Source organism: Ochotona curzoniae, unplaced genomic scaffold (assembly GCF_017591425.1).
Source record: "Ochotona curzoniae isolate NIBS_2020 unplaced genomic scaffold, NIBS_Ocur_1.0 contig_2754, whole genome shotgun sequence".
In the NCBI taxonomy this organism is placed as follows: domain Eukaryota; kingdom Metazoa; phylum Chordata; class Mammalia; order Lagomorpha; family Ochotonidae; genus Ochotona; species Ochotona curzoniae.
In genome coordinates this window covers 13479671-13768028 of record NW_024465582.1, presented here as the reverse complement: position 1 = coordinate 13768028, position 288358 = coordinate 13479671, and the positions used below count along the sequence as shown (strand labels likewise).

Here is a 288358-nt window from a genome sequence, read left to right as displayed (position 1 = left end):
GCCGATCCTCAGAGGCATATTATGTAAAAGAGAGAGATGACATCATTAAGACCCTCCAGAAAGCGAGTCAGTTCCACACTCTTTGCCCTTTCCTTACGCTCAGGCTCACCTGTGGAAAAGCACCACGGATCTCTTGAGTTCAGGACAAGAAAACTTCTCAACAAGGTAAAAGTAGGGCAAGCCATCAGGAAGGGCTGACCCTAGATGGATTGGCCCCTTTTGGAAGGAAGAAGGAGGGAGCCCCTGTGCTCCTGCGTTCCCATGCTGAGGATTTGGGGGCTTCCATAGCGTTTGTCACAGGCAGACCCTCTGTGATGGCTGGAAAGGCAGGCATGTGTCAAGGCTTTTTCTAACACTCAGATTCCATGATTCTAGAAAAGCCTCTAATAATTCTAATAATAATACTAATTCTAAATCAATTCTAAATCAATACTGATAATACATTAAACATACAGTTAACATATGACTGAATAATTCCACTCCTCACTACAAGTATATACCCCCGAAGAGCCAAAGACACTCCAATACTCCCTTGAGTATGCAAATATTCATAGTTAACACTGTTCTCAACAGCCGGAAGCTGGAAACAACCAAATGTCTACCAAGAGATAAATGGCTAAACAAAATGTGGTGTGTGTGTGCACAATAGAATGTTATTCAGCCCTAAAAGGGAAGGAAAGTCTAATTATGTGGGAACAAAGATGAAAACATTATACTAAGTGAAGGAAGCCAGACACAAAAGGTCACATATTATATGGTTCCATGCATGTGAACCTGCCAGAAGAGAGCAATTAGTGCTTGCCAGGGGCTGGAGGAGAGGGGTAGACGCGGAGGGACTGTTTACCCTGATGGCGAAAATGCTTCAGAGCTACACAGACAGCTGTACAACAATGTGCTACGTGCCACAAAGCTGTATCTTCTGAGATTATTCATGTGGGGAGTTCATTTGAGACATGGTTATGAAGTTGCTTGGGGTGCTCACATCTGACATTGAAGTGCTTGGGTTTGAGTCCCAACTCGGTTTCTGATTCCTAGCTTCCTGCTAACAGGCACCCTGGGAAGATACAGGTGGTGCCTCAAAATCTGGGTCCCTGTCACCACTGTAGGAGACCCAAGTTGAATTCTGGACACCTTTTTACTTTGGCCTGGGCCAGCCCCTGCTGTTACGGGTTTATGGACTGGGGAGGGGTAGGATGGGAGAGGGAACCAATAGATACAAGAATTCTGTTTCTCTTTGCCTTTTAAATAAGAGTAAATATGTAAAATTGCTAATTTTACTTGACTAAAAAACAACGTAAATAAAGCCAATGCTAAGTGACCAGGTTCCATGTTGCTATGGATACCTGGATTGGCAAACATGGGATTGTCTTGGGAAGGTCATTCTGTGGCATCATGGGTAAAGCCATCACCTATCATGCAGGCATCCCACATGGGTGCTGGTCTGAGTCCTGGCTGCTCCATTTCTTATCTAACTACACTAATGTGTCTGGGAAAGCAGGAAGAAATGGCCCAAGTACTTGAGCCCCTGCATCTACATGGGAGACCCAGAAGGAGTTTCTGGCTCTTGGCTTCCAGCTCTGGCCGTTAAGGCCAGTTGGAGAGTGAACCAGTGAATGGAAAATCTCTCTCTGTACGCCCCCGCCCCCTCCTCCATAACTCTGCCTCAAATAGAGTTTTAAAATTTTTGCTTTTACAAAAAGATGTTTTTCCCCCTTGTAACCAGGCAGCCCAACCCATAGCCACTTTCTGGATTTAGGAATTTAAAATGAAACAAAGCCATCTGAGCCACCCTCAGTAGGCTCTGAGCTCGGGCAATCCCACATCTGCAGGCTGGGGAGAAGTCAACGCCGTGCATGTCAAAAGGTCGAGCAATCAAGGCTTCAGAACACCTGGGGGGCTCCAACTAGAGAGAGAGCAGCCTTCGCCAGGACTGGAAATAAAGCAAATCACGCCAGACCAATTAGGATCCGTGCAACCTTGAGAAGACACACTGGTGTCTGAAGGCCTCCTAATCAACTCTTCCATTCAGGCCGACTCAGCACCTGGCTCGGGCCTGAGGCCCATCTATCACCCAGGTATCCACCCTCCTGCGGCTTTCACTGAAGCTTTTAGAGCAGGAAGGTCTTGGATGTTTTCAAACTAATTGTGTCATGGGTAAATGTGGTGGCTCCCTCATTCTGAGACTCACCCCAGGACCAGGATCCCTGTGTCTATCATATGGGAGGACCTCATGGCTGTCCATCAGGTGGGGATTGCCCTGAATCCCTTGCTCATCCAGCCCCCACACCCCAACACACACACACACACACACACACACACACACACACACACACACACACACACACACACACACACACACACACACACACACACACACACACACACACACACACACACACACACACACACACACACACACACACACACACACACACACACACACACACACACACACACACACACACACACACCCTTCCTTAAAATAAAAAAAGCCAAGTTCCGAATACACCGCCCAGCTGATACAGTTGTGTGTGACCCTGCAGGATATTAAACCTCTCCACACCCCACCCGCACCCCAACTGGTAGTTCGCCCTCCTAGAGCAGTTGTTGCTCTCCTGGCTGTGCTGTCCTTGAGGCCAAGGCCACAGCAGACCCTCTCCCACGGCCCAGCTGAGGAGAGGTGCACGTGGTGCCAGAAACAGTGCTAAGCAGTTAGGTCCTGCGGAGAGAATGTGGGGAAGGCTCAACCAGGTGGCAACACTGGGTCCGGTGCTCTAATCAAGCAACTGCTCCACGTGGGGTTGAAAATTAGAGGGTGACAAAAAGTAATTCATCCCAGGGTTAGCTGGAAAGGGGGCCTTTCCACTCCTTAAGAGGCATTGAGAGTTTTCACTCCCCCTCCAATACATAAGCTTGCCAGAAGGACTTAAGAGTCAAGAACAAACAGCAAACAGGGACTGAGCACCTATTTGGACTATACCCCGAGGGGACAAAGCAGGGCCCAGCTCCTACCCGGTCCTGGAGCCTGTGAGTGAAGCTACGAATCTTAAGAACAGAGAAGCCTGTCTTGTAAAAGCAGCACTCAGGGGAAAAGAGAACAGACCAAATCAAACCAAACCAAACCAAAACACAAATGAAGAACAGATCTCCCACTCCTCGTCTCACACTCTTTCCAGTAATACAGGTACTAAAGCAGTGGATGCTGAGGCTCTAAGGTCAAATTCCTACCTTCCCTATATAAGCTGTGTGATGCTGACAGAGGCTAAACCTTTCCCAACCTCACTTTCTCATCTGTATAACCGGTATCATGCCACCTGTTTTCACAGTGGTTGTGAACATCAGACGTGAGCCATAAGACAGTTTATACTATCTATATTACTAAATCTTAATAATCACAACAAAATAGTGTGTATATGTACATAGGTATATTACATGTTTGACCAAATGTCATATACAGCATTTAGAGATTCTAATGTTATATATCTCATCTGACGTATGCAAGAGCACTCCAAAAAGGTCATGTTAAACTAGAATTAAATCTCAGGGCTGGCAATGTGGTTGACAGGCAAAGCCTGCACCTGCAGTGCCAGCATCTCATATGGGTTCCCATTTGAGTCCCGGTTCTCCACTTAGGATCCAGCTCCCTGCTAATGTACCGGGGGGTGAGGGGGGTGGGTAAACAGGGTATGGCTCAAGTGCATGAGTCTCTGAACGCCTTTGGGAGATCCAGAAGAAGCTCCTGGCTCCTGGCTCCTGGCTTTGGATAGGCTCAGCTCAGGTTGTTGCTGCCATTTGGGAAGGAAACCAACAGATGAAGATTTCTGTCCTCTCTGTAAATCTGCCTTTCACATTAAAATAAGTAAATTTTTTCTTTTTTTAAAAAAAAGGCAAGCTTTGTTATAAAAAATATTGAAATCCATGCAGGGTTTTTTTCATGACATGCATTTTCATGAACTTTATGCTGACCCATTGTTTGAATATACTTCTGAAATCTGATTTCATGGATACTGTTTGTGTTAATGGCAAATGAATCTTTGCTACCAAGGAGTCTGTACATCTCTTAGTTGTCCAGGGCTGTAAGAAACGTGATGTCAGCTGTGATCACGAACATCTTTGCTCCTCTGCCAACAGCACTTGGCAAAGCGAAAGCAAAATAAGCAGTCCTCCACACCCAGTCATGCAGGCAGCTGTCCTAAGTGCATTTGTGTTTGACATTCAGCCTAAGGTATGCCCTTCCTCTGCCAAATTCTTGATGTCCATTCTATTTAATGGACAATTACCTGCCTTAGGGAGTGTTTCTCAAGGTAGTACTCTGTGTATGTGTGTGTTGTTTTGCTCCCAGGATACATGTGACAATGTCAAGGACCTATTTGCTTGTTACACGTGTGTGTGTGTGTGTGTGTGTGTGTGTGTGTGTGTGTGTGTGTGTGTGTTAGGAAGTAGAAAGTTGTGCTGTCTGCATCTGGTGGCTAAAGGTTGGAAGATGCCACTAAACCCTCCTACTGTGTCCAGAACAGCCTCCCTGGCTCATAATAGAATTCTCCTGTCCAAATGTCAACAGTACTGAGGTCGAGAAATCTCACCTCGGGGCCAAAGAAAGAATCTTCAATTTCCTTGTAACTGGAGCACCTGGCCACAGATGGGGCCGAGACTAGCTCTTGGTTGATCTTCTAACAAAACTCCCAGCCTTGTGGAGTGCAGGTGTGCAGCCTTACAGAGAGACATAGATGCATGGACAGAAGGATATCGACTTGCTGGTCTCAGAGTAGCCCAAAAGACACCCAGCCAAGATCGAGAAATGGGGCCCTAGTCGCACAGTTGTGGGGCAGTGGGTACTCGCTACTCAAACAGTGAGGTCTTTGCAGGCCGTCCCTGTGCTCCAGACCACAGCGGGCATGGAGGGCAGAGAGCGGCCAGCCACCTGCCAGCTCAGGCTTTCTGCATACTGCTGGACAATCATCTACATATTGTGGTTGGCAGCAGCATGTGAATGGCAATTCAGGGGTTCTGGAAGGCAACTGAGAGCAGGGATCTCTCCCCACAATCTACGTAGGAGAAAAAGGGGGTGCTTGGCCTGTCTGTATGAGAATGACTGAACCCCTCAGGGAGGCAGCCTGGGAGGCAGGGCCAGCAATGGACTGCTTGGGTCAGGCTGGCACAGCTATCTCATGTGAGTGAGTGTTTGCAACCTTGAAACTGGATTAGGCTCCATAAGAGCGGGCTGCTAGAAAGCAGCAAGCTTGGGGACTGGTTTGAGGATTATGGTGGCTGCCGCACCAGTGATGAGGCAGTGTGGGCAGAGGGCTGCCTCATACAAGGCCTTGTGCTGGGTCTGACTTCTGGGTTAGAGTGATGGGAACCAGCGTTTCTGTTCCGAAAGCTGTAGGGAGAGCACGGTCTAGAGACAACCACCACTGGGGTGTTTCCAGGCTGGTCCGTGGGGTATGTCAGGGTTAGGGTTAGGATTCAGATGGCTCTGGTTCTGAATCCAGCCAATGACCAGGCTGTGCCATTTAGCACGCCAGGGACAGCCACATAGAAGTAAATTTAAAGAATAATAGATCCCTGTTTTCCAATTCCGTAAACCCAGCTTGGCCTTCATCAAAACTATCCCCATTCTTGGCCTCCTTACTGTCAGCCAATGTTTACCAAGTTCAACTTCAAGGCACCACTTTGAAGACTCACTTTTAAACAGACCAAGGCAGGGAAGTAGAAGAAAACTGCAAAGCAGTGAGTGTAACCTGATTATATTTGAGGTTTCTTTCATTTTTTTTTTTTAAAAGATTTGTTTATTTTACTTGAAAGTCAAAATTGCACAGAGAAAGAGGGAGACACAGAAAGAAAGCTCTTCAATCTGCTGGTTAATTGCCCAAATGGCTGCTACGGATAGTGAGAAGCTGGGTGCCCAGAGCCTCCTTGGGGTCTCCCACAGGGGTGCAGGAACCCAAGGACTTCAGCCACGCTCTGCTGCTTTCCCAGGGCCATTAACAGGGAGCTAACTTGGAAGTGTAGCAGCTGGACTTGAACCAGTGCCTATAAGGGATGCCAGTGCTGCAGGAGGTAAAGGATTAGCTTGCTATACCACTGCACTGGTCCTTTTATCATGCTTTTTACTTTCCTTATTACACTCACAGTAACTATCTTGTAAAGAGAAAAGGCATCTTGGAATCAGGCTCCGTAGCCTCTACTCACACCTTCTCTAAGAAATGCACAATGCATTTCCTGCAAGGAGCTGTGCCTTCTCAGAGAACCTGAAGGGAGCAGACTCAGGAGGCTTGAAGATGCGAGCCAGGGCTGTCAGACAGATGCCCCATGCAGGACGCCCTGTGTAGGACGCCTCACACCCCTTCCAAGCAGCTCCCACACAGAGCACCAAGGGAGCCTTTCAATCCCAGCCTGCCTTTTCTTCTTGCTCCATCAGGCCATACACTCCTAATTTTGCACACTCACAATGGAGGGATGTTCAAACCAGCCAGGTTCAAGTTTGTTCCAAGTTGCTCCCTTTTGCTGCATTTATCACAATGTGTTCAGTTATCAGTTATCTCTTCCAGGAAGCCTCCCTTGACCACTCCAGGCGGTTAATAACCCCTTTTCTGCACCCCACTCTCCATGTGCCTGTCTCAATGTCCCCACGAGGATGTGGTACTTCTGAATATGCGTAGTCATCTGATTTCTCCATTAGACCGGGAGCTCAGAATGGACAGCTGCCATGCTTTGGACTTACTCACTGCCTTGTGATGCTCCTCCTGCTTGCAGAATCTCCCATCTCATTATCCCATCCATCTTGGTAGAAGGTAGAAGTCACACACTCGCTCTCCCAGCTCTGTGACTTGGGCTCTGCCTATCAGAAGTGGGAGGCACCAAGCGTTGGCTAGCTTGGATAAGTCCTGTTAGCAAGGAGAGGGATGCAGACCCCTGCTTTCAGAGATGGTAACAGGAGAGGGCTTTAAAGTCTTGGGTGCTCAAGCGTTGATGCCTGGGCACCAGTGGGAACAGGACCAGGCACTGTCCAGGCGGGCTGCTAGGCTTCCTCAGTTACTCCTCTGCCCGACCCAACTGGAATAGATTTTGTGATTTGCAATGTAAATTCTTAACTGAGAAGTGAGGTCCTGGAAACAGAGATGGAATCTCATTCATTTTCCCTACCATGGGTGGGTAGCACATTAGACATTTTAAAGATAATCACTTATGTTGAATAAATGAAAAAACACAGAGGCCGAACTGCAAATGATCAGCTTCTCAAATCCTTTTTCAGTAATCACTAAAAGGTATTATTTGTCCCCCTCAGTCTGAAAGATTGCAGATGATACAGGCGTGATGTTTCCCTTAGTGATTCTCACACTCTCTTCCTTTGTTAAACTGAACATATTCCCATTGCTGCAAATGAGTAATAGTGAGGTCTTAAAAAAAATAGAGAATTCATTGAGTACAGGGAATTTTATAAGTCTCCAATTTTCACTCAGAAATGTTAAAACTTTGGCACCTGTTATTGTTTTGTCAGCAAGTGCACTGGGTGAAAACCATAACGCTGTAAGTAAGCAAATATTGCAGCAAAAAACTCAAAAATGCTGGTCTGCTTAGTTCAACAGTTTTCTCCTTCCTCAGCCTATCTTGTTCACTGGGATTTTAAATCGCACACTTCCCACCTCATTCTCTTTTTCTGCTTGTCAGGTTGTTCCTAGCTCATAGAATGAAAACCAATGACTCACAGTTTCCTTGCATGCATACTATTGACTTATAAATTCTGCAATTCTTAGGCCTTCCCCCCACCTTGCTATTCTTCTGTCAGGGAGTTAAGGACTTGGTTGTGCATCCCCATCCCATTCACATGTTGCAACACCAGCCCCTAGGGACCAGAAATGTGACTGTCCTGGAGATAGGACCCTTTAAGAGATTGTTTAGTTCAAACGGGTCCTTAAAAGAAGGGAAAGTTTGAACATACAAGAAGATGCCAGTCATGCTCTCATAAGTACATGTGGAATATGGCTGAGATGAGAAGATGGCCAAGGTGAGAATTTTCAGGAGAAACCAAATAGGCCCACACCTGATCACCGACTTCCAGTCCCCAGAACTATACAAAATAAAAACCTTGCTAGTTTCCATCATGTATTCCATGGTATGGAGCCATGGCGGTGTAACAGACAGAGTGGTTGTAAAGACCCTCGCTGCAGGCTGCGCTCCTGGCTCAGTCTGCTCTGCACAACCCTGGCCAGGAAGGTGGAGGAACAAATGGTGACAGTGTCCTGGCAGACACACACACACACACACACACACACACACACACACACACACACACACACACTGCTCTTCTATGTACCCACAGCTTGCTAGCTTGCCTCCTGCACCCCCCCAGGGGAGCTCCTCCTTCACCTCCATTGAGCCTGCTTTCTGGCACTCTTTTCCAGCACGAACACCACTGGGAAGTGTCACCTTTAAGTTCCACGAACATGAATGACCTATACAGGGGAGCTGACAGCACAGACAGCCACACCAGACCCCTTCAGAAGGGACAACAGAGCCCTGGCAAAGGGACTCTTGGTGTGGTTAAGCCCTGGGAGGACTCCGCCTTATCCAGCCAGGCACCCTCCCCTGTAGTCCCCTCCCAGATGCCAGCAGCAGCTGGTGCACAGCTGCTTCAAATTAGGGCTCAGAGCTTTGAGGGAAACAGGGGACAGCAGGATGGGTGTGTATATCTCAAGCCAGGTCTCTAGGAGGGGCAGAGGCACGGGTTGGGCTGGGAATGCTACAGTTTCCTTTCTGTGTGGCCACAGGATGCCCGTGAAGTCAGTGGATGCAGAGAAGGGAAAAGTGGGAGGTAGCTTTTAGGAGAACTTGGATCAGGGGCTAGAGGTAGGGAGGCAAGAACACTCTAATTGTGGCTTCCGTGGCCAGGGGGACTGCAGGTTGTTCTCTAGTAGCACTGGCCCAAGGAGGGGTAGGAATGAAGATGGTCATGACAGCACGAATCGTGTTGTAAGAAACACACATATGCACCTCCTTGCCAGACCAGATCGCTGCTTAGAGGGAAGGAAGAGAATCATGGGCAAATCCATCCATTCTGCTCATGAGTGTGGCACCTTCCCTGACACTCAGGTATGCCACAAACCTTCTCAGAGGCTGGCCACTCCATCCAGGACAGAGGTTTGCAAAGTAAAGCACAAGCATTGCAAAGGCGTGACCCACAGCCAGCACTCCACGTGTCTGCTGTTTCCTGGGGGGAGTATGCTAGAGGGGGTGGTATTTTCCATATGTTCTTATTTTCTGTACCCCTGATGCTCTGGCACCTGGGGCCTTGCTGGCTGGTGAGCATGGTGGTCCCAAGGCTTGCCATTTCTTTCTTTTTAAAGAGTAATCTTATTTTTTAATTTATTAGTTTAATTAATATATTTGAAAGGCAGAGAAAACAGAAAGGAAGACAGAGGTAGAGAGAGAGAGAGGGGAGAAGGAAGGAATATCTTTCACACACTAGTCCACTCCCTGAATGTCAGCAGCAGTAGGGGCTGGGCTAGGCCAAAGCCTGAAACCTAGAGCTCATTGCAGGTCTCTCGGGGTGGAACGGGGGGACAAGGATTGTCCTGGAGCCACCACCTGCAGCTTTCCAGGATGTGAGATGAACAGAGTCAGGACTCCAGGGACATGTGGGCATCCCAAGTAGTGTTTTCACCATGCCACTGGCACACATCCCAGGGCTAGTCCTTCCTTAGAGCAAACCTGACTCATGTGGAGGCCACACCCCCCAGCTGCCTCTAGGGAATTCTCCCTTACACATAGCCCCTTGCCCTTGTCACCCTGGGACCAGGAGCCATACATGAAGGAGTGGGATTTATATTTCAGAGTCCACTGAAATGATCCAAATGAGCCTACCCCAAGCTTACTTCCCTCTGCCTTGCCCTTGTCTTCCCTCCAAACCCGCCATGCAGACATTTGCTCACACTCTCTTCTTGCTCCCTTTGGGCTCCTGCCAACTGTCATGACGGACCCTGTGGCCTACGAGGTGTGCTGTGCCTCTGTTTCCAGGGAACAGAGAATAAACCTCTTCCTGCATCACAGTCGCTTCTGTGTCTGTATATCTTGCTCTACCTGATTAAAACAAAGCCTGGGTACATTTTGAAAAACAGATGGCAAAATGTGACTCAGCAGTCAGTGACTGTAAATTAACAACTGACTCCTTCCAAGCAGCGCAAAGTACATTTTCTTCAAAACAGAGGAAGGAGATGTTAGTTCCAGCTATCATTACATTAAATTGCATGGAAGTGACAGGGGAAGTGAGTGTTGGGGGAAGATGAGCCAACACTGCATTCAGGCAGTCCCCAGGCCACTGTGTGCCCAGGGGTGAGGGACAAGAGTGAGTGAGGAGCAAAGGAGGCAGAGAAGGGCGGCCGTCACTGTATGCCCAGCCGAGCTGCTGGGGTGGGAAGAATGCAGGACCATCAGTCAACACTTGCTGCATCAAAGTCAAGAATCTTCCATTCCAGAGATGATATCATTAGAGCCATGCAATGCAGTATCACAAAGAGTTGAAGAGAGCAGTCCTTCATGATGCCCCCTTGTTAAGGGTGGCATCAGAAGGTCCTGCTAGCCCAGAAAAAGGAAACATGACCATGGACACGGAAAGCATGTGGGGCCGAGTCTAGAGTCCAGTGAATGCCTAACAGACTATACTTGGTGTTGCTGCTGCTCTCAGGCATAGCAAAACAGATGCTTGGTGTTGACTTTTTTAGCAAACAACTTCTAGATAACCAATTGTTCAAAAGTCACTCCACATCATTGCTGGGTGATGCATAACGTCACTTTTCTTGGAGAAGGTCGAATGTCCTTTAAGAAAGATCCCCTTCAGCTTCTGCTATACTGTAACATTAGTTGCCTCTGTAATCTAATAATAAACTATGTCATGATTATATTTGGTTCATGATGTACACCAAGTGACTGTGAGGATGCTGGGAAAGCTGAGTTCCTTTACCAGCAAGTAGGGTGACATACCCAAAGAGCTTCAGGAGAACAACTACTCTCAGGTAACAGGCATGTGCATGTTTATCTTGAGACCAATTTATTCCTGTGATAAAGCTATAAAGACCTCTCTTCTGAGCCCCCCAATGATGCAAACAGCTGTCTATGAGCCCCGCTCAAGGTGAAGGTTGACTTCTCCTTTCCCTATCTGCCTATGGATCTAGCTAGGTTGCTGTTTTAGCTGTTAGATACAAAGCAGCATAAATGGTGACGTGTGTTCATCACATTTGTCTCTGGGGACTCTGTAACTCAAACAAAAGAACCCAAAGATAGCAGTACATGACTCAAAGCAATTCAGCCACTTTCACACAGTTAGTTTTGAGGCTCAGATATGAGGGTACAAGTAAGCACCAGCCCTCCAACAAGAAGACACAAATTCTTTGTCTGAGGTTGAAAAACAGAGATGCTTAATCACCAGTGCCCATTGCTACAAATGCCAAAGGCTTCCCAGGCTGCTCAATCACACTGTTTCCTTTTGGAGATTTTAAACACTCCCCAAGCCTCAGCCAGAACATTGAACTAGGGCTTTTCAGACTGATGAATCCAGCGAGCAACAGGAAGGCACGTGGGAGCCTGGACACATGTGGACCCTAGGAACACACCATTCGGAGCTGCACAAGCCTTGGCATTCACTGACCAACAACCTCAGGCAGGCCAGTTCCTGGGGCCTCCCTCAATAACAGCCGGCATTGGCTGCCAGGTCTTATTTCCAGTCCAGGCAAATGCTCCTGGAAACCTGTACCGAGCCAGGTTGGTTGACGCCTGTGGACAAAGAAAGAGTTTTAATGTCCTCAAACCCTCTTCTGATGCATGTCTGAAGTCACCACCCTAAGGTGAGATGACAGTTTACTTTCTAAGACGCATCCTTGACTTAAATTTTCTAATGGCCTAATTGGGGATAATGAGCATGAAGATGAAAAGATAATTAACAGCACATGGAAGCAACTAATGGTGGATACTCACTGTGCTGAAGGTTCCAGAAACACAGAAACTAGTCTTGTGCATCGAAGCCTGAGAAGATTGGCCTTGGAGGCCAAGCAGGTTGCAGGCAGTCTGGGAAGGAAATGAGCCTTGCATATGGGGCCTGTGGGAATGCACATGGGGCTGATGCAAAAATCTCACCCTGTTGTGAAGAGTGCAGCCTGGTCAGCCCCAGGTGTAAGTCCTGCACTCCTCAGTCTAGTACCCGAGGAGACATGGCCGGTACACCATAGCTCTGACATCTGATGCTCCTGGCAGGGGTCAACCATCAATCCAAGTGAACATTCATGATGAAAATGCCTGAGGGCTCCCTGAGAAAGAATGGAGTTTGCCGGGGCCAAGTGAGGAATGCTGGAGAGTGAGTCCAGACCACTGAATCGAGATGCCTTCTTGGATGCAAGGAGCAAATAGAGCCTGTGCAGGTGACCTTGTATTCCTGGAGTCAGGAGTTGTAATCTCCTGGGGCAGTAAGGCAGACACACTTGCACCCACAGAGGTCCTTTTAGCATAACCACAGGCTTCCAGTTCTGTCCAGTTTTGCCAAAGGGGCCCTGCCATAGCTGTCCCAGGAGATGGCTGTTTTCAATGCTTTCCCTTCTCGCACATGCACATCAACTTCCCTTCTGAGAGGTACTGTCTGTTGCTCCATCACTTGGAATTTAAGCCCCTCTCAGACTGCTCCATCCAAGAAATATGACAAAAGGCACATCCTGCCAGTGCTGGCCTGGCCTAATCCAAGAAGGATTAACAGCTTTGCTGCTTGTCCCTCGGGAACCCTCAGCTGCCATCTAGGAAATCTGGCAACAGGAAGAGAGCAGATGGAAACAGAGAAGCCCAGGGACCATGGTGGGCAATGGATGGGGCAGGGGAGACACCAAGACCCCATCATTCCAGTGATCGAAACTGAACCCCAACTTCCAGCTTACCCCTGCCAAGGTCCCTTGGACCTCGTGTGCCATCCTGAGTATGAGTTGAATCCCACCAAGGGGACTGAGGCAATGTGGCGGGAAGCAGAAAACTCATCAGCCAAACCCCTGTCCCAGGGAAACACAAGCAATGAAATGATTACATTGAGTGGACAGAACTGCAACAAGAGATAGTCAAGATTATGTCCTGCCCCACTCACTGGGGTCACTGTCAGCACTCCTCAGGGCTCTGGACCCTCATGTTGGTCCCCACAAGCCCCCGGGGGGCCTTACCACATCCACAACAAGCCAGCGATTTGCATTCAGGACCGAGATGTCTTTCTCTGATCACCCACAGCCTTGGCCCCAGCTCACCACCACTGTCTCTCCTTTCAAGTCAGCATGCGCAATTTCTCAAGAATCCAAGTTAATTACTGACTTCAGGAATCAAAGGTCCCGCAAGTTGTCTATTTGTTATTCTATTTTTAAGGGATACAAAGGGCAAATGCCTCCTCCTTCCGTGGCTGCCGTCTGTGGGCTCTGCAGCTGGCGCCTGAACGAGGACCTGCATGGAGTGTTGTTGCTTTCACAAAGACAAGACTGCTCTCCCCACACGATAAGAGGGGCTGTGCTCAGCCTCCTGAAACTTGGTGTGACCCCCCAGAGGTCATTTGGCAGATGCGGATCCTGAGGTTTGTAGAGGAGACATGGCAAAGTCCTGATCAGGGAGGAAGTCAATGCTAGCAGACACCCACTGTGAGTCACTGCTTAGGGGTGACCCCCTCCATTTCTGCCAGCAGGGGATGCTGACAGCATCATGGGTAGGCTTCCTCTGCACACCCTCTGGTCCATGCTTTGTTCCATTATGTCCCCTGGCTGAAGGCACAGGTGCACAGTCAAGCATAGGATTCATCCTGCTCTGGGGATTCTACGCAAGAGTTCGATGAAAAGCTCACCATCGGCCAGAGAAAAGCAACCTACCTTCTCTATTTTTATTTCTCCTCCCCATCCTCCCTGCACACACAGAGTAGCCCAGGGGACAGTACATTTTCTGGTTTAGCAGTGTGCATGTGTACCCTCCACCCTTTAATTAGATTGCATGGCATATTCTGGTACAAAGCCGCAAGGGATGAGCATTGCTGGTTTTGTGTAAGCAAAAAGGGCAGTTCAGACCCCCTCGAACAATATCCTTTTACAGGCGAATGTATCCCTTGGATCCTGGCATCTGGAAATATCTTTAGTTGCCCTGACCCCAGCTTGAATACAAATGCTTGGAGGTATCCCAGAGATTCAGCAGCTACAAAGCACTCCTCAAATAACCCGCGCTCACACAAGGCATTGTTAAGTGATGCATTATGGATTCTTGATGATAACTGAACACTTCCTCCATGCCAGATGCCATACATTTTCTCTACTCTTGCCAGGAATGACCAATCAGCTGGGCATTGATCTCTCTATTCTTTGTAGATGAGGAAACTATGACACAAAGGGACTAAAGATAGGGCTGAAAGAAGACCCAAGGTAAGGCTTCTTTTACCAAAGAAGCAGATTAGGCCTGAGCCCCATACAAATGACCTCCAATGGATGCTGACCTGAACCTGGGTTGAAAGTTCACATTGGGACCCACTGTGTTGTGCAGTCCTTGGGAACCCCACCAATGATGTAGACGTGGTGAATCTTGTCTCTCCACCCTCTGGATGATCAGTGCCTATGCTGCACCAAGAAACCCAATGCTATAAATACATAATGATTATCAGAGTCAGTATATTTCCTATTAGGACAAACAAAAGCATCAAAGGTGTCTTAAGAATGTCATTGGGGCATCAGAAGTCATTGGAGATGAATGAGCATAATCCAAAGACAGTCAAAGGAAAACAAGTGCCCCAGCTCCTGCCACGTGGCCCTTTCCTGGGATGCCCGTTTCCCATGGGCCTCTATGGTTGGGACCAGATGCTGCAAATGAGGGGTTTTCAGCAACCACTGTTGTCCCCCTACCATCCATCTCCACGAAGCATCATTTTAATTTATAATTGTGGGTGAGTCATATCTGCACTCAGAGTGGAGCAAGGAGAGGCCGTGAGGGGTGGGGACTTAGATAAATAGGTTGCAAAAGACAGAGTGGGAAGTGCCAGACCATAATTGAAGATGGAGAGCATGATTAGTACAAACTTCAGGGGCAGGACCTCCCCTGGCACCCCTGGCACTGTCATATCCCTCTGAGAAGGAGGCTTCAGCAAACCACTGTTGGCAGCAGAGGGAGGTGCTGCAGGGGACAGACATTCAAGGGACAGAGAAGAAACATCTCAGGACTGACAGCACCTCATGACTACAGATGGACAACTGCATGACGATTTAGAAGTGCACACACATGGTCACTTCTGCACGTCTTCTGGCAGGTGCAAGTCTGACTTCCTACAGAAGGCTGTTCATCTGCTCAGGCTACCACAACAAAGTATCACAGACTGGGTAGCTTGAATAACAGAGATGCACTTCCTTGTGGTTCTTGAGATTCAAGTCCAAGATCAAGATGTGGGCAGGTGTGGCTTCTGGTGAGGCCTCTCTGCTGGCACTAGGTGGCTGTATCCCTCTCTGTTCCCTGCTCTGCCATGTGTGCATGGAGAAAGCTATGCCATGAGCTCCTCCTTCTCCTCTCACAGGGACACTGGTCCTGCTGAATGAGTGCCTCCTCTTTTCTCCCCAGGCAGTCATCAATCACTGTGTTCTTTAAGACCCTGTCTCTGAAGACACTCACAGTAGGGAATAGGGCTTCAGCACATGGATTGGCTGGGGAGATGTCTTCCATTTATAACAGAAGATGGGCTCTGGGAAGGAAATGGTCAGACTGTTCTGCTTTTAAACGAACCTGCCCCTTGCCTAGGCTCTTTCATAGCTTTCTGCCACACCTGGAGTCCAAGCCAGGAGTCTGCTCCTCGCTCCCCACAGGCCTACCTGCCATATACGCTTCTCTGTATTCCCACTCCTCTCGTCAAGCTGCTGCCACAGCAGGCCTGCACCTCGTAGTCCTCGTTTCTCCCAGATACAACCAAAGCTCATCTCCACTGCCTGATAAACATGTCTCTTACTCATCAATCAAGGTCATTTTGGAGACTGGTACACTATGTGCTTTGTCTACAAGGAAGTGCAGAGTCAAAAGTGCAGAGACCACTAGCAATATATGCAGGATCTTACAACAAACATCTTGTCTGCTCTGTTCATCTACCTATCCACTCAACAAATATTTACTGATTATCTGCTAGACTTAACCACTAACACAGTTCTGTGGGATTCATCAGCGAATGAAATCAGCACAGAACACTTCCCCAGCAGAGCCCATCTTCTTCCTATCTCACTCTTTCCATTCACATCTTCTGCTTTTCTGGAATGTTTCCATTTCTAAAGTGCATATTAGCCTGTGTTTCTTCCAAGTATATTGCATGTACAATGATTTTTCAATACCATATTGTGTAAATCTATACTAATTAAATTGTGTGGAGCTGGGGGGTTTGGGTGGGTATGAGTCTAACTGCTTTTGACAATAAAGAGTTATGGACATTGTAAAGAGTAAATGAGGTGCTAGGTATAAAATACCAAGCATGCTGCAGGGGCTTGAAACTAACCTCAGATTCATACAGTTATTCATGTTTTTGGAAGAAAAAGGGAGAGGAAGAGAGGAAGGGAGACAGACAGACAATGGTTTTTTTGTTTGTTTTTTGCTGGGTCATTCATCCCCCAAACTCCTGCAATGGCCAGGACTACAGGTGCCTGGATTACAGGAACACAACCCAGGTCTCTCACACAGGTGGCAGGAACTCCATCACTCCAGTCATCCCCATCGCCTCCCAAGATCTGCATTAGCAGGCAGCTAGTCAGGAGCCAAGGCTGGGCATCCAATTCAGGTACCTCAATACGGGATGCTAAGGTAAACTGCTAAGCTAAACACCCAATCCCTGTACATTCTTCAAGGACAACCACACATTGCTTCTCTCCCCAGAAGCCTTAACGACATCAGAGAACACAAGGTTTTTTTTCTCTTCTTTTTCTATCTTCTTCTTGTATGTGTTCACCCACTGGACAGTGAAGACGGTCACACTTTCCTGGGTGTAAGCCAGCTTTTCTAGAGCTGAGTGGTTCACCACCTGAGAGAAGGGAACACACGCTGCATAGCTGAACCCACACTACCCTGGGTACACTACCCTGTAGCAACAATCTACAACCTTTCTTTGCGTGGGGTGCTCAATAGGTTTCATTTAATTACAGTGTGGTGTATGGGCATTAGAGGAGAAGTGACAAAACTGGATTTCCAGGAAAGCTGCTTGTAAGCCTACACATATCTTGCTGCACTACACAAGAGACAAAGTCTTGTGCACACATTCTTGCATCCAGCCCTCCTTACAAACCATGACATGGCTCCTAAACTGGGGTGAGGAGAACTCTCTGGCACTTAAAAGGCAATTTGATTTCTATTTCTGGGGACACATCCATCATTTACCTTGTAAGAAGCAATGATACCTCAAAGAAAAGAAACATTTCACATAATTAGTTAAGGATGAGAATGTTATAGTATTTTCTGTAGTGGGAAAAATCTGCAGTCACAACATTTAAGGAAAAGCACTGGCTGAATCAACCGTGGTGTTCTCTTCTGGAGAGAGCACACGGTATTCATTTTTTAAAGAAACATGCCATGAGGTGTGTTGGACACCTGGACCCATGGCAAGAAGGAAGCCCACTAGCCAAAACCCCCAGTGAGAAGGAAAACCTCAAGCAATGGAAAAGCCCTTGGCCAGCAACAATCTGCCTCTGACATGTATTTTCCAGACTGTAAACCGCATGGCAGCAGCAATCAGTTCACACGTGACCTGCTTGCCCACGGTGCCCACTGCAGCAGTGATCAGCTCATGCGTGGCCTGCTTGTCCACTGTTCCCTTGAGTCAGTCTAACTCTGATCATTCCTCTCTATGTTCAGTAGTGAATTCTCAGCACCCATCACACCAGCCTTCTATCACTTCCTGTGTTACATGGTTCACCAATGAAATGGGAAATGCATACAATGCCATACAAAGGAAGCACACAAAACATAGAGTGGGATCCCAGGTATGTATATATATATATATATATGTATATATATATATACAGAGTTCTCTATAAATAAATACAAACACTTTGTCCTTCCTGATCATACATGATGAAACCCAGTGCTGATCTGTGCATGGGTGAGGCTCAGAAGGCCCGCTAATGGGTTGTGGTCATTTTCAGAAGAGCACAGAGGGCTACAGGAAATCAAGCCCACATGAGGGTGCAGCCAGTTTTGCCCGGCTCCTGTGCCCTGCCCCAGCACACTGGGAGCGGAACCCAGAGCTCCTCTGTTACGTGCCGCCTGACTCTCCCAGCCAGCATGTTGGTGTTTTTAACAAGGCATACAACTTGCAATTCTATTAAAAACACATGTCTCTTGTTTCAAAGCACAGTTAGCAACAGACAGTGATATTCAGTAAACACACGATCGGCCCAGGGGAATGCACTCATTCAACTCCAAGGCTCAGACGCTGAGGACTGTATTTTTACAAAGAAATACAGGCTTGAATACATTTTGGGATAATCTCTCAGACTTTCTCTTTGGCTTCTTGGGAAGACTGTTCAATCTGCCCTGAAAACATTAACCATTCCCACTTTGATCGTTTCTCAAAGAGAAGAGGGAAGACTAGAAGGGCAGAATTTGTAAGTGAGAGAGAGGGAGGGAGGGAGGGAACAAAAGCAAGAGAGAAACTAGTGAAATACAGAGTGAAGGAAGGAGAGACAGCAACTGAGATCTTCCACCCTCAAGTTCACTCCCCAAATGGCTGCGGAAGCCAGGGTTGGGCCAAGCTGAAGGCAGAAGCCACTCGAGTCTCCCACCTGGGTAGCAGCAGCCCAGGTACTTTGGGCCATCATCTGCTACCTTTCCAAGCACATTAGCAGGGCACTGGATGGGAAGCAGCCTGGACTTGAACTGAAGCTCAGACATAGGAGGCTGGCACAGCAGGTGGTGGCTTAACACCCTGTTCCTCAATGCTGGTCACTGGGTATTGGTGTGGCTTAGACCCTTCACACTGGGAAATTCAAGCCACTGGGGAAGAACTTGGCCCTCCCATCAGATCTCTCAATGCCACCTCCTCGCTCATCAGGAATAGCAGCTGAGTTTGCTTGAAAGTTAGCTTCTCAGCTGTACAAGAGAGAAACAAGGACGCCTCTTTGGAGTTTGCTTGAAGATTACAGGAAACAAAACAGCACCACGATCAGAGAGCTTGGCCGGTCTTGCTGCGAAGCTCCTCCCCCCTCCTCCCCTTCTCTCCAGCCACCGAACTCATCAGAAAGGAAACACGAAGAGCACAGCTGCCAAGCTTGGACATTGTGGAGACAGAGAGCCGGGCAGCAAGTAATTGAGGACCGACTGCAGGTCGCAGTTGGCATGTCCACAGGAACATGGTCCAGTGGCTGCTTACAATCTAGCCAGTTCTGTGCACACAAGCAATCGGGCTCTGAAATGCTTGCCCTGGAATCTCAATTATTGGGGGGTTTGGGAGAGAGCAGGGAGGGAACCTCCAGATCTGATATTTTAGACTGCAGGAAATAGAAAGCTTTATTTATCTAGGCTCCCCAGCTTGCTAATTAACTGACGGCCTGGAAACTATTCTCGTGTCGGCGCCGGCACATCTTCTCGTTATTAGAAAAACATCTGCTCGTCATCCCCTTGGTTTGCGAGTGTGAGAGACGACCAGAGCTGCGTTCCCAGTGCAAGCGTGTGACATCAAAGCTGCCTCGGGCACTGGTGGGGCTTGGTGCAGAGCCCCGGCTTGGGGAGATTAGAGCAGGTATGGGTTTTCTGAATCAAACAGGAAGAGGGCTTTCATGTAGGAGGCTGCAGAAGGAGCTGTGAGCAGAGAGACACCTGTGTGTACAGGGAACTCATCCTGGTCTCCACTTTGCCCATTCCATATAAACCCAGGTTTTAGCCACTGGGAGGCCACTGCTGGAGATCCTTCTGTGGTCTCTGTGTGGGGTCCTTACCACAGCTCATCCCTGTGGGCCAGATGGCAGGTGGCTCAGGAACTGGAAGTGGACCTATCCCCTGTGGGTTTGGGGACTGGAGACTGGGTCAGGGCAATTGGGTCCTTACTGTACTGGAGGCCACCCCACGGGTGGGGGAGGTGGCTCAATCTCAGTGCACACCCAGTCTCCAACACACCATGAGAACCCCTTCCTTTCCCCCACCAGTCCAAGGCACCCTACTCTTCTGGTCTACCCAGGTCTGTAGAGTTTCCTGGCACCCAGTGCTAGAACTAAAGCAGTCCTGGCAAACTAGGATGGGCTGGTCACCTTGGAGTGGCCCTCTTCTCCCCTTTGTCCTCACTGGTAGGATAGACTAACATAAAAGAGCCTCAACATGTCTTGCCTCAGTTTCCCTATCTGTAAAATGGAAAGAATACAAAACTCCTCCTCCCAAGGATGTTGGGGGTAGATATTCCCAGGTCTGTGGTCACACTCACCTGAAGAATGGGTACCCACAGGGAAGAGAGGAAGGGGGGTCTCCAAATAAAAGGACTGGTAGCAGGAGGCTGGGGAAGAGGTAGAGGGGAGCAGGGATGTAGGAAGGGGCCAAGGGGCAGGGCCAGAACAAAGCCAGCTTCCATACTCCATAGGGAGGGCCACTGGACACATCTGTGAAACTGTCGGCCTCACAGAGAACCACCTGCAGCTGCTCACCCAGCCTGTTTCCTTCCCAGATGCCCTCTGTGGCCTCCACCTCCTTCCCTGATCCCACTTGTCTCCTACTCAGTCCCATCAGGCATCCCTGGCCCATATCCGAAATCAGCATCATTTTGCTTTCTTGCACTCCAATTCCCTTGGTGCCTCCCTCCCATCTCCATCTCGCAGAGTCGCCTCCTGCTGCAAGGAGGCCACTGCCTCATTCCGGGCTGCCAGGGCTGGAAGATTTGGCTCAACAGCCTGAGAGTGGTCAACAAAATCATGTGTATAAAATTGTTAGCACTTAGTGGATACACAGCCACTTCTCATCCAGCTTTCTTCTTTTCAGTGTTGCCAGACTATTAGAGACCAATAAAAACTTTGTGTGCACAAACTGCCCATGGCAGCTCCTGCTGGGCATGACTCAGATGGTAGACATGAGAAAAGGGCAAAGACTCCCACCAGGACAGGAGCCCTGGAGGTGCCTGGGCCACTGCCCTGAGCTCCCTGCCATGTTCAAAACTCTTTCACTTAGACCAAAAGTGTCCCAGTGCACCCTACCCTGGCGGCTGCAGGGGTGCTGCACCTGTTTCTGGGGTCATGAAAGCCTGGGAAATGAAACAGCCAGGGAGCTCTTCCCTCCTCTGGGGAGCACCAATTCCTGCAGTCACACAATAAAGTCCAAGAGAAGACACAGAGAGATGCTAATCATGGTCACCTAGGGGCAACATTGCAGGTGACTTCCTGTCTTCTTCAGAGGCTTTCATAGTTTCTAAACTCACTCCTGCAAATGGCCATGGCCATGTAACTCTCCCTGCAGGTCCAGCTTCCCGCACCTCTCTCAGAAGGAAAGCAAGTCGGCCCCTAGCTGAGTTCAGCTTCTGGCAGCAGGGATGGGTTGTAATATCCAGTCCTGCTGGGGCCTCCCTGGCCGGGCCTCTGAGCAGGTGGTACATCTCTGTCTGCCCCTCCCCGACTCCAATGTAAGACACACATCCTTCCCCCAAATGCTTCTGGGGTTGGACAGAGAAGGATCCAAAGGCTCCAGGTTGGCTCTCGAGACAGGCGGCAGGGGACAGCATGGGCCGTGCAGGAGGCCCCATCAGATTTTTGTCAAATCCAAGGCAAAAAAGCACCTGCCCTGACCCAGTGAATTCATGGTGCGGCAGCTGAGATCCTCAGCCAATGGAGGGAGGTCACTCATGCCCAGCCAGGATGCCTGAGGACTGAAGGCATTGCTCGAGTTGTTTCTAGTTAACAATGGACAAGCCATACTTTGTCTTTGACATTTTCAGTGCTACCCTTCATGCAGACACATGTTAGTGAGGAGATGGATGCATTCTGTCATCCAAACCCATGCAGTGAAGGAGCGGTGACTCCTGTGGCCTAGGAAGTCCCGCTTGCCCTCCTGCTTAGCCTAGGCACCGGCTGGGGCTACTACCCATAACCCTCATTTTCCAGATGGAAAATCAGACACATACCATTTCAGGAACTTCCTCTAAGTTTTCTGACTATAAGGACAGAACTGGGACAAGAACTGGAGCCTCCCCAGCTCCTGGGGTAGAAGCTAGCTGTCTTCATGCTGATACAGGCAACCTGTGGAGCCACTTCCCTCTGGCTCCATTGAAACTGCTAAGAAAGCAACCCCAGGCTTTGAGCTGAGCCGCGGAAGCCGTTCACACACACAGATGCTTTGGGGTTCAGTTCTGAGTTTCCTCCTTGGGGTGGCAGGAGACTGCCCAGCTCCAAAGCTTCATCAGTGACGGTAATGAAGGCGTTTCCTCCCCTCCTCCACCCCACCCCCACCTACAAATTCTTGCCTGCTCTGAGGCAAGGAACCTGAGGAACCAAGGCTCTGAGGGCCTGGAACCTCACATCCCATCATTAGCGGCTCAGCAGGCTCCTGTCATGCCGTATCTCCTCCATCAGGGATTTCACTCTGCAAGCCAAGGCTTTGCCAGCTCCAAGGCAGCCTCTTTCCATTCTGAGGTTACAAAATCAGCTGCCAGGCCCACACCAAGTAGCAATGGCAGCAGCGCTCACAGCTGCAAGGCAATGCCAGCCCCCACAGTGGCTGTCTCCCCTGCACTGGACACGTGTGGTTTGCTCTCCTTTAGGCCTGGGCAGCTGCCACGGGCCAGCTGGACATGATCCCCATATCCTGAGGAGTGATGCAGTGACTCGCAGGTGCTGGCCCTGGGCTCTGACCTGGCCTGCATGTATAAAATGGGCATATACTGGCCCCGGGCATTGGCAGGATCCTGCCATGTTCCATCTGATAGGAGCTGGCCCAGGAGTCTAACAGTCCTGGAGGCAGCCACCACAACTGCATTGGGGCTATACTAGCAGAGACTGTCCACACATTCTTCAACTCACCTGCATTTCCTGAGTGCGTGCTGCCATCCCTGTTTGTCAGCGTGGTCTGCATTACCATCTCACCACTATCCCAGAGAGTATCCACTGAGAGCAGTGAATGGACTGGAAGGCGATTCCCACGAAACATGCCCACAACCTACGCATGGGACCAGTGACTGTTACCTTGCTTGGAAAAGGGAGCCCTTGCCATCATGAAAGAGTAATGGTTCCAGAATGGAGGCACCTGTCCTGGATTTCCCAGGTGTGTGTCCCATGGCCAGGACACATGTCCTTCTGACAGAGGGCAAGGGACCTGAGACAGAGACATATGGGGAAAACACAGAGAAGGAAGCAGAGACTGGAGTGATGTGACCACAGCCAAGGAGGATGCCCAGTCTTCATGACTGGCACAGGTGGAAGGAAGCTCCCAGCCAGCCTTCAGAGGTGGGGAGTCACTGCAGATGCTTTGAATTTAGACTTTGGGAGGAGACATGAGTCTTCTGGGCCGAGTCAGCCAGTGGATGGTCACTTGCTGCAGAACATGCCCACTGCCATCAGCACGGGTAGTGTTCACAGAGCCCAGATACATACAGATGTCAGAGGGTACTCTGATCAGTTCACAGAAAATGGAACCACAAGAGAAGTGTATTGTGGAACAAAAATATCCCTTAAACTCCGTACACACAAAATGCCAAAAAGATTTTGAGAATGTGTACTAGCAAAAAATTATCTATGCAAAATCTTTTGGCCCAACATAAGCTTGTCTTATATGTCCATCTTCCACAAGCATTGTGAAGTGTCCTTGTCTAGCACACTCCCAGGCTCCAGGTATTTGACCGTGGGCATAATTCCGACAGCTCAGATGGGCAAACGTGAGTGGAGCAAGCAGCAGCGTGAGGTGCTGGCCAGGCTGGTTGGGGATGTGGCTGGGACAGAACCCATGTGGTCTATTTTCTGAGAAGCCCACGGCCTCCCTGACCATGTCTAGCAGCACAGTGCTCCCAGCACTGCAACTCATTTTCTTTTGTGTTTAAAAGTTTCCTTCATTTCTTCTCATTTTATTTGAAGGACAGAGAGACACAAGGCAAAACAGAGAGAAACAGAGAAATCTTCTACTCGTTCACTCCCCAAATTCCCATGACAACCAGGGATGGCTCAGGTAGATGCCAGGAGCCCAGAGCTCAATCTCCTAAGTCAGTGACAAGGACCCTCAAGTACTGTCACCTTCTGCCTCCCAGGTGCACATTAGCAGGAAGCTGGAATTGGGAGCAGGCTTAGCACCGGACCCCAAGCACTCTGACATGAGATGCAGGATCCCAAGCCGTGTCTTAACTATTCTACCAAATGCCCTCTCCCTAAGAACTTCTTTCAATCCTGAATGCTTCTTTTACCAGACTTTCTTCAGAGGCTTGGCTCCATCTAAAGCTCGGGGACTGACTAACTGTGGAGACAAAGACCCTGTTGCAAATGACTGGAGGGGTGCTTTTGATGGGTTTCCCAGCACCAAAATAGCTCAGGTGGACCTGCAGGAATTGTATTTTGTCTGAAAGAAAGAATCTGAAGTCAACACGTGACTCAGAGACACCTTGCTGTGGCTGTCAGCCTGGCCTTAGCACTGCCCTTTCACCCTCTGAGCACAGATGACAGCAGCCTGGACTCACCAGACGAAGATGCTGGATGGAATCTTTCCTGGAAACAGGAGAATGTTTGGGTTCAAACTTGGCTCCACCCAAGCATTTCAACATACAATCACCAATGTCAGATCCAGGTGAAAGAGATGAGAGTCAGAGTGACTAAACAGAACACTAGTATTTTGATTAACTGGCTTTTATTTGAAAGGCAGAGAAAGATCTTCCATCCACTGTTTCACTTCCCCAGTGCTTGCAAGAGTTAGGACTGGATCAATATGAAGCCAGGAGTTCAGAAATCAATCTGGGTGTGTTGGGACTCAATTATTTGAGCCATTGCCTGATGCCTCCCAGAAGGTACATCAACAGGACTGGCATTGTGGCTCTGTAGATGAAGTCACACTGCCTGTGACACTGATGTCCTATGTCATAGTGTTGGCTTAAGTTCTAGCTGCCCCACTTTCCAATTCACCTCCCTGGTAATGTCTTTGAGAAAGTAGAAAATGCCCCAAGTACTTGGACCCCTATAAGTCATGTGAGAGACCCAGATATGATCCCAGCTTCTGGCTTGGCCTGGCCCGGCCTCGGCCATAATGGCTACTTAGGGAGTGAGGTAGCAGATGAAAGATTTCTTCTTTCTTTCAAGATTTTTCATTCTTTCTCCCTCTTAGTCACTCTACCTTTCAAATAAACCATTTTTTAAAAAAGGAGAAAAGAAAGAAAAAGGCAGGGGCAGGGGAAGGATGCATATTAGCAGGAAGTTGGAATTTGGAGTGGAGTCAGGACTCACCCCAAGGTACCTGTACCCGGAAAGGGATATGGCTGTCAATGCAAAGCGGCATCCAAACATACATCCCAACGCTGGATTTTTTTAACTTCTCTTACAATTTGGAAATCAGGTCTAGACAAAATCATCCTGAAGGTCACAGATGCTGTGCCATCCAGCTCCCACATCTGGCCAGGCCTGCACAGCCTCGGATGCATTCAATGCTGCTGTTTGGGCAACTGCAAACACGAATGACCCCAGGGAGGCCTCTAAACAAACCCAAGAACTGCTGAAAGAGTAGTTCTGCCCTGTTATGACCTGGCTAACTACCCCCTGCTTGAAGAGACCTACTTCTCTCCAGCAGAGCAAATATTAAGTCCATATTGCCATGTGTTCATCCCATTGTTACTGAGGGGAAAAGAAAGGGAGGGAGCCTGGGAGTTAATCAACACCTTGCAGTGGCTTTCCTCAGCTTCATGTGAGAAAACAGCAGACCCTCAGGCTCAGCAGGTGCAGCCTACACAGCTAAGATTCAGCAGCTACTGCGACTCAACTGGTAGCAAAAGGAGGTAAGAGTCTTTGTACCCATCCCCCACTCTATGAGTCTTGCTACAAGGTGGGTAAACATGGCAAGTGTGATCTAAGCAAGTGGAGGTCCTTGGAGAATGGGAGCCTCGCATCACCTAATCCACTGGGAGCCCATCTAATGAGAGGGAGGCCGGTCCTACTTATGTCTTTATTCCCTCCTCCAGAGGACTGGTTTTGTCTCACCAAGGCCTTTGCTTACACAGATGTAGAACTCCCATCTGCAACTCCAAAACTCATAAAACTTTGAGAACTGTTTGTTTTTTATAAGGCATCTGGCAGCAAAACTGTGCCTGGTCTTGGGGCTGACATTTAGCCTAGGGGTTAAGACGCCACCACTCAGGATGTCTACATTGCATATCACCAAGGTGCCAGCTCCACCCTCCATCCCAGCTTCCTGCTAATGTCCACCTTGGGAGTCCACAGCAATGGCTCTAGTACTTGGATTCCTCTTACTCAAGGGGGAGGCATGGATTGAGTTCCCATTCCAGCTCCATATTCCATCCCAGCCTAGTTGTGGCCTTCATAGTTACTGGGAAAGTAAACCAGCAAATGTGAGTATTGTCTGTATCTAATAAAATTTTAAAATATTTTTAAAAGACGGAAATGTCAATGCAATTCCAACTTCCTTTGCAGAGGTCTAACCAGGAGGTGGTATTGGCAGAAATGAGGGGAACATGATAAAAATGTTGATTTGGGATGACTCTGTCAGTTTGCTGATGGGTTAGAAGTGAAACAGAAGAAAGAGGCCTCCAGGTGATTGCTAGCACACTGGTCTGTGTACCTGGGTGAAGAGAGGTGCTGTGAAGTAAGGTATAGGAGCAGCTTCACAGAGCAGGCAGTAAATCAGGGACCCTCATAGCATATCCATCTATCACTGGAGACACTTCTCAAACATCCATGCAGAGCTGTCAGCAGGCAAGTGGCTGTTACGGGAGTTAGGGCACTCACAGTGGGATGAAGCATTTGAGTTGTCAGCATAAAGACACTTGGAGTGAAGCATTGCAGATCTATTAGGGAAAAAATAGACTGAGAACTGGTGTTGGGGGCTGCTGATTTTACATTTGGAGAAAAAAAAATCTGGATTCCAACTTAAAGCTTGGAGGAAAATAAGTTCCATGTGAATCAAAAATTTAGCAACAAAACAATGCCTAGTGAGCCTACATGGCAAGTGGCTCTTCACCATACTTGCTGGGAGTTTGAATTTTTGCAAATATTCTTAGGAAGACTACGGCACTGCTTATAAACTTCAAAATGTATGTTCACTTCGTTCCGGTAATCTTATTACTGTGTTAATTTAGCCAACAGACATACATGCAGGAATTTTCTGGGACAAATCTGCAAGGATGTTCACTGCAGATTCACTGCAGTTAAGAAACAACAAACAAGCAGAGCATCCTCAATGGAGGACTGACTAAATTATCATCTGTCCACCTTCACATGTGGCAGACATCTAAATTTTCCATTTGAAACACACCATGAAGGATTATTTGGATGGTGAAACTATTGGTTGCCTTTTAGTTGTTGTTGTTTTCTTTATATTTCTTCATATCTGCTTGAAAAGAACCCTAACAAATGTTATTGTAAGGAAAGAAGAAAAACTTCAAAGAGTAAAGTCCCATATCCTATCTTCTAAGACTGTGGACATATCACTTTAAAAGTGCCTGAAAAGCTTATGACCTTCTTTTCCAATTTCTTTTTTAAATGGTCCATTCTAAGTGAGATTTAGTACCTTGGGGCACTGTTGGAAGCAGCCTGTACCCAGAGCCAAGCTGTAAAAGTTGCAGGGGAGCCACAGAGCTGCCAAGCAGGACATTTAATGAACAAAACTTAAGGGTCGACTGCAAATGACTAGCAAACACCAGATGCCAGGGGTCAGGTGGGAGATGGCCTCAAAGAGATAAAAGCAGAAAACCGGTTGGGGCCAGAGAAAGACAAATGGCTCCCATCTGATTTGGGGACCACAGGAACATCTTGGGTTCTCACAGCTGGCATACTTTACTCCTGCAGGAATCTGGAGAAGGGGATTTATGTTGGTGAAAGGCTTGAAAATTGGGGAGGGAGAAGCAGAGGTGGAGCAAGCTAAAGAAATTCAGTGGCTGGTAGGGAAATGGGATGTGAAATTCACATCTGGGGCACTTCTGAAGTTAAGCTGTTCTGAAGTAGACCAGAATGTGTGAACCTAAGGCATGGATGTATACACACACTGTCTAAAGACTGAAGATGCACTAGCTCTATTAAACCTTGGAGGAGACGTTAAAACACAAACAAAATTGAATGAAACAGTTAAGAATTTTAAATGAGGAAGGAAGGTATCCAATTAGTCCATATTCTCACATTTCTTTAGCCTTTTAAAATTATATGCCTTAGTGAAATACAAAGTTAATGGTATCAGCTAATGCTAGCCTTAGCTGTTGTAATTAAGCCTTGTTTTTAATTGTAAGACAGAGCGTGCCATTCTACTGTTCCCAATTAACTACCTTTATAGGAAGCTAGGCTTCCGGAAACATGAAGGTGTCACCAAAGCATGGAAATTGTTCCGGGGCTGATTGGCTCTTGGTGTGGACACCATGCCTTGAAGGAAGAGAAAAATCATTGGCCTTAGCCTTGGATGTGCCAACTGAAAAGTGACCACAGAAATGACAGCCTCCCATTCAAGGCTCTGACCTCAGGGCCAAGGCTAACCTGCAGCGTCCCCCTCCCCTCCCGGGTCCTACAGAAGAAATGAACAGCTGCTTCATACTGTCGCTTCCTGCCTTAATGTTCACCTCCTGTGCTTTACCCAGACCCACTTTTTTTTAAAAAAAATTTGCCTCTTGGGCTTAATTTTCCAATCATATAATTACCTCTGTGGATCTTAGGTAGAAGAAAGAATGTGGTGTTCCAAAAATAATTATACCTTTGCCTGTGTCCTGTATTATACATTTACTGCCTCTGGTCAAGGAATCCATACTATGCTACTACAATATATTTTGTTGGAGTAAATACCTCTCCAGCATTCCCTCTTCTAATTTTTCTATTCCCTTCTTCGGAGATACCAGCTCTGTGGGACTGTAGGTTTTTTTAGTGGAGTTTCTGTGTTCTGAGAACATTCTGTGACCTAAAAGCAACAGCCTGCAAATATCGTAAAACGATGTCTACTATACCTATGGGGAAAGTCATTTATTTCAGAGGCAGACAGAGAACACAACACCAGTTCACTCTACTGGTTCACTCCCCCAAATCCTCACCGCAAGTGGGGGTTGGCTAAGCTGAAGCTAGGTGTTCCAGACTCAACCTGAGTCTCCAGGTGGGTGACAGGGACCCAGGGACGTGAGCCATCCCTGCTGCCTCCCATGTATATTACCAAGGGAAGGCAGAGCCAGGACTCAAACCAGGCACTCTGGTTGGGTAGGTGGGCTTCCCAAGCGGCATCGTGATAAGCTGTGCCAAAGGCCAGCCCCATATCAGGTTGGAAACGCTAGTAGGGAGGGAAAATCTAAGACAACTCCACAATTCATGCTGTTCACACTTTCTTACTTTCTCAGTGCCCCAGCTGGAGTGCTCTTAAACACGGAATTTTCAGAAGGCACTGTGGAGTGCTAGAGACTGGATCCTGGTACAGGTAAAGGATGGCAGTGAAATCTGATCAGGTACAGAGCTGAGTTAGCAGAAGTCCCAGGATGATTCCATTGGTTCTGACCAACATATCACGATTATAGAAGATGTTAACAAAAAGTGAAACAGGCCAGTGGATCTCTCTCTCTCTCTCTCACACACACACACACACACACACACACACATCTACTGAAGAGTTCACATCAAGGGAAATGCGGCCAACTCTTATTATCATTACAATTTTTTCTGTAAACCTAAAACAAACCCAGAATTAAAAGTTCATTACAAGTGCAACAAATGCAATAAGTATCAACAAACAAGCCATCTTGAGCCATTTAACATGTGTCTTAAAGGATGGCAACAAGCAATTTTGCACCCAGGGGGTGGCCCCATACTGGAAGCACTGAGTGATAACCTGGCAATGGTCTCCATTCATAGGAAAAGCAGAAATACTTGTGGATGGACAAGGATATAATAGTAATGGTTTTACAGGTGTTGACATCAAGGACAGGATGTCAATTAAGGAGTCCAGATCTGGCCAATCCCCATCCTGGACATTTATCATCAACTCTTGGGTGCGAAATCATTGTGAGTGGAAAAAGCAGGAGCTGGGCACATCGCAATGGGGCATCTTGGAGCTGCAAGGAAATGTGCTATCAGCTTGGCCTGGGCTTTCTGCACCTACAACAGGGGGTATTTACAAAGCCAGCAGGGCCTGGCACCTGGTCAGGGTTCTCAAAGATGAGCCAATGTTGTTTTCAGAGTGGAGTAATTAAGTGTGCATGTCCAGACGAGAGGCTGGCAGACCAGGCTGAGAGCCACAGGCCTGTTTTTGGCTGCCTGCTAGTATACAACACAAAGTATGGGAGCCACGTACAAGTGGATTCCAGCCCCTTGTGGCAGTCCAGAAAGACGTGTGTTCCTGAGGCTCATATGAGATAGGGATAACTGTTTTATGGTGGTTTTCCCCATATGAAGTTCCTCTCCAGCTCTCAGAAGGCCAAACTGCAGAGCTAGTCCGTTCCTACCTCCTGTTAGCAAATGGACTTGGTGATTTCACTCAGACCCAGAATGATCGTGGCTGTCTCTCCCTCTGGTCAGGTGGATAGGTGGAGGGCTTTTCTGTGCAGGATTTACAAGGCAGAAGTTTGCTACTTCCCCAGTACCTGCTTCATCCCTTCATCCAACAAGCCTCTGCTGCAAAGGGAAATGAGTTAGCATCACACTTGTCCCCTAGGTCTCAGGGAGGTGCTGCTAAGGCCTCCAGCTGAGAGCTCATCTTCTTTGGTTCCAGTTTTCACTCAGTTTTGCAATGACATATACCCCCCCATGTACAAGCGAACGAATGAATGAGGACTCTGCATGTCTTCTAAAAGCATCTCACGACTACAAAGCACATCACAGACAGAAAATAATTGCATGAATTCTATCTAAGCAAGATGCTTTAAATTAAGGCGCATTTAAAATTTTGGGAGCAAAATGAAAAGTCAAGAATAAAGAAAAAAACCTGTGTGTAGTTGGTTTTCCTGCAGATATAATGTTTTGTCAAACTTTGCAATCTTTGTCAAACCAATGGTTAACAATGACATACCACTATAGTTTCAGTAAGGTGTGACTATTTTAAAATCCATGTCAATGAATGAAGTAGACATCTTTTGATAATTGTTTATAACCCTTGTCTATATTCTTGTTGAACCATGGTCTTCTTAGTTTTAATTTGTTGAATTCTTTGTTTTTTTGAGCAGGAGGCCTTTGACTATAATTTTTTCTCCCCTTTTTGCAGATTATAATATAAATTTTAAATGGTATCTTAGCATTGTGTTGCTCCACTTCCAACCTAGTTCCCTGTTAACAGCCTGACAGAGGCGGGGAAACCTTCAGGCTGGTCCCTGTGGGAGCCTGTAAGAGGCTCTGGCCTCCCAGCTTGGGCTTGGCCCAGCAACCTGGCTGTTGTGTCCAAATGGGAGTATTCAAGAAGAGGGAAGATCTCTCTATCTTCCTCTCAGTGTAACTCCACCTTCCAAATAAATGAAGTCCTTTAAAAACAATCTCAAAAATAATAAGTGAAAATTTATAAAGCTTCTGGAGCAGAACACTTTAGGAATTAATGATATTTAAAAATTCAATAAAGCTCCACAAATCCTGTGCTTCTATGTAAGTTTAGCCACTACGTGGACACTGTAGTTTAGTTCTTGGTTATTATAGCTTAATTACTAGAGGATCTAAGTGACTTAATCAGACAGGAGACCACAAAAATCCCAGTGTTCAATCCTGAGATTAAACATGATCAGAAAAGGGTAAGCAGGCGATGGCGCATGAGTCGCCAAGTTCACAGCCCATTATCTGGAGGTCAGACAGAACTTTATGTCTTCATTTATAAGAAGGCACTCTTCTAGGGCTGCTGGGGAGAGTCAATTACATGAGTAAATACTTGTAAAGCATGGGAAGTGATACCTGGCACACAGCAACCGCAGTACTTGGTACATGAAAGTACAGTCAGAGAAAACATAATACAATACAATCACAAATGTCCTTTCAGGTCACTCATGGGAGGAACCCGGGTGTCTTTGTTGGGGACAACAGCTCTCAGGTGACAATGGCTTGCCTTAACCCACTTTTTAAAATCCCCAGTTTTCAAGAGGGAAACCTTTGAAGGCATAAACCACTGGAAAGGCCTTTTAGTGTAAGCCGCTTTGCCAAAGTGGAAAAAAAAATGTTTGCTTTCCATGAGAAAATCTGAAGTCTGGGCCAATCAATCCAGCATAGGTCTATGGCTCTCTGAGTCAACTTCAAGGAAAAGCAGCAGCCCCTGCCAAGTCATCTTACTAGGAAGATAATGCTCTGAGAAGTACAGAATCTCTCCATCTCCAAGATTCCACACCTGACGCTGTGGATGGTGCCACATGTCCTCCAGGTGGGGCCTATAGATCAGCGGCATTGGCAAGGGGCAGTGGAGGGGGTGGAGGCCTGTGCAAGGCAAAGCCCCTGCCATGATTACCACCACAGCAGCAGAATCTCAGAGGATGGACCCCAGGGATCTGAGCCTCCTGGAGCTCCCATGAGCATGCCTTCTTGTTTCTGGAATGTCACAATAACAAGCATTAGTGTAGCCATGTGTGCCTGTCCTCAGATGTTGTTTGCTGGGGATTTTACACTAGGGTGATCTGGATTTGAATAAGGACTGACTCTTGTGGATGTTTTGGGCAGTGGAGCTAGCACTAGGCCCTTTGCTACACAACTCCAAGAACGATGGGTTGTGTGCACACGCACCAGGCTGCTGCTCCTGTTGCTGACCACCAGTATCCTAGCAGGACAATGCGCGGCCAAAGAATTCAAGGTGCCATGACAACACTCACCATGCTACACGCTACGCACATACACCACGCATGCTACATGCACTAGGTTATAATCCGATGATGAGAATAAGGAAGATGTTGGGATTAGGGAACTATTTTAATCTGTTTTTAGCCCTTCAAGTTCACTTCCCCTGAGAATTATTCCTTACTGTCCCCTGATAGAGTGACATCCTTTAAAAAAAAGTATTCATTTTTATTGGAAAGCCAACTTTACAGAGAGGAGGAAGAAAGAAAGATCTTTCATTTGCTGGTTCACTCCCTGAAAGGTCACAATGGGCAGAACTAAGTCGATCCAAAGACAGGAGCCAAGAGCTCTTCCGGGTCTCCCATGTGGATACAGTGTTCCAAAATTTTGGGCCATTCTCTACTGCTTTCCTAGGTTATAAGCAGGGAGCTGGGTGGGTAGTGAAGCAGCCAGGACACAAAGCAGCACCCATATGGGATCCTGGTGCTTGCAGGGGGAGGTTTAGCCAATTAAGCCACTGCACCAGGCCTGGAGTTGCATTTCTAGCACAATTGTCCATTGCATGTACCCATCTTTCCACTGTCCTCTGCAATCCTTCTGTCCCACAGTTCTGTACATTCCTTGAGGGTAGCCTGCAGACCACAGCAGCTGTTGTGGTCACAGCCCCTAGCCCTCTTTCCAGGAGATCACTTCAGGACAGTTCTCAAATTGGCTCTGGGGTTTTCTACAAGGTTCTTTGCTGGCCTGGGCAGGTGCCAGAAAGTGAATGATCGTGAAGCAATCAAGGAGTAAAGGAGGGAGTTGGTGCACAGCTCCCATCTTGGTAGGACCATTATGAAAGCCTCAGGGGGCTTGAGCCCTGCTTGGTACAGCAGACACCTCACCAGCACCTGCTTTGTCAGCCTCCTCCCTTTCCTGTCACCTTTCTTCCTGTACTAAATCCTTGTCTCAAGCTTCTGCTCTGGGAGGAACCCATTCAAAAACAACTGCTTCGCTCATCGCTGAGTCCCAGTGTTCATGCACATCACAGCAGGTGCTTCTGGAAATGAGTGTTTACGGACATGAAGCCCTGATGTATTTGGAAAATTGAAAACCCATAGCCACTTCAAAAAATAACTCACTGATGGCCTTGAGTTTTGGTGAAAACATTCTTCACACAGCAATCTCCTAGCTACAGTAACAATGCAACCTCTTCCCATCACACAGAAAATGAGACACGCTAGGTTGGCAGTTCCAACTCTGGAATGCAGCAGAATATGGTGCAAATTCCTAGTCCTGCTACCTTCTACAGCTCCTGTTGGACTGAGAGTTTTATCACCTGTAAAATGGGAATAAGTGTCCCTGCTTGCAACTTGTGGGGAGGATTGAATGAAATGAGGGGATCTAGCATTGTCCTGACCCAAAGCAGCTGTTGGGGTTCCTCAGATGCTGGGTGGTAGCACAGGGCCAGTTATGTAACACTTAACAAGCAGGTACTGTGTGAACAAATGAAGTAAAAATTCAAGAGTAGAATGGAAGAAGCTTACAAAACTTTCACCATAGCTATGAAATTTTTTTTTTGTTCTGTTCATGAGTCCCACTTTGCTAAGTAAAAATCTATGTGAACTTAGGAAAGTCATCCAAGCTATCTGAAGTCTTACCGCCTTCACTTGTAAAACATAAATTAGCATTAGTTCATTCCAAGGACCCCTTCCAGGCCTCCACGTGGAAGCAAACTAACTCCTTGGTGAGGCTGGACAGGACCAAGCCACCCCAGAAAGCAGGTCAGTGCAGTGAACAGCTGGCAGCCATTAACCACCCTCCACACTGTTGACCTTTGGGGCTGGACTACCCTTTGCTGAGGACATTGGCCTGGATTTGGCTGGATATTTAGCAGTATCCCGGTCCTCTACATGCTAGATGATTCCAGCAACCCAGTGGCGACCAGAACTGTCTCTAGACTTTGCTCAATGTCCCCTGAGACCGTTTAGACCATCCCTCACCTGCCAGTGACTTGTGGTCCAGCCCCAGGCTTCCATTGGTATAAGGGCAGATGGTGCTCCTTCATCCTGGTTGGCCTGTTTGAACCTTTTATTAAACAGTAATAACAACAAACCCAAGGAGCTCCTGACACGCTGTCACTCCCCTTTCCCCACCTCTTTCTTCCTTCCTGCACTTCATTTAAAAGCAGACTCCAGAAATAACCAAGCATTCATGGCAGATTTCGAACGATTTTGTTTTCCCTTGTCTATCATTAACCGTATTTGCCTGCAGATAAGATGGATGTTTTTAAAGTTAATTGACTGGCAGCCACAGAACATAATCTCCCCTGAGTTATCACTATCCCTAATAACATTGGGAACAGCAGGAGACCCAAACTCCAAAGCCCAAATGATCTGTCCATGCAAATGCATCAGAGAGAACCCACCCAGTCAAAGCAGGTTTCAAAGGAAGCATTAGTAACTGACTCGGAGCTGCTAACCAGACAGGCCACAGTCAAAGCTGGGACCAAAGTTCTCTGCTGAAAGTCAGACACCATCACAAGCCAGCCTGCACGGCTGGCTGGTAGTAGACAGCACCATCAGAGGGACCAAGAGGAGTCTTATATTCTAGCAGTTTCCATGTGGCTTTCTCTGAGTGGGGCCCCCATGATTGTTTGTCTTCACCAATTCTTTTCTTTCCACCAAAGGCAAATTTCTATAATCGTTAAACACCATGTCCTTTTTTGCATGCATCACATTACAGCAATGAAGAAAGCCCCTCTTTTGAAGAACTCTGCTCCCTCTACCAGAATCTACCTTCCCAAGCAGGGATCAGCAGTGTTGCTAGCAACATTGGCCCTGCTGCCTCCTGTCTTCTGGACATCTCATCTGAGGTCAGGGATGCACAAGGGATGCTCCTTGTTGTGGCTGAGCCACAACAGGGCAGGAACCCCATCATGATGGGGAGGACCACAGCCATGACCAGCCCAGCTGGAGCTCCTGTCAAGTCAGGCTGCACTCTCTGGCCGTTGGGTCTTCTGGTTTCCCAACTCAAGGGTTCTTGCATTCGCTATCCCTTCTTGGTGACTCCTCTTGCAGTAGAATCAGTGCCTGTCTCTGTTCAACCATCATTGTCCCACAGCCTTGCCTCCCTCGACTATTGAACAAAGCACCCTCCAGCCCTCTTGCAGGCCCCTCTTCTGCTTTATTTTCCTACTAGAAGCACCTGACGCCACTTGCTGTCACACTGTGCATGCTTTAAGCTAATTCAGTTTGTGTCTGTCCTTCCCTTCCTAGAATATAAGTGCCACAGGGGTCAAGAGATTTTAACTGTCTTGCTCAGCCATGCAACACCAATGTCTGGAAGGATGCTGGAATACAGTAGGTGCCTTGTCAATAATTGGTGAATGAACGCTTGTCAGGGCTTAGGCTAAGAAACCCCTAAGACACAAGTGCAGGAGCCAGTAGGCTGTGCACCTGACAGTTCCTGAATCACTGTCAGTCAAGAACTGCTATGGTCTGTCTGCCGGATCAATCCATACTGTGGCTGTCCTGTCTTCAGTTTGCACCGTGGCTCTTCCCACATCAAAGCTGTTGCTCACAGTCCATTGGCCTAGCCACGACATCAGAGAACCAACCCCTCCACCTGAAGTGGAGACAGAGAGACGGACAGCGGCCAGTGGGGCTCAGACGGTTGCCTGCCTGCACCGTCTTGCCAAGTTTTTCCTGAGCACCCAGCTCACACGTCTATTTTTAGGCAACTCTAATGGTAACCTAAACAGTAAAAAGCTACATCGCCTCATAAACACAGGATTGGCTGGCTCCTTGCAGGTATGAACTTGTCAGAATAATTGCAAAAGGCCCTTTTCATTGAGACCATTAAAAATAATTAGCAAGAGAAGACTTTCTGAAGAAGGAGGCAAGTTGGACTGCAAGAGAAATGTGCTTGTTCCTTACATTCCAAAATTAAAAGCCCACGTTTCTTTGGAAGAGGCTCAGGTTGTCAGAGCAGGAACATGCATCCCAGGGTTGCTTTGACCCTGGGGGAGTCCACATCCATATCCACCAGGACACAGATCAGCTCCATCAGCATCCCCCGCTCCTGGGTGAAGAGGGTGCTCCCAGTGTCCGCCTCATTCTGAGGTCGCACTCCTACATAGGCAAGCATCAAATCCTTTCACTTTCTCTCTAGAAACGACCCCTCAGCATTGACTCCCGGAGCCCACTGCTGAACCTGCAGGTTTCTGGGAACTCCAGCCTGTCTCATTTTTTGCCCTACTAAGCTTCTGGAAGGTTGTAAAGGATCCTTGCTGACTGACCTCTCCCCGCCCACTCCTGGATGCTTCCAGTTTCCTTACCGCTCATGTCATTCTAAATTCTAAAGGTGACACCACATAGAACCCTGGTGCTTTTCTGAAAGCTTTCACATCCCAATAAAGATCTTTTTCTTTGCTTCACTGAAAGCCAGCACACACACACACACACACACACACACACACACACACACACACACACACACACAGGATTTGGGGGCACAGGAAAGACTTCTTGGTGAAAAAGTCTTTTACCTTTGTCCATGAGGAAATACTTGAGTGAGCCCTTAAAAAGCCACAGTGAAATGGGAAAAGAATTCTAGAGAGGAAGAGTAAGTACAGTCAGTCAGTGGTGTGAAAGATGCAGAGACAGACAGGATGCAGAGCTGGGCTCAAACTCAGGAGGGAAGAGGAGAAAGAAGGAAGGAACAAGTGATGATTTCTTCCACCCAATCAGGTCAAGTGCCTGTGGAACTTCCCAAGCTCACACCCCAACAAAGTCCTTAATAGACAATAATGGAAATAGCCACCTGAATACCAAATTCTCCATCTTCCCCTTCTGTAGATTCATCATGGACTACATTTCCCAGGCTCCTTTATGTCCCAGTGCAGCCACGTGATTCATTTCTACCAATGAAACATGAGAGGAAGTGACAGATCTCACTTTCAAGACAAGGTATTTTGGAAATCAAAGCATCTCCACACAAGCTCTTTTCCTTTCCACCAGTTGGAGGCAGAACACCTGCAGCCCTGGGAGATGGTGGGGTTACAAGATGGAGCCCCTGAATCATCCTACAGGAGAACTCCTGCCCTAGGCTGTGATGCATATCAGCAATGGTTTGCAGGTTGAGCCACTAAAACTTGGAGGTTGAATCATCACAACAGCTATTATAACCCTAATGCACAGGCTAGGAAATCATTATTTACTTAATGATAGGCCACCTCATTAGAGGGTGGGTGTTCTCCTTATATCATCAGCATGCAGGGAAAGATGGAGAGCAAATAAACATTTGTTGGATGAAAATAGTCCATTTGATTAAATGGGGGACTCCAACTCCAGGAAACAGAAATAATCATGTTTGGCCAGAACACCATCCCACACTGGGTATACCAACCTTCACACACAGTCACACAGACACACACACACAAATGCATGCACACGCAGCAATAAGTTTCCTCACCAAAGCCACAAACAGTTCACGGCCTGTCCAGCTGTCTTATGATTCATGTGATAACGGAGGCTATCCTAGGCACAGCCCTTCCAAAGTTCTAGTGCCTGGCTTGGGTGTCATACAGAGCCAAGTACCACAGAAGAAAATTGGAATAGGAAAGAAAAAGTCATCAAGAAAAATCGTCCAGATTTCTCATGATCTCACCCTTGAGTCAGATTTGCATTTGGGATAACAACTAACCGAGTAGACTAGAACAGTCTGTCTGCAAGATGTCAGCCTGCCAACTTCAACAGCGTGGGGCAGGCACACGTCTGAAACTAGCTTAAAAGGACAAATCTAGTGCACTTGTTTATTTTTTTCCTGAAAAAAAAAAATTCCAAGATGAAACAGTCCCCAGTTTAAAAATAGCTCTGTTGGAAATTAAGCTATAATTTTCTTCTTAAACACCGAATGCCAAGTACCTGGATCTTGACATGTGGGGCAGGAAGGAAATGTCCTACAGGAGAATCTTTGCTGAATGACCCTTAGAAAGCTGCCTCACCTCTCTGGTAAATGATAAATTAGAATAGAGGATCTCTAAAGACAGAGGCGGGTGGGGGTAGTATTGTTAATGGGAGAAAAACTCTATTTTCCATGCCTTTCAAATCTTCTAATATTCACAAAGACTCTTCCTAACACAAGCAGGGTGCATTTTCCCCCCATGGGTAGTTTAATCTTGGGGGATTTATTCATAAAGGATAGAAGATGACATATGTGACACTGCAGGTATGACATCATCTTTAGAGCCTTCTGAAGTAGAAGACAGAGTGGTGCTCTTGAAACTCCATGTGTGAAATCCTGACCCCCGTCCCCGTGGGATAGCCTTAGGAGGTGGAGTCTTGAGAGGTAGAGAGTAGCGGGTGGGTCCCAAAGGAGAGCCCTCCCTTGCCAAGGGGAGCCTAGAGTGCTGCATTGGCCCACCCATCACTAAAGGACCAAGTCCAAAGTGTCATCTCAGACCCACAGGCAGAGCTCTCACCAGACACTGCATCTATTTGCACCCTGAGCTAGGACATCAATGGGAAACACAGGGCAGCTGCCATTCACACAGCCCTGGGGGGGCTTACATCTCAGAGGGCCTGAGCACAGGGCCTCTCCCTGCTCTCCATGCTGGCTTCTAGCTAAGGGGGCAGTCCTCTGGGATGTGGCGAAGACTCTATTGAGTTCCTAGCCGCAGGCTTTACCCGTGCTCAGCCCTGGCTGTGGTGGGCCCTCATGGAACGAACCAGTGAATGGAAGATCACTCTTTTTCTGTCTTTCAAATAAGGATTTGAGCAGAGCTGGAAGGAATAAATTTCCATTGTTGATAAGCAACACAAGACATTGTACTTTGTCACAGCTGTCCAAAAGGACTAAGAGACGCAGTGTGTGAACTGCAGGGATCCAGGAGGTTTTGTTCTGTAGAAAGAAAAAGCGAGAACTTACTAAATGCAATGGCTTCCTTCTCCACCTGAGCCACGGAGGGTCTCCAGAGGGAAGTTTCTTTTCTGGAGTTCCAGAGCATGAGAGAGACAAAAGGGACTGGCGGGGATGCTGGTTATAGCTATGCCATTCCAGCCTTGGGAATCATCATGGGATTTTAATTGCTCCAGGCTTGCCTACCCTCAGGCCCACACGCTCTGTGAATAACTGAACAGTACAGTTCAGATCAGGTGAGAGCTGGAGAGAGAAATGATACACCTTTGGAGCCTGTAAAAGGAAAGTTCTCCTTAGAGTTCTGAGATTGGTTATAAAAAGAACTACTTGGAGTTATCTGCAAGTTGAGTCTCTACACTGAGGGTGTCAGTTCTTGGCTCAGCAGTTTCTTGGGGCTCTGTCTCCATACGGTTGCAGTCCTGAGCCAACTACCTCCCCATTTTGATGCTTATCTGCTGTTTGAATCAGACCTCTGGTTCCTACCTGGGCAAGCTCTTAGAGCCAAAAACTAAAAGTGAGGCAATTATGTGCTTATATTCTTTCTAGACCGCAAGCCAAGTCCCCTATGAGATGAAGCACCTCCCTTCCTCACCAGTGTGTAACAGAAAACCCAGGACGGACCCCGCCTGCGTCTGTCACACAACAGGCTGCTATTTTTTGCAACAGCCTAGAATCTCTGAAGCGAGGACTGCATTTAATTAAAAGCCCTTGCTAGCAAATGGGAGAGTTACTTCTTCCTCATCTGTTCCTTGCAAGCTGGAGGTGGTGACCTAGGAAAAATACTGCATTTGGCTATTAAAACTACTTGCTATAATAATAATGTGTCTGTCTCATGGAGGGGGAGGGGATAAAATGCCAAGACATGTGGGAACATATTGGAGGAGAATTAAGGCTCCAAGTAGATTTAAGCTCTGCATCAAAGAATTGCTTCTCTCTGGTATCCTCAAAGGCTTAACGGTACCAAAGAGGATATTCAGCAGACTGCATGCTGTTGAATTGAGGTCTCTCTCTAGGCAGTGCATTTGGGGACCACCTTTCTCCTTTGGAAATCTGCTTACCCACTGACTATTCACCTTATAGGAATGACTTAACCTCCTTAGCTTCTGGTGCTTCATCTGTCAAATGGGCCTAACAGTCCATTAGGAACCTGAATTCAACGATGTGGACAAAGTACCCATAAGGAGCCCATGAGCTGCTGAATGAAATCTCAGGGTTGGTAGATAGAAGCCATCCAGCCTGATCTTTCAACATCAGTTTTCTGGCTTCTGTTTGCCTGCTGTAAAAAGAAGCTCCTGGGGCTAACATTTGGGCATAGCAGGTAAAGATGCCACCTGTGGTGACAGTATCCCAGCTGGATCATGTCCCTCCTGGCTGCCCCACTTCCAATCCAATTCCCTGCTAATGGCTTCTGAAAAACAGCAGAATATGGGCCACGTGCTTGGGTCTCTATATCCAAATGGACCCAGAGGCAGTTCTTGGCTCCTGGCTTTGGCCTGGCCCAGCCCACCTACTGATGGCCTTTAGCGCCGAATCAGCACATGACATTTCCTTCTGTTTCTTTCTTTCTGTCTCTCCAACAATAGTTTGTTGTTGTTGTTTTTTAATAGGAGTGAATATTATGGAAAAAATAAAGGGTACCATGGAGAGGCATGGAGAAGATTAGGACTAAGCATTACTTAAAAAGGTAGCACAGGGGCGAGCATTTGGTGCAGCAGCCAAGAGGCCACTTGGGGCACTCACATCTCAAGTCAGAATGCCCAAGCTCAAACCCCCGCTCTGTGTTTGATTGAGCTTCCTCCCTGCTAACGAACACTCCAAGAGGCAACAGCTGATGGCTCCAGTGCTTACATCCCTGCCAGCCACACAGGAGACCTTGACTGAGTTTCTGGCTCTTAACTTCCACCTGGCCACTCAGGCTGTTCCAGGTATTTGGGAAATACACCAGCAAATGAAAAATCTCCTTCTCTGTCACTCTGTCTTTCAAATATACTAAGTAGGGTTTTAGAATATTTTTATTTTTTAAAAAGGGAGGAATCTTAAGGTAGGTGTGTTGAACATGGCGAGGAAGACCCACTATGCACACAAAAGGTTAACAACAGTGAAAAAAGGGACAAGACATTTTTCGAGATGGGGAAGATCTCTGCAGAAAGGAGGAACGTTTTCCCCGAGGCAGAAAGGACTGAGATTGGACCAAAGTGCTCCCAATGACTCTGTAAAAATGACATTAAATCCTTTGCAGGCAAACACAAGAAGGCAATAGGTTAGGAGTTTGAAGAAAGGGAAGAGATGCAATATATCTGGGGGAAGGAGACTGGAGCCCTGGAGAGGAACCATCCACTTGTCTACCAGCCCAGGTCCTCAGTCTAAAAAGCAGGATTCTGCCATTCAAATGGCAAAGTGCTTCTTTTCTTTCATTGACATGCTTAGCAGTCAGAACACCAGATTCTGCAGGTGGCTAAAGTGATTCAGTGTAGAGATCTGGGAGCAAGGAGCAGCTAAAAGAAACCAAGGGTCAGTACGTGTTGGGGCATGCCATGGATTCCTGTAGTACTGTCATCCCATAAGAGTGCTGCTTCGAGTTCTGGCTGCTCCACTCCCCACCCAGCTCCCTGCCAATGCACTTCAGAGAACTGTGGTAAATGACAGGAATCCTTGGACACCTGCTACTCAGATGGGAGACTAGGAACAAAAGATTAGCAAACAAATCTGCCCCGACTAGCTCTACCATGCTGGAGCCCCTAGATGGCACACAATCATCTAGAGGTGTGGGCCCAGGGCAGAGCCCTCTGCTGGGAACTCCTGATCTTCCGGAGTCACATCACAATATGATGGCTGGGCACTGAGCACTGAGCCTCCCTCTCCTACCACAGGGGCTGCTATGAGAACGAGCCCGTGACCATCCCACACAACATGCAGGGAGTCCAGGAGCTTCCCTTGAGCCCCTTGGCTGACTTCTGCAAGACTTGGCCTACCCTGGAAAGTCCATTTAGATTCAGATTCTGGTGTGAAATGAGGTCACTGTGCCTCCCAGATCTGGGTCATGAGCAAATGTGTTATACACATCTCATCTTTATTCCGGTGGTTGATAGCAATGTGGAACAGGATCAGGACAAAGCCAATGGCAGAACTGTGTGTGACTCACTCTCTGGAACCCTCTTTGTGAACGGACACTAACCCACACAGCTTGTTCTACAGGCATGGATGGAGTCAGCCAGCTGCAAGTTTCCACGCACTGCTACTGTAAAGTCCACAGGAGCCCATCTTACCCACAAAGATATCACCAGGACCCAGTCAACACCTTCTCAAAAAGTCCAGTTACACTGTGTCAACAGCTGTTGTGTGGTAGACTGCTCTAGTAACCCTAGCCCTATTGGTAAAAGCACAATGTGCTTTTCTTTGCCATGTCTTACGCACTTACAAGCAGATGGAAATCGGTTTATGACATTTTACAGCTTTATAACATTTCCCGTCTCACCATGACATCACCTTTCCACAACCCAGGGCTTCAAAAGGCCATAGAAGTGTTAAGAACACAGTTTCCAAACCTTGTTCCTATTCCCATGCATCAGGCTCCCAGGCTATGTACACAAAGGATGTTAACTCGATAATGAGATGCTAACAGAACAGCCACTACTTCAAATAGAAACAGGGCCTACCAAGTGGCCCATGCGCCCTATCTTGGACATGCTCTGAGCAGTAGTCAGTTTAATTTTTTAATCTGATTTTGAAAGGTCAGTGTAACTGCAGCTGAGCTTTCTTGAGAACGTCATTTTCAAACTGGGTCTTGCAATCATAGGTATTTAACAAATCTTACAAACTATGCATTCAGTTATTTTTTTAAAGCCATAAAGCAAGAACGATACAGATCAGCAATAAACCAGAGTGAGAAATGCACAGGTGTTTATGGAGAGCAGAATCCCTCATTACGCTGAGCATGACTCCCTTCCCTTGGGCAATGCTCCTCAGATGCTGCCAACGCATTCCACAAGGACAGTTTCACTAGTCCATCAACATTCACTTGCTGCCTGCTGCCAGTGACATAGAGAGGTGCAAGCAATGACCCGGAGCCCTCCGAGGGATTAGAGTCTAGTCTGGGAGAGGATTCAACAAACAAGAAGGCACTGTCACCAAGTTGTTTGCCAACCAAAGCAAAGCATGTTGGGTATACAGCAATTACATCAGTGACACGGGTTCTGGGAGAGTTCACCAAGAAATAATAAGAATTAACAAAAAAGGCTACACCTGGGCCTTAAAGACTGGACAGAATTTAAGCAGTGGACCCTCTTGAGTGGCACTAGGGAAGAAATATGTTTAGTTCATTCAGATAAGCAGAATTGATACTTAGAGGAAAATCCTCTCAGTTTTGGAGTTTGACCTTCAACTGGGACATTAACAAAAACACACTTCCCTCTGCAACATGGGAACTGTATCTCCACATCCCAGTTTAGCCAAGGTCATACCGAGATGAATGTCCACCACATTCCCCCTAACAAGATGCTCCAATCAAAATCCCTAATATGCTACCACACACATCACACATGTCATTAAACCCATCTGCAGCAATTTCAGTTGGAGACTAATGGATTTTCTGAGAACTCTGTGACATAGGCTAAAGAGGTAAAAGCCCAAAAAAGAGAAAAAAAATAACCTAGGGTTCAGGGCCTGAAGCAGTGGTTTGCAACCTTGGCTTCACATTAGAGTCACCTGGGGGAACCTCTAGAACTACCAGTGTTTGAGCTGGGCCTCATGCCAATTAAATTCCAGGCCCTGGGGCATCAATACTTTAAAAATACCAAGAATTCTAATCCATCCTCCCAACCGACATTTTCTGAGCCCTACAATAAGCCAAGCATTGTGCTATATGTTGGCGATGATGCAAGAGTGAACCAAATGAACTCCAGCTCCAAAACCTTACCCCATATGCTGTGCATCGTACACTGGAGAGGAGTGAGCAAAAAAGCAAATTCAGTGGTAAAATATGCTTAAAAACTGACAATGTGCTAATGAGAAAATCAAGCTGAGAAAGGAGATGAGAAGTCTTGGGCTGTAGTAGAGGGACAGAGAAGACTTCACCCAATATGGCATTTGAATCAAGTCAGGAAAGAAGTGAAGGAGAACTCAGCTACACACTGGAAGAACACTCCAGGTAGAGGGACCAACAAGAATCAAGTAGGTTACATAATGAGTTTGGCTCTTAAGAGTGCATCCTCTAGGTCCAGCACAACAGTTTAGTGGCAAAATCCTCATTTTGCAAGTGCTGAGATGTTGTATAGGCACCAGTTCATGTTACAGCTATTCCACTACCCATCCTGCTCCCTGTTTATAACCTGGAAAAGCAGAAGACGGCCCAAAGCCTTGGGACCCTGCACTCACAGGGGAGTCCCAGAAGAAGCTTCTGGCTCCTGGCTCCTGGCTTTGGATCAGCACAGCTCCAGCCAGTGTGGCCGTTTGGGGAGTGAACCAGCAGGTGGAAGATTTTTTTTTTTTTGTCTCTCCTGCTCTTTGTAAATCTGATCTGCCTTTCCAATAAAAATAAACAAATATTTACAAAATGAGAGAGAGAGAGAGAGAGAGAGAGAACAAACAAATTCTTGGGATTGTATTGAGAAGTGACAAGAAATGATTTGCATTTTATCAAAATCATTATGGCTGTTCTGCTGAGAATAGACGTTGAAATGAGATGCTTTGAGTGGAAAGGGGAGCAAGAGCAACTAGAAGATTCCTAAAACAGTCCTGGTGAAAGATGAGGTTGGCGTGGAGTGATATGATGAGCAAAGGTTAGACTCTCGATACACTTTAAAGAGTCACCCTGAGATGAAACATCTTGAAAGGGTGAGGTTGCATATCAAGATCTTGGTTTTAGTAGTAGAAATTTGAGACAACCGTTAGAGAATCAGTAGAGATGTCACACAGGCAATTATATATGGAAGCAGTATGGGTGGGAGTTTTTGGCTTGCGGATGTATTTAAGGCTGGGAGAATGCCTGACGTGAAAGATAGTAATCTCAGAAAGAGACTAGACTTGCAAGTATCAAGTCCTGGTACTTGCCAGCATATTGCCTTTATTCCCTTTCAAATAGATAAATCTTTTTTTAAAAAAAGAGCAGTTCATAACACACAGGGAGTGGGGCCAATTCTCTAGCAGGTCACATTCCACATTCTTTTAGACTCACCTTAAGACAAACTGAATATCTTACGCCTGAGAATCCAAGGATCTGTCTCATACAGGGTGGATCTCAAATATCTATTTGCTTCCAGCAGGAAAAACTAGGACAGCACAAAGATGCTGTTTTCTGGCAGTACTTGAGAGCATGTAAAATGACAGTGTGTAAAGTGAGGAAGCGTTTTCCTTCGGTGGGAAAAACAGCCATTGGACCACAACTTCCACCTTCCCACACATCCTAAGGCATAACCAGGACTGACTCAGACTCCCTTGCTCCTCATTGCATATTTCAGGAGGATAGGACCATTTAAGAATATGGGCACCTGCCTGGATTAGCCCAGACACAGTCCAGGTTCTCTCCCACTCAGCCTGGCCTGTCTGATACTGATTTCATTAGTTTAAAAAACCACGGAAGCTCATGTCGTGGTGCGTTGAGTCAAGCTACCACCTGTAACACCAGCAACCCTTATGAGCGCTAGTGAAAGTTTTAGTTGCTCCACTTCCAATCCAGCTCCCTGCTCATACAATGGAGAAGGCAGCAGAAGACAGCCCAAGTACTTGGTCCCCTGTTACCCACATAGGAGGCCTGGAAGGAGTTCTAGGCTCCTGGCTTTGGGCCTGGCCCAGCCTTAGCCATTGTAAACATTTGGGGAGTGAGTCAGCGGATGGAATATCTTTCTCTTATTTACTTTCCCTCCATCTAATAAATAATATAAACCTAAATCAATAGCCAACCTTCATGAAGGGTCTATTTTGGTCCAGACCCTGCACTGGGTATTGCAGTCATGGCGTAAAATCATTTAGAAGACTTCCAGTCTTGTGTTTCTGAGCCACAACTGGTACCAACTCAGGAGATGATAATTCTGGCCTTACTCTGAGCTGCAGTTCCCACCCACCACCGCACTGAGGTGATGGATCACAATAAACCCTAGCCCCAGATTCATGAGTCCTAGGTATAGATTCATCTGCAAATATGCCAAGGGGGACCTTAGCCAGTCCAGGTCCCCAACGAAGGCCAAGTTCAGGGGGTTCTCTGTATTCTTTTCCACATTTTTCTTCTCCCGGGCCCAGAGGACAGTTAAAATTTTATGTATAATTGATCATTCAGGGCAATCTGAATTTTCTTTCTGTTCATTCCCCATAGAATAAAATATATGCATATAATTCTCTATGTGGTATGTGTCAAATGAATATTAGTTGAGTGAAAGAGGGAGAAGTTGGAGCATTGAGGACCAAGTGTATGCCCTAGGAGAGAGCCGAGTGTCATGCTGAGAGGAAAATACTATCTCCTTCAAATGTTTGCTAAGCTGTCAATGGCTTTGGGGGCAGCTACTCATCTCCTATCTGCAGGACTGCCATTATTAGCAGGGCTGCCATGCTGAGTCAAGATGAAGATGGGGAATAGCAGTTGAGAAAGTTATTAAAAAATAGTATCTCCAAGTATCCTAGTGTGCAGCTTCTGCCCTGATTTTGACCAATGAATCCGGCAGCTCAGCTCACTCCCACAAATGAGAACTGCAGTGGGTGGTGATGTCCCACATGAGAACAGCACATAAAATTCATCCTGGACTCCGTGATGACCACTCACCTGCCTGTTAGCAGGAACAAGGAGCAGCTCCTTTTTGGTTTAGGCTAAAAATAAAGAGTACTACTAATGAGTGACACTTTACATGCTCAACCCTCGGGCAAAGTTCCGGTTACCATAGCAAACCCCAGTCACGACAGCAGAGGTGAAGTGCAGGACATAGCAAGTGGCCAGAGTTCTTCATTCCTGCAAGGAAAAGCAGCTATGTTTGCCAGACACACTAGTCAGCCACAACAGCCTTGTCTATGAATACAAATCCCACCTACATTTGTGGGTCTTACATATCATCCTAATTACTCTTTGCCCAAAAGAGTAGTTTTTGGTGTGATGTTTATTGATGAAACTCTCAAGGCAGAACTTATTCTGAAAAGGAGGTAGGTACAATGATGGGGAAGGGGGGAAAAAAATCTGTTTTTTCTTCCTCCTGCCTAGTGTGCAAGCTCTGAGCTCCCTACCCAGCAAGGACTTGGCCTTGGGTTTCTCAAAGCAGTGTCAGGGAAATGGGCCAGTCTTTTAGCAAGATCCAAGGGAGAATATCTCACCAGTCTAAAAAGAGGATTCATGATCCTGCCCTGGAGTTCTGTCAACTGTGAAGAGAGATAGAGGCAGCAAAAAAAAAAAAAAAAAAACCTCATGAAAGCATCCAAGTGTCAGGAAAGCCAGGGAAACCAGATCCCAGGGCTCGTTACAAACACAAATAAATGAAGGGACTCAATCTGGTCATCTCCAGGTCACCCCTTTAGGGGCCCAAGGAAGGGGGTTAAGCCACCAAGTCTCAAGATAGATCAGAAACTCCTGAGTTTCAAAGTCCCAAAGTGGAGAAAAAAAGATGAATTTCTTGGCTTTGCACGTTTAAGACTTTTCAGAGAAGCTGTGCAATGGGAATCTGAATGAAGACATTTCTTCCCTGTGTGTGAGCCGTCTGTGTCCAAGTTTGTGAGCACTAACACGATTTAGAAAACTCAGTATTCCACAAGATGTCAGGGGCTTAGTTAGGCATCTTCTGATTTTCAGAGATCATGTATGTAAGAGAATACAAGATCAGAAAACAGATCTGGATTCAAACTCTTAGACCAATTCTTAATACACATACAATTAAAATAAGGATAACTGGGAACTAGAATGCTGGAAGGGCTCAGTCTGTTCAACAGACACCCATTGAGTGTCTACAGCATGGCAGGTACCTGTGAGCACCTGACACCCAAGCAAAGTGGGGTCTTTGTGTTAATGGAGTTGACATGTCAGCAGGTGAGACACATGACAAATAAACAAGTCATATTTTATTTCCCAGAGAAATCATGTAATGGAGCATTGGGACAACCCTTGTAGATTACACATTCATGGAGATGACGTGTGTGAATTTATGTAGGAAGCTTTCAACCCCTGGATGGAGCCAGACAAGGGATGGAAATATATTACATAAAGATGGGAAGAGTGCACTGGGACACAGAGGGAGGACAGTGAGCAGTGAGAGAGGACGTCATGGGATAGGTGAACTAGGCCAAGAGGCCTGGCAGTATTTCAGTGATGAGAGTTCCCCATGTCTAAGTTGGAGAGTGGTAGGAGGGGAATCAATGGTAGAGCACAAAGGATTTTAGGGCAGTGAAATTGATCTGTATGGTATAATAATGATGGATACATGTCATTACACATTTGTCCAAACCTACAGAATGTGCAATGCCAAGAACAAACCTAATAAACCATGGACTTTGGGTGATGATGTTGTGTCAGGTTCATCAGCTGTGACAAATAATGCCACTCTGGTGAGGGATTTTGATAATAGGGATGATAACACGTATGGGTGTGGGGGTATATGGACAATCTTTATACTTTCCTCCTCGTTTGACTGAACTGCTGTAACAGAACTACCATCATGGAATTATCTGGAACTGCTCTTTTAAAACATCTTAAGCAGAACTAACACTTTCTTCAAGTGTCAGAGGTGTCCCCAGCTGGTCCAGGTAGAAGACAACCACAGCAAGGAGCCAACAATAAGGTTTGAATTGAGTTGATAGTCTCACAAGTGAAGAAAGCAGGTGGATGTTACAGGAAGGACTAAGGAAACTTCCGCAGAGATGTGAATGTAGGGTGTGAGGCAAGAAGGATAAATGTAGAATTCTAGGTGTGTGGATGGCGGAAGCAAGAGAAGGGGAAAACTATCTTTAAGGAAAAACACAAAGAATGTAATCTCGGACACAGTAGGTTTGATACACCTGCAACACACTCATGTGGTGATGCTAAGTAAGTAGTGAGTTTGCAAATCAATTGGAGAGATCAAAGCTAGAGACAAGCATGGAGGACCACTGCATGCCGGTGGCAGGAAGAGCACTGAGACGGTTACCATCTTCCTAGAGAGGGAGCATAGGACCAAGGTCATGTCCTGGGCACAAGCATAAAAGAGTGGATATTAGTTATTCACAATACATTAGGCGGAATCTTGGCTAACTTTTGTTATCAGCATTTTTTGGCCCATCCTGCCATCCACTGCTACTATAAACCATAGAGCTATAATCAAGACCGCAAGCTGTTGAGCCAGGCTGCTTTATTAAAAGCCAGTTGTACCAACTCTTAGCTGCTTTCTCGCACTGCCATTTCGCAAAAGGTGGATGTCATTTGCAAAAGGGATGTAGCAGGTGGAATGGTGGTTTTTTTCCAAAAAGACAGATGCATATTCCAGAACCCGTGAACATGACCTTACTTGGCAAAGGATCTTTGCCACTGGAATTAAATTAATGGTCTCAAGATGGGATCATCCTGGATTATACAGGTATCTCTAAAGCTAAAGACAAATAATCCTATAAAGACACACAAAATAGGTGTAACCAGAATGAGGCGGACTCCAAGGGCACACTGACAAGAGAGCATTACGGAGACAGAGGCAGTGATGGGAACAAAGCAGGTATGAGAAACACCAACTGCTCCCTGAAGCCAGAAGAGAAGAAAAACGCTCCTCCAGTGCCTCCTGAGGGATCAAGGCTCTGCCAACACCTTGATTTCAGACTTGTTACCTCCAAAACCATGAGAGAATAAGTTCCTATTATCTTAAGCCACCATGTCTATGCTAGTTTGTCCTGTAAGCCCTAGGAGTCCAAATATTGTGCACCTCACTGGTTGTTAAAATTACTGAAGGAAGATGCACCAAGTGTCTAGAATAGTGAGTAGCTGCCCAATAGTCAGCTTCTAGACACTTTGGATTCTCATCCATGTGTTAGACATTGTACTGAATCCTGAAGAGTTTAGAGAAAGGGTAGCTCATCTTCAGAGATAAAGATGGTGCTTGGGAAACCCCCCATGTGAAGGACCAGAAAGCTGAGCGAGCGCTCAGGTGCCAGATGTGGCTCTCTCCTGCCACTCTACAGCAGTCTGCAATAAAGCAAGCAATCAGGCTCGCATCTGCTCAGGTTTTTCAAGATGAGCAGCAGGTCCAGAGAAGGGCTGACATGATCCTATCTGATGCCTCTCTATTCTGGTGCCACCTCACTATTTGCTCTCTCCTGAGAGTCCCTGCTGATGAGGCCACTCCAATCACATTTTCTGGGGACAGATGTCTCCTCTTTGAGTCTAATGATATTGGGAATAACGGTGACCAGGCAGGGTGACAATGGAGATTGGGCAGCAACAAACTGTGGAAGGAGGCTCTGCCAATTGTGTACGCTGAGTGAGTTTGTAATAATATTTGCATACCTGCGTTAGCCTTGGACATCAATTTTCCTCACCAGGAAACCCATTTAGCACAACCTTTTACCCAATCTCTGAAACACACTATGTTGAAAAAGGGAGGAGGATGAGCCAAACAAGACGAAGTCACCAAGTCAGTCATTTTCTAAGCGTCCATCGGCTGACAGATACACAGGAAAGGCAAGAATATACAGACATCTGGCTTCAGCAGCCTTGGCTCCAATTACTTAAGTGCACAGAAAGAAATGTTTGAAGGAAGTCTGATTATAATTGATCAACTGCACACAAACCTAAGGAATGTCAGCAACCACATAAGAATCAGGATATTCATACTTGCAGACATGGACCCAAGGCAGCACAGCTACCTCCGAATACCATTGCTTCTCTACTGCGCAGCAGCAGAAATTTGTGGCATACCAGAGTTTCAGCATCATCCAGGATAGGTACACAGGATAAGCCAGGTTTTATCCTGAAGCAAGAGGTATTTGGCTTTTGGTAAAAGGGACTTCCGCTTGGCACCCCTGGATCTCCATAGGCGTGACCACAGCCGGACAGGCCCTGAGCTACGAAGCTCTCTGGCTCCCTCTCTCCTCTAACCAGCTTCCTCTGTCTGCTGGGAGGTTTCTCTCAGGAGGTGGCCTGGTTCCCTGCTCTCCTCCTTCTGCAGAGCACATCAGGATCCACAATGACTGTCTCTTTCCCCACCATCCTTCCAGCAGAACTCCAACAGCCTCGGTGGGCAGGTCACAGCCAGCGACCTGACTTTGGATTTCCACTGCACTAAGTATGCCCCTGTTCCCAGCAGGAATGCTGTCTTTATTTTTAGCAAAGCAGGACAAACACTCTTCTAAGGCCAGAACACTGTGCGTGTGCAGAGTGTGTGCTGTATCTTGAACAATTATGTACAAGAGGTAGGATCAAAAGTAGAGCATGCAAAACCGAGTACCAGAAGCATCGGAAGGTTGATAAAATACGACCAGAAGTGGCTCAGCTCCAATCCATTTTCACTCCTGCTAAAACACCTCTGAGGATCCCATTTTCTGATGGACCACTTACATACCATAGACAGGGAAGCTGTTAAAATGTCACACATCTACCTGGAATGAGCTGGAATGAACTGGGGTTACCTCAGCAGTCAAGACACCGAATTATGCTCTTTTGAGGAATTGCACAGCCTTAGGAGTTTGGATTTAAAAAAAAAAACTTGGTGGTTATCCAAGTATCTTTGGTTACTCCCAACAACAAAAAAAATAATCCCCTGTCTCCTGGCTGTTAATTCACCCCATCAAGTCCACACTACATATCTCATTGGCTGTCCCATGCTTTCCCAAAAGCTCTTTATGTGTCCTAGAATGCTTGATAAGGCACAGAAAGACTCAATAACCCACAACCAATCCAAAAATAACTTCATCAGCTTGATGTTCAATGCTGTCTGGTTTCATTAGGTTGCATTACCAAGAGAGTTAAGAATCTTAACATTTCTGATTTTCTGCAAACTAGTGACCTAGCCGCTGTTCACCTGGGTTTTATTCACATGGGTAATGCAGAGTGAACAGCCAGGATCTCTCAGGATGGACTCTAATTCCTGGCCCTCTGGGGACCAGTGGGTGGGGAAGATGCTACTGGCGTGTGAGAAGAGGCCACAGCCAAGGACCAGCCTGTTCCCAGAGCTGGAGAAACTCAGATCAATGGGTCTTCTGGGCATACTTACTGCCTTCACAAGTCATCTGTCCACTCGGCTGCCTGGTCAGACCACAGATAGCCTCTTCAGCCATTGAGACTACAAACAGTAAATGGTCCCAGAGTTTTCCAGAACACATTTGTTGCTTTCTTCTTTTTTCTAAAACACATTTGTAAACAGAATGCAGACCTTGGGCCCTGCATGGTAGCCTAATGGCCAAAGTCCTCACCTTGTACATGCTGGGATCCCATATGAGCACTGGTTCATATCCTGGCAACTCCGCTTCCTATCCAGCTCCCTGCTTGTGGCCTGGGAAAGCAATCAAGGATGGCCCAAGACCTTTGGACCCTGCACCCATGTGGGAGACCTGGAAGAAACTCCTGGCTCCCGGCTTTGGATCGGCGCAGCTCCCACCGCTGTGGTGACTTAGAAAGTGAAATCAGCAGATGAAAGATTTTCCTCTCTGTCTTTCCTCCTCTCTGTTTATCTGAATTTCCAATTAAAATTTTTTTAAAAGAAAGAAAATTTGGGGGAAAAAAATAAAGAATGCAGAACTCTTGCTCTCATGGACTGAATAAGGCAACTTCCCTGGCTTCAAATTCTCCTGCCCAGTGGCCACAGGACTATATCCTTTGCTTAATTCTACCTTCTTTCCTTTTTTTTTTTTTTTTAAGATTTATTTTTATTATTTTTTCATTGGAAAGGCGGATATACAGAGAGGAGAGACAGAGAGAAAGATCTTCCGTCCGATGATTCACTCCCCAAGTGAGCGCAACGGGCCAATACTATGCCGATCTGAAGCCAGGAACCTCTTCTGGGTCTCCCACGCGGGTGCAGGTTCCCAAAGCTTTGGGCCGTCCTCGACTGCTTTTCCAGGCCACAGGCAGGGAGCTGGAAGGGAAGCGGGGCTGCCGGGATTAGAACCGGCGGCCATATGGGATCCCGGGCGTGCAAGGCGAGGACCTTTAACCACTTGCGCCACTGCGCCGGGCCCAACCTCCTTTCCTTTTATAAGCTATGGATATTATAATTAGTTTTAAAATTTTTTTAAGATATATTCATTTGAGAGGTAGAGTGACACAGAAAGAGGGAGGGAGAGAAAAGAAGTGTATCATCTGCTAACTCACTCCCTAAGTTGTTGCAACAGGCAGGGCAAAGCCAGGTCAAAGTCAGGAACCAGCAACCCCGTGGGCAACTCCAACACTGGTTGATAACTGACAGGGCACCTGATCCACCACCCACTGCCTCCCAGGTGCATCAGCAGGAAGCCGGGTGGGAAATAACAGACAATCCAAGTACCCTCCATGGGGTACGAGCTATACCACCAGGCCTGCCCCGGAACCTGAAATTTTTTAATTCTGTGAAACGGCTGATGATTTTTATACACAATTATACAAAAACCCAAACAATAACAATCTAGATATAGATCATTCTGGTGGAAAATAAAGAGTAATTGCAGAAAATTATTTCCTTACAAAACATTATTCACATTTCTCCCAAATTTCATTTGAAGCTTGACACCAGTGTTTTGGAGTGCTTAATAAGACAAATTAAGTGCTGCTTTCTTCCTTTCTTCACTAATAAGTGAGACTATTGACTGAATCTTTTTACATATAACCAAAACCCAATAACAAAATCAAGGGGGTATTTTTAAATAAGATTTTCAATAAGGTTTTAAAAAAAGGTGTATTTATTGGTTTATATTTTGAAAGGCAGGGTAACAGAGAGAAGGAGGGAGGAGGGGAGAGAGAGATATCTTCCATCCACTGGTCCATCTTCCATGCTAGGCTGACCTGAAGCAGGAGCCAGGAGCTTCTTCCAAGTCTCCTATATAGCAACAGGAATTCAAGGACCCAGCTCATCCTCACTGCCCTCCCAGGCCACAAGCAATGAGCTAGATAAAAAATGCAGTAGCAGTGCCCAGCACAGTGGCTTAATAACTAAAGTCCTTGCTTTGTACACACTGGAATCCCATGTGGGTGCCAGTCTTAATCCTGGCAGCCCCACTTCCCATTCAGCTCCATGTCTGTGGCCTGGGAAAGCAGTCGAGGATGGTCCAAAGCCTCGCAATCCTGCACCCATCTGGGAGACCCAGAAGAAGCTCCTGGCTCTTGGCTTTGGATTGACTCAGCTCCAGCCATTGCGGCCACTTGGGGAGTGAATCAGCAGATGGGATATTTTCCTCACTGCCTTTCCTCTTCTCTGTATATCTGACTTTCAAATAAAAATAGATAGAACCTTTTTAAAAATACAGTGGAAGGCACATAAACTGGTGCCCGTATGGAATGTCGGCACCACAGGCAAAGGCCCAAGTCCACTATGCCATAGTGCAGATCCAAGATTATTAAAAAACAAAAAAAAAAATTATTAGAAAGGCAAAGTGATCAAGTAGAGGTAAAGAAAGAGCTTCCATCCATTGTTTCACTTCCTGAATGCCAGCAGTGATCAGAGCTGGACCAAGTTAAAGCGAGGAGCTGAGAATTCGGTCCAGGAGTCCCACGTGTGTGTGAGGGACTCAGTATGTGGTCACCATCTGCTGCCTCCTGGATGCTCCATCAAAAAGGCGGACAGGAAGCAGAGGCGGGACTCAGTCCCAGGCTGTGTAATAACAGATACAGATGTCTCCAGCAGCAGCTTCACCCAGCTAAGCCACACACCTATTTTGGAATGTAGATTTCTCATTCTTTCTCCTCCACCTGCATCCTACACAGCTTCCATGGAAGAGCAACAGTCCTGAGATTAAGGGACCGTGGGTTATGATGCTAGCTCCAGTTGTTGAACAGGGTTATTAGCTCTCTGTCCTCCAGGCCTCAGCTTTGGTCAATGCAGGCCTCAGAAAGCAGGAATCCATCATCCCCTTCCAAACTATGCAAGATCAGGAGACCATTCAGGCTCCTCCGTTTCAAGTGGGCCCATGCATCTTTGCAGACACAGAGAAAAGTGGAAGACAGATGTATCCTCTGAGGCAAGGCAGCAGCCAAAAGGCAGGTGTCCTGAGACAGTAAAGGTGAAGATGGGCAGGCCAATGAGCAGTCCACAGTGGAAAGCAAGCTGTGATCGAGGCTGCTATGAAGTCCTGCCTTCCATGTTCAAACAGCAACGTCTGCCTTTGGTGAAAGGGGCATTCAGTGCTCAGTGCACCACCACCAAGGACCCGCTAAGCAGCACACTGCCATGAAGAGATTCACGGGCACATCTCAGCACCCTCACATCTGCTAAGAGCGACTCTGAGTGGCTGATGTCGCAACCTGACACACAGGCAAGCAGAGGCTCTGGCCTGACAGGAGCACTCTGCACCACTAGACACCAGCCTCACTTCTCTGGCCCCAGTTCTGAAACTCTGTTGCTTGGCCAGGTGCTGGGCAGTGGTGGCAGTACTACAGCCCTTTCCCAGGTGCCCAACCTCAGCCAGGGTCCTCTGGGCTCCTACGCACAGATGCCCCTCCCATTTCCTGGAAAGATTCTCATGTCCTTGACTGCATGGCCACTTGTTCTCTCCAGCACTCCATCTAGCCTCACTCCTCTCCCACCCTGCAGGGGAGGCACCTGTTAGCTTTGTTCTCTCCTTCCCAGGATGCTGATCTGTGTCAGTGGCCTTTGCCCCTCACCCTTGAGGGATGTCAGCCCTTCTTTGACTTTGCTGTCTCCCTATTTGTGTGCTTATGTCCTTCCTGAGCTTGCCTGCCTAGTCTTCCTCTTCTGAAACCCAACTCTATCCTCAACGTTCTACTTGTGGGAAGAAGAATGAAGTTAAAAATGGTTGAATGGGGACCAAGCTTCAGGCTCAGCTGCTTCATCTGGTTCAAGTCCTAGTTGCCTCACTTCTGATCCAACTCCTTTCTAATATACCTGTGAAGGTAGTTGAAGTGGCCCAAGTGCTTAGGCTACTGCCACCCACTTGGAAAACCTGGGTGGAATTCTTATTTCCTGGCTTCAGCCTGACCTAGTATCAGCTGTTGCGGGTTTTAAGGAAATGAACCAGCATATAGAAGATCTCTGTTTCACTCTGTAGTTCTGCCTTTCAAATAATAGGTTATTTTTTTAAATGGTTGAGTTAGGGTTGATATTATGACAAACCAGGTTAAGCTGCTAACCTGTGATGCTGGCACCCCACATAGTTTCTGGCTTGAGTCCTGGTTGTTTCATTCCAAGTGTAGTTTGCTGCTAGTACACTTGGGAAAGCAACAGAAGATGGCTCACGTATCTGGGCCCCTCTCACCAATGTGATTCCAAATGAAGCTCCAATCTCCTGGCTTCAGCTGGTCCAGCCCCAGCCATTGATTGTATCCATCTGGGGATCTCTGTCTTTCAAATTAAGAATTCTTTTTTTTTTTTTAAACATGTTGCCTTTCCAAATCTGTCCTGTTTAAGAAATGCAGCCTCATTTTGGATTTGGTCCCAACATTTTTTTTAAAGATTGATTTATTTATTGAAAAGTCAGATATACAGAGAGGAGAGACAGAGAGAAAAATCTTCTGTCTGATGATTCACTCCCCAAGTGAGCACAACGGCCGATGCTATGCCGATTCAAAGCCAAGATCCAGGAACCTCTTCCGGGTCTCCCACACGGGTGTAGGGTCCCAAAGCCTTGGGCCATCCTCGACTGCTTTCCCAGGCCACAAGCAGGGAGCTGGATGGGAAGTGGAACTGCCAGGATTAGAACCGGTGCCCACATGGGATCCTGGTGGGTTCAAGGCGAGGACTTTAGCCTCTAGGCCATGCCACTGGGCTCTGGTCCCAACATTTTGTGGGTTCATCTTTTGGGGGAATTTTTCCCTGCGGTTGCTGCAGAAGGAACCTAGGGCTACCTTTCATCAAGGATGCACATCACCACCATTTCTGAGTCCCTTGGGCCCACTTGACCTAAGTCAAGGAAGTGACCACAGCTCTGGGTTATCTCGCTCTGTCCCTCAGGTCTGGGTGTGGGCAGTCAACTTGGGTGGGGGGCCCGAGGGTGTTCCCTCAGCCTCTCTTCTTGTCTAACCTGAGGAAGTTGATGGGTGGCTGGCTACTCAGCCTTATCTGGGCAAGAACAAGACAGGGTCCTAGAGAAGGAGGTCCAGGGCAGCATAATGAGTGTGCTCCCAGGGACCTGTCGGGGTGGAGGGTCCCAGAGCAGGGGGCTTTGGCTGGACCTTACACGAGAAGAAACAGCTCATTAACATGACCAGAGAAGAAAGATGCACCAAAATCACACCTCTAGCCCAGCCACTTGAGCAAAGCAACTTTACAAAGGTAAAAAAGGCAGGTCGCTGAGAAAGAGAGAGTGTGTTGAGGGAACAGCAAGAAAAAAGTGAGGAGGCAGTAGCATTTAAAAATTTTACCACAGGTCCTGGGACGCATGGATAGATGTTATAACAGCTGACCTGTAGATTACATGATTGGTAAGATGGGACAGAAGTGAGAAAGCGAAGTCTGAAAATATATCCCCAGCTTCCTAATTCATCAGATGTTAAAAATCCCAAACTCCCTATTTTCGCTCACGGGGTATTCATGCCTGTAACCTGAGCATGTTCTATGTTTCCGCTCTCCAAATCCAAGCACTGCCCACACCTCAAGTCCACATCTGATGTGTCCTGCCTTTGTTGCACCTGCGGCCTGCCAGCTCTGATCTTGATGGTCCACCCCTATCTAATTATAAGGCTCCCTGCATCTCATCTCCCCAAACCCAATTCTCTCTGTGAAGGAGCCAATAAATCACCTTGAAGCGCCTATCTGACCACAATAGCCCCTTGCTCAAAAAATCCCCAAACATCCTCCTACTGTGTGGAAAACCAAGTTCCTCTAAGTGCCTACCTCAGCCTCCTGCCCATGGTACCGTAAAGCCTGGTCCAACCCATGAAAAGTCCCTCCACTCACACCTCTTCTGCCCAGGGTCTCCTCTACAAAGTCTTTCAGGACCCTCAGTCCAAAGCAACACTCGTCTTCTGCAGACCCCCAGAATGTTTTCTTCGGACCCCTCTTTGGGTGCTCTCTTCATCCCAGCATCCCTCCTTGCAGATGCTGCAAGTGCACTGGTTTGCATCATGGGCCTCCAGAACCATCTCTCGCTTCAGCCAGGCTGAAATGCTGAGTGTAAGCAAGAGGCTTCTTCCAGCCAAGTGCCTCCCCTGGAAACTCTAGCTACCTCCTCCCACCCCCTCACCCCCCCACCCCCGCCGACCTCCTGGCAAACCACAGGTACTCCAAAAATAAGATGATTGAAATGAATAGAGAAATCATCACAGGTTTCCTTAAATAGTAAACTGCCGTAAGTGCATGCAAAATCAATTTCAGTGATAGATTCAAAGTATGATTCAGTATTTTTCCAGGAGGGTATGAACTCTGTCAAAAGATGTGCATTTACAAACTTCACAGGGCTCTCAATCTTCCTCTCCCAGCACCTGCTGCTCTCTTTCTCCCACACCTGCCTCTTCCTCCCCAGCCCCTGCCACCCATACACACAAACATACCACTCTGATTTTTATAGGAGTAGCAGTTCCTGCCCCATCGCAAGGGGAGAAGACATTGCTAAAGCCAGAACCACCACCTACAGTCAGAGGTGTGTTCTGAGACATTCTATTCCACCCTCCCACACCACACCTGCCAGCCTGCACCTCCTTGACCCCCACCCAGGAGTCCCAGACCAGAAAAGCAGGTCCTGAAGCAACAACACGCCACTAAGTCAAACACAGAGCAGGTACAAAAGGGGTTTTGGGGGGAACCTCTCCGGAGAAGAATCCCTCAGGGCCCAAGGGATCAAGCCATCACTTATGGTAGCCCCTGGACACCTCCTGGTGATCTCTCCAGGAATACATCCATCCAAAGAACCTTCCACTCCGGGAGGCAAGAAGCTGAACCAGCTGCAAGGCACAGGCCCAGACCTCCCATGCCCAACTCGTCGCAGCGCAGAGCTGAGCCCTGGAATGCCCTCGTGCCTGCCATTCCGGTGCCAGCCAGGCCAGATCCTGTCCTCTTCACACTCCCTTATCAAGGTCTCTGTGCCTATCAGGGCTGCTTCTGGCCCACTCCAGCCGGAGGTCCTGAGCCCTCCCCCTGCTGGACTCAGCCCGGAGCTGTAAGGCAGCTTCCCAGTGGAGGCAAGGACCAGCAGCCGAGAGAGGCAACCCTGAACCAGAGGTGGGAGGCAGACGGGGTTTTAGGAAGAAGTCACTTCGGATGGGGCCCCGGGGATAGAGGTACCCCGAGTTGCCCCAGTAATGCCTTTGCGGTCCCACTCTGTCCAGCCTCTCCGCTGTGCCCTCCTGTCCTTGGCTGGAGTTTGAGGCCACCCAACGTGGGACCTCGGCTCAACGCCCCCACTCACCGGCAATCCAGATCGTCCCTAAACTTTCCAGGGAGCACACGCCTCAGGGATGCCAAGCTTTCCGCCACCCTCCCTGCACCCAACCCCGCAGCCCCTTGTCCCAGACGGCGGGTTGCTCGCTTCACCTGCTCGCGGCTCGCAAGGGGCTCGGCTGCTCCTCGTGCGTCCGGACCCAGGCGCCGCCCGGTGGGTCCCCGCGCAGCTGCCGCCGCCACCAGCACCAGCACCAGCACCAGCGCAGCCGCCGCGCCTGCCCGGAGCTGCAGCGCCGCGGTCCGCCCGCAGCCTCGGCCAGCGCAATCCCCGGCGCCCAGCGCTCGGCCCGCGCCTCCGAGGGGGCCCGCCGGCCGCAGCCCCGCCGCGTCGCCCTGCCCGGGGCTGGCACGCACCCGCGCTGGGAGCCCGCTCCTCTCAGCGCCGCGGCGCTGGGGATCCAGCGAGCCTCTGGGATGGGCGGGGATTCCCTCCCCTCCGGTTGATGCGAGGGGCGGGAACTCCCTTCCCGGAGTGACAGCCACGAGGGGCGGGAATTCCCTCGCAGGAATGACAGGGTGGGCGGGGAGTCCCCAGAGCCACCGCGCCGCGGCCAGGGCGTCGCTCCCCGCGAACCTGTAGTCCTGGGGCACCCCGAGAACCTGGGGGTCCCGGTGGGCGGGGGATGGGGGTCGGAAAGGGGGCGGGATCCAGGGAGGCTGCAGCTCAATCTCTATCCAGGCGGGGCCTGAGGCGCCATGTAGGTGGGAGAGTGCGAGCTAGGGGACTGGAGGTTGCCTTGGCATGGCCCTTGACTTGATGTCAACTGCTTTATCAAAGAATGGGGGGCATCTGCCATTCCAAAGAAGGGGGAAGAGCCGGCTGCCCACCCCCTTGGCCTCTGGTTCTTAGGATACCAAAGTTGATTCAGCACCGGAACGAGAATGACGTGGGGAGGGGGTCCTCGGAGGGAATCACATCCTCTCTCCCCCCATCACCAGTTAATGCTCCCACGGAAGTCCCCAGGGACTTGGTAGGGAATGGAGGGACGGGGAGAGCCACTCGCCCTGGCGCTCTTCGAGGTCACCCAAGGGACATGAGCCTCAGCTTTGTGGATTCTTCATTCCCTCGGATTTCAGAAAGGAAAGCCTTTAAATATTGGGGACTTTTTTTTTTTTTTTTTGTCATCCTTGTCATTCTGTTTGCCACAAGGAAGGCTTGATAAAAACACAATAGGGAGACTGCCCGGCTGTGCAAATGAAACTCCCTTAAGAGGGAAAGACTGGGCCTTTTTGGTGTGCTTTCAGATAACAGCAGAAACATACGAAAATTTACAAAACCTGGGGTAACGAATAACTGAATAATGCCTCCGACGTTTGCTGCAGTGCAGTAATTGGAAATCCTGGCTTTGGCGGGGATGGAGCTGGGCAGCGAGCTGCTACAGCTTAGCCCAGCGCAGCAATCAGCTCAGATCTCCAGCAAGAGCTGGCCAGACTCCACAGGGCTGTCCCCAGTGTTCCCAAGGCACGGTGCTGGAGACATTGGTCAGGTGGGGAAGTACTTGGACCCAGCTGTTCTTCATCCACTCCTGCACAGATGACAAGCACCTTGCAGTGTAAGGGGTGTGACCTCAGTCACCCGGCACCTCCCCGAATCTAGATAGAGAAGACGCTCCTGTAGCAAGATGCTGTGAACATCGGCAGTGACTCAGCAGGGCACTTAGCAGGTGCACAGTGGGACCAGTCAGAGGGCCCCCTGAAACACCAGGTGCAAAAACCCTCATGGAATCTAGTGTGACCACTGCGTCCTCGCAGCTTCATCTTCCCCCACTGTGTCACAGGCGCCAGGAAGGAGCAGCCTAGACCACCTCAGTCTCTGTACCCAGCACCCAGCACCCAGCGCAGCCAGCCCTTAAGCACCCAGAAGAAGTTCACTGAGTAAATGAATATGAAATGAATTGATCACACTACCATTTTTTCCCCAGGCCCCTCCTCCAGACCTCCCACGCGGGTGCAGGGTCTCAAGGTGTGGGGTCGTACTGCCTTCGCAGGCCGCAAGCAGAGAGCTGGATGGGAAGCAGGGCCGCCAGGACAAGAACTGGTCCCCATATGGGCTCCTGGCGCATGCAAGGCGAGGACTTCAGCGGCTAGGCTACCGCAACAGGCCCCGCACCACCATTTTTCACCGCTCCCCACTGCGGCGAGTTTCGCACCAGCGGTGTACTCCTTACCTGTAAAGTCCACCTCTCCTGAAGTCCTTGCCTGTAAAGCCTTCCTCCGCAAAATGGCGGTCTGGCTCCCCTGTGTCCGTGGAAATCACGAGGACCTCCTTTCTTCCTGATGACCAGGCCAGGTTTTCCCTCCCCAACTAATCACTGCCTTGGGAGCGCTCTGAGCAAGCTGCTAATTGAACCCCTGCCAGGTGTCTGAAGTTACTTCAGGAATGACGGTTTTCCATCTCACCTGTGTTTCTAGCTTTTGAGTTCCCGGAGATCAGAGAAATTGAATCTTGTGTTCCCCAAAACTAGTGTGGCAGTATCTGACCCCCAAATGGCCGCTTATCAGGTGTTTGCTGTATTAGAACCGAATGTCAAGTATACATGCAAGTCATATATAACCTGTACAGGTAACACGGGCCGATGTAATGTGGTGTCTCCTTTACACTAGGTCCTGCTGACTTGCCTTAATTACTTCTAGTTTCAATCCTTTCAAGGACGTCTTTCAGGTGGTTTAATTAATTAATTAATTAGGACAAGATTTTGCTTGTTAATAATAGCTTGCCTCCCAGGGCATCCATCAAAGGCAGACATTGGGTGCAGAGACTAAACTGTTGCGGAGATGCCTGCATCCCACATCAGAGTGCGGGGAGCCAAGCTCCAGCTCTGCTCTGCATTCCGGCTTCCTGCTAACGCCCCACTCGGAGAGGAAACGGCTGATGGGTCCCTGCCTTGCCGGTGGCAGAGCCAAATGCAGCCTCGTAGTTAGCAGATGGGAGACCTTACTGCCACTCTTTCACCTTCTCTCTTTCAAATAAATAAAACAAATGGAAATTTAAAAAGAAGATCAATCAAGCAGGGAAATGTTATGCCCTTGCAGTCTTGTCAGTTCGCAAAGCTGACAACCGAGGGCATTTGCTTTCCGATGTTTGGATCAAAATGTAAATTTTTCCTGCCCCTTTGTTAAATATTTAGTCATAGATTAGTACCTCTACCCGTTGCCATTCTAATCAGCTGTTCATGACACACATGATGTGGAAGAAGAGATTGTACAGAGAAAACCTAAAGCTTAAGAGGAAGTGAAGATTAAAATAATGAACAAAATAAAAAAACCTGTTATCCTGGGCTGCAATACATTGTTGATAAGATCAGAAAGTTTGTGCCAAAAAAAAAATGAAATTAAAAATAAGCTTATTGGGGTACAAAAATACTCAAAATTTATGCACAGTTTTCCATAATATACATCTTTTCATATAAATTAACTTTTGAGAACTCCATGTATTTAAGTCTTTAAAAATTTTTTACACCAAAATGAGTTTATTTTGAATGCTACTTTCCATGAATCTCAGGCTGAAGTACCCTGGCAGGTTAAAGAGTGCAAAAACACTTCCAGGTAGATCCGCATCCACTTCAGCAGCTTTGGGTGGTCTTGTGTGCTTTTTGGTGCAATGAAGAGACTAAAAGCCAGGCTGCTACAAGGAAAGTTGACAGCTCTGTGGCCAAGTCTTGAGGAGACTGCTTCCCAACTCTCCTCCTCAGCTGTCCTTCCAAATGTTTGCAGGGAGGAGGGCAGGAGCCTTAGTCAACAACTGGCTCTGTTCCCTCTCCCCTCCCAGTCTCCCTGGGTTCCCTGTATCTCCACAACAGATTGGAGCTTCCTGTTTACCCACCTAATTACCCCTTTTGCCTTTCTTCTGCAGATTCCTTGCCACTGAATCTTCCAGTCGTGATCTCATTGTGGAAGGAGCCATCTCCTGACCAGGGAAGAGCTTAGAAAGAATAAATAAGTAACAAACACAGTGAACCATTAATGCAGTGGATGCCAATTGGGAGTTTGCTTAAGGATTCTTGGAAGACCCAAAACATCAAATAGCACAGCCTCATCTCTGGAGATTTCCCCGCACTGTGTTTGTGAATCCAGGAGGCTACATTCTTAACCTCCAGTGATTGCAATTTGGGTGGCCCACGGAGCGTTATCTAGAGAAAACCCGAAATAGAGTTTGGTCACATTCAATGTTTGGTCACAGCGGGAATATTTATTCAGTCTCAGATCAAATGTCTTATCAGCCAATAGATGAAATGGCCCTGCATTTGATGCATCCTGTTTTAAAATATATGTTTAGGAGGAAAGTGTCAGCACTTTTCATTCTATGTATTTTGAAAATGATGAGTTCTAGTGTTATCCTGAACATGACACTGAGATTTATGTGAACGTGTCATATTTTCAGTGTTGTCTGATATTAACACATATGCAGAATTTATGATTTCCTCCAGGGCTTCCCCTTGTAGAATACACTTTCTATTTATTTAGCTGGCTAAGCCAGGCCATCATTTTATTTCTTTGACATTCTGCCTTCCATTTTTACAATGGGAGCCTGACTGCCAGAGTCATTTTAGTACAATTTCTGGCACACAAATAAATAAATAAGTAAAATAACCTCCACATTAGCAAGCACAGACCAGGCACTACTTAGAACTTCCACAATTGGACAAACAATGGCATCTGATTTGCCTCAAACGGGGGCTGACTTACTCCACACATTTATGGCACCAGAAAAGCCAAGCTTTTACAGAGAGAGCAAGTGAGCAGTATAACCAGTTAAGAGAAACAGAAAGCAAACCAATGCTTTATTACAAAGTCAGATATACAGAGAGGAGGAGAGACAGAGAGGAAGATCTTCCCCAAGTGACCGCAACGGCCAATGCTGCACCGATTCAAAGCTGGGGACCAGGAACCTCTTCTGGGTCTCCCATGTGGTGGCAGGGTCCCAAAGCTTTGGGCCGTCCTTGACTACTTTCCCAGGCCACAAGCAGAGAGCTGGATGGGAAGGGGAGCTGCCGGGATTAGAACCGGCGCCCACAGGGGATCCCGGCACATTCAAGATGAGGACTTTAAGCCGCTAGGCCATGCCGCCAGGCCCAAACCAATGCTTTTCAATGTGCACATCTAAAGAGAAGCTATTCTAGTTACACAGATACAGTGTTCTTGCTCCATTGTTGGCCTTTGGGATCATTTTGATTTATTCTAAAAATAAGATGAAAGTGAGTCTTGGGGCTGGAGACTATCCTATCAGCTCCCTTGGGTGGGTACCCTGGAAGTTTGGGTCCTTTTCTACACTTTGTTCCCATGTTGTTGAAATTCAGTCAAATCGCTGTGTATCTAAATTTGTAGGCTATTTAGGTAAGCTATTTGCTAACTGCCTCATTTTGTGCACAACGCATTCTAATCCCCAACTCCCATCTCCCCTGCTGATCACTCTCCTTACTCTGTTATGCACCACTTGCTTCTGAAAAGGCATATTAAGTCACACATGTGCTATTTTTACTCCTTCATCAGACACTTCTACTTCCAGATACCTTCAGTGAATGATCGCTAAAAAACTAATTAAAAATAAATGCATTTCTTCCTCTGCCTTGTTTTTTTTTTTAATTTAAAAATTTTTTTACTTCTTCACTTTTTGCTGTCTCTTTTTGTCAATCTTAGCACCTGTCTTTACCAGTATAGCTAACAGACATAGGCACTGAAGTCGGCTAAGTAAACACCCAGCCTGAAAAAGCAGCAGCAAGCAAGCCCTGTGCTCTGTGGCCAATCACAATAACACAATAAGGTACGGGTAACCCCGGGCAAGTTTCTCTAAAATAGGGATAATATTACCTGCCTCTAAAGTTGTTATTAGAATCGTGGGTTCCCAGTGAGATTACAGATATAAAATTATCTGGGAAAAATATTAAACTCTCTTCAAATGAATGTGAAAGCAATAATAGTTCTATGATTGGCAACTTTGGTTTGTCATAAAATGTACATAAACTGTCATCCATTTTATCTTAGCAGCAAGAATTACCAAGAGTAACTGATTGGCCCATTGATAAATCATACTTCATGACTTATTTGAATGATGTATGACGCAGCAAGCCAAACATAAGAATTGCATTTGGGGAGCCAGTTTTGAGGCACCACATGGTAAGTTGCTACCTACAATGCCAGCGTCCCATATCAGAATGCTGGTTTGAGCCCCGCTGCTGGTGCTGACTCAATTGCTTACTAACACACCAGGGAAATCAACAGAAGAGGGCTCAAATGCATGGGCCACCCATGAGTGAGACCCATATGGAGTTTTGGGGGCCTAACTTGAGCCTGGCCCAGCTTCAGCCATGGTGACCATTTGGAGGAAAAAAAACTAATACGTGTAAGAACTCTTGATCTCTAATACTTTTCTTTTCAAAGAAATCAAACAAGTCTTTTAAAAATTGCATTTTGCATTTCCCTGCTGAACTGAAGAGCACTAGTGAATGAAGACAACAGAAAGCAGAACTTTGGAGAAAATGCCAAGGGGGACTTGGAAATGCCAAAACAAAGCTGTTGTTTATTTGAGGATATGTAGGAAATTTCACTTTGGTTTGATTCGAGCAGATGTTGCTAGCCATGCTCCTTTCTCCAATTGCTTGGTTGAGTGGAACCCTCATCAACCTGCTCCAAACAGAGAAACCCAAAAAATCACACCCTTGCTTGACCTTCACATAACTCATGTTCTCTTTCTTTTTCTCTCTCGTTTCTAGTTATTAGAATGCTACCAAAAATGCTGAAATGCCAGCTTTCTCTATTTTTAAAATCTTGCCATGATCCAGGGAGACTCGGTGTGAATTTTTCAACTTTTGTGTGTCTATGTCACCAAACTTCTCTGAAATAAGTTATGATGGTCATTTAGATAACCAGACCATCTGGAAGAGACAAGGGGGTGAAGGCTAAAACAGAAGAGGGCAAGATCTCGGAATTCTAGAACTCGATGCAGACCACTTTAGGAAGCTACTCGCCTGCCCTGGTTCTGTGACTTGGCTGAGAAGTGTTCTTGCTGGGGACATAGCATGTGTTTGAGAAAAGCAGTGAAGCGAGAGTAGGTGTGACACTCTTTGTGCCCATGCTTTTGGCAATGCTAGGTCCACATATTGCATTACTATCTCAGGCCTGATTTTTACCATCAAGACACCATGTCTCTGGACTGTGGGTCCTGAAGACAAAGAATGACTGCAGGGACAGATTATTCATGCTTCCTGTCATTGGAGACCGCATACATCACCCTGCTTCCTGTCCCAGTTGAACAAATGCTCTCCCACGAAGGCACCAGACTTATAAATTAATTCCTTATGATCAATTCTAAATAATCCTCAAAGAATGATGTTTTTCTTGTTAAAATCTTTTGAAATGTGTACCATCAGTCTGAATGTCATGGAGCTTATCAATATTGTATCCTTACCATGAATCTGCAAGAAAGTGCTTTCAGAGATCAAACGAGTTCACAGAAAATACAGTAATACAGAGCATCATAAACTTGTTCAAACTTGGTCTTTTGTAGAGGAAGAGATACTTTTTCCTTTCCAGCAAGAGCTCACAATCTATTTCTCCAAAACTATCAAAATTATTTTTCCTGGAATTACTAATTGACCAAGCTTAATTCAAAGTCAAAGTGGATGGGCCCACAGCTACAGCTTTATATTACATTTCTCTGCTGAACTGGAACTCCTATGGGGCAAGAGACGTAGTAGGACACAAAACTTAAGGAGGCACCCAATGTCAGGGCACAGCCCTGCAAGTGAGTGCACTACTCACAGATAAGGGGTGTTTCCTTAAGCTTTGGGCCATGGATGCCTCTCTTTCTTTATTCTGAGCCTAGCCCTGGTTCTCTGACAGAGCACCTACCATGTAGGGGAGCTCTGTGGAGATAGGGGCAAGCAGAACAAGCCTAAACCACAACACACATGTTATAGACCAGCCCAGGATTTGCCAATGACTATGAAGATGACCTTGGGCAAGCTAGGTCCAGCCACCAGATCCCCATGATGCAATGCTGTGGCTCCCTGCCCTGCCCCCTGGCTCATTCCCTCCCGAGTGGCCACACACATGCTGACCAGTACAGCTGTCAGCACTTGGCAGAAGATTAGCAGGGGGCTAAGTCTGGCACCACCACATCCGCTCTTGCTGCTTTTCACATTGCAATGGAATTCTAGTTGGCTTGAGTGCTCAGCAGCCTTCAAGAGGCACTGGAATGCAAATGATAGTGACTTCTTCACCTTTTCATTGGTCTTTGCCCACTGAAAAGCTTCAATTGCCCCCATTTGCCATGTTCACACTTCTGCCATACCCTGCCTCAGAGGTGATGCAGTTTCTTCTCCCACACTCCTTCTCAAACCACTGTGCCTTCTAGTATGCCCACTTGATAACTAGCCAGCACCCCTTTCCCTCAGCCTCTTCTCTGCACATGCTTCCCAGATCCACCTGTCCTCACTAGTCAACAGCCTCCTAGGAAGTTATCTCCAGCTGCATGTGTTGATTTGGTTACAACACGTTGCCTTAAAGCTCAAGGTCAGGGGCAGGATGGAGAACTCCCACGATAATAGTCCATGGTTACTGCTTTTAGCCATTTGTTATGTAAACTGGCATGTTCCTTGGTTGCACCAACTCAGAAAATTTTGATTCAGGATTAATTATGCCTGTTCTGGGCCTAGTGGCTATAGCCTAGTGGCTAAAGTCCTCTCTTTGCATACACCAGGATCCCATATAGGCACTGGTCTGTGTCCCAGATGCTACACTTTTCACCCAGTTGCCTGCTTGTGACCTGGTAAGCAGTCAAAGATGGCCCAAAGCCTTGGGACCCAGCACCTACATGGGAGACATGGAAGTAGCTCCTGGCTTCAGATCGGCTCAACATCGTCTCTTGTAGCCACTTGGGGAGTGAGCCAAAGGTTGGAAAATCTTTCTGACTCTGCTTTCCACTGTAAATATGACTTTGCACTAAAAATAAATAAATCTTTAAATTTTTTTTAATTAAAAATTAACTGCCTCTTCTTAAGCTTGTACTTGCTAATTGAAGTATTAATGGAAAAAACCTCTACCTGGGTAGATGATAAGTTCCTACTTTATGATAGGAACTGTTTTTGCAGGAAATCTATTCTCTCATTTATACAGCCAGCATATCAAACCTCCACAATATTCAAGCTTCTTCTTAATAAAGTTATTTTTAATCTATTGTTTAAAAAGTAGAGCAACAGAGAGAAAGAGATCCATCTTCTAATTCACTCCTTAAATGTCATCAACAGCTGGAACTGGGCCAAGCCAAAGCCAAGTGCCTGGAACTGAGTCAGCATCTCTCCTGTGGGTGGCAGAGACCCTCGCACTTGAATCATCCCTGCTGCCTCCCAGTGCGTGGCACGAACAGGAAGCTGGAATTAGAAGTAGAGTCAAGACTCACATCACACTTTCCAATATAGAATACCGTGTGCGGAGCAGGATCTTAATCACTACATCAAACACTTGCACCCCGTGCAAACTTGTGACTCACATCACCTTTGTCTTACCTTTCCCTCTCTGAAGAAGACCTTGCTTTTTAGTTTGCAGATGAAAAAAACTGTCAGCTAGCAGCTCCTTTAACTTCCTGCTGCCAGTGAAGTAGATCTTTTCTGAGTTTTCCTGATTTCCTTTTTCTTCTTGGAGGCGGCATCTTTTCACTTACATATTCCACAGGTGCCTCAAGCTGCTATGTGCCAACTGACTGCATGCCCTTTCCTCAAGAAATTCTCATCTGTATTAGCCACACTGGTAAAGAGAACCCCAAAATTCCCAGGTGACTCACCCTAAATCATAGCGTACATGTTGGAGTCCCACGTACCCTGTCTCCTCACCTCCGAGAAGTATGGCCCATCAGTTCTTTCACAGGCACCTGGAGGCTTGATCATCCTGGTTCAACCACACCAGGAGTTGGCAAGCATGTTTTACGGGAAGGCAGCTGCGTATGTTCATTTACAGATTGTCTGTTGTTGCTTGCACTTCCAGGGCTGCGTGGTAGTTGCGACAGGAACTGTATTACCCACAAGCCTGAAAATGTTTGTTCTCTAGTTCTGTGAAATAAAAGTTTGTCAATCTGACCCTTGACTGACACTATTGCAAGGAGCCTCCCGGAATTGGACTTTCCACAACCATCAGGGGTCCTCTCAGGGCACCCACCACTCGTGTTGGAGTACCTCGGTGCAAGCTCAAGCTCTGCTTATCTTTCTAACTTCCTACCCATGTGCGCCGTGGGAGGCAGCAGATGATAACAAGTTAGGTCGCTGTTACCTTCCTGGGAGACCCAGGCTGCAATGCACCTTCTGGTTTCTTCCCGGCCCAGCCCTGGAGTTGCAGGGATATAGGGAGTGATCTTGCAGATGGAAGATACCTCTGTGCGTTTCTGAGTTTGTCTTTATTGCTCTGTCCTCAAATAAAATAAAAATTATTTTTGAAAAGATCCCTTCATCTTCTTCTCTCTCTAATTCAGCCCTTCAAATAATCTTTTAAAAATAATCCTTCCTGGGCCCAGCAGTAGCCTAGTGGCTCAAGTCCTTGACTTGCATGCACTAGGATCTTATATGGCACCAGTTCTAATCCCAGTGGCCCCACTTCTCATCCAGATCCCTGCTTGTGGCCTGGAAAAGCAGTCAAGGATGAGCCAAAGCCTTGGGACCCTGCACCCACGTGGGAGACCTGGGAGAGACTATGGGCTCCTGACTTTGGATTGGTGCACTTCTGGCTGTTGTGGCTACTTGAGGGGTGAATCAATGGATGGAAGATCTTCCTCTCTTTCTCTGCTTCTCTGTATATCTGACTTTCCAATAAAAATAAATCTTACAAATAATAATAAATATCCCCTCCTGGATGCACCCTTCATGAATCTCCGGTACCTGTTGTAGGTCACAGTCTCCCTGGTACACTTAGTCACCTTGAAATCTCTAAGGAATAAACATGCTGCTTTGGATAAAACTCAGGGTCCCCAGCCCAGCCCCTGTGTCACTGAATAAGGAACCTCACCTAGCTCCCAGCTCTCAGCTTTGTACATGACTACTTCAAAAGGATTATGGGAAAAAAATTAATGGATATAAAAAATTTGAAATCAGTGCAGTTTTCTCATAATAGACATAAACTTTCTGAAAACACCTTGTATATATGGATTTCAAAATGAGCTTGTCTTTTAATTTCATCACTTAGAAGCATCTTGAAATATTATTATATATTCTACCCTTATTCTCCAAACTGAATGATGCTACCTGTCTTTCCATTGATCCAGCATCATATATTCTTTTTTCTTTATTTTCAAAAATACTTAATTACTATTTGAAAGAGCAACAGAGAGGATGACAGACACAAACAGAGAAGGATTTCATCTGTTGCTTCTTTTCCTCCAAATGCCTGCAACAGCCAGGGCTGTGTTAGGCCAAAGTCAGGAGCCCGGTGCTCCATCACAGGCTTCCTTGTGGGTGGCAGGGGCTCACATACTCAAGCCTATAGTTGAAGCTGCCTCCCAGGTGTATTGGCAGGAAGCTGGATTGGAAGCACAGCAGCTAGGGCTCAAAGTGGGCCACTCTGATATGGGATGCATCTTTCCCTCGCAGTAGTCTAACCCATTGTACCACAGCACATGCCACAGTCCCCTGCCTTTTCATTCCTCCCTGTTTGGGAAGTTGTATTACCTTTCTCTTGGAGACTTGCTCTCCTTTGGCTCATCTCTGATCTAGTCCCTCATTCTTTAGGAATCTGCTGTGACACATCTCCTTCAGGCAGCCTTTGCTCCCTCTCAGACTGACTGGTGATCTGTTTCATGACACCTCACACTTATTCTAAGGCACTTACCTCTTGCTTTGATTCAGGGAAGTTATTTGTGGGCTACTTGCTTTTTTGCAAGTACCATTATAGATGTCATCTTAAGTCCCTGACACAGTGCTTGGCACCTGGAAATTTTGTTAACTAACAATATCACAGTTTGTGATGAGGCTAGTGGCAGAAGATACCCACTTGCCATTTATCTAGGTCCCTGGAGCTGACAAAAGGCAGATTAACATTTATTATTGTTGTTATGCTCTTAAATGAAGGTATTTCTTGATTTGGCGATGAACAGAGAGTCTAAAATGTATTCTAGTCTTATAACACATAACATAGTTTGTTTTTCAATTAATTTCTTTTGTTTGACTGTCTATAGCAGAGTATTGGAGTTTCCACTGCATGAAACCTTAAGAAAGCAACATTCCCAGATGCTCCAAATCCCACCAATGTGTTTTTCTACTGGATGGCTCCTATTGCCCACCGGATCTACCCACCACCTGCTCTGCAGTGTGACCTCCTGTTGTGCCCCTGTGCTTTCTTCCTACTGGTTGGGTTTGCCCAGTGGGTATATTCGGCTGGAGATTGGAGGTAGAAAGAATGCAGAAAGAGAAGTACCTCCTCCTGCCCAGCTCCTCCTCTGAACTGTGGGTTGATAGACCCCGAGAGCCTAACTCCCACCCAGAGAACTCCTTGCTCTGGCCTGCTAGCGCCTGGGGTTGCTCCAGCTGCTTGCTCCCCTGCTTTATGATCCCTTTTGGTTCTCCTTATCTTGTCCACACCTTCATCAATTACACTCAGCTCAAGTATTCCTGCTTGAGTTTGCTGTGGTTCTGATAGGACCCTGACTCATTCAATTCCATTGCCCAAAGAAATATGATGAAAAGATTACAAGAGTTCTCACATGCTTCTGTAGATCTCTCTCTGCTACCTCTAAGGAAGTCTGCAAGCTGGGGTTGCTATGTCATGAGCTCAGGGCATATTTCTCCCATTTTTTGGCCAGGCATCTAGCGTCTGGAAGCCATCAAAGAAGATAGATGACACTCTTAGAGCTTGACAATGGCAGTGTCAAAGCAGCTCCTCGGCTTGGAGCCTTAACGACTCAGTTCAGACCCACATCTTGGCTACCTTCCTCCCAGAGGACTGCCTACCACAAGTTGGACAGCTGGAATTGCAGATAAATCACTCCTGTTGATAGAGTCCTCTGCCGTGAGCCTAATCCAGGTGAACGCTGAAGCTCGCGGGTATGCAGCTGGCTCTGGGCCCTGAGTGAGAGCAGGGCTGGGAAGCATTCCCAGATGGCTTGTGGATGCCATTGCTTTTTCTGGTTGCATTCCTGGGGGAGGTGGGAAAACACACACAGGTCTCCTAGCTGCAAACCCAAGCAAAGAGCACATTGTCATATCTTTAGCAAATGACAACAACACATAAAACACAGACAACCCAAGGACAAGAGAGACGTGGCCAGCCTGCTGAGTTTTTTACTCTGCAAAGCCCAGGAACAGCTGGTGTGGAAGGTTCCCTATCTGCTTAGTGGATGAATTGTCCTTAAAACAGAAATCCACTGTTTTCTGCCCAAAGCCTTCCAGCAAATCAGCCAACCCATCATTTAATTTCTGCCTCTGAAAAATAGAGTTCTGATCACTGGCACAAAGGGGAGCAATTACCAATGAAGGTGAGAAACAATCTCCATAAACCTCAAATTTAAAACTTCAATTGCAAAACCAGTGCTTGGTTAGATCTTTGTTTCCACCGGGAGGCAGCTCCCCTGGAAAGATTGTGTGAAATAGTTAAGAGCATGGCCAACTCTCTGGGTTTGAATCCCAGATCTGACACTAACCAGCTACATGATCTTGGGAAAGCAACATCTATGCAACTTTGGTTAAATAGCAAGAAAAATAATGTTAACCCATAGAATTGACAGGGATATGAACTACCTTGATATAAAGTAAGCCGTATAAAGAATGCCTACTAGGTAGTAAAGATCTTGTAAGTGGCTGAGTAAAATTCTTTCAGTAGTTATGTATCTTCAGAGATACATGGCTGAAGGGTTTACCAGTCCACGGATTTCAATATGTGCTTTGAAGCCCAAACAACTTCTGTGGTAAGAGACCAGACCTGGAAAAGCTTGGCTAGCACTGTCAATCATCGAAACAAGGAAACCTGATGTGGATTAGCTGCCATCAGGAAGGGGACACACCTGTGATGCTCTGTTTGGAAAAGGACACGGCCCACGGGTCCTGCCCAAGAATCGAGCACCAGGTGGCCTTGCCTGCAGGAATGATGGAGAATGAGATGCTGCAAACCCAGAAGGCTAGTCCAGTGAGGTCCTCCATGCATCACCCCTAAATTTCCCCAGGGCATCGTCCCACAAGGGAGGCTACTCAGCTTTGCCTCCACCGGGGCTCCTCTCTCCTGTTCTATTTTCTTCCTAGTACCCTGTAGTATTCAAAGACCCTCCCAATTCTCACTAGGAAAGTGTTGGCTTTCACTGCCAACTCTCAGCCAACTTGTGAGCTCTCCACATTTGAGACCGGGCTCAGGGACTGTAGCAGTCACCTCTTAAGGAAGTCTTCACATTCCTAATGAAAACACTTCAGTGTCTCTGAGAACAGCCAAGAGGTCCTAAGAATGCCTTTTCACACCTTGGTAATAACAGCTGATTTTAGCTGAGCACTCATGTTGGGTACTCTGTCTAATGTTTTAAAGAATATTCTCATTTTATTCCCATAAGAGTCGCAAGAGCTAAGCCCACGAGCTCATTGTCTGGGTCCTTAGGATAATATTGTCCTATAGGAGTGTAGTGTGAGCTAAAATGTGGCGCACATCTGTAATTCTATGTGTTTCAGTAGGCTTCTTATAAACTACAAAGAGAAACAATTCACAACATGTTTTGTTTATCTTAGCAAATCTTTTTTTTTTTTTTAATAATTGTTGAATGTTGGAATTACTTGGAGAGAGGGAGGGACACACAGAGAAATCTACAGAAATCTTCCATCTGCTGATGGACTCTGCATATGACTGCATCAGCCAGAGGTGGGCTAGGCAGAAACCAGGAATCAGGGGCTGGGAGCTTCAACTGGACTTCTACAAGAGTGGCAGGAGCCCAGTTACTTCAACTGGCCATCTGCTGCTTAGTCCATTACCACATTGCTGGATGCAAAGTAGGATGGCAGAGATATGAACTGGTGCTCACACAGGGTGCTGGTACTGTATGCAGCAGCTTTACGCCCTGCATCACAAAATCAGCCCAACCTAGTGCATCTTAAAAACAGCCAAATAGGGGCCTGCTGTGGTGCTAAAGTCCTCGCCTTGCATGTGCTGGGATCCCGTATGGCCGCCAGTTCTAATTCCAGCAGCCCTGCTTCCCATCCAGCTCCCTGCTCGTGGCCTGGGGAAGCAGTAGAAGACGGCGTCTGGACCCTGCACTAGTGTGGGAGACATGGAAGAAGCTCCTAGCTCCTAGCTTCAGATTGGCTCAGCTTTGTCCACTGCAGTCATTTGGGGAGTGAATCAGCAGATGGAAGATCTTTCTGTCTCTCCTCTCTGTACGTCTGCCCTCCCAATAAAAAATAAATAAATCTTTTCTAAAAATCTGTGTGTGTGCGTATCTCCCTATCACTGTAAATCTACTTTTCAAATAAAAAATAATTTTTATGTTTTGTAGTCTGGTTCTGATGACTCCTCTCTAGTTATATGAGTTGTTAACATTCCTGGTATCCGGGTGAAGGGCATATAGGAACGCTACTGCTTCCCAGGCTTATATTTTTGTAAAAGGAAACGTTTAAAAGTTCATGAAAATGAAATTTAGAAAGATTAAGTTAGAATGCTGCTTAGAACACGCTTACACATCCTAGTCCTTGGGTTCAATTCTTGACTAAATCCTTGCTTTGGATCCCATATGAGCACCGACCGAATCTAATCTTGGTGGCCCCACTTCCCATCCAGTTCCCTGCTTGTGGCCTGGGAAAGCAGAGGAGGACGGCCCAAAGCCTTGGGACCCTGCACCAGAGTAGGAGACGTAGAAGTTCCTGGCTCCTGACTGTGGACCGGCTCAGCTCTGGACATTGTGGCCACTTGGGGAGTGAACCAGCAGATGGAAAGTCTTTATTTCCTTCTCTTTCTGTAAATCTGACTTTTCAATAAAAATTTTAAAAATCTTAAAAAAAAAAAAGCAAAAATCAAATGCAGTTTTGACTTGCTTCTTTTTTTTTTTTTTTTAAGGTTTTCTTCCCCCCGTTTATTTATATTGGAAAGTCAGATAAGCAAAGAGGAGGAAAAACAGAGGGAAAAGTCTTCTGTCCGATGATTCACTCCCCAAGGGTCGCAATGGCCAGAGTTGAGCCTATTTGAAGCCAGGAGCCTCCTCTGGTTCTCCCACGTGGGTGCAGGGTTCCCAGGTTTTGGCCCATCCTCAACTGCTTTCCCAGGCCACAAAGCAGGGAGCTGGATGGGAAGTGGGGCTGCCAAGACACAAACCAGTAATCCATACGGGATCCTGGCACATGCAAGGGGAGTACTTTAGCCACTAGGCTGCTGTGCCAGGCCCTCTGACTTGCTTCGTAATGTGCACCCTGGAAAGCTGCAAGTGATTGCTCAAGTGATTTCCATGTGGAAATCCCAGATGAAATTCCAGGCTCCTGGCTGAGGCCTGGCCCCATCCTGGCTGTTGTGGACACTTGGAGAGTAAAATTAGCACATGAAGATTTGAGTCTGTTTCTTTGTCTCTTTCAATTAAATAAGATAATTTTTTTGAAACATAAGTTTATTTTGGTACAAAGTATTTTGAAATCCAGTGTTTTTTTCTTTTCATAAGAACTTTTCATATGAATGCTTTGTGAACGTTTTGAAAATCTCTTGTGTCTGGATTTCAAATTTTTCCTGCACCAAAAGTAAATGTTTCCTTTCATTCCACTTTCCATAAACTTTTTGATGTGCCCTCATAAACCCAAAGCAAATTTCAAACTGAAAAGGAAGAACAGTACAACACACAAAAAAATTACAAAATGATGATAAATTACTTCTGTGATTATTTCAAAACGCGAGGAACTCTATGAAGTTAATGAAAGCATTGAATGGGCCCAGTGCGATGTCTCTGTTTGGTTGATCCTCTGCCTTGCAAGTCCCAGAATCCCATATAGACACTTATTCTTGTCCTGGATGCTACACTTCCTATCCAGCTCCCTGCTTGTGGCCTGGAAAAGCAGCGGAGGATGACCTTGACACCCTGTTCCCATGTGGGAGACCCAGAACAAGTTCCTGGCTCTTGGCTTTGGACCAGCTCAGCTACGGCCATTGTGACTATTTGGGGAGTGAACTGGGGGATAGAGAATCTTTCTCTCTGTCTCTCCTTATCTTTGTGAATCTTCCTTTCCAATACAGATAAATAAATAGATAAATCGAGGGAGAGAGAGTGTTGAAGTATTGCTAGAAATGCTCAAGGAACCATGGACAAACTGGGGAAAACAGCTAACTGTTGGGGAGGAAAAATCAACAAGGACAGTAACAGGATGTGGGTTCTAAAAAACGAAAATTTAAATGTCAAAGAATCATGAGGCATTCCTGGAAAAATGAATGGTGCTAATACATTCGCCCAGAAACTCAGCGTATAAAATCATACACAGAGTGAAGGCTGATGTATCATACTATCATATAATTTTAGTCAATTTTAGTCTAAAACTTCTGCCAAACAGTCCACATGAGATTTATTTCGGTTTATTCTCAGAAAGAGCACATAGTTGCAACTATAATCTATGTTCTATTGAATGATATAAAATTTTATTTTCATGGTCTGCAGTTTCTCTCTCATTTTAGAACAATTCCGACTTGAAATTCTAATCCATCGTTAGCAGTGTGATTTAGTTGATGTATTTTGGCCTTGACTGTGGGAGGACCAGGATTGAGACCCAGGTAACCTAACCCTCCATTGCAGGCTCTTAACCACTGGCTAGTGCTGGTGTCCCAAACTGGGGGCCCCTCGTGTTTGCTTTACCTGTTTGAACCTCCTTCAGTCTTCATAAACAAGGTTTTTGGCCTCTGAGAGGCTGGGGTATCCCGAGGTATCTCCTTTTCTGTCATAGTCCATGAATTGGTGTAACTCGATGGATACGTAGAGGGAGAGGAAGAAAGTGGAAATGAGTGCGCACATGCTTGTACACAGTGAGTGTGCCATACTTGGATGTCATTTATGAATATCTAACCTTCAGTTCTCCACCACCTATCAAACCTACAGATAACATTTGTTTTTAAACGAACTCAGAACAGAAAATGAACTCAGAAAATTAGCTCATAAACAGAACCTACAACTGATGAAATCATCCAAGAATGATTAAAGTATTGAAAAATAATGAGCAGTGATGTTGAAAAGCAATGCTTACAGAAGCTAGAGAAACTGAAGAAAGGACACATACATCATCAGGGGAGCTTCTTACCTTTGAAACCATCTATAGCAAATGATGTGAATAGAGATTAATAAGTGACAGTGAAGAATGGCTGGGGGCAACACAATGCGGTGGAAGAAACTTGGGAAAAACCAGAACATTCTCAAATGAGTTCAGGCAGAAGCATTGTGTAGGAGGACATTGTGTCCCTGGGAGGCCAGCAGCACAGGATTGCAGTTCATTGGGCAGTATTTGCATGAAAACAACCAAATGGCTACCTTTTGTATACCTGTTGGGAGATAGTTCCTAGGGGTCGAGTAAACAGCATGTAAATGAGAACACCTAGCGCGATGTACAAGACAAAAGGAATTCCAATCTAGAGTGCGAAAACAGTTGATGGTTTTGTTTATGAGCTCGAAACTTCCTCCCCTGCCCCATACGGACTTTCAGAGTATAAAGTCTGATGCCCCTAATAAACTTTGGCTTTTGACCATCAGTCAGAGTCCACGCATGCTATTATCGGCTCCGTGCACCAAGTCCATCGCTGCAGGACAGCGACAACATTGCGTTACACACACACACACACACACACACACACACACACACACACACTGATGCCACTTGTTGACTGCTCATAACCACTATGATGAGTTGCCAGTCCATCCTTGGCCCAGGCTGCACCTGCAGTTGAGATGTTGCTTTGGAGACAGTGGGGAATGAAAGAGGACACGACTCTTGTCTTTACACAGATCTAAGCACATAGAAACTGGATGGTACAAGAATACATTTGGATTCATCTTTATCCCAAGATGGCCCTCCAAGCAACTGAAACTGGCCTAGTTTCTAGTAACTTATTGTGATGCTGGTTGGAGAGATGGCATACTGGGGTAAGCCAATGGCAGGAAACTGGTTAGCAGGAAGTGGTTCCCTAAATTGGCATACCATAAAATTAAAAAAAAAAAAACCTTTGAGGTAACAGCCTGTGATTTTTCTTGGTAGTAGTAAGAAAAGCTGGGCCCTAGCCTGTTGACCCCACATGGCTAAAATTCCCATTAGGCCACTTTCCTTCAACCACAGCCACTATTACCAAGGACAACGAGGGACGTGTAGGACAAGGATTGTCTGCCCTCACTTCCAACCCCTCATTTATTTTTGTTAGTTCTTCATAATCCTTGTCTTTCTAGAAATCTCTTTCTTTAGATTTATTTCATTTCTTTGAAAAGCAAAGTCAGAGAGAAAGAGAGAGAGAGAGTCTTCTGTTTCTACATGGTTGCTACATCTAAGACTGTGCTAGGTCAAAACCAGAACCAGGGGCCCCAAAGCTTGAGCCACCCTCCACTGCTTTCCCAGGCACATTAACAGGGAGCTGGATCAGAGGTGGAGCAGCCAGGACTTGAACAGGTACCTATTTAGGATGCCAGTGCAGCACACAGCAACTTAAATAACTAAGTCACAGCATGGGCCTGATATTTCCTTTTCCCAAATGTCTCAGCTGTGAGTGCTCCAATTTGCAGTGCAGTCAAGATTTTTATCACCACACTCTATGACCCCCTTTTACCACAGCACTCGACTGGCAGCCTGCTTAGAGATTTTTCTTTGCTGAAAAGAGCTGCCTTACCCAAAGAGAGAGTATCCTGAAACAAAATACAAAGACCCAGGCTGGAGTCAGTTCAACTCCAATGAAAAATTATCCAGCTCCCACGTTTCTCATGAACCTGCCTGGCTGGGGCCTCTGGGGAGACTTCATTCCGGACCAACACCATCTTTAGCTCAATTCTGCTTCTTCTGCTCCTTACACAGGTGTTCACCCCACAGCATCCCCTGATCAACTTCTGCAGATCTCCGTCTCTGAAACTGATTCTCAGAGGACTTGATGTGTGCCTCCACCATCAAACCACCCACTGCTGCCTGCACCAGGTGACCCCCCCTCCAACCACTCTTGGTCTGTCTGCTCTACAATGGCTTCTGAGCCTCACTGATGCTGGGTTCTTGGTGACCTTGGGCTTCAAGTCCCAGGTGGAAAGTAACATTTTCCTTTGCATTGTTAGCCACTTTCTACTGGCACAGAGAAGAAAGCTTTGGCCTGTTGTCCTGATGCACATCCATTCCACCTCCACCTGCAGCTTCCCAGGGGATTGGCAGGGTCAGGGTAAGCTCCCCGTTAGCTTACTAGCAGGTAAACCGACCCAGGTCATTCCTAGGCCAAAATCCTAGGCAGCTTCCATTGTGTGTCTTTACCACCCACCCGGATGCAGTGTCAGATGAGCAGAATGCATCCTCTGCACTTGCCTCACGAAGGGAAAGAAGAGTTGATGCCACTGCAGAGGCTCCAGCAAGAACCAGGAGACAAATGAGCTGCCATGGTGAGGACCAGCTGTGATGAGAACAGAGGGAAGAAATGAAGGTCTGCAAAAGACTTCCTGGGAAGATGCAACTGGGAGGAGGAATGCCAGCATGAGTGGGAGGGGAGCTCAGCTCAAACAGCAGGAGGAGTGAATGGCTCCTGGGCTGAGAGGGGAGGAGGGCAAGAAAAGAGTCAGGCCCGGTGATTGGCCTCTGGAGATAGGCTAGTGACAGTAGGGGTGAGATTGGGGGGCGGGGTGCACCGACAATTCAGCAAACCAGAGCCACAGACCTAGGGCACAAGACAGAAATCCTTCTTGTTGCAAAGCCCCTGAGGAATTTGGCTAGGTGTGGCAAGTGCTTAGAGGTATCCTGCAAACAAAGAGCCCCATAGACCTTCCAAATGCAAAACAAGCTGCTTCTTTGGCACATCCTCAGCCTGCGCCAACTTCTCATGGCACCGAGGGTGGACAGGATCACTAGCCCCAATGTTCTGCCTGCCGCTCTGGGTTCTCGCTGATGGAAACCGAGGATCAGGGGCTCCCCTGAGTGTTTTCCTAGTGAGATACACAAAGACCAAGTTCTGACTCACTGATGATGGCACACTACCTGATGGGGATCTTCCCATGACTCCCTGCCAAGTCCAAGGTGTAGCGCATACTCAGACACAAATACTGAGCTCCTCTTTGATTACTCAAGAAATCACCTTTCCTTTTCCGGGCTCACAAGTTTGTGCCTGGAAGAGCAGGCTAGAGGAAAAGAGAAATGCTGCGAACAGGTGAGGCTAATGGCCTTCTCATGCAACTACAGGCATCAAAATAGAACGGAGACAAGGTGGTTGTAGGCTGCCTGACCCAGCAGCTCCTGTAGGGGCCACATCCATGTCTGCCCACATCACCAGACAGGGCTCCTGGCTTTCACATGCACTGGGGCTTTATTAGTGTTGCATTTTTGTAGCCAAAGGTTTAAAATGTTCAAATGGCTCCAATCTTCATGGCATCTTCCCTTAGTAGAACATGTGGCACTGAGGAACTTCACCAGGGTTTATGATTAAAAGCAAAGAAACAGGTATTTAGCCTTGTGCCAATTAAGACACCCTTACCCAAAATTGGATTACCTGGGCTTGATCCCTGGCTCCGGCTGCTGGTTTGTGCTTCCTGCTAACACAGATCCTGCAAGGGAGCAACGACAACTTCAGTACTTGGGTTCCTGCCACCCAGGTGAGAGATAGAACTGCAGGCCCATAACCAGTCCCAGCCACTAGAGGCACTAGGGGAGCAAACCAGCGGGTAAGAGGGCCGGCTGGCTGTTGTTTCTGTCTCTGCCTCTCAAAGTAAATATTCATAACAATAAATAAATAAAACTTCTTGAAAGAAATCTACTGACTCAGAAGTTAAGATGTATATAGTAGAAACCTTATTTTTAAAATATTTGGTTTTTTTTTTTTTTAATTTAAAAGGCAGAGTCACAGGGAGAAGAGGCAAAGAGAAAGAAGCATTTTCCATTTGCTGGTTCATTTCCCAAATGACTGCAGTGGGCAGGGCTGGGCCTGGACGAAGGCAGGAGCCAGGACCTTCTCCCAGGTCTCCCAGTGGGGGCAGGGTTCACTGTTTTCTCAGGCTGTTATTGGGAAGCTGGATTAGAAGTGGAACAGCCGAGACTTAAGCCACTGTGCATAAGGGATGCTGACACCGTAGGTAGCAATTCCACAATGCCAACCTCAGGGAACCAAAACACAAAAACATAATTTCTCCTACCTTCCATTATGTCCATGAAAATAGTCATTCAAGAGGCTTCCCGTGCTTGTGGAATCCACAGACGAATTCCATTAGGCATTAAAAAAAAGAAAAAGAATAACAATAATTGTGTACTATTATTGGTGATGGGTAGGAATTGAATTTAAAGATATAAATGGTCATGCCTCAAGAATGAAATGTTCAAAAAAGAGTTATCCCTGGGTTGGTGTCATGGCATAGCCAGCTAAGCCTCTGTGTGCTTGCATCAGACATGGGCATCAGTTCAAGTCCCAGCAGTTCCACTTCCATTCCAGCTCCCTGTTTATGGCCTCAAAAAGCAGCAGAGGATGAGCCAAGTCCTTGGGCCTCTGCACCCAAGTGGAGACCTGGGAGAAGCTCCTGTCTCCTGTGTTTGGACATGCCCAGTTCTGGCTGTTGCAGTCATTTAGGGGAATAAGCCAAGAAGATGGGAAATAACCTTCTCTATCTTTAACTCTGCCTTTCAAAATGATAATAATAATAATAATAGTTATCCCTTGGGGCAGTGCACTGGTTCAATTTGCTAAATCTCTAGCTCTAAGTACCAGCATTCCATATGGGTGCCAGTCCATATTCCAGCTGCTCCACTCCCATCCAGCTCCCTGCTTGTGGCCTGGGAAAGCAATGGAGGATGGCCAAAAGCCTTGGGACTCTGCATCTATGCTGGAGACCCAGAAAAAGGTTCGGATTGGCTCATCTCCATCCACTGTGGCCATTTGGGGAGTGAACCAGCAGATGAAGGAACATTCTGTCTTTCCTTTTCTCTAGAGGTCTGCCTTTCCAATGAAAATAAATAAATCTTTAAAAAAGAGAGAGAGTTATCCGTTCTACATAAAAGGTGCTTGCAGCAGGCACCATTTTGAAACTAGAGAAAGGCTGTCCAGGGACATGTTGAGACTCTGAATTTAGGTGCATTTCAGCTTCTGCTGCAATAATTGTCTCAGGTGCAGGTGAAGCTGCCTTAATGGCACAGGTATAGTAGGACCACATGGCAGGTGCTGGTCCAGCAGCTAGGTAGCAACACAGAGCAGCAACTTATGAAAGGGAATTCTGATAAGACGTAGGGTAGGAGATCCTCCCTGTTGCTGCCAGCTCTTCCTCTGAATTTCATTTCCTTGAAAATCTCTCTGTTTCTTTCTCTGCTTGCTGAGTTCAGTTGGCAGAGCTGGTGCTGCCTCCAGTGTGGGTCCTCTTCTAAGGCAGACAGAAGTGAGGCCTCCCTCTGAGGCCCGGCCCAGAGCACACACACAAAGCCTGTCCATTGTAAATCAAGTAACTCCTTGGCAGGGCCTCACCCTCTCATCTCACATTTAAGACCCTCGGGACAGCTAAACAAAGAATGGAAACACTCAATGGATGTCCTTCATTTCCCACCGTGGCTGGCAGGGCTTGGGCAGTGATAAAATCAGGCAAAATCACTCTCAGATGGCTACATAGAAAAATAGCTCTCCTGCCCAGCCAGTGTCCAGGGTGGGAGACCTCTGGAGTCTGCAGAGTCCAACAGTGGTGCTACAGCTGAAGACTGCAATTGTGGCAGGCCAAGGAGTCAGGCCAGCTCTCTCTTTCATGTCCTGGCAGCATTTCAGGGTATTCTTTCAAACATCTGCAGGGTGACTTGTCTGTGCCAGGCACTGTACTACAAACAAGGGTATATACCAAGAGGGCTGTAAGTGGATGGATAATAGCCCCATAGTATAACAGGGAACTCCTTTCCACTGTGGGTAGTTCAGCTGGCTATTGCAGTGGGCGCAAAACAAGCACAGAATTGTCTGTGGTACCTGAAGGGCCATGGGGTTGGCGTATTGTGCACAAACTCTTCGCTTACCTTGATAGAACACTCGAGCTAAGGGGCTCAGGTCTGTCCTCAACTCCACACTGAAGGTTTGATCACAGGGAAAAGTCCTTCATCTCCAGGGCCATCAAGATCATTCTCATCTCCAAAAGAGGTAAGAACATGTTCTGGGTCCCCTATCAAGATAGTATGAGAAGGAGTGTTTGGGATCTGTATGTGTTAATCAACTCTACTCTTTGACATAGCTCCAGATTCACCCTTTGGAGAGAGTCTATCATTTAAGACATGTCTGGTGACCAAACAAGCTCTTCTCAGAGTGTTTTCCACAAAGACACATGCCAAGAACCTATGGGGTAGGAAGCTTACTGCTCGGGTGTTAAATAGCCTCCTTCTTGTCCCTTTCTTAACAGCATTCCCCAGAGAGCAAGACAGACTTTCCATGTGCATCGTGCAGGAAACCAAACCTACAGAAGAGTGAATAACATTTCTTTCTCCCATCAGCCACAAATATGCCTGCCCCAACAATAAGTTATGAAATTACACGTTTTCAGCCCTTGCAGTATTCTGTTTTGATTTTAGTGCTTATATTTCGGTCGGCTTAGCATTGTCACAATGTGTGACCTATTTTTCATCTCTGCAGGGTGGGGTCATGACTCCATGAGTAAAAAATGCTCCTATTTTCTATCAGCGTGAGCGGACCATCATCTAAGAACGCAAGAACCAATACAAGCACAACGTTAAGTACTATCAAGTATTTCTTAGTAAACAGGCCATCGCTTACACATCCAAATGAATCTTTTCCTTCCAGAAACATCTGAAGGGAAAAACTTAAAGCTATTTTTAAAATGTTCTGAAGTCTCATCCAAGAAGACTGTTTTAAAGTTGACACCTCAAAAGTACGAATTTGAGTGTATGTATTAAAACCAGCTGCCTTACTTTACCCTTCTACCTATTCTTTTTTAAGCAACTCTGTATCCTTCCTTCCTTCTTTCCTTTTTTCCTTCTTTTCAAACCTTTTGTTGTTTGTTTTTTGTTTGTTTTGAAAAAGAGAGAGAAATACATGGGGCAGGGGGCTGCGGAGAGAGAAGTGAGAGCTTTGCTGTTCATTCTTCAGATTGCTACAAAGGACTAAGGAGTCCAAACTGAATGGGAAGCTGGAGTTCAGGAGCCAGAGACCAGCACAAAACACAAGTACACTGACATGGGACATGGGACTGACATAATTATTCTAACTAGCATCTAACCATTAGGCCAATGGTCACCCCATCTGTTATTTCTTTTTAAGATTTACTTATTTATTTATTTACTTATTTATCTGAAAGGCAGAGCATTAGAGAGAAAGATATCTTATAGTCAATGGTGCCCTACCTTTGCCTGCAGCACTCAGGGCTGGGCCAGGCCAGACTCAAGAGTCAGGAACTGCTTTCTGGGTCTCTCACATGGGTAGGCAGAGGCCTTGGTATTTATATCATCACCCACTGCCCCCTCTGGTGCATTAGCAGGATGCTGTGTCAGAAGCAGAGCAGCCAAGACTCGGGACAAACACTCCAATATGGAATGCTGGTCATATTGGCCCCTCCCTACCTATTCTTAATATAGCAGGATCAATATTCAAAATTGCTGCATTAAATAATTGGTTCTGGTGGCACACCCATAAATGGGTATCATCCAGCCAAAATGCGGTGCCAGAGCATGCTGCCTGAACACTTGGCAGTAAAACAGACACAAGGGCCCACATGCCTTGAGTTGCTTATGGCATCAAAGCTGCATACTAAAGATGAAGAACATGCTCTACTTTCAAGAACTTTGGATTTTAGACAATGTGATAACTTTAAATCAACTGTATTAGCGACAAGACTGCTCAGGGTAACATGGTTCCTGTCAGGAGATCTTGTTTTCTACCTGGGAAATAGCCATCAGAGGGCTTAGAATATCTTAGGATGTTAAATGTGTGTTGAAGCTTATTGCTCCACCAATAATGCTGCTTGGCAATTCTGTCTGATAGCACTGCACTCATGCCATCTACGTATAGATGGCTGTTTGTCCATGGCCAGGTCTACTTCACACAAACAATGTCACCAGGCAATGTGACCGAAACCCAGGATTTTGTGTTTCTTTTTTCTGGTGACCTTTGGGCAGACTCACTGAAGGGATCTAGTTGCATTGTGTAATGTTCCATATCACTGCTCCTCACTATTAACCAGTCAGTGCATACCAGCTGTTTTGAAAGAAAAGTCTATGGCATGGTTCCTGGGATGTTGGACCTCCCCAGAGTGCCCAACATCACCCTTGCTTACCCTGCCAAAATAATAGACTCACTAATTGGTGATTCAGATCCCAGGCGTTTCTCGAGTTTTAAGATTCTACTGGTCTCATTTCAGATTCTTCCTGGAGCAGGTTTCAGTCTGAGAGTAGGAAGTCTAAGGGCCATTCCAATATCAGAAGATAGCCAAGATTAAAACCGTAATAGTGCAGTCTTGAATGTAGCAATATATCACAGATTTCTCTAATGCTCCTATAAACCAGTATCAGGTAAAGCAAGACTGGATTTCTACAGTCTCCAATCTCTGCCTGTAGACATCGATGTCATTCCACCAATTTTGTATCTCTTTACATTGGTTGTCTACATATAGAATTCCTCTTTGAGAAGATGAATTCCTCATGGGAAAAGTCTGTATTTGATCTTTCTCCTCTATCATCTCTCACAGGTCCTGGAGTACCACATAACATATAAATACAGATAAGATGTGTGTGTGTGTGTGTGTGTGTGTGTGTGTGTGTGTGTAGGAAAGAGACTCAAGTCACTAGGACACTTAGTGGAAATCATTGATAACGGTGAACCAGTGAGTTTGCTGACATTCCCATCAAGGTGAATAGCTCATGATGTAAGATTAGATAACCAATGCATTTCTAATATAAAAGTCTATCAGCAAAACTCCCAGATTTTTATTCCTTAGTGATGACTCCTAAATGCTATCAGAGACATGCAACCACCACAAAGATAAGCCCTCCACTGCTTACTGCATTCCAGAAGAAGTTCCAGCTTTTGTTATTATACTAAGAGCCTCATGGAGACTATAAAATACCCCCATCAAATTTATACCACAGACAAAGAGCATGTTAACTTGCTAGACCATTTATAAATGTAAGCCATATGGCCCTTGGGAATTCATTAACTGTTCATGAATAGAGAAGAGAATGACAGACTCCCAGCCACCTCTTCCTCCATGATGTCCCCTCACTACCACCCTGTGCCCTGGAACTCTATTGCTCAGTGTGCTCTTGCTCCAATCAGCATCTCCATAAAGCTGCTTTTCATTAAGCAATTCTTAGCACTACCCAACAATCTTTTTCTCCAAGATGATATTATTCTTGTTGCTAAAACTCTTTTTTAAATTTAGAATGCTCTACTTCCAGAGTCCAGATTTAAAACTACATTTAATCTCAGAGCCCAAAGGCCTTTATTTTAGGATTCTATCTTGTCTGCATTGCTGAATGTTTATGCCAAAGGACATGGTTTGAATAGGAATAAGATGGATGGATTGATGTGATAGAATGCTATTCTTTTTGCTGTTGCTGTGTAGTCATGTTTCTACTCACTCACATCAGATAAAAACTCATCACCAAGTTTTTGGCATAGAGAAAACTTCTTTGTCATTGCCAGTTCCTTCTTATTTTTGGACATTAAGCTACATTATATATACCAAATAGCATGTATTGGCCTAATGATAGCTACTGCATTAAGGGAAAATGCATATAATTAAAGAGGAAATGGAGGTTGAAAAATAAGGGTAAGATGCATACCTGTGAATATAACACTTGGAAGCTTCCCAAATCAATTTTTTGAATAATTCAAAACACAAAAACAGAATGCTTGGCATTTGGAAGGCACTGGATAAACATTTATAAAGATCTCCAGATCTTCTAATTAATTTGCATTCAGGTAGGCCTTCACTGCTGAAAAGCATGAACTCAGGTGATCAATTTTGAAATGTTTTATTCCATGCCAATAGTTACTTCTCTCTTGAAAAATCAGAGTCCCACACGAATAGCTTTGATATCTCTTGACTTTCCCATATATCTCTATGCCTGGGCTGTCCAATTGGGTCCTTGCTATGTCAGAATATTTTGTATCTGCTCTGCCCAATTTAGGAACCAATATTCCTAGTATGACTACTTACTGCTGCTTGAAATGGGGCCACTGCAACTAAGGAATTGAACTTGAACATGGCTAGTGACTACCATAGTTGAAAGTGTAGTTGCATGAAAGGATTAGGAAAGTAAGATTTGAAATGTGGGAGAAGGTATTCCATAGTTTTCCTAGAGCCTTCACCATTGCTGCTATCCCACGGTTCATTCATCTTCTAACTTCTTTTACTGTGAAGTTGATAGTCTTAAGGATGGGCAAATGCTGCTTTATCAACCAGTTGTCTGCTCTCCTGATCCTCACACTTGACTATGCATCAGCATCAGCCCCAGAGATTTGATTCAGCATGTCCAGGAGAGGACTGGGCATCTGTGCTTTTACAGTTCTACAGATGATTTTGATCTACAGCCAGGCTTGAGAACAACTGCTTTGCACAGGGACACATACCAGCAGCCCTTGGGCCAAATACACCCTCAAAACATATGTTCATCCCATACAGTGTTTTTAAATGTTTTGAATTAGTTGCCAATTTCTACTAATTGTATTTTTTTTAAAGCAAAAAATAGAGTTGAGGTAAGGCTGCCCCCTTCAGACAGTGCATAAATTCTTTGGTTTGAAACTACCTGCCTGCCTTGGCCTTGTCCCAGCTCTAGGTAGGTAATGGACTTTGAGAGCCCTTCCCTGCTCCATGTCTATACAATACTTATGAAAACAGGAAGCAATTACTTTATAGCTGTGCACCAGTCACAGGAAGGAGTGTCAAGTATTATCACTCTGGCTGTCTACAAAAGACTGGAGACCATCGTCCTACTGTAATGTAAAACCCAGGCGAAGATCTGATACAAGACTTACTAGGGAGATGTGTCATAAACCGTGACCATGAGCCAATCCTATTCTGGAACAAGTCATCATATTCTGGAAAAATATTGTCTAATTTCTTTTTTTTTTTTTTCATACATCCCAAACTCTTACACCTAAAACCTCACAGCCAGTCAACAGTACTGTCAGGGACATTAACCTTGTGGATAAATTCCATTCTCTGATTTGAGAAAACAAAAATGGAAACATCCTTTTCTGGCTGACTCATCTTTTATTTGCATTTTCCTTCCAACATGTTTATATTTAGCCATGGTTCTTACCATTAAAAATACTTACAAATCTTTAAAAGAAAATACTTGATCATATTTGTGTATCTTTTCTTTCTCAAGACTCTACCATGATAGCTAATAAATGAAACTCATATAAGCCCAAAGGATGAAATGAAAATTAGAGTGGCTCAGCTCTGGCTGAAAGAAGTGTTCATTGATTTGGAAGCAGGGGAAGGTATAGTATTGGAGTATTTAATGGGAAATAAGTCTTCTTGCCAGAAAAGTGCATGCATGCATTTCAGTTAAGGAGTTTCACAGGGCTCTGTATCCCATCTATTATGTCTTGTTACAAGAAGCCCTAACCTGAAACAAGGCACACGCTACTTAATAGATGCATACACTGCCTACGAGGCCCCAAAATGTCAGCTGCAGCTTTGTAAAGTGGACAACCTTTTCGGATAAAGTGCTCTCACCAGGCTTTCATACCAACAATGGAAAAGGCAGCCTAGCAACCCATTAGGTTTTTAAGTAAAACGCAAGGAATAAATTATCTATTTCCAGAATCATGCTAAACTAAGTGTCACCCAGAACTTAACAACTGAAGTCACAGATTTCTCAGCACATTAAGTAAATCTGCAGCATTCAAATTTTTAAGCAAATCCACAGAGACATCCATGACAGGCTGAGACATTTCCTGGCCTAGCATGCATCTGCACTGGGAACAGTTGCTTCATGTCCTTGCCTGACCGTTTCCACTCATCAAGAGCTGACTATTTCACTCCTGGTTTGTAGTTTTTTTTTTTCCCCCAAGTGACAGCTGGTTCTATCACTGATAAATTAGGAGCCACCCTAAGGCATGAAGCATGTGGTATAAAGCAATTGTATTTTTAAGTGGAAATGCCTGCTTTCCCATTCTCATCTGTCTCTATATAGGACAGGCAGCAAAGGTAAAGAGAATTTTCTTTTACAAGACCACTCTTGATTTTCTGCTTCAGCCACTTTATGTCACTGAGAACGTTTAGGCTTTGTACATATTTTGATTCCCCTCTCCACAAACCTGATGGATATTTCCTGAAGTCTTCTTGGATTGTGACAGCTTTCCTTTTGCTTTCACCCCTCTCAGCCCCGGGGAGGTTGGCCCACGCACTGTGTCTCCCAGGTTCCCTTGACAACTGGCTTCCAGTAGCCAATGGGAAGCCATCGCGGTAGCTCCAGAGTTGAGAGGAAAGTGGAGCACTCTGGGTTATCTCTTCTCTAACTCTACTTTGGTGTTAAGTCTATGATAATAGCTGCATCTCCTCAGAATTAAGAGTCTACGGAATGGCCGTTCAGCCATATTCCCACTTCTCATTGTGCCTTTTGCCCTTGATGTGGTCATGGCCGCCCTCTGCTTCTAGACTCAACGCGTCTCAGTAGCCTTTGTTTATTCCCTCATGCATGCCAGGAAGGAATTCTCTAACGAAAGTGCCTTCTTTGGAACTGGTTGCGGTCAGGTCAGCTTCCTGCTGGGACCGGGGTGGACAAGCTTTATCTGTTTCCTTTGAAAAAAGGAAGGTCTGGTAAGCAGAAAGGAGAAAGGGAAAGAAGAGTAAAGCTGTAAAAGGCAAGGGCTTCCCGCACACAACTGAACTCAGGCTGGAGTTCTATTTTTTGGGGCATTTCATGGAAACGCTCTTTTCTTTGCCATTGTCACTAAGTGGTCACCAACCTACTCTTCAACTTTGCTTTTACCAGAAAATAGTGGGCTTAATGAATATTGTCATTACTTACCGTCTTCTGCTTATTCCTAATAAAGCCAAAGTGGATAATAATTGAAGACATAATATATTTTCATAACTCAATAATATTTACAGTATTATTAATCACATGTTACAGCAGGAGAAATTGAATTTCTATATAATCTAATAGCTTGTCCTAATAACCAGCTGGTAATAAAGCCATAATTAATAACATAATATATATGATTGAATGGAGAATATTGCTCTAACATTACTGTAAAGTATTTCCCTAAAATATGATGGCATTCTTGAGATGTCTTTGACATTCTGCAGAAAGGTATTATGGCATCTAAATGCTTTTAATTTTTTAAATCTAAATTTTTTTAATCAAAAATGTTTAACTCATTTGTTTTGTTTTTGTGTCTCTTGAGATTCTTCTGTAAGGACAGCTAATGAAGGAAATAGCTGGAAGCCCAAATAGTGATACACAGGTAGAAAGGCCATTGATTGACGAAAAGAGAGAGACATGCTGCTTAAGAAGACGATACAGTGGCTTAACTGGCAAAGCCTCTGTCTGCCAGTTCTGGGAGCCCATATAGAATTGAGTTCATGTTCTGGATACTCCATTTCCCATCCAGCTCCCTGTTCGTGGCCTGGGAAAGCAGCAGAGGATGGCCTATGTCCTAGGGACTCTGCACTGACATGGGAGACCTGGAAGAAGCTCCTGGCTCTTGGTTTCAGATCAGCTCAGCTCCTGCTGTTGTGGCCATTTGGGGAGTGAACCAGTGAGTGGAAAATCCTTCTCCCTCTGTCTCTCCTTCTCTTTGTAAATCTGCCATGCCAATAAAAATAAATAAGTCTTAAAAAAATCACTAGGAATGTGAGCCTCTCCAATGGGTAAGACAACATCTGAAATGAAAAATTCACCAGATGGGAGTAGCAAAAATTTGAGTATCGTAGAAGTCAGGAGCAATAGGTTGAAAGATAGGGAGATAGGAATCATCCAAATGAAAAACAGAAAGAAATGTTTGAAAATGAAGAATTTCAGAGTGACAAGCAGAATTCTAGAAGAACATTGCACACAAAAAAAATATATATCTGAAGAAGAAATTTTTTGGAAAATGTCAACTCAGAGTCAGTGCAGTGGGTTGAGCCACTGGCTGTAGTACTGACTGCCCACATGGATGCCTCTTCAGGTCCCAGTTGCTCCAATTCTAATCCAGCTCCATGCTAATATGCCTGGAAAAGCAGCAGAGGTTGGCCCAAGACTGTGGGAGACCAGGAAGAAGTTCTTGGCTCCTAGCTTCAGCCTGGTCCAACTCTGGATATTTTTGACAAATAATATATTGGGAAGTTCATAATGTAGGTGGGGATAGAAATGGCATAATATAATATTATTTTATGGAGTAATATAATATAATTTGAGGAAACACTGTGGGTGGGATGGTGTTGTAGCATAGTGAGTTAAGTTACCACCTTAACCAGATCCCATATTGGTGTGCTAATTCAAATCCTGGCTGCTTTGCTTCGGCAAACAGCCTTGCCATCTGGAAAATGGACCAATGGACAGAAGATCTTTGTCTCTCCTTCTATCTCTCACTCTACCTTTTTTAAAAATAAAATAAATCTTAAAAATTAGAGGTCTCAGCATAATGGCTCAGTGGGTACCAGTTCATGTCCTGGATGTTCCATATCCCATCTAGCTCCCTGATTGTGGCCCGGAGGACAGTAGAGGACAGCCCAAAACCTTGGGACCCTACACCTGTGTGGGAGACCCAGGAGAAGCTCCTGGCTCCTGACTTTGGATTGGCTCAGTCCCAGCTATGCTGGTCACTTTGGAAGTGAAACAGCGAGTAGAAGATCTTCATCTCTGTGTCTCCTTCTTCTGTAAATCTGCCTTTCCAATGCGAATAAATAAATCTAGAGATAAATCCTAAAGCAACCACTAGAAACATTAAAATAGAGGTTTAAGTAATAAACAATAAAAAAGGTAAAATGGGAAACTAAAAATTCTGTCCAATATTAATCCTGAAAGCAGAAATAAGGAGTAAAGGATTTTATGGGACAAAAAGCAAGCAAATAGGAAAATGATATATTTAAATCCAAACATATTAAAATTCGATTAAATATAAATACACTGACCAGAATAATTAAAAGGTTGATGGCCAAAACAGATTACAAAAAAAAAAAAGCAAACAATATCCAACATATACTACCTACAAAAAAAGCTCAGATCAGTCAATACTGTGTTAACCACTGTGACAACACCAAAGAATGAGGCAAACAGCAGGACTTCTACCTGCCTTTTAATATTTCCTACAGAATAAGGGGATAATACCTATTCCAAAGCTAAATGGAAATAACAAAAAAGAAGTGCTGCTGACTCAGGGAAAAGTACAAAAGAACTATGATCGCTTCAAGGTGAGCATCATCTTTTTCTGCTAATTTGCTTATCTCCAGGAAAACACCGAAGAGCAGCTATGAATAGATCATTAGGATTTGTAGAGAATTCAGCAAGTTTTCTGGATATAATATCAACACCTAAGAGTAATAACATCCAAACAAAAAAAAAATAGCATCCTATGTAATACATACATAACTGAGCAGAAAGTTAATACAAAAGCAGATCAATTAAAACTATGAGCTATCAAAGAGCAGATCTAAGAAAAACAGAGAAAATACCAAAAGATAACTAGAGAAAAATTCCAACAAACAGTGATGTGTCAGTTGTCTAGTATTATCTAACAAACCAATCCCAAAGCAGGGCGACTGCAAACAACACTGACTTTTTATTTCTCACATTCCTATGAATTATCTGGTCAGCTCCTCAGCTGGCCTCATCGGAGGTCAGAGGTTGAGTTCAGAGGTCATGTTGACTGGTCTTGGTCTTTTCATTTCAGCCTGCTCTTTTCACAGCAGGCTTAAGGAAATTTTCTACAACTGTAAAAGCAGATTTGGGAACTTGAGGTCCAGTCCCCAAAGCTCATACAATGTCATTTCCATCAGTTTTTTGTTGGTCGAAACAATCTACAGTGTCAGAGAAGATTCTTTTTTTTTTTAATTTTAAAGATTTGTTTTTCTTGGAAAGGCAGGTCAGGTCAGGTTTACGGAGAGAAGGAGAGACAGAAAGATTTTCCATTAACTTCTTCTGGGTCTCCCACGTGGGTGCAGGGTCCCAAGGTTTTGGGCCATTCTTCACTGCTTTTTCCAGGGCACAGGCAAGGACCTGAATGGGAAATGGAATAGCCGGGACACAACTTGTGCCCATATGGGATGCCGGTGTGTCAAGGCACATTGGGGGCAGGATGGAGATTCCCTCTGGACTCTCTGAATCACTGGGAAGGAGCCTCTGGACCTTATTCTTTTCCATCCAGGTCTCTCCTCATGGATGATCTGATTTCCTCAATGCATCATGGCTAGACTCCAAGGAGAGCATGCCCAAGACAGAGCCAGGCGAAAGTACTTCCCAAGCCCTGGCTTGTCTTCTGTTCACTAGAGTCAGCACAGGAGGAAAGCACACAGCAGTGCAGGTGCCGGGAAGTAGGCTTAACTATGGACTGACAGAGTTCTCAAAACATGGCAATGTGGCGTTTGAGAAAACAGCAGAGGCAGCAAGATTGTTCTGACCTCCTCCCACCATCCTTCCCTGAATCAGGCCATGAAATCTACTCAACCTTTCCCCAAAGGATGTCGTGAGGTCGCAGAGATGCCAGGCAGAATCTGAACAAGCAGGCCTCGCTCTTTCCCCTCCCAGTTGATTGTCAATAGCGTGCATCCCTTTAATACACCTGCATGACACTAGCCAAGAAGACGTGGATTATCCTGCTTGTCTGGGTCTTCTTTCCCAGAGGTTCCCAGGTCACACAGACTGTACGTTAAATAAATCTGTCCAACTCTGTTTAGTGCTGCTATAACAGAATAGCACAGACGACTGAGTTTATTGTGAACAGGAATTTCAGTTATTGTTCACCATTCTGGAAGCTGGGAAGTCTAGATCCAAGCCCTACCATTTGGCTAGAAGGAGTCACTATGTGATGGTAGGACAAGAAGAGTGAGAAAGACAGAGGGCCCAATCACTTTTTTTTTTTTTTTTTGGTAAGGAACTTACTCCTGCAGGGCTGGCATTATGGTGTAGTGGATAAGGCTGCTGCCAGTGACACAAAAATCCTATATAGGCACCCATTCTTGATATGGCTGCTCCACTTTCAAACCAGCTCTCTGCTAATGAGCTAAGGAAGACAATGAGCAAGAGTGCAAGGAGAACAAATCATGCTGAGCAGAGTCACTTGACGCATGCTGACTTCGTTGCCCAATGATTCACCAGCGTTGGCCTTGACCATTCCACTCCAGGGTCTAAATGGAGAAGCCTCTCTACTGATGGCTGCATCATCCACAAGAAAGGCAAATGCATTCTCCAGGAGATCCAGGGCATAGGCCAATAAACGAGGGTCAGCAAGTGCTTGTCCATGTGATGAGGTCATTCACCCACTAGTCAAGAACAGCTTCATGGACCTTCTTGATGAGGCGAAGTATGACATGAGAGGAAGAGCAGCCCAAGGCCCCGTCCCCCTGCTGTGTACAACCCTTGGCCTCCAGGTTTCAGGGACTCATTCTTGTGTGATTCTGAACTGATAATGCAATTTAAAAGGGTTCCACATCTCACCTGAAAGTTTTTAAAATCCAGAGAAAAGTCTCAGGGGTCATTTTTCCCCTAGTCCTAACACAAACAATAATGTGTTCATTGTAACAAGAGCCTAGAAAAGTGAAATACAAAGTGTGTACTATGTGAGCCTACATTCTCAGAACAGAATTTTTTTTGTGGACTAGGAATCAGATTTTATTAATCTGTCTAGCCGCAGCACCAAGTATATTTCCTGGAACATTGCACTTGCTAAATAAATATTTGTAAAAATGAAGGGAATAAACTATTCCAATACCGGGATTAAAACAGATTGCTGTTAGCTTTAGTCTGAACAAATAAATGAGCCAAATTATAAAATGATCATTTCTGGCATGTTTCTAGCCACATAAAAATGACAATAAATAGCCAAGGGATAAATGAGAGAAGTCTTTTTGATTTTAACTAAAATTTTTAAAGAGTAATCTTAGAAATCCTACAGAGGCAAGAGAGAGTCATAATCATGTTTACATTCGATGTCTCCATTTGTGGGGTGCATCAGTCACAGTGAAGTCATGCTTGTTAACGTCAGGCCATGTTCACATGTCTTTGGTCCTTGCTGGATGTTGCTTTTCTCTTCTAAGATCCTTTTCAGGTCACCTTACTCCATTTATTCGCCACGTCTCCTGTGACTGCTTTGGCCATGAGCTTCCCAGACTGTCATGTTTTTGCTGACTTGACTGTTTTCACTGGTACTGATAAGTACTTTGCAGATTGCCCCTCTGTTGAGATGTGTCGGATGTTTTTCTCATGGTTAGTTGGGTGTTCTGAGTTTTGGGGCGGGAGACTCAGGGGACAAAGTGCTCTAGTCTTCCCATCATGTCCAGAGGACGTGGGATCTTGTTAGGTCCCGTGCTGTTAACTTTGAGCACCTGGCTGAGACAGTACCCTTCTGCACCATAACACTATTCATCTCCCCACCACGATACTGCCCCATCCTCTTCCACTCTGCATCCCTGCAAGGGCTCACTGTGTGTTACACATGTTTTATGACCGCAGAGTTAGGTTCAACATCCTTCCCTAAGTGAGTTATTTACACACATTGTTTGAAATGAAAAGGTTTATATTTTATCAAAGTATTAAATTTAGATTTGCGTTAAAGATGGCTGATTGAATACACAGTCCTCCCCCAAAACGCTACCAAACTTTTTATTAAAGTATAAACTCATAATGAGCACTGAAAACAATAGCAATCATATTTTGGAAACTGCAAAGTAGGTGGAAACATGATAAATGGATTAATGTAACCAAGAGACCTAATCCTAAACTGGCAGTGGGCAAAGCAGAAAGGTAACCTACTTTATGCTGCAGATCCCCCATGGGCTCAGAAATTGGCACCATTTATCTTTGGAAATGCAGCTGGGGAACAGATAATGGTGTGGGTGAAAAGTAAAGCACTCCTCGGAAGTATTTAAAATAGCAGCAGCTCGCTATGTCTTCTCTGCTCTGTAGACTCCCCCAGGAGATGATGATACAGCAGGAGGTCTTTGGACTTGGGGGCACTAGGCACAACTGAAGGAAGGAAGAACTTCCTAGCAAAAACAGAAGGAGTAAGTAAAAGTTCATGCGTGAAAATGTATGTCTCAGCCTTCTACTGGAGAGGAAACAATGAAAAATGTTGAGGTTTACTCAAAGAATTACAACAAATTCTCTACTTTGTTATTCTCTTGCTTCACTCTTGTACACACAACTTTCAAAGAGGCTTTTGGGTCCTTCTATAGATGAGCAGACTTGTAGAGTGTCAAAAAGAGAACTTGATCCTCTGATATGAAAGACAGAGTTTAAAATGAAATAATAGGAGAGATGGCACCATGGCATAGCAAGCTAAGCCTCAGCCTATGGTGCCAGCATCCCACAGGGGTGCTGGTCTGAGTCTCAGTGTTCTACTTTTGATCCAGCCCCCTGTTTATGACCTGGGAAAGCAGCAGACGATGACTTAAGTACTTGGGGTCTGGCACCCAAGTGGAAGGCATGGAAAAAGCTCCTGGCTCCTGGCTTTGGATTGGTTCAGCTCTAGCCATTGAAGCCATTTGGTGAGTGAACCAGAGGATGAAAGATTTTTCTCTGTGTCTCTCCCGTTCTCTCTGCAACTTTTTCAAATTTTAAAATAAATGTATCTTTACAAACAAAATAATAAATTCATAAAAAGGTGTTTATAATTGCTGCAAAGAGGAAACAAATCAACTGGTGAACAACAAAACAAAACATGATTCAAGCACATGGAGGAACAGCAATAACTGCTGCTGAATGAACACTTGATAAATACTGCAGCCAGGACGACCTTGTGTAGCGAGAGGGAAATCAAATTCACAACGTTCCATATCGGAACAGTGGTGAAGATAGGGGGCCAAGTTGCCACCTGCAGCTCCCCTGGAGTACGGCGCATGAGATGGCCTAAGCAGTCGAGCCCTGGCCATTCACATGGGAGACCCTGATGAAGTTCTGGGTTCCTGGCTTCCTCCTGGTGCAGACCTGTCTAATGGAGCCATGCGGGAGGGAGAATCAGTAGATGGACATTTCTGTCTCTGTCCCAACCCTCTTTCTTACCTTACCTTTCAAAGCAATCAGCCAATCAATGTTATAAAAGACATAGTGAGAAAAACACAGAATAATGTCTTTTAAAAAGGATTTTCAGGTACTCAGCCTAGTAAGTGAAAAACAAAAAATAAACATAAATCCCAACGAGCAATAAAACCTAGCAATAAGAAAAGCCTTAGTATCAGGAAATTTTTTTTAAGTTTTTTTTAAAGAGTATTTTAGCTGAAAGAGTTATAGAGAGAGGGGAAAAAGGGAGAGAGAGATGGATCATCTATCTACTGGTTCACTTCCTAAATGGCTAGAATGACCAGTGCTGGACCAGGCCTAATCCAGGGACCAGGAACTTTATTTGGGTCTTTCACATAGGTGCAGGGGCCCATAGACTTGCTTTTCCAAGTACGTTACCAGGAAAATGGATCTGAAGTGGAACAGCAAGGTCTTGAACTGGAGCCCATATGGGATGCTGGCATCACAGTCAACAGCTTAACATACTATGCCGCAACACTGGTCCTAGCACTTTTTGATTGTGAAGTTTTAAAAGTGTGATAATTAATGCATGCAAGCTTGAAGATTTCATTCCTATTTTCTGAGGGCTTTATTAATATTTAAAGCTGGAATCTGTATTTGAATCATAAAGGACTTTATCAAATTAAAGCATGGCAAATCACTCTCCTTTGAAGACAAACATTGTAATTTGCATTCAAAGTTCTTCTTTATCTTCTTAGAAGAAAAAAGGTGGCACTGATTTTAGGCCTCATTATATTTATTAATCCAAGAGTTAGCAAGTAGAAATCATACCCAGATGACTAAGAGAACCTTGTTTACTGCTTTGTTATAGGGCTAAACATATATGTAGATTCCTTTAGTAAATATGAATAAGTCCACAACAGTCACCTGATGACCCACAGTATGACTGCGTGATAGGATGGGTTGTCTTCTACTTCTCACCCTCCCTTCATCCTTCTACATAAGTGAGAACTTCCTGGGCCATCTGGAGGATTGCCTGTTGGTCTGCTAAAGGAAGCAATCAATGGAGGCATTAATGGGAGGAAAATACGCTATTTATTTTTCGCGCATGTGCGTGGGAAGTAAGGGCTGAGAGCTCCTAGGAGGCTGTGCAGACCAGCAGGAACGAGCAACTGAGGAGGGAGGCATGAGCCACGGGAGGGCAAGGAAAGGAAACGTGTGGCAAACCAATGCTGTCTTACCCTGCAAGACAAGTCAGCAATGATATGGGCTAGGTAGCTAGCCAGAGGGGTCTGCTGAGCTACAAGTACCTGCAAGCCACCCTCTGACCCACGTAATTCTTATTTATTGATTAATTTATTTGTAATTGGAAAGGCAGATCAGGTTTTATAGAAAGGAGAGACAAAGACCTTTCATCCGCTGACTCACTTCCCAAGTGGCTGCCAATGGCCAGAGCTGAGCTGAGCTGAACCCAGTTTCTTCCCAGTCTCCCGCACAGGTGCACGATCCCAAGGCTTTGGGCCATGCTCTACTTTCCCAGGTCACAAACAGGAAGCTGGATGGGAAGTGGAGTAGCTGGGACGTAAACCTGTGCCCATATGGGACCCTAGGTTTTGCAAGGTGAAGATTTAGCCATTGAATCATTGCACTGGTCCCTGGCCCACGTAACTCTACACTACTGTCAATCAAAACGCACCCTTTGTCTGGGTTACATCTGCTTCATCTGGTCTGAAGGATTGGGGGAATGTGTCTTGAAAACATGGATATTGAACTCCATGTGCAAGTTATGGAGAAGACATAGAATTCCAAGGTGGCTTCACCCCTGAAGAGGCTTCCATCCCGACTGGATAAAGGGGACCACTGTCAGGGGGAGGGGCTTGCTCTCTCTTACGCCCTAGACTGTGCTGGTGGGGATGCCATGAACCCCCTGCCTCCCCTCTCCCTGGCATCTCATCAAGGCAACCCATGCTCATGTGTGTACGTATTATTCATTTCTCATATTTTGAATAAACCAGTGCCTACAACTTTTGCTTTTGCATATGGCAACAGCCTGGAGTGAAACATGAATACATCCATGCCTACATCAGCAATCCTGAAAGAATAGGTGGTACATTCAGGATAGAGGGTCAGACACGAGCTTCCTTCTTGGAAGTTACTCCTCCCAGTTTGATGAGCACATGGGAGAGCAGGGACGACATCCCCATTCCTCATGGAGGGACACTCACTTGGCTAGGGGAACTTCAGAAAAAAGTCCTACCTGCTTTTGCAGCTTTTAAACTTTATTTTACTTTGGAATAACCAACATACTAAAGCACCAGATTTGTGGATTTTTATTTTGCCCTTCCTTTTGTTCTATCTCCCTTCCTTCCTGTCTCCCTCGGGAACATATGCTTTCTCCCCAGTGTTAGCTGGGTTCTGGGAATTGCTACAACTGTTTCTATAGGGAAATTACAATCTGGTGGCATTTTACACAACTCAATATGAAACAACTTGAAAGAGAAGACAAGGATATCAGGATTTATGAGGTGTCTCAGGACAGCGTATATGAGTTTGGGGCTCAGGACACACCACCCCTCAATGTTTACTGAAGGATAATGCTATTGCAAAAACACTGTTTTGTCAGGTAGATTCTGTTTGTATATTTTAAACGTTTTTGAGACTTAGAGACAGACAGAAGGCTCTCATCTATGTGTTACTAGGCCTGAAATCAGGTACTCATTGCAAGCAGAGTCAGTGACTGAGAGGATGAGGATCTGGGGTAAATAAAGCTTCTTTAGAATGGTAGCCATATGGAATGCGGGCATTTTGCCTCACCAGCCGAGGTGGCTTCTGCTACAGATGGGTCATTCTGAGACACTGCAGCTGCAGGGGCAGCTCTGAAGAGTAATCCTTTGCTGGGAGAAATTTGTGAGCATCACCAGTGCAATAGGAAGAGGCTGATGAATCCTCTAGAGACTCTAAACCAATGAAAGCCCAGACGTGCAGGTGCATAACAAACCCTACCTTCCTTTGACAGGGATCTTCCTGCACATCTCATCATAACCACAGCATTCCCCACATCCCTCATCTCTGTTTCAGACTCATGGTGTTTAAGCCTATAGTTCCATAATATCTTTTTGAGAACTACCCCCCAGATTGGCTACTTATTCCTGTTTCTTTTTCTCATGTCCAAATAAAGGAAACCATTAATAAACCTATTTTTCTCGATAATTTTGTTAAATAGATTTTGGGCTTATGAACTATGAAGGAAAGAGAGCAAATTCTTTTTCCTCCCCACCAACCTTTAAAAGCCCTCTGAATAGTACATTTTCCTAATACTTCCTGACGGAGGGAGTAGCCAGCACAAGCACCCAAGGGCAGGTGCAGAGTTCTGACAGACCCTACATCTTAAGGCATTTGACTTCTGGCTCATGGTTGCCATGACCACACAACCCCCGCCGATCGCCCACACTGCTGTGGGAAGGGAGGGTGTTGGGTTAGAACTGGACACACCTGGGTGGAAGGCAGAGCTGGCTCGATGAAACAAAGAATGGCTGTTTTGTTCCTAGCACAAAGAATAATGCCATGTAAGCACATTTGAATAAATGCATGTTCTATGAATAGTGCTACATTTAAAATTCTTGGATAAAGGGATTTTCTTCAAGTTCCAGATTATTCAGGTTAGTGTGTGCAAAGACTTGACAATTTATATATGCAAATTGCTACAAGATGTTCTTTTGCTCTACCACTATTTATGGGGTGCCTGTTATGGGTGACTTTCAGCACCAAGGCACTGGGAACAATAAAAGGCTTTAGCCTTGTGACACATTCTAGTGGCTTTTATTCACTTAGAGATCACTCTTCTGGATTAAAATAGAAATCATTGTTACAAAACAACTTCATTGTCCAGGCTAATTTACGTGACTAACCAACAATATTGATGAGACCTTAAACGTAAACGTAATGAGGTGATTAATTTTTTAAAATTAAAAGACATTATCATTGCCCATTTTAATACATAGTCAGAACTGGGAAGTTCCCTGGGATAAATCTGATAGTCTATTGCCATCTTGTGTCCAAATAACCCAGCTGGTGACTCAGTAAGACAGATGCCGTTTCCTGCAGCTGTTGCGAGGCCAAGGGGTTTTCTCACTCCTGTCTCTGAATGTCTGTCTTTAAGTCAGCTGAAGCAAACTGACCATTGGATTAACAGAAAACACATCCAAACTTATTCATGAGTACGGTGGCCAAGAGGCAGGGGAGGGCAGCAGAGAGAGATGAAGGTGACAACCCAAGTGCCCAATGAGAGTCAGACATTTACAATGTCCTTCTTCACTGGGGCTGGGGACTTGGGGGTCACTTAGGGGGGTAGGAGATGACTCGAGGCTATTAAAATTGATGCCAAAGAATAGACAATGGTCTGGGGCCAAGATCCTCTGCAGCATAGCTGTGCTGCTTGATTTTCTGTCTCTTCCTCTGTGAGGTAGGTTTTATCCCGGATAATACAGAGCACTTCTGTCTTCTCAGAGTCAGGCTGCTGGCAGTCCTAATTCCACCTGCAACCTTAGTTCTCCCCTGCCAGGTAACGCAGTCAGCTCACAGGTTTTGGACATTAGTGAGGCTCTCTTTGTGGAGGCAGGGCAGGATCCCAGCTAATACACAGTTTGCTTTTTTTTTTTTTTCTGGGTGGAAATTATGCCGTGTATATATTAAAGACATTAAATCAAAGTGTTTATCGTTATTTGTAACTTGCAAGTGATAAGCAAAGAAATGTCTCACGCCAATGTCATTAAAATGAACCAAACATTTAGAAATCCTCAAAGTGAGTTTTAGCTGATGCTTTACTAATCTTAGCTGGGAGAACTCACGTTAAATATGAAAATATTAAGTGAATCTTAAAGGCAGATGTTAGCTTGACAATATACAAATGCATAAGGAGGGGGTCTTTTTAGTTGGCTTGTTTATAGTACAAATAAGCTGGTCAGAATTAAGCTCACAAAAATTAAAAGATAACTTCTGAAGTGGTGGAAGAAGGAAGGTGTGCTGCTCCATGCCTCTGTGCTTGGCAGAGGTGAACACCGCACCTTTGGCTGGGCACTGGTGAGACAGGGGGAGTGGCTGCGCTGTGCTGAGCATGCACGAGGGGCTGCTCCTGATGCGCCCTCACGGTGAGGATGAGACTTAGGATCCCTCTGCTTTCTCAGAAAGTTGGCAGTGTATGCTAATCAAACATTCCAAAGCAAGAGCAACAAGATGAAATACGTGGGTTTTCAACTGGGCATGCCTTCTTTGGATGGTCTAAGGTAGGATGATGAAGAAATCAGAATAGTTAAGTATGTTTTTTGTTTTAAAAAATTTTTGTTAACTATTGGTAGTTAACTGAGTAGTAATAACACAAGTCTTCATTGGGCCACGCAAGAAACCGTCACTGGGTTCCCAATGGAAGTTCTTTCCTGTTTTAATAAATAGCAGTTGTACTATGACTATTGTAATACGTCATTTACAAATCTTGGTTTTCAAAACAATTTACTTTGAGATACAACATGACCAGAGCTGGGCCAGGCCAAAATTGGGAGCCTGGAGCTCAATTCACGTCTCCCAAGTAGGCCAAGTCTCGACATGCCTTGAGCCATTAGCACTGCCTCCCAGCGTCTGCACGGAGTCAGGAAGGAGTCTTGGTAACGATTTCATGAACCCCATTTGGGACTAACAACTGTCCCACAGCTTAACTCTTGGTAGTACATGTTATAGTTTTCACTGAGGACGCTGTACATGCCTTGTTAAATTAGTTAAGCAGCAAGTAGCATCACTGATTTCCCATGTTCTAGAACCCTGCTTTCCTGAGAACAAAGCTGACTTGGTCAGGATGTGTTGCCTGGATTGCTGTTTTCAACATGTGAATGATCTGTCCAGGATTTCTACATCATGGGAGGTGTTGGGCTTGAAATTGTTTCTTGTGATGTCTTTGCTAATTTTTGGCAAGGTTATATTAGGTTGGGTTCATCCAGTGAGCTGGGAACAGTTTCTGTTTTGTAAAGGAATTTGTTTAAGATTAGCGTTCTTTATTGCTCAAATGTTGAGTAGGCTTTCTAAGGAAAACCACCTGGACCTGCCGGTTTGAGGAAAGGCTTATGATCAATTTAACTTTTTATTTTATTTGGAAGTCCAGAAGTGGAAAAGTCTTGCTCTCCAGATGGCTTCAACCACCAGGCTGAAGCCAAGAGGCAGGAGCTTTATCCAGACCTTCCCTGTTGTAGACAGGATCCCAAAGACCTGGGCAGCCTTTGCTGCTTTCCCACTAACACAAAGATGGACTGAAAGTTGAGCAGCCAGGACACGAACCAGTGTCCATTTGGGATGCTGCCATTTCAGGCAGTGGTTTTACCTGCTCTGCTACCTGCTGGCCCAAGTTAATGTTTAAAATCAGTACATTTTCTGATGGTCAGCTTCTTCTGTGTCAGTAAATCGCTTCCTACCAGCAGCTTAACGCACTGTGCCATGACACCGATCCCCAATAATACTTTTACTTTTGTTGCTTAAATTGTTCCATCTTTGTCCATAGCAAACTCTTACTGTTGATTTCCAACCTTTTCAAATATTTTCTTATTTTCTGGAGCAACAAGTTACTCCAGGTTCAGTTTGATCTTTTAAACATTTATTTATTTTTATCGGAAAGGCAGATTTGCAAAGAGGAGGAACAGAGAAAGATCTTTGACCTGTTGGTTCACTCTCCAAGTGGCCACAATGGCTAAAGCTGAGCCATTCTGAAGTTAGCAGCTTCTTTGTATCTTACATGGGTGCAGCATCCCAAGGCTTTGAGCCATCCTCCACTGCTTTCATGAGGCACAGCAAGGAGCTGGATGAGGAGGGGAGCAGACAGGACATGAACTGCTGCCCACATGGGATTCCAATACTTGAAGAGGGAGGATTAGCCATCACACCAGGCCATCCCTTGGATCTATCACTTCCTTTTATAAATAGGAATGGCATCTCGAATCCGTATGTGCTCACTGCTCTGGGAGCATCACTGCTCCTAGGCTTGCTAACACATCTATACATGTACACTAATCTACATGCACTGAAATGTGTACTGTAGTCAACTCTTTCCTTGTTTGTAGCGTGAAAAAGCTATTAATATATACTATAGGTGTTCAAAACTAGTGTGGACATGAAGTAGTTACTGAATTGCTAATCCATATTCTTATGAGAGCCAAATTTGTTAACTACAGTACAGTACTTGAAAACAGCCTATATCTTTTATTCTCCCCAGTATCCAGTCAAAATGCTACTTTCCATTTAATTGTGTTAGATCCTCTTTTCCCATCTCATTCGGTATGGTTATGTTAGTCATTTGTGAAATCTATAATTTGTTCCTATTTATATTTCAGAATGAGTTCTTCCATCCTGTTTGATTTTGTATTTACTTTTGTTGGATACGTACAACAGCACTAGGGCTCCAACACTCAGAACTACACACAGGGCTGTCCTTGGAGAAGTGCCAGGAGTGTTACATCCTCTTCTTACGCTTTTCTAATCCCTCTCTCTCCTTGCTACACTTAGCAGGTAACCAATCTCTAGTTTCTCTTTCCTGCTTATCTTTTAAACAAATAAGAAGACACCTGCTTCGTTTTACATGAGAAGTAAGTGCCATGGATACTACTCTTCCAATTTCCTTCCCACCCACTTCCTTCCTCTACCTTTTTGTTCAGTTGGTCACGTGCTCTGTCTTGGGTGTGCATGCCCCTCGGTGTTAACATCTCTGTGCAATTTCTTCTGCTGTCACAAACACTTGTCATATTGACTACAAGCTTCATGAGAACCTCCAGGACACACAGATATCTAAAGGAAGCATCTTTAGAGATAAAAAAAAAATCATAGCAATGAGTATCATCAAAGGGAGAACTTAAAATCCTTAGATCTTAATGATATTTGTACATAATCCAAAACAATGTTCTTGTGGCTCACTGCGCTTAAACCACAAATGCAGGATAGCGTCATGGTGACCTTTCCATTTGGATGCACACAGAGGTAATACACTAAGTACGTTTAGGCTCAACGGTATTCCTCAGACAATGATAGAGCACAAGCACTAAAAACTTTGAATGTTCCCATATGATGCTTTTATTTGAGTTAAAATAATCAGAGCTCATGGGAATCATAATACCAGTAAACTAAACTCAAAATCAATGCCATCAATATACTGAGAGGATAAACAATACATTACTGCCATAGTTCTATTTAATATTTTTACCTCTGAATTTTTAGCACACAAAAATAATTTACTCATAAATAAAAGTAATATCTAACTTACTGAATCCCAACAGAAAAATTCCAAAATAAATAAACACAATATTATAATTCTTATTTTTACAGAGAATATAACCAATTTGGTACACAATAATGTGCCAAACCAGAAAGCTAAATTAGCTGGTTTTCCTCTTCACAATACACAGAAGCATCCACAGTTTTACTCTGGCAGTCAAGGTGGTGGTAAGAAATGAGAAAACAAAATCATTGGAAAAGTGGAGTCTGGTGCCATCTACTGAGTGGCATTTGTATTATGTTCCTGAGTGTTAGCCATAGGTTAGGGGACTCTCCATTTCAGGTACAGGCACCTCCACAGGTATAAAGGCGGACAGGGCCCGAAGGGTACACACAAAAATTAAAGTAAGTGCTGGGTCAGAACTGAGGAGTGATTTGTGGTTTTTTTTTTTTCCTTTCAATGCCATCTTTTAAAGGGAAAGCAATCAAGCAGATAGTTGAAAATGATGATTGAACAAAAGGTATTCTTAAAACTGAGAAAATGAAAGGTTCCATGATGCAGAGTGACTCTGGCAGGCAGCCTTGGGCTCCCCGAGGCTGAAGGAGGACAGTTATGTCCTTATGTGTTCATGGCAGGTCAGAAGTAAAGGCTTAAGCTTTTTGGTTACTATCTGCATCAAAGGTAGGCTGATTTGAATGGTTCATCAATCTAGGGGGCGAATGTAGTGGCATTTAGGGATAACAACGATAACTATGTCCACAAGTAGTACCTGAGGGGCTTCTTTGACTAGCCAACAAATCCTGCCTCAAGGTCAATTTCTGTCCAGTGAAGTTTACTCAGTCGATCTCTTTATTACCGACAACACTGAAGAGCGTTTGGCAAAAGGCCGGTCACGTGCCAAGACTCGGAAAGGCAGACTTTCTGCAACATTTCCACAGCCCGGCAGGGAGTTTTTGCTAGCAGCTTTTGACAATGTTCTTTCCTATAAGGCCCGGGTAGTTATCCTTTCCTGACACTTCTCAGAATTTTAAAGTTTTTATCTTTCTCACCCAAAGGGAGTGGGGCCTTATCTATTCTGCTCATGACCACACACCAAGCCCTTAATATGCCTATGATGTGAAAGTGCTGAATAAATATCAGTTAGTGGAATGAATGAATCAACCAATCTCACATTGTCTAGCTGATCCAGGGATATAAGGCAAAAAAATAATCCAAAGCATAAAGGACAATGATAGAATGGATGGGAAGCAGGTAAGCTATGCAGTGGCTTCTGCCATGCGCAAGACGACCTGAGGCCAAAAAGCTGCCAGCACTCAACAGCTGACATTTGGAAATTCCAAATACCTGAACAATTTCAACTGAAAATTAATATAAAAAAATGTTCTCTGGAAGACTCGGTTACAAGTAAGTTAAGGAAAACCCCATTCCTGGACCAAGATGGAACTAGAGCCTGCCTTTGGTGTGCTTCAGGAGGGAGCCGGCTCTGTGGGGAACTCCAGGTGGACGTGCAGAGGGCCGTAGAGCGAGCGCAGCATGGCAAGCACCTTCTCCTGAATGCTGTCCACCTGCTCTGAAGGACAGTAGTCATCCAGACTGGACCTAAGCCAAGACAAGAGACAAACACACACAGTAGGAGAAAAGCGTGCTGTGCAGGGAGGCAAAACCTGCCTGTATTGATAATAATGTAAAACAGAAATGAAGGGATCTGAGTTCTGGGAAAATGAAAGCTGAAAGCTCCTAAAATGTCACCCTCTGTCAGACATTTACACTCTTTGAAGTTCTCAAGCAACTCTATAAAATGGGTCAAGTCAGCACTCCTTTATAGGAACCCAATACAAAGATTAGCACACGCAGGGCCACGGAACTGCTAAGTTCTGGTCAAAGGTTCAAAAGCACCAGCATGAGGCAGGAGCCTTAATGCTTACGCACTGACTACTGGTCCCTCAAAAGGGAGATGTCATTTGGGAACACAAGGGCTTTTTATCTCGGTGCCTGAGTACCTTTCTTCTTCTTCTTCTTTTTTAATATTTGTATGCTAGGGCAAGCAATGAACAGGGTAGAAGTTTTCCAATCCATTAACACATTCTACTGTTAAAAAAAAAATGCTAACTGATAAAGTGTGAAGGATCTATATTTTGGACCAAAATGAAATGTATGCAAGTGGTTGGTATTAGTTTCCTAAGCAGTAAGAAGGAGAAAACAGCAAGGTAGAGTGGGCCAGGAATTTGCATATTGAGTCTTTCTAGAATTTAACAAATACAACTTGAGACACACTGGGACAGTTTCAAAATCATTACTAATTACAGCTGAATTAAGATGTGAATGGATTTGATCAGTGACACCAGGTTCTGGACAAGGGTTGAGGAAAGACATTAAGAGGATGGATTGAGGGCCTGGAGCTAAATCCTCACCTTGTACCTGCCAGGATCCCATATGGGTGTCAGTTCCCATCCTGGCTGCTCTATTTCCCATCCAGCTTCCTGCTTGTGGCCTGGGAAAGCAGTGGAGGATGGCCCAAAGCCTTGGAACCCTGCATCCACGTGAGAGACCTGAAGATGCTCTTGGCTCCTGATCCGCTCAGCCCTGGCTGTTGCAGCTGCTCTCTGACTCGGATCCTCTGGCTTTCTTCCCACAGGCCCTTGTGATGGTGTCAGTCCTACCTGGGAGGCCTCTTCATCTCAGCAATGCTTGAATGAGATCATGTGGCAAGGCTTGTTCTGCCACATGAGGTGGCCTCTCACAGACTGCAGACACCAGCATGTGGGCATCTTTGGTACCCAGTATTTACTCTACCATGCTTACCTCGCAATTGTCACAAGGGTAGGTTTGGGTAGACTTTTCAGGAAATGTTGTGCAGACTGAATGAGACATTCTATTTCTTGGTCTGTGCTGATATGGTGCGGAAGCTCTGAATAATCACAGGTTAGCCCAGCCTGGTGAACCTGAAAATAGTACAATTAAAAATTAGGCTGTAGGAACTTGTTGTACTGAAAAAGGTTCCTTAAAAAAAAAAAAGATTTATTTATTTGAAAGGCGGAGTTACAGAAAGGGAGAGACAGAGAACGGGAGATCTTCATTCTCTGGTTCACTCCCCCATTGCTGCAGTGGACATGGCAGGGGCAGGCTGAGGCCAGGAGCCCCAGCGACTTGCATCAGCCCATCCACAGTGTTCTACCCCATGTACTCACACCATCTTCTGGTGTCTTCCAGAGAAATCAGTAGGGATATGGATCAGAAGTGGAACAATGGGGACTCAACAGGTGCCCAAATGAGATGTTGGCATTAGAGCGACAGCTTAACATGTTGCTCTGAAATGCTGGCCCTGAAAAATGTTAATTTTTAAAATGCTTTTGGGCTGAAGTTGTGGCTCAACAGATTAGTCCTCCACCTGCAGCTGCTGGCATCCTATATGGGTACTGATTCTAGTCTTGGATGCTCCACTTCCTATCCAGTTCCCTGCTTGTGGCCTAGGAAAGCAGCAGAGTATGGCCCTGCACCAACCTGGGAGACCTGGATGAAGCTCTTGGCTCCTGATTGGCTCAGCTCTGGCTTTTGCAGCCATTTTGGGAGTGAACCAATGGATGGAAGATCTCTGTCTCTCTTTCTACCTGTAAATCTGTCTTTCAAATAAAAATAAATCAATACTTAAAAAAATATTTTTATAGATTTTTTTTTTTTTTGGCCTTAGTAGTGTTTCTTTTTTACCTTGAAAAAAAGACAAAAAGAGAGAGAGCATATTTCATTTGCTGGCTACTGGGTCAATGTTCACCATGACTGGTGCTAAAGCTACAGCCCAGATTACAATTCAAGTTTCTCCATCAGTGGCAGGGATGCAAACATGCTAGCTGTCTCTGTTGCCTCCCAGGGCCTGTGTCAGCAGGATGCTGGAGTCAGGAGGGAGGAATGGGGATCAAACTGGTACCTTGCAGTTGCACATAGGTGTCTTAACTGCAATGCATGTCAATGCAATTTCTGTGTCAAAGAAGTTACCTGCTCCCTGATGGAAGAACTCGCCTATACACTATGTGCATCCAATGTAAGCAGTCATTGTTTCAACTACTTCTTAAAAACTTTTATGACTATTGGTTCATTTAGTTTCTCTAGGTGTACTTCTGTCAGTCATAATTCATATTTTCTGGTAAAGTGCACATTTTACTTAGATCCTAAGAAGTTGATACTAACCTTTTCATAGCATTTTTCCTTTAACATTATTTTATTCTATTTACTTTTCACATATATGTACTCATACTACATTCAAAGCTTTTATTTCTTTAAGATTTATTTATTTTTATTGGAAAGCCAGATTTCATTCCCCAAATGGCTATAATGGCTGGAACTGAGCCGACTGGAAGCAGGAAACTCTTCTGGGTTTCTCATGAGGGAGTAGGGTCCTGAGGACTTGGGCCATCATCCCCGGCTGCTTTCCCAGGCCATGGGCAGGGAGCTGGATGGGAAGTGGAGCAGACAGGAACCGGTACCTGTATGGAATGCTGATGCTTAAAGCTGGAGGATTAGCCTGCGGAGCCACGGCTCCTGGCCCCATTTTCAAAGCTTTGAGGAGCTCTACAGAAAAGCATTCTTCCCGTCTTATTATTTTCTAGTGTATCCTTTATGTATCTTTTATGTATGACAAGCTAGTTGTACCTACACATGTATTTTGACTCTAAGTGAGAGGTGTCCTTTTTACCACTAAAGGTACTTGAAGCTACAAGCGACTCATCAGCTATTTTTGCAACCTTGATTGTGAGAGGTGAAAGGAATTCAAATGTGTCATAATTAGCAGTGTCCTGGCTCCTGAAAGTATGTATTTTTTCATTTAGTCCTTTTCTTAATTCATTTAGACTTCACAGAAACAAAAATGAGCCACCTTTACAAAAAGAAAATTTTTCTACTTGGAAAATTGTCTTTATAAAGGTCAATTTTGCACAACTTAATATTTACCATTTCGTAGTCAGGAACTTCCATCCGTTTTTTTAAACTTTGTACAAGTGGAACTAGTGATTTCATTCTGAAAACAAACAAACAATATGCAATTCACTCCATTCAAACAAACATCACAACTACAATGTGCCAAATAATACAAAACACTTAATATTTACCATTAGTATGTGCTTGACATGGTGTCCGGGAAATGAAAAACAATGTTTAAGTGTAGTCATAAATAGAAAGAAATGCTTCCTAAAAGATTACAGCTTGTGTAAACGGTTAAAAACACTCAATAAAATGATATTTTTTCTTTAAAAAACTGCAAGTTTTATGATTTTAAAAATTATTAGTTCTTAGAAGGTTTTAGTTGAAAGGTGGAGTGACAGGGTGAGGTGGAAAGAAATGGGAAGAGAGATAGAGACACAGAGATTAATCTACAATCTTTAATTACCTGTTTTATTCTCCAAACAACTGCAACAGAGGTGCTGGGCCAGGTTGAACTTAGGGGTAATCCGTACAGCTCTACTACATGCATACAGGAGCCCAAAGTACTTGGACCAGCACCTGCTGCCTTCCCAGGAATATTAGCAGAGAGCTGGATTAGAAACCCAACACTCTGGGCCTGACACAATGGCTACATCCTTGTTTTCCATGGGTACTGGTTTGTGTCCCAGCTGTTCCACTTCCCACCCATCTCCCTGCTTGTGTCCTGGGAAAACAGTACAGGATGCCCCAAAACCTAGGGACCCTAAACCAACACAGGGGAGCCAGAAGAGGGTCCTGGCTCCTGGCTTTGGATTGGCTCAGTTCCATCTGTTGCAGCCAGCAGATGAAAGATCCTTCTTTCTACAACTTCTTCCTGTAAATCTGCCTTTCTAATAAAAATAATAAGTGAATCTTTAAATTAAGTGAATTGTCTTTGAAAGACTTGCAGAGGGAGAGACCAAGTGGCAGAGGTCTCACACCTGCTGGTTCATTCCCCATGTGACTGCAGATCAGGAGGCAGGATCTTCATCCAGGTCTCCCACCTGAGTGCAGAGGGTCAAGCACGAAAATGATCTATTACTTTTTGCAGGCCATTAGCAGGGAGCTGGATTGGAATTAAAGCAGCTGGGACTTGAACTGCTGCCCATGAGGGAAGCCAGTACCGGAAGCAGCAGCTTTACTTGCTATGTCACAATGCTGGCGCTTCTCTGTAGTATTTTAATGTTTGTTCAACTGATATTCAGTAATTTGCTAATATAGGTAAAACAACCAACTAAGCAAAACCACAGATGCACAAGGGCCTGCCTATCCACTTAGTCTGTTACTTTCCTGGGCTTCTGAATGCTAACACTTGCATTACTCCCTTAGGCACAGAAAGGGCTCCTTCCCCCAGGGAGATGGCTGCTGGAGGGGTCTCCCCTGAGTCTCACAGTATCTCCCTGCATTAGAGAAGGTGCTCACTGGGCATGCTCAGCAGGCTCCTCGCTCAGCAAGGCAGCCCTGTCTCTGAGCTACATTCAGGACTGCTGAAGGATTCTAGGCCTTCTCTGTTGTTGCTACACTTTAAACTGTGCTTAAGACTCAAGAAATCACAACTTGAGAATCTTTTTAATGTTTTTAGGAATACGCCTATCCTGTGGCTTGTGCCTCTCTTTCAACCTAGCTTCAAAATGAAGGAATTATTTTTAGAACTAGCTGCCAACACTGAAGAGAAAAATCACGAACGGATGTTAAACACTTGGCTAGTGCTTACTAACATGAATCAACTATTAACAACTACTCTTTTATACCACTGCTTTCCTCGGTGACAAGCTTTATCACATCTAAAAACCACAGATGTTTCTGAATTTTTTGGTAGAAATTACAAAGGATATTTTGAATAGGTGATAATACACATAGCAAGATGAGGTATTTCTGGGCCTGGCACAGTAGCCTAGTGGCAAACATCCTTGCCTTGCAAGTGCCAGAATGCCATATGGGTGTTGATTCTAATCCCAGTGATCCCGCTTCCTATCTGGCTCCCTGCTTGTGGCCTGGGAAAGCAGTCAAGGACGACCCAAAACCTTGGGACCCTGCACCCATGTGGGAGACCCGGAAGAAACTCCTGGCTCCTGGCTTCGAATTAGCTCAGCTCTGGCTGTTGCAGCTACTCAGGGAGTGAAATCATCGGACGGAAGATCTTCCTCTCTTTTTCTCTCTGTGTATCTGACTTTCCAATAAAATAAATAATTTTTAAAAAGTTAAAAGAAGAGGTATTTCACACTTATTCACTTATCTTTTAGCCACATGATTCCTCTCCTTAAAGGCTATTCTAGTTTCTTCTGTAATCTATTGGAGATTTGAAAAATCCTTTTTAATAACACTATTTTATTTTTTGTCTGAGATACTATTTTTTAAAGATCTGTTTATTTTTATTTGAAAGGCAGATTTAGAGAGAGAGAGAAGGAAAGACAGAGAGAGATCTTTCATCCACTGATTTACTCCCCAAATAGCAACACTGGCTGGGGCTGGGCTGGTCAAAGCCAGGAGCCAGGAGATTCCTCCGGGTCACCTACATGGGTACAGGTACCCAAGGAACTGGACCATCTTTTGCCATGTTCCAGGCACATTAATAGGGATCTGGATTGGAAGTGGATCAGCCAAGACTTAAATCAGCACATACATGATGCTGGCATTGGAGACAGAGGCTTAACCTATAATACCACAACTATAAGTGTCCCCAGACACTATAAATTTAAGATTTAGTTATTTTTATTAGAGAGGCAGATCAGATACACGGAGAAAAGCAGAGAAAGCACTTCCATCCTCTTGTTAACTTCTCACAGCTGATTTCTTCCTTCTATTTACGCCTTACAGAATCATTTCACAGGTCTGTGGGAGATCAATTTTAAAATAAGTCAGATGTGGTCTTCCTATGCTCATGGAGATAAAGTTAGATGGTTTTATTTCAGTTTTCTGGCCTTCTGAGTTTATGTAATCTGAAGAACTTTCATTGTTTAAATTTTATTATATTTTTGACAATCTTTACTCTTTACACAGCTAACCAGGGTAAAAAGGTTCAAGGGCTGCAGGAAAATGGGTAAGACTATTAGTTCCAAATTGTTTCCTTCATATATCTGTGAAGAACTGTTTTAGAGAAAAATAACTACAATACTTACATTAATAAGTTCTTTTATACCAGCTCTGATATTAAAGATTTCCCCAGGAAAGGGGCAGGCAATGCCGGGCAAGGGCCTAGCACCTGCTGGAATGTGTGAGATCTGGATCTGGGAGTAGGCTGAGTGGGGTAACGTGGGAGACTCCCCTAGTGGATCATAGCTCCTGTTGGTGAGCTTGTGGAACAGGCCTGGAAGTTGGGCAAGCTGGGAAAGATGGCTCCAACTGATGGCAAATCTGTGGGTGGGTTTTGGAAGGGGGCGGACTGGGCAGGGCTGAGCGAACCTTAGTTCACTGGCAAGTGAAGAAACCAGGTTGGAGCGCAGGTCTGTCATACCTACCAGTTTGCATGAGCACGGGATGGGAGCAGTCTGAGCAGGGCTAGATTCTAGCACCCACAGGTAAGAGTTGGGAGTGGGGACAGGCTGGGTGAGGTCAGACTATAGCATCTAAAGGCAAAGGCCAAGCCAGGTGAGGTCAGAGAAACCACTGGGGAACAGACCAGACCAGGCCAGGTAATGGTACCCATCTGTGTATACCTGGTACAGGCCAGGGGTGAACCAGGCTGGGTCAGTTCATATCACTCATTGGTGAATCTGAGCACCAGAATGGAGTATGGGTCAGGCCAGGGTGGGTCGCAACACAAACCAGTTCACCTGAGGGCTAGGACTCTGGGCTGGCTAAGTGGGGCTAGCCTGTAGCCCCCACCAGCACGAGTTGGAATTGGGGCTGGGCTAAGCCAAGATACAGCACCCGTTGGCAAATGCTGAGGTGAGGTGGGCCATGCCAGACTGGGCCGCAGCACCTAACCGGCACACGTGAGACCAAAGGGAGGAGGAGGTGAAGCCAGTAGCGGGAATGTGAAGGGCTCCACTACTGGACCACCACTCCCACTGGAGAGCACAAGTTGGGATGGTGGCAGACCAGACCAGGCAGGGCTATAACACCTATTGGCTTCATGTGAACTGGATTAGGGAAATGCCAGGCTAGGTTGACTGTTCCTTCTGGTGCATGCATAAGTCAGAATGGATGTGGGTTGGTTGGACTTTGCTGCAGCATCAGCTGGCAGATGCTGACACGGGCAAATTCTGTCAAGCAAAACTGCAGAACCACCTAGAGAGTATAAGTTTTGGGAGTGGGAGTGAGCCCAGCAGGGAAACAGTAGGCACCTCCCTCTTGGGTTGTCACTCTGACTGGTGAGCAAGAAAACCAGGACTGGGGCAGACATAGCTAGACAGAGACTGACACCTGTTGGCATGTGTGTGGGCTAGATAGTGGGGCTGGTTGGGTTAAATTAGGCTTCAATGCCCATCGACACATATGTGAGCTGAATGGGATGTGGGACAGACTGGACCAGTCTGTTGTACATAGTGGCAAGCATGGGAACCAGCGCAGGGTTGGGCCTAGTGGGAGTTATTGTGGGTTGCTCCAAGTAGGTGGCTGCTCCCACTCATGCATGTGAAGGCCGAGTGTGTGGTGGGCAGGGTTGGGCTGGGTTATAACACCCATTAGTTTGTGTTGAAGACAGGGCTGGAGGCAGAACTGACCTAGCAATTGGAATCACCGGCATGTACATAGCTGATTAAGGCAACGGACTGTGCTGGACCCTTATCAGCAGACATGCACAAGAATCAGGTGGTCTGGGATCACCTTTGATGAAGTTTCTTTGGTGATCCCTCCAACTGAATCACTGGATTCAGAACCCCAAACATGGAGAGAATTGCAGGTTCCATGGTCTGACCATGTGTGGAGTGCATGTGTCAGAGCTGGGCTTCCTCAGTGGCTTATAAGGAGCAGCGGACACATATCCAGGTGTACATGGAGGACAAAGGAGAAGATGGAGGACAGAACAAATCAATCAACTACCCCAGGCAAGTGCTGGCAGTGAATATCTGGGCAAATGGAGACTCTAAGGTGGACTATGTCAGTCAGTGGATTCTGGAGAGATTTCATCATGCTTGGAGTGAGATCAGCAGTAATTCAGAACTGTTGAACTATTGTAACCTCTTGAGCAGGACCCTCAGAGCATACCCCAAAGTGGGGACCCTCGAGTGGTACGAGGTGGCTGGACCTAGGGTGCAGAGGCGTTTGGGAGGCTGGGTGTGACTTCTCTCCTTGTCTCCCCTCCTTCTCCCAGATACAGAAACAAAAAAAAAAAAAAAAGAGAGAACATGAAAATGGTGATCTCACCCACCTTCCTATAGCCCTTGACCCTTATCAACTATGTAAAAGTCATCATCATAAAAAAAAACCAACAAACTATGTAAACATCATAGTAAAAAGCTATGTAAAAATCACCATAAAAAAGAAGATATTTAGGACTGAAAAATCATACAGTTAGGGGAGAATGTAGGGAGTGTTACCCAGATCTCGAAGCACATCTTTGTACAGTTTCTTCATCATCACCATCACACAAATCAGCGAAGGCAGCTTCTAAGTCTTCTAACTGGTGAATTCGAGCATCAACAACATCTACCAGATCTTCCTGTAAACAGATAAAAGTTGAGACTGTTCAGCTATCCTTTCAAAACAACAATATCCCACTATAATGTGAAAATCTTGGCTCGATTCCTTAAAACACGAGTGTCCAGGCCTATGAATATCGCCATAAAACCTAGTGATAATACGCATGGACACAGACTTTGGACAGTCCTTTTGTAGGATACTATTACATAATGATTTACTTCGTATAAAACCCAAAAGAAACAATTGGGAAATACCTCCGATAGGTCGGCACTAGGCCCTTCAAAATTGTACAGTTCTTGTAAGATTTTGTATTCCTCCTAGAAAACAAAACACATCTAAAAATCAGGAAAAACAAGTTAATTTTTACAAAAGAACATACTTTAAGCAAAAAACATTCTTGCCTATGATATGGAACATGTTAGATAATTATTAAAATTTTGCCTGGGAGAACAGTGTATATTTTAGATTTCTATTGCAAACCTCACATCTTTAGGGAAGCGGTAGTCAGCTGAGCACAAGTTTAATATATAAATATTGGCTATCAAAGACAACTAGGTGACTGATCACTCATGATATGAAAATATTTCTAATAACATTCCACTACACAGATGGTTATATCCTCGGATCTAAATAGATTTTAGCTGTTTAAAGGACATATTTGTATCTTTAATAACAGAAATGAAACAATTCTTTGTGTTTACTTTGCAGGGTTTTTTTTTTTTAAGCATCAAAAGAGAACTCTGGAACACAGAAGCGACCCTGGAGGCCAACTGGCAGCCCCAGAGCTCAGGAGACTCTACTTAATGCAAGAACTGCCACCTGCTGTGTGTAGATTCAACCAGATGTCTTCCCTTGCTCAGCACTGCTACCTAACTCCATTGTACGGGGGGTTCAGCGCCCAAATCCTGTTCTAGAAGCATTTTGAAGAAGACGTTTTACCCACGAGTTAAAATATTTTAACATTAAGAATGTATTGTATTTATTTGAAAGGCAGAGTTGGAGAGAGGGCATGTATATGCCAGGCATGGCCAGGCATTTCATGCAGGTATCCCCTGTGTTTGCTGTTTTCCCAGGCACACTAACATGGAACCAGAATGCAAGTGAAACAGTCGGGACTCCAATGGGAATCCACGTGGGATGCCAATGTTGTAGGTGCTGGCTTAACCTGTTACATCACAGTGCCAGACACCAAGAGTCAAAATTTATTTACTTACTTTTTAAAAAGAAACATAGTTTTGTTCCATTTTTCACAAACTTCTTTTTAAAAGATATATTTGTTTACTTGAAAGGCAGATGCACAAAGAAAGAAGGAAAGGCAGAATAAAGTCTTCCACCTGCTGGTTCACTCCCAAAATGATCACAAAGGCTAGAGCTTGGCAGATCTGAGGCTAGGAGCCAGAAGCCTCTTCCAGGTCCCCCATATGGGTGGCAGGGGCTCAAGCACTTGGGCCATTCAGTGCTGCCTTCCCAGGTTCATTAGTAGGGGCTGGACTGGAAAGGGAGCAGCTGGGACTTGAACTAGTGCCCATATGTGATGTAGGTACTGCAGGCAGAGGTTTAACCTATTATGTCATGGTTATATAGTTTTTTTATATATAACATCCCATTTTTCAACCCCTTATGTACATACTAATCCCTTAATAAACACATGATAATGAATACTATATAGAGCAGGGGTCAGCAACCCAGGGCTGACAGCTTGTCTTTAATGGCACGCAAGTTAAAAATGGTATATATAATTTTAAGAGGCTTAAAACAACAACAACAAGAAAGAAAGATATGTGATAGCGAATGTGGTCCCCAAAGTGTGAAATAATTGCAGTATGGCTGTTGGAAAAGTCTGCTGATCACAGATCTAGGGAAATGTTGCACAATCTCAAGACCTCTTCCTGAAAAAAACCACACTTACCTGAGTGAACATATCCTTGAAGGGATTCTTAACAGAAAAGAAATCTAAGTCAATATCTAAAACAAATCCATCCCCTTTCTTTAAAACTTCCAGAATCTCCTGAGAGCTGACGGCAGCCTGGCATTCCTGACTTTTAGAACACACACAGGACAGTTCCAGGCCAGACGGGCGGCTTCTCTGTGTGTCCGAGGCTGTTCCGAGCGCCTCCGGGTGAGAGCCAGCATGAGCAGAGGCAGGGCTCTCTGTGCCTTCCGGGGCGAGCTTGGGCTTCTTGGCCGAGCAGGCAGCAGCGCTTTCTTCTTGTTTGTTGCAGTGTGGATCGGGGCCCATCGTGATGACATCCAATCGCACAGGTTTTTTGTTCTCTAGCTGCTCTTCCGGTACATAAAGGCCATCACTGAGGAAGTAGTGATCTGTACTTGTAACCCTGGTTCAGAGGAAAAAGGCTATTTTAAAGAATGGGCAGATTAGTGGACATGTCACGCAGCCACTGCAGAGATCTGAGCACGTTTATCACACACACACTGAATGCTGCTAACACCTGTGGTTCCTGTTTTAGCTGAGCATACAACCGTCCCAAGGAAAGACTGCATGTCATCGTCTGCCCTGTGGTGACAAGGGACCATCTGAGTGAGTTCTGGCGGAGAGCTGGAAGACAAAGCCTTGTTCTGCCCTTCCCTGCTGAGTGATACAGGAACATGGCAATGGCAAGGCTGACAATGAGGACGGTACTCTAGAGATGGTGGAGCTGAAAGACAGAAGGACACAGAATCCTTCCAACACGGGCTTGTGTGCACGGAACTCCAACATCAGAAAGAAAGGCATTGGTGTTGTCGCACAGTGCATTAAGCTGCTCCTTCTAATGCTGGCATCCCAGGAGACCAGAACTCCATTTAGGATTAGAAGTAGGGAAGCTGGGACTCAAACTGGCATGCTAAAAAAGGATGCAGGAGTCACAAGGAGTAGCTTAACCCACTGCACTCCAATGCCCATTCCTGTGTGAGAATATTAAAAATTACCATCCTAAGAAAGACCAAGGCTACATACCCTAATGTATATTTTCATTCTTTTAATAATGAGAGTTTTACTTAGTTCTTTTTAATATACAGAGTAAGAGATATCTGCCACTTGCTGGTTCACTCCTCAGATGGCTGCCAATGGCCAGGGTGGAGCTAGGTTGAAGCCAGGAGCTTCAACTAGGTCCCCCACATGGGTGACAGAGACCCATAGAGTTGGGACATCTTCCACTGCTTTTCCCAGGCCATTAGAAGGGAGCTGGATTGTAAATGAAGCAGTCAGGACATGTACCAGCTACTATGTTGGATGGGATGCCAGCACTGCAGGCAGAGGTTTAATCTACTATGCCCTGATGCCGGACATTGCATTTCACTTTAATCTTTTACCATTTCATACCACTGTCCTTCAGGTTCTGGAAAGTTATGGTTACAGTGCTTTAAATATTCGTCCTATCACAAAAAGAATGTAAAGTCAAGAACATATTGCTCTTTCTAAAGGCATCCTAGGATATAGAGAACACTGCTTAACTGGCTCACAACAAAAACAGTTGTACATATAACTCAAAAGTCAGATGACGCTACAATTCAATGTAAATCAAACAATTACCTACAACTAATCAAACTGACAATATTAAAGCCCAGCATCTATTCCTTCAACCACTGGACTTATTAGGTAAATGACAAGAAAATGAAACAAGACACCCCACAAAAACAAAACAAGAAAATATTGATGGCTGCCATTATGCATCAGGCTAAGCCGTGGCTTGCAAGGCTGGAATCCTTTACTGGAGTGCCAGTTCAAGTCCCAGCTGCTCCACTCCAGAGCCAGCTTCCTGTTAATGCTTCCAAGAAAACAGTAAATGGTGGCCCAAATGGTTGGGCCCCTGCTTCTCCCATGGTAGATTCCAGAGGGCGTTTGTGCTCCTGATTTCAACCTGCTCCAGCCCCAGTCTTGTGATCACTTTATCTTTCAAGTACATTAAATAAATCTGAAAAAACAGCCAAGAGATAATTGTGCTTTTCCACTGTTACTTGTTGGAGATTCAACAGAGAACAGTTACAGTGGAAGGAAATAGTGAAATATAATATGAATATATAACTCTGTAACATACTCCAGTGACTGGGCAGAGCTGGTCATCAATAAAGCCCGAGCATCATTATCCTCAAGTTCAAAATTCCAACAGCAACAAAGTAGAAACAGAGCGTAAAAGTGGTCAGCGAGTGGACACCCTGCTCGGTGTTTGAAGCACTGAGAGTCAATCGGTTCTTGCTTGTGTGTGGAGATACTTTTCAAGTTATCACAAGATTACAAGGATTCAAAGTGAGCTGGAAGCATTCGCCCCCTTCGCAGTCATGAACAGGAAGGTATTACCTGATTGTGGTGGTAGAAGTGTCTTTGCCTACTAAAAAGTGATGGGTTCCCTCTCTCATCTGCTGAGCCCACGTGGGATGAAACCACACAACATGGGAAAAATGGCCAGCATACACTGCAGGCATAATCCAGTTCTCAATACTTAGTTCCCTGGGAAAGAAATGGAGAGAAAAATGAAAACTGTTAGTGTTTCCCACCCCTCCCCATTGTTATTTTATCCACAACTATATTTTAAGATACTAGGTCCCAGGGTGTGGTTTCTTGGAGGGTTCCTGAGAGCTTTTCGGGGTACCTATTTGTTTTTGCACACTGAAGCCTCAGTTTGCTTTCCCGTGGATTGACCTGAGTGCCAACTCTGTCCTCAGATCAAGCAAGGCAGCAGCGCGTAGCTACTACCAGTCACCGTACTACTAACTGGCAAGCGCAAGGAGGCGCTGCTACTTGCACTTTCAGATGCAGTGATTCTCTTAGGGGGCTGTACCTGTGGCGGGACTGCAAGTCAGTTACCATTTTTCTTGAAAGGAAGTGAGCAATGAACTACCCGTATTTCAGATTTGAGGTTAAACTCTTGGGGTCTACACTCCAACTATGCTTTAAGAAGCTATCTTTTGCCACAAAACTTCTTAAATTTTTGTGCAGAAGAAAGGAAGACTCCCTGCTATCTTAAAAAACTATCAGGATATTATTTTTGCTCTTACACGTTTACTAAAACCTGAACTTTCATCTTTCAACCAAAATATAGCAACAGACTGAATTCAGAAGCAAATAGAGAAACCCAGTTGTCTTTTGTAAAGAAGAAATCAGCAATTTTTTTAACAATGCTTCTATTCCTGTGTTCTATTCCAAACCAGATGTCCGCAAACACTGGCCTGGCCATTTTTAGTAAATAAAGTTTTACCAGAATATGACTCTCCGCCATCTGTTTACAGTGTCTGTGGTTGCTTATATCCAAGTGCAGAAAGAAAACAGTTATAACGTATGATCAGAGGCTCAGCAAACAAACTTGTTATTTGGCTCTTTTAAGGAAAATGTTTGTGGGCTGGGCATTTGGTGTTACTCAGGACGCCCACGTCCACAGCACAGTGTCTGGGTCTGAGTGCTGGAGTCCAGTTACCCACTGATGTGCGCTTTGGCGCTCCGGGAGACGGCGGCCATGGCTCAAGGACTAGGGTTCCTGTTCTCTGTCCAAGGCCCCGTGGCAGTTCCCAGCTCCTGACTCTGGCCCATCCCCAGCTCTGTAGGCCTTTATGGAGTGAACCAGCAGAGAGAAAATACACCTCTTGATTAAAAAAGTAAAAACAGTAACAGGAAAATGGTAAACAAAATAGCAAACTCTATTCCCTGTAACTGCTTAGTATCTACTGAAAATCTTATTTCAAACATGAAGAAGATGATTAATGAAACCAAATATTACCCAAAAAGTGTGTCCTTATCAAACACGGTGTCTGCTGGCATGTTCACAGGAATGAGCAGGTCCGGATGGGAGTCAAAATGTAAAAAGCTGATATCTCTGGTGGGAAGATGCTTGGAGCCTATGGCCCGGTATATAAAAGGCAGAACCTGTACAAAGACACACAGGCACACACTCAGAATAGATGCTGAAACCTGGGGGAAGTACCAAACGAGACGCTGCCCAGCTGAAGCATGTCAAGTTAGTACAACGCGGGAAACACAACACGTGCTCTTAGCAGAAGGCTCAGAAGGTGACTGAGGCTTTGCCTTGTCCTTCGAACTTCTAGCCTGCACCCCTGGACGCCTTCCTGCCCCCCTACCTCAAGGGCAACAGGTCAGAAGGAGCACTCCCGAACCACAGGCTGCTTCACCATTCACAGTACCCTAGGCCTCCTGTCCTTGCTGGCGCCCTTTGTCCTCTCAGTCTCCTAACGGTTCAGGTGTACTGACTTTGGAAGCGCCCTCTAACCCACACTTGCTCCACCTGCAGCCACTGATGGCTAACACTGCTTGTCAGGTTAATTGCCACTGGGCCGTGTGCAGAAACAGAGTCCGCTTCCCACCCTTCCTACCTCCTCTCGGATGATGCAAGTTAACTGAAGGCGCCTCCTGACTCCTATTGTACTAGATGAGGTGAACTACAAAAAATCCTTGGGCTCTGGTAACTCCCTTCCTGCCTCTTGCACAAGGAAGCTTTGCCCTGTGTGGTTCTCCTCTGACCCGAGGATGAGCGCTTAAAAACCCCCCCGACTTCAGGGGCTCCACGCACTGGCCCTCCAGTGTAGCAGGAGCTGCTGTCAACAAGCTTGGGCAGTGAAGACCCCTTCCAACATCCTACGCTTGGGTCCAGCGTGATCTCTCTCGCATTCCGCAACATTCTGGAGGCCCCAGCGAGATGAGACCCCTGGTCGGAGGCTGTGATCACTCCGCGCTCTGGAACCTGGCACTGCGGTCTCAGGAGACCACCGAGAAGCCTTAATGTGATCCCGGCTTCCTGGCTCTGGATTTGCACCGACCTTCTGGAGCAGCCATCTGTACGACTGGGCACAGGTGAGTTTAGCCACAAGCAGGCCTCCCACCATTCGTTTCTGTTTCTGAGTACTCATCTGGGACTCTTCAGAAGGCTGGACACAACACAACTTCTGGAGTCAAGGTCAGAACCAGACGTCCTTACGGCCCGTCAGGTTGGGTCCCCAGGTTTCTGGGTTCCCATCAGGTCTGGGTCTTCAGATTTCTGGCTTCCGATTGGGTCTGGGTTTGTGTCAGGGTTCTGGACTGCGTCTGTCGAGATTTGGTTGCCGTCAAGTTCTGATTGGGTCTGGATTGTGTCTGTCAGGTTTGGGTTGTGTCAGGGTTTTGGTCTGTGAGAGCGTGGTGGTCGCCTGTCTCTGATGTCCACGTGTCTTCCGTTTGTCTTAAAACTACCTCAACAGGCCCTGTGCCGAGACAGCCACTGCTAGTCAGAGTTCTAATGTAACAGTCCCCTGGCTGAGTGCTATTTCACAGTTGGGAAGAGCTGATTTTTAAAAGATTAAAGTTTAAAAAAAATTTTTTTATATACATAATTACTTTGAAATATCTGAGTGATGACTTTGTGTGAATCTGATCTGTAACCTGTAAATTGTAACTGTAATCTGACTAAACGGGTAGATATTATTTTGTGGTGATGAGAAATCCTTTTCTGATTGGATATTTGGCAGGTCTTTCGCCGTATTTGTGAGAATGGTTCCTCTGGCACTGTGATTCCGTGTGGGCCCTCAGGGAATCTCAAAGTGAGAGGAATGTGAAGACAGCTGTATCTTTCCTCTGATAAAGGTAATGACTAACTTGGCTATGTGAATTACATGCAAAGTATTGCCAAGAAGTATTATAAAATCCTCCAGGTGCTTTCAAAATGCTACGTGGACCAAGTACACGTGGTTTTGCCAATTAATGAGTTTAAGCTATTTAAAGTTGTACGTTACCAGTAGTTTGCAATTTCGAAAATGTTAACAGATCTGTGGAGACAAGTTTCTGACCTCTTTAAGGTTGGTGAACTGGATAAGTTAAGATATTGCTGGCTGTATATATAAAAATACACTTCCTGTATTCTAATATTCAGTACTTTGGGAAACTTTTGTGTGTGGATAAAATGTTCACTTTCCCCTCATCTGGTTCCCCTGAAACACAGAACAGCTTTTCTGAGGATTTTGGGAGTTTCTATCTGGCAATGTGATTGTTTGTATGAGTTCAGCCAGAATCTGTCTTTTTCATAACAGGAATATTTCTTTGTTTACTGACATTGTCTACATAAGAAGTGTGAGACAAGAACCAAGGTAACTTTCGTAAATGCCTTGCCACACTGCAATTCAAAAACCTGTCTGTGTCTGCCTTAAGTCATCATTTTAGCTTTTGAAAGTTGACTAACAGTAGAGAAACGAGCTGAAGTGCACCTGTTCTTGGGTTGTAAATCTGAAGGAGGGCATGAAGTCACCAGGGTCAGCCTGATCAAAGTCAAGACGTTGTGAAGGAAGGATTCTTACGTGTAATTATTTGTAATTGTTACAGAAGACTCTGCAGAACTGTACTCTTTACAATGGGTCCCCGTTTCAGACCACCCCGGTTCGAATCCCTACCACCCCAGGGGCTGGCTGACTTGAGCTCAGTGGGATTCACGTCCACGGCAACTGCCCCATCGAAGTCAGATCTTTCCAGTCAGTCATTCTGGAGTCCCTATAACCCCCTTAAACCCTCCCAGCCACGGAAAGCGGATCCGAAGCTTCGCGTCGCCCGTCTTCCTGGCCCTGTAGCCGCCCGCTCACCTCCTGATGGTCTTCCACCACCCACACCGGCAGCTCCGGGTAGTGGCGCAGGCGAGCACGCTCTCCCGGGGAGGCAGTCATGTTTTCCGCGCGCGAAGGGGACCAGGAAAGCCCTGGGACACAACGAGTCCCGCCGCGCGCCCCCGCCGCGCGCTCCCGGCGGAAACGCGCGCTCACCCGGTTGCGCTTTCGGATTGGAGGACCTAGAGAGCGGGGGCGGGTCCTGGAAGGAGCTCGACGCAGGCGATTGGTGAACAGGTCTGTCGCTTCTGTTGACTCCCCAATCCCTGCGCTCCAGGGGCTGCAGTGAGTTTTCTCTGCCTGGGTCCGGTTTTCTCAGGCTTGGTTTTTAATTCCCTCGGTTTCCTGTTCCGGAGGTGCGTGCTGCACCACTGTCTTGGTGGCTGCTGCGGTGTTAACCTGTCTTGGCTGGGACGGAGACCTCGATCTGAGAGCCTTTCGTAGGTAAAAGGGACACTTGGCGGGGCTTGAAAGAGGGAGTGGTTCCTTCCGATGGCTGCATTGAGACGTGGCTGGGCTCCGGAGCTGCGCCTGGGAGTTGCTGCCCCGCGTCTTCTCCTTTAGGTCTTCAGCTGAGGGCAAAGGAGTGACCCTAGGCCCGGATCCCATGGATACTTGGAAGTGAGAAAGGAGACTTTGCCTTTACTTGTGGCGTGCGCGCTGTGGTCCGGGCCTGGTCCCGCGAAGCTCGCCTCGTGGGGCTCCCGGGAGTAGCGGGAGATGCCAACAGGTGAATCCGCAGTAGTGGCCCATCTGCCGGGGACAAGTGCCCCGTCTGCCTGGAAAAGTGTGGTCACATTGTGCAACTCCCTTTACGCCCCTTGGGAACTACCCCGGCACCTCCCCCAGTGGCTCCTGCTTCCCTACTCTAGCCTAGTAGACGGGCAGGGAAGAATGTTCCAGTGGCTGCCAATTTCTTGACTTTTGAATTAAAGTTTGCAGCCGCAGCCTAGCCTCAGGACCCCTCTGATAGGTTAGTTTCATGATCATTGTTTTCATGGTTCACTAGCTGATATATCCATGAGGATCTGCTAGCAAAAGTGCAGCTGGCACTCACTGTTATGTGACTGACTGGTGCCTTAGCTCTGCACACTCCCTCGCGTCGCTGCAGTTAGGAACCTAACTCTACCATTTCTTTTTAAAGCAAGTCTTTATATGTATGATGGGTCCTGCAGGCAATATGTCCATGTGTGTAGTCTCATTCATTGTTGCATGAATCCTGAGGCTTTGGGCATGCAGCTCTGTTGTGGATATACATTGAAGGGAAACATATACTGTGGGCTAGATGGTAACATTTCCTGGCCACTCACTGTGTGCAGGCTGCCCTGCCCTGAAGGGCAAAGAAATGGCTGTCCATCAGACCCTGCCGTCGAGGAGCTGCTAGTCTGCAGGAGCTAGACGTGTGCACACAGGACTATACTATGAGGCAGTCTGGGGTAAGTGCTGTAAAACAATGGGATGATTTGGTGAAGGGAATTGGACACATCTCCATAGAGGAAGCAAAAGCGGAGCTTGGTAAACAGATTGAATTGTACTGAGCCAGTTCATAGGGCAGGAAAGTGTGGAAGTGTATTGGAACCGTGTCCTTGCTGTGCTAATCAACTGGGAAAAGCTGGGGAGGTGAGGGGCTCACAGGGGAGGGGAAAGAAGGACCCGGAAGGAGATGTGTGGTTTAGATTTTGCAGGGTCTCCAATGTCATGTGTGATGAGCTCAGTTCTTTGGTAGCAATGCCTGTGGTGGCTGGACAATCTGTCAAAGAGTCCCAGGCTGGTGGGAGGGCATCGGGCTGGGTATCCCAGTCATCAGATATTGAATTTCAGATATTAATCCCAGTGGTTGATATAATTCAGTAATAGGAAATTATTTCTGTGAGTCATGTGAAAGTCTGCTTAGTTTATGGGCAAACTTTCAGTTAGGTTTTAGGAAGAGATTTCTTATGGTGAAGCTTTTTTCAATTCTATATTTATGCATGTTTGTGTGTGTATAAGCACCTCCTTTTTAGGCAAAATTTGTTGAAATTCAAGTATTTGGAAAGTCATTTTTAATCATTATTTTGTGAGAAGAGCTGAGAAGAAAGCATCATAAAAGTGTTTACAAGATTATATTTGAATTTTTTTTTAATTTTTATTTTTCATGGAACAATTCCCTAGGCTCTGGGATATTTGAATTTAAATACAGGTCTCGCTGTGGTTTTTGGTTTTGATTTTTGCCTATCTTATTTCGCAGAGTGCTGTCCTTTAGTGAGGTAGAAATGGGCTCTGTGTACATTTTAATCTGTTCAGTTGCTAATGGTTTAAGTCAAGGTCAAGTAAGAGTGTCTCAGAACTTAGTGGCAGACTTGAATGGAAATGAACACATTAATTTTGCTAGTAGGCTAAGTTCTTTGGAGATTGCAAAGTTAGTGTTAAAATAATTGCTAGAGTATTTTATGAAACATTGGCATTTGGGAAACATGTTTGTGTTGATTTTCTTTGTCCTGTAGAGCTTGTAATCCCTGTGGAAGAGGTGATGTTTCAGGGTGGTTCTGCATGATGCAAGGCAGCGCACGGTAAGTCGTGTGATGGAATGGCAGTGGCTTGGTAGAGCAGAGAGGGGCCGACACTGGTGCTGAGACAGAAGAGAGGCAAGATTCGGATACTGGGGAGAGGGAGGAAAGGGAGAAGCGTGTTTATTCTTTTAACAGTGGGAACTGGAAGTTAAGGGTCATATACCGGGTGAGGAACTCAGACCACAGCAGTTAATTGAGCATCCCACAGGCTAACCTGCTAGAACTTGCAGGCTTTTTTTTTTTTTTTTAAATCAATTTATTTATTTGAAAAGCAGATTGCAGAGAGAGGAGAGAGATATTTTCCACCTGCTATTTCATTCACAAAAGGGCCATAATGGTGGGAGCTGAGCCAGCCAGGGAGCAGGAGCTTCTTTCAGATCTCCCGTGGTAGTGTAGAGACCCAAATAATTGGGCAGTCTTCACTGATTCCCCAGATACATTAGCAGGAACTGGGTTGAACGTGGAACAGTTGGGACTGGAACCGCTGCTCTTAAAAGCTGCTGGTGCGGTGGGCTGCAGCTCCACCTGCTATGCCACAGGTGTATGAACTCCTGGAGCTTGCAGTTATGGGCGGCAGGGAGGCATTACATGTGGAATGTTGTCATTGGTGGCTGGATTGTAATGATTGTAGCAAAAATCAAGCAGCAGCATCAAGTGTTGAGAGCAGGGAACCCACCAGTGGCCTATGGGTACCAGTGGTCAGGTGTCCAAACGGCTGTGAGTTCAGGGCTGAGAAGTCTGAGAAGTTGGTAGCCAGAGATACCACTTTGGAATTTACCAGCTAGGTAGCTAAAGAAGTACAAGTGTGTAGGGTCACCTTGCAAGAGAGAAGGCACAGTGCCCAGGGTGGGCTCCTGAGGAATAAATAGCAGGTGGGCAGAGGCTCCCTGCATGGAAGCTGGCCTGGAAGACTTCCTAGAGGAGCGGCCGAGAGGTAGCGGCTGGAAGGCCAGGGTGCGGGTGTGGGAAGAGGCCAGGGAAAGTGACTTCCAGGGACCAGCTGGACTGGTGGCTGCCCAGAGATCGGCAAGAAGGACTGAAAGTGATAACAGCTTTTCAAGATGAGACACGCGCTTGTCATTTAGCTCTCTAGCATGGTGGCAGAAAGTGGCACCAGATTAGAGTGCAGTGGGAGTGGGCTGTGTGGGTTCTGTATCTGGATTCAACCTACTGGAAAAAAAAAATGGAAAAAAGCAGAATTTGAGTTTGTGGCTTGCTGAGTGCTGTGCTAAGCCCAGGTAGGTGATGGAAGAAACACTGGGCTGTGTGTGGTCTTCTGCCATTTCATAGTTACTTCACCTCTGTCCAGCATAGGGTAAGCGTTGCAGTGGTTGTTACTACCTTGTGCCTGCAGGTGTTGGCTTGCATCATTCCCTGATGATAAAATGTAACAGCTATTCACTTGGTCTTCCCCCAAAGACAGAGAAGGTTTTAGAGTATAATTACATAAACATAAGAACTTAGTATTTATGTTGTATTTGTGTTAGAAATAACATACAGACTATTTCACCTGGTAAAGCTGTTTGGGAGAAAGCTACATACAAACACTGCCATTTTGAATAAGGAGCCTGAGCGTCCATGGATTCTGGTATGGAGACAATTTTCTGAGGATACTTTGGAATAATTGTGGTTTTGTTTTAGCCACCTTGAGCTGCCATAACAAAGTAGCATAGCCTGGGTGGGGAGGTATGATCTGCTTCTCTTCCGTGCTAAGGGCCCTTGTTTTCAGCTTGCAGGTGGCTGCCACCTTACTGTATTCTGGTGGCTGAGAGAGGGAGCTCCCTGCTTTCTAGTAATCCCATCTGTAGAACCTCACCCCCATGACCTAACTCTGATGACCTCACCGCAGCCCCAGCTCTATACAACCTCACGCTGAAGATCATGGATGAATGGGAATTTGGGGTGGAGGGAGGCCCAAACATCAGCCCAGAGCAACGTTTTTCAGGTTGTTAGTCATGATGGGGAGGAGACAGGGGGCACAGGGTGTGGAATGTGGAGCCAAGCAAGTGTTTATGTTGGGGTGGAACTGAGTACTGTGGCGGGAGGATGCGATCCAGGCACATCTGACACACACTGTGTCAGGAAAGGGGCGAGAGGGGTCGGCAGAACAATATAAGGGAATCTTTTATTAAAAGAGGAAATAGAATATCAGGAAGGATGCAGGAGGTTGATTATAGTTAAAGTGGACAGTTAGGAGAGCAAGACGTGGATGATGGCTTGGTAGAACCTGGTGACTACCAGTTATGTGATCACCAGTCTGCCCAGTATAATTATTTTACTATACTGCTACTTTAGAATCCGCTTATAGAAAATCTGGGCACTTCCTAAGGCTGGGGTGTTGCCAGGTTCTTGTGGGTGCGGAAGAGTGGGGGCAGAGTTGTAAGGGTGCTAAAATCGGGTAATTGAGATGTGGCAATGGAGTCAGTGCGCAGTGGAGAGGTGGGGGAAGACAGGAAGCCGTGTGCACAGGTAGGAAATGTGAGGTGTGTGGATGGGGTGACTTGGGAAAGTTGGGACTGGAGAGAGCTTGAGCAAGGATGCGGTAACAGATGACTCAGCTCTGTGATTTTGAGTTTCCATGTTGGAGGTGGAGCTCCTTTAAGGAAGCACAGGGTCAAGGAATCTGGACAGTGGACTGGGTGGCTGAGGAAGGGGCAGGTAAGGAGTTTGTTGGCCATGAAAAATTTCCGATATTAGAGAAAACCCAGAATTAGACTGTGGAATACTTACTATACGGCTTGATTGAAGCTAGCATCTAGATGTTCAGGTGTTTAGGATGCTTTGTTTACATAGCTCTCATACATTTTTTTTTTCTTTAAAGCTTCTCCCTTGTCTTGCCTCCATCAAAGCCATAGAATGTCGTTCCACCCAGGACGAGGTTGTCCGCGAGGACGAGGAGGGCATGGAGCCAGGCCCTCAGCAGCGCCCACCTTTAGGCCCCAAAATCTGAGACTGCTTCACCCTCAGCAGCCCCCCGCTCAGTATCAATATGAACCTCCCAGCGCCCCTTCCACCACCTTCTCCAACTCGCCAGCCCCCAATTTTCTGCCTCCACGGACAGACTTTGTACCCTTCCCACCACCCATGCCTCCTTCCACACAAGGCCCCCTGCCCCCGTGTCCCGTCAGCAGGCCGCCTTTTCCCAACCACCAGATGAGACACCCTTTTCCGGTACCACCATGTTTCCCTCCCGTGCCACCTCCCATGCCCTGCCCCAGCAATCCGCCCGTTCCCGGAGCTCCTCCCGGACAGGGCACGTTCCCTTTCATGGTGCCCCCGCCCTCTGTGCCGCACCCCCCACCCCCTCCAGTCATGCCACAGCAGGTGAATTACCAGTACCCACCAGGGTACTCGCACCACAATTTCCCGCCACCCAACTTCAATAGTTTCCAGAACAGCCCAAGCTCTTTCCCGCCCAGTGCTAGCAACAGTAGCAGCCCACATTTCCGGCACCTCCCTCCCTACCCGCTCCCAAAGGCTCCCAGTGAGAGGAGGTCCCCGGAAAGGCTCAAGCACTACGAGGGTCACAGGCACCGAGACCACAGCCATGGGCGAGGCGAGAGGCACCGGTCCCTGGATAGGCACGAGCGAGGCCGCAGCCCCGAAAGACGAAGGCAAGATGGCCGCTACAGATCTGACTACGACCGGGGGAGGACACCACCTCGCCATCGAAGCTACGAGCGTAGCAGGTAAACCAGAGGCAGAGGGTTTGTCTTAGAGGGTTTAAGCCGGCATGTAGCTTCAGCTAACTGCAGACCAGGACGCTCCAGCGGGACGTTGGGGTTGCCACGAGGACAAGGAAGCATGGCTTAGCCTCTGATCCCAAGAGGGCATACTGATCAGTGTATAGGTTGGTATCAGAAAAAGCTGCTTTCCGAAATGATAGGTATGGGTTCATCTCAGTGAGTTTAGGCAAATAGGCCATGTAGTGTAGGTAAAATTTTAGTCATGATCCCATGACGTGAAGGTTTGATGCTGTGCTTTGTGTTACTGGAGATTGAATTGTATTCAGTGTGATCATCATATCAGGTTGTAGGATTTCCAATTGTTTTGGAATTGATGATCCCTCATATATTATCAGTCAAGAACCAAAGCAATTAACAAGCAGAGCTTGCTTTCTGATTTTCTGGATCAGTAGAAATTCATTATACTTTTACCTTCTTGCTTTATTTCTTTTAGAAATGAACAGGTTAGTTACCTACAAGTAACCAGAGATAGTTTTCAAAATAGCCTTTCACCTGGTTTTGTTGTGCTGAAATACATTCATATTCGTTGCTTTGTACATGAGACTGTGTAAAGACGATGGTATTTGAAGATTCTGTTCCATCTTAGATTATATTTCTACTTTTCCAAAAGCTGAATATTTGTAAATACAAGAGAATGAAGGTTTCCAGCAAGGCATTTTCAAAGCTGGGATTCCAGAAACATTTGTGAAAAGTGTGCCAAGTCTTTGTGTATGTGTTTTTCTGAGTGCTCACGTCAGATTCTCTGATGCGAGGTGGCATTGGAGTTACTGCAAGAAGCTAAGCCCCTTTGGTGTGTGGCAAAGGGAAAGTTCCACAACGAGTGCATCGCTGCCTTCAGGGGGACTCCGTGTCGGGAAGATTTGAGGTCTTCTGGTTGTATAGCCAGCATGTTTGCCCGGTTGTATGCCTTCCTTGGCTTATGGAACTTTGGTGCTGGATGTGTTGGCACTGCCCATACACCGGGGCACTTCCGGCCATGGCTTTATCGAGAACTGGTCTGGCCTCGTGTTGGTGTCTCCCACTTCTGATGGCAGGAGTGTGTTCGTGGTTCGGTGTGGTGTCCTCCTTCATTCTCAGGGCTCTTTTGATTCTGACTGAACATTTCCTCCAGCCGATGATAGGGGCCATTTGCACGCCTTGAAGAGCCTAGCGCTGGGCAGGTAGGAAGCAGAAGTCCCTTGTGGTCCGTCTCTGACAGCCTCACGGCGTGTGGCAGGCAGTGTGTCTTTTATGGAGAAGTTGCTTTCTGGTGGGCCAAAGCCGAGTGAGAGTTGCTGGAGTTTGAAAAGTCTTTTTCAGCATCATCCACGGTTTCCAATCAGTTTTGTTCCTTATGGAGTGATGGGCAGAGGCCTTTGAGGGCTTAATCATGTCTCTGGACACGCAGTCTGCTGTAGACATTTTAGAGTACCTCTCTTCTCTTTGGAGATGCTGCTGTAAACCCAAGGAGTTGTTAGGGCTCTGCTGGACCTCCAGGTTTGTTCCACTGAGCCTTACACCTGTGATGGGTGAGTGCCCTTCACACATTCGTGGAAAATGGAATTAAAAGATGAGTGTCTTGGTACAAAAAACATTTTGAAATCTGCATATGAAAAGGATCTTCAAAAAATTCATGGAAAATGTGTATGTTGGAGAAAAAAAAAAAGAACGTGGATTTTGGAAATTTCTTTTGCTTGAGAACCAGCCTGTGTGGGACTGTTGTTTTCTCAGGAGATTCCTGAAATTCCCAGTTGCCTGTTTGAAGAGCTCCAAGGTCCCTGTAATCGTGGTGTTCCTTATCAAAACACACTCCTGTGCTGTGAGGTTCCCCACTTCCGCGAACTTGGTTGAACGATCCTTGATTTATATTGGAGTTGTTTTATAGTGTGCTTGGGGCATTTCCACAACTAGGGCACAGTTGGCTGCCCTTGGGGTGTTCCCTGGTGTGCTTCTAAGGAACAAACATGGGGCTTGGGGTGGGTGAAGTCCCACTGCAGCTTCTACACAGAGAGGTTTAGTGGAAAAGCATGCCTGCGAAAATCGGGTCTCTGCTTGTATGCAGTTGATGCACACACTGCATAGTCTGCCCTCTGGCTACTTCTGCCCTTGCTATCTGGGTGAGGGAATCTGTCCTTCCCGAGTTTGTCATCTGTTTCTGTTCCTCTGAGGTGTGATTGACAATTCCAAGATTGTTTTAGGGTGGACTTTTCTAGAAAAGGTTTGTGAACAAGTGGATATTTGTATTACTTTACACGCCATCAAGGTTACTCTAGGGAGTACAAGTAATTGGTGCCAATGCAGCCTCGTCCCCTCCCCTCCCCTCCAGACTCTGATTTGCAGAGTGCTGTAACAGGTATAGGCATGGCCCGCATTCTCAGGCCATGTGCTGCCACACAGTCACCATTCTTAGGGCTGTCCCTAGTCGGTCAACACGTAGCTGTTGGAAGGCTGGCATAACATGCATGAAGGAGTATGCACGTGCATAAAGATTTTTTCTCAGGTTTATTTTTATCAGAAGGGCAGATTTACACACAGGAGAGATAGAAAGATCTTCCGTCTGGAGGTTCACTACCCAAGGGGCTGCAGTGGCCAGAGCTGAGCTGATCTTGTAAATTGAGCCTCTTGTAAATTGAGGAACAAAAAAGTCCCTAAGTGAATAGTGCCTGCAAAAGCCTTAGATGTGGTCCATTTATTTAGGAGATGAATCGAGTAGAGAGAGATGGTGTTTTGAGTCTTTGTTGATAACAGCTCTGTGTGTTAATTCCTTTAAGAGAGCGGGAACGAGAGAGACACAGGCACCGGGACAGCCGAAGATCACCATCTCTGGAAAGGTCCTACAAAAAGGAGTATAAGAGATCAGGAAGGTAAGCAAGGTAATAGTACTTCAGGTGGCCCTGGAGGGCCTGACACATTTAGATCAATTACAAGTTCACTAAGTTCACTCAGCTTTGTTAATGGGTGTCATCTTAGTATTTCTAAACCTCGGTGTCTTCATCTGCGGAAGGGGACAGTTAACCTTCATCAGGGAGATGTCGCTGAGACAAGACCTGTCATGTGCTTAGAGCAGGGCCTAAAGGGAGTGCCAAGTCAATGGTAATCAGATTATCTGAGCGCATGGCTTTACAAGTGAATAGAGTATAATAAAAGCAGAAAAATGATTTCAGATTAGATAAATGCATGGAATTGAAATAAATACAGTGCATTATAGTTCATATGTAAGTACGAGGCTTGGTTCTTTGGAAGATCGTGCAAATTAAAAAGTGGCATATCAAAAGACAATTTTACAATATTAAGTATGAGAAAGTATGTTATTACATGAATGAGGTTGATTTTATAAATATAGAGGGACAGATAAATGCTTGACCTTGATTCCTAGAAAAATAAAAATTACGAATTACACATTAAGAAGACAAAAACTTTAATAGACTGCTGTGGAAAAGTTTATTTTTTTTTTACAAGATTTATTTTATATTTTTATTGTAAAGTCAGATCTACAGAGAGGAGGAGAGACAGAGAGGAAGATCTTCTGTCTGATTCACTCCTCAAGTGGCTGCAGTGGCTAGAGTTGAGCCAATCTGAAGCCAGGAACCTGGAGCCTCTTCCGGGTCTCCCATGCAGGTGCAGGGTCCCAAGGCTTTGGACCGTCCTTGACTGCTTTTCCAGGCCACAAGCAGGGAGCCAGATGGGAAAGGGGGCCGCCAGGACATGAACCACTGCCTTATGGGATCCCAGCACATTCCAGGCGAGGACTTTAGCCACTAGGCTGCTGTGCTGAGCCTATGGAAAAGTTTTAAAAAGCTGCATTTGTGTCGCTCACCAAAAGTTTTAAGCTGTTGATGAGTAGCAAGGACTGTGGAAGGAAAGCTACGTTCAGGCTATAATGGCAGGAAAGCCCAGCAGGTAAAACTTATCTGAGGGAAAGGAAATTCTAGAAGAATCTCCAGGTTGATGGGCTGTTTTGGAAATTGGAGCTTACATATGGTTGTGAAGGTAGTGTGAATTGGTACTGCCTGGCTGGAGAGACGTCTTGAGCAGAAACACACATGGTTTTATGGAGCTATCTCGCAAGTGTACCTGGAACATAAGTGTGTTCATGGTAAAATCGTTTATAGTAGAAGCAACTCATTAACAACCTAAATTACTCCGTTAGATTTGTTTAATTATGATACTTCACATAAAAGAATGATACACCCTTTTTAATTGTTTTGAATGTAGGTGTGTTGAGATATAAAGGTGATCCTGAATTAACTGTAGGATGAGGAAAGTCGAGCTCTTGAGTTCTCTATTGTTAAAATATGTATGTTGAATTTGTTTATCCATGTCTGTACGTTTTAAAACATTTTTGAAATATGGTGGTTACTGTTGAGTAGCTCTATAGGTGTTTTTTGTTTATGCTTATGCTTTATTTTTCTAAAATAAACACACTTTGATCACTTTTCTCTGGCTGATTAGAAATAAACACCCTTGACTTTGACAATAACTTTTCTCTCGCTGGGTAAAGCAGTGTTTATGTGAGTTGTCCATGTGTATAATTTTTCAAGCCCTTCACAAGTTCACACTCATAGCATACCGGTTTCCCACAGCCCCAGGTGGGCTTTGCCCTGCATTAAAATTAGAAGTTAGTGATAGAGTTAATGAAAAGAATTTGTGACATTGAGGTGGCATTGGGGTGACTTAGTAGTGACTTGGTAGTGGAGCTGTGAAGGCCACCAGGTGGCCTAATGAACCCAGTGTTCTCATTAGCTAAATCCTCAAGATCTTCAATTTCTTCAGTTTGTTGGACTTGAGTGAAAAATGCTTCCCCTAAGTTTTTCCCTCCAGTACGTCTGTAGAATGGGTCTTAGGACTTCAGACTTCAGGAATTTAAGGAAGCAGTCATTTTCCCCTTCTTTGTTAACTTCTCTCCTTGTACTTGGGGGGGACAAAGTTAGGCAGGCTGTGGTGCACTGAGTGTAGTGGCCAGGTCTGGAGGCTGCAGAGAGAGGTTAGGACTGTTCTAATTTAATTTAGTTCACTCTGGGATCATCATCTTCGGGCTAAATTTTTAGTCAACTAGAGATCTTGTTTATGAACTTTTTTTTTAGCATAGCAAAATGTGGGGCATTCACAAGTCCCAATTTCGCTGCTGAAATTGTCCATATGTGAAGATATCCAAGTTTTTGCCATTTACTTTTTTCTTCTAGTTTATGATTTACCCATTGTCCCTGAATCTGCTGGGTGTGCACCAGAATTACCTGAGATGATTAAAAATACAGATTCCTGGGCCTTACCCCTGGAGATTGAGTCAGTAAGTAGATCTGGGGTAGGGCCTGGAAATGTGTATTTTTAAACAAGTAAGTCTCGGATGATTCTGAAGGCACCAGGCAGGTGTTTGAGAACCACTGGTTTAACCAGACAGTGTGGTGGTTCGGCATGATGTTTGTAGTAGAGGTGAAAAATGCACGAAGCAGGTGAAGCAGAACCATTTTGACAGTGGTAGAGCCTTTTTAATCATTAACCTCCTCTGCCCCCATTTGAAGTCGCTCCCCCAGTAGGGAGAAGAAGAAAGCACGTTGGGAGGAAGAAAAAGACAGATGGAGTGACAACCAGGGTGCTGGCAAAGAGAAGAACTATACATCAATCAAGGAGAAGGAGCCAGAGGAGACTGTGCCTGACAAAAATGAGGAGGAGGAAGAAGAGCTTCTTAAGCCTGTGTGGATACGATGCACCCACTCAGAAAACTACTACTCCAGTGACCCCATGGATCAGGTGGTAGGTCTGCAACAGGGAGAAGCCAGACCTCAGCGCTGGTGGCATTGTGGGTCCACGAATTCTATCCTTCCTTCCTTTCTTCCCTTCTTTCTTTTTAGAATTTTATTGTGTTGGAAAGGCAGGGAGACGTAGAGAGATTTTCCATGCGTTGGCTCGCTCCCTAAACGCCTGCAACAGGTGAGGCTGATCAGTCTGAAGCCAGGAGCCAGGAAACTCATTCTGAATCTCCCACGTGGGTGGCGGGGACCTATGTACCTGAGTTACCACTGACTACCGCTCATGGTGCTTGTTATCAGGAACTGGGATGTAAAGTGGAGAGACTGGGACTTGAACCAGTCACTGCCTAACATGTTATGTGGGCATCCTGTGCAGTGTCTTAACTGTTGTATCGAATGCCCACCCTATGGACAAGGTAGTCCTTTATTGTGCATGCAGCCTGTGCTCTGGGGTATCTAGCATTATCTCTGGGCTCTTCCCATTAGATACCTTCTCAGCTGCGATGACCGAAAATGTCTTCAGGTATTGCCAAATACTTTCTGTGGAAAATCACCCCAAGTTGAGAATTACTGCAATAGTCAAATGCTGTCTTAAAGCCAAAGACCAAATGTGTAGTAGGTTAATTAAAGTATCTCTCTGTCCTGCATTTAAGGCACTCCTGGTCTTGATGGGAGTATTGCATAAGCTCCCACTTGTAACTAGTTTATGCAGTTTTTCCCCAAAACAGGAAATAACAAAGAATGTGAGTTTGGCCAACTGTATAAAGTTTCTCAGTCATCTGCCCTAACCCTGACTAGACTGTGATGAGGCCTCTGAATTCCCATGTCACTGGGGCTGAAGTGTCTTGGCAATCGGCACTCTCAGTCCGTGGGTAGTAGCATCCAACCTTGTGTGCTCTCCTTTTATGTCCATTCTGTTGTCTGTCACTCTGCCTTTGTTCTGTTTTTTCCCTCCTCCCCATTGGTGTTACGTGTCTGTCACAGCAGTACAGGCATATTGGCCACAGAGTAGACACACAGTGATGTTCATTGATTAAATGGGTGAGGAGAGGATATGCAGGTTTAGTGCATCAGAAATTGAAGATGCTGGGCTGGTGTTATGTTGAACCTGGTTAAGCCACTATGTGCAATGCTGGCATCCTGTATCAGAGCACTGCTTTGTGTCCCAGCTGTTTGGCTTCCAGTCCAGCTTCCTGGTAACGTGTGTTGGAAGGCAGCATATGATGGCTAACTACTTGGGCTGCTGCCACCCATGTCAGAAACTTGTAGAATTCCTTGCTCCTGGCTTAGGCATGTCCAACCCCCCGCTGCTTGTGGCCATTTAGGGAGTGAACCAGCAAGTCTTTAAGGAAAAAGTTGGAGATGCAGGGTTTAATATATGGGGTTAGGTGAGAGAGGCTTGTGCTTGGAATTTTGTAAACTTACGCTCCTTAACGTACATATCAGTAAACCCATTGTAAATCAAAAACACGTTTAATGTATCTGAATCTACCAAGTATCACAGTTTAGTCTAGATTACCTTTGATTTCTGCAACAGGTGAGGCTGTTTAGGTTTATTTATTGACTTGAAAGCCAGACAGAGAGTGATTGGGAGAGAGTGTTAGAAAAAGGAGAAAGATCTTCTGTTGATTCACTCCTCAAAGTCTGATAACCAGGTCTATGCCAGGCAAAAGCCAGGAGCCAGGCACTCCATCCTGGTGCCCTGCACAGGTGACAGGAACATAAACATTCGAGCTACCTTCTGCTTCCTCCCCAGGTGTGTTAGCTGGAAGCTGGATTGGCAGTTGAGTAGTCAGGATTTGAATTGGCACTGCCATGTGGGAGGCCCATGTAGCAAGTAGCAGCTTAACCGAACAGCATCACTACATCAGCCCTAGCCAAGCTTACCTTAAGTTTACTCTGAAGGCTTACATTAGCCTATAGCTGGGTAAAATCATCTAACACAAAGCCCTTTTTAAAATAAAACACTGAATATTTCATGTGACTTATTGAACACTTGTATCCGAAAAGTGTTGGTAACACAGCACACTGCAGAGTTTATTTTTCTTCCCCTTCCAACCACTGTGATTCCATGGCTAACTGGGAGTTGCGACTTCCCAGCATTGAGAAGGAGGATCAAACAGCATGTTGCTAGTCTTGGAAAGGGCAAAAATGCAAAATTCAAAGTATAGTTTTTACCAATTATGTGTGGCTTTTGCATTGGCATTAAGCCAAAAGAATCATCAAATTGAGCCGCCCGAAGTATGGACCTTTGGAGAAGCATTAGGGCAGATACCCTTCTCTTTTGAAAAGAGGTTTTAGAAAGCCCTTACAGTAGGTGATATTGTACTTGATAAATTAGAATGGCTTTTTAATCAGAATAGGTCATGTGATACGAGGAAGGGACAGCTCACTTAGCGAGCATTTGAACTATGCTGGAAGGTTTCTGTCCTGCTTCTCCTGTTAGTGTCAGTCCGCAAAGCCTCCCTGGTAGTGAGCTGTGCTGTCGGTTGAGAATGCTGCTCTGAAGAACACTGCCTGACTTCATGTTCCTTGAATAAGTTGCGTTTCCTGCTTGCCTGATGTGGCATCTGCAGGGAGGTTGGTAAAGGCAGAGCTCTGCTTTCCTCTTAAGCATCCTCCATGGTTGCAGGCCGGTGTAGCACCTGCAGGCATCATTTGGTCTGTGGAGGATGCAGAGGGCTTGTTGGATGGAGCATTCCTCCAGCACCGGCCCAGCTCTACTTCCGTCATTTTGTCACACCTGCCTCATGGATTCATTTTCCATCCCTGCTATAGCAGCTTTGTAAACTGCCTGGCTTAAAACAACACACGTTTATCATGTCAAACTCTAGAGGTAGAAAGTTGAACTTGAGTCTCATTGGTTAATTCAAGGACCGTGTACCTTTCAGGGGGCTCTGCATGGACTCTGCTTTCTGGATCATACAGATTGTTGGTGCCGTTTGGTTCTTGGTGGGTGCAGGGCTGAGCTCCTCATTGCCCTCCTCGCTATATGCTAAGGCCACATGCATTCCTTGGCTGGTGCACTCCTTCCTCATCTTCAAAGCTACAGTCCTGCTTTGATGGAAAGAGAATAGAGAAGGGGGTTGAAGATACATAAGCTATTTCTTTTTACCCATTGGGTTAATGTAGAAGATAGTCATTTTTTCAGTAGGGATTGTATATGTCTTAGGTGTGTGTCTCATGCCAGTTGTCCTAAATTCTCTGAGGATTATGACTTGGTTTTTAAGTGTCACATCAAAAGGGCATGAGTGAACAGTGCTATTGTTCCTGCATATTGGCAAAATGCATCTCCCTGTGGACAATGTCGGCCACAAGAGCGCGCTCGATTCCCAGGGTCATTGCCAACATCGGACCTTGCATTTCCACGTGGCTGTTACATTGAGGATGGAGAAGTTACACCTGGCTGCTTGGCATTCTTTGATTACTTGTGAGAGCTTAATGTATCTTTCATAATATCCTGGCTAATGTAGCTCCGTATGTTGTTCCTTTATTTTGAAAAGGGAGATTCTACTGTGGTTGGAACAAGTAGGCTCCGTGATTTATATGACAAATTTGAAGAAGAGCTGGGGAGCAGGCAAGAAAAGGCCAAAGCCGCCAGACCGCCGTGGGAACCTCCGAAGACGAAGCTAGATGAAGATTTAGGTGAGCCAAAGTCCTGAGGTCAACGCCCTGTGCTCTGTTGTCCTGTTTAATCCTGGATGTGGGGGATTCCCAAAAGGAAATTTCTTCCTTATCATTTTATTTTCTTTAATTAGAAAATTAGCGGAATGCATGGTGGTGCAACTTCTTTCTTCCTTTTTTTTTTTTAAGATTTATTTTTATTTTTATTGGAAAGTCAGATACACAGAGAGGAGAAACAGAGAGGAAGATCACTCCTCAAGCGGTCACAATGACCAGTGCTGAATCGATCCAAAGCCTGGAGCTTGGAGCCTCTTCCAGGTCTCCCACGCAGGTGCAGGGTCCCAAGGCTTTGGACCATCCTGGACTGCTTTCCCAGGCCACAAGCAGGGAGCTGGATCAGAAGAGGAGCTGCCGGGATTAGAACCAGCGCCCATATGGGATCCCAGCTCATTCAAGGCGAGGACTTTAGCCGCTGGGCCACGCCACCAAGCCCTGTCTTAATCATTTTTAACTGAGGAGCTCAAGAATGCTGAGTGCATTCACGTGGTTTGCCACCAGCGTCTGGAACCACTTCACTTGTTGCAGAAGAGAAGCTGTCTCCACGAGGCTGCCTCGCCTCCTTTGTCTCTCCAGGCTTCCTCTCTGTTCCCTGCTCCTGCTCATCAGCCTGCTCCAGTCCCATTCAGGGCCTCTTCACTGACATGGCTCACTTCCTTGTGGGTTCGTGATTGATGTAGCAGTTTTCAGATTGCTGTAACGTTTTTAAGAAGAGGTTTTCAAGTTTTATTAAAAAGGCCAGGAAGGCAAAGATACAGAGAGACCAGCAAACAGGTCTCCTATTCACTAGTTTGCTTCCCACGTGTTGGCGATGTCGTAGGTTAGGTCAGGCTTCAGCAAGGAGCTGACAGCTCAACACAGACTTGCAAAATGGTGACGGACCCGATTGCTCGAGCCTTTACCATTGCCTATCAAGGTGAGTATAATAGGAAAGAGGAATTAGGAGCTGAGCAAGGACTTGAAACAGGACATTCTTACATGGGTTAAAAGCATCCCAATCCTGGGACACAAATGCTGCTTTGCTGTGGCTCTTTTTTTTTTTGAATTATTTTTGATGGTTACATAGTTGATCATGGTGGAGAGGATTGAAGCTTAGGGAAAAGTGGGTGCTTTTGCTTTAAGTGTGAAATCCCATATTTTCATGTTTTTGTATTTATATAATAATGTCATTTGAGTCTTATTTCCCCTGTTAAAAATATGTACTTATTTTATCTTTCCAACTATATTTAGGACAGCATTGTGGGCTGTGTAACTTTTTGTGGGATCGCTTAGCACGGTTGTATGGAGTAAGCCCTCTGATATTTGTTGGGAAAATAAACGGTACTTAGTATTTAGAGATTTGGGCCCTTTAGGAATCTGCATGAAAACCCTGGAGGCTGATTTCTTGGTTCTCGTCCATGTCTGTCCCCCACTGCCATCAGAGAGCTCCAGTGAGTCGGAATGTGACTCTGACGAGGACAGCACCTGTCCCAGCAGCTCGGACTCGGAAGTGTTTGATGTCATCGCCGAGATCAAGCGCAAGAAGGCCCACCCTGACCGACTTCACGATGAGCTGTGGTACAACGACCCAGGCCAGGTGCGTGGGCTTTTGTGCTCTTGGCTGTGGGGGTGGCAGAGCCACACGTCACACTTGCATCTCCTGGCTCACAAGGCCCATGTTGGCTACAACTGAAGCTGAGTTTTACTCTATGCATTAGGTGTCCTTCTCCAGACCTTATTTCTTTTCAGCTTTGGAGTTCAGTTCCAGGGCAGCTGTTCCTTGAATCATATTTGATGACCTTTATAAGTTCTGTGTTGGGGCAGGAGAATGTCGCTGGCTCATTAAACTTGTAGTAGACAGAAGAAGATAAATGGGAGGAGGAAGGAGAAAGGACTTGTAGTTCTTTTTAAAAGCAGCTCACCTGGAATTTATCTTGCTACAAAACAGTGAACAAAATGTTGCTATAAAACTGCAAGTGTTTTTAGTTGATACCAGTTATGTGCTTGCAAGTTCCCCTTTTTTGGTCCAAGTATTAGCATTCTGGGTAATGCTGAGATAGTTGGACCATTTTTACTCTTAATTGCGAATTTCACAGGGGGTGTTGGCACTCTGGTGTGGCAGGTTAAACCTGTCACTCGGGATCTCCATATCCCATATTGGAGTGCCAGTTCAAGACCTAGTTGCTCCCTGCCAATGCAGGGCTTTCTGCCCTCTGCCCTCTGCCCTTTCTTTCTGCAGGAGGAGCCTGTGTGAGAGCTTTTCGCATCCTGCTCAGCCCCCATGGTGCCTCCATGTTGAGTTTCTTTTCACTATCTGAAACGCTTTGAGTACAGGCACCTTGTGCTATCTAATCCTCTTTGGTTAAAACTCATCTTTTTGTTTGAGGGGCATCCAGGTTGTTTCCTTGTTGAGTCCCCAAAATGGGGACTCAGGTGTAAAAAGATATGTTTTAAACTGGCCATTGGAAGTTTTTCCTATTCTACTAGACAATTTTCCCCTCTGCTTCACAGCTGCCTTCATGTTTCTCTTTTCACAACATTTAATCTGCAGATCATTTATGCTCCTCTAGGATATAAAGTATGCCTTTATTTGGTGAAAGAATCAGTTTTTCCCTGAAATAAGCAATATGCAGTGTGCAGAGAAGAGGTAGGATAGATGGGGTCAAGTGTGCTGATGTTGCTGTCTCCTGCTTGGCAGCACAAAGAACTTGGGAAACCAATGCGTCATGGAGTTTCCCTTTATCAGACATTATAGATACTTTGCAACTTTATTGGTGTCAGAACATCCGTTTAATCTTCTACGCGTGACAGCCTCTTTAGAGCTTCGGTGCTCATGACATTAAAATCCACACTGCGTCCCAGGCTTCACTCTGCACGGTGTAGATTTTCCTCCAATAAACATGAATTACGTTCGCTTTCTGACAGATGAACGATGGGCCGCTCTGCAAGTGCAGCGCAAAAGCCAGGCGCACGGGAATTCGGCACAGCATTTATCCTGGGGAAGAGGTAAGTATTGTGGGTTAAGGTGTCTAAGTACCGAGAAGCCGGGAGCAGACAGATGCTATGGCTCCTTTTCTGTTTGATGAAGTAATGCCATCAAAACGGTTCTGACATGCTCTCCAGAATGATCTGTGGTACTGGTAACTTGTTAGGCAAGATACTTGTGTGTTAGGCATGGAGTGGGGAATGTCATTAAGGAAATCTAGATAAATTCTGAAAGGCTCTTTATTTAAAATAGGCAAGTTGGATTTGATTTGATATGTGTCTTGTTATTTTAAGGATTCTAAACCTGTACATGTTATTTTTTTCACGCTTTTTCCATGACTGAATTATCCTGGAGCAGTGATCTTATTAAAGTGCTGTGAGGCACACCCCTTCTTGGCCAGGTACTGCAGCCACTGTTGCTGCATGCGGTGGCTGCCCTTCACACAGCACTTGCCACATTCACTGTCTTAGTTAGCCTTTTGCAGACATGATGTGCCTCCCCACACCACCTTGATGGACACTCTGAAGAAAATTGATTGACTGGGTGGAACACTAACATTGACGAGAGACTCACTGATAACTTTTTGATGATTTTCATTGATTTTTTTCCCTCTTTTATCAGCTATTTTTGTTAATCTCAGATTGTGTTTTAACATAGTATATGTAAATTTTCAGTTTCTGTATAAAGTTTCTTTGAGGCTTCAGAATTGAAGTTAAGACTATGAGAATGCCTGATCCTGCCTGGCTTGTTGAAATTTTGCTTCATGTTTTCTTCTCCCTTGGTACTCAGAGCAGCCCACACAAGGAGGGCGTGGCCCGGGGAGGAAACCTCTGCCACTGAGGCTCGCCCAGGGACCAGCACTAAGATGTCAATTGCTGGCTCTGTGTTGACAGTTGCTCAGCAGGTGGAGTTGGTGAGTGGTATGCTGGACAGGAACCTGCAGACAGGAAGGGCAAATGGAAACTCGGAGTAAATGTTTACTCCTGGAGGAAAGAGCTTCTGATTCCTTGCTGTCGTCGGCTTGCCATGTGGTGTGACAGGCTGATCTCAAGGAGTGGTGCTGTTGGACGAGCTCAGCATGCGTCATTGTAGCTGGCAGTGGCATACTTTTAGTTGGTGTAGACTTGGTTGGGGTCTGTGCCATTGGCTCACGTAAAGCCTCTGTCTGCTGCTCTGACTGCCTCACTGGGGTACCTATCCTGCCAATTCCGAGATGACTGAGGACAAGGGCTATCTCGCACCAGCTGCCCGGCCACTTGGCTGCTGCTTAGTACCTCTCCAGGGGCAGTTACTGTCTGCACATAGCTGTGTGATGCGGAGAGCCTCATGAAGCCTCCCATTATCCACTCTCAGGGATCCAACCCAAGACCCTCCCCATCCCTGATGTTCCTGTCTTTCCTTTTAGGCCTCTAACAAGTAGACAAGGTCATGTTGTTCTGCCCAAGAGTCCAACTGCAGTTTTGTTTTTCCAAGCAAAGTGATGAGCATGGTATAGGAGAGGGGGATGATGGCTCAAATTCGGAATGGTCTGCACTTCATCTGACCTTGATGTATCTGGACAGCTCCCGCCTCTGTCATGTAGAATGACATGACACGACATCTGGGCATCAGATGGTTTTCTCAGACTCATCTTTGTTGCAAATTGAGCTAGTAGGAAGAAACCAGTTTCCTGAGTGTACCAGGCGCAGCTGGCAGTTAGAGTGGGAGGCACGTAAGCAAGTGGGTCATGACATTTATCTGGGTTAAGCAGGAGAGGGTGTGATCGAGGTGATGCGTGAAGCCCTGTGGGATGCTCTGCAGCGGATCTGACAGTTTGGGGTTTTAGCTTCATGGCCTTTTGTTTTCTGTGTGCATGTTCTGTCTGCCAGGGGCCAGATCAGAACCATTTCCTTTGTAAATGCCTGGGCTGTCGCTGCTACCCAAGTGCACAGAATCACTGATGCACCATCCCCGTGGGACTGATGCGTCCTTAAACTCCATCTGGGACCAAGAGGGTTACTCCTGGCAGCTGACTAGCAACTGCTCCTCTGCCTCACAGAGGCAGAATCATGAGAGCTCAGGAATGGTGATCCCAAGTGCACTGGCTTCTTGTGGCTACATTGCTGCACGAGGAGGCACCACCCTGTCATGGTTGAAAAGGTGGCTGCCCCCTCCATAGTTGGCTCAGATGAGGAGGTTCCAAGAAGTGTATGAGAGCGAAGTTAATGCCCTGTTCAAAGTCCTCGTGAGAAATATTCTGCCTGCGTATCTTATATATCTCATAAGAGGTGGCTTTGACTTTGGTTCATCGTGGCAGAAAGCCATCCAGATACAGCCCTGGGTACAGAGCAGACAGTCATGAGGTCTTCCTGTTTCCTGCTGCGAAAGGCTTGGCAAGTAGCAAGCTGAGATTACCCTGCTGTGTGAAGGGTTGGAGGTGGCTGGCCAGCTCTGAATGTGCTCACCACACCTGTAGGACAGGGTCCCTGTGAGCCCCGGTGCTTTACAGTGACTTTCTGAGGGAGCCCCACTGTGCTCTCTGGGCTCTGAAGGCCTCCAGTCCTTGCCATTCATCAAGCTCTGCAGGCCTCTGTACGTTGGGAGGTGTTTGTAGCAGCCTCTGCTCTCTGTTCCTGGCCTGGCAGCCAGCGGGCCCATGCCTATTGTACATGGAAGCTGAAGAAGAGCCCAGGGGCAGCCATTTGTATGAAAGGCAGTTGGACCTCTGTGGCAGTCGTGCCAAACGGGACGTGAAGTGGACTCCTCTCTGGCAAACATCAGGAGTTCCTTCACACTCTCTTGGATGCTGCTGTGGCCCACGTCCCACCTGATGGAAGGGCCCAGGCCCTTGACAGGGGCAGGCCTTCCCTTGAGTGCCAGGGTCCAGTGATGAGTTGTCCTTCCAGGAGTCCCCATGGATGCTCTCACAGAGTTTGGGGATTCAGACCGCACAGGTGTTTGTGCCTTTATTGACCGCAGGTCACTCTGGTCGCCACTTCACTGGCATTGGAGCAGACGGTTAAGAACTGGTAGCTGCTTGTTAATGGTAAAGTGAATGCTGTTCTCCTAAGAGCCTCTTTTACGTTCTGCTGCTTTGCTCATAAGTTCATTGTTTTCTCTTGTCCTTTCAGGCCATCAAGCCCTGCCGCCCCATGACCAACAATGCTGGCAGACTTTTCCACTATCGGATTACAGTCTCACCTCCCACGAACTTTCTGGTAAGTTCCCACCAAAATGAGATTTGATTTTGTTTAAAATGTAAATAAATAAATAATGCACATGCCAAGTTACTGATTTCGTTTTCAAGTGTTCTTTTTTTGCAGAGTGTTTTAATGTTGTTACAAGTGGCATTTATCATAATGGTGTTTCTCGCAGCCTTCTTCCATTCTGTGTTGTATCTTTTTCGTCTGTATTTTCGTCTGTATTACTAATATCACACGGTGGCCGAGTGCATCCAGTTGGAGCTTTGGAATCAGGAGTGTCCAGAACACCTCCACATCACTAACAAATAACAAGCAGCTTATCTATTGTCCAGAGACCCAAGCAAGACAACCTATCATATATTTAAGACAGTAAGGATATTTAATGTTTAACATGAACTGTGTGCCGGGCATCATTCTGAGGGTTGCGCAGATGTTAATGTTACCGAAGGAGTAATCTGCATTTATAGATGAAGTTAAGTACCTTGCTCAGGGTTGCTCTGGTACCCCGTGGGAGAGGGGTTGCTGGAGTCAACTTCAGTGAATACACTTGTACGCCGTTTCTCTGTGCTGTATTGCCTTACTTGGTATCGAACTGTTAATCTCATCAAGAGATTTTGACTTCAAAACTATAGTCTTTTTTTAAGAGATTTATTTATTTGTGTTAATTGGGAAGTCAGATTTATAGAAAAGAGGATAGAGAGAAAGATCTTCCACCCGCTGGTTCACTCCGCAAGTAGCCTTAATGGTTGGTGCTTAGCCAATCTGAAACCAGGAGCCAGTAGCTCCTTCTGGATCTTCTGCATGGATACGGGGTCCCAAGGCTTTGGGCCATCCTCAACTGCTGACCCAGACTACAAGAATGGAGCTGGATAGGAAGTGGAGCAGCTGGGATATGAACTGGTACCCATATGGAATCCTGGTGCATGAAGGCGAAGACCAGCCATTAGGCTACTGCGCCAGACCCAAAATCATGTTATTCTTAATTATGTGTTTTAATGACTATATTGAGGTACAAAGGCACTTGAGGAAGTTCATAGGAAAATTGAATTAGAAGATTTATTTTAGTGCTAAAAAGTTTTGACATCCAGTTGTAGTTTTTTTTTTTTTTTTTTAGGATTTATTATTTTTATTGGAAACTCAGATTTTTACAGAGAGAAGGAGCTACAGAAAGACCTTCCATCTGCTGATTCACTCCCCAAATGGCCACCATGGCCAAAGCTGAGCTGATCTGAAGCCAGGAGCCAGGGATTTCTTCCAAGTCTCGCATGTGGGTTCAGGGGCCTAAGCATTTGGGCCATCTTCTGGTTTCCCAGGCCACAAGCTGGGGACTGGATGGGAAGAGAAACAGCTGGGACATGGACTGGTGCCCATATGGGATCCTGGTGCCTGCAAGGTGAGGACTTTAGGCAGTAGGCTAACGTACCGGACCCTATTTACCAAATTTTTAAGAATTATTTTTTAGTTTATTCAAAAGTTGTATTTATTCAAGAGAATTTCCCATGTGCTTGTTTACTGTTCAGATGCTCTCAGGAGCGAGGTCTGGCCTCATCCAAAAGGAACACTTTGCCCGTTAGCATTCATTTCTTGTCCTTCCTCCTCACGGTAGGGAGGGGTACAGTCTGTCCCTATGGAGTTATGGTGTTAGATATTTTGTAGGGAAAGGATCAGGGAAGATGTGGTCATTTGTGTCTGGCTTCATTCATTTGGCATACGTTTTTCAGAATTCATTCAGGTTGGACATATATTAGTTCATTTCTTTTTGTGGCTGAACAGTAATATCCCATCCTGTTTGGTGTATATTGTGTGGATCTGCAGATTTTATTGTTCCACTCATTAATCAATGGCAATTGCCTTGTTTCCACTTTTGGATAACTCTGAATAATGTTATAAAGAACATTTGTTTACAGCTTTAATTGGGGGTATGTTTGGGTTTCTTTTGGGTGTGTACCTACAACTGGAATTAACAGAGCACGTGTTACCATTAGTCATTATTCTTCCCAGATATTCTTTTCTTTAGATTTGATTTAGAGCAGCATTGCTAAGCATTGTTGTCACTGAGTTATAAAATAACAGCAATATGGGCAAAGATAACATGTATTTTTTGATGTTCTTTAATCTTCCCCCTCTGGAATCACATTTATAGATGTATTTTATATAGATTTGTGTAACATAAATGCATACTTTTTGGAAGAGTGTTGTTCAGTGTTTGTGTAAGAAATCTTTCAGGTTACCATCCTTGATAACTAGCTGCATTTTTAGCCTGTAGGTTAAGAAGAGTGGGCTCTTAAGAGTGGCTTATGAAGAAAGGGTTCTCTACTTAGGTTTGGATCATCTAATTACAAGTTCAATTCTCATGTAATCTCAAGCTTTGACCTTTTGTTTGAATTGATCTGTTGTGGTGTTTGGTGGGTTGCCTTTTCCTTAGAGAGGCTGCTGATGGAGTTGTGAGAGGTTGAACTTCTGGCACCCAGACACCTTTCAGAGCCTTTACTCTTGATCCTATTGATGCCGAATCTTGTTTTACTTGGCATTTGAGTCAACTGTGTTGTCTATTTGTTCTTGCTAGAACTTGTTCAAAAATTGCGCTCGGAACTGGTAGTATTATGAGATTAAACAAATTTTTTATGGCACTGATAATGAAAATCATTGATTGTCTCCATACATAAATAGTATACTTAAAATAGAAAGCCAGATTCTTCCATGCAATAGAACTTTGTCTAATATTCAGCTTTCATACGACCTTCTCTGTGGCGTTTGGAGAAGCATTGAGGTCACAGCATCCCTACATTTCTCCTGTTGGTTACTGTGGGTTCTGATGGATTTCTATGTATGTGACTCATGTCGTTTATTTAATTGGTATTTCATTTGTGTTTGTTTCTAGACCGACAGGCCAACAGTTATAGAATATGATGATCACGAGTATATCTTTGAAGGATTTTCTATGTTTGCACATGCCCCTCTGACCAATGTAAGTATGTGTCTGTGGGCTGCCTTTCTCTTTCCTGCACCTCCTTCCTTGTCTTCCCCTCACCCTTTCCAAAAGTCAAAACAGAGTTCCGTTTATCTGACTGCTAAGCAGCCTTTGCTCTATGCCCTTCTGTGAGCTGCAGGGGTCTGCAGCGATGTGTTAGGTGGCAGCGTGACATTGGTACTAATGAGTCACAGGTTTGGTCCCCTTTTCAATGGTGTAAGTAAACATGTGTCAGAATAACATTAAGAGTGTGAAGGATTGAAAAAGGAGTGTAAACTGTGGGCTAATGTGTTAAAACTATTTTGGATTTGTTGTCCTTGAAAAGAAAGTTAGTTTTCAGGAGAAGCAGTTACTTAGTCATCAAACAGCAGAATGAGTGATGGAACCTGTTGGACTCCTGCTTCTGAGTCCCAGGAATAGGTTGTCTTTGAGAGTTTGTCTGACACAGATTCATGACATTATTATGTAGGTATTGGGCTTTGTGTTGGGAATTGATTCAAGTGGAATTTCTGTGTAAGTCACAAGCTTCCATCTCAAAGCTGGCGGGCCTGGGAATTGTCTTATTACTTCACATTCCAACTGAGTGCAGAGAATCCTCAGGCAGCTGTGCAGGAAAGGAGCACCGTAGATACTTCCCTCAGGCCAGACACTGCCGTAAAACATCCAGAATTATAGCCCTTGGGTATTTACATTAAAATAGAATTTTTTATTGTTTGTTTGTTTATTTCTGTAGTCTTCTCTGGTTTGGCTCTGTGAAATTGCGTCTGGAATTTGAAAGATAGGTCAGTACATGAAAATGTAAATTTCTTTTCCTTTTCTCAGTAATAAGGCTCAGGTCTTAACTTTTCCATGGTGTGTTCTGTCACTTTTTTCTTTTTTTCCTTTAAGGTAAACAACTCCATAGTGGTGATGTCAGTTTATAAATTTTAGAAAAACTGCTTTTCTAATTGAGATTTTCTTTATTCCATAGTGCATTTTATCCTCAAGAATTTTAAGATGATGATGATTATATTGTAATGAATAAGCAAGATTTTTTTTGGGGGGGTACTAAATACTCTGTGCTTCCAAGGTGGATTCTGCTCACTACCACAGAAAAAGGAGTAACAGTGAGGCATTCCTGAGCAGCTTCTGTGAACAAACACTAGGAAGCTTTTAAATTGGGCTGGCTTCTTTTGCTTTTGGTTCTCAGACACTCAGATAATTTGTTCCTTGGACTTGGAGTTTGAGGGTCTGCAGGAGTCATCTTGTGCAGTCTCCCCACTCCTGATTAATATTTGCTCTCTTTATTGCTCTGCAAGACTTACAAATAAATAATTTTGTTAGTCTGAAAATATCCCAAATTATAGATATCACTCCACCTCTTAATTCCCTAGAATTAATGTCAGTCTCAATTTTGACTTTTTAGGGTACTGGTGCTTCAAACATGCCAGGGCTGATGTTAGCAGAATTCACTAACTGTGAAGTCTTTCTTCTTTTTTTTAAAGATAGACTTATTTTTATTTGAAAGGCAGATTTAAGGAGAGAAAGATCTTCCATCTGGTGGCTTGCTCCTCAAATGCTGCACCAGCTGGAATTGGACTGGTCTAAAGCTAGGAGCCCAGCTGCTTCTGTGTCCCCCAAGTGGATGCAGGGACTCAAGGCTTTGGGCCGGCTTCTACTTTCCAAGTGCATTAGCAGGGAGCTGGATCAGAAGTGGAGCAGCTATGACTTGAATTGTTGCCCATATGGGATGCCAGCATTGCAAGCTTAACGTGCTACACCACAGCACTAGCCCTCGGCTATCGGATGTTTTATAAGCTTTGGTTTTCTTTGTGAAATGGGGTACAAATTGTAGCACTCTTCAGCAGCCTTTCTGAAAGATGACAGAGCTAAAACCTGCAAAGTGTTTATCATACTTTTGACACATAATAAATATTGGCACCTCTTGTGTTAGAAAAGATGCAAGAACTGGGTTTGAATTTTTTTTTTTTTAAGTAACCTTGAATGAGTGATGAACTTCAGAAATGATAGCCATGTTTAGGATCTTGGTGAGATTTGGACATAATTTTTCAAAAGTAGGCTTAATTTTTAAGAGTAATTTTAGGTTTACAGCAAAAGTGAATGGAAGATATAATTTTTTAAAAGTCTCTTCAGCTCAGGGTTTGGCAATGAGAGGTCTCTACTGGTAAATTATTCACAGTTCTTACTGTTAGGAAAGATGGGAGAACTCTTAAGTTTCAGCATATATTTTATATAAATATTCCAATTCTCAAAACTTGAAAATTTGACTCTGTAATAAGGAGTGCCATCATTTGTTTTAGGATGTTGATAAAATAAATTGAGTTTTAGGCTGCGTGTTGTACAGTTGATAAGATTCAGATCCATCAAAGACCTCTTGAATTTGAAATAGCCTCCAAGAAAAAGAATTTTTAAATTGCTTTACTGATCTGATTCATTTCCTTGCTAGAGAGAGAACCAGAGCAAGAAGGGTATGCAAATTACGGGTAATGAAAGATTCTCAACCACATCTAGTCATGGCAAGTTCGCTTAAGGTCATCTTGAATTGAAATGGATTGAAAGCCTTGTAGGCTGAGTATAGAGCATTGCAGGAGATTTTTGTGCTTTTATGTCCTATATTTGCTGTTACTTAATTACTTGATGTTATTGAAAATTTTGACAATGTAACTTATGAAATTATGAAAGCGTATTTGTTAGGTGTGCAATGACTTAGCCTGGTCCCAAAAGCAGAAGAAAGTTCCTTGGTTATTTCCTCCCACCTAAGTTGGCCTTCCATTTATAGTGACCCTGTTGACCTGTAGGTTTGGTCATTCATTGCCTCCGAGCAGCAGAGTTAGAATATAGTTTTGGTTCTCCACCCTACCCGTGAGATAAGGTGGAATAGTGTCAGCACATGGTCTTCCTTACTTTTGGGTGTTCAGGTATACTTTAGGACATGAGGGTGTGTTCTAGCATTTGATGGCATTGCTGGGGAGCAGTGTTGGTGTTCTTTGTAGTATAACAGTTTCTGGTTAACCAATAAAATGACAAGCTCTATTTATGTCTTCTAGTAGAATTGCAATGGATAAGATAATTTCCTTTCTGAGAAGGACTCTAGTGGTGTGGATAGAAGTCTAGTCAAAAATTAAGTATATATAAAAGAGAAGAGTTGAAAGAAGGAATTCTTTCCCCAAAATGGTTTTAGTTAAAATGAGGTAGGGAAAGAACTCGTGCATATTGTTTTCTTGCTTGTTAAGTATTCTCAGAAGCTGTGGTCCTCATCTCTACTCTCAACCTGAGGAATTCCATCCCGTGAAGCTGTATTGCCCCGTGCCTGTGCTGCTCATCTGTTTCATATGCAGAGCTGCGACAGGCAGTGAAGGACAGCTCAGTTCCTTGCACAGGCACTTCACGTTGGAATGCTGTCATTGGTGTTGGCTGAGTTATCCCGCCCTTAGCCTATGAGAAGCCAAACTCATCTTCTGACACAAATATTTGATTTGAACTACTTGAGGGACACCTCATGGATTTCTGATTTGTCTTAATGCTGTTATTGCCTACCTGGTCACTTACGCCAGTAACCTGGAGATTATCTTGGCTTTTGTACTGTCCCATCAGAGGGACTGCCATGGATTTCAGTAACATCTGTTAGCTGTGGTCAGATGTTTTCTAGCTGTCTAGACTACTTTGGCCCCTGTACTGCTGCGTTAGGCTCCACTCAGGTCTTCTGGTGCTATTGATTCCCTTCAAGCCATTTCTGTATTCCTTCTGTAGTGGCCCGTCTAAAATGGAAAGCTGGCATTCTCTTACTTGACTGATTGCATTTTACCACGTAGCTGCAAGCCCTGATTTGAACATGGAATGTAAGGACAATGTAGGGGGATTCAGACCTTCCTCTCCAGGACGCTCTGGCTCCTCTCTGGCTGTGCACATCACTCTCTGTGAACAGCTAGCTGATTTCTTTTGGCTATTTAACATTTCTCTGTCTGCTGGAAGCTAAGTACTTTCTGTCAACTTTAATGATCTGGAAGATCTGGCAAACTCCTTGTCATGGAAGATTATACCTGCTGTTTGAATCTTTCTCATTTTATACTTTGCTTGTTTTTAAATTGCACTTCTGTAAGTTGCATTATATCAGATTATACTTGTTCACATGGCTTTTTCTTGCCCTTTTAAATCCTTACGTACCTTTAAAGGAAGGACCTATGGCTCATCTCAGGATAATATGAACTTGTAATTGCTAGCAAAGTATAGGCAGTTTTTAAAAAAATGTTGAGTCACTTACAGATCCTCAACTCTTAACTATTTTTTAAATGAATGTCAGAATAAATAATAAATTCTGCTTTATTCTATAATAATAGTGGACTTAATATGTTGTTTTGGATTGTTTAGAGTTCATTATTACTAGACGGTAGAAGAAGGTTCTTTTATTCAACTTAGCTGTGAACTTCACTGAAATTAGCCACTAACTTCTGAGGAAACAAAAACTAAGAACTAAATTTTGGCAAAAGATTTCCAGTAGGTGGCATCATATGACTATTTTTTCTACTCTCCCTTATGCTGGTGGAATTAAAATTTGTTTCTGATTGCTGTGGTTTGCTAAAAGCGATTACATGTATATAAAATCATCTTATGGACATATTGAGCAGCCAGAGAAGCCCATACTTCACGTGTCTCTAGGGCTTGTGCCTCAGTTGCTCTCCCCAGCCAGCCAGCCAGCCAGCTAGTCACTGCAATAACCCTGCTTCTCCATTTCTTATTCTTATTCATTCATACAGATAGTGTGGAAGCATTGTTGTCTGATGGTGCATTGATAGAATTGTTTATTTCATGCCAAGCCTCCCTTTGCTTTGATGTGATGGGAGCTGCGTACTCGAGTGGCTCAGAGCTGGAGTCTGGAGCAACACTTCTTTATTGGATATCTGCCTGAATCGGCTGATGGCCCTGCCGTGGCTTCCAGTGTCACTGAGCTCATCTTATTGGGATGTTGTGGTGGATACTGTGAAACAGTTGGAACAGTGCCTGGGTGCACGTGTCACCACAGTTGGTTCTGCTCACGAGCCAGACCGGTAACATGAACCGGGAGTGTTTCTGCGAGCCGTGAATCTACCTGACAAGTTGTAAGCCTGACATCGCTGATCTCCCCAGCCGGGCAAACATTCTCAAAGATGCCAACCTGAGCAAAGGAAGCCTTTGACTGTGGCTCTGCTGATTCCTTCCCGATGGCATGTTTGATTTCTGCTGGCTGCTTGTCGTGTTTGTGTCGCTGCTGCCAATATTGTAATTCAGCACTGGTGTGATGCTGGTTCCCTGAGGTGGCCTGGCCAGCAGGGGTCCAGCCGTGCAAGTCCGGCAGCTGTGAAGTTTTGGGTGCAGCAGTGTTGGCAGTGCAGGGGAAGGTGAAGGCCTCTCCCTTGGCCTTCCAGGTCAGATCACAGACATGTGTGCGTCGTGAGGCAGTAGGGAGACAGTGAGGAACTGAACCTCTTTTCTTCTTATGGCAGATTCCACTGTGTAAAGTCATCAGATTCAACATTGACTACACGATTCATTTCATTGAAGAGATGATGCCGGAGGTAAGGGAGAAGATTGTTCAACAGCCTGTAATGTAGTTGCTCTTTCATTTTTCCTGCTTTAAGTGTTGAAGCATTGAGCTTGACCAGCTGTGGCTTTTGCTATAGGAATACTCCTAAAGTATCATGTTCACTGTCAGAGGGTGAAGGAGATGCAGTTCTGGTGTCAAGGTTAAAATTCAGGTCATTTTAACTCATTGACCTATTTGATTTTTTAAGATTGATTTATTTTTGTTGGAAAGGCAGATATAGAGAGAGGAGGAGAGACAGAGAGGAATATCTTCTGTTCCATATTCACTCCCCAAGTGACCGCAACAGCTGGAACTGAGCCATTCCGAAGCCAGGAGCCTCTTCTGGGTCTCCCACGCGGGTGCAGGTTCCCAAAGCTTTGGGCCGTCCTCGACTGCTTTCCCAGGCCACAGGCAGGGAGCTGGAAGGGAAGCAGGCTGCCGGGATAGAACCGGCGCCCATATGGGATCCCGGGCGTGCAAGGCGAGGACCTTAACCACTTGCACCACCGCGCCGGGCCCTCATTAACCTATTTGTGAACCCATTTCTGCTCCTATTGCATTTGCCAATAGTAACTTTACATCTGTTTGCAGTTTGTTTTGTGTAGGAGACAGGTTTTGGTTACTGGCCATTACAAGAGAGGAAATTGGAATAGTTAAACTGAATCTGATTGCTGTTGAAATCATCTTATTTGTTATCTCCAATGACAAGATCAATACTCAGTTCATTTTTCTCCCCATATATTTACATATTTTTCCTAATTGTTTTTCACTGCTGATGCTCAGCAGTGTATTTATCTAAATATATGCAAGAGAGTTAAAATTCCAAAACAAGATTAATGTGAATTTCAGAATGATTCATTGCCTGATCTTGAATTTAGTGGTGTCAACAAATCACCCTAAGAAATAACAACTAGACAGCGAACAAGCATACGCGCTGAACACGTGTGGGAGTCTGGTAGATTTCCAGAGCCCCTGGCTGTTCTGGCAAACCTTGTTTTACAGGCAGCTCTGTCATGGGCAGAGAGCACTGAGGGAGGATTGATGGGCGTGATGTGCCTGCTTGACTGGCACTTATTTCCTTCTGAGCAAGTCCTGTTCACTCTACCTGCCTTTCAAAAAAGCAGCTAGAGAGGAAGGGCCACCCCTTCCTTCTCCCATGTGGAAGGGTTTTTATTTATTTATTTATGAAGGTCATAAGCCTTTGTTTGCTATTGTAAAAGCTTAGGACTTGAGGCATGCTCTCACGCAGGGTGATGGATGATCTGGGAGCACAACAAGTAGCAGGAAACATTAGGAGACCATTCTCACTTGCAAGTGTGTCATCCCTTTAGTTTGTTGACGGGAGAGATTTGGATTCAAAGCTTTGTGGCTTTTCCTAGCTCCCCCTTTATTTTCTTTCATTAAGAACATAAACCTTCTGAATACAAAAGGTCTCTGTGTGGGTGACTCGCTATCAGATTTTGGGTATGTTGGGTAGGGATGAGGGACAAACCAATTAGAGCCTACAGGGGCGTGTGTGTTTGTGTGTTGTGGGTGTGTCTACATGTAATCTGAACTACTAAAACATCCCCAGGAAATTTTGAGAAATTTTGTATTAGATTGCAAAAACATTATGTAAATGAAAACTTAGTTTTCAAATTTTGCATCATTTGATTTGTACACTGAGAGGAGTAAGACACTTGTGCGAGTCCTCATTACATCCTGGCCTGTTTTGTTTCTGTCTGAAAGCGAAGAGTTGCTGCAGCGTACAGCGTCATAGCCACATGTAAGATGTGGTCTTAGTGTAGTTTGCACACTTTTTAAGTTAATTGATTAGAATATGCTGGCCTTCAGCTAATGGAGGATCTGTTACTTATATATAAGATCTGTAGTAACCTAATTTTGCTTTGTTTTTCAGAATTTTTGTGTGAAAGGACTTGAACTCTTTTCACTGTTCCTATTCAGAGATATTTTGGAATTGTATGACTGGAATCTTAAAGGTAAATAATAGGATTTAGAGAATAGAATAATGCTTGTGGAAGAATATTAAGGTTTATAGGAAAACTCTTAGAAAAGTCAAGGGATGTGGGAGAAATAAGTTCCTCTTACTTTTGAAATACCCAGGGAAAAGTGCATTATTCATGGGCATGCCTTTGTCATTTGTATGAAAAAAATTATTCTGTATTTTATTTCATACAATTTGACAGTGCATTATATCAGCTGAGAAGGTGATAGTGGTTATTATAATTACTTTGATTTCTGTGCATTAGTGAAAAATCTCATTAATTAATATTTTAAACTTAGTAAGTGTTGCTGTAATAAACTTATGGTAATTTATTAAAACCGAGCTTTGGTGAGTCATTAAAACACACATATGTGTATACGTACGCAGGAAGAATAAGTGACCCAACCTGATCCCTGGTTCCTGGGTCGTTCCTTGTTGTGGAAGTACCTCTGTTTCCGTCAACATGGATCATTTAATTCTCTTGGAGGTGTCTGTTTTCCAGCAAACATTTGCTCGTTTATTTTTGACTCACTGTGTTAATGAACAGTTTTTCAAACCAAGTGTTTGAGTGAATAAATGGAATGAATGGCTTTTTAAGACAGTAGCATTTCTCATAGTTTGAGTGGTTTGACTAAAATGAGAAAAAAGGACATGAGTATATTATATGCAACTGTAGTTCAGTTATAACAGTAATGTTGCTAATTTTGAGTTAAAAAACAGTTTCTCTGTGCTCCAGCGCTCCTTCTGACCCCTGTAGTGTCATTGCCGCCTACGCCTGCGTGGGCTACGGGCTACGTTTGTCCCTGGAGGGTGTGGAGAGGGTGGGATTGTTTTATGTCTTTCCCTCTGGTGTTTTTGCTGTGGTTACCATGACTCTTAGGAATTACTGCAGTGCTGGCCTTCCCAGGCCATCTGACTTGCTTTTTTCCCTTGTTTTCTTTTAGGTCCTTTGTTTGAAGACAGCCCTCCCTGCTGCCCACGGTTTCATTTCATGCCACGTTTTGTACGGTTTCTTCCAGGTAAATCTTTTGACTTGCCCGTGACCCGGCAAGATGGTGCATCTGAAAATAAGCTTCCCTTTTCTTTCCAATCTCAGGGACGACTTTCTTGCCTCGGGCACTGTTAATTATGTACTTTTCAGATTATAAAATTACACACGTTGTTTTATGCCTCTACAATTTATGGTAGCCACAAATTCAATGAGAAATGGAAAAAATTAGCAATTTTGAAAATTTTCTAATTAAATATACAAATATTAAAATTGGCATGGAAAAATTCAGGTGATTTAAAAAGTGTATATGGTTAATTGGAGAAAATTATAAAATTTTATATGCAGTATGATTATGGCTGCAGAAAAATTTCAGTACCTGTATTATGTTAGTAAGAATTTGGTGTTCTTTTAAATTTTTTGACATGTGCTTTTATTTCTTTTATAGTGAAGATATAATTTACTCATCCTGCTAAATTAAAATCTATAAGTAAATATACAACTTGTTTTTTGAAGCAGTATTTTAATGCATTTCTATTTCTCTTTAGAAATGCACCCCTATGATATGACAGTACATTTAGTGCTTTTAAAAAACAGTTGAATTTTTGATGATATGTTTGGATGCCTTTTTCTTAGCAGAATCTGTTCCTTTGTGGCTTTTGCTACATTCTCTTTTTTATGATTTCCTGGCCTGTTGCCTGTTGTATCAGACAGAGTCCTGCCTTGAAGGTTCCCCTCCTAGAGAAGTTCTGCCCCAAGTCTCCGCATTGCTCCATCCTCCATTTCTGCCGTGTCTATAGTTCCATCCCAGCCACATACTTGCAAGGCTGTTCACCACCTGAGTGAACTTAGTCTTTGCCCACAACTCATGTTTTCTCACCTTGCACCAGCATTTTCCTATAACTCCTGCCTGTGTACCTTACACCCTTTGCCTCACCCTGGATGTCTCATCTCCTGTGTACGCCCACTTTTCTTTGTTTTCTTAACCAAATCCTGTGCTCTGACTTTGAGCTGTGTCTTCTAGCCTGCATTATGTCTCATAGTATACCCATTCTCCATGTCAGTATCACCACACCAGCCATGTTTCATTTCTTTTCCTGTATGCGGCTGACTTACTAAGACTGGAGAAAACCAGCTGCTGCTTTCAATCCATGGGCTGCAGTCCTGTCCGACTTTCTCCCTCTTGTAAGCAGTGTGCCCAGTTCTCCATCATCAGCAGTTCCAGAAATCAGGCCCCTGAGTTTGTCCTCTTCTCATGGTTCTTGTCCTCCAGGGTTAGGAGACGTTGAACCCTGCAGTGTGTGTGTGTGTCTGTGTGTCCAACTCTGGCTTCCGCAGGCACTCTTGGTCCATCACAGGCAAGTTTGGCGCCCGTGCCAGATTCCCCTTCAGCCCGTGGCCCATCTCAGAGGACATGCTGTGGCCCTGGGCTGCTCGCTGGGCTCTTGTTCTTCCTTACAGATCTCTTATTCCTCGTCTCTGGTTCCTCTTCAGTGGCTTCTCTTTCCTGTCTACTCAGTGTGCTTAGATTTCCTTCCAGATGTTGTCCCTGACGTCCGGAGCCTCACGGTGGCTTCTGTCCATTTCAGGATAGTGTTCCTCATATTTTTAATGTTATGATTAATGTTTGCATTTCCTAAAATCATTCAAAAGCTTTCCTTTTTTTTTTAATAAAAACTTTGTTTACTGAGACACTGTTTTTCAAGGAAAATGCATCTTTGATTTTGAATGGATCTTTATTGAAAAGGTCTCCTTTCTGTATCTGTCTGCCTTCAGACGATTTATGACCAAATCTCTAAGAGAAAGGGGGCCCTAAGGAGATTCTTAGGTTGGGGCAGTTGAGGACGGCCCAAAGCCTTGGGACTCTGCACCCATGTGGGAAACCTGGAGGAAGTTCCTGACTCCTGGCTTCGGATTGGCATAGCACTGGCCGTTGTGGTCACTTGGGGAGCAAATCATCGGACGGAAGATCTTCCTCTCTATAGCTGACTTTGCAACAAAAATAAATAAATCTTTAAAAAATATATATAAAGATAGTAGCCATAACAATGAAAAACTACAGGATGTGGACTGAATCTGGACATTTTTTTAAATGGTGGGTTAGAAATAATACAGCTAACATTTTCTTTTTGTGTGCATGAAGATTTTTAACATAGTTGCCATGATACTAGTATTTGATTTGCTACCTATTATTTTAATACTTCACCAAGCAGATGGAAATCTAAAGCCCATGATACATAGCCCTGAATTTTTTGTTCGAAGTGTCATGCCAGTATACACTACTACACAAGATGCATGATTATTCTTTTAACATTTCAACCTACCTGCCTTCTTTCCTTCCTTCCTTGTGTTTCTTGTTTTTTGTTTATTTATTGTTGTTTTTTTTAAATTTCAGTAATGACCTCCATGAGGCCAAATAATAAATATGGTCTGGCCATCTCTAGCACCAATGCCAATACAGCTCTTAGCACAAACACATACTCAGAACTCATTCAAGACTTTGTTTATCATCAGTCTTAATTGTGTCTTCTTTAATTATCCATGTATTTGGTTATGAGTAAAGTTGTTTTCCAAACATTCTCTAAAACCACCCCCCCTTTTTTTTTTTTAAGATTTATTTATTTTCATTGGAAAGGCACATTTATGGAGAGAAAGAGAAACAAAGATTTTCCATCTGCTAGTTCATCCCCCAAATGGCTGCAATGGCCAGAGCTGAGTCAGTCTGAAGCTGGGAGCCAGGTGCCTCTTCCAAGTCTCCCACTTGGATATAGGGTTCTAAGAGTTTGGGCCATCCTTGACTGCTTTCCCAGGCCATAAGCAGAGAGCTGGATGGAAGTGGTGTAGTCAGTTCGTGTCTTGGCAACCATATGGGCTGCCATGCTTGGAGATGGAGGTTTAGCCAATTGAGCCATTGCACTGGCCCCTCATCTCTCATTTTCAAAATAAACCTTTAACTGAACTATAACATAAATACAAAAAAAATCGTGTAGGCTATCTGTGCATTTTTAAAAAGATTTATTTATTTTTATTGCGAAGTCAGATATATATAGAAGGACAGAGAGGAAGATCTTCCGTCTGACGCACAAAGTTTTTATTCTAACTGAGCTTAGTATTGGGTATAATTCAGGATAGTAAAATTTCATTGATGGAAGGCTTGTATCATAGTTGTAATTAAAGTATTGGAATCTTGAGTCTATTTTGCGAGTTAATTGTCTGGACCCCATCTGGACCAAAAATTTTTGAGTATGGCTGCCAGGGAGTGACAGTGGGGTGAGACAATATCTCAATTTCCAGGAAGCCAGTGTCCTTTAAAAAACATCACTTGACATAGCTTCTTAATATAAGTTTGTATTTTAAAAATTTAGAAAATATGTTAATATAAATTTAGGAAATGTGATCACGTAAGTACATTTTGGTTGAAATATACAGAAGACATGGTCAGGAAAGGGGATGGTGTGGGGTTTCTTTAAATTGTCTGTTGTGCAGTTGAAAATTGAAATACATGTGTAAGTAGTCATATGCTTAATGCAAATTCCCAACAAATTGCCTCTCCTGCCATAACTATATATAAAACCATAGCTTCTCCCTGCCACAATGATATAAATAACCAAGCAATATAAACTAAAAGAATCTGGTCTCTAAGAAACAGTTTAGAAAGTCTGTCAGTTCATTCATGACTGTCCAGATTCATTCCCTAAACACAAACTACAGTTCTTTCCAAATAATGAGCCATTGTCATGGTTCCCGGCTCAGAACTGGCAAACTTCCTGTTAACCTTCGCCTACCCGCTCTGATTTCTCATTTATATCATGTCCTGTTTTTTCCCAGCCAACAAGATAAAAATTACTTCCTAGTCCTCGGCAACGTGGTTCCATAAATCCCCAACATAAACATGTAGCAAAGCAGACCATCTCAAAGAGCCAATTCATTAACATTAGTGAATTCGTGGTTGTCTGAGAGCAAGTGGCCAGGCTATTTATCTGCCTCAAAGTCACTCCACAGATATTTATGGAGTATTGTCTTTGCCACACTGGCTGTGGGACATACGGGCCCTTCCCAGGCTTTCTGTCTGGACTCTAATTTCATCTGCCTCCTCTTGCATTTCCCTAAGGGTAATCCAAACACTAGACAGTGGGCAAGAGCTCCAGTCCCCTTTACTTGATAACCTTTTCACTTCAGATTATTGTACCAAGTTTCCAGTGTTTCACAGTGGTAAGTCTTTGAAAGGGTTAGTTGCAGATTGCAAAATGAAAAGCATTTCTCCTTCAACTGTAGTGTCTTTGCACTGTGTGTGTGTTTATACCCATTTTTAATTTGATTTAGTTACCTTTATTTTCTGTGCTCTTGCAAAGTTCACAGCTCTTTCATCAGCATCTTTGCACCCAAGCTAGAAACTGTAGAGCTGGGCATTCTTGTAAGCATGCAGTGGCCTTTTGTCTTTATCTTGCAAATATTCCTCTCATTAACTGGGCAGTGCCTAGACTGTTTATTGCTACCACATTGGAGGCTTTGATAGACATTTTTTCTCTAGGCTTAAATATTGCCCTCATTAAGTTTTTTAATTTCAATACTGACTCTGAGAACTAGGTTCCTAACCACCTGTCTTGGTTTGTGTTGTTCTAATGGAAACACTGTGGCCTGGATGGCTCAACCAACAGACTTGTTTTGTTTATGGGTCCTGGATGTTGAAGGGCTGAGGTCAGGGGCCAGCCAGCATGGTTGGGTTCTTGGTGAGGGCTCTCTGTCTGATTTCCAGTAAACCTATTGTGTTATTGCAACATAGGCAAGCTCCATCTGGCCTCTTTGGGTAAGGGCCATTCATGAGTGCCTCACCCTCATGACAGCTAAGATCCCTGCTTCCTGACACCATTACTAAGGAGGTTAGGATACTCCATGGATGAATTTGGGGAGTACCCAGCTGTTAGTTCACACCATCCTAAAATTTTGCTAGTTAAAGGTGACTTTAGATCTAAGGCAGGTGCGTTGTTATTTAATCAGTTATACTGAGCCCACCTCATGTGAGAGGAGTGTATTTTGTGACTTGTTCACCTTGTGGATGGTTTCTTTTTTTCAGAGATGCTATAGCTTTGATTCATCTTTGATTTGAACATTATTTTTAGAGATTTATGTACAAAGATGTGCTTAAGCATCATTAAATTGCTTGCTTCTTGAGGGTGTAAACCTTGTCCCTCCCCCATGATTGTAAAATATCTCTGGCACACAGTGCTGAAAACATCCCATCTTAGTATAGGATCCTGAGTTCTTATCAAACTGTAACTCTCCAAGATCTGGCTTCCCTGCCACTCCTGTCGCCTCTCCTTTTCTCTTCACCCCACCTACAGTGGCCTCTTGGTAGTTCCTCAGTAGGCCAAGCCTCCTGCCTAAATGTTCTGGTCATTTCGTTGAGCTGGGTTACTTTTCGCCCAGGTAGTTGCGTGGTAAGCTCCCCTTGATCCTTTGAAAAGTTTTTACTCACCTGGTTTACATTATTTTTTTGGTAACATTTATTTAGTTTTACTTGAAAGAGAAAGATTTCTTTCACCATCACTCCCCAATGGTCACAATGGCTGAAGCTGGGTTGTTCAAAGCCAGGAACCAGGAACTTCTTCCTGTTTTCCCAATCGCCCATCGCTTTTCAAGGTCATAACCAGATAGCTGGCTTGGAGGTGGAGCAGCTGGTACTCTATCTGGTGCCCATATGGCACTGCAGGTGGAGGATTATCCTAATCAGTTGTGACATCAGCCCCTGGTTCAATGCTTCACTCATCTCAGCCGTATCTGTTTTTTTTTGTTGTTGTTATTTATTTACTTACTTTTTGGTCTCTTTCTCTCCACTGGAGTGTGAGTTTAAGGCAAGCAGGGCTGTTGGTTCATTACTCTGTTTCCAGGACCTTTCAGAACAATACCTGCTGTGGAGTGTTTGTTAGGTGCATGAGTGACTGTGTTAATGCCTTCAGCAGCTGTATAGAAGTACTCTGGTCAGCTTCCTGAGCAGATGCTGGGGTGACAAATGCAGCTGAAAAGGAAATGTTGATTGATCTTTACTTCTTTCTCTCCCAGATAATATCTTGGCCCATAGCGACATCTATGTTGACATATCTGATTTTCTTCTGTATTTAATTTTGGACCCCGAGATTCCTGGAATGTGGTGATTCCTTGACCCGGAAAGGACATTATCTTGTGTGCCACTCCATCCTCACCAGCTTGTGTTGTTAGCACTCTGATTTCACCAGGCAGTGTTTGGCCCTGGGAAAGGGTAGAGGTTGTCCTTTAGGCTTAGGACTCGTGTGCTTCCTGTGGGTGGGAATGGGCAAAGAAAAGTGGTGTGAGCTGGTCTCCCAGGTATTGGTAAAGAGGCTGACCCATGTGAATGCTGCTTACTGTCCATGTTAGATAAATGTCTGACTCATCAGGTACCAGATTGACTTTTTCCAGCATACTTTAATTGTGCCTTTTAATGTTTGTGTTTTCTGTCCTTGATAATATAAGCTTTTGTAAACTTCAGAACACTTGGTATTTCTTCCATGTACCTACTGCATAACGACCAACCGTGATACTAGTATAGGATCCTTAGTCCTATTCATCATGTCAGGTGCAGCACATTAGTACCCAAAACTTAGATCATAAGACATCAACGGCTTATTGAAAACATCCATAAATATCTCATAAAAGCTTAGAATTTCCTTAGGACAGTAACATCACTTCTAAAGAGCTTTCATCTGTTACCCTAGAAAGAATTTTAAAATATTTAAGACATACCATGGCTCTGTATATTATAAACTCTGGTGCTTTATGCTGGGGTAGCTTTAAATTTGTATAGGCAGGTACCTTTTTTTCATACCTTACAAATGGCGCTTTTATCATTTCTAATGCTGCTGTTACCATTTTAGAAATTAACATGGTTTATGAGCACTGTTCATCACTGAACTGCACGGCTTCTGTGTTATCTGCACTGTGAATGTATGCTCCTTTGCTGCATGTCTTGTTGTCACTAGTCAGCTGATGATTTGCTGCTGGTTGAGCTGTCTTGTTTCTTTTCCCTCTCCACTCCCACACGAGATGGAGGGAAGGAAGTGCTGTCCATGCACCAGATTCTCCTCTACCTCCTGCGCTGCAGCAAGGCCCTGGTGCCGGAAGAGGAGATTGCCAACATGCTGCAGTGGGAGGAGCTCGAGTGGCAGAAATACGCAGAAGAGTGTAAAGGCATGATTGTCACCAACCCTGGCACGGTATGTTCTGGGGCTTAATACGTTCGAACACTGAATGCTTCATAGATGTACTGACAGTGCATTTTTAAAGCTTAAGACCCTCCTTGCTTTGTTTCTTTGAGTATTTAAATTTTTTTTTCAGTAAATAAGACACATATTACAAGTTAGACATTTAATGAGTTCATTCTGCCTAAAGATGCACAGGCTTTTGCAACCTGTGCCTTCAGGAAGGCTGTGGAGTTTGTATTCCCATTAATCATATGAGGGATTATTCATTTCTTCAAACTGTGTATGCCAGTTTGAAGAAAAACTTTACTCATAGGGGGAAAAACAGTCTAATTTTGTGCTTATATTGCTTTTTTAGTATGAACTGATACTTTAAATTCTCATTGGTTATTCATGTTTTACTTTTATTCTTCATTTTGAGAAACAGTGATAGAGAGGAAGAGATAGAAACATTCTGTCTGTTGGTTCACTTGCTAAATGGCTGTATTGGCCTGGGCTGGGCCATGCCAAAGCCAGGCACCTAGAACTCCATCAGTTCTCAAACATGGGTGATGGGGACCCAAGGGATTTGTTCAGTCTTCCCCTGCTTTCCCAGTTGTGATAGCAGGTAGCTGGATTGGAAGTGGAACAACCAGGACTGTGCCTGGTCGTCTAATATGGGATGCTGGCACTGCAGATTGCATCTTGACCACACCGTGCCACAGCACCAGCCCCCTGCGTTGGTTCTCTATTAATAATTGCCCATTAACATCTTGTCTGATTTTCTTGTATTTGTTATTTTTAACTGAACCTTTGCCATGCTTATTATAAAGTTTACCATTTCTCTTGTTTATAGCTTTAAAATTTGATTAAAATTAACTCCTAATTTTAATTTTGAAAGAAAAATACTTTTAAAAACAAAAGATAACTACTCACGAAATAGAATGTTTTCTTCCTATTCATTTTTTTCTCAAACATGTTATTTCATAAATTCTATTTTGGCATCTTATCAGAGCAAATTCTGCAGACACAGTAATTTGTTTAAGCAAATCTGTTGTTTTTTGAGAAAGTTGCCAGTTGTTTAATAGCCTCAAATCATAAAAGACAAACTCTGGATCAACTTTTTGTCATGTGACAATAGCATCTGCACAGACAAAATGTTGCTGTTTGCAAATAAAGCATTCCAGCTTTAAACTAATCCAGGAGGTGAAATGAGTGTAATGAGAATGTTTCAATGTAAAACTTGCTTAAAAATCATATAGCTTTTCCATAACGCTGTTCCAGATAACTATTTCAATGATTTTGAACAATACTTAAGGAATAGCAGTGTGGAGGAAAGGCTAAATTTATCTTTAAGCAGTTGCATATTTAGAGCTGGGTGAGAGGATGGGGTGATAGAAGGAGACACACGTTTAATCTTGGTTGTTCCCTTGGAAGAGTCTCATGGGAGTCTCACGGTCTCCCTAAGCTTTCTGCCATGTGTAGTTAAGCATTCTTGAAACTCTAGAATCACATGGGAAGCGTTCCAAAAAGCCAAGGGTAACCTGACCCATCTCATCTCATATATTTTAGGCAAAGGACCCAGGAATCCACATTTCAAAATCATCCCCATGGTCCTTCTGGTTTCCCCATTGCTTGCTTTTTGCCATAGATATAGTTATCATTCAGCCATGATCATCGTCCACGCAGAGACTTCTTTGTGAGCCAGGTGCCAGTGAGGTTTTTTGTTCTATTAGATTCTTGCCATGGTGAACTGGCAAGGCAGGGACCAGGCAGTGAAGTTCAGAGTTTCTGGAGAGATCATGGGGCCAGTCCTTCCAGTGATGCTGCAGAGAAATAGAGGATTTATATAAATTAGTGGTGTGATTAAATGTACAACCTTGAGAAAGGCTAGTTTTGAACATAGTATAGTGATGGATAGATCAGTTGGAATGAAAGAATTATGTTGGACGAAAATCCAAGAAATCTGGAAAAGTGAGTTTGGATGTTAGAAACATGTTGAGCTTAATTCTTTTTTTAGTATTTAGCTAAGGATGTATTTAAAGGAGAAAAAAGAAAAGATCCTTTCAATATGTCATTTCGAGAAGTGTACAAGTTGCCCATCAGGGAGGGTAGACATGAAACTACATTTCATCCTCTGCTTTGAAAGATTGTCCAACTTGCTTTGAAAGATTGTCCAACAGCAGGAATATTGGGATGTTTATTAAATCTTTCAAGCCATTATGGTCACATTAAATACTTTATTGCTGCACAACTTCGAATTAATCTTCGTCCCTAAGCACTTTGTCAGGGAGTACTTTGGTCATTAGTGAGAATGTTTTTTATTCTTACACAAAAGTGGTGTGATAGATGTTGTAGTATATGGCCAAAGTTTGGAACTTACTTCATTCCCTGTCTCACTCATAAATTTAGGGATAATGGAGATATTTCAGATCTCTCAGTGATGTGTGATGTTTACAAAAATCACAAAAAAGTGAATAATTCTACAGCATTTTTTGATGACTCAGTTCTCTTTTGACAGTATATCCTGGGGTGGGCAATGTAGTGGTTAAGACACATAGCGGTTAAGTGCAGTAGCTGGTGACCCAAAGCCTTGGGACCCTGCAACCACATCGGAGACTCAGAAGAAGCTCCTGGCTTTGAATTGACTGAGCTCTGGCCCTTGTAGCCATGTGGGGCATGAACCAGCAGATGGAAGATCTGAACACCTATAGTCCATATTGAAGTACCTTACATGGAGTCCCAGCTGTACTTTCAATTCTAACTTTCTGCTAATGTGTTCCCTTTCAGGCAACAGGCAATGGCTCAAGTATGGGGTCCTTAGCAACCATGGGGTGACCCAGATTGAGTTCCCACCGTCAGGCTTCAACCTGGCTCAACTGTTGCCATTATGAACATTTCGGGAGTTAACAGTTGGAATATATTTGTTCATTTATCTGTCTCCATACTTTTCAGATAAAAATAAGTAAATAAATTAACTTTTAGAAAGCCAGATTTTTAATATAGCTTGTTACTTGATGTAAAAACTGCATACAAGAGCTATTCTGAAAGCTAAATCATATTTTGCTACGACTGATGAGTGTTCAAGTAATTTCAAAGTTAGCAATGAACAAAATCTTCCCTCTTTATTATTTTTGAGAGCAGAGGTCAGCTTTTCAAGATACTGGTAAATTTTGATTACTAAATGACTGCAAAATATGTTTTGCTTTTTAAAGGTTTGTTTTATTTCTCTTTTTATTTGAAAGGCTGGTTTACAAAGAGGAGGAACAGAGAGAGGTCTTCATCACTGGTTCACTCCCCAAATGGCTGGAGTGGCTATTACTGGGCCACTCTGAAGCCGGAGCCAGAAACTTCTGTGGGTTTCCCATGTGGGTGCAGGTGCCCAAGGATTTGGGCATTCTGTCCTGCTTTCCCAGGGTGTTAGCAGGGATGCTGGATTGGAAATGAAATAGCTGGAACTTGAACTGGCCCCCGTGCCCTGGCACTGGTCTTGAAGTTTGATTTTTTTTTTTTTTTTTTAACTAATGAAGATGGTTTTGTGTGACTCATTCCTCTGTTGGCTCTTGGTGTTTGTCAGTTCGCTCATTGGGGTTGTAGTTGTAGATCATCAAGCGATCAGTTTATCTTGATTTTTAGGGCTTTTTCTAGGTTTTGTTTGAAATCCTTCTGTTTTGGACAACACAGGCCTTCAACCAGACTTTAGTTGTTGAGCATTGTTGTGGGGCAGAATGAGGCTTACTGGCCTCCAGGTGGATCAAGTTCTGTAGTTGTAGCTTGTGGAACCGAGTGAAATACCCACAATATGCTTTTAACAACTCAGTCTAATTCAGGACTGCTCTGAGAATTGTTTCAAGCAAGAATGCTGCTAAAATGTATTTGCCATGATTTTCAATATTTTCCCAAACTTAGGCTTTCAGTATGAATGACATTTCACAAATGGTTCAGAAAAGTACCGGCCACCCACTTTCCTCTTTATTAGACATCAAACAAAAACATGAGGCTCTCTGGTAGAATATGAAAGTGTCCTATGTAAACGTTAAGAAAAGCTTAATGCATGGCCATTGTATTAACATACAAAGTACACTGGAATGTGTGGGGAAGTTCTTCCTGATAGAGGCATCTGTGCATCTCAGGGGGAGGTAAGCCATGCGTTTGAAACGTGGAAGTAGGGTAAGTTAGCACACCTCTTCTGTGTGATGTGCAGTCTTTCCCCTGTGCCTTTTGCGAGGTTAAGCAAAATTTCTATCTGAGTAGGTGTCCTTTTAAAAGTTTAATTTTGAAAGGTTTCTGTGTGGACTGCAAAAAGGACAAAGTCATTGTTCATTATGGCAAATGGCATAGACTCATTTACAGGGATGACATTAGAGTTTTTATATAGTATACCTGCTATGATTAAAGGATTTTAAATGACATTTTCCCTTTGGGGATATGGCTTTCCTAGAAAAAAATCAGATTAATTCCTTCCCTACTTAGGTTAAAGTCAATACTTCAGGACTGCTTATGGGAATAAATGATTTTGATTTTTCTCTCTAGAAACCAAGCTCTGTCCGCATCGATCAACTGGATCGTGAGCAGTTCAACCCTGATGTGATTACATTTCCGATTATCGTGCACTTTGGGATACGCCCTGCACAGTTGAGTTATGCAGGAGACCCACAGTAAGACATTTCTCGGTGTTTGTCTTAGCCAATTTCGCCTTCTACTAACAGCTGAATTAGCAGATAGCTTTTGGTGGGCATTTTTCTTTTTCAAAATCTAAGAGCTAAAATGAGTCATATTTTCAAATTCAGATTACCAAATGAGACAAGGTCTGGTAGCTCTGCCCAGTGATTCTGTCTTTCTGACCACCAGAAGTTATTTTTCAGTGGATTATTCTGCAGTTTTCTGGGACAAGATGGAAGACGTGTGGGAATGGAGACAGTATCATTATATTGAGGAATGTTTGGATTTTTCTACATTGTTAAACATTTTCTTGACTTTTTTTTTTTTTCCTTTAAAAAAAAAGGATTCCTGATGGGAGAAAAGGGATTGAGGGATTTTTAGTTCGTAAGTACAGTTCTGGCTGACATATGCTAGAAGAGGCTAAAGGGTTTTGTTCTTCCTCCCACCCCTTTGGATAAAAGTAGGAAGCAGTGGCCCAGGCCTTGTGTACGTACTTGTTTGTGTCCTGCATTCTCTAAAACAAAATGTGGTCAAAGCAGGGGAGGTCCCACTAAGGCCAAGGAAGGAACAGGTTCAGCAGAACAACAATTCTTGTGATAATCCTGTCTGAATGAGAAAAATGTTAGCAGGATGTGATTAGGTGTCGTTACCTCTCAGATGGCAAAGCTGAAAGTATTGTTTCTTCATTCAAGATGCTTGGTTATTGGTTTGTGAATACAGATTGGGGAGCCCCATTTGGCACAAGTAGATTCTCTGTTCTAATGCTCTTCATTCACCAATATTCCTTGTTGAGTGGAGTTTCTTTTCTTTTCAACAAAGGAAATACTCTATAAATAAAACCTTTCACTTCCACATAAGGAACAGTGAGATGGGACATGTTCCCATTGGTTGGAGCAAGCTTTTGTGTGTCTCCTTTGGAATTCTTTCCAGACATTCATCCCTAGAGTCAAACTTCATGTTTAACTTATATAAGCGACAATGAACGTAATCAGTAGGTTCCAGGTGACTCCTGGCTGTCCTGCCCCTCAATGCTAAAGTTAGAAAGAGGGTTTGCAGCCACCAAGGATACTCCAAAGAATGTGATCTATGATGGAGCAAGCCTAATAAAATAGCTGGTTTCCTTGCACTTTAGATTTGCCTTCTCTTTGCCTCATGTGTCTGTCCTCTCCCACAGGTACCAGAAACTGTGGAAGAGCTATGTGAAGCTTCGCCACCTTCTTGCAAATAGCCCCAAAGTCAAGCAGACTGACAAACAGAAGCTGGCCCAGAGGGAGGTTGGTATTGAGCCTTGTTCCTTTGTGGCTAGGTTCAGGTTTATTTCCAGCTTGTATTGTACAAAAAGATTGATTTATTTACTTGAAAGAATTAGAGGGAGAGACAGAGAAAGAAGTGTTCCACCTGCTGGCTCAGTCCCTCAGTGACTGCATTGACCATGTCCGGGCCAGGCTGCACCTTCATCCGGATACCCACGTGAGTAGCAGGAGTCCTTTTTTCACTGTTTCTCTCAGCCCCATAGCAGGTCACTTCATTGAGAGTGCTGCATGAGCAGGTGCCCATATGGAATGCAGGAACTGCAGGTGGCGGCTTTACCGGTTAGCTAGTAAAGCTGCTGGCAATGCAAGCCTCTCATGTGTGCATTGGTTCAGATCCAGCTGCCTGCCAGTGGCCTGGGAAAAGCAGTGAAAGATACCCAAAGGTTTGGCTCTTTTCCACCTTCATGAGACACCTGAAAGACACTCTTGGCTTCCACCTGGCTCAGCCTTGGCTCTTGTAGCCACCTAGGGACTGAACCAGTGGATGAAAAAGCCCCCTTCCCTTCCTCTTGTTGCTCCCCCCTTTTTTTTTTTAATGTAACTCTTTCAAATAAAAAGATGCCAGTTTTTAAATACAACTATTTGGAATCAAATAGATTATAAGCTTTTATTATAATCCTTTTTTTTTATTATAATGTGCTAAATACCTTTTGTGTGACTAGACTGCAGTACAGTACCGTATTCCTACTGGGACTTGGTGCTAAAGGATTGTCTTCCATTCTCTTGTCAGTTTGGTATGGTGAACTTCTTTTCTGAGGTTTTTGTATCCCACATTCCATGATTTTTTGATTGTGGGTGGTACTGTCCCTGTATTCCAGGATCATTTCAGTTTCACTTTAATTTTAAGAGCAAATGGATTCACTGTCAACACAGGTTTTGAGTACAGTTGCATTTTGTAGCAGAAGGGCAAGGCTTTGAAGTTGGCAAAGGTGTTTAAATTCTAGCTTTGTCACTTACTCTGTCTGGAGCCAGCCAGCCTCCTTGTAAAGGCGAGCACCGAGGCAAGAGGCTGGTTGAACCACCCCTCTTGATATTCATAAGACAGAGGTGGCCACATGGACCTCAGACTTTTTCTTGTGTTTGGCCACACTTAATCAGAGGTAGGGTGAGGGTGCAGATGGTGGTGGTTCCTGTTGCTACAATAAATTCCTGTGAGGTGTTTCAAAGATGAATACTTACATATGTATAATTTTTCAAAGCAGTTATTTGAAGAACAGCAAAAGGGAATGGTTAATTTGTTGATTATGTCTCCTACATAAAATTTTGGCATCTATTTATCAGTAAGATGTGCCCTTGTGAGCACAAAGATTTTTCTAAGGTGTTTATAAATCAGAAGGCAGCATCTAGAATTACAGGTTGTGGGTTAATTGTCTTTCTTGATTACAAATGTTTAACATAAGGCTTGATCTAAATGTAATTTTTACATGTTGACTTTATCCCAAACACCACATTTCATTTCTCTTAGTGGTGAAAAGACATACTTCGTTTGAACACTCTGGAATGCTAGATTTGATTTAGATTTTTTTTTTCCGTAGTTAGTTAACTTGAAGCACTGCCTTCCACCCAAGGCTAAGTACATCCTGGCCTTCATTTCAAGTAAAATATTATAATCTGGCATGTAGAGCTTTGAGTTCCTGAATATAATGGTAATACTGAGTGCATCCAACTCAAATCTACTGCTGGATGTTGGGCTGAATATTGCTTTGCATCTGTCACGTTACTCATCGTAATGAGTTCTTTTCTAGGAAGCACTCCAGAAAATCCGACAGAAGAATACAATGAGGCGAGAAGTAACTGTGGAGCTAAGTAGCCAAGGATTTTGGAAAACAGGCATCCGCTCTGATGTGTGTCAGGTGATGACACTTCTGTTATTAGTTCTGCTCTGTGTCTCATCTTTGCAAAGGTGTCCAAAGCTGACATCTTCCTAATTGAAAGCTTGTGTGGAACTACCTTGAAGCTAAGTGGAGCATCAGTTGTTTTTCTATTATTTGAGTTTTGTTTTTGTTCCCGGGGGTATGTGTGAGTGTGTGTATGTATTCATGAAGGGGAAGAGCTTACTTGATAATTAAACTTAGTTTGTATTTTGGGTCAAATCTATCCTTCAGGGTGCTTACCTCTGTGCCACACGGGTACAGGTGCCACACCAGAGGGAACCCACAGCTGTCAGGAAAGGCTGCTGAGGATGGTGTGTTTAAACTCTCTAGATCAGGGCGTCCCTTCAGATTGTGGAGAACTGAGGGAGCTAATGAACAGGATTAGTGTTCATTACATATTTGAGCCAAATGACAGTGTTTTTTTCTTGGGCTTACTCAGTAGAGAAACATTTCAGCTTCATATTACTGACTCATTAACAAGCATTTTTGTTTTTCTTGTGGATAGAATTTATATCACATTAGAATATCCCCACAAATGGGTATATTCTTTATTTTCCAGTTGATTCTTTTTTTTCTTTTAAAAAGATTTATTTTACTTTTATTGTAAAGTCAGATATACAGAGAGGAGGAGAAACAGAGAGGAAGATGTTCTGTCTGTTGATTCACTCCCCAAATGGCTGCAGTGGCCGGAGCTGTGTTGATCCAAAACCAGAAGCCGAGAGCCTTGAGCCTCTTCCCGGTCTCCCGCGTGGGTGCAGGATCCCAAGGCTTTGGGCTATCCTCTCATGCTTTTCCAGGCCCCAAACAGGGAGCTGGAAGGGAAACTGGTCTGCTGGAACACAAACCCCAGCGTGTGCAAGGCGAGCACTTTAGCTGCTAAGCAGGCCTGCCAGGCCCGCAGTTGATTCTTTTGTCATTATTGAAACTAATTGCACTCCATGGGGATTACAGTCATGAAGTGAGTTCACAGGTGAAAGCTGTGTTCAACCTTTTGGAAGAATACCATTCGGTTTCCAATGACCTGCCTTTATGGTTAGCATATATTACTCTTACCTGTTCATGTCATCAAAATGATTTTTAAAAAATTAAAACTAATACTATGTTGAACTGTGGAACTTAACCATGTATTTCACAGTATTGCTATACAGCTCATTTCTAAAGTGATATCCAAAGTTCACAGTTTGTACGTTAAAATGAACTACTGTTGAGGAAGTGTTACTAAGTAGTGTGAGAATAAGTTACAGTAGGAGCTGGCTGCATCTACCAAGATCCTCAGTTATTTTGCCAGGTGTCCATATGTTTTTTGTTTTCTCTGTGTTGTGAATATTGTACTTCTGTTCATTCTTCCTTGTAGCCATTTGGAGCCATATTCCTTAGTGCTTGTGTTTCTAGTGTTTCTGCATAACGACGATTCTGTCGAGGAGTGAGTGCAATGTGCTCGAATCTGGTATCTTAGCAATGAGGCAGAGTTGATTATGTAAGAGGCAATACAATTGTGGGACATTAAGATCTGGAAAGAACTCTAAAAATTTGTAGTTTGAGGGTTTTAGAAACTCATGTTTTTGTTTAACTGTGACAAAACCTCATGGATTTATCAAAAGGTAAAGAATAATTGTTTGGTAGGTGTGAGATCTGGAAGGCACATCATCCTGTTTTCTTTGATTTCTCTTCGATCTCACTCACACAGCAGTATCTAAGACAGTTTTATTCCACTGAACATGGTTCTGTTTTTGCTGAAACATTGAGCCTTTTTTCTTTTTCCTAATTTTCTGGTGAAACTAACAGAGGTGTGAAATGATCTCAGCTGGAGCAGTTTTGTATTTTTCAGTTCTATTACTCCGCCTCCTGAGCAAGGTTAGAGGCAGCCTGAAGACTGGGTTACCTCGGCCCTGTGTGTTGTGTGCTGCATCCTGTTTGGAGGGTAGTCAGCCAAAGAACTTAGTTCCCTGACTGGCTGGTGGGAGAGAAAGGGTCCTGATGAAATCCGTGCGATGCCGAATGCTCTTCTCTCTACAAAACTTGTGTTCTTCCACAGAGAGCAGGCATCTGTGTAAGGGTCATGCTGCCATTTTGTGGTCCTTTTAATGGAAAAATCTTTTTAGATTTCAGAAAGCTACCCTCACATGTAAAAGACTTGATAAGGAATGTAAATTACCATCTGTGAGTTCATACACTGAATACTGAAGGGTCTGCTTTATGGTTTGGAAAGAAAAAATAATGGATGAAGATAAGCCAGGAAACTCCTGAAATGTTGATAGAAGTAGAAGACTGAAATGCTGAACACAAGGGCAATGAGGTCATAGGGGCAGATTATTAAAGCAAAAACATAAACCTACTGTTGGTGACGTAATTCCTTACATACGGAAATCAGCTCATCTTTTAGCATTCTGAAGCTGCCAATTTGAGATGAACCAATGAAAGATCTGTTTACTTAGATAAATTGAATATTATTCTCCCACTAGTGAACATTCTTGTACTTGTGAAAATAAATTATTATCTACACGGAACTTAATGCATCAGCGTATAGAAATGCTATCTTTATTAGAACAGCTTGGTTCCAATAAACCAACAATTTGATCCAAGTTTTATTTTTTAAAAATTTTTGTTTATTGAGTTTTCACCTATTTTGAAAGGGGAGAGCAAAAGATTTTCCTTCTGCTTTATCAGGTCACAAATGCTCTCAGCAGCCCATGTTGGACTAGGTCATAGCCAGGAACCAAGAAACTCTGCTTCTCCCATGTGAGTGATGGGGACCTGTGTACTTGATCCGCGGTCTGCTGCCTTCCAGGGTACATGCTATCTGGAAGCTGAATTGGAAGCAGAGGCCCTGGTGCTCTGAGGACGTGGGATACTTTACACAGGCATGTCTTATGCAGTGTCTTAATCCCCTGTCAAAAGCCAATCCCAATTAAAATAAGTCATGAATGTTATAGAGGAGAATAATAAAGGTGAATAACTTCATTGACTTTCAGCTCAACATGAATATTTTTGCATGGGATATTTTATTATTCCTTGTTCCATAGACGTGTGTGTGTCTGTGTATGTTTTAAGCTTGATTCATTTCTTAGAAATTCAGAGTAGTGGAGTGCCGGGGAGGGAGAGAGAAAAGAGATTGATTGATCTTCTATCTACTGATTCATTTGCCAGATTGCCTTAATGGCTAGGGCTGAGTGAGTCTACTGAGACCGGGACAAACTGAGTCTACTGTGTGAATGCAAGGGCCCAGGCACTTGGTCCATCATCCACTACTTTCTCAGGCGTTTTAGAAGGGAGCTGGATCTGAAGAGGAGCAGCAAGGATTCCATCTGATGCCCACGTGGGATGCTGGCATTACAGACTGTTGCTGCACCACAATACCAGTGCCTCCAGATGGTGTTAATATGACCATTTATTTAGTGAGTTTAGGAGCAAGTAAGCAACATGACTGTGCAAGCGAAGAGCTCAACAGTAAAAATAGTTAAATCTGTTATTCCTTTGGTGTATATAGAGAGATCTTTCATCCACTAAATCATCCCCAAATGCCCTCAACAACCGGGACTGGACCAAACTGATACTGGGAATCAGTATCTCGCCATGGTTTTCCATCTGGTAGGAACCCAAGTCCTTGTACTGTTGTCTGCTCCTTCCTATATGAATTGGCAAGAAGGTGAATTACAAGTACAAGAGCTGGGACTGCATCTGGCAATCTGATCTAGTCTGTGGGCAGCTTAACCCACTGCTGCCTAACGCCTACGCCTCTGACTGGGATTTTGTGCTGTAAAATTCTCAGATATTTTATTTGTGTGACATAAATGTCCTAAACAGTTGTCCCTAAGTTAAAGAGGTTAGCTGTGTTTTGGTTGACTTTTTTAAAGTTCCTTGGATAAACAGTAGGGGTCAACAAAGGCATTCTCTCCAGATTTGATTTCCTGCCAAGTAGTATTAGTGACTAAACCTCCATGATTACATCAAGGAGTCTATTTTTAGTCATTTCTAGGATCTAGTAGTTTCTGCAAGATCTTTGCAAAAATATTCCTCTGTGTGGATGGCTGCTAGCCATGTTGACAGCCATGTAACAATGAAGTGAGCATGGCCGCCAGCCATGTTAACAGCTGTCCATGTTCGCCTCATTGTTTACTTGGCCCTTAATTGTCCTTCATGGTTTTGGCTATAAAGATTTTAATAATATTGAATGCAAGTTGTGACTTTTTAATTAAAGACAGGCACTTTGGCTGGCATTTGGCTTAGAAGGTTAAGCTGCTGCCTATCATGCCAGGTGTTCGATATAAGCACCAGTCCGTCCTGGGTACAGCACATCCCACCTAGCTCTCTGCTAGAAAGTCAAGGACTTAGGCTCCTGCCCCCACATGGGAAACCCAGAAGAAACTCCTGGCTCCTGACTTAGGCTTCACTCAGCTTTGGAATTGCAGCCATTTGGAGAACGAATCAACAGTTGGAAAATCCCATTCTCTCTCCATCTCCACCTCTTCGGCTGTGTCTCCTTCATAAACATAAATATTTAAAAGGGGAGGAACAAATATTGGCTTTATTGCTGTTTGTAAGTAATATTGGCTTGTTACTTGCAACTGCATTAAATGATGCTAGCGTAAATGTTTTCTTTCATTATGTGTGCCTCAAGTAAGATGGCACATGGCATTTAATAATGCACTTTAGAACATTCAAAGCAAGTGCATTTAATATTTTTGGTAATGAATAAGAGGTTGAGAAATAGCTGAATGAAATGAAGCACGGAGTGGTGGTGAAATGTGAACACATGGGCTTATGGGCAGTTTTAAGAGAAAAAAAGGCAGAGTGACTTGTGTCTATTTGTGGCTAATGTAGGATTTATTTTTTTACTGAAATTGTTCATAAATTGCTGGCAAACTTTTTTGAAAACATTTATTAACTAATTATTTAAAAAGCAAAGTTACGTAAAGGAGTGAGAGACAGAAAAAGGGTGTATCCCATCCTTTGGTTCACTCCCCCAATGGCTGGGCCAGGCTGAGGGCAAGAACCTGGAGTCTTTCAGGCCGCCGATTTGGGTAGAGGGGCCCAGGTGCGTGCACCACCCTCCCTGGCTCCTGTAGATGCATTAGGGAGCAGCATTGGAAGTGGAGCAGATAGGACTCATGCCAATGCCTACACGAGATGCTGGTGTTGCAGGTTGAGGCTTAACCGACTGTGCCACAACACTAGCTCCCAAATATGTGTCCTCTAGTCCCATGCTTCACCTCATGCGCCTCCGTGCAAGGGAGTCGGCTTTCAGCTCTGAGTGTGCAGGACCCAGGCTTGGCCAGCACTGTTAGACCGCCCTTTTCTGCTTACCAGTGAACTAGGTTGAGTGGATCCTGCTCCAATTAGGGGCACATTTCCAGTGGTAATGGTTTTTAATTTGGGGATTCTTCCATTCTTAGGACCATCAGAAACCCTGCCATTCTTCCTTTCTGTCCTCACACGGATGCTGCACCCACATAGCCTTTTCTTTCCCGTTACCCAGTGATTCATGGGGATTCCTTGTCCTAGAGCTTCTATGTAGACTGCTTGTAGGTCTTTGATTGAGGCTACTTGAGTTGCTCCCTTTTGTGGGCAAATTTGAGGAGAGTTAACAACTATACAGTGCCATTTTTCTTTCTCTCTGTCTGTCTTTATTAAATGAAGGTCATTGTCAAGCATGAATTAGGGAGCAAAATAAAGATGCTCAATGAATAGTGTCTTGTGAAGATGCTCAGTATGTCTTGTGAAAATTTGATTTGGAAAGAGAAAACTGGCGCTGTCTGGAGCCAATTTAGTAGTGCAGTGATTCAATGGATGATTCAGGCATTTGACATGAGAAAAAGGTCAAAGCAAGTGAGATTTAGGTTAGCAAAGGGGAAGATGCTGGACTTGTGCCCTGAGTTGTGTTGCGTTTGCTTCCAGGGGTAGAGCTCGTGTCAGTAGGGGTAAACCTCCAAGGCCGCAGACTTGGGCTTCGGATTTATAGTAATTCTTTGAGAGTAGCTTCTAAATGATGGTGCTATTGTGCTGGCGGGAAATGATTCTGACAGGAGGCATTAAGAATGAGCAATCCTCAAGGTTTTGAGTTCATCCTTTAGAAAGAGACCTGCCTGTGTAGTCCTTATGGCCTCTCCGCCTTGAGTTGTTCGCATCAAACCCCCTTCAAGTTAACGTGCTGGAAAATTATGTTACATTTTGGCTGTGTGCTTTGTTTCCATTTTGTCATTTCAAAATGCAGCACTCATAAGAACAAAGTGGACAGAGTGCCAGTAATACAGGTCATTATAGCTTTGAGTGTCCTTGATGGTAAAACGCCATCTTCATCTTTTTTATCTTCCCCCAATAGTTTAAGGCTGTGCACACAGAGGTGCTTGTCGCCTGCTGATTTCAGACTGGAAGACTTCCTTGATTAGATAGCTTGTTTGGGAGAACTCATCTTTCTTTATAAGTTGATATTATGGGGAACTGGTTTCTGTAGTTTCAAGCAAATCGATTTCATGTATTTTTAAACAATGTGGCTTAAAATACTTGGAAGACTAAACGATAGACAGCATATGTCAATCATTCTGTGGGCTGTGCCCGCCCTCTAAGTTCTAATGAATAAGAATGAATTCTTCATTCTCCTGAATTCTTGGAAAGTGTTATTTTAAAAAGAGGGTAAAGATATGCTTCCCGTGAAATCATCTCCCAATAAGGAAAAGGAACATATAGCTGATTGAAACAAGAATGTAAGTTCCATGTCCTCAGGTGCCTTAACTGCATTGGTAGTTTTATAAAAGCTCTCTTTAGAGTATTGGCTTCTTAAATGTGAAACCCGGAGTGACTTTTGGAGATTGTCTGTTGAAAAGTTCTTAAGCAAAGTGTAGTGATGGGTATCAGGGTTTGTGACCCTGTTAAAATTGCATACACCTTTTGCAAGCTTGTGCGCAAGGGCGGGTTTTTGTTTGTTTGTTTTGTTTGATTCTCCAAAGTAGTTTAACCCTAAACAAGTTTCAGAACAGGTGATTCCTTTTCTGAATGACAAGGAGGCACAGAAATGTGTGTGAGGGAGTCAGAGCTCAGCTGATGATTTGGGTGGAAACAGGGTTACTTGAAAGGCAGCCAGCAAGCTTTGATCTAAGCAAAAATATTTTTTGCTAATCAAAAATATTTTTACTTTGTTCTTTTAGTCTTTTTCTGTTCTCCCTGGAAGTAGCTGTATTTACTATCCCCATTTTACAGGTGAAGAAACTGAAGCAAAGAGGTGAAAATCCCTTGCCCCAAATCACACGATGAATGAGTGGCAGAGCAGGGTTTGGATCCAGGGGTTCTGGTGCTGTGGGTGGTACCTTAACAACCTCAGTGCCCCATCACTCCTAAAGGACTCTCTAGGGTGCAGTGCAGCCAGGAAGCTAGCGTAAGGCTTCATGAGATAGAATTAGGGATGTGAAAATAATTCTTGGTGATTGCTTAACAAATGAAGCAATTTCTAAGTTCTTACAGAGTTGAATATATGGAAGTATTTTTTTTTCCAGCATGCCATGATGCTGCCTGTTTTGACCCATCATATACGCTACCACCAATGCCTGATGCATCTGGACAAGCTGATAGGTTATACTTTCCAAGATCGTTGTCTGTTACAGGTAAGAAGGACTCTCCTGTACACTCACAAAAGAATAATGTAAGCCACATTCATCTTATGAGTGCCAGCAGGTATGTGAGTTCTGTGTTCTGGAAGGTGAGAAGGATTGTTGGAAACCTCACTCTGTGTCATTCTACTGTGGTGGTCTTTAACACCTTGTGAGTCCAGCCCTTAAAGAAACAGACTAAACTTGAACACTACCTGTTGAACCTGAGCATCCTCTTCTAGTCTTTTTCCTTCTTTGTGATTCTTTTCTGTAGGGGCTGAGTATTCTAATTCTCTGAGACATAGATTCAGCCAGGGTGCTTGAACCAGAGCTCCAGAAATTTGATCCTGGAGTTGAGAGGAAAAATCAGGGTTTAACATCTGGCTGGATAGAGAGCTCCCTTTTCTTTGTCCTAGGGTTATAGGAACTCAATTATATTTTGAATTTTAAAACTATTTACTTTGTTGAAATTTTAGCTGGCCATGACTCATCCAAGTCATCATTTAAATTTTGGGATGAATCCTGATCATGCCAGGAATTCGTTGTCTAACTGTGGAATTCGGCAGCCCAAATATGGAGACAGAAAAGTTCACCACATGCACATGCGGAAGAAAGGTAGGTGTGGGTCACTCAGTCTGCTCTCCTGTATTGGCTCATGTTCCCTGATATGAGCCTTAGCACTTAGCCCCCTCCCCAGGAATGGGTCCCCTGGCAACTTTTGTCCTCTGGTTCACTGGAGCTTCCTGACCCATGCCAAGTGGCATTTACTTTGAGCAGAGCAATGTGATAAGGATGGATGAGTTAAGAAAAACTTTCTCCTATCAAAATAATTAATTGTTTTAAATATTTGTTGATTAAACCTTCAGACATGTAGGTATTAAACAATTTAAAGTCAATTGGGGTGGGATAATTTTATTTGTGTGTTTTATGATAGTCATAAAAAATTTCTGGCTATATTTGTATATATGTTTGTTTTATCGTATTTAGGAATTAACACCTTAATAAATATTATGTCGCGCCTTGGCCAAGATGACCCAACTCCATCAAGGTAAAGTATGTTTTTAAAATTCAGCTTTATTGAGATACCATTCACATATCATTTAGTTCACTCACTTAAAGAGTACCATTCAGTGGCTCTTACTATATTCACAAAATTGTGCAACTATGGCCACTGTCCCATTTTATAACATTTTCTTCACCATTACAAGAAATCCTGTATGTATTGATAGTCACTCATTGCCCTAAAGCCTGCCCAGGCAACAGCTGGTTCCTGTGGAATTCCCTGTTGTGTAAATGGTGGTACGTGACTAATAGCTTTCTCTTAGGATACCTTTTGCATCAGTTGGCCATCTGGTAGTTTATTTTTATTACTAACTAATACTCTGTGGTATAGGTATCATGCGTTTTATTGATCTGTTGTCGGTTGATAGACATTTGGGTGGTTTCTGTTTTTCAGCTATGGAGTCTAATGCTGCTGTGAACATTTGAGTGTGGACTTAGGCTTTAGCTTTTCTTGCGTATGTACCTAAGAGTGGAATTGTTGGGTCTTGTGTGAACTCTGTTTAATCTTTCACTACTTGCTAGGTCCTTCTGCAAAGTGGCAACAGGATTTTGTATTCTCAACAGTAGACAATGGGGTTCCAATTTTTTCACATCCTCATAAGCGTTATCTTCCATCCTATAGTTTGCTCCTTAGAGGGCTGCAAGAGCCAGGGCTGGGCCATGCTGAAGCCAGGAGCCATCAGTTCCAGTCAGGTCTCTCATACAGATGTCAAGGGCCTGAACACTTGAGCCATGCATTAGCATGAGGCTAAGTTGAAAGTAGAAGGGCTGGAATCCAAACCTAGACTGCTATGGAAGCTAGCATCCCAAACTATGGCTTATCCTGCTGTGCCCATAATGTCAGGCCCGAAAACACATGTTTTGATAACATTTTGAGCGTCATGATTTTCTTTTTTAGTAGAACAAAAAAATAAATAAATAAAAAAAGAGAGAGAGATGGCTTTCTTATGACAAAAAGAATGCTATCTTGAGAAATTGTGTTATGTAGGAATGTATTATTTTAGTGATGACGCCATTGACAAAATTAATATTCTCTCTTGTCCTTTGACTTCTGACCTTTGCTCTCTGTGTTGAGAGCCTCTTGCTGTGACTGGTTCTTTGGCTGCAGCATTCATGAATCCGAGTATCTGTTCCAAAAGAGCCTCCTGGCTCAGCTGCCGGGGCCTGCTGCAATTAGGCATCTGCTGGCGGGTGCTGCCTGACCTTCTGCAGCTGGGCACATTGTTGAATGCTGTATTTAAGGATCTTTTACCTATTTAATTTCACATTAATCTAGTACCTTTTTAGTTTGAGGCAGTTTATTTTAAGAGATTCAAAGGCAAATAAGACACAGCCCTCACTCACCAGGAGGTGTGACTTCTTGGAGTGGGGGGAGGGTGCTTGAAACATAAATAACTTAATTTAGGGAGGAATCTGTTTAGTGCCTCAGTGAGGGTCAAAAACAAAGCTCTCACTCAAAACTGCCCTGGGGCTCCCGATAGATCTGGTGGCAGTTCGGGTGTAGGGGTCAGTTTTATGCTGTGCTCTTGAATAATTGAGTTGTTGTGAAACAATTTGCCCTTTCCCCTGTTTGTTTCTTAGCTGCTGTTATAAATGGGGTGCAGTTGTGCTCCTCGGAAGGGTTTCTGTATCTTTGAAGCAAAAGCTCTAAAATTCCAGCCAGCAGTGGGGGTACATCTCCTCCCAGACAAGCTTGTTGAAACTCTAGTGTTGTACCAGGACTGGGAGCGAGGTGGTAGGTATATGGGGGAGTCTTTCTGACAAGTGGAAGAGCAAGGGAGGCAGCGGTGTAAGTCCTTTTTGCTCAGTTCTTTGTGTTTCTCAGCCTCCTGCACCTGCCGTCCTCCCCCACCCCCTGGCAGCAGCACTGTTCTTCATATGCTAGTTCCCTCTTGATTGACTCTGCAGTTGGTCACCTTGCCAGTTCTGCTGCCTGCTGCTTTTAACCTTAACCAGTTAGTAGTGTCCACTGCGTGCAGTTGGAAGCTCACGGCCGTTGCTCATGACCTGGCCCCACACCATTAGTGCCAATTCTCTCTGCAAGTGGGGTGTTTGGCCTCTGCTTGTCCTGGTGCCGATCCTCACACCCTGGCCTCCGCAGTTCTGAGTAACTTGTGTGACATCCTGCTCGAGTCCTGCCCATTCCTGTTTTGTAGTACAGATTCTTGTTCTGCCTATCACAATTAGGTTAATTCTTTGCACTTGATTAAGGATTGTGAAGGTATGTGGTCTTTGTCTCTTTGATCTGTGGTAGCAGCAGGTGCTTTTCCCAGAGCAGTTGCGCAGTAAATAGATATTCAAGGAAGGAATGCCACTCATGTAATACTTTTATCTTACATGATTTATCTATTGAGCAGAAGTGTGAGAACTTGAGGTAGTAAGAAGGGTTGTGGTCAGCAGGGTTCCAAATGGCTGTTGGCATTTTCATCTGATTTAACACCAGCCAGGGTTTACAAGGAGCAACAAAGACATAAAATTAATGAATAATTTTTGATAGCCAGTCTGCCTATCTTAGCCTCAAAACAATTAAATTTTATGATAATACCATGTAAAGCAAACATGCCACTCATTTTTTAAAAGTGGCTCTGTTTAGCCACATCAGTTTCCAAGATATATGACATTTGTGTCATTCATCAGGGAAGCCTTTGAAAAGGAGAGGCCAGAGGAGTAGTAACAGAAAAACTAGAAAATTGAGCAGCCTGGTTAGTTTTGTTTTTTGTTTTTGCTTGGTTTGTTTAGTAGAGCATTAACTAGACAGCAAGCATAAAAATCTGCTCAAGGGGCTGACATGGTAGCACAGTGGGGTAAGCCACCACCTCTGACTTCAACATCTCACATGGGGGCTGGCCTCAAGTTCTTGCTATTCCACTTCCAGTGCAGCTTCCTGCTAATGTACTTGTGAGGAAGATGCTCCAGGTGTTTGGTTCCCCCAGTTACCCATTCAGGAAATCCACATGAAATTCCAGACTGCTGGCTTCTGGTTGAGTCCTGCTCATTGCAGGTGGTTATTGCAGACATTTAGGGAGTGAACCAGCAGATAGAACATGTCTGCTTTCCTCCATCTCTCTCTCTGTATCTTCATTCTTCAAAATAAATAAGTCAATCTTAAACACACACACACAAGACTGTTGGATCAACAGGGAGACACCTATGGATTATTCCAAATTATCTGTATATTTGAGGAAATGACTATTGGCAGAGAGAGTGTGTGTGCATGGAGGCTGTTGTTGGTTCCAAGATATGCCGGAGATGTCCAATTCTGCAAATGCTCAAACCTTTCCTATGACATGATGTATGTGCATATAGCCTTTGCACATCCACACATTCTCCTGTGGACTTTAAACTATCTCTGGATTTCCTTGCAGTTCCTAATACAATGTAAATGTCATGTGAATGGTTGTTAAGTCATATATATATATATGTATATATATTTTTTTAATAGCAGTTAGAAAAAAAGTCTGACTGTATTCAGTACAGACACAGAGTTTTTCTGAATCCTTTTGGTGTGTGGTTGGTTGAATCCATTTGGAGGGCTATGTATTTTCGGTTTTGTTAAATACCTTGTATTGAAGATATGGTAGAAACATGCATGTAGAGTATGTATTCCACTGCATGGATTTAGCAACTTCAGTGCTTCAAGTGAACTCCAGAGGTGGTTTTCCTGGGACCTGTGGGTATGAGGACTGGTGGACTTGGGACTTAGGGCTGTTTCCAAGTGCCAGATAGGTGTCACCACTGGAAGGAATTCCTGAATTGAGCAGTGGGCTCCACTGACTGCTCAACAGTACTGCCCCACAGTTCTGCCAGCTGTTTTAAAAAAAAAAAAAAATTAAAAAAAATTGTGGTTTTTGTGGGGGGGGGGGGGGGGGGGGGGGGGGGGGGGGGGGGGTGTGTGGGGGGGGGGGGGTGGGGGGGGGTGTGTGTGTAGTGTGTGTGGGGGGGGTGTGTGTGTGGGGAGGGGTGGTGGGGGGGGGGGTTGTATGTGTGGGGGTGGGGGGGGGGGGGGGTGGGGGGGGGTGGGGGGGTTGGGGGTTGGGGGTAGAAGTGATTTGGTTGGGTGGTGGGGGTTGGGGGTTGTTGTGTATAGGGTGTGGGTGTGGTGGTATAGGGGGTGAGTTTGAGTGTGGGGTGAATCCAATTGGGAGTGGGGGGGGGGGGGGGGGGGGGGGGGGGGGGGTAGGGGGGGGGGAGGGGTGGGTTGGGGGGGGGGGGGGGGGGGGGGGGGGGGGGGGGGGGGGGGGGGGGGGGGGGGGGGGGGGGGGGGGGTGGGGTGTGTGTTGAAGGGAGATGAAATGAGTTTGTATGTGAAGGAATGTAGAGTAAGGGATGGTAAAGGGAGTGAAATGACAATTTGGAGAAAAGTGCATAAGGGAGGGAAGGGTTGTTTTGGGGGTGGGTGTTTGATGGTTGGCAGATTAATCTGGGGAATGTGTTAGGGTATGGGCTGTGAGGGCGGTTGGAAGATGAGGAAGAGGAAGATGAGAGTGATTAGGCTGTGGTAAATGTGTCTATGAGCTACCTTGTAGGGAGCGGTTGCTAGTGATTGAGCAAGGTGTGGATAGATTTGGACAATATGTGCAAACAGTTGGTTCTGAAGAGAGGATAATGGAAGATGTGGTCCTTGCCGAGAGGACTAGAGCAGCTCTGCTGCCTATTTCCCCAAGAATTTTACTGTTGTGGTATGATATTGAAATTTTTTATAATCAGTACAAAACGTGGAATCCCAATGTGGGTGTGTGGGTTATTGCCAGAATTCAGTTGTCATGATGATTTGGAAAGCCATATGCTAGATTTAGGCAAATTAGGTAAAGAATTGAACAAGCCTGTTTACAGCTGTGACATTGTAGTTTAACAAACTGAGTAACAGAGTAACCTTGAGATGATTAAAATCCTAGACTTAGTTCCTGTTTGTAGGAACATTTATAGAAGAAATTAATGTAAAGCAAATGCCATTGTGACTTTATTCAAAGTAGTATATGACTTAAAGTAGCTTATTCCTTGACTAGATGCCTTATTCCTTAAGAAAGCCTGATACAGTTCAAATAAGGTTGGTTGCCACTCTGGGACCTTGCCAGGATTTCTTGCTTTCCGTGTTAACTAGATTTTCCTGTGTAGTACTCGAAATCGTTAGACGGAGAAGGAAGGTTCTGCTCTGGGAAATGCATTTTGACTGGGTTGTGGAAAAAGGATAATGAAATATTATTGTTTTCTTTCTTTTTAAAAACACAAATAATTTCTATGGTTTCTTAGGATAATAGCTTATTGAGTTTCCTGAAATTAGCAAGAGGCCTTTGGAGTTGGCTCGCTTTACATCCAGTAATACCTCTATTCCTTGAGTGGTGGAAGATGCTTATGGAATTCTGGTGTGTTTGCAAAATCTTAGAACTAAGTTAACGTCTAACAGATTTTAAGGTTTTGGGGGCCAGCATTGTGATTGGGCCAGCCCCAGGCCAATGTAGTCATTTGAGGATAAACCAGCAGCTGTAAATTCTTTCTCTCTCTCTCTGTCACTCTGCATTTCATGTAAATAGATGAATCTTTAAAAAAAAATTTTGATTTCTTTGAAAGTGGAATGGAAGAGAGAAAGGGAGAGTCTTCCATTCATTGGTTCACTCTCTAAATAGCCACAGTGACTGGAGTCAGGCCGAAGCCACGAACCTAGTACTCCACTAGATTACCCTCATGTGTGGTAGGGGTCCAAAATTGGGTCTTCATCTGCTGCTTTCCCAGGTGTATTAGCAGGACATTGGATGGGAAGCTAAGCCCCCAGGACCTGAACCACTATGGGTTGGTGGCATTGTGGGTGACAGCTTAATCCTCTGTGCCGCAATCACAGTCCCCCAGAAGTGTTTTTTTTTTTTTTTTTTTAAAAACTACAGTATTTTAGTCATAGCTACAGTTTGGATATGGTTTGAGTGTGTCCTCCATCTGTAACAGCACTGAGGAAAAAGGGAACTTTATAGATGATTTACATCATAGAGGTGGCACCCTTGGGAGCGATAACGTGGTTCATACAGGGCCAAGTTCCTGATTTTTCTAAGTCTGGCTGCTACCCATTCTCTTGTTTCCTTGCTTGAACACAATCCCTTTCTGATTACATTTGGTTTGCTGTCTGTTTCTCTAGCACACTTTAATACACCTCTTTGGACTGCCCTGTGAGCAAAATTGTGAGCCAGAAAGTGGACTGCATCCGCTCCCTCCCAGCTAGGGGAGGCCAGCAGCCCAACAAAACGGACACAGTGTTCTTTCACATTCCACTTATTCTTGACAGGGATAAATTTGGTTTAGGGCCTATTGCTTTTTTTTTTTTAAGATTACAAATTTTTCTGCATAGTCATAAATAGTGTTTTCTATTTCTTATTACTAGCTATTAATTGCTTTCCTGAATTTTTTTTTCACATAAATAATGGTCATATTTTTTTACTTTCTCCCATTGTCTTTTTTTGTTATTGTTTCTGAATTCTAAATGTGGGGGGATAGTAGGGTGGAAGAATAAATTTATTGAGCAGATAAGTAACATGGCATAAAGCCTACTGCAATTCCTAAGTAGATGATTTATTAGCCATTAGTCATTTAATTTGCAAGTATTTTTAATTTGCTATCTGCTAAAACTGTAAGGAAACCTTAAATATGGAAGCTAAGCTGGCATACTTGACACAAAACAATAAAATAGTGTCAGATTTTGCCATAAATTGAGGAGAAGCTGTCGGAGCCTCGTGGGAGTGGTGATGGAGGTGGTCTCGTGGGAGTGGTGATGGAGGTGGTCTCGTGGGAGTGGTGATGGAGGTGGTCTCGTGGGAGTGGTGATGGAGGTGGTCTCGTGGGAGTGGTGATGGAGGTGGTCTTGTGGGAGTGGTGATGGAGGTGGTCTCGTGGGAGTGGTGATGGAGGTGGTCTCGTGGGAGTGGTGATGGAGGTGGTCTCGTGGGAGTGGCGATGGAGGTGGTCTCGTGGGAGTGGCGATGGAGGTGGTCTCGTGGGAGTGGCGATGGAGGTGGTCTCGTGGGAGTGGCGATGGAGGTGGTCTCGTGGGAGTGGCGATGGAGGTGGTCTCGTGGGAGTGGCGATGGAGGTGGTCTCGTGGGAGTGGCGATGGAGGTGGTCTCGTGGGAGTGGCGATGGAGGTGGTCTTGTGGGAGTGGTGATGGAGGTGGTCTTGTGGGAGTGGTGATGGAGGTGGTGAGAGTCGTCACCCCCCTGGGGTCTGTGGTATGTAGGTGGGTCTCCCTGCTGCCCAAGACCAGCAGGATCTGAGAGAGGGAGGGAGCGAGTGGGTGAATGGTCCGTACATAGTTGAGGTTGGTCATCTTGGAGGTGAAAGCTGTTCTTGAGAGTAGATAAAATGAGTGGGTGGGTAAGATGGGACTAGATGAAGAAGGGCTTTGAAAGCCGGACTGGTTTAGGTTGGAAGCTAGCTTATTTTGAGAAAACGTGGGTTGGTGTCAGAGACATTTGAGGAGCTGCACTCTTCCCCCCTCCATCACACCCCCATTTCTGCCCCATTCCCCGGGGTGCTGCGTGTCCTCCTTCCCTCCATCTTTCTGTTGCCTTCCTCTGACACGTCACCTGCACCCTCTTTTCTCCTTCAGCAGCCAGCCCTGACAAGACACGTGGGCGTTTTCCTAAACAGCCTCAGGTGACTCATTGCTTCCCCAGCTTTCTCAAGGCCGAATCCAGCTTGTCCTCCCCGTCCTCCGTAGCCGGGCAGGGCCTCCGTGACTGCTGGTGACCGATTCAGTGCTCAGTTCCCATCTTACTTCATTCTGAGCAGCCCTGGACACGACTGATTGCCTCTTCCATCAAACGCATTCTTCTCTGTGGCTACAGATAAACACCCTCACTTTTCTTCCCACTTGCACGGCCATTGCTTCTGCTTGGCTTGTCAGCCTGCACGCTGCCCTGGCCTTGCTGCTCGGATGGCTTTTCTTCAGCTGCGTCCTTTCCTCAGGTTGTGCCTTTGGATTCATCAGCTTGAAATCCTCACTGAACACTCATGGCCACCGCTGTCCTTGGCTGTGACCAGTACGTTAGTGTCTGTGGCACCTTTTTGGATCTCTGCATTTGGAAACTTTTTGTGGGTATTTCAGAGTTGACGTGTCTGAAATGCAGTGCCTTCTTCACCTGAGTGTCCCCAAAACTGCTCTAGTTTTGGTCTTCTCCTTTTCAGTAAATGTCAGTGTATTTCCTCAAGCCAAAAGCTAAGTATGGACCTTCATTTTTTGCAGCTTGCAAATCCCCACTGTCATTAATATCCCATATTTACGTCTAAAATGTTTCCCGAATCTCTGCTGCTTTCTACTATACCATGTCTTCTCCAGTCTAAGCTACCTCCATGTTTCCTTGGGCTTGCTGCCGTCCATCCTCAAGGCTTATCTCCCCTGTACACTTCTTTGCAGTACACCCCAAGGGGCCTTTTAGAAGACAGTCAGAGCCCGGTGCATCAGCCTAGTGGCTAAATTGCTCATCGTGCTCATGCCAGGATCCCATATGAGTACTGGTTTGTGTCCCAACCAGTCCACTTCCCATCCAGTTCCCTGCTTGTATCCTGGGAAAGTGCAAAGGATGGCCCAAAGCCTTGGGACCCTGTGGCCATGTGGGAGACCTTGAGGAAATTCCTGGCTCCTGGCTTTGGATTGGCTTGGTGCTAGTCATTGTGGCTACTTGAGGAGTGAACCATTGGACAGAAGATCTTCCTATCTGATTCTCTGTTTCTGTATTTCCAATAAAATATATATATATATATATATATCTTTTCTTTTTAAGAAAAAGGGAAAATTTGAATCAGATTATGTAGCTTCTCTGCTAGGCCAAAGATGGTGAGAAAAGCACTTGAGCGCTGAGAGGTGGAAGGCAGTTTTCCATGGACCAGTGAGTGAATCTGCTGCCTGTTACCGTAACAAAATACCTGAGCATTGCTACCATATGGAGAGGTTTATTTTGCATCATGGTTTCTGAGATGCAAGGCAAGGGGCCACATCTTGTGTGGGACTTAGTTAATGGAGTGCTGAGGCAGTGCAGGCCATCTCAGGGCAGGAGACAGGCACGCCTGCGTGTCTTCTGGGCTTTTTCCTTCTTGTGGAGCTGGCAGTATTCACTCATGGAGTGCCATGCCATGACCTTACCTCATTGTGATGGCCTCCCAGTGGCACCAGCTATAAACACTCTGCCTGGAAGATTCCATTCTCTCTCTCATTTTTTTTTTTTAAAGATTTCTGGTTGCAATCTATTTTTTTAAATTTATTGTTATTGGAAAGGTAGATTTACAGAGAGAAGGAGAGACAAAGAGAAACATCTTTCATCCACTGGTTCATTACCCAAGTGACCTCAATGGCCAGAGCTGAAGCCAGGGAGCCCAGAACTTCCTCCAGGTCTCCTATGTGGGTGCAGGGTCCCAAGGCTTTGGGCCATCTTCTGTTGTTTTCCCAGGCCACAAGCACGGAGCCAGATGGGAAGTGGACTGGCTGGGATACAAACAGACACACGGGATCCTGGTCCATGTAGAGTGAGGATTTAGCCACTGGGCCACCTCCTGGTCCTCTCGCTTCTCTTAGTACCTCCCAGTGGGAATTAAATTTCAGCACATGAAGCCACCTCTCTGACTTTCAGCCTTATACTTAAGATGCAAGAAGTGAACAGCCTGTAAACTGTGGGTTTATGCATATAATAAAGGTCCAAATAAAGTGTGAAGGTGTATCATGGACTCATTTGTGTAGTGGGCGTCAGACAGGAATTCATGAATGCTGTGTGTCCTCTGTGCAGGAGATAGGGTAGGGAGTTCTGGGGAGGCAGACATTTTGTGTTGAACAAGAGGTGCCAGCTATGTTAGGTTTACCTTTGTTATAGTGTACTGGGCATCCGTATCCTGAATCCTGATATGTAGCTTAGGCAGGTTGACAGTGAATAATGAGATAACAAAAGTAGGATGAACCCATTTTGAAGGACTTGAGGTGCTGGGTTGAATTTAGAGTTTGGACGAAAGCAGCTGTCTTGAGAACATTTTACCAGAACTTTTCTTACACTGCTCAGTTCTCTCACTGAGATACATTTTCCTGGCTCTTGTCCACCCCAGACTAGTGTGGGAATACAGTTGTTCCTGCCATATTGCATGTGCTTCTAGTAAAGAGAAGTCCCTAGGTTAGAAAGCCCGAACCTAAAAGTGCGGTGGAAACGTCTGTGCCCCACCTTCGGCCGGCCTGGTGCTGCCGAGCTGGCGTGGTGGGAGGGGAAAGGTAAGGTGCTTTGATCATTAAAGGAGCTAACGCTTGTGTTTCCATTTCTTTGAAGAGATGTGGACTGAATGTAAGAGTGCTGCTTTATGTGATTTTTTTAATACTTGTTACAGAATCAATCACAACGAGCGGTTGGAGTTCCTTGGTGATGCTGTAGTGGAATTCCTGACCAGGTAAGTAGCTTTCTTTTTCCCAGTGATCACATTTTACAGGTAACATATTTACTGCGTTACGTTCTTTGTAATTAGCCATACAAGGCCTGGAACACATCATCTTTGTCTCTTCAGAGAAGCTTAAAAGCTATCCTTCTGTGGCTCTTGCCCTGGCAACTTGTGCTCCCTGGTGCTGTAATGAGTGAGATTACAAGATGAAAGGCTGGTCTTTCGGGCCTGTCAAGTATGTGTTAAAGTTGCTTACAGCCACGGGAGATCAGCAGGTCTTGGTCTAGAAACTTCGGAGCTTATATTCAATTTGCAAAGAAAGGGATGATATTTGGAAATGTCATTTCATCTTCTAGGATTTGTCTTTGATCCCCTTCTCACTCTTTCTGATCTCAAGGGACATAAAGCTTACAAGTAATTTTAATGACTAGATTGTGTGTGTGTGCGCGCGCATGCGTGCATGTGTCTGCTCCCCAGAAATCTGGTAGGATCCTTAATTTAGAGGTAGAGGTAAGAAAATACATTTGTTTTGCTATACCCACATAGTTTCTCCGTTCAAATAAGACAGTGCATGCTTCTGTTTGAACTCGCCTGAGTTATTTTTTATTCTCTCTGAATCATTGGTTTTTCCAAGGGGATATAATGGAGAGAGGGTTCCCTTCCCAGCCTGTCTGCCTAGCTGCCTTGAGCAATGGTAGATTGCTATAAAATGATATGAGACACAGGAGGGTCAGCCGCCATTTCTGCTGTGGTCCTCTGTTCAGCCCACGTCCTGTGCTGAGCAACTTCCATAGATTTATCCTGATGGCAGGACATGTCACCTGGGCTCCTCTTAGTTCCTGTTAGTGCTGTGAAGGACATGTCACCATTGTCCTCTGCCCTTGGCTTCCCAGGATTTTCCTCAACCAGAGGCCCAACCCAAGGACAAGCTTTGTTTCCAGGCCGATAGTATGAGCTGTTTACTCTGTGCAGACATAAATGGTGAGCCGGACTGACTGACTGACTGGGTTTGTGTTGTCAGCAGATTTCAGGGAAGTCTCTTAGCAGATCTGTGGGAGAATGAGGGACTGGTGTCATTTGCTTTTAGCACCCAAATACACCATGCTTCCCATTTTTTAACTTCCCAGGACCCTAAGTCAGACCAGCCCTATCCTGTGCCTCAGTGCTGCAGACACAGCCCTGTCTGGCATATTTATCCATGCCTTCTTTTCCTGCAGTGTCCATTTGTACTATTTGTTTCCGAGTCTGGAAGAAGGAGGATTGGCAACCTACCGAACTGCCATCGTTCAGAACCAGCACCTTGCCATGCTTGCCAAGGTAGAGGAAGCACCTCAGCACACGCCTCTGCCCACACTGCTCTTCAGGGGAGGGTGAAGGCTGCTTTATTTTATAGACCAGGAAGTGTGTTGCATTTGGGTTTTCAGGATGCAGCCTTATTAATTCTGTTGCCTTTGTGAGTTTCACCAGCAGCGAATGAATTGCACAATGAGGTAACTTGAGAACAGATGAGAAGAAACTTGACAGATGTACATGAACAGGGTTTAGCATTTGGGAGAAAGGAACATGGGAACAAAGCAAAAGGAATGGGATATTTTGTATTCTCCCTTTGTGTAATCTTTCTGTATTACAGTTGTTTTTAATTTACATTAACAAGCAGAATGGTAACTTTGAACAGAATACCCTAGACAATTTACAGCCACAAGGAATAGTTCATGGGTCTTTGAGATTTCCCCTAAATCACATATCCCATTAATTAAGATTTAGAGGTTAGGCTGTCCTCACTGATGTAAATGAGTGACTAACAAAGTCCCTTGTTGGTTCAGATTCATGCCAGGCATTATGGTTGTTGGATGGTTCCGTCTTTGGGTGGTGACTGGTAACAGATCATGGTAGATGAGGGCAAAGTGCTACTCCAATAGGGTTCCAGTCCACACCATTGCTCTTACAGACAGGGAGTCCACTGGCACGTCATTCTCTTCCCGGAGCATTTACCCTCTGCCCCCCAGAATGGAAATCTCATTAGCATTTGTTACACAGCCTAGCTGTGAGAATTAGATTATTAATTTTAATATTTCTTCTAGAAAGTGCTTCAGCATCACACAAAGATATTAATAAATTTGTGAGAGCTACTTGTTTTTTAAGATTTGTTTATTTTATTGGAAAAAGAGAGAGGAAGAGAGAAGCTTTCCATTTACTGGTGATGGCTTCGAGAGCCAGGTCTGAATCAAGCTGAAGCCAGGAGCCAGGAACTCCATCCAGATTTCCCACATGGGTAGTAGGGCCCATACATTTTGGCCATCTCCCGCTGATTTCCCAGGCACATTAGCAGAGAGCTGGATTGGAAGTGGAGTAGCCAGGACTCAAGCCTGCCTTCCAGTAAGGAATGCTGGTATTACAATGACTTGACCTGCTAAACCATGATGTTAACTCTTTCTGGTTATTTTATTGATGCTGCTGGTTCTTATGTTGATCTTTGGGCTTATTCAGTAGTACCAAGAACTGTTGCTTTAAATGCTCAAACACTGAAGGTTTACTTTTACGAGTTTTCTTTAGTTTTTGCCTTAAGTGATTTCTCCGTAAAATCCATCTTAGCTGTATGACTTTTTTTTTTAGATTTCATAATGCCAGGACATTTTTATATTCAAAATGTGGTTAGTTTACCTATTATTTTTGTTAGTGATAATGCATTGTTTCATATAATACCATTGTTCTAGTTATTGCAGTAGACTTTGAATCGGCGTTAGTAGCAACTGAGAACATAAACAGGGATTTCTTAATGTAAAGCTGCAGGCAGCAAGGTACTCCAACAGCCTCACAGTGAATGAAATCCCACAATTGTGTGTAAAACTGCTTTGGTGCTTATTAATTGTCAAAATGTTTCCTGATGCTCACGTAAACGCCAGTGAAAATACATATTATCAAGTAGATTGTCATTCCTTTCATCATTTTTATCTTTTTTGTTTAGGATATAATGGAATTATATATATGAATTGTAAGAAATTACTGTAGCATGCAGACAGAAAATACCCTATAACAGGTTGTATGCTATACCGAGGTTTGGGTAGTGACAGGCATGGCTGAATTATCCCTTCAGGAATTTCTAGATTTTTTTCCCACCAAAGACAAGCCTCAGTGTTCCCAGGGAGCTCAGCTGCAGCAGAAGACTGTGGTGGCCCTACCTTCTTCTGTCTACACCAGTGGGCCTTGAAGAGTTGGGAGTTGGAGAAAAGGAGGCAGTATCACTGACTGCTTATGAGCGTAACAAATGCTCTGGGTCCACTTTCCAGGTAGATCTTAACAGTATACACAGTAGAACACTACTTTGTCTTTTCACAGAACTCTGTAAAAGCCTACAGAGAGAAACAAGCAGGGACTCTGAGAAGTTGGAAAATTCACGGCACTCCAGAATGGTTGTTTATCAGATGAAATGTGTCTTGCAGTCTGCTCTCCAGCAGGGCTCTAGAGATAGCAAACAATTGGATTTTCCCAGTGAAGTTGTGAAACAGATGAAATTTACATATTCTAGTATAAACTCCTGCACTTTGGGACCAATTTTTAAAAAGAGGTATTTTCTGTTATTGCATTGGTGGTAGCCAAAACTCTGATTTGAGTGTGTTTTATGCTCACAGATTCCTAGCAGCCAAAACACCAATAACGCAAGACTTGTTTTTATCATCTTTTTCCAATTTAAATGGATATGGATATTTAACATACATGTCCAGATACACAAAATCTGAGTGTCTGTTATCTGAAAACTGATGAGATTTATATTGTCCTACATCGTTCGCTGTCTTGTGACTTGTTCCCATGTTATGTGGCATGCTATTGTTTAGTATTTATTGAATTGATTTACATTATAATGAAATCAGATTTATTGCACATTTATGCAGTGTTTGTCTTTCTCCTTTTATAGAATGCATTGTGATTTCAGTCTGTTTTATAATAGTATTCGTCCATATTTTATCAGTTCTGAAGGGACTTGGATTGTATGTTGTAGAATAATAGGATAAAAGAATAGGCAGCCATGGACAGAAATCAAAGAGAAGGAAAAATACAGGTAAGACAGAGAATTAAGCCACTGTGCAGACATTATATGCTGATGTGTTCGTCAGTCTTATATCTAGAACTGGGCCACGGATTAGACCCTAAACTCTGCCAAGACCAAATAACAAAGGAACATAAATTCACTACAAACAGTATTCCCAGAGCCCATGAGATTGATCCAGTTCGGTCCCATGAGGACTCAATGAGCCTGCAGAGAGAGGAGTGTATGGAAGCCTCACTAAGAGAATATGGTAGGGTCTTCCAAATGCTGCCAGATTAAAGAAGAAAGATGTACAGGTAAATGGCAGTTGGAAGTCTTCTTAGCATTGTCCTTTATGTTATCACATGGAAATCTGTTTTGCATGCTGTAGAAACCATTTGTACCTTGTAACTGCAATCAGAGATGCTGCTAACTTCCCAAAGTTGGGGCTGGGTTTGAGTCTGCCCAGGCATACTTAGGGAACCCAAGGATTCATGGTCTGGTAGGAGATTCTTACCAGCCAATGGACTTGTGACCATCCTGTGCCCTCCCCCAGCAGATGCTGAGTTATCAGAGATGAGATTTTAGCAAACTCTTTAACTTCTTGCCACTTTGAATTTTGTAGAAACTTGAACTGGATCGATTTATGCTGTATGCTCATGGCCCTGACCTGTGTAGGGAATCGGACCTTCGACATGCTATGGCTAATTGCTTTGAAGCACTTATAGGTAATTAATGTCTATGTTTATAATCCATTTTCATGAATATCTGAACTGTCTAAAGAACAAATTAGTCAGTATGGATACGTGCATAGGCTCACTTGTTCCCAAATCATGTAAAGCCCCCAGTACAGACCCTTCACCTGATTTTGGAGCCGTTTTAGCTCCTCCAGAACGGCAACCACACTTTGTCCTTTTTGCATTTTTGGTGCTAAATTGATGTTCAGTGTCATGTGTAAGCTTAAATTTATTGAATGGAAGAGAATTAAAATGGAGATGAAATACTTTCCAGATTTGATTCAGGATCACGTACTTATTACATAGACAGAAAGGCCCCAATGTCTTCTTTGACCACTGGTTCAAGAGTTCCTGATGAAAACCTTAAGTCTGTGTAACTGTTATTCACAAATCTAAAGCCAGACTGATGTAGACACTTTGCGTCTTACTCTGGTACTTTCTTCCTTTTGTCTGTAACCAGCACGTGGCTAGCAGTTGTTAGAGTGGTTCTGAAGAGTTTAATTAGTGGGTGGTTGCAAATATGCTCTCCAATGAAGTGTTAAAGTAGATTGACACTTTCTTGGTTGATTTTTTTTTTTTTAGTAAATGACTAAGTACATTTTATTTTTCAAAGGCTTTTCAACTTCTGAATCATTTTTGCCTTCCTCCTTTGAAAATGAATATAGAAACTTCCCAATTATAATTTCATGCTGATGATAGTACCAAGAGACTGAGAGACTTTAAAATGATTCAGTCTTTTCATCTTTTTCATCAGTATGTCTATTTTTTTTTTAAATAAATATGTGTATTGTCAGAAGGTTGGGACTGGGAATCGCTGTGCTTTGTACACATGCTGTTTTTGGCTGTGAGTGTTACCGTTAGCTCCCAAGCCAGGCAGACACGGCTTGGTCACCTCTCCGATCATTTGTCAGAGCTGCTACTTTGGTGGCTTATCTCAGCTCACCGATGTGCAGTTTCCCCAGCTGTAAGAAGGACACAGTAGCTCTTAACCTCCCAGGGTTCTAGAAAGAGTCTTCCCTGGCTGTGCCCAACTTGGAGCAGCATCTCACTTCCTTCAGTGCTCTCCCAGCTCACCTCATATGAAACCAAACCCAGTCGGTCTTTTCCAGTACTCTTCTATTGACACACTCCGTTTAGGGGAAGGCAAACATGTAGCACTGCTTTAAATAGTGCAGGGAACATAAATTGGCCCCCTAACCACAACAACTGCTACTATTATTGTGATTATTATAGTCTGAACTATTAAAAATAATTAATATGGGCAGGCAGAATGGCTCAGTTGGCTAATCCTCCAGCTATAAGCATCAGCATCCTATATAGGTACCAGTTCCTGTCCTGGCTGCTCCACTTTCTATCCAGCTCCCTGCTTGTGGCCTGGGAAAGCAGTGGAGGATAGCCCAAAGCCTTGGGACCCTGCACCTGCACTGGAGACCTGGAAGGAGCTCCTGGCTTCGGATTGGCTCAGCTCTGGCCATTGCAGCTATTTGGAAGATCTTTGTCTCTCCTTCTCTCTGTAAATCTGCCTTTCCAATAAAAATAAAATAAATTAGAAAAAGTGAAAAATAGCAAATATTCAGGTTGAATATCTCTAACCTGAAAAATCTAAAATCTGAAATTTTTTTCAAATCTAAAACCTTTTGAGCTTCTTGTGACACTCTGAGTGGAAAATTCCACAACTAACTTAACTGACAAGTAATAAAATGAAAGCACACTAAAAATATTGCATAAAACTACCTTTAGGATGTGGGTTTGAAGTGTGTTTAGGGGCCGGTGCGATGGCTTAATTGGCTAATCCTCAGGCTACAAGTGCCAGCATCCCATGTGGTCATCAGTATATGTCCCAGCTGCTCTTCTTCCCACCCAGTTCTTTGCTTACGACCTGAGAAAGCAGTGGAGGATGGCCCAAAGTCTTGGGAGACGTGGAAGAAGCTTCTGGCTCCCGGTTTTGAATAGGCTCAGCTCTAGACATTATGGCCCTTTGGGAGTGAATCGGCAAATGGAAGATCTTTCTGTCTCTCCTTCGCTCCATAAATCTGCCTTTCGAATTAAAAAAAACTTTTAAAGCCAAAATTAAAGAATTAAAGTGGTGTTTCATATTAAGCTGCTTTCTGCAGTGCTGGCATCTCTTATGGATGCTAGTTTATGTTCCATCTGTTCCACTTCAGGTCCAGCTGTGTGCTGATGCATCTGGGAAAACAGTGGAGGATGGTGCAACATTTTGGCCCTTGCACTTACCTGGGAGACTATTAAAAAGCTCTATGCTCCTGGCATCAGCCTGGCACAGCTCCGGGCTTTGCGGCTGTTTAAGGAGTGGACTATTGGATGGAATTTCTCTCCCGTCTCTTCTCTATAACTCTGCCTTTCAAATGGATTGATGAATCTTTACAACAAAACAAAAACACATGAAATGTAAATGAATTTTTGTTTAGCCTGGGTTCCTATCCCTAAGATGTCTCATTATGTATGCACAAATAATCTCAAATCTGGAAACAAAACAAAAAGCCCCTGATATCTGAAACATACCAGGCATCTGGATAAGGGATATTCATCCTGTCTTTACTTATCAAACGCCATGCTAATTAAGTGTCTTGAGATACGACATGAAATTACAGCCTTTCTGAACACAGGTGTAAAAGTTTGATTTTAAGAAAATAGAATGCCTACTCCAGAGTTATTTGATCACCAGTTAAAGTGTTACTATAGTCCTTTCTGATTCTTATCCAAGCTCAGCATGTGCAGAGAGTTTAATTGTTTCAAATTAAAGGCTAAAGTTACTGATTTTTTTTCTTAAAATTTAAGATTTGAAAGGATTGTATAGAGCAAGAGAAACAGTTATCTCCCACCTGCTTGTTTACTGCCCAAAGGCTGCCTCTACCGGCATTGGGTTGGGCTGAAAGCCAAGGGTCAGGAGCTTGATCAGAGCCTCCTTTGTTGATGTAGGGTCCCAAACACTTGGACCATAATCTGCTGCTCTTCTGTTTATTAGCAAGGAGCTGGTTCAGAAGTGAGGCGGCTGGGATAGGAACCAGGGCCTGTGTGGGTTGCCTGTCCGGTAGCTTGTGGTTTGGGCCATTTCGCCGCAAGATTGGCCCCATCCTGATTTTCATTTGCGGAAACCTTCATTGATCTAGACATGGGTTTTGTCTGCCAGGTTTGTTTCCTAGATGCTTGTATGTATTTTGCCTGAGACGTAAGGTGTAAATTCAGAAAATGAAGCAACATCTTCTTAGTAAGGCCAAATATTTGTGCTTCATTATCTTATTAATGTTTATATCTGCACTTTTAGTAATAGTTCATATTTGGCCCCCTTCTCCTTATATTAGGTTTCGATTTTAGTTAAAGTCTAATTTATTATTCAGAACATAGCTTAAAAGAGGGATAATGTTACCTTTAAAACAATTGCTTCTGAACTTGTCAATTTTTTTTTTCTGTGAGTGGTTTTGGCTTGCCTTTTTGCTTTTTATAGAGATCTGTAATTTTCTCTGAATATTAATGCAGCCTTCCTTTTGACACTGTCTTCCTTTTATCTAGGAGCTGTTTACTTGGAGGGAAGCCTGGAGGAAGCCAAGCAGTTATTTGGACGCTTACTCTTTAATGATCCGGTATTTATCTCGAATCATTTGATTTTCCTCAGTTATATATCATTATGGAAGATTGTATTTCAGTTGGTCTTTGTGTTTTGAAGAGTCTCTAGCAAAACAAAATCTACTATAAGTGGTAGATTTCAAGTACATCAAAAATAGCTTATTCAGCTCTTGCAAATAGAAAGCTCTCATTTTTTTCTTTCACCTGAACTTCTTCCTGATGGTCACTTGTAAATTGAATGTAATTATGAATAAAATAGAACCTCTCCTCATTTTAAAATACTACCTTAAAGTTAATTGTGATTTTGCATTTCTAACCAATGGGTGCTTACTCCATGCAGGGTTAGTTGGAAACAATAGCCATTTGGCGTTTCTGTTTATGGTTGTTTCTAGTAACTTATGTGGACTAGACAAATATTTATTTTTGGAAAGTCATTTTGTAGAGAGTTTATGACAGACCCATAAATAAAGTTTATGGAAATATTTTTTTAAAGATTTATTTATTTTTATTGGAAAGTCATATTTTCAGAGAGAAGAGACAGAAAGCTCTTCCATCTGCTGGTTCACTCCATAAGTGGATGCAATGGCCAGAGTTGAGCCCATCCAATCCAACGCCAAGAATTTCTTCCTAGTCTCCCACGTGGATACTGGGTCCCAAGGCTTTGGGCCATCCTCAGCTGCTTTTCCAGGCTACAAGCAAGGAACTGGATGGGAAGTAGAGCAGCCAGGATACGAGCAGTGCCTGTATGGGATCCCGGCCGGGTGCAAGGCGAGGATTTTAGCCACTAGGCTACCTCGCTGGGCCCAGAGTACATGTTTAAAAAGCAAATTATAGCTTAAGAAAAGGGATTCTAAAAATAGTTTTTAATGTTACTAAAGTATTAAGCCAATAATAATTCCAAAGATACCTTTTTGATCCCACATATATTAAAGCATACTGGATTTTGTGTGTGTGTGTGCCAAAACAAGTCAATTTAACGTTTAAGGGAGAGGCAACTCAGTATTCCAAATTGAAATGTCATCGTAATGGAATGAAATAGCCCTCATGGAGCAATAAAATCACAGGAAGGCAGCGCTTCAAGCCTTTGTGAACCCTTCAGCTCAAGTGGCTGTCAGTTGCTTGTACTGTATTACTTTGGGTAGTTTTTAAAAAGGAATCAATAGTTTTAAAAAATGTGACCCAGACAATGTTTGTTTCTGAGAATTTTTCCTTTTTTGTTTGTTTTTCTGGGGACTTGTGATAACTGTGCTATGTGTGTCTTCCAATGGGACCATTATCTGCACATGTCTCCCATACCCTGTTTTCACCAGGTACATGTGTGCATCTTGATGTGTGTCTGTTGCAGATGGCATGCATTCTAAGATTTTTTTCTCAAATCTTTAAATCTCAAATCTTTGTTCTGGCCTTTTGTGTTTGGTTAGCAGCCCCATCCACTTCTTCACTGTTTGTGTCCCACAGCCTTGCACGTGTGCGCACTCACCTGACACTTGCCCCACGCTCTCCTGCCACTCCACCTGCAGCCCCCAGGCAGTGTATTTCTGCATTCCTAAATGACACATGGTTTTACACCTTCTGTTCTGAGTTACCTCGGTCTGTATTTAGATTCTTTTCTCCCCATAAACTGCCTCTGTCCTACTTGTCTGCTTGGCAGGCTCGTCTTGCCATTCCAGTATGTAGTGCAGTACTAGCATGCACGGTGTTCAAGAGATGTTCAAAGAATGAAATGAGCAAATGAGATTTTTAAAAAAGTGAGCATTATCTTACAGCTGGGACAGCTGAGATTCTGAATTCATTTGCATGTGTCTTTTATGAAGGCTTAGTAATGGATGGTCTTTCTATTTCAGTGTTTTCAGGAACACTAAACTGGACATTCTAGTGTGTTAGACATCTCCATATTTGTTTTTGTTTTTTTTTTTTTTAAAGATTTATTTTTATTATTTTTTCATTGGAAAGGCGGATATACAGAGAGGAGAGACAGAGAGGAAGATCTTCCATCCGATGATTCACTCCCCAAGTGAGCGCAACGGGCCAATACTATGCCGATCCGAAGCCAGGAGCCTCTTCCGGGTCTCCCACGCGGGTGCAGGGTCCCAAAGCTTTGGGCCGTCCTCGACTGCTTTCCCAGGCCACAGGCAGGGAGCTGGAAGGGAAGTGGGGCTGCCGGGATTAGAACTGGCGCCCATATGGGATCCCGGGTGTGCAAGGCGAGGCCCTTTAACCACTTGCGCCACCGCGCTGGGCCCTCCATATTTGTTTGCATCTCTCTGTGTCTGTGAGCTGTAGTGTGGCGAGATGTCAGTGGACCATGGTGGTTTTTTTGTCTTGTTTTGTTTTGTTTTTTTTAATGATGGTGTTATCACAGGCTAATCAGCCAGAGATAAACCCGTAGGCAGGGTTAGGTTGCCACACCCGGTGGGCTGAGGAGAGGATGCTGAATGCCTTCAGGAGTGTCTCTTTTCCTTTCTTGGTTGCCTGGTGGGAGGCTAGATTAGAAGGAAGGGATTAATTTGCAAATGGGTGCTATTGTTGTGACAAGACAGCATTGCAGTCCTGTGCCATCTGACTGTTTTTCAGCCCCAGATTTTCACTGGTTCCATATTTGAGTCTTTGTGTACATGGTTTATTCTGTCCCTTCTTTCCCTTTGTTTTGAGCAGCCCGATGGCTGCAGAGGATACTTTTGAGTAGGTTTCTAGGCTTCTTTGGCTCATCCTTGAGGAAAGGGAGAGGTTGAGTACATAGATGGCCAACGTGGAATTCAAATGAAACCCAGGCAGCCTGACTAGAGCCTTCCCTGAAACTCTGCTGCCTCGTCTGTGGTGAAAGGCCATGTCTTACATGGTCACGTTCTGTGTGAGGTGAAGATTCCTAGCAGGTGCTTTTCTGGAGTTGGGACAGGGAGGAAAGGTTAGTGGTGTCGCAGAAATGAGTCATCCAGTCCGAGATGGTGGAGCTGTGCAGAGGAGATGCTGACGCAGAGGCCAGGCAAGGGGCTGCAGCTGGAAGATACCTGCTTCGGGGAGAAGGAAGAGAACTAAGGCAGCGAGTGGCACTGAGCGGAATTCCTGTGACACAGAAGGCTGGGCTGAGGTTGCAAACTGGGTTATGAGAAGTCTTTGAAAATGCCTGTAAAGACCAATCTGATATTTACACACTGTTTTTAATATTGACAAAGAAACCCCTAAAGTATTTTATTAGGATACAAATTGTACAAAAATACTACATTTTAAAGATTTCATTTTTATCATCCCATGTCACACATGACTCTTAAATTTTCTTCTGCTCCCTCCACAAAGGCGTTTTAATGAATATTTTTCTCTACATTTTTTATGTCATTTATTTCAAAAACCTAACATCAGGACCAGAAAGTAGATTAAGTCAGAGACTCCCTAGAGTCTGAAACCGGAGTGAAGACACTTTAATCCTGAGGAAATTCTAATTATAACTGCCTCTAGATTTAACTCAATGGATAAAATAATGTACTAGGGTTTGCCATAAAATTCATTCATTACCATATTTCAAGTAAACACTTGTAAATGCCCACAGTAAAAGTGCGGTCTCATCAATGTGCGACTTTATGAACTCTGGGGTATTTTCCACTCCATCTTACAAAGTGCCTATGCTAATGAATTAGTGCCTAAAATAAAAGACATTTGAGATGAGCTTTAATTACAGGAGACACAGCTGATGCACATTGCAGGGGAATGGCAGGCTCAAAAATATGATTAAAACAGCAGCTTAATCCAGTGTATTAGGTTAAGCAAATGTGTAACTTAGTTTTAAAAGGTGTCTTTGACTTCTGCCGGTGAGGGTGGTGCCTTTCCTCCCCAGCTTAATAGGCTAATTAGAGTCAGTACAGGCAGTTTGAGTGGTGAATACACTTTAAAAAAAATTAGTTTGCTACCACTATTGAATTTGCAATAAGTGGAGTCAGCATCTGAAATAGTTCAGTATTTCAAATAATGACATTTTATTTAGTACTCCAGAGTGTGTTAAATGACTCCCCTGAGCACTAAAGGCACCACTCTATTTTCCAGGACCTGCGCGAAGTCTGGCTCAATTATCCTCTCCACCCACTCCAAGTAAGTGTGACCTTCCTGTCTACAGCGTGCTTTACAGTGCCAGCCCCCCCATCCCCTCCCCGTCCTGAATATCCCGTTGCTCCCCTCTGCGGCGCTGTGAAACTTAGGTGTCAGAGCTGGAAATCTTGGGAGCAAATAACGCAGGGTACCCATGCTTGGATGGCGCATGCGTGATCCAGGATGGAAAGGGAGGTGCTGGTCGGGAGAGCTGCTCAGTAGTCCCAGACACACACCCCATCCCACACACAAATGTGGCACTGCACTACATCTTCATGCCTGCTGCTGTGGGAAATACACCTAAGGACGGACACTAAATTAGCATTGTCTAATTATTGCATTCATGGTGGCTTAGAAATCGTGGGCTTGGAATCAGATAAGAACATTTGGACAGTGTGATGGCCTTTTACTCAAGATAATGGCATTTAAAAGATCTTCCCATGTGGTGACACACTGCTTTCCCGGTTTATTCTGTTTTAAATGGCTACTTCTGTGCTTTTGTTTCTGTTTTAAGATAAGTGCATATGCAAACTGACATGCATGATTCCATACATGTATATAAATAAGGAGAATCTTGATTGGTAGAGTCTCATGAGAAGCTTTCCAGTAATAAGAGTATTATTCACATATTCAGAGTACTTTAAAATATTTTGTGAATGGTAGGAAGTTGCCCACAGTTGTTGGAAGTGTTCATTTTAGCTAAACTTTCCGTGTTTGCTCCCTGCCAGTTGTTATAGGCTGCCTGTTGTGGGCAGCACCACCTGTCTAGTGGTAGACTAATCTCCAAAGTCAGCTGAATTCAGTCTTAATGATGCTCATCTGCCAGAATCATTTGGTCCCTTGAAAACGCACAGGAGTCGAGGCACTGTAAGGCTGGGGTTCTCAAAAGGCAGGCCCCCAGACCAGCAGCATCTGCGGTCCCTGGGAGTTTTCTCAGACCGGCAGATTGTCCTCACTGCAGACAGAGGAAACGGGCTCACTCTGGGGGTAAGGCCCTGCCATCTGTGTTTCCCAAACCCTGCAAGCATTCTCCTAACTCGAGCGCCCAAGGACTCCTGCCCTGCCGGATGTGTGTACTGTCGACCAGCTGTTCTTCAGCTTGAATCTTCCTGGGAGAGTTGGTATAATGGTAGGGATTTTGAACTAACTGTGTACAGTACTTGGCCCTGAAATGTGATAGAAGATTGGAAAATATTATTTGAGCCTTCTTTAAATAGTGGGTTTGTTTGCCATGCTAAGAGATGAGGAGGAAACTGCTGTGTTTTATCGGCGTTACAGAAATTTCAAGCCACGGGAGGAAGAGTTTTGGAAGGCACTGTCCTAGTATTGATAATTACTCTCGTAGCCAAAGCTGCATGTGATTTTTTTCCTGTTTTCCTGTAGCTGCAAGAGCCAAATACCGACCGACAACTTATTGAAACGTCTCCAGTTCTGCAGAAACTCACTGAGTTTGAAGAAGCAATTGGAGTGATTTTCACTCATGTCCGACTGCTAGCAAGGGCATTCACACTGAGAACTGTGGGATTTAACCATCTGACCCTGTGAGTCGGAAGTGCTCACGTAGCCCTGACATGACTGTTGAGAAGAGGCAGTCCCAGAGCTTTGCTGCATGCCCTTCAAAGGAGCTGGGATTCCAGACGTGTTTCCAGAGAGTCACATTGTGAGATAGATGAGCCATCGGCCACTGGTGTGAACCAGCGGAGATGTTCCAATCCAGTGTCTGATCTCATTGCCATACATACAGTTTCTTCGTGAAGGTTAAGAGCATGTGAAGGAAGTAGAAACTCCCTAGGCAGGCACAGATATTAAATATTTTAGTGTTTGCAGGCCCGTGGCTTGTGTGTGACTTGAGTCTGCCAGGTAGCTTGAAAGCAGCCACGAGTGAAACATAAATGAGGGGCCTAGCTGTGCTCCAAAACAGCTCTGTGCATAGGACAGGCCAGGGGCTGCCTGCGACCTCTTTAACTGCTCTGGAAGAATGATTTGATGATGAGTTAGTGAAATCCTTGAGAAAATAAGCTACATTTTTATCTTTACACTTGCTATTCAGTGTTTGGCTCTCCTCACCCACATTATATATTCTGAGCTGTCTATAAAGACTTTATCAGATTCTTTTTTTTTCTTTTTAGCCTCCTTAAACTGATTTCAAATTTGAATAATAGGATATATATTTTATGGCTTGAGCAAAGAAAATATTTTAACTTTGGGTACAAGATTGTTGTTGTTATTACGCTTTGTTTTTTTTTTTTTTTTTAAGATTTATTTTTATTTGAAAGACATGGTTACAGAGGGAGAGACAGAGAGAAAGAGATCTTCCATCTGTTGGTTCACTACCCAGATGGCTATGACAAGCCAGGCTGGGCCCAGGTCTAAGCCAGCAGCTCAGAACTCCAGGTCTTGCATGTGGGTTGTGGGTTCCTAAGAAGTTGGGCCATTTTCCACTGCTTTTCCACACTCATTAGCCGGGAGCTGGATCAGAAGCTGAGCAGCTGGGCTCCAGCTAGCTCTCTGATAGGGCTAACGGCATCGCAGATGGCAGCTTAGCTCGCATGACGACACTGCCATGCTTGTACTCTAGTGTTCGGTTGTTACCAGCTTCTGAGCAAGTTCTGTTGACCAGTGTTTGATCAGTGGTCATTTAGTCCTTTCATAGTGCTCATTCTTTTATGCATTGAAATTCAACCGGTTTTAATTCAGATCCTTTCTTAATTGAGGACCTTTAAAGAACTAAAAGTAATTTTGTACTTCAAAAGAAAAGAAACACATTACTTTAAAAAAAATTCTAGAACTTATTTCTTGAAATCTAGAAATGCTTATTGCTATCTACATTGGTGTTTGTTTTTCTTTTTCAGAGGCCACAACCAGAGGATGGAATTTCTGGGTGACTCCATAATGCAGCTAGTAGCCACAGAGTACTTATTCATTCATTTCCCAGATCATCATGAAGGACACTTAACTGTGAGTCTGTGTTAAACTGCTCCCTCCATGAGGGTCAGTCACATGGAGGGAGGGAAAGGCCAAACATAGGTTGTTGTAATTGGTGAGTTAGTTCTGAGTGACTTCAGCATATCACCAGGCTTTTCTCATTTTCCCTAATTGTATGCAAAGCAGATCTCCAATGAGAATTTATTTTATCTGTTTCTTCATCTAATGGTTGCTTACCCTGTGTAGGACATGTCACAGGGGAAGCAAAGTTTAGTTGGACACTGTATCTGTCCATAAGGAATCTTAAAATTACCAAGAGATTAAGATATAAATAACTACAAATACTTTAAAAAATACTATATATGTATACATGTATTATGTGTGTATCTACGCATAAAATATTAACCAGTATAATTAAATGCAAAGTGGAATATGGGAAATACTGTAAAGAGACATGAGTAAATTGGATTGCCTATGCAGTTTAAAAAAGGTGTGTTTCAGCTGTGGACTTCACAGAAGAGCTTCTTGGCATGATGTTTGGATCTTTCAAGAGGGCAGGATTTGGCCATTGGGAGTTGAGGGAGGAAGTTTCTGTGCATTGGACCTGCCAACGCGAGGGCAGGGCCTGCAGGCTCAGAAGGCTGACCGGCAGCAAGGGGGTCACACAGACAGGGTTTGATTGATGAACAGAGCAAAATGGTCCCGATTCCCGTCACTTCTGTTTCATTTTGTCACACTTTATTGAACAATTTTATTTGCTGTGTACTGTTTTTACTCTGTGAAGCTGATCAATAATATACCTGGACTAGTGAACCAAACGTAACTGGAAGCCAGACAGGACGAACCCTCGGGCGTCTGAGGCGTAACCTTGAGGAGTGCCTTGGGTGCCGTGTGGTGACAACAGATGCTTTTGTTGGGCAAACAGTAGTGGCACGCTGTGTGATACTCTGTTAGCCCAGTCTTTTTGTTTCTTTGTTATGTTGAAGTCAGTAACTGGTCTCTTACACCTTGCATGTTTAATATTTGAGTGAATGTTTTGCCTTGTCTTAATTCTGCAACTGTGAACTCCAGAAATAATTTACGTGAAATATAAATATTGGAGTTGAAGGGAATATGATTTGACTGTGTTTTGATGTAACTTTTCCATGGCATTTTCCTCAGTGATTTCTCTGCCGTGTGCTGTTATGAGCACCGAGGAATCAGTGGTAGTCTTGTTTTAAGTCGACACTCTGTTTACCATTTAAAGTTGACTGCTTTTGGATGGATACAAAATGCTTACTTCTTTAGTGAATATTCATAACCAAATGGGAGCAATTATGAGAAGTGGGATAGTCCCTAGCAACCTGCTGTCCATCAGGAAGAGTGTAGCTTGTGTGTTGGGTTTGCTGTGTTAGAGAATGGACTTCATAGGGATCAGGTTATCTGACCTTTCTGAAAAATGGCTGAAGCAAACCAGATAGGCCGAGGTAGTACCTTCCGTTGGAGAACATTATGGAAAATGTGTGATTTGAGTACATGCATTCATTCTTGCCATCCTTATACAAATTGTGAACTCTAGATTCTTAGAGAAACAGCATGTTCTAGATGTGTTAGTTCATGGGTTCCCATTGCTCATTGTATGCACTGTCCTCCACACCTCGCAGCACTGAAGGCATCATGAAAGCAAAGCTGAAGCAGGTGTGAGTGCTGCGTGCGGTGTAGGCATGAGTCCTGTCCTTATTCGCTGCAGCAGATCCATGTTCCAGTTCACCCCAGCCTGTGTTCCCTCCTTGCTAGAGTCTCCCTTAGGCAGTCTTTGCCATGCACCTTGTTGGAATATGCCTTCACCTCACTTTTGTTCTGAGCTCCCTCTCCAGCTGCTTTCTCAGTGTCTTTACATATCCAGGACTCAGTTGGTTGCCATCTCTCTCCAGCATGTCCTGAATGACTGAACGGCAGTATTGCCTATCTTATACATCAGAAACCCTGGTTCCTGTCCCACTCCCTTCCCTGTATTCCAGCCCTTTCAACTTCTGACAGCATTGTTCCTTGAGTAGCTCTTGAATCTCTCTGTCACTCTTTCTGCGTGATTCACTGCAGTGTTTCTGCCTGTCTATCAAAATGCCACTGGCAAAGAGACCGAGTTGAGTGGAGCACCATCTTTCTATGACCGACAGCAGGTGCCCTGAGTCCCAAGGTTACCCCTGGGATGTCTGCTGCTATTTGAAAAGCTTACCATGGCTGTTCATGGGGGCTTTTGTATTCTACCTGGGACTCTCTCATGGTTGCGGAGTCCCAAGGCCTAGAACCATCTTCCTCTTTCCCAGGCTGTTAGTAGGGAGCTTGATTGGAAGTGGATCAGCCAGGACTCGAACTGGTGGCAATATGAGACCAGTGCCACAGATGGAGGATTAGTTTGCTATGCCACTATACTGTCCCCAGAGTGGACATTTTCAAAGGAGATTGGATTACAGCCCTGCTCTCTGCAAACCCTTTTAAACCATCCTGCCTTGAGGGTAAAGGTTTTGTGTGATGTGGTTTCCTGGTGCTGTTGCTGATTTTGTCTCCTCAGCTGTTCATATGGGCTGCATGCAGTTCCCCAGGACTCTAAGCTGACACATGCCGATTCATCAGGCAGCGGTATCCTTATTGTGGTAATATCTGTGGCAAGTCCCTCACCTCCTTCTGCAGCCTGTTCGTTGGTGCGTCACTCAGTCATTCCATCAGTGGGGCTGTCACTGTCATTACCTGGCACTGCCGGATCGGCAGCCTCTCCCCCTCCCGCCCCCCCCAGGCTGCAGCCTTGTTGCCGTTTCCTCTTTAGCAGGCAGCATGTGTTTTACTTGTTTATGGTGTGTCTTCTTCCAATCCCGATAAATTCAACCAGGGTAAGGATTTTCTTTGTTCTTGATTCCCTGAGTCCTTGAGGGGTTCTGGGCATGTCAGTGCTCCGTAGCGATGCCTTGAATAAATGATCATCCTATTGCAGCTTGCCACTCTTCAGGTGTTCTTCACATTGAGACTACAGAATAAGCTGGGGTGTTTGGACCGGCCCCACGCGGCGTCTGCTCACTCTGTACTGGCCTCCTTGGCGTTTCTCCAGGCCCGCTCTGGCCATCGCGCGTCTGTGCTTGCTGTCCCTCTACCTGAAAAGCCACACTGCCGGCTGGCTGGACCTCCTTGTCTTCCCTCAGAGGCCAGCTCCACTGTGACGCCCCTGAGGAACCTGCCCTTCTGGCTCCTCCTTCCTGGCATTTATTCGGCTTGCCAGCTCCACCAGATCAGAAGTTCACTGAGAGCGTGTTTTTGTTCCTCAGTGCGTGCCTGGTGGTCAGCCTGGCAGGCGGTATGTGCAGTGTACGGGCAGTATGTAAGCAAGAGCGAGAATTCTCCAGGCAGCCAGGTCATATTGAGAAGGCAGAAGAAATAGCACAGGAGGGAAAGGATGCGTTCCTCTATGTACGGGGAATAAGGATGAAGCTGAAACATTGCTTACAAGTGTCTGAGGGTTAAAACTAATTTCAAATTTGTGGAGGATTACTTAGCTGCCATTGCACTGGGACAGGCAGCAAATGATTCATTACCGTGATTGAAGAGCACACAATTACAGCGATTCACATTGGGAGGTGTTAGCTCTGAGTTACTCTCCTGCTCGCTTCTTTTCCTGGGAATAAGGACAACTGAGCAAATGTGATCTTGACTTTCAAGTTTTGAATTCTGATGAGAGGAAACATATTGTCCTGGAAGTTGGATATTCAGAAAGGCCTCCTGGGGAGGGAATGTTAAGCCAATCCCGTTATTCTCAGATAACTGAGTTTGGGATGGGATGTGGAAAGAAGAGCTTCTGTTTACTACACAGAAGATTTTGATGTTTTTATTGTTTATGGTGAGCCTACCCAGTAGGGTCAGCATAGAAAGTGAGAGCTCTACAAGAAAGCATTTACACGGGCCAGAAGGGCTGTCCGGTGATGCTTGCAGATTTTAAGCCGTAGGAGTGTCTTCCTCCGTGGTGTTCTCTGCCAGGCTTCACAGTGTGCTCCAGAACTGGAAATGGTCATTCATTTCCATGTCCTCCGTGCATAAGGCACGGTGCCCAGTGGTGGTATGTGCTGGCAAGATCAACTTGCACAGGATTTCTGTTTCTAAAGTGATCACTTGATACAAGAAGAAAGAGATCAGGGATTACAAGTAGAAAGCTTGCGAAGCAGTGATCTAATCCTGCCCTCTGCCTCCAGATGGCACCGAACAGAGATCACGCCAACAGGCATTTTATCTAAAATATGTCTTGGAGGAAATAGATTCCCAGCCTCCGGTTGGAGGACTTTGCTGTCCCTGGCATAATTTGACCCTTTGTATCTGACCTGTATTCCAACGGCTGGCATTTGTGTACCTTTCCTTTAATTACCACAGGAAATGGAGACCATCTGGCTCCAGAGCTTGCCACAGTAGACCTATGTGGCATATCACTGTCACTTTTAATAGTATATTCTGCTTCACCCCGTGTTCTTATGTTGAAACCCATGGAGAAAAAAAAAGAATTAAATCACAATCTGCTTCCTTGACACTAGGTGGCTCCCTTTGGCCGCTTATGTCCCGGCTGCTGTGGTTTCCTCTTCAGAATCAAGAATCAACAGACAAGTTAGAGGAGGAACGCCAATCCATGGGTCTAAAACTAATCAGCCATTTTCTTAACAGAATTTATAGTTGTTATGAAAGGCTCCTAGCTGTAATGATAGTAAACATCCTGGAATCTCAAAGCTGGCCTTTGCAATTTGAGGTACTTACTGTGATAATCTCACATCTGGAATCTGCAGTTCTTTTCTTGGATTTGCAGAGTCCCAACTACAGTTTTCTTCAGTGTTTCCGGCGATTTCCAATTAAATTTTATCCTTTTGGGAGGTGGGTTTAAAAGTGAGAGTTTCGAAGCGGATAGTTGGCATGGCTGATAGAGACTCTTGCCTTCTTTCAAGTCGTAGCTTTGTTCCAGATCCTGTTTCCTGCTAAGACAGGAGGCTGTGGGTGATGGCTCAAGTGCTTGGATCCCTGACGTGTATGTGGGAGACTCAGCTTGAGTCTCGGGCTCCTGGCTTTTGGCCTGTCCCAGAACTGGCTGTGAACAAGTGTTTGGGAATTGAGCCAATGGGTGGGAAACTTTGTTTCCCTACTTGTCTCTTAAATAAAATGGGGGCACGTAAGATGAAACAGAATCCGAGGTTTCAGGGATGGGTTTCACGTGGCAAGATGGACCGCTTTGAAGGCAGTAAGTTAAGCAGGTATGTCGAACATACTGCATTGCAAACAAGTTCAGCATTCCTTGCTTTCTGGATCCCGTGCCCTGTGACTGAAGAGCAAGCAAGTCTACCTGACAATAATGATGCCGTGGTGTGTCAGTGGTAGTCAGCAGTTCATGTGTTTTAATGTTCATCACAGCGATTTGATAGGCTTTTCATCCTCTGTGAGGTGACTGCTACTTTATCCATTTCATAAATGGGGGAACTGACATCCAGGGACGTTTAATAACTTACTAGTGTCACTTAACCAAGAAGTCGTAGGACTAGTTTGAACGCAGCTACGTGTTTTTACTACAGAATCTAATACAAGACATTATTTTCAAATAGCCTGGCAATGATCCTTTGCTCATTTGAATGCTTCATGTTCTTTTTCTAGATTTCTGCTAAAAAGATAAGCAGCAGCTATATCTTCCTTGTAAAATAGTAATTTGAACGTTTCTGTACCTGCAGATCCTCTAACTTTGTGTCTTTGCATCCACATTCAATTCAATCCATCAAAATCCCTAACTTAAATTACCTTGCTGTGGGCTCCACCTTGACACCCTTTGGGGTCCCTTAACCCTCCAAGAAGGTAAAAGTGGGTTTCTTTCTATCGCCTGTCAGCCTTGGCTTTGACTTCATCTTCAGGTGCGTCTGACCACCCCTCACTTCATTGTGACCCCTTGCCAGGGCAGTACCGCTTTCTGGAAGACCCTTCTCACCCTTCTTTCACTGGCAGACTCAAGTCTTTTCCAGTCCTGGTTCTGTGTTCATCAGAACTCACCTATAGGACTTTTTTCCCCAAAGAGTCCAAGTGGCATTCACAGAATTTCTGATCCCTTGGTTCTTTGAAAAAGCCTGGGCACAGGCATCTCAGAAATAGCCGGAGCTCTGATATTGGAGACGTGTGGACAGGCCTCTGAAATGCCCATCTAGAGGAGCACCTGGGCATGCCCGTGCACTGCTGAAGCCACCATCGTGTGTGGAAGTGACCGCTTTGGGTGTGGCTTCCTTAGTTTCAGGTCAGTGCTAAGTGTCGATCCTCTCGGGATCCTGAGCTGTCAGCGCAGGCCACGTAACCAACTGGGACTCCACCCCTAGCCCCAGCCATGCATCAGGCTTTCTTTTTTATTTGATCCACCTGTCGTGGTGCCCACTCTTTGACAAATAGCCCAGTTTCTTCTGAAGCAGACAGAGCTGAGCAAAGGACAAGGATAGAGGCTGCCATTTAAAGAGCTGCCACTTGGACTTCCTTATTTAGGTGAAGGTCAAGGTCTTATTTCTCTTTTCAGCTTTTTGTCTTTCCTGTTTAAACCAGCAGGGAAAATGTAGATGATTAATAGCTTCCTACCTCACCCTCACTGCCCTCCCATCCCGGCTTTTGGTTCAGCCTCCAAGTTCATGGCAAGAGTGCATAGATCTCTCTCTATGCCGACCCTGCTGCTTCTTTAAGACCTGTCAGTGGCCATCCAAAATGAAACAGGGGTGCTTCTGTTGCCATTCTTCCTGCGTGCCTCCTTCCCTGACCGGCAGCTCTGCTGCACATGGAGTAAGAGCACTGTCCCTGGAAGGTGGTGGTGGTAGTGGAGGCAGTGGCGGAGTGCTCAGGTGTGCGTTGTTGTGGTGCTTCGAAGGCCTTGTACACTGTATATACACAATCTGAGGTTTTCACCCCTCTCCAGTGGCACATAGGAGGAACAAACTCGCTCAGCATAGCTGGGTTGCCAAAATAGCCCTCCTTTTCCCTCACAGCATTTGTGCTATGAAATCTAAACCACACGAAGATAGATCCCTTGCAGCTCCATTATTCTGTAATTACAAGGTATTGGACTGCTGGACTCCTTGCTGGTTGGGTCTTCTGTTAATGTTATATGCTAAGCCTTTTTAATTTTAAGCTTCTCCGAGGATATTCATTTTAATGAAGCACTATATGGAAGAAGAGATGGAGTTGAGGGGGCAACAGGAGGACGGGTGCAAAGACAGGCGAGAATAATTGTCTGCAGTTGTGCGGCAAGCGTGGCTTATGAAGATCAAGTTGTATTTCTGCTCCATGAATCATTGTCAGACAAATTAAGAACATATTGTTTCTTATTTATCTATTGTCAAGGATTCAATACCAAGCATCGAGAATAAATCTTGATTTTCATAAGCTCAGTTGACATCGTGGAGCCACAGAGCATAAAACTTGCATCTAATAACCAAGTGAGATGTGGAAGAGCAGAGGGGATAAAGGCAGCGTGCCTCACAGCCGCCGCCTGCACCCTCTCTCTTTTCAGGAGTGAACCTTAGCAGGAGGGAAGTTTTTTCCTCAAGATAAAATATATATAATACCTGCTGTAAGGAAAGTTTTCGTTTTAAGTGTATTACTCCCTGAATCTTAGAGACTGGGAGTAATTTTGTTCGTTTTTTTTTTTTTTTTGTGAGTTTCTCTTGCTGTCTCCACCTGCTTCCCACCCACCTCCTTCTCCTGTACTGCCCTAGGGGATGGTTCAGGAGCATTAAATACCCATGCCATGTTTGTCTTACGGACACCTCTAGAGCGGATTGGTTGTATAATTTTCATGCCTTGTCTGTTGTTAATTACGTATTTCTTGGAAGATTCTTTATCTGTCGTGAATTCTGAGTGCAGATTTTTGTTTTGAATTTCTAAAGTTAAAATATGAAAGCTATGCCCTAATTTGATTAGCATAATCATCTCAGTGTGAGAAAGTGAGACTTAGTGGGTAGCATAAATCTTTAAAATAATGTAAAAGTAAAAATGCAAATAAATCATTTCAACCTTTTCAGTAATGCTCACTAATACATCACTTCCCTAAAGCCTGTAAAAGCAAAATTAGCATGAATGCCATGAAACTGGAAGCTTATTTTAGAGTAAAAATATTCCTTTAAACCAGTGTCCAGTGGCAGAAAGCAGGCTGAGTTTGCCTGGTACGAGGTGGGGAGTATTGACTACATTAAAGTACAGGGAATTCTGGGGTGATGGAAATAGAGTAGGTTTTCAAAATTCAGCCAAGTGTACACATAAAATGGGTATATTTTATTGAGTGCCAAATATATTTGAATGACATTGAGTTTTAAGTTTCAGCGCTTTCTCATTTAGTAGCATTAAGCTTAAGGGAAGCTAAGACCTGCAATTGTGTTACAGCTTTGCCTTTTGTCATAGTCCTCCGCCCCTCCACACCCCCACCCCAACCCAGTTCCACATGCAGTGAGCTATCGTTATATCAGTTAGGTGAAATCCAGGAGAACTGGACAGAGTAAGGTTCTAGAAGAAGCTGGAAGCATGTGGAATCTGTCACCATCACCCAGTGGTAAGCGTGAGGACTTGCTGTCCCTGTCAGTGAGATGTTCTCAGAGTGATGAGTCCCACAGAGGAACAAAAGAGACCAATAGTGACATGACCCCAATTTCTTTTGGCCAGTTGTTGCGAAGCTCTTTGGTGAACAACAGAACACAAGCAAAGGTGGCAGAGGAGCTGGGCATGCAGGAGTACGCCATCACTAATGACAAAACCAAGAGGCCCGTGGCTCTTCGGACCAAGACCCTGGCAGATCTTTTGGAATGTGAGTGCTAACAGTGCTTTTCTTTTAAACTGCAGATTCAAAGTTTAAATCACATTGAACTGTATGTAAGCTTTGTCTTGTTACTATGTTGAAGCCGAAGAAATCTTTAGCATTTTTATGTTTAATTTGGCTTTCCGCCAAAGTTTGTTTGGAGTACTTTCGAATTGACACAAGTAAATAGTGAATTTTATGTTTGCACTATGTTCACTGGTACCTGTCTCCCACCCCTCCATCCTGACACTTAGCCATCCCAACCCTTTGTGAAATAGCAACAGATTTTGAAGGTTGGTGTTTGTGAAACAGCTTTTCTGCCTTGGGCAGTCTTCATATGGGGCACAAAGGAAAGATGGGTAGCTTAGTAAAACACTAAATCAGTTATCCATTTGATTTGAATGAGTACAAAGCTATATGAACAAAAATCATCTGTTTCAGTTTCTGATGTGCTATGGAACCATTATAAATAATTTTATTAGTGCTAACTAAAGAATTATACACATAATTTTATTGTTTCCGTTGTTACTTCAAAGGAAGCAAATAATTCACTGGGCCTTAAAACTTTTCTTTTCATGTTATGGTATTTTGTCAATAGGAATTATATACAGTTGTTAAAGTCTACCGTGCAAAGCCAGCTTATTTCCAGCATGCAGTGGCAATCTGCTAAGGAATTTAACAAAAACTTTTTTAACTAGAGAAAAGGAATTTGAAGATAAAGATTAAATAAAAATGTAGTTGAGATATGTGTCACTGGCTTTTGTTGTCCTTTACAACAGCTCAGTGAGAGCTATTTTTATTCTTTTTAAAATGCATCATTTATTTGCTTGATTAAGGTACCTTTTATTGCAGTCATCTTTGAGATCATCATTTATTAATGCAACATTGAATGGATTGTTATGCTGTCATGAAGCCCAGAATTAACTTTCTCTTGGTTTGAGGAGATTGACTCTTTCAGTGATGCCATTTCTTTCTGTGTTGATGTGGTCTAGCACAGAGCTTTAGTACATGGACTGTCACCTAACTGATGTGGAGAGTGGCAGGGCCCAGGCTTGTTCCAGTGTCACCTCTGGTCTTCAGCTTAATCACTTGGTTCACTTGATGCCAGCATGGTTGTGTTCCTAGATTTTTTTCCCTGTTCTACAGCAGCATTTCTGTCGGACATGAACCATCCATTCAACCCTTGGCTAAGTGCAGTTTGAGCTTGGTCCTGTTAGGCTTTTGCATCTTAATCACACATCTATATTGCTGTATCTGTTAAGTGCAGTATCTTGTTTGAAGAAAGCTGGAATGGTTGTGTTAGGAAATGAAAAAAATAAAAAAAGTGGGCCTGGACTTTTAATGTTTTTATAAAACCTTACTTTAAAAGACTAGGTCTCTTACACTTTGTGCTTGCTAGGAGGCAGTGAGTTGTGGTTTATTTTTGCATTTGTGATTTTTTTTTCAGCATTTATTGCAGCGCTGTACATAGATAAGGATTTGGAATATGTTCATACTTTCATGAATGTCTGTTTCTTTCCACGATTAAAAGTAAGTTCATAAAAAAAAAAGTAAGTTCATATAAAGTTTAAGTTGTCTCCTTTGAGATTCCAGTTGTCATTACTAAACCCTTCCTTGGGGCTCACTCCAGGAGTTCATTTTGAATCAGGACTGGAACGACCCCAAGTCCCAGCTGCAGCAGTGCTGCTTGACGCTCAGGACAGAAGGCAAAGAGCCAGACATCCCCCTCTACAAGTAAGTGCTCGCTGCCCGCGGGGCCGCAGGCCAGGGCAGCCTGAGAGGCCGCTGGGGTAAGTAATCCTTGCAAGGGCTCGGGATTGGGACTTCCTGACTGCCAGGTGTGAATCTGGCTCCAATACAGAAACTCTGTGGGCCTCCAGTTCCTAGCCACAACCCAGTAAATCTCGCTTCACTAGCTCTCCACTCCCTTTTGTCTAATATTCTCCAAGAACCTCTGCCTGGTGGGAAGACCTGCCATGATGATGACATCAACAAAGGTGGATGCATGCAGCATCTTCAAAAGTTCCTGGAAAAGCTCTATTTTGAAAAACCTGTGCATGGGTTTCAAAGTGGTTTTATACCAGAATAAACTTACCTTTTAATTTCCCCTGTCCACAGACTTTTGAAAGTACCCTTGTGTTTATCTTGTCACTTGTCTAGGCTCTGCACCCAGACTAGAAGATTGTAGTAGCTGCAGTATTGGTCCCCATTGGCCCTGTCTCTGTGAGCTGGCCGACAGGCCAAGTCCCTGCATGGAGGCTGTAAGAAGCAGGGCTGTTGGGCTACTCAGAGAGCTGAACCTTTTCTTGTCCCAAGTTTTAATCAGAAGATGGCGTGTTCTTTTGAGTCCTTTATGCTTTGAGTGGTAGCTGAAAACTGTTCCAAAGGAATGCAAGCGAATAGTCATTCCCCACACCACACAACATTGGTTTTGATGAAAGTGGTGGTGGACTCTGAAGTTAGGTGATTATCTTGTAATTCGCTTGCGTTAATTCAGAAGGAGGTTTCAGAGAGGATTATTGAAATACATGGGTTGTGTTCCAAGGTACTATTTGGATATGTGATTTAGGGATGTTTGCTAATCTAGTTTCCATACTGCTTTGTCACATGTCTGTGTATACAGATGGTTGCAAGCACATACAACTGTATGATATGTTCTATGTAGAATAAGCCCTCTCCCTGCCTTTGGACTTTGTCAAACTACAAAATACTGCAGCAAAAGCACCAGAGTGGCAGCTGGGAATTTTAAATCCTTTTTCATGTTTTTACTTAATAATCACAACACTTTATAGGCTTTCTTTGCCCAAAGAAAACCTGAGGCCAAGACAAGGTTGAGTCACCCACTGCGGCACAGTAAAGCGGTGCCAAGAAGCTGTCATTGCTAAACAATGTTTCCTTTATTTATGGGAGGGGAAAAAAGCTCAAATGTTTAGAAATAGCACTCTAATATGTGTCTAATAAGCATAATGGATATCCAAACTGTATTATATGAGAGGCTTAAAGTATTTCCTCATCAAAGTGATAATTAAGGTTCAATAAATAATGTGAGGATGATAAACTTCCCATGGCACGGGTATGATTACTGTAATAAGCACTACCTTAAAGAAGCCGGCTGGCCACTTTCATCCCTGCGTGTTTATAAACACGAAGGAAATTACTGTGCTCCCGTCTCATAAATCCCCCAAATGAAAGTACAAGATGGGTTTGTTCTTCTTCTTCTATTTTTTAATCAAGATTGAGGGGGTTGTTTTACATAGTTTCTTCAAGATTACTTTGTTAGCTGCTTTTAATTTCCCCTTTCCATGAAGTTACCAGTTCTGCAGCATCTGAAATCTGCACCACGTCACTAAAATGCAGAGTACCTGGAGCTTTGTTTTTTGGTGATTGCTTCGCATGCTTAGGCTCACAACGTGCCTTGGAAATGATCTTAGACGATGCAGAAATTAAATACATTTCTGGATCTTTTAGATAAGACACCAGATATTAAAAAGAATCTAGGAAGGATGTAAAACCATTCAGGTATAACGAGGGGTATCTTACCCATATAGGTGCTGTTTGTAGCTGTGCTTGTGACTGGAAAACAATAAACAGACTGAAGCTGTTCTAGTCACTATATGCACACTTTTTTTTAAAGTGTTTTACCTTTCACTATTAGCTTTCAGATGCCATTCACATTACTTTGTAAACAAAGCAAATAAATATATAAAGAGTATTTGAATGTCCTACTTAAAGCTCTGTTTATTAGGAGATCAAAAACTTAGCCCTTTCACTTTTCTGTCAGTGTCACTTTTCTTGTTATTTTGATCTTCCTCTGACTAGCAGTCTGTTTTAGCATGTGGATTTTCTGGTTGTGTAATAGCAACAATAATTAAGTGGCACTTCCCCTTCCAGAACTCTGCAGACTGTGGGACCTTCCCATGCGAGAACCTACACTGTGGCTGTTTATTTCAAAGGAGAAAGAATTGGCTGTGGGAAAGGACCAAGGTATGAGAGGAAGTCACTTTCGATTTCCTTGCATGAACATCCTAGGCATCTGAGAGGTCCCTACCTGGTATTTCTAGTCTCTGTATTCTGTGTTGAGTTAGAGAATAGAAAATCTTAGGGTAACCATATTGGAAAGTTGGTGTTGGCCAGTGGAAATGCCATCACAAATGGGGCTTTGGCACCTCGAGAGACCCACATTACCTGGTTCCCGAGTGAGGTCTGCCTCATTCTACATATACAGCAGAAGACATAGGCCATCCAGGCATCCAGGATGTCTTGCACCATGTGTGATGCAGCTGCTGGACATCTGGTTTCTCATCCTAACATTGTGGAAATACATCTTTGGATGAAGAAAATTATGTGTACTCTCTTTGATTTTTTTTTTCAATCTGTGCATTAAACTGAGAAGCGATTTGAAGCCTGTCTTTTTCTTTTCCCCTGTAAACTGCACTGTGAGGGTATTCAAACTTCAGCAAGAAATACTTCAAACCTAAATTAATTGGAAGGCATTTTAGTGTAGTAGTCAAAGTGCAGAATGTGCAACTTCAATGGGCTTTGTGCAAATCAATGACCTTTCAACCCGGGCTTGTGTATGTTCCTATCTGTGTAATTCTGTATCAGATAGTGGAAATAATCATGGAATTTTGTGCTTTAGACATGAAAATCTGCCTGAATAATTTGTAGCCATACCTTGTGATTTTTCAAAAAGAAAAAAAAAAACCCATTAAAGTATGTTTCACCTTGATTGTGTTTAATAGTATTCAACAAGCAGAAATGGGAGCTGCGATGGATGCACTTGAAAAATGTAAGCCTGTCTCTTTTCTGTAATTATATGTTCATAATGTAATGAGTATTCTAAGGAAAGAAAATGAGGAAGTAGAAAAATGGTAAGTACTGATAAAATGTGATCTTGTTTTCTTCATAATTATTCTGCACACAGTGTGGTAGAATGTGAGATATGTATAAAAAGGTCTATAATCTTAAAAAGAATGCATTGCCCAAGTGCATTTTGATGTTGACTTTTCTTTTTTCTATAGAGCCCTACCCTCAGCCTAGGTGTAGGTCCCCTTCTGTGTATTTCTCTCTCCTTTTAAAATGTGTACAGACCTACTAGTATAGATATGTGAAGGCTTTTATTTTTTTCTTTGTCCTAGTCATTGCTTGATGGAAATGGGATGCTATCTTTATGCTTCTCGGTCTGTCTTGTTTGATAGTGTACGATGGGCAGCCTTGCTGTTCTACACACTGACTCCTGTTCCTCTTTGTTAATGCTAAATGCTATTTCCTGCTAAGTGGGGTGTGTTATGTTTTCTTCAACCTCTTTACTCTTAGTGGACACTTTCTCTTTTGTTCTTGCTGTTTATTTGTTTACTTCTAGTGTTGTTAGTAGTAATTGTCTGCATATTGGTGCTTTCATTTCGATGGGATGGATCCCGGAAAGTGGGCTGGGGAAACTTCAGTTACACAATTGACCATGTAGGGAACTGCTTAGTCTTTTTTATCCTGAAGACATGAGAACAGGGATTTTTCCTCTGCTGTCTCTTGTACTTAAGAGCAGAACCTGTGGGCACAACATGACTAGGCAATTGTATTATGCTCTAAGTACCCAGCTGAAAGAGGTAGGAGAGGGCAAGTGCGGGAAACTAAAATGGAAGGGGTCCAGGATTCCTGGCTGTGGGAGAGAGATTCCAGGAAAGGCCAGAGGCCCAAGAGCATAAGGAAACGAGCAGGTAGTAGCTTTCTGTCTGGGTGCGGAGGTTGGTTAGGCGGGTGGGGGCGTGCAGAAGAAGATAGTACTGTCAATTTAGCACCCCTGGAATCTTACTGAGAGGTTTTTTGTTTATTTGCTTTTTTGTTTTTAAGATTTATTTTTTATTGATTTGAAAAGAGTTATAGAGAAAGATGGAGGAGACACACAGAGAAAACTTCCATTTGTAGTTCATTCCCCAAGTGGCCACCAAAGCCAGGCCAGACTGAAGCCAGAAACCTGGAACTTCCTCCAGGTCTCCTGCAGTGACCCAGGCACTTGTGTCATCTTCTGCTGCTTTCCCAGGAACATTAGCAGGGAGCTGGATCAGGAGTGGAGTAGCTGGGTCTCGATCTGGTACCCGTATGGGATACCGGTTTTGCAGGCAGTCATTTAACCACTGCCCTACAATCCCGGCCCCTCACAGAGAGTTGACTCTGATGGGACCTTTTTTTTTTAAATTCATGATGCGTGTTAATGCACAATAACATGTTGAAATAAAAGTGAGATTTCATTTTCCACTTATAAAGTCATTAAAGGTTATATTTGAGCTTTTGGTTTGTTAGTTTTCAACTATCAACCAGTAATGGAGAAGTCGCTTATTCCAAGACAGACCTGCCTAAACATACTGGGAGGAATGAACTGTTTAACCTCCTAGAAAGCAATTTGACAGCATATTATCAGGTCCTAAGAGAAACCCACGCCCTTTGATCCAGAGATTTCACTTCTGGGTTCAAGCCTAAAGAAATCACTGGAGTTATGGACCAGAGAGGAAAAGTGTACACCATAGTAATCACAGCAGCTTGTTCTACAGTAGCAAAGCAAAACAGAAATGTGAACTGTGTGTCAACAGTAGAGAAATGATACATCCCTGGGGTTGCCAGAGATTCTCTTTAATGCTCAAATGTAAGTATGTTAGGCTTCACAGAGCATGCAGTCTCTGTCCCTGTTACTCAGCTTGGCTGTGGTTGTGCACAGACATGGAAAGTGAAAAACCTAAGGGATGTGTCTGTGTTCTAATAAAACTTTATTTACAAAAATAGGCAGAAAGGACCATATTTGGTGCTATAGCCAAATGTATTCTTTTGCAGCCATTAAAATAAAGTACTTGAATATTTTATTATGGAAAAATGCTTATAAGAGAACTGAAAAAAATGTTCCCATTGAGACACACCTGTGCTGTACTCTCACATTATAAACATGGACACATCTGTGTACTATACATGTAGATTTCCATTGTGTATACACATGTATATGCGGGATACATTTACCTCTTAGGAATAGGCTGTCAGGATAGTGGTTAGACCTGAAGACTGAGGTTCTTTTAAATGCAAAATCAACTTTATAATAAAATTTCCTGGAGCAATGGAATTCATTTTGTATAAGCTTGTGGTACTAATGCTCTTTTTACTAAAAAAAAAAAAAGGAAGAAGAAAAGAAAAAAATACTTGCAGCATTTAAAACCTGTGATTTATACTCTAGAAAGGAGTCTTTGTATTTAAGGGGGTAGGATTTTATTGATTTTATTTCAGACATAGTACAGATGCTGTGTTCCTCTGTTGTTTGATAATCACTGGCTCTCTTGCATATAAGGGCTTTCCTCCACCATCTCTCAGATATTCTTCCTACCACCCTGCCCATGTCCCTGTCCCTTCAACCTGGTGTGAAATGGGGGTGGGGACAGATACTTTGAAAACTTGCTGTATTATAAATCCACTTCCATTATACTGCATTGTTAAGACAGCCTCCAACGTTGAAATCCGGAATTGATCAATCCAAATCTCCAATGGGTTTCTGAATTACAAAAGAACCATGGAGTAAAATGAGGCTTTTTTTTTTCTCTTGCCTAACAAAATTCAGCTGTATTCATGCCATAGGACTATGTATTTGTATGTGTATGTAATTGTTTTGCATCATTCTTCGCACTAGTGCTATCCTTTATTAAGTATAAAATATGTCTCCTTGTGCCAGATAACTTTCCCCAGATGGCCCATCAGAAGCGGTTCATTGAACGGAAATACAGACAAGAGTTAAAGGAAATGAGGTGGGAAAGAGAGCATCAGGAGCGGGAGCCAGATGAGACTGAAGACATAAAGAAATAAAGGAGGGCGTGGAAGTGGCCGTGTGTTTACTTGCTTAATAACTGTGACTGCTGCCCATTGAGACCTAGCCTAGTTTTCCTGCAGACACTGAATGGAGTGTGCCCATTGAAATGAAACAGTGTCAAATCACCATTGTTGTTTTACTGATGTGATATTCTGTTGTTAGCTGAGTGACCTTTATTACATAGTATTTGATTTCTGTGTAATGGAAACCCTGATGGTGGTGGATGTGCATTTAGTCCCTTATGGTCCCCAAGCTCTTGGATAATAAAATTCAAGAAATCATCCTCTCCGTGGAATAGATCCTGTTTTTCTATCACTGTCTCAGATCATGACCCCAGACTTAGGGTGGGCAGGTGAGAAACTCACCTTTTCCCAATATTTGGGCTCCATTGTAGTAATATCTATACTTTTGAAAATCTCTGGATTATTTGCTGTATTTTCAGCTTTCATCTGGATGTTTGTCAAATTCTCTGCCCTAAATATTGAAGTTACCTTTTTCTAGGCAGTGAGTCCTTTGTAGAAGGCATCTAACATTTTCGCACTTAGTAGGCGTGGGTAGATGTGTGTCACTCATGTTCTTGGAATGGTTGGACTAGAGAAGGAGCCATGACAGCCAGCGGGCCCTCCAAGCAGCTCACAGACGGACGTCAGGCATGGCTCCGAGCCTTCTGAAATCTTCTTCAGCTTTATTTGTGTGGCAGGGATTTGGCGTTGGGGCAGGGGTGCAAGCAAAGGGGAGCAGTCGTCACTTTTATTGGATTTTGTAAGTGACCCCCCCCCCAAAAGGGCTAACATGACATTAAAAGCTGTAACATTTGAAACAAAATGTTACTTTAATCTGCACAGTGTTTTCTTATTAATAAAGGACAACTTCTTTGTAAAACAGATGTGTTTTCATTCATTATTGCTGTGTGCTCCTTCAGGACCACTCTCAGGGACACTGAGGCAGAGAGGTCAGTTGTCTGGGACTCTCCCAAGAAAGATCTGCCTTTAGATGGAGAGGAGAAAAAGAGTGACATCGCCCAGGCATCTGGGAGATTGTTAACCTGTATAGCTGTTAAATGTTACCTGCGCACTGTGGAAGACTAATATGGTGTTATTACTTTTGTTGGAAAGCAAAAGAAACAAATAACACTTGAAAAATCTTGTGGGGAAAGTAGAACACATAAGCAGAAAATGAATCACTGAGGATTCTGTCACTCAGAGAACTTCTGTACCCTGGAAGATTTTCGGTGCGTGAACGGGTGTCTACACAGGAACTGAGCCGTGTTTCAAAAAGGATACCGGACAGGTGGCTTCTGTAGCCTTTCGTTTGCGAGCTAAATATAGCCTGCGTATCAGCAGCAAATCCAGATTTACACCAGATACTTGTTGCTGGCTGTGTATAAGGGCCTGTCTTCTATGTTGATTGTGGATCTATCATAATTTATTATTCAGTCTAACAAAAGCTGTGTAGATTGTGAGCAGTTACTTGCACGGCCAGGGCTGCCACATAATTCTGGAGGATGTGCCTCGGTGTATGCTCACACACCCAGGCACAGGAGAGAAGAACTCTCAAAGAGTTTCTTGAGATTTACAGTCTTACAAGAGGGTTTCCTAGAGCTAGCACTGTGGTGTAGCACCTTAAGCTGCCACCAGCGCCACTTTGAGTCCCAGCTTCTCCATTTCCTATCCAGATCCTGCTAATGTGCCTGAGAAATAAGATTTCCTTAAGTACCTGGGTCCCTTGGCACACGAGGGAGACCTGGAGGAAGTTCCTGGCTCCTGGCTTCAGGCTGGCCCAGCCCTAGCTCTTGCTACAATTTGGGTAGTGAACCAGGAAATGGAAGCTCTCTTTCTCATTGTCTTTCTGCAACGCTGCTTTTCAGATGAGTAAAGTAACGACAGAAGAAAAATACCAGGTGTTCCTAAGCCCCCTGTTTCGCAACAGAGATGCTAGGAGAACATGGCGGCCGGGGCTGGGGTGAGGGGTCATGGCACATCGCCCACCCACAGGGGCGCAGTCTGCACTGAAGTTACGTGAGGAATGCAAAGCAGAGACCATTTGAATTATTTTCTTCTTTTCTTTGGAAGCGATTCTTTCTTCCTGTGCCCTCACCGTCCTTCCCGAGTCCCTTCTCCCTGACCCCGTGCTCTGCCTGTCTTCATCTCCGCTGGGCCGAGTCTCCTTTACCTCTTCCCTCGGAACCCTCTGTCTCGCCCAGCGCATCTACACCCTAAGTCCTTCTCCCTACTGCCTTGCTGTACCTCAGGATGCTAATGGAAGAGTTCATGAAGGAGGTAAAAGGCTTACAAGTCGCAGCTGGATGAGACGCTGAGCCCTGTGGCAGAAGGAACACAGGTACGCAATGCCCAGGTGCTCCAGCCTGCGCAGGCGCGGCTGGAGGCTGAGAGGAGGGTTTGCGCAGCCGCGAGGTGCACGAGCCACTTGGAGGCGCTGTGCGCGCTTTGCACCTGCGCAAGCGATTGCTGCGTAAAAACACCGAGGGCCTGTAGGAGCGCCAGGCAGTGTAGGAACCACGCCGGGGAGCCTCGGGGTGCCGGTGGAGGAAGGCCGTCTGCAGGACGCCACCTTAAAGCAACCTGGCCGGCCAGCCCACTAGCCGCTGAGAGAGTGTGCACAGCCTGGAGCAAGCGGTTACATTGTCACCAGAAGGTAAAGCAGCCGGGCCGCCCGTCAACCACAAGGACAAGGTGTGTGAGCTGGTGACGGAAATGCGGGTCAGGATGGAGGAGCAGGCAGCCCAGGCATGCCAAGGCCTTCCATGCCAAATTCTAGAGAGACACGAAGTGCCATTGGGCCAGGCAAGTGGTGCAGTCAGTGGTGTGTACCAGCCAGGCCTCTATGCTCCGCCAGGAGCTGGCGGACAGCTGCGGGCGCCAGGCCTTGCTTTGTCCACGCCCCTCTGACCTCCTGGTGAACCGTCTGCTTGTTACAATTTACCAAGCTCCATGTGAAGGTAGAGGAGGGAAGAGAGAAGTCTTCCACCTGCTGATTGACTCACATATGCCCCTACAGCCATGTCTGGATGAGGCCGCGCCAGGAGATTGGAACTTGATCTGGATCTCCCCCATGAGTGGCAGAGACCTGAGTATTTGGACCCTCACTTGCTGCCTCCAGGATATGCATTAGTGGAAGAACTAGGCATTCTGATACGGCTTGCATATATACCAAGGGGCATCTATGTATGCCCAACACCCACTTCTGAGTCACTTTTTAAATGCTTGAGCTAGTCTTGAATGTTAATCAGAGTAGTGCCTAAGCCAACCTATTGTTCAGGAATTTTTATTAGACTTTGCCTTTTCTGGAGAGGCCTGTGAAGGCACTAGAGTACCTCTGTTGGTTGGACCTGTCTGAAGCACCCCTGGGGCAGATTACCGCCAGGGGTATGTAGAGCAGTGAAGAGACCAGAACCAAAGTCTACAACTCGGCAAGCTGCTGTGACCACAGATTCTGGCCCAGCCAACCCAATTGTCTTCTCCCAAGTTCCAGAACAGGACAAGAACCAACCAGAGGGTAAGTTCCTGCATTAACTCGAACGTGTTGGTCAAAGAAGCTGAACAGGGCGGCTCCTCCTCACGAGTCTCCCCGGGTCTGGTTAGGCAGACAATCAAATGGTGTTGTGTGCAGACAGAGGCTTGCTTCCTAACCTGGGCTTGACAAGGAAGAAGTGAACGCCTGACTTCACTGGGCCTTGTGGTGATGGGCAGGAGGCTGCGAGGTGAGAACACTCCAAGGAGCACCAGGGCTGGGAGCCACAGAAGTGCTTCACCTGAAAAGGAGTTGCAATTTTTTCCCCACGCTTATGGTGGCTCTGAGTTGAACATCAAGGAACTGGCAAGTTTGTTGCCTGTGGAGGCCCACTTTTCACAGTGTCCCCACTTTGGAAGGGTCCAGGTGGCCTCTTTAGGTTCTTTTGTGTCAGCATTAATTCCACTTGTGCAGGCTCTGCCTTCATGACCCTCAAAACCATAAAAACCTCACAGCCCTGTATTGGTTTAACCTTGACAGAGTCTGTTGTGATAGTCCATGAGAGTTGGGCTGAAAGGACCAAAACAAGGCATTGGGATTGGGGGCACCGGCAAGGACTAGATTCAAAAGGGACAGAGGAGCATAGAACCTGTAGAATGCAGGGTAAGGCACCACCAACTTTTAGAGCCAGGTCATTCTTTTCTTCTTGGAGGGGTTTGTATTTAGCTGCATCCAGTGCAGTGGAAGGTATTTAAGTACATTGCTGGTACTGTGACTTGATGGTTTGTTCCCTTTGGGTCTCATGTTGAAATTGAATCCCAGTGAGGACATATTAAGAAGTGGGACCACTTAGGAACTGTAAGGATCTGTCTTCACCAATGCATTATCTCAAGAGTGGGGCACTGTCAGAGTGAGTGGCTGTGATTCTGGCTCCCTGCCTCACACGGCCGTGCCCTGTGCTGCCTTGGGACGTTACGGCAGGAAGGCTGTCACCAGGTGCAGCCCTTGATTTGGGACTAGAACTATGAGCCTAAATAAGCTTCTTAATAATTTACATTTTCTGGTATTGTGTTACCAGCAAAGAAAAAAATGGCTAAGGCAACTGGCTTTTCCCCATGCGATACCAGTGGCACTCCTTCCTTCTTGTTGTCAAAAAAGTGTCTCCAGGTATTTCCAGATGCCCTCTGGAGACAAAAGTCACCCTTGTTGAAGATGACTGGGGTAGCAGAAAGGAAATGAGAACGTGGCAGGGGATGTTTCTGTGCAGTCGAGACACAAGCTGCTTTCAGAAATGTAGCCTTGGGAAGATGAGCATTGAGTTGATTGTGCTGAGATGGAAGGGCTGGGGCTGGGGTGGGATGTGTTTGTAAAGATGCTGAATGGGCACTTGGATATGTAGTTTTGAAGCCCAAGAAAAGCACCCGCGTCATGTGGAGGTGTATAAAGAAGAGTGGTGTTTCGACAGATTGGAGACAGAGAACTCTTCCAGTGTGGTTGCTTTGAAACTAGGCATGTTATATAAGTTTATGCTACTGAAAGAGCTCCCCTCTCAGCAGAACAGCTTCGTCTCTGTATGAGTTTCTTAGACCAATTGGCTCTTTCAGGGATATTATTTCTTTTGTCTTCCTCAACTGTGCCAAGTTTTTGTAACATTTCTGTTATTGCTCTGGTTTCAATGTGTCTCCTGAACGTTCTTGCATTGGACACTTGTATGTTTATGATAAGTGGGAGGTGGTTGATTAGAGGTCACAAGGATTGTGCACCTGTGATGGCCTTAGGAGCTTCGGAAGCTCTTTGTCGCCGTGTGATGCCCTTCCCCATGCCAGCTGGGTGCTGAGCCTGCTGAACAGTGAGCAATGAGCTTTCTAAATGATGCTAATCTCTGGTACTCATAACAATAAAATCAGACAAGGATCATGGCATGACCTTCTACAAAGGGACTAGACTTTGTTTTATACTTGGGTTTCAGGGAACCACTCTAAACTAGGGATGAAGACCTATTTAACAAAGACCTGTTTAAAAAGAAAGTTTTCTTATAGCCAACAATGAAAATATTGTCACTAGAGCCTTCTTACTCCTTATTATCTCTTGAAGGGTGCAGTGAAGATACACAGAAACAGACCTGATTTATTTCAGTATAGCTGTTAAAACATTGAAGATAGCAACGCATAAAAGAGATGGTTAGCTGACCCAAAAGATGTTTATTCTCTTGTAGATTTACTGGGCAGGAAGTGTCTGCTTGCCTGGGGCCCAGCGTCTTCACATGAGGCTGCGTGGTCAGTGCCTGAAGGTGACCACAAGCTCCCAAACCTGATGTTGGAAAGGAGATTGGCCGGCTCCCCCTCTCTTTGCCCTGATTGGCTAGATGTTGTTCTTTGGGGCTGGGAACTGTGAAAGCCCCATTAATGAGCCTCGGACTCTCCCTCAGCACCACCTCCACTCTCTACCCTCAACACTGTTAGTGGAATCCTGCTTAAACTTTGAGAAGCAGACAGCTACAAGTGAAGGCCCTGAGATTTGGGGATTTTTCCCTTAGAGCAGCTAGCAATGCCTGGACTGATGCAACTGTTTGAAGCAGGCACTTAACAGCCCTAATTAAATATTTGCCGGTCCAAGCAAATACTGACATGTTTACTTTGGGTTCAGAAATGCCTCTCCTCTTGGATTAAAAGAAATTTCAATGTGTAACAGTCATGACATAAGTTCTTGCATTAGAATGAGAGCTTTTGAGAAACGTGCTGACGTTCTGAGATGTATTATTATTTGTAACATCTATTATATCCTGGTCCTTACAGAATGCACAGTTGGAAAATGAAGCACATGCATCCATGTAAGCAAGGTTCTGTGTAGAGGATCAAGGGAAGAACAATTCATTGTTTCTGGAATAGAGGGCTGACTTGGGTCACCAGGCTGGTGATCTTAACTCATCATATAGTCCAGGACAGAAAGCTTTCAGTCACGTCAGGTTGCTATTAATTGTTCACTCAAAACTGTTAGGATACGTAAGAACGATGATTAAAAACCACTTATTAGCTTTAAATAACCAGTACATATTCATAGATATTGTTGGTTTGTTCACCTAATGACTCACACATTACTTCTGGATTTTACGGTCTCAGTCATTGTTATAACAATCTCCCTGCTCGCCGACTCTTTTATTTCAGTTGGAAAATGCAGCACTTCCTACATGCAAGATGTGATGCATTGCTTTTGTGTCTCATTTCCTTTATTCTCTGGATTCGATCTGAAAGCCTGATTCTAGGTTTAGGTTCAAACTAGGGGGCAAATGTGTATTTCAGGAATATTTCTCCTAGCATTAATAATGATTTCAACAAGGCTGTTCTCCAGTTTGGGGGAGGTGATAGATGGTTGTGATGGAAAGTGGGTGGGGTGAGGATGATGCAGAGAGAACCAAAATTTGTTGGTTTACTCCCCACATGCCTACGGAAGTTGGGACTGGGCCAGGCTAAAGCCAGGAACTCTGAAGCCTTCCTGGTCTGCTGCTTAGCAGGAAGCAGGACCAGCAGTAGAGGAGTCTGCCAAATTTAGACTTAACCCTGAACCACGTACAGCAGGGGAAAGCTAGTATGAGGGCACTTCAGAAAGTTTGTGAGGATTGGGCTTAACTAAAGAGATTTATTTGGGGCAAAACATGCAGGGTTTTTTTTTGTTTTCATTGTATGTATATTACACAAACTTTTGGTTAAGATTTATTTATTTTCATTGGAAAGGCAGGTTTACAGAGAGAGGAGAGACACAATGGTCTTCCATCTGCTGGGTCACTTCCCAAGTGACCACAGTGGCTGCAGCTGAGCCAATCCAAAGCCAGAAGGCAGGAGCTTCTTCCGGGTGTCTGACAGGGGTGCAGGATCCTAAGCAAAGCCTTGGGCCATCCTGTGCTATCTTCTCAGGTCCAAGGCAGGGAGCTGGACGGGGAGTGGAGCAGCCGGGACATGTACTGGCACCCACATGGGATACTGGGTCCCGGTATGTTGCAAGGCAAGGATTTAGCCACTGAGCCATCACCCTGGGCCTTCCACAAACTTTTCTGGCTCTTCATACTTTCCACTTTCCTTTCTCAACAGCTAACCTCTTCATTCTCCTAGGTGTTTACAGTATGTTAGCATTCCCGTAGTCTGTAGAACAAAGCACACATTTTTGTGTTGGTCTTAAAGGTCCCTCAGAAGAAGGCGGCGGCTCCCACCTGCACAGACCACTCTTCAGAGCTACAAAATGAGTTGCAGGTGCATAAATCCATTCTGTTTTCTCTCTCCTCTAGGACTTGTGCTGCCTATAATAAACCACCTCCTTCCTAATTATCTCTTGTTTGCTCATTCTTTTGCCCTCAGCTCAGGTACTATCTTCTGCAATATTGTCCTGGAACTTAAATATAAACCAAGTATGTACCCTCTTGGGCTCTTTCCCACGTCAACACTCAGCACTATCACTGTTCCTTACCTGCCTTCCCTTACCGGTGTGCAAGTGCCATCACTGATCTGCCTTGGAGCCATGGGCTCCTGGCATAGCGCCTGGCTCATTGTAAGTTCCTCATGACTGCTTGGTGAGCTCCTCCTTGCATGTCTCGCACAAGCCTCAGCACCTGACAACAGGGCAGTCTTCCCCCTGTGGTCCTCCTGCAAGAACTTGGAGCCAAAGGCAAAGAGAATGACCCACTGGAGACAGGTGCCTGCTCACCCATGCTGGGGCTCCCATATTTGGTTCTGATCAAGGGCTAAGTGCTGAAACAGGATAGCGAGAACCCAGGGGTGTTCAGCAGGAAGCAGAGGAGCTTGTCTTATCTTGTTTGCAGTTGAGTTTCCACCTGTGCAAGGCAGGGGCTGCACTCAAAATAGACAAGACAGACAAATAATACCTCCAGTGGCTTTATTATAGATGATAGGATAGGGGTCCAGAAACCTAGGAAGGCTCAATGATCAGTGACAGCACTAGCCAGTGGCTTGGGACAGACTTTTGTCACCTTCCCCCGTAATCTCCAGCAGCTATTTCCTCTCCAATATGTTTTGCTGTGGACAAATGCTTTTCATTCAGTTTTACATAACCACACTGTTCAAAAACATCTCACTTTATTTCCAGCTAGGTTACTCTTGCTGTGCTGTGCCTATTTAGAAATTGGGGAGCTGCTCTGGGTGAACAAATCAGGGTAAAACCCCTGCTTTGCTCTGGAAGCCACAACTATATTCTGGATCTCTGTCTGGCACTGTCGATGGCCTCAGAGATATTGCCTCACTTGGTTGTTTTTTTTTTTTTTTTCCATTTGAAAGACAGGGAGACATGAAAGATACCCATTGTAAAACTAGAGGGGAAATCAGTGTGTTGGGGGGAGAGAATCTTGGGGAAGGAGATAGGAAATCCCGGTACCTATTAAAATGTGTCATAAAACAGAAGAAGAAGAAGAAAGACAGGGAGAGTGACAGGAATAAAGAGCAAGCAAGACCCCATCTGCTGGTTCATTTGCCAATACCTGCAATATCTGGGTCTGGGGTAGGGCCATATGCTACTGGCCAAGAACTCATTCCAGTCCCCCAAGCAGGAACCCAGTGATTTGAGTTCTCGCAGCTTCCTCCTGGGGTCTGCATGAGCTGGAAAATAGAAGTGCAGGCTGGAGGCAGTCCCTGAACTCAACACTTGGATGTGGGATACAGGTGTCTTATCCAGGTTCTTAACTGCTAGGCCAAATGCCTGGCTTAGGAAATGTCATTTTGAAGAGCCCTTCCTCCCCCATTTTGCAGTTAACACAGCAGTGGACCAACACAGCTGTCTGATTGTTGAAATTGCTGCTCCCCCAAGTTTTCCTACGGCTGCTGAAATATTTGTCAGGTTAAGGAGGAAGTTTCCAGGTCTTAGCCAAACCCTGCAGCTAGCTAATCATTTGTATGCTGAATCTTAGTCCATCACAATTTGAAACTCCCGATATAATAACTCCTAATGAAAATGCAGCGCAACTCTTAGCTCACCTCTAGGATTATAATAACAGGGGTCTCAAATGGAGCTGCTGGGAACAGTGGCTGCCCCCGACTAGAATTCAACCAGAAAGATCAAGAGAGAGCCCTAATTGCCTTTCTTCTCAGATCAAACAATTGACTTAATTCTGCAGGCCTACACACAACAATGTGTTCGAGGAGATTCAAATAGGTTACTATAGAGGATTAAGGTTTTCTCTGCAGATTATACTTTTATGCCCTGGAGTTCATTGCTTGAAGTGTTAAGGAGTTTTGTCAAAATAAGCAGGGCAGAAAGGATTTTTTAAAAAAATTTTTTTTAGAAACTTGCAAATCACATACTCTTGCTGAGTAACACAAGGGGCCTCTGTTTTGGTCCGTACCCCTCCTTTCCTTCGTTTTGTTAATTTAATGGTGGAGGCTTGAGGGTGGGGAGAATGGACAGTGTTAAAGATTAGTCAGAAATGGTAAGAGGCATTTCAGATAAGCGTGGGGGCTTATTGTGTTTCCTTTCTGGGAAAAAAAAAAATGGTCTCAGAAACGATGCGCCTGGAGAAGCCGCCGAAAGAGAAGGGATTTTCTGGTGAATGCTTAACTGCCTGAAGAGCAAGTCCAAAGGCGATGTGCAATCTGACCCTCGAGGCTCTCTGCAGTGTTGGGCTCATCAGTGTTGTTTTACCCACTAAGACTTCATTTTTGCTTAAAGGAGCTGGTGGCAAAATAAGCTTTCACTTTCTGACAATGGACTGTTCCCCAGGAAAGGGCACTCGTTGGAAGTCATCCGTGACATTCTGTCCTTGGTTCCACAAGTGGCTGTGGCTCAGCCAGCTTCATCCGGCTCAGTAGCTCTCCCAGGTCCCCCCTGGGGAGTGCGTCCTCCTTAATCAGGAGGTTGTTGGATGGATTTACCCAGGCCATTAAGTATCCTGCATGCTGAATCTGTACACCTCCCTTTCGTGTTTTTTCGGCTCTCCTGGGTCTGTCACTCTGAGCAAAGCAAAGAAGCTTAATTGATGTTGTAACATTGCATAACAAACAGAGCAAATGTAAACTACACACTAAAGCCCTGCCAATAACTGCCCAACCTTGGTGTTCTAACACCTGCAGCAATCACAGCCCTTGGTTTGGGTCCTGGCCTGCCATGATGGCAGGTTCCTCAGGGGTCTCCTTTTTCATTTTTTTTTTTAAGAACGCATCTCGGTGCACTAGGTCTTGGCAGCTGCTAGGGAAATTATTCTCCCTTTGATCTCACATCTCCACCAGCATAAGCTTGTCTCCATTTTTCTAATTCTCACCTGTGTCTTGCCTTAAGGAAGAAATTCAGAAAGGGGTGGCTATGCTTGCTGGTCGCTCCCCCACTGGTGGAGGTGCTCACAACCCCGGCCCAGGGACCAAGCCTGCAGCAGTAAGGAGTTAAGTGTAGAGCAGTTGGGAATGACCTTGATGAAACTCTACAGGAAGGGAAGGAGAAAACAGCAGCCTGCTGGGGGACCACAAGAGAGACAGACAAAGAGAATGAACACTCCCATGTGCTGATTCATTCCCAAGCATCTACAGTAGCCCCAGGCTGGGGTCCAAAGCCAGGAGCTGGGAATTCTATCTAGGTCTCCATGTGGGAAGCAGGGACTCAGCTAGCTTGGGCTATTGCCTGTTGCCTCCAAGGGTGCTTATTAGCAGGAAGTGAGAATTGAAAGTGGAGCTGGTACCTGAACCCAGACACTCTGATATAGGATGTGGGTATGCCAACTGTTGCCTCCTCTGCTGGGCTGAGTGGCTCCCCCAGAATGTGTACTGAAAGATAAGGGTCAGAGAACCATTTCTGTCAAGGACTGCGATGGTTTGTTCCCTGAAACTCATACTGAAATTGTTCCCTGAGGTAGCAATATTGAGAGGTAATGGCACCTTTGCGGTGATTAGATTGTTCATCTGGATTAATTAGATTAATTAGAGATTTGTTGTTAACAGCTAATTCATTAGATGGCTGACAAAGACAGACTCCCCCTTGCAGGAGGAGTTCTTATTCCTGAGGCCCAGATGAGTCAGCCGTGAGGGTGGGTTGTTACGGGGTCAGGCTGCCCGTGGGTTTGTCTCTGTGCTTGCACCTGCTGGTCCTTCTGCTTTTCACCAGGAATTGAAGCAGCACGAAGCCCTCAACAGCTGTGAATGCCTAGTTGTGGACTTCCCAAGTCATCAGCACTGTGAGCCAAGTGAAGAATCCCTATCCTTTACAAAATCACCGAGTCTCAGGTCTCCTGTTTGATTAAGGGCCAGATAGTGCACTCAAGCCTTAGAAGTCCAACAGAAAAGTATGGAGAACAGGAGAGAACAAGTGTTCATAAAGTTTTTGTCATATTACAAACTTTACAGACATTGACATTTTTTTTAAAGATTTATTTTTATTATTTTTTCATTGGAAAGGCGGATATACAGAGAGGAGAGACAGAGAGGAAGATCTTCCGTCCGATGATTCACTCCCCAAGTGAGCGCAACGGGCTGATACTATGCCGATCCGAAGCCAGGAGCCTCTTCCAGGTCCTAAAAGATGCAGGCTGTGGTTGGCCGACCTCTGTTTTAAAAAGATTGAACAATGCCACCATGGAACGAAGATACAGTCATTACCAAAGTGATGGTATGGATAGGGGTGTTGGTCACCAGAGCCTCAGTTTCCAAACCAGGACCCCATCGTTCTCGCTGGGCAGGCAATCCGACAGTTTCAGAATGTTCTGCTTGTCTTCCAGATAATGAGGCTGTAGGCCCAGAGGCCTTTGTAATTAACTCTAGCATATCCCTTCAGCACCTGCCCTTTATCAGCAGTGTGCACCAGGGACCAGGTAGGCGATCTTACAGCTTTATGGCAACATATGGCTTTCAAAGCACATTAACACACGATATCTCATTTAATCCCCACAGGAACCTGGGAGGTAAAAAGGGTAATTACTATCTTTATTTTATGATCTGAAGAACCTAAACAAACATACGTCTTCCAGAAGCTGTGGTGCTGCCTGGGATAAAGGCATCCAGAGCCGACTGCCCTGGGGTGTGGCTAGGAACAGGTTAAGGAGTAGGGCAGCAGAGGAGGGGCCCGAGCTCTGGTCAAGGAATCAGACCAAGACCACCAAGCAAACTAATGGAAGAATCCTACTAACAAGAAAAGAATTGACACAGTTCTCAAGATGAAAAAAAAAAAAGGCAAGTCCTTCTTTGAATATTTCCAGAAATAGTTAGCCTTCTTTATCGTAACCTAAAAGCATAACTTAAGGTAACAATCTCGCTGAATAAATGCACAAGATAAAAAGGATCTGACTTCAAGGTAATAATTAGACTTCCAAAAACAGCCCCAGGATGTTTCCCAGACCAGTGTCTACTTCTGGAATTTTGTGAATACCACAGATGTCAGAAATAACACAGGCGCTGAGGAGAGCTCAAGGCGTTGCAGGGTTGAGCTGGACGTAGAGGAGAGCGCCAGCTGGGACTCAAAGCCGGAGACCGTGACCCCTTCCCAGTGATCCGAGGAAGATCACACAGGTCTGAGACTTTAATGAAGGTGGCCAGTGAGTAGGGAAGGCTCTCCCACCGTCTGCCACCTGCTCAGAACCACCTGCCTTTCCAGGAGAGGTCAGGGGAGTGGGGGCAGCCTGCTGCTGCTGTCTGCTTCAGCTGCGGCCACACAGTGACATTACACAAGCCTGGAGATCTTTGAACATGCCCTCCCACCCCCACAGGGTCGGTTGGCAATGGAATGGATCCTGTTCTCCTGGAGCATAGGACCCGGAGTGGCACTAGCCAGGGTTCCTGTCTCCAGTCCTTCCCTTCCTGATGTGCGTCCCAAGAGTCCCACCTCTGCACAGCGGATGGATTTGTAAGGAGGGCAGCACTGGTCACTACATCGCCATCTTGTGAGGTCCACGCAGTAAACCCATTCTTGCCAATATCTGTCAGGTACAGGGCCCAGGCAGCAGGTGCTGTTATCAGTTCTGTGATGGGGCAGGGAGCAACCCTGAATGGCTTCTGACTGTGTAGAGAGGCAGTTTAGTGGCACAAGGAAAAGCTCTGGGTTGGGATTCAAAAGTCCCAATTGTGGGTCAGACCATGACTCTCAGAAGTTCAATGATCAGTGGCAAACACTCCAGGAGGCCGAGCTGCCTCGGCTTGGTAATGGACTTCCTGATGTGTGCCTCTTGGGATCTGGGCAGGAGTAAGCAAGACGGAGTGTCAGATTCTGTTATCAGGTAGTGGCATAAGAAATATCCCTGGCAACTCTGGGATGCATTTAGAGATAACACATCCCATTCCATAGAAGACTCCAGGCAGTCTTCAAACCTCAGGCAGAGCTGAAGACCCACATTAAAAAAAAAAAAATGCACAGAAAATAAGGCACCATAAGTGTGATTTAAAAGTGATGACCCAGGGATAGGTGAAAGTGGGAACAAAAAAATCCAGGAGAAATAAATACTTCAAGATCGTAGGTCAGAAGATTCTGTGTACTTTACTGCTCAAATTGAATACCAATGATAACTGTTTCCTGAGAGTCAAAGGAAAGAAACAAAGTGAAGATGTGATGTTTCCTTCCTATTGAAACAATACATCATATCTATCTGGTCATTTCTTCTCTCCTCCCTCCTTCCCTTCCTCTCCTCTTATCTCTCCTCCCCTCTGCCCTCCTCCTTTCCCCTCTGCCTCCTTCCCTTTGAGAAGCAGTAATTTGCAACTCTCACTGCAACCTTACCAAGATGAGGACTCGTTACAGATGAGGAAACTGAGGTACAGAATGGTTACCTAGCTTCCCTGAGGCCACACAGCAGGATGAGACAGGTCTGGATTCAGAACCAAGTCTGAGGGCCCCAAGGATGCTGTAGGAATGAAAATGCTCAGGGAGGGGCCCGGTGCGATGGCGCAGTGGTTAAGGTCCTCGCCTTGCACGCCCGGGATCCCATATGGGCGCTGGTTCTAATCCCGGCAGCCCCGCTTCCCTTCCAGCTCCCTGCCTGTGGCCCGGGAAGGCAGTCGAGGACGGCCCAAAAGCTTTGGGAACCTGCACCCGTGTGGGAGACCCGGAAGAGGCTCCTGGCTTCGGAATGGCATAGTATCGGCCATTGCGCTCACTTGGGGAGTGAATCATCGGACGGAAGGTCTTCCTCTCTGTCTCTCCTCTCTGTATATCCACCTTTCCAATAAAAAAATAATAAATATAAAAATCTTTAAAAAGAAGATGCTCAGGGAGGCTGCTTGCAAGAAAGTGCACTAGGAACTCTCTGGGAGCCTCCTGCTTCCGCCAACCAGGGAGTCCAGTACAGGGAGTTCTGCTGTTCAAGGCAAAGGCAGCTGAACTCATCCCTGCCACTGCCGCGGGGTGGGCGAATGCCGGGGACCCTAAAGGCCGCCAGAAGTGCTGGCTCTCCCCGGGCTCCTCAGCAGCGTGGCAGAGCACAGCGTGACAGAACCTGAACCAGGACTCAACAGCTTCTTGTGGAACGCGCACCGAAAGCAGAGAAGAAAATTTCAGCTCACACACGGGTGGGACAGGACTGGTGTGGAACACAAGTGCTCACCAGCAGGAGGCAGGCCTGGGAGGAGAAAGTGGGAGACAGAAGAATTCCCTGGGCCCTCCTCCCTCCAACCCCGGCCTTCGAGTCAGGTCTGGTAGCTGGAATTACAAGTCGTCATAACCAAGTAAGGTTCAAGTTTACTGTACAGTATAAAGTATATGGTTCCCACTGGTCTGTTTAATACATCTATAAAGTCCTGAGTAAAGGAGCTCGTGCAGACACCATTGCATTGATATCTAGACTGGAGGACCTTATTACTGCAGCCCACTGTAAGTGACAGCTGTGATTTTTAACAAGCTTTATGCCTGTCTCTGTGGCTGTAGGTTATGTGAGCATGGATACCGCAGTGCGTTTCGCAGTAGGGTCATAAAAGAAACAATGACTAAGAGAGCGATGTCTTCAGATCCTATTGCTACCATAACTGTGGCATCTGGGGCCTAAAGCTTTGCTTGTAGTGTCCCTTGGTCAAAGCCCAGCACCTGTAAGCCCTGGGAGGACGGTTCCGCAAGAGGCCTGGATCACTTGGTTCAGCTCTGTGTCAAGTCCCTTTAAAGCGTCTGAGAGTTCTTCCAAAAAATGTCATGAGAATTTTATATTGTTAGAAAAAAAAATTTATGATTTAAGTTTCAAAATTTTAACATCAAAATTAATGTATTTAAAATTCCATTTTCCATGAACTTGCTGAAGCACCCACATATATACATGTGGATGACAAGTTTTATATCCCGCTTGTATTATTATTTCTATAGTATTTATTTTTGTCTACTTGGATGAAAAAGAGCAACAAAGAGGGCTGGGTCATGGAAGGGGAGAGGAATGGGTTAGCTAATTCACTCTGTAAGCGCCCACAACAGGTGGCGACTGAACCATGCCAAAGCTCAGGACCCTGGAAGTCCATCTGGGTCTCCTGAGGTGGCAGGGACCCTGAACACTAAGCCATCACCTACTACCTCCCAGGCTGCATAGGCAGGAAACTGGAATCAGAAGAGGGTTTGGCAACTGAACCTGCGCTCTGAGTAACAGCATCCCTCATGGGTGCCAGTTTGTGTCCTGTTTGCTGCACTTCCCTTCCAGCTCCCTGCTTGTGGCCTGGGAAAGGAGTAGAGGATGGCCTGAAGTTTTAGGACCTTGCACCACATGGGAGACCTGGGGAAAGCTCCTGACTCCTGGCTTTGTATTGGCTCAGCTCCAGCCATTGTGGCTACTTTGGGGAGTTGAACCAGCAGACAGAAGATCTTTCTGTCTCTCCTTCTAATTGTAAAATCTGATCTGACTTTGAAAAAAAAAAAAGACCTTTTTTTTTTTTAAAAAAAAAGGGTAAACAGATGGTAGCCTAATGTTTTGTGAAATGTGAGTAGACAGTCTCTGCTATTAGATTGTTATAGCCATACAGTTTTTGTGTGTGGGGGGGAGGTGCAAAAACCTAGAGTTGTTAGGAAATCATTGTGGGGCCTTTCTGGCACTTGAGGAAATGATTCATCAGGCTTCGGATATTTCATGCTTTTGAGTGTGAGAAGCAGCTCTGGGCTTGTGAATGTGTAGATGGGTTGTTATTAGCTCCCCTGAATGACCATAAAACACCAGAGTGCTATTCCCATAGATAACACAGTTTTGATCAAAGCAATTTGAAACTGCCAGGATACATTAATTGAAAGATCTACTTTAGTTTCTAAATAAATTTACCTGTTTTATGAGATAATTGAATTTGAACCAGTTACATTTAGAACAACGTCTGCCAAAAATGGTTTTAGTAGGACCCTATAATTAATTAACTGGAGGGCCTTTGAATCAGAAGGGTTTACTCATTACGCGATATAATTTGGAGGAATTTGGGCTATTAATCTCTGGCTGTGAAGATTATCCTGCTCTAGTCATGGTTTTTCAGAATGGGAGCTGTAGATTTAAGAAGGGGCCCTCAGTGGAATCCTCTAGTAGACAAGACAAGGGGAGAAAGACAAAATATTGTGGTGACCAAGGAAAAAAGAAACATGAGAGACGTCTTCTAGTCCCAACATTAAATGAAATGAGCGGGAATGCCAGGTCAGAAAGTCCAGGAGTCACATAGCAGGCATTTATCACTGCCGACGGAAGTCTAGCTTGCAGTGAGGTCCTAATGTCTGTTTATCTGTCTGTTTTTGCTTAGTCAAGGCACCAGTGTATCCAGAAGTGTGAGCATCTTATCAAGGAAATATCTCAAAAAATGGTGACTTTTAAGAGTTCCAGTCTTGGGCCTGGCACGGTAGCCTAGTTGTTAAAGTCCTCACTTTGCACGTGCCAGGATCCCATATGGGCTCCAGTTTATATCCCAACGCTCCTGCTTCCCATTCAGCTCCCTGCTTGTGGCCTGGGAACGCAGTCAAGGATGGCCTAAAACCTTGGGACCCTGCACCCACATGCGAGACTTGGAAGAAGCTCCTGCCAGAGTTGCGGCCACTTGGGGAATGAACCAACAGACAGATCTTCCTCTCTGTCTCTCTTTCTCTCTGTATATCTGACTTTCCAAAAATATAGATAAATCTTTAAAAAAAGAAACAAAGAGTCTCAGTCTTTCATCAGCAGTAAGTCCATCTCTGTCTCTTGGGATGTTGTGGGGTTATGAAGTGTGCTATACTCATTGTGCATCTTGTATGTTCAGTTGTGACATGCAGGTAGGTTGCCAAGAGCTCCATGTAGGAAGTACAACCCCCTTGAAAGCCACACGTAATCCTTTAGTTCTCCTCCTGGGCTAATGGACTGCTCTGGACCAGGCTTTCCAACAAGGGTATCAGTCTGCTTTCTAGTGCTATGCAGGTGAGAAGTAGCTAACCAGAATAAGAAAAGAAATTACTTCTTTCAAAATAGTGGAAAGGTATTTGGAGCCAATGAAATGTGTGGAGTCCAGAGCCAAACATAAAAAAAAAATTCTGAACCTGGCATTTGTTTTAATGTATATATCAAATATTGTACATTCATGATAACAGTTCTGACCCAGGAACTGGATTAATGCTGTTTTCCAGTACATACATGATATGCATTAAAAATTGATGATAAATTATAATTGCAAGCTCAAAACAATACTATTTCAGCAGGAAGATCATACCATTTAGAACAAAAACAAACAAACAAAAAACAGGTTTGCACCAAAGATAGGTCCAAAATACATGGGTAACGGCAAAGAGAAAAAGGTTGATATAATCTAACTACCTTCTGTAGGATAAATTAGAAAACAAACACCCGGTTTATCACAAAATTTGATCACAGAGGCTCACTGAGGCTTACGTGTGTGACTAAGAAGAGAAAGGGTGTGGGCCAGAAAGAAACTGTCCAAACAACAGCAGGAAAGTTCAGGACACACAATTCTCTTGGCAAGATGTGTTCATGCAAGAAAGATGCCTGCATGTGCACAATTAGTGCATAGAATTTGGCGGCACTGTGGTGCTTTACTGGGTGGAAACCAGCTGTGTAAATAAACAAGCTCATGTCTGTGCATTTGTGAACATCAGAGGGGAGCCAAGTCAGTGTAAAGAAAATAGTGCAGGCAGACTAAGGCCCCTGTGTCTCCTGTCATGCTCACCCCTTCTCAAGGCCCGGGGACAGGGGAGTCCATTTTTGAAGTGGTGTGAGTTCAATTGGGATGACACTATGACAGCTGTTGCTGCTGAGAGCGAATCAGTGTTTTTGTTTCTGAGATTTGTTTAGCTGATGGTATGTGATATTTGTCAGTAGAGTTAAAAAAAAAAAAAAGAAGAAGAAGCCCAGACTGCACAGGATAGAGTGACCAATCCATGATATTCAGTATGAATGGGAGTTAAGAGGATTCACCAGCGGGGTGGGATGATGGGAGGAGGCAATGGCCATAAGAATCAGTTCAGTCTGATCCTAAAGTGTGAGCAGGCCTTGGAGGAGTAGACATGGGGAGGAAGTGGGTGTCTAGGTAGGAAGTAGATGCTGTGGCAAATGTGAGCAAATTATGTCAGGGGACTATTCAGAATGGAAATTCCAGGAAAGGACAGGTGGAAGATGCTGCAGGAGAGCGACAGAAGTTGATGTCCCTGCGAAACTGTCAGAGAAGAGGGAGTTTAAGACAAATGGTTTTGATCTTCTGGTCTCATTAGCAAGGGCATGACCTGAAGCCATGACAGGCTTGGAGCTTGAGTAGATATTCAACTAGATGAATAAATGAGATTATTAAATATTTACTGCAATTTTTCTCCTTCTTTCATGCTTACCAACTTCCTTTGGACTGTAACTTATACCTTGTAGATTTATCTACAGAAAGACAGTTATTGATTATGGACATGTCACATATTGTAGTCTGTGCAATAATTTCTTAGTGTAAAATAGTGAAGTGTCATTTTGATTTTCTATATCATGCTCATGAGCTTGGCTCATGGGAAGCTTCTGATTTTAGTTTCTGAGCTGATAGTCTGATGTTGGACTGTAGTTAGTTTGCCAATACAGAAGTCATTCATATATGGAAGATGGCCTTGCCATGGGTTGAGAAAACATTGTGTAGGGCATGCTGATGGAGGCCTCTGGGTACCAGTGTGCTAAACATTGAGTCTATTCTGTAGGTATTTGGATAACTTTCTAGTCAATGATACTTGGCACTCGCTGTAGGGAGTGCACTGCCCTTTGGTGGACAATGAAATGATTAATAGTCTTCTGTAGAATCTACAGAAGAGTGGAAGGCAACCCCTCACAAAACTTATGTATGATGAACACTGAGATAAAGATAGAGCACTTGAAGGATGAAGCAACATTCAAACCAGGCTAGAAGACTGAAGATAATTTTCAGCTGGCAGAATGGGTCGCTGTATGATATGGGACAACATGAGGAATGAGAAGAAACCCGTGGTGGGTGAAGTCGGGATGAATGTAGACAGTAGTGAAATTGGCCAAGCAGAAAGAGGCCCAATCAATATGTAAATAAGATTAAGCAATCAGTGGCTTATGTACAGGAGAGTGCAGCTCATAGAAATGTTGTTGCTTTTCAGAAAAAAAAAAAATCTGGAAGGCCCATGAAAAATGGACTAAGAAGGAGACAGATGAAAGCAGAGAGAAAAAGGTTAAAACTGTGTTAAAAATCAAGTGGAAGATGAGACCCATCAGATCAACTTTATAAAAGTGTATGGGTGACTTTAACAGGACAGAGGATCCAGTTAGCACAGATGCCTCAGGGGAGATGCATGGAGGAAATAATGGGGAAGGGGCTGGAAAGACCTCAGAGAGGGGGAAGGAAGCCAGGAAACGTTGCTGGATGTCTCCTGGAATCCTGTGCCAGGAAACCAATTTTCAGCAAAATCATCAGGAGATCATCCAGAGTCAGTCCATTTTTTTCAGCTGTAAAAATGTGTTATATGGGCCTGGCACAATATTCTAGTGGCTGAAATGTTCTCCTTGTATGCACTGCACTGGGATCCCATATTGGTGCTGATTAGTGTCCCAGCTGCTCCACTTCCCATCCAGCTCCCTGCTTCTGGCCTGGGAAAGCAGTAGAGGACAATCCAAGGCCTTGAGATCCTGCACATGCCTGGGAGACCTGAAAGAAGCTCCTGGCTCCTGGCTTCGGATCAGTTCCGGTTGATGTGGCCACTCAGGGAGTGAACCAGCATGTGGAAGATCTTTGTCTCTCCTTATCTCTGTAAATCTGACTTTCCAATAAAAATAAATAAATCTTTAGAGAGAGAAGTATATTCTAGCCTGTATAATCTATAATCAATAGAAGCTTATTTGACTTCCAGATACAGAGGTTGAGAAATCAAAACAATGGTGCTGGTGTCTGGCAAGGGCCACGCTGCTGTGCCACGTGGCTAAAGGGAGACAGACCACAATCAAGCTGAACCTACTCTAGGAATCAGGGACTCACTCCTGAGATAACCAATCAGCTCCTTCAGTAGAGCTGCAAATCCAGTCAACAGCCCTCATGATCATAATACTGTTGCCATGGCAATTAAAATTCACCGTATGTTTTGAAGGGGACATTCAAGCAGTAGGGTCTAGCCAAAATGCCCATGAGAGGAGCCCCTCGTTTTGTGGAAGTGGCTGTGTTTATTCCTGCTGTGTGTAATTGTCTGGGAGCTGCCCATGGCTGGGTGCAAACGCCAACAGCTCTAGCTCTGATCATGCCAGCTGGGAGATGTGGATCTCAAGGCTACTGCAGAGACCGAGCACCTTCACTGGGTTTCCAAAGAGGTTCACAACCTTCCATGGGAAGGAGAGAAGTGATGCCATTTCCTGTATAGGAGGCTGAGACACACAGGACCGGAAACTGTGAGAGACCAGAGTAGCATCACCCTCCCACCCCCGACGCGCACACACACATCCACAGAACACCTGGGAGCTCAGATGACACAGAGTAAGCTGCAGCTCTGTGAAAAGGAATTTTCAGACTGTAGTCATGAACAAGTTCCCTTTAGAAGCATCTAGAGCAGAGGGTCAAATGTCTCTGCTTTAGACAAGGGCACTGGGGCGTAGCCGCCCAGGTATTTTTGAGACAAGGCAGGATAAGCGGGAGAGGAGGGGTCGGAAAGGGAGGCAGACAATCACTAACGCACTTGTGTCCTGAAAGTTGTGGAGACAGTTTCAAAAATAATGGGGTTGTCAAAAATGCCACGTTCTTGCAGAATATCAAGTAGGAAGAGGTCGAGAAAGATTGTCATCTTTTAAGAAGAAAAAAATCATAAACCGACTTTCCCAGGTCCTCCGACAGACCTCATCTTGCCATTATATTACTTTTGTTGTGTAGTATTTTCCTGCACTTTCATGAAGAACTAAGCTATATTGTACCCCTTCTCACCTTCAAATTAGGAAATAGTTGATGGAATCAGAAAGTTGGAAGAATCCTGATCTGCAAGGAAATGAATGGTGCCCTTCATATACCTTTTCATTCTCTTTCTTTGTCTTACAACGTTAATCAAACCCCACATAATTCAAGCTAGGGATGATACCTAATCTATGTGCTTTGGGTTGAGAATTTTATACTCACTGCATTATCTGGCTTGTGAAAGCATAACATAGCATTTTTAAAGTGAATGTTTAATATCTTTCACTGAATTCACTTTTGAAAACAGATTTTCTGGGGTGGAGATACTTTTCCCTTTGTAATGTGGGGATTGAAAATGTATACTAGCTTAGTCTGATGGTTCGAAATGCTTCTCTCTGCTAGCTATTGATCCATGTTGTTTGATGACCAAGACATTAATTCCTATAAAGCATAAGTGTATAGGGGATCGATTGAAGAGTTGTCCATTTGAGCAGTATGTCTTGTCCTTTGCAAGCTGGTAGCTTTGATTTTCTGTGGAAGGCTACTCAGTGCCTTTCCAGAAAGATCCATATGGATAAATTACCTGATTTTTTCCGGGAATCTTATATTTCTCATCATGTTAACATGAGAAAATGCCAGTGTTGTGATATTTCCCTTTCTGTCATATCACCAGATACTGGATAATAATAATGGGTTAATCTTGATCCTGGCAAGATGACTGCCAGAGAAATGCCTGGTTTGTACGGATTAGCTGAGTGGGTGAATGGATCAGTTCCTTTTGACCGCCTCAGTTCTATTTCTGATGTAAATGTCATGTTGGATAGGGTGCTGCAGCTTAAATTGTTTTGGGTTATCTCAGAAATAGAGTGGGAATTAATCTTGAATTCAATCTATAAAACAAAGAGGCAAGCTGATCCCACACACATACACACACACCAAAAAACAAAAAGGGAACAAGGAAATGAGTTTCTTTGCTTGTTGGTGGCTTACTGTAATATAATGTAATCTGTCAGAGCACAGCTGACGATGATTTCATCTCTAAGATGGGTCAAGAAGTAAAAACAAAAACAAAAAACCCATTTACCAATCTTAAAGAATACTTTGGGTTGACCTGGAATAATGAAGTCGTGAGACAAATGATCTTTGAAGTGACACAGGTGATGCAGAACTTATTGTGACCTTGGAAAGCCAGATATCATCTTTGTCTGTAAAACTGAAATAATCAAATAACTCCAAGGGTAATGTATGAATTAAATGTGATAAAATACATGACACCTTAGACATATGATCAGACATGATGAAGTGTTCAGGAAACTCGGGGTCCTTCTCTCCCTGGCTTGTGAGCCTCAGCGCAGGCAGAAATTCAATCATGGATGATGAGAGGCAGGCAAGATTCCATTTTCCTTGCTCTTCTAAATCTTAAAAATCTAGAGCATATTTATGACTATATTTTAGTGTGCTTATCAGAGAGCTCAAAAGCAGGAAACACAAGGATTGGGTATTAGAAGTTCCCTGTTCTTGTGTATGCACCTGACTGTAACAGCTCTGTGGGCATTTTGACTTTGCCATTGGGTCTGTGAGCAAGCCCACGGACTGCAATGCGGCCTTCAGGTGTTGATATTCCGAGGCAGCACTGATCTTTTCTATGGGATGATTACTCATCATGACTGGAGTTCAACAGATAAATTAAAAACACGGCCATGCTGCAGTCCTGGAAGTGACTCACTTCCCAAGTAACGCTCTGACTTTTCTTTGAGATGGGTTTGAAGATACCCTGGATCAGAAATGCTCCTTGCCAAGGGAGCCTGTGTCCTGATCCCAGAACAATCTGTGGGTTGCCTAATAGAACTGCGCAGACATGTGACAGAGTACATTCTGGACCTGGTCCTGCAAATTCCTGTAATTTGCACCAGGTCACTTGTTATCCATTTTAGCTGACAGGTGTGAAAGGGCAGCTGAAGTAGCGGTTAGCAGGGACTCTCAGGAATGTGCTGTTGCCGTCTTGACTGTGTGTAAACAGGGTGATGAGCTAACAACCAGTTGGTGTGTTGTACACCACACACACACACACACACACACACACACACAGACACACACCACACACAAAACTTAAGAAAAATTCTTAGTTGCTGAGTAAATTTAGAATTATGAGAATCTACAACAACAGAAAGAAAATGCTAATTGAAAATAAACACTTGGGAAACTCTAATAGGTTTCCAGCCTTGTTCAGGATATTTCTGGTGTTCTTTTTAGATGGATTAGAGCTTAAACAGTTCTGTGTACCTCTCCATCTGTATTACACTGCTAGTACATTGTTCAGCTACTTATTTTCCTGTTTAGCATCTCACTAAGAGTCTGTTATTTTCCACCTAGGTTGCTTTATGATGGTATCATGGCAGAATTCCTTCCTGTGGGGTCTTTTCTCTTTTAGACCTGTCTTATTATCCATTAAAGAGTAATGAGATAAACACGTGCCATCAAGGATCTATAGGGGAGTAAGTGCCCAGTACCACCTTGCAAATAAGTAGTTGCTTTCTCTTACCAGGAGAGCTTTATAATATGTCCACCATGGAAACATTTTCAGCGGACAATCTAAAGAAAAAGTCTTTACTAGGTACCGCAGCTGAACAGTTCTCACAGGAGTTTTGTTAAAACTCTCCTTACCATAAATGCATGTGGGTGTTTACAGATGCAGGAAAGTGAACATAAAATAGTTTCCCATTGGGAGTGTTTCAAGTAGAGTCCAAAGCACAGCAGTGCCCGGAAATGCTAGGTTTCTAAACGAGAGGAAACACAAGGTCAGAGGCTGGGGACAGCTGGTAGAAGGCACAGAGGCAGTGGCTTAGAAGAGCTGGCGGCTGCTGTCCCCTGAGAAGCAGTATTGAATCCCTGCTGTCTGTATGAGAGCCCTGGATTCACTGCTTTGACCAGGTCCAGTCCTGGCTTCTGGAAGCATCTGAGGAGTCAACCGGCTGATGGGTACTTGAGGTCTGTCTCTGTCTCTCAATTGAAATAAAGAACTTGCTGGGCATTCATTGCAAGGAGGAGGTACTCCTTGGGGTCTGGGTGCCCAGAGTAGGAGTCGTCGGAAGTTCCCAGGCCTCCAGCTGGGCCTTCCCGCTTTCTGCCCTGCTGGGTACTTCACCAGAGCAGGAGGTTAAAACAGCCACCCCCAGTTGCAGACAGCACCTTTGTTTTTCCACCCAGGCACCCTGGGGAGTTTTGGATAGTCTGTGACATTCTCTTACTGTGAGGAGCCAGGATCTGTGTCCAACACTCAGACCCCTTCCTAGTTACCTTTGTGAGATGGAAGTTGGAACAATATGCAGATTATAGTTCTGGAAACTTAAAAATTATTCAAAAAGTCTCTCTGCTATCTCCTCTTCACATCTAAGTTATCACGGGAATTCCAATTTAGAGATTAGCGTCTCTTAAAATCAGACCCACTGTTCATGTTGCCGTAGTAACATTGCTAATGAAAGAAAGAGTTTCCAGGAGACCCATTTGTCAAACTCTGTTCCAATCACCCGGGCTGGATTTATAAACGTCACAGATGCTTTCAATTTTGTTCCTCCTCTACAGACGCATGTATTGTTTTACAGTCAGCCATGGAAGTATGTAACTGGATTAAAAAGTGATGAAAGAGAATGAATGATAGGTTAGCTGTTGGAGATAAATTACAAAGCTTATGGATAGCGTTGTGTACATATCCAGTGTTTTAATTCTCAAGTTCACGCAGGCCTTACTGGCAAAACTTTTCCTAATGCTGCCCATAGCTGTAATGTGAAGACAGACGTCCTCAGCCCCTTCCTGCCTGCTCAGAGGAAAAGAATGATGCATCTGATTTCTACAGTTTTGATAAGACGAGTCACAATCCTACTTTTGACTTGGACTGCGTCTTCAGTTTGATGTTGCTCATCAGTGTGGGATGTGTAACAGGAGTTAGTGCATGTTTTGGTAGATTGAAAATACATCTGGGGGCCCGGCGCGATGGCGCAAGTGGTTAAGGTCCTCGCCTTGCACGCCCGGGATCCCATATGGGCGCTGGCTCTAATCCCGGCCACCCCGCTTCCCTTCCAGCTCCCTGCCTGTGGCCTGGGAAAGCAGTTGAGGATTGCCCAAAGCCTTGGGACCCTGCACCCGTGTGGGAGACCCGGAAGAGGCTCCTGACTTCGGATTGGCTCAGCTCCAGCCGTTGCGGCCGCGTGGGGAGTTAACCAGCGGACGGACGAAGGTCTTCCTCTCTGTCTCTCCTCTCTGTATATCCGCCTTTCCAATAAAAATTAAAAAATAAATCTTAAAAAAAAAAAAAGAAAATACATCTGTCTTTGAACAGATGTCACTGGGGCCAAAAAAAAAAAGGAAAAATTGGTGTGGTTGGATACATTTCTGAAAAGTTAGTATATTGGAAACTGAAGCCTCAAGTTCACCGGTTAATGCTGTCTGGAGTTGTGGCCTCCAGGAGGTAGTTAGGATTACATGAGAGGATGAGAGGATGAGTGGGCCCTCATGATAGCGTTAGTGGCTTCACAAGAAAAGCCAGCATGCTCACTGCGTGTTGCTCTGCATGATGTTAGCGTGTGCCTAGAAGGTCCTTGCTAGATGCCCCTCGGATGCCATGTTTCCGACTTCTCAGCCTCCAGAAGCGTGAGCCAAAGAAAGCTCCGTTTTTAAAACTCCCTAGTCTTAGGTGTTTTGTCAAAGCAACAGGGAACAGGCTAAAACAAAAGAAGCAGTTAATCCACAGTTATCATGAAGGTCAGGATAAGGGCAAGGAAAGCAGATTACCTGTGGATAGGAAAGTTCGATGACTTTCTGTGGAATAGGGAGAGAATGAAATATATTGAAGGGAAGGAGCAGTGCAAGCGGGAGCCAAGAACCTTAGTGACCTCAGGCTCTACGTCCAGCCATGGGCTTGGTCAGGAGTAAGGGGTCCTGATCCAAGGCAGCCTTAAGAAACAACTACAAAGGTGGGATCCCCAGCTCTGTGTGCAAAACAGAAGGTAGTGCACTCCTCATAGCCATGGGGGATCTGTTCCAAGACCTCGAACAGGTGCTTACAATTACAGATAGTATATACTATGCTTGTTCCTATCCATACATACCTGAAATAATATTTAATCCACAGGTTAGGTCCACTAAGAGAATAATCATTAACAAAGTAAGAATGAAATACAACAGTTATAAGGGTTACTGTAAAAAAAGATTATTTAAACGTAATGAATAGTGTATTTCTGGAAATTTTACTTAGTGTCTTTGGACCACAGTGTACTTGGGCAACTGAGCCTGTGCAAAGTGAGACTGTGGCCTAAGGGGGCTTTGCTGTATGAACCCAGAGGAAAATGCAAAGTCCCAGCTGGTGTTGGTGTCCATGGTCGGCTTTAGCCTAACAAGAGTTGGCTCGTTCTAAAGTTAATTCTGAAACGCAAAATTGATGTTGATGTGCCTCTTGCAGGTGAGCAGCCTTTCCAATCAGAATTCCCTTGGGAGAGGGCCTTCTGGACCATAGATTTACTCACTTTGGTGGAGTCAAGTCGGGCCTGGCACCTTGCTCTCTGCTATGGAATATGGATGAAAATCATCATGGAAAGCAGTAGACTAGAGAGCAGAGCCAGGGGTCGGAAAAGGAGCCACGGAGCGTCACACCGAGCATGTTTGAGGTTGTCTTTGTTGTAATGGGGTTTAATGTCTGAGTGGAACAGTAACCCCTATAAACTTTGCATTCTTCCATGTCTTGTTTTGGCTTTACTGTTTTGTTTGCTTCAGTTATTCTGTTTCTTTTCCTCCACTGTATATCAGTGTGCTTTATGTGAATTGTAGATCATCTGGCCCCCCAAAAAACCATCTATACCTGGTAGGGAGAATGCATCATTAATGCAGGGACCAAGGACTACACGCTTGATGTGGTTACTGTGTCTTGGTCTCTGAGAATGCTGGTGACAGGATAAAGTGCATTTCACTAATATATGTGTGTGTGTATACATATATATGTATATATGTAACATATATGTTACATATTACATATATGTGGATGCATATTGATGAGCCCAGCGTAGGACTTTGGTACATCCATCAACCGCATTACTTAATGACTGCCTTCAACCTGCTTCATAGTTATGTCTTTACTATAAAGAACATGGGTAACTGCACAGTTACCTGCATAGCTAGTGGCAGCCATGTGACATGCCATCTTCTCTATTGATAAAGGAAACAGAAGCAGCTGGCTCCACCCTTACCTTTGTTTCCTGTTTCGGCTTGCTGGGTTACTTGATGTAGGTCCTGGAACCACAGACATCTTGCAACCATGAGATAGCATGCTAACATCTTAAAAATAGTACAGAGAGAGCCTGGTGCAGTAGCCTTGTGGCTAAAGTACCCACCGTGCATGTGCCGGGATCTGCTATGGGTGCCGCTTCATGTTCTGGCTGCTTCACTTCCCTTCCAGCTCTATGCTTATGGCCTGGGGAAGCAGTTGACAAGGCCCTGGGACCCTGCCACCCGCGTGGGAGACCTGAAAGAAGCTCTCGGCTGCAGCCGTTGCGGCAGCTTCGGGAATGAACCAGTGGATGGGAGATCTTTCTCTCTGTCTCTCCTTCTTTCTGTAAATCTGCTTTTCCAAGAAAAATAAAGAAATCTTAAAAAAATACTGAAGTTGTTCAGATTAAAAAAGAAAGAAAGAAAAGCACAGGGCACGATGACAGAGTCTGTGTCTCCCAACGCTGTTCTCTGTTCTGTTGCTTAAGGACTGCCCATCTCTGGACTTCGTGATATTTGAGTAAATCAGAGCATTTTAAGTCAAGTAGTTGATTATGTGAAACTAAACAGTAACTGATGAATAACATAAGAGAAGCACAAGGCAAAGGAGCAGTTAAGGGCAGGGACGCTAACAGCCGCACTGCTCACAGGGACCGAGTTCTGTCCCTGAACCGGAGCTGTGGGGATTTCTGGAGACCACCCATCTTTTCTTCTGCCTTTTTCATGTTTTGTTTTCCTGTTAATGATGTTGTGTTAAGCTGAAGCTTATCACCCAGGGCGGGCTGACATGGGTGGTCACGTGTGTCAATCAACTTGTTGTCTTTTACAATTCTAAGGATGGTTTGGAAATGGATTGTCTTGAAATCCAATTGATTTTTTTTTGAGAGAAAGGAATCAGTGACTGGATTCTGAAAGCTTAGGTTTGAGTACATCTCTGAAGGGATTCAGGAACAAGGATAGGTTTGCCTGGAGTAAGGAAACAGCTCTGAGATGAGAGTGTTAAAAGAAAGCAATTCTGGGGTAGGAGAGATAGATCTGAAAAAACTTAAGACTGGAAGGGAGGGCCTGGAACGCTAGCCTAGTGGCTAAAGTTCTTGCCTTGCCCCTGCCGGAATCCCGTATGGGCCAGTTCATGTCCAGGCAGTCCCGCTTCCCATCCAGCTTCCTGGTTGTGGCCTGGGAAAGCAGTCAAGGACAACCCAAAGCCTTGGGACTCTGTACCTGTGTGGGAGACCCAGAAGAGGCTTCTGGCTCCTGACATTGGATTGGCTCAGTTCTGGCTATTGTGGCCACTTGGAGAGTGAATCAGCTGATGGAAGATCTTCCTCTCTGTCTCTCCTCTTCTCTGTATATCTGACTTTCCAATAAAAAAAAAATAAATCTTAAAAAAAAAAAAAAACCGGAAAGTAGAACAGCGCATTCCTGCCTGGAAAGCAGCCAAACCCACAGCAGTGTGGCCCCAGCACCACACAGCAGAAAGGCACCAGTTTTCCAGTAGGAATCGTAGCGGGGCTGAGCACGGCACAGAGGGCCTTTAGTGGCTGTGTTGCAACACAAGGGTGTCACTCCTAGCTGCAGAAGACAGTGGGAAAATCATGTAGAGCCTTAGAATGGGCACTGAAGGTTTGTTATGGCCAACAGGCTTGATAGGAATGTCTTGTCAGATGGTGAAACTGCCAAGCAGGTGGGTGGACTTGGAGTGAGAGTGCAGGGTGGTCCTCGAACAGCTCGGTGGACATCTGCAGAGGTGCTACTGACCAAAGGCCAGGAGATGTCAGGTGGGGTGAAGGTCAATGGTAGACAATTGGTTCTCTGACCCCTTAGTGACGAACTGCCATCCCAGGAAAAATGGGCTTGGAGGAAGGAATTGAATCTGGTTTTATACAGTTTAGATGTAAAATGACTGCGATTGCTTGGAATCAGCAATGATTAAGGTTTCTGCCAGCTGATGAAATATAGTCTTTCAGTTACAGAAAATAAAGTAAGCTAATCCTTTTTACTCCTAAAAACATAGCTTGAGAAAATTGAACCTGCTACATAAAAAAAGAAATTGAGGCATAAGTATATTATTCAAAGTAATTAAAGATAAACAACCAAAAAAATATAAAAGTGATGGGACATCAACTACTCTAAGAAGGAAGGTAGTGTAGGAGTTAATTAAATCCTCATCTTTAATTTCTGAGAGACAATAGGCTAAATATAAATTTGATATGTAATCTCATCTGTATGTTATTTAGTATTTTGAAGCTAACAAGTGTAAGAATTAACAGACACAGTTGAGAGAGGCACAGGGACTGACTACTGCTTTGCATCTTATTATTTGATTTCTTTACAAGTTACTGATGTTACTTTTATATAAATTAAGTGAGTAAAAATTAATCCTGGGCCTGTATGTGTTAGAGCTACGTGCTGCAGCTGCGTGTGCTAATAGACTATGCACACTAAAGATGGAGGTGTCTGAAGTAAGTGCCCTGGGAGAGCACTGTGCTCTAGGAAATGGCTTTGCAGGTTCCACAGGAATTGCCAGGCTTTAGGGACAAATGTGATGCTCCAGGAGAGAGGGAACTAGATTTTGTTGGCAGGAGACAAGCCGATGACAAACAACATGGCCAAGCTTGTGGAAGGAGGCTTCGCAGAGTGCGCAAGGTGATGCCTTGGCAGTTGGAGGCTGAAGTTGGTAAAGATGGAATTCAGATTGTTTTGTGAAGTGTAGTGGATATGGTTCCTAAGGCTTATGTGAGCATGTGCACACACACTCACACAGCATGCATCTTTTGGGTTTAGCATGAGCATTGATTTAGTTAATCATCATCTTTTTCTCACCCTAGCCTTTGGTTTTGGGAATGCAGGTGGAGGCCCCGAAAGTGACCATCTCTGGCTAATCCATGACCTCTCCTAGGCAGAATACTACTAGGCAGATGGTAGGGAGTTACCTGAGGAGATCTAAAGTCATTGGGTGCTTTCTTTGAAACAGGGCTCCTGGAACAAGGGCCTGTGACTTCTTAGGGCGTCTAGGAAATAGCTTAGCAAATCCTCCTGGTATGTGTGGAGCACCTGACTCTTTGTGCAGTAATAGCGATTTTTCTTTCCTCCCCTCTTTCCTTTCTTTTGTTGTTGTTGCTGTTGCTTGCTGTCTGTGTGGTCCTTGGACCAACAACTCTGGCCAAGAAATTGCAGTATCTTTTTTGGGGTGATGTAACCCAAAGAGTGGAGAATTGAATTGAGCAGCCCCCAGTTAGTGCCGCAGGTGACAGGCATGTAGAGGAGTTTCTCAAACTCCCAAGGTCATCCTTGGGATGCAGAAGTAGTGAGGATTAAGTAGATACGATGGCCCCCAGAGCACCTTTAGGTGGTGCAGCGGTGGTGGAAAGGGTGAACTGAGTTAAACATTTGAGCCTGATAAATTTCGTAAAAGTATTTGCAGAACTCTTCTAAAAAATCACAGAAAGAGCTGAGCTTGATTTTCTAAAATTGAGTTCAACCATACATGTCTTCAAAAGGTAGAATCACGCTGTTCCACCAACTATTTTACGGTCCCACCAAAGCACACTTCTCTTCGTGTGGCTGCAGAGGTGAACAAGAGCTCCTGACCTCGAGCGGTGTAATTTTGCTCTCCTGGTCACAGCATCCTGGGCGTCGGGATGGACCGCTTTTGCTGGAATACCACGCCTGAGATCGACCTTTGCTGTGGGTCAGTCATCTGGCCGACCAGAAGAAGGCTTATTCTGAGCCTGTGATAAGGAAGGATGTTTAATAAAAACCAAACTCCATGCACATATTTTAAACTACAACAGGATGCTCTGGTGAAATGCAATCCCAGAAATTGTGAAGTCTTGATGGGCAGGAGTTGGAAAACCTGTCATTTAAAAAGTGCCAGCATTTGTCTAGATTGGTGGAGGTGTCAGAACTCCTTTCTGAAGAAGAAGGCTCTTTTGTTCTGGGTGATCCACCTGTATGGGTTGCTCAGTCACCTGAAAGCAAACACACCTAACCTTCCATCAACTTGAGTACTTTTCTGAAAACCCTGATATCAAGTGAAAGGCTGCTACATGAAAAAATATTTCCATTAATTGCAATGAATTCTTTCCTCCCCCAAGGTACTCAAACAGTTTTCTCAGAGAAATGTTTTAATTGGATAATGATAACAAGATTAGATAAACAGCCATTGTTAGGCACAAAGATAATTTACACATTAAATGTAATGTAAAGGAGGTTTATTGCACTTTTGTTTTTTTCTGCACCATTTTCCTTACCAGTTCTCCAGCCATTTGGGGCTCATGGTTATCTTGCACTCATCTATATTTAAAAATAAATTTAAGCATTAATATCTTTAGGGCAAAATGCAAGCACAACACAAGAATGCTTCAAAAGATTTGGGATGGTGCGAGGGTGCAACAGCCTGAATACAGAGGTGCCAGCTTTTCAGTTTTCTTGTTCAGTGGTTGGACAGGAAGCAGAACATTCAAATGTGTGCAATTCTTATTCATTCCGGGCGATATTCTCTAACCAGAAGTGGTTGGAGTGTGATTGCAGAAAATAGAATTTCAGGAAGTGACTTCTTACAGCTCATTTATTTATTATGCATTTGGGATACAGGAGACTTTATGGGGAAAATAGGAGTGTAATAGGCAAAAGCAAAAACGAAAACAAAACCAAAAAACAAAACCCAAAGAACAAAAAACTTCCTCAAGATGTCCACGTTCTATTTCTGAAACTGGAGGATATGTTATCTTAGTGGCACAAGGGGCTTTGCTGATGTGATTACATTTGGGGGTCTTGAGAGAGGAGGATTCTTCTGGATTACCTGTAAGAGCTCATCATGACCACAGGGATCCTCATGAAGAGGAGAAAGGGGGATTGAAGGGAACCTTGTGACATAACTGAGATCAGAGTGATGCCAGGAAGGGCTCACCAGCCAAGGCTGCAGCAAGAGGTGACTAATATGAGGGGCCCACGTGGGAAGAGCACTGTGATTTTCAAGAGCCCATACGGTGAACTGGTGAGTTTTCGAGCCCCGAGGAGCCGTAGGGCTGTGCTGCCCGTTGTTCTAGATTAGTGAGTACTCACATGGATGTTGATTTTGAGACTAAGGAGCTAAACACCCATTTGAGGAGGAGCACCATGCCGCTAGGCTTAGTTTAGACAGAGAAATGTATCGCTAGATAGTTTTGTGTTGCTCTTTATGGCCAGTTTAGGAACTGGTGGAAAGAAATGCCTGTCAGTTCTGTATGAACTGAGATGGCACTGGGTCTAAAGCCCTGACTGCCCCTGAGGTCACGAGTGGGATTGCTGTTGTTGCTGTGAGAGGAAGGGAGGCTTGGTTTTTCTCATCACCCTGGTGGTCAGCCACTAGAAGAGACTGAGCTCCGTCAGCGCTGAGCTTGGCAAAGCCAGACGGTCCTGGCTGTGTGCGGGGTCTGATGACCTCTTTAGATGCGATGAGTGGAGTTCTAACGTAGTTCCCAAGATTTCTGGTCCCAGTTATCCAATGAAACACTAATGTAGGTGCTGCTGAGGAGAGATTTTGGGATATGATTGAGCAATTAAGCCAGATGACAGTAGGGAGATGACCGATCTCGGCGTGTCTGACCTAGTCGCACAGTCCTTCAGATCTGGGTGTGGAGGATATCAGTGAGTCAAAGCACATGAAAAGACTTGACTCGTGCTGGCTGGCATGAATACCTGCCAGAAAACGCGGAGAGCAGTTGTGGCGGAGAGCAGTTGTGGCTGAGAGCCGGACAGGTGAACAGTTGTGAGATGGTCAGGGGCTGAATTTGGTCCCCAGCCTGAGTCTCTGGAAGTGGAATGGATGACGCAGAGCCTCTGTACAGGGATTCAGCTCCCACAGGATGCAGTTTTGGCTCAAGAGCAGAGAATGCAGCATCACCATGCAGACTTTGTCCTTAGGGAACAAGAGTGTAAGAAACGGCTGTTCTTCCAGTCTGCCAAGCTTACGGCAATTCCTTAGCTGTAAGTAGTTGCCCTTTTCTGATTTCTCCAATCCCAGCTTCATAGACTCTATCTTTTGATGAACACTCAGTTAAATGGTGAAACCTGCTTGGAGCTATGTAGGCACGAGAAGGTTCTGTTCTGTTCACCTGTGTGATGATCCATGTGTAGGATGTTTTGGAGCCTTCAGGCATAGGCACCAGCACCTTTGAACTTTATAGAAGTTTGTCCTTCCTGCAGTTAAGCATATGGACTTAGGATGCTTATGATTTTGATTAATAATAAATCAATATTGCTCCATTTATATTGATTTGTTAGGCCATGTTAGTTAAATATGCAAATGTCATAGATAATCAGGTTTCAGGAGTTGGTTACCACTGTGAACTAGGCCTTAGAATTTTTTTTTACTAAAAAGTAAACTTCTAGTATCAGAAAAATTGTCTGCTGATTGAAAGTAATCAAGTTGTTTTTCATAATTGATCTGTTTGATTAAGTATGCCTATGGCAAGTAGCAGTGTATCCAACTCAATTCTGTAAATATTCAGTGAATATTATTCTATTTAAGAAAATTTTCCTAGGTAAACTCATGGAAACATTTTTCTTTTCTAACTTCACATTTTAATCACATTAAAAGGAATCCTTTAGATGTGTGCTATAAATGGAACATTGATATCTGTTAGAATTAATATAAATTTGACCTAAGGAGAAGATACCATATGTCTCACATAAGAGTGAAAAATTTGATACTGGAATCAAAACACTAAACTCAGACCATCTTGCAAAAATTAGGAATTTATCGAAGTAACTAGGTACGAAATGAAGTCTGGTTCCAAGTATTTCATCTGGAGGGTCAAAGGATCATACTGTGCCCATGAGTATTTATCCTTGTGCCAGTTTTACTCAGGTTGGCTGTCCTCAGGCTAACAAAACAACTTCTGCAAGTCTAAAGCTCACACCCTTGGTGGACCATCAGAGAGAGAGCAGAAAAGCTATGTGATTGGAGTTCTTTTGGAAGATGAGGGTGCTCCTGCTCTCCGTGCCTCAGCCAACATCTTGTATGTTTCATCAATCTTAACCAGTGACATCTTTTTCCCACAACCAAAACACCAACACTCAGTAATAGGGAGGGGAAACAGTAGGAAGTGGTTGATTATGTTCCACTTGAAAGAGGAAGTCAACTCCACCCAACTGCATGAGTGAAAACAGGAGAGGAGTAATTGGTCCTGTTGGTGACAATATATGTTCACATATATTGGCATTCATTTTGACTTGCTAAAATAAATTAAGAACATCGCAAAAACATAATGGACTCTGATGCTACAAGATCAAAAAAAAATTAGTTTTTTTGCTTTTTTTGCGGGGAGGGCAGTTTGGAGGGATAAGAAAAGATTTCATAAAATAATTGTAGGATGCTTGTCATTTCTCTCTTAATTTTCAAGGCCAGAGAGTGAGAAAATATATTCACAAGTAAGAACCAGGGGCAGTATTTGAATCCAGCAGGTTAACTCACCACCTACAACTCTGGCATCCCAAATGGGCATTGATTCTAGTCAAAGGTTGCTCCACTTCCAATCCAGCTGCTGCTATCCATGTGTGAGTCCAGAAGAAGCTCCTGTCTCCTGACTTTGGCCTGGCCCAGCACTTCCCATGGCAGCCATCTGGGAAGTGAGGCAGCAGATGAAAGATCTCTTTCTCTCCTTTCTTTGTAACTCTAACTTTTGAAATAAATAAATCTTTTAAAAAATGTAAGAACCTACTGGCAAAAACAAGGAGACAGAAAACATGTAGAGCCATATTGCAAGTCTTCAAAAAGTTCGTGGGAAATACATACCATAATATGCTAAGCATGGATTTAAAGGTTTTATACTCTAGCAGCTTGTGCTAATTTTTTTGTAAGATAACTACATGGGCTTCCATTTGAAGCATTAACTAGGGTAAGGCATTGGTTTGAAAAGAGCCCCTATCAGGGCTACATGAGTTGAGATTGCAGCAAAAGCGAACATGAAGTTTATAGTGAAATTTGGCTGTTAGAATCGTGAGTTAATTCATGCATTATAAGAAGCTGGTGTAAGATAGCAGTCTGCAATTGCGCACCAAATTTTAATAAGGGATGACATTGAAGATGGATTCACAGATAATCCTCATCAGTTTGTGAGGAAGAGATCAATCCTGTTTGTGCCATAATTGGAGATTATGAATGATTAAGAGCAGAAACAATAATAAATGCTGTAAACATTGGTTTGGGTTACACACTGCTCCCTGAGAAATTAAAGGGGGAACAAACCTTATGCTCAATATGATGTCAAGACTGAGCTACTCAGATCAGCTGTGGACCAGAGCAGAGCATTCAATGGCAATTTTAAGGAAGTATGACCAAATTCTGAAGCATTTCTTCCTGCAGTTATAGCAGGAGGTAAAACCTAGCTTTACCATACTATCTTGAAGGCAGTACACACTCAATGCCGTAGCTGACGGCAGGTGGAAATTATCACCTTTGATTAATCAAAGCAAATGTAACCTGGTCAGGAGAAAAAGTCATAGCAATGGTGTTTTGGAATACCTGTGGTATTTTACACATTGACTTTATGGGGAACTAAATGATGACAACATCTGCTGATCGAGTGAGCCTTCGGGGGAAGTTAGCCAAAGCTTTAGCAGAAAAATGCAAACAACTTTCACCAACAAGTCTTCCCCTGTGACAGTCCTGATTCCTACCAAATAAGGGCAGTGTTACAAGATTTTTAGTGGAAAACTCATCAAGTATTCACTTTATAGTCATGATTTTATTCCTTCTGATTTCATTTTGCTTTTTTTTCTTAAGTATTTAATTCTATTTGGAAAGCAGGAGGGATAGAGTTCTTTGATCCACCAATTTACTTCCCAAATGCCCACAGAAGCCAGAGCTGAGTCAATTTAAAGCCAGGAGCCAGGAGCCTCATCTGGTCTCCCTGATGGTTCAGAATCCAAAAGGCATGAACCATCTTCTACTGCTTTTCCAGGCCGTAAACAGAGAGCTGGATCAGAAGTGGAGCTGCTGGGACTTGAACCAGTGCCCACATGAGATGTTCCTGCTGTAGGCTGAGGCTTAGCTCATTACATCATGCCACTGGCTCTTCTTTTAGTTTTGCAATATTAAATCTGTTTAATGAGCACCTTTTCCCCCTTTAGTTAATATTGTAAAAAAGACTACATTGAGCACTATGATTTGTAGGTGGAATCATTTTGTTGCACATGGTAGAATTTAATTTTTAATGGCTGAGTAGTATTCTATGGAGAAGATGCACTAACCCCAACCCTGACATTAACCCTAATCCTAACCATAACCACAGTGTCTTTATTCATTCTTCTTTTGATTGGCACCTGGGTTGTTTCCATTATTTCGCTATTGAAGACTGTGCTGCTGTGAATATAAGATTACAGGTCACTCATATGCAGATGTCACTTCTTTGGGTGTATTCCCAGGAGTGGACTCACTGGGTCATACAGTAGATTGATTTTCAGCTATCTTAGCACTCTCCATATTGACTTCCATAGTGGCTAGGATATCTTTCTCCCCGCATTCATGCCAACATTCAGGCATTAATGAATTTCCAAATGTATGTGAGTCTCATTGGAAATAGGTGGACCCTCACTGTGGTCTTTATTTGTAGTTCCCTGAGAGCTAGGGAGCCTGAACATTTTTTGATATGTCTATTAGCTATTTGAATTTGTTCTTTTGAAAAAATATCTATTTACTTTGCTATTTCTTCACAGGTTTCTTTGTTTCGTCTATGAAGTTCTTTGTAAATCCTGGATATTAGTTCTCTATCTGCTGTTTAATATGCAAAGATTTTCTCCCAATCTGCTTGTTTGCTCATCGTTTCCTTTGCTGTACGTACAGAAGCTTCTTGGTTTGATGTAGTCCCATTTGTCTATTTTGGCTTTGACTGTGTATTCTTTGATGAGTTTTTTTAAAAAGATTTATTTATTTTTATTGGAAAGGCAGATATACAGAGAGAAGGAGAGACAGAGAGGAAGATTTTCCGTCTGATGGTTCACTCCCCAAGCAGTTGCAACAGCTGGAGCTGAGCCAATCTGAAATCAGAAGCCTCTTCCGGGTTTCCCACACGGGTGCAGGGTCCTACAGGCAGGGAGCTAGATGGGAAGCGGGGCTGCCAGGATTAGAACTGGCGCCCATATGGGATCCTGGTGCATTCAAGGAGAGGACTTTAGCCACTACACTATCGCACCGGGCCCTCTTTGGTGACTTTTCTAAGAAGTCTTTACCAATGCCTGTATCTTGTAGAGTGTTTCCTATGTTTTCCTCTAATAGTTTAGTGCTTCCTAAGTGCAGATTTCTGTCTTTGATCTATTCAGAGCTGATACCATCTTATGTGTTATCTCTGATATGAGGCAACCTTCATGCAAAATACAAGGTCAACAGTTACGTAGGTAAACACATATGTACATATATACATGTTCCTAGGTGAACTGTATGCTGAAGACTATACTGGAAAGTGAGGGTACTTTGCAGTCTCTACTCCTGAATAAAAGGAGGACTCTCAATGAAACTGTTAAATATATCTTGATAACAGGAAGCTGGGCTTTATACTACTATCTATGCCTACAACGTCATGATACACTTAAGTAGCAGAACTATGAACCTGTGACTGTTGCTGAAGGACTATACTATTGTAATAACATGGGGAAAAACAGTGGTGGGGGGATGGGAAATCCCGGTGCCGAAAGAACTGTATCATGAATAATTTAAAAAGAAGAAGATGACATTAGCATGGCTAGGATTCCAGAACTTTCAGGTGTTTAGGGATGGGCTAAACAGTTATTATCATTGCTTACAGAAGTGTCTTGAACTTGATGGAGATTATGTTGAGATGCCAGCTTATATCATGTTTGTCTTTTAGTCTATTTTTACATTAACCTTTTGAAATTCCATCATATGGTGAGTCTAATTAAGCTAGTATTACTACAATCCAAAATGCTGGAAGAAGGGAACTGCAAAGGGAAGCTGCAGCCTTGTCTTATGGTAAAGGTCTTCCCTTGAATTCCGGAAGGACAAATCATATTTAATTTAGAAGCCAGTGGGGATGCACTGACAGTTTTTTGAGAGGAGGAAGATATACCTGCAAAGGCCCTTTGGAAATGTTAATCTGCCAGCAGCGAGTTGGATGAATCGCAGCAGAGGGACATAAAATCCAGAGATCGGTTAGGAAGTTATTGTTGTATTCTGATGTAAAGCATTGCAGGAGAGTGGCTTAAGTGGAGGGAAATGTGAGAGTGGAAAGCTTACCATGGCAGAACCTGGACTTGCTAACAAATTGTCTGTGAAGCTGTGACACAGAGTTCTGGCGTCTGGTGGTAGCCAAGGAGGGGATGTCAGTCACAAAGATGGGTCCTTCCACCATAATTTGCCCCTTTGTGGAGCAAATGTCATTAACTACGACATTTTGTACCATATTGGTTCATAAGCTCTTGGCCATTGCCAAGTCATAACTCGGGGCCAGGATTCAGGCCATAATGAGTGTTGGAGTCAGTGGATTCGAATGAAATCCAGAATTTTTCCCTGAGCAAGTTCTTACGGCTGCGTAAGAATGGATGACTGAGATGCATGGATTTCTGGGCTCCCCCTCCTGGTGGGTGGAGGTAACTGTTTTTCATTGCCAGAGGGGTTTCTCCCAAAACCTTTTGTGGAACTTGTCCCCTTTTTTCTGGTTGTCGAATCCTGGTGCCTCTTCTGGGTCATGGCTTCTGGCTAGACAGAGGAACTCAGACCAGGAAGGTTTCCTAGTGCTTGTGTAAGGAACTGGAAGGCTTTTAGTTTGTGGGGTGCTGTAGTCAAAGTAAGGTTCTAGATGTTTTGCTCTAGTGACAACATTAAGCAGAGAGGCCACCAGAGACCTGGGCTGGAATCCAGGAGGAAGAGTGACGTGTCGGTTGGGTGAAGCCCTGAGAACAGGGCTGGGGTGGGACAGACAGGTTTGTGAACCATTTGCAGGGAAGAATTCAAAAGGAAGAGAAAATCCAGTGACTTCAGGTGACAATGATATTATACCTCCAGGAAAAGAACTACAGAAAGATGCACATGTTGAAGGATGGAAAGAGATTTCACTTTGCGATATCTTAGTTGCTTGTGGCTTTTCCCAGTGAAAATGAGCCGAAAGCACCTCACCTCTCTGTGTGACCACTGGGGATAGAAGTAGGCTGCCACTCACTGCCCACTCATCACGTGTCTGTGGAGGGGAGGGATTTCCACTGCCCTGCACAGGGCAGAAAGGACAGAATGAACACTGCCAGCCTGTCCCCCTCATCACTCATCCCTCCCCAGGGAGTCCTCTTGCTTCCTGGCTGACTCTGGCTACTGACTGTGAGATCTCTCTGCCCATCCTGGACCCTCACTCATCCTTTGCATCTTCCACATATGCACTCATTCACTCAACGCTGTTGGCTGTGATCTAGAGCCACATTTTTCGAGTCAGTGTGAAGAGTATTATGACTCCCCATGTTGGTCTCATCCCCCTGGGTTCTGGCTCTTGCTTGTGATTGGTTCTGAGCTCTGGCATAGTGTGTTTGTTAAGGCCATCATAACACTGCTGCATACAGTGGTGCGGGAAGGCTTCAACAACAGATGCTGTCTCACAGTTCTGGAGGTGGGAGACTCTATCCAGGTGTGGGCAGCACTAATGCCTTCAGGCCTCGCTCCTTGGCTTGCACGTGGTTCTTTTCTTCCTGTGTGTTCACATGGTTTCCTCTCTGTGTCAGTCTTCGTCTTAATTTTCTCTTCCATAATGGTGCATCCCATTGGCCTGATTTAGGACCACCTGTTTTAAGACTGTTCAAATACAGTCACTTTCTGAGCAACTTGGAGCTGGGTCTTCACCACAGAAGTTGGTGGAAAGAGTTGCAGCTCAGTCCCTAAACACAGAGTGGGACTTACTGACCCTCTACGACTCCCACAGCAGCCTTCCCAACCATATTTTCTTTCTAAAGCACATTCCATGTACAATTTTGAGGCATAGTTTTCTGTTTCATTTAGTCTGTTTCAGTACCAAGATTTGGACAGATGTAATCAGGACATGGCGTCATTTTGTTGAGGAAAAGGCAGAGCTGCTATGCTCAAAGCCTGGAGACCAGAAGGGACAGGTGGCGATAGGCTCTGTATCACCCAGAACTGCAGCGTGCTGGAGCCGCATGTGGGGGAACCTGATCCCTGGTGCTCCAGGCCATCCCTCAGATGCAGTGTGGTGCCTTGAGATCATCAAGCCTACAATCCTAGGGACTTCATTTGTCAGCCCAGTGGAGATTAGCTTTGTGTCTAAATTTAGGTTCCCAGGTTCCCCCTGCTTTTACTGTAGGTTTGTTTACTGGTGTTTCTCTTACCAAGTGTGAGCTTGATTTTCCTAAGGGAAAGCATGCATCCCGAGTACTGACTGATTTTATGGAATTCTGTTAATATCCAACACAATGAAAGGCTGCCATTTGGAACTCTGTTTCAGGGACATAAACCTTTATGCAGCCCCACACAATGAAAGGAAGGGAGGAATGACAGATCGGTGGGGATGAAACACTTTTCTTCATCAGTGTGATTATATTAGAATGCTCTGCTTGGATACATTGACTTGTCTTTGAGAGCACTTTGTGCTACATAAATCTCATAGAAATATCTTAAGGAGCTGCCCCAGAAGGCCACTGCCTCCCTCCTCAGCAAACAGAAGTAAGCTGGGGAGTCGTTTGTCAAAGCTTCAAACAGAATGGTCCATTTATGAGCCAACACTGGATGGCTTCCTCTTCTGACATTCATGGGGTTTTAAAACAAAGATGCGTTTTACGATTAACCTCCACATGTAGAAGCCAAGAGCTATATTTGTCTCTTTTGACTTACTTCAGCAACCAGAATTTAAAAAAAAAATCACCTTCAAGGAGAACCGTATTTGTTATACCTAAAAATTCAGTGTCTATGCACCATTGTTCAGAGCAGTTTCTCTGCTCTGCTTTTAATGGTCAGTGATCATTTGTTTTGGAGATGCATTCACGCTTTGAAGACGTGGCCTCCCATTGAAAAGAGCACCCATGAGAGTTCTCTTCCCTCTTGTCACAGAATTTGGAAATGGTTCTTTAAAATAATTAGAGATGAATCAAAAATAGTTTTCTTTAGAGTTTCTCACTGGCTCTGTAATTTGGGATGCAAAATGTTAGTTTTCTAATTTTTAAGGGGCTTCGTGAAAACAGTGTCGGTGTAAAGATCCTCTCTTTGGAATTGGATGAAGTTGAACAAATTATTGAGCGGAATATTTACTCCCCCGCCCCATACAGTGAATTTTGTGTCGTGTGTGTTATTGGGAGGCTAATGTGGAAGGCAGATGGAGGCTGTTTCACACATGGTTTATGAGTCTGAAAAGGTTTTCTAAGTCTGGCACTTGCTGGTCAGACGATATTGGGCATGTGACTGATCCCACTGAGACCCAGTTTTCTTATCCATAAAGCTGGCAAAATGATGAATGCCATATTGGTGGTTTGAAAATGAAATAATTTACAAGCATTATGCTTGTTAGCATATAAATGTGAGTTCATCAGCATCATCATCATTAATACGAAAATAACAAACACCCTAAACTGGCTTTATTATTCTTGCTTTCCTTAATATGATTAGTGTGTCATAGACACAATGGAAGACATAAAATTAACACTCTTTCTTAGACAAGATGAGTTGGCATCAGATTATATTTCTGAAAGACATTCTTTGAATATTTATATTCATATTTATAAACACACATGCCTATCCACATATATATGCATATACTTATATAAAATATATTTTTATGCTCAGTTAAAATTTCATGGAAGTTTTATGTAACAACTTGAAATGTATTTACCATGTTATAACTAAACTTCCACTTTTCATGCAAAACCATTTTCTAAATAAAGAAAATATTTAGTCATAAGTACAAAATTGGAATAAGATTTAATAATCCCCCTTAGGAGCTGATTTTGAGTTTTAAACTGTCCTTTTATGAACACTGCATTAAGAACTCTTAAATCCTTCTTATAATGTCTTTGTATTTAAGCTTCAGTAGAGAAAGAGGAACTCACCATTTTCTCACTCATTTAAAAATATCCCTGGATTTAAAAATATTAAGAGCTACTGCTTGAAGATGGCAGCATGAAGATAATTGTACTAGGCTCCACTCTCTAATATCCACTGAAAGCTACACAAGTTTTAACAAGTGAGCCCATCTTTAATAAAACCACGAGACAGATGAAACCCCAAACCAGGAAGCAATGCTTCTAAATATGGGGACATTTGGCCCCAATCCCAGAGGATGCTAAAAGTGGACTCAGGGTAGATATTCCATGCACGCGCTGTGTAGTTCTCTGAGAGCAGTCGGCACCTCTCAGAAAGGCTTGTCCCGTTATCCTTTACTGGGAGCTAGGAATTCCACATCCCACACTAAGGAACTGCAGGCCAGATGAGACTGGGAAAAGAAAAATCCATTAACTTTGCAGCAGACATGCTGAGGCATATTATGGGAATAATAATACCAACTTGGATAATAACAGTGATTCTTATGCATTGAGTGTTCACTATGTGCAAGGCACCGATTCAAATGGCAGACATACGTGACCTCAGACAGCCTTGTAGTGACTGTGATGTGGGTAGTACTGCTATTACAATTTTATTAGTTAGTTACAGCCCAGAATTCAAATGCCAGGCCTTTTTATTCCCCCTAAGATTTGTTTGAAAGGCGTAATGACTGAAAAAAGGGAGAGACAGAAAGAGAGAGAACCTCTGTCCTCTGGCTTACTCTCCAAATGGCCACATTGACTAGAGCTGGTCCAGGTTGAAATCAGGACCCAGAATTCTCTCCACATTTGTCACATGTGTGGCAGAGGTCCAAATGCTTGAGCCAGCCTCTGCTGTTTCACCGTGTCTTAGCAGGGAGCTGGATCCAAAGTAGAGCAGCTGGGACTTGCACCAGCGGTCCAGTGTGGGTGCTGGCCCGGCTTCCAAGCCCGTGCTCTTGAACCGCATGCCCTGCTGCAATTCTGTAATGTTCAGAGACTCGGCTTTCATTGGCGGACCTGTGCAAGTTGAGGACAATGAAAACAAACCTGCAGTAATAATATCAAGAAACTGAGCTGCCATCAAAGCCTTCTGCTCACTTCCAGAATGTGTGTGGGCATTTGGGAGGGGATGGGTCTTTGGAGCAGAAGGCACAGCAGACTACAAGAAAGTCATCTGAGGCAGTATTGTTTTGGGCACTTGGGTTTCTCCTGCTTCCCTCCCTCAAACAACTGCTGGGCAGAAAGCTAAACAAGTTAGTTACTGATTTAGAGAGTGAGTCATGGGGTAGGTGTTTTGCTTAGCAATTAAATAGCTGCCCATGGCACATATCAGTGCATTTCCTTCCATTACTTGCCTAACTCTGGCTCCTGACTCCAGCTGCCTGCTAGTGTAGACCCTGGGAAGCAGCCATGATGGCTCAAGTGACCGGGTTCATGCCACCCACTTGGGATATCTGGATTGAGTTTCCAGCTCTTAGGGTCAGCCTAGCCTAGTTCTGGCTGTTGTGGGCAACTAGGGGAATGAACAGGCAGATGAATGCCTGAGCTGATTTTTCTCCAATTTTTAAATAGTTTAAGTGAATCATAATCAGAGAGTAGCACAGACTAATTGAGAGATTGAAAGATAAAGGAAAGAAGTACAGAGGGTGAGTAGAGAGGGAAACAGCACAAATGCGATTGGATGACAGACACCAGAAGACAAACCTTAAACTGAATACGAATCCAGACATTTTTCTTCAAAGAAACAAGGAATATTTATTGGCAACCCCCTCCCCCAAGATATTAATGGTGAAACCAATATTGCTGCCATAAATCAATGCTTGGTTCTGTGGACTGAAGATGGCATTGTGTCCTTATGTGTTAACATAGTTGATAATGGTGAAGTTGTGGGACCTCAAGATAAAGAACCTAGTATGGACCTAGTGGTTTGTGTAGTAGGCACTCAACACATACTTATTGAGGAAAGGAGTAAGATCAAGCCAGGAAATGGGATAATCTCAAAACCAGAAGTTTTTGCTAGAAAGTGATACCGGTAATCATCACAAAGTTCGGGGAAATAATGTTTACTTTGAGATTTATTTATTTATGTATTTGAAAGAGTTAAGGACAGAGGAGACGGAGAAATCTTGTGTCTGCTGGCTTTACTCCCTTGGTGTCCACAATGGCCAGAGTTGGGCCAAGCTGAGCCAGGAGCCAGGAGCCAGGAGCCAGGAGCCAGGAGCCAGGAGCCAGGAGCCAGGAGCTCCATTCAGGCTGCTCAGCGGGATGTCAGGGGCCTGCATGCTCTAGCCATCACTTGCTTCCTTCCTGAGCAAATCAGCAGTAAATTCAGTTGGAAGTGGAGTGGCTAGCACTTCAGCTGGCACTCTGGATACAGGATGCTGGAGTCTCCGGTGGTGACTTCAGCTGCAGTGTCACAATGTCAACCCTAGGTGCTGCGACTTTTAGTCTCAGTTAAATGCATTCCATGCAGTCATGTGCCAGATGACTACATTTCGGTCAACAAGGGACTCTCACAATGATTTAAAATGGAATTGCTTCTTGGCCTTTTGACTAAGATCAAGTGTAGTATCCATTCTTACTAGTTTAATATCTGATATATCCTCTATGTGAGGACAATGTATTAAATCAATTTTTGGAGCAGAGTTTGCTTTGTCGACTCTGCACCAACCTGGTATTGCAGTACCTCTAGGATTGGTACACCCCCTTGGGGGAACAATTAGTGCTCTAAGGGCAAAAATGCCCTACTTGATTATGAAATGAAGGTCACCAAGAGCTAAAAAATAAATAGGAACAAAACATTAGGAATAGGAAATGAGGATTCTTTGATGGGAGTACTGAAACTACTTAGACATGGCAACAAAACTAAACAGCTGAGAATTATGGCATTAGAGGAGAACGGGAAGGCTGTAAATTGTAACAACCCAGACATAATGATTTCAGGGTGGTGGTCAGGGGTTCAGAAGGAAATAGAGACAGGAGGACAAGCGGAACTCCTCATTTCCTCTGCTTGAAAAATTCCAGTGCTGTTAAGTAAAATGACGAATATTTAAGGACATCATTTTAGTGCACAGGATAGCACCAGAATAATTTAAAATAGCAGTATAACCAATCAAATTGGTATATAGAGGGATGTATAAATTTGGAGGATACTGATGCATTGTAATTTACTCAGCTTCCTCAGAGGAAGTTTGTAGATATTGTTTAAAGGTGATAAATTTTAATAGTTGTTGAAATACACTATTTAAAAGTGTAACATATAAAAACTGAACATTTATTTTAAACATAAAATCTCACAAAAAGAAATAGGGAAATCTAAATCATACAGGAAAACAGAGATGTCAATGGAAGTACTAAAAACATATTGTAAAATATAGAACGAGATCCAAGATATTATCAGAATGGTAAATGTATACAGAGTGGTGATCTGTTGGTCTGTCGAAAAACAGAAAAAAAATCTTCATCAGACATCATAATATCCAAAAACCTAGGTGCAAAAGTTGAAGTATTAAAGAATTTAGCTCAAACATAGTAAGGTTGAAAATTAAAGGTGAGTGCAATTCTGTCCCCCTCCAAAGCCCTGCAAGAAACTAAGGTGTATACAAACAATAAGGAAGCAGGGGTTGCACTATTAATGTCGTTCAAAATTGAAATTAGGACAAAACCAAAGAAAGGGATTTTGCAGTAATAACGTTTAAAATCAGTCTTTCATGGATGGCTGAATGCTAAAAATAGTGAGTTCCAAACCCCTAGTGCAATGCTGTATGAAATGAAAGAGAAATATACAGAAACCTTCATGTTAGAATTCAGGTCTGGCCGTAGTCTAGTGTTGCTGGATTTAATCAGACAAAATATGTATTCATTCAATAAATTGTGTATTCATTGAGTCAATCTACATTCTTGGGGCACCTGTGGCTTACTAGGTGCCATGCTTGAGGTTCGCAATAAAATATGAACAAAACCAAAAGAGCTTTCAGCACGCTATGGAGTTTCACATACAAAGGGAGCAGACATTAAACTGGCAAAATAAAATGTAAAATCCACAACAGCTGCAGCAATACTTGAAGAAATGTTCATGCTTACAGCTGTTTGAGTGAAAAAAAGGGATCTGGTTGGGTCTAGGTGACACTTGCAGGATGAGTAAGAAGTCTGTCAAGTTGGGGATGGGGAAGAACACCCCAAGAATGGGCTCAGCATGTACAGAGACATTTGGGGTGATGTGTGCTCATGCCAAGAACCATTTACTTCTTTGTAGAGCACTGCATACGTGTGTGTGTAAATTGATCAAACATATGATTTGATAAGATCTCTTTAGTCACCATGTACAGGACAGACTAGAGGGCCTGGTGAGTGGCATGTGCCAAGACCAGCTAGGAAGCAGTTATACTTGATCAAGGTGCAAATGGAGATGAGGATAAAAAAGATATTTGAGAGGGAAATGCAGTCGCCTTTGTTGATGCCTTGGCTATGAGAATAAATGACAAAGGATGTGTTACAGGTGATTCCTAGATTTCCAGTATTCACAGACAAAAGGGTAGTGAGGGGTTTCCCTGCTAGGAGAAACCCTGAAGGAAACCAGGACCATGACAGGGAGATCGTGTTTTAGTTACAAGCAGAAGTGGGGATGCTCAGAGAGCAGCTGGCACAGGCTCCAGCTTAGTGAAGTGAACTGGTTAGGAACTAAAAGATGTGGTATTGGATGCTTCACCAATTGTGATTGTCCCCGTGAATGATGGTAAGAGTCCAGACACAGCAGATATGATCTCGGTGTTTACCTAGCGCCTTGATTTTGTTTTAGCCCCAGTAAATGCTAGTTATTCAATTTTTTGAGCCCTCCGTTTGTTCAAGTTTGTATTTTAGAAATCCCACTTATTTCTATGTTGAATCTTTGCTATTTTCCAAAGGCTGAATCATCTGCATTTAATGTTTTGGCATGACTGGACCAGTACTCCAGGTGTGACTGTACCTTTCCTAAATCTTCCAACTGTCGTGTCATTTGGCTCAACTATCAGTTGACTGGGCATTTCTATTGGTAGACATCCCCAGGCTTTGGGCTTGCAGCACAGCTGCTGCCAGCAGCCATGCTTCTCTTGTGGCACACTTGCTATTTGCCGCAGTTCATCTTGTCTTCAATATGCAACCTTCAGACTTGAAGTTCCTGCGATCTAACCCTGCCCCCTCCCTCTTCTCCAGGCATTCTCATTGGGTTTCAGCCCTACTATGTCTCTGAAGTTGGGATGGAAGGAGGAACTTTCCCTAGTTCGAATGCTAATACAGCTTTTTTTCCGCTCTTTTAAAGATCTTCATGGCATTTTCAGAAGGGGTTGGGTGGGAGGTTGGACACCTTTGCTCACGTCTGTGTTCAATCCCAAGGTCCTTCTTCCCGTATTCCTCCGACTCACTGATCTTACTCTGGGTCTATGGTTGTATTTTACCTTCTGCCTTTGGACCTCCTCTGTGGAGATCCATCGACTTCCCCACGTCTCTGACTCTGATTTTCTCTTCGGCTGTCTATTCTGGTCATCATACTCCCTTTTCACAGTATTGTGGTCTTGGATGAGGACCACTTCTTTTAGCTCCCATCCTTGTAAGGTGTGGTAGTCAGAACTTTAAGATATAGGTTTAAATTTTAACTTTAAGATATATGTTTTAAACTTTAAAATCTAAACTTTAAAATGTGTATTTGAATCTTTGTGGGTTACTTTTCCTTTTTTTTTTTTTAAAAGATTTGCTTATTTTTATTGAAAGGTAGATTTACAGAGAGAAGGAGAGACAGAAAGATCTTCCATCAACTGGCACATTCCCCAAGTGGCCACAACCGTCGCAAATGAGCCAGTCTAAAAGCCAGGATCCAGGAGCTTCTTCCAGGTCCACACATGGGTGCAGGGTCCCAAGGCTTTGGGCTGTCCTTGACTGCTTTCGAAGGCCACAAACAGGAAGTTGGATGGGTAGTGGAGCAGCTGGGATGCAAATCCACATCCATATGGGATCCTGGTGCATTCAAGGTGAGGGCTTTAGCTGCTAGGCTATCGCATTGGGTCCCCCTTAAATCACTTCTATGACAATGTTGTACAATGTACAAAAGAGATAATCTAAGTGCATCTTATCTAATCACTCAAACCCTTTTAAAGCACAAGATTTTCTCTAGCTGATGGCAGAAGAGGAAGTCAGAGAGATTTGAAGCAAGAGGACTCAAGACACCATTGCTAGTTTTGCAAATGGAAGCTGTTACCTGCCACCGTGTGTAGGTGACAGCAGTCGCTGGCTGACAACCAGCCAGTAAATGGGGATTTGAGTCCTACAGCTACAAGGAGCTGAATTCTGCCAACAGTCTAAATGAACTTGGAAGACAACTTTTGCACAGAGTCTCCAGAGAAAAGCTCTGTCCAGCTGACACTTTAATTTCAGCTTTGATAGACCTTGAGAAGAAAACCCAGCTTTCCAGGCAGACTGCTGACCAACCGAAGCGGGAGCTAATCACGAAGCTGGTTTTAGTCACCAGGTCAGTGGTAATTTTTACCCAGCAATGGAATGTTAGCACACATGCAGTGCCCACCAGCTCAATAGCGTTGGAGTTAAGTCTGTCAGTGTGCTTTGGGTGGAAAGAGATCAGGGCACACAGCATCACTGTCAGGTCAGTGGACCAGAAAGAGCTGGTCAGCATCTCACCCCCCATGTCGTCCTCTTCCTTACCCTCAGCTAATCAATGAGTTCTATGGCATTTCTATCCAAAATATCTTACCTATCTTTAATTGAGTGGTCTTATTTAGAAACTCTCATGATATTTTGATTAAATTACTATAACTTTTTTTTTTTAGGTTTATTTTCTTTTTTTTTTTATTGGAAAGTCAGATATACAGAGAGAAGGAGAGACAGAGAGGAAGATCTTCCATCTGCTGATTCACTTCCCAAACAGCCGCAATGGCCAGAGCTGTGCCGATCCGAAGCCCAGAGCCCAGAACCTCTTCTGGATCTCCCACATGGATGTAGGGTCCCAAGGCTTTGGGCTGTCCTCGACTGCTTTCCCAGGGCACAAGCAGGGAATTAGATGGGAAGCAGGCCACTGGGACATGAACCGGTGTCAATAGTTCTGGCATGGTCAAGGCAGGGACTTTAACTACTAGGCTATCGTGCTGGGCCCACCCATAGCTTTTTGACTTAGCTTAAGTTTTTATGTTTGTTTTGTTGTGAACTTTCTGTTTCCTAGTTGATTATGTCACTTCTCTACTTCAAGTGCTTCAAGGATGTCCTATGGCCTGTGGAAGGAGAGTCAGACTCATTGGCCTAATATTCCCATTGTGAAGTTCTCCCACACTACTGGTTGGCCTCTGTTGTACTAAATGACTTTTTTTTTTTTTAAAACAGTAAATCATATTTTCTCTCAACTGTTTGCTTGGAAGGCTACGCTGCCAATTCTGTGTGGAAATTTTACCTACTCTCAAAATGCAATATAGACATCATTCCTTCATAGAAGTTCTACGAGATTAACTACTCTGGTCTCCCAGAGAGCCCTCTTCGTTCTCCGCCAGCTGTGTGCTGCAGGGGACTTTCCCCCTTCATCAGTGAAAGGCCCTGACACATGCTTTGCTGACAAGTCCCGCATTAATGTCAGATTCAGGCAGAAGGGGTGAGACAAGGCCCATCTTCATTTCTGTTATTGTCGTAGGTCTAGCTTTAGTGCAGCCATTGGGAAGTTTGCATAGGAAACTCTGATTTTTCAGGGGAGCGTGGTCAACTTACCAGTAGATTTCTTCTTTGTGTAGACCCTGGGGTTTCCAAACTTGACTTGATAGAAGTGAAAAGACAGAGCGAAGGCCAATAATATGTTCCACACCTTGCTAACTTGAGTCCAAGAAAGGGGGGGCGGGAGGTTAGCATGAAGGGCTCGTGGCTCTACTGTGTTTGATGCTGCTCAAGTGGCCTTGGACTGATTCATCGAAGGCCTTTCTTGCACTCAGGAGTGCTAATATGAGAGCAGAAAGCTGTAAGTCAGGAGTACCCAGGCAGCCCCTTGGTAGACTAGCCCACCTTCCCTTGGAGAGCATTATCCAAGTGCCATGGAGCAGGTACACAGCGCAGGACAGGGGAGCCTGAGGAAGCTCAGCTGCTCCCACTATTACATTGCATTTTTATTCTAGGAATGCTTCTTTAGCTGGGGGTAATTGCTTTGCACTGTTGTCTAAATATCTACCACCTAGTACTCGGGAGGTTACGGACACCAGAACTTAAGCAAGTCCTGATGAAGGGGCATACCTGTGCTAATTGCTTGGGTAGGGACATGGGTGGAAATTTGATGTGAAGGTTAATGCTGCTTTTTTTTTTGTTTGTTTCTACTTAAACAAACAAACAAACGAAATAAACAAAAAACCTGAAAAATAAAATCAGATTTTCCACCTGCCAATTCATTCGCTAAATGGCCAGGAGATTCATCTGGGTTTCCCATGTGGGTGGCAGGGATCCAGGTACTGAGCCAACTTCTGTTGTTTTCCCAGGTGCATTAGGGAGTTGGATTCAAAGTGGAGCAGCTGGGACTTGAACTAGTGCTCATTTGGGAGCTAGTATCACAGGCAGTGGTTTAACTTGCTGTGCTACAATGTGAGTCCCCTGTTTTTCTTCTTACTGAAGGAATACTGAGGAGTGAAAAGGCACCTTCGTGGCATTATTATAGCTTTGGTAACTAGCAATGGTGCATCTGTGATGGTTCGGGCAGGAACTGTCATACCAACTTCTACTCAGAGCTGCTGGTTCTGGGAGAAGGGATGAAGAGAATCACCTTCCTTTAGCTGCTGCCATGGAGCTCTGGCTTTGTCTATTGCCTGTGTTGTTTGTGTTCAAACTGTTAACTCATTACCATTTTTCAAGTGAAGTGTTTGGGTTTAATTAGCATTTGTCTGACCAGCTATGGCCAAAGGAATCAGCTCATACTGGGGCGAGATTGTCAGTCCTGTAGGAACTAGAGTTGGGCCAACACCTTCACAGGTGTCCACAACAACAGTGCTGTATCCCTTGGCTTTTCTGTTTATTTCTCCAGACATTTATAAATATTTTAAAGTCTTACTGATATTTTTCTGTTTCCACTGAACACTTCAATCATGATAGGCAACCCAATAAATGTTAAACAAATTTGGAAACTGAAGGATGATATATCCTGTATTCTATTCATATATTTTATTGTCATATTTTAACATTTTGAAAGGATGATGAACCTAATTATGCTATTTAATTACATGTTATTTTGAGACTTGAGAGAAACATTTGACACAGATTTCTTAGTAATATAATTTCATCTAATCAAATTGATACAATGATAGCTAAAAAAAATCATGACTATTGCTACACACTGAAGATGTATTGTTTTCCTCTAAATTTGGAAGTTGTTTTTAGAATGTAATTTTTTTCTCCATAGAAAATGCAGAAACAACAAGTTACTAATCAAAATAATACATGTCAAAAATATGCATATTTAGCTGCATCAAATATGACTTTTATATCAATAAAATATTTTAAATATTTAATTTTGTAATAATTTGCCTTTAATTCCATGAAATAATAATTCATAGGAGAGAGAAAGAATATTTGCAATTTGAACTATTATTCTAATTTTCCTACAAATGGGAAAGAATACTTTTTACATAACTCTTTTTCTTTCTTCACTGATGCAAAATTATGCAAAGTTAAAGACTTTGAAATACTTAGAAGCATGATTCAATGTATCCCATCCTGCAAATGGAAAGCTAGCCTATTAATTTCTCCTTGGGGGTTTATTAACTCAAGTCAAATAACGGACTAGTTAGAAAAGCATCCATTATGGATAAAATGGCTCGAGGAATAAAGTAATTCTTTTCTTCTAACTTGTGCGAGCATATACAGCCATTTTTAATGAACAATACTGAACCATTCACAGCATGAAAATATTTAACAACTCCTCTAGGATAAGCAGGAATCCTACTTTCTTTTTATCTTTGACAAAGCTTTGTAAGAAATGATGCACAGAGCAGGTGCAGGACAAATGCTTTTGGAAAAAAAAATGAATAAATATATCCCAAAACAAAGGGAAGTCAGCTTGAGAATGTTGTGAAAGCACAGTCTGTTCCCTGTTTGAGATGCTGTGTAAATCCGAAGCAAGATATTGTGCACAAGCAGAAAGGTATCTCTTCATTAACTATCTTTGGGAAGATAATTGCTTTCATCTAAATCTCTGGCTTAAATTTCTATCTTCTCCCTTGCTAGAGCTTTCTGGTGCCAAATCTATCCTGTTTCTCTTTGTCATATCCTTGCCCTAGTAACAAACAAGTGAGTAGCTGAATTCAGAAACCAACTTTTCTTTTTACAAAGAGCTAAGCATTCAGATAATACTTCCAAATCTTGAAACCAAAACACCCAACTTCCGAAACATTTAAGAGACATGTTCAGAGATGCTAGACAAGGCTTTTTTCCGTCAGTTTTGATTGTGCAGCATCTTCTCCTGGTCCACACTAATTTCCTGAACATTCTGCTTGCTCAGCACCATTGTACTCTTCATTATGATGTATTCAGAAGAGATGAGTGTTGTCTTTCGGTTTACGCATAACACTTGTCCCCCAGGTATTCAACCTTTTTTTTCCCTTCTGATTAAAAAACCCAGTTACAATATTAAACACGGCAGAAAAAAAAAATCCACATGAGAAAACAAAAGTAATGTCTTCCAAAGTCCTCACCCCGTATTATACCTAGGGATTTCAAGGTCAGTGGGTAGGGTAGGTTGCCACTGAGAATCTGTAATATGTGGGAATCATTGCAAATATGAAAAAGATGTTTTATGCAGTTGCTATTTGAAAATGAATATGAAAGCATGTAAAATTTAAGGTACAAAAGCTTAGGAAAATATTACAATTGTCATACTTGATTACTTTTAGATACAGCTTGATGTTCCCAAAGAATGGATATTAAAGAGTAACTGTTTTTCAGAGACATAAAAATTTACCCATTCAGGTATTCATTGGAAATCTACTGTATACATAACACCGCAGGTACCTTGATGGATAACAAAGATGTAGCGTCTAGCATATTGACGGTGTGCATACTGTTTCCCAGAGTGCCTTACCAACAAGGCGGAAGAGGACTGATTACTGTAAATGATAATGCAAATTGTTTGTTATGCAGAGTAGGGATACCAACAGGCATCCCTTTAACAACCTGTTCACCATCCAAATCTATATTATAGCCTGATAACCAAGGAGAACTTAAAAAAAAAAAGGATTTGTATTTGTATGGAGAAAGTAGAACTAGGCAAAAGTTGATAGAGGATAGATAATCCAAGAACCAGCGGTTAAAAAAATTTCCACATGAAAGGAGATAAGTCTCACTTGGGTATATAAATTGTCTTTTTTCTGAAGTAACTGTATGGATTTGAAACAAAAGATGTTGATGTATCTTTTGTTTAAAAGATTGGGTAACATGATCAGGGGGTGGAATTTTGTTTGTACACGAAAATTGCTCATTGGCTAAGGACCTAATTTTGACACTGAACAATAGGTGGTTTAAAAGAAATATTTAAGTGCTTTTCCTGAGAAGAAACATGATCTTCCACATTGTGAGCTAGATTGTCAAAGTCTGAATTTTTAACACTACTGCATATATGATTCAATTGTTCTAGGAATATACACTGTTTGTACTTTCTTATGCTTTCTATGTAACTTAAAGGCGAATGGCTTTATATCCCGTTGCATTTTTTAGGTGTTTAGAATAAAAGGAGTGGTTTAATCACTTTAACCACATGGGTTAGAGACTGGGACTATCAGGAATTGATGATTTTGAACATCAAGGTGGTCCTTAAGACTGCCAGGAGAGCATTCTGACTTGGATTCTCCACATAGGAAACTATTCCTGCCTTTCCAGAGGAACTCCAAACTTCCTGACCCCAGACCTATCTCTGTTAGAGGATGTGTGTCCTCTACAGCACTCTGTCAACTTCCGGAGAGATGTATAAATGTCCACTGACTGCACATCCTTCCCTGTAGCAATGCTGAGCTCCAGCTCCCCCTGGAGTTGCTGCAGCCAGTGTCTACAGGGAATTCCTTGCCTTCCTGTGTCCACTGGAGACTTTACAGTCCTTGTCTTGCCCCTTGATCATCATCTGACGCTGTTGGGCTTTCTGTGCTCTGCTAACTCCTTTCTTCATGCTGAAAATCTCAAAACCCACCTTGCTTTCCTTCTAGTTCTTTTTTTTTTTTTTTTTTTGGAAGATTTATTTATTTGCATTGGAAAGGCAGATTAACAGAGAGGAGAGACAGAAAGATCTCCTGTCTGATGATTCATTCCTCATGTGGTCGCTGAGCTGATGCAAAACCTGGGGCCATGAGCTTTACAGAGAGAAGGAGATACAGAGAGAAAGATCTGTCTGCTGGTTCATGTCCCAAATGGCTGAAATGGCTGGAGCTGAGCTGATCCAAAGCCAGTAGTCAAGAGCTTCTTCTGGGTCTTCTATACCGATGCAGGGTCCTAAGGTTTTTGGTCTGTCCAATACTGCTTTCCCAGTCTACAAACAGGGAGCTGGATGGGAGTGGAGCAGTTGGGACATGAATCAGCACCCATATGGAATCACAACACTTGCAAGGCAAGAAATTGGCCACTAAGGCATTGTGCTGAGCCTGTGAGGAGAAAGTTTTTCAGCAGGATGGATAAACTGGTTTCTATTGCAGGGAGATGGACATGCTTGGTCAGACTGTCTCCGGTGGTTCTTGTGGTTGTAGTGTTATAGGGTGCAGCCAGCACCCTTTGACAACGGGGTAAGGAGTTGATTAGTGCTTGATGAGCTGGGCAGGAACAGGAACTGGGCTTGTAGCTAAAAAGACCTAGACTAATTGTACCCAATATGCTGGCTAAATTAGGACGTGGGCGGGAGGAGTATATAAGGAGAGGTGAAGGAGCAATAAAGCGAGACTCGGTAGAGACCTCTACAATCACTGGTCTCTCCAGACCTTCTCCCTGACCACGTTACTGGCTCTGCTAGTCGAAGTAATCATGGTCCCTCTGTACTGCTTAGATGGGACAACGGATATAGCAATGTTATTTCTGGTTTGTGTACTATCAGGAGTTCCAGGAGAGGTGAGGCCTAGCAGTGATGGAATATGGGCAGAGAAGCCAGGGAAAGGTAAATGTCTGCAGCTTTGTAAGTGTGTCCAGGTTACTCGTTGCATGTCCCTTAGGATAACATATTATTGGGGGAGATAGGACATAGGTCTTCAACTTAACCGATAAACTTAAGGATAATGACATTTGTTTCCTTCTGGATTATGTCTGGTTGGATTATGATTGGTTGGATTGCCGTATGGACTTGTGATTCGCTACTTCTAGTATGCTCTATTATCACCAAGCTTGGTTGATAAAGACTCCTTAATAAACCTCAGACATGTCTGGTGTGATCTCGTTCGCACCCCGTAACAGTAGAACACCTTGACCCCGTTCTCTTGGTAGTTTTGGGGACCTGATGGCAGAAAAACGTCAGAGACTTAAAAACAGTTCCAAAGAATTTTGAATTGTATCAGGAGATTTGTGGCTGAATATAATAGATTCACAGAAAAGTAAGCAAATTGTTGAACATAGAAGCAATGATTAATTTTAGGAAATAGTAACATTGAACTAAAAGTGAAATTAGTAGAGTATACAACTCAACCATGAACAGTATTCACATAGGGGATGATATAGCCTATGGTTGCTGAACAAGAAAGATATGTGAGTGTTTGAAAGGGTGATGAAAGAGAAGTGAGCATGTATGACTATGTGTGTCTTCGTATGTGCTGTGGTTGTTACAGAGAGCCTACCTCTTGTATGGTCCTGTCCTTGGTGGGAAGTCAATAGACAGTGTTCAGAACTATAAAAGCAACCATCTGAAATCACCACTACTAATGCCCTGTCACCTACAAAAACTGCACCTGCATATGGTTCGCATTTACAAAGAAGTAAACCCTAGATCATTTTAGGAAGAGTTGAAGGGCATTGCTCTGTGAAAGGCAGTGGGGATGGAGAGGGAAGATTTTGCCTAACCTTTGTCAAACTGCTCAGCTTCTTCAGCTACACACACACACACACACACACACACACACCCCTACATAAATTTAATAAAATTTAAAATTAATGAAAGAATGAGTAAGTGGCTTGCTTCCAATTCACCTGAGTGAAAACTCCCAACTTTACTTTTTAGGATTGATTAATCACGGTATAATTGATCTGACTGTGCTCACCTTTTATCCTGTAAGGGTTTTTTTTTTCACCTTTTAAAAAACGACTATTAGGAGAGCTTAGTCTGAGAAGACGAAAATAGTCTGTTCTAATAGCTCGTTTAGAGCTTTAGTAGGAAACGAGGTTGTATCTTCTCCCAATTAAGCTAATTGAAGTGGAGCTGCGATTGGCTCCTGGGACAGGAGGAGTTCCCCAGCTGGGGCTCCTGGAATAAGAGCTGACTTTAAAAAGCCGGAAGCAGAAGTGAATGGTGAATCAACACCGCAGGGATTTCGGTTATTTACTTACTGACTGACATACACAGGGAAAGGAGCCAGAAAAGCTGGGTGAGAGGGAAAGAAAAAGGCAGGCAAGTTGGGAGGTGCACCTGACTCCTGGTGTTCCCAATGGAAACTTACGCTGTTTTCAAGGGAGGCCCAGGCACAGGAAAGTAGTCACGTATGTGTGGAACTGTGGGATCTTCCTCCTTCTGTATTTGGAAACCTTCATGGTTAGACAGCTGCACTCACGTTCCTTGTGTGTGACTTCACTTTTGCTATCTCAACAGTTCTGCTTTGTATTTCAAACTTACAGGTGTCAGTATCACCTTGAACTTCGCCCCAAACCACATCTTCAACATCCTTAAAATTTTTTAAAAATACATTTGGCTTGATACACAAAGTTCATATTTGTTCTCAGATTGTGACACCTAAAAAAAAAAAGCTTACATCATAAAAAGTTTAACATGCAAAATTGTAAACATGCATTAACATGCAAAATTGTAAACATAAATTTAATGAAAGTCTAATAGTGTAAATAACAATGTTATGCAAACCAGTAAACTTCAAGATATTCTGATTTTTAAGGTGAAATGTGCTTACATTTGAACGGGTTTAATGGATGTGGCCTCTCAAGTTAGAGCTGCCTGCAGCTTATAGAGCACATAAGATAGCATGGATTATTTTTGCAGTTAGACTGTGGAACCTGATAACAATTTCTTGAATTTTGTCCTTTTTATAAAAAGATTTATTTATTTGTGTTGGAAAGGCAGCCTAACAGAGAGGAGAGAAAGAAAAATCTTCCATCCACTGGTTCACTCCCCAAGTGGACGCAATGGCCGGAGCTGAGCTAATCTGAAGCCACGAGCCAAGAGCTTCTTCCAGCTCTCCAGAGTGTGTTCAGAGTTTTAAGCCTTTGGGCCATCATCTGCTGCTTTCCCAGCCACAAGCAGGGAGCTGAAATGGAAATAGAGCAGCCAGGTCATGAACTAGTGTCCCTATGGGATCCCAGAGCCTGCAAAGGGAGGATTAACCAACTGAGCCATTGTGTTGAGCCTGAATTTTATCCTTTTACCAAATTCTTTTTAAGGTAGGTGTATTCCCATGGCCATGGTGCTCTTAAGGAGGGCAATGTCTTTAAGGTTGAGCCATCAGTGGAGTCCACCATAATTTAGCATGTGAAGTATTTTCAGCACAAGTTATTTATTTTATCTATATACAATGGATATGTGTATATTTTCAGTTATTAATTTTTGTGACTTCCCAAATGCTTTCATTGACTAGGGCTAGGAATGCAGTCCCGGGCCACCTACGGCTGGCATGAAGCCAGTTACTGAAGCCATTACTGCTGCCCCCTGAAATTCATTAATAGGGCATTTCAGCCAGAGCTGGGAATCAGATCCAGTTAGTCCAATATGGGATGGGGTATCTTTTTTTTGTTTTGTTTTTTTATAAATATTTATTTTTATTATTTATTTTTTATTGGAAAGGCGGATATACAGAGAGGAGAGACAGAGAGGAAGATCTTCCGTCCGATGATTCACTCCCCAAGTGAGCACAATGGCCAATGCTATGCCGATCCAAAGCCAGGAGCCTCTTCCGGGTCTCCCACATGGGTGCAGGGTCCCAAAGCCTTGGGCCGTCCTCGACTGCTTTCCCGGACCACAGGCAGGGAGCCGGAAGGGAAGTGGGGCTGCCAGGATTAGAACCGGCGCCCATATGGAATCCCGGGTGTGCTAGGCGAGGACCCTAACCACTTGTGCCACCACGCCAGGCCCGGGATGGGGTATTTTAACAGCTAGACTATACACTTGCTCCTTAATTTTTAAAAATTTGCATTTTTTTCATAGAAATATATTCAAAAAACCAGAAAGCTTGTTATGTTTTCAATTCATGATAACAAAACAGTGTGTTTTACAGATGAATTAAGTGGTATTCATCATAAATGTTCAGAAATGATTAAAGATTGACTCAAGTGATAATAAAATTATTTTAATACTATATATGGATACTTTTTATAATGGTTGAGGTGGTAATGCATCAGAAAACACTTATAAATTAGCATTCAGTGGGAAGCAGTCACAATCTGGGATAACTCAGAGGCCTTTCTGAATCCATGGCAAAGCCATAAATCAGGGAGGAATCAAGTGTCTTTCTTAAGCTTTTGATCCTGACTTTCTGAGAATGAGAAATAATGACAATAACATAAAAACAATTGCTGGTCGATAAGCTTTTCAGTTCGCCTTTTATGATGAGTGGGAGGATGCACTGAGGGAGGGTTGGGAAGAAGAATTACCATATATTTCAAGAATCCATCTTTTGCTCCCGCTCTTTCAGCAGATTAACTTTAAGCTTTGACTATGCCTTATCTCTTCCTCTGAACACCAGCCCTTGACATTCGCTTAGCCCCTTGGAATTTACCTGCATCAGCAGCGAAGACTGCAGAGAGAAACCCAAATGACACGGGTTGAATGCTGCTGCTCACAGGCCTGCTCACAGGCGTCAAGGTTCCAAACAGAAAATAGGAGATGGGCGTTTGGTGCAGTGGTGAAGACACTGCCCTAGACACACACATCCATACCAGAGTGCCTGGCTCCCGATTCCTGAGCATGCTCACCCTTAGGGACAGTGCGTGATGGCCAGCTTCCTGTGCATGCTCACCCTTAGGGACAGTGCGTGATGGCCAGCTTCCTGTGCATGCTCACCCTTAGGGACAGTGCGTGATGGCCAGCTTCCTGTGCATGCTCTTCCTTGGAGGACAGCAGGTGGTGGCCAGCTTCCTGTCCATGTTCTCCTTTGGAAACAGCAGGTGATGACCCAAGGACTTGGGTCTTTGTTGTCCTTGTGGGAGACATGGATTCAGAGTTCACAGCTCTGACTTCTATCCAGCCCAGCACTGGTTGCTGCAGACATTTGGAGGAGTGAACCAGCAGTTAGAAGATCTTTGTTTCTCTCTTAGAAATAAAAGTAGGTAACCTTTAAAAAAAATCCAGAAATTAAGTTTGGCTATAGAATATAAACAAAGATTTGTAGGTGTTCTCTGCCCCACTGTTACCAGCTTGCCTACCAGAGCATTTGGGTTTTTTGAAGGAAATAACATGTCACAGTACTTGGGTGGAGAATTGGATGCAGTGAGTAGTGGGGCCAGAACAAGTTCCCCTTCTTTCTTCAGGTCTTCCCTTTTGGCCAGGCACTCCAGATCGCCTATGGAGAGACAAAGGCCTCAATCACTTCCTCCCTGTCCCACCCAGTGCCACCCAGTGCATTCAGATGGCTGATGGGTCAGTATTGTCACGCTTGCGTAAAGATTACACAAAAAGATTGTGTCAAAAGATTATGCAGATGTGAGCGATTACTGGTTTTGTCCTTGTAGGTGAAATTTTAGATTTCCTAGAATGATCATCTTTAAGCACTGTTTTGATTTTGTTACTGGAATCTGTTGGATGATCGGGGTTAATAAGCAGAATTTTGCTTTTCACACTCTTTTTGTTCGCAAAGCTGGTTGACTGGTGTGAAGGAGGGGAAATGTCTTGAAAGCCATTAAAAGAGTCCATAGTCATCTTAATTTATATATAGAAAAAAAATATACATTTTTCCTCCCAGGGCATGTTCTCTCAAAAGGATAGGATTGGACATTGCTTGTAAAGGGGGAAATGTGGGATCCGTGGCAGGATTGCAGAGCCTGCATTGAAAGAAGTGAGCTTAATTAGAATTGGTGTGATCGGCACCTACAGGCAAATGACCCTACTCTTTCTGTTAACTGGGAATGATACTGCCTATTGTACAGAGCTTTAGTGCCAATTCTATTAAGTGATATATAGGGTAGTTATATCTAAAGTGCTGTATAAATGTAAGGCATTATTATCAGGCAGCTAAGCAAAGTTAAAAGCTTTAATAAAACCTATCCTTTACTACCAATTGTAAGAAGACATTCTACCAATGTGCAAACAAGACATATTCACTGCTAAAACTTAACTTTTTGAGACTAAATGGCTCAGGAAGCAATAAAGATGATCTAATATGTCAAGGGAGACATTTTACAAAAGGGATACGTATATTATAGAGAGAAGGAAGAGACAATCCACTTCTTTTAAAGAGCCATATCTATTCATAGCGTATTTGGAAAAGTATTGAATTTAGGAATATGAAACCCAGAAAAGTACTCTGAAGACTCAGGGTGTCATTCAATACAAAATGTTTAGCCAGGCGATCTAAGATTAATAACGGGACATGACATCCTGGCGGCCCTGATGGCAGGGGCTGTGCTTGTCTTCTTTATACCCACTTCCCATTACTTTGATCGGTGCCTCCAGAGCAGACATTAAAATGTGTTTTTGCAGAATGAGTGTAAAAGTTTGGGAATGTTACTGAGGGACAATGGCTCAGGCAGCTGAAATTAATATCTGAATTGGGCAAAGAAAAGATAGATACCTGCTAGTTCAAATTTATGAAATAAAGATGTGAAGCAATTGTAACAGCAGACTGAGGCTTTTCGATCCTTTGTGCTACAGTTTTGACAGTTGCAAGACAAGGATGCTCTTCACAAATGCCCAGGGTAAGAAGTCAACCAAACTTACAATGAGTGAAAATTAATTTTGCACTGCTGAACTTTGTCATTAGCTTTGGGATGGTTTAGCTTTGGGATGGTGAGGAGGTCAGTTTTATTCTCTTGCTGAGAACTGCTGGTTCTCATCAGCAATTCGAAGGTGGCATCCAGGAGATCCATGAAAAATCCATGTATTTTTTGATTAGTGATGTCTGCCCTGGGTTGAATTTAAGGATGGTGGCCAAACAGCTCCTAAAAGGGTTTTTTCTTTTTAAAGTGTTATTTTTCTCTTTGTAGGTTTCATTTGTTTATTTGAAAGTCAGAGTGACACAGAGGAAAGGAGAAACAGAAATCTTCCATCTGCTTGTTCACTCCCCAGATAACTTTAACAAGTAGGGTTGGGTTAGGTGGAAGAGCCAGGTGCCTGAACTCCATCAAGGTTTTCCACATGGGTGGCAAGGGCCCAAGTATCTGGACCATGTGTTGCAGTCTTTGCAGGGAGTTGGATCAGAAGTGGAACAGCTGGGACTCAAACTGGTGCTCAAATTGAATGCTGGCATTGTAGGTAGACACTTCACTTGGGTCCCTAGTTATTTATTTTAAAGATGGAGAGACAGAAAAAAGACACACATACACACACACAGAGAGACAGAGACAGAGAGAGAGATTTTCTTTCCAAATACCTACAACAGCCAGCACTGGGTCAGACTGAAGTCAGAAGCTGGCAATTTGATCCAGGTCTCCCATGAGGGCAACAAAGACCCAAATCCTTGTGCTGTTACTTGCTGCTTCCCAGGGTGCATCTTCACAAGAAGCCAGAACTGGGAGCAGCTGGCGCTCACACCTGGGCGCTGTGATGTGTTTCTCAATGGTTAGGCCAAACATCTGCCTCAAATTTTCCTCTTAAAGGTTGAACTTGTGAGCTTCTTCTATACCTTCTCTTCAGATATCAAGCTCATGGTTTTTGTATGATGATGACTAAAATTGGGGGGAACCTGAGAAAGACTGTACTCAGCAGACACACGAGCACTGATCTGTATATCCCACCTTCTTGGTTACTAGTTTGGGGTCGTATGATGCCATCTGCCTCCCAAGAGATGTATGGCTGTGTTGTGCCCCAGTTGGCATTGCTGTGAGAAGACAGGTTGAACTTTCCAGGAATGAAAATCAACTTTAT

At 44.3% G+C, this 288358-nt stretch overlaps 2 protein-coding genes and 1 pseudogene across 2 annotated transcripts; 2 read left to right on the top strand and 1 right to left on the bottom strand.

Annotated features, from left to right (window-relative positions):
- Positions 1-105280: 105280 nt before the first annotated feature.
- CUNH5orf22 (chromosome unknown C5orf22 homolog) lies at positions 105281-125821 on the bottom strand. Its single transcript, XM_040977430.1, has 9 exons — positions 125741-125821; positions 122902-123047; positions 121488-121637; positions 119100-119526; positions 117445-117507; positions 117088-117209; positions 111599-111665; positions 109460-109599; positions 105281-108256 (listed from the first exon to the last, which is right to left on the bottom strand). The coding sequence occupies exons 1-9, from the start codon at positions 125819-125821 to the stop codon at positions 108124-108126; spliced, it is 1329 nt and encodes a 442-aa protein (XP_040833364.1). The 3' UTR covers positions 105281-108123.
- Positions 125822-126053: 232 nt separating this feature from the next.
- On the top strand, positions 126054-225950 carry DROSHA (drosha ribonuclease III). Its single transcript, XM_040977429.1, has 34 exons — positions 126054-126205; positions 127081-127197; positions 128245-128310; positions 131160-131999; positions 134807-134899; positions 137555-137786; positions 141286-141427; positions 142885-143039; positions 144368-144448; positions 147539-147625; positions 150492-150578; positions 156062-156133; positions 158039-158120; positions 159070-159144; positions 166173-166342; positions 170840-170964; positions 172143-172242; positions 174027-174134; positions 181643-181750; positions 182212-182350; positions 182723-182783; positions 193140-193199; positions 194405-194504; positions 197837-197939; positions 201480-201550; positions 205569-205613; positions 206994-207151; positions 208463-208568; positions 217206-217347; positions 218786-218868; positions 218969-219072; positions 221230-221322; positions 222081-222127; positions 225041-225950. Exons 3-34 carry the CDS (start codon positions 128291-128293, stop codon positions 225169-225171), a joined length of 4020 nt encoding a protein of 1339 aa, XP_040833363.1. The 5' UTR covers positions 126054-126205; positions 127081-127197; positions 128245-128290; the 3' UTR covers positions 225172-225950.
- Positions 225951-270691: 44741 nt separating this feature from the next.
- On the top strand, positions 270692-270866 carry LOC121154683 (annotated as a pseudogene).
- Positions 270867-288358: the final 17492 nt, after the last annotated feature.

Excerpts from the sequence above, each read along its gene's own strand:
- CUNH5orf22 (XM_040977430.1), bottom strand. The coding sequence starts at position 125,821 with ATGACTGCCTCCCCGGGAGAGCGTGCTCGCCTGCGCCACTACCCGGAG. Across the intron at positions 123,048-125,740 it reads TGGTGGAAGACCATCAGGAG|GTTCTGCCTTTTATATACCG; the intron begins GTGAGCGGGCGG and ends GTCTTTGTACAG. Across the intron at positions 108,257-109,459 it reads ACCCTTGTGACAATTGCGAG|GTCCAGTCTGGATGACTACT; the intron begins GTAAGCATGGTA and ends GTCTTGGCTTAG.
- DROSHA (XM_040977429.1), top strand. The coding sequence starts at position 128,291 with ATGATGCAAGGCAGCGCACG. Across the intron at positions 156,134-158,038 it reads TTGAAGAGATGATGCCGGAG|AATTTTTGTGTGAAAGGACT; the intron begins GTAAGGGAGAAG and ends TTTGTTTTTCAG. Across the intron at positions 208,569-217,205 it reads ATCATGAAGGACACTTAACT|TTGTTGCGAAGCTCTTTGGT; the intron begins GTGAGTCTGTGT and ends TCTTTTGGCCAG.